At 45.6% G+C, this 288,358-nt stretch overlaps 1 protein-coding gene and 1 pseudogene across 2 annotated transcripts; one reads left to right on the top strand and one right to left on the bottom strand.

Moving 5' to 3' along the window:
- Nucleotides 1-76,493: 76,493 nt before the first annotated feature.
- CCR6 (C-C motif chemokine receptor 6) lies at nucleotides 76,494-240,482 on the bottom strand. 2 transcript variants are annotated; one of them, XM_063917594.1, is made up of 4 exons: nucleotides 240,208-240,482; nucleotides 100,284-100,389; nucleotides 93,368-94,439; nucleotides 76,494-77,699 (listed from the first exon to the last, which is right to left on the bottom strand). In XM_063917594.1, the coding sequence occupies exons 3-4, from the start codon at nucleotides 93,495-93,497 to the stop codon at nucleotides 76,570-76,572; spliced, it is 1,260 nt and encodes a 419-aa protein (XP_063773664.1). In that variant the 5' UTR covers nucleotides 93,498-94,439; nucleotides 100,284-100,389; nucleotides 240,208-240,482; the 3' UTR covers nucleotides 76,494-76,569. The 2 variants fall into 2 exon arrangements, with proteins under 2 accessions (XP_063773664.1, XP_063773665.1); XM_063917595.1 differs by lacking the exon at nucleotides 93,368-94,439.
- On the top strand, nucleotides 99,429-99,547 carry LOC134912081 (5S ribosomal RNA; annotated as a pseudogene).
- Nucleotides 240,483-288,358: the final 47,876 nt, after the last annotated feature.

Genomic DNA, 288,358 nt, shown 5'->3' with positions numbered 1-288,358 from the left:
TACAGAAAAATAGTTTTCTTCCAAAAATGGATGATCTATTAAGCTCTCAGGATTATAATGATAAAGTCATCTTTTGAAAATCTGATAACCTTAAAATTAAATTGGCATCTAGTCATTTTCAAGATAGGCAAGTGAGGGCTAGTTCTGAGTCAATGTGGTTACCACAGAGACCACCGGGATTCCACAGATGTGGTAAAGATAGGTGTGGGACTTGTATCTATAGTGATAGGAAGGAGATTGATGTCAACGCCTTTGTTACAGGAGAACAATTTACTATCAATGAATTTATAAATTGTAGCTCCAGTTTTGTTATCTATCTACTACAATGAGGGTGTGGTATGCAATATGTGGGGCGGACCACAAGAAAAGTGCATACAAGATTCATGGAACATAAGAGAAATATTAGTAATAAAGTCAAAACACTTTGCCTGTCCCTTCATTTTACCAGATGTAGTAAATGTAGATTGGAGGATATCAAGATGAAAGCCATCGAGCAAATCAGATTAACAAATAGGGGAGGGGATCGCTTTCATTTATTATGTAAAAGAGAAGCGTATTGGATTTTTCTTCTGCAAATGCTTACTCCTTTGGGGTGCTCGATTTAATCTCTGTATAGACCAATTCCGTTGAATGGATTTTATTGAAGTAATTGTTTGTAATGTTCTTTTTATGGTATATTGAACTACTAAATGCATATAGATATTAAGAGCCGTCACTTTAAAGATACTTATTAAAGCAGGTGCATTGTGACACGCAGCTGGAAGGCACACTGGTGCGCATGTGCGGGATGAATGACGGGGATGTGCCTGTCTTATTTAAACCCCAGCAAATGGACATCCTGTATTCTTCTGATGAAGCCGCTGAGGTTTAACAAGCGGAGAAACGCGTTAAGAGCATGGTGGTCAGGTGGGAGCAGGCTGGTATAAGCAGGTTGAGCATACTGAGGAGAGGAGATCGTTTGCTACCTATTGGGGAGAAGGAGTTCCGTCACCGAGCACAACGTTCTTTTATGCGGTGAGCAAATACCGGAATCAGCATACCTTAAACCCATGTTTAATTGGAGCATCCACTCCTGAGCTATTACCTGAAGCCTAATAGCAGGCTCTATCGTTACATCAAATGAGTGCCATTAAAGCATGAACTTGCTGCGGCTTATGGTGCTCTCCTTTGAAATTAAGGCTGAGGCTGGACAAATTGGTTACTGCACAACTTTTTTTAAGTGTGAGAACATTTTTATTCAAGAATCGGAAACTGCACTACTACCTAATTGGCTCTAAAACCAAGTGACTGAGTTGAATATGAGTTTCTAATGCATGGACTCATTGTTACTAATTGTAACTCTTTGCTATAAAGAGTAACTATTATGGTTCTGTAGATATTTATATTTTTTAACTGCTATAATGCTCTGTCCTATCTATTAACACCGGCTGAGTGTACTATATTATATTTATTGTGCAGCGCTACTTGTATATATGTATTTTCTTCATTTTTTGTAATTTAGTGGATTGAGTGATTCTCTTATTGTAGCAGGAGCTGGACCAATGCATTCTAATTGTTAAAACGGGATTGGTCCTATTTAAGCAGCCAGCGCATAGTACTCAGTCATTTAGTGGCTGAGTATTTATTCTCTTGTTTTTTTACTGTCCAGGACCCATTGCATGCAGACAGCTGCAGTTCGGGTCCCATCCCACACCCAACCCAGCCAACCAACCAACCAACCAACCAACCAACCAACCAACCAACCAATCCATGTGCAGAGAGCGTCAGATATGGGTGGGGTATTTTGTTTCTGTGCAGGGTAAATACTGGCTGCTTTATTATTACACTGCAATTTAGATTTCAGTTTGAACACACCACACCCAAATCTAACTCTCTCTGCACAAGTTATATTTCTCTCCCCCCCCCCCCCCCCCCCCCCCCCCGCATGGTTTTGCCCATTAGAGAACAATTTTGCTCCTGCGATCAGGACTAAATTAGGCCCAATGTTTGTGCATGTGTGTCGTGGCGGAACTGTGGGAGACAATGGAGTCGGCTGCCGCCGGGCTCCTGACCTGCAGAGGGCACTTCTCCATTGCCTCCCACTGCCCGACAATCCATCGCCGAATCTGACTGGAGTGGACGGAGGAGCTGTGACGCTGCAGCAGCAGCAGCTGCCTCCTCGTATGCACAGAGAGAGCTCAGTTGACAGCTGGCTGCAGCTAGGGGGAGCTCTAGCGCACAGCTGCTACAGGACGCTGGCCGGCTGAGGCTCTCTCTTCCTCCGTCATGGGGATATCAACAGGTAGGCACTTTGACCACCTGCCTCAAGCTGCTGCATTGTGTGTGGTGTATGGGTGTATATATGTGTGTGTGTGGGGGGGGGGGGTTACCGGGGGTATCTTTAATAAATGTTGGCAGCACTGTGTATATGTGTGTGAATGTTTTTTCCATCAATAGTTTTTTATTGAAATTTTTTGCATTGCAAACAGGGGTACAAAAAGGAAAAAGGAAGGGAGGGGGGGAGTAGGTACATACACATATGAGAAAACGCTTTAACAGACATATGCAGACAATTCAAAATCGATCACACCAATACATTGTAAGGCAAACAAAAAAAATAATTAATGGAGGTGGTAGGGCGGCAATGGGCTTGAAGTAAATATAACACAAATACAAATAGTGGGTCCTTGCTTTTTTAGGGGGGGGGGGGATGGGGCCACATCAGCTGATGTGCTGGGGGGTGATTGTACAGGGGTTCGGGGAGGTAGTATCAATGCAGCACCCTCACCCTCCGTGATAAATAGATGCCAAGGCATCCAGCGTACGAATGGAGATTTAGCAGTGAAGGAGTATGGGATGTGTTCAGTCTCCATCGAGAAGTGCAGCTGTATTTTGTGTATTACCTTCAACACTGGAGGCGGTGTGGGTTGTTTCCAGTTTTGGGCTAAAGCCGCACGTGCGGCGAGGCAGATGTGGCCTAGTACATAGTGTAGATGTACCCCCAAGCTTCGCGGGTATATATTCAATAGAGCTATAAGCGGGGAGGGGGACAGGTCGAGGTTCAGGACTTTGTTGATAAGGCCGAATATCTCTGTCCAGTACCCTTGGATATGGGGGCAAGACCAAAAAATATGGAAGAGGTGGCCAACCTCTCCGCATAGGCGCCAACAAAACTTCGAACATGCCGGCCAGATCGTATGTAGCCTTTCCGGTGTGAGGTACAGTCTATGGAGTAGCTTAACGTGCATTTCGGAGTGATTCAGGCATTTAGACATAGTGAAGGATGACATAAAAATGTGTTGCCACTGAGAATCTTGGAGAACACATCCCACATCCGCCTCCCACCTGACTTGGGCTCTAGATTTAGCAACAGGGAGTAGTGAGAGTAATGTTTTATACCAGAAGGAAATCTCCCCTCTGGAAGTAGCGTTAGAAAATCGGCCTGTGACTTGCAGGATATCATGTGATGGTAGGGAGGGGGAGAGGTGGAGGCTGGTCCACCAGTGCTGTATTTGATAATATCGAAGCCTCTCAGTGTCTGGTAGCGAGAAGCGTCTCTGGATATCAGCAAAAGAGGCGAATACGAACCCATTAAACAAGTCCCCCAGGACCTCTATCCCTCTGGACCTCCAGCCCGCCAGGCCAAGATTAGGGACTAGAGCGGCTACCGTTCGTAGCGAAATCAGAGAGAGATTATGATAGGAAGGGGATATGGCCGCAGTCAGTTTGTCCCAGGGGGAGGATATTTAAGCACTGTGGGCGTAAGGGCCTAGGAATCCAAAAAAGATCCTTCAGGGGAAAACGGGGGCAGGCTGCCTCCTCCAGACACGTCCACTCCGGACATACATCTTTGTAAAATTCTTTAATCTGGGCAAGAAGGGAGGCCTCTTGGTACAGTGATAAATTGGGCATATCTAGGCCACCGGCTCTCCTTGGTAGAGACATCCTTGCGCGAGCAAGTTTAGGCGGGCGCGAAGACCATATATAGTTAGTGAGGATTGTAGTGGCCTTATCTAGGTACTTTTTAGGGAAGATAAAAGGGATAGTTCGGAACAAGAACATTAACTTAGGGAGCAGCGACATTTTAAAGGCGGCCAGACGGCTCAGCCAAGAAACTTCATAGTTGAGCCATGATTTGGTGAACATCTGGAGGGAGGACAGCAGAGGAGGGAGATTGACATCAAATACAGAGGAGGTAGATGGGGGAATCAGAATACCCAGGTATCGTATCGAGGATGTTTTCCAGTTATACGGATACTTAGTGCGTAATAGGGGCAAGGAGTTAGAGAGGTTAATGGGCAGAGCATCCGTCTTAGAGGCATTTAGTTTATAATACGATGCTGCAGAGTAGCTATCTAAAACAGTATGCAGATGAGGGAGAGTTGTGGCTGGGTCTGTTACGAATAGGAGAACATCGTCTGCGAACAGACATAGTTTATGTGATGTGGTGCCTAATCGGAGTCCAGGGAACTGTGGGTCCGCTCGTAGCCTAGCTGCCAGTGGTTCAATGGCTAGCACGAATATAAGAGGGGAGAGGGGGCAGCCTTGGCGGGTGCCATTGTAGATTGGAAAAGGGTGGGATAAAAAACCATTACTGAATACCCGGGCCGTCGGAGAGCTATACAGGGCTAGTATCGAGGAGAGAATGCGATCGCGCAGGCCGAATTTGGCTAGGACTTCTCGCATATAAGACCAGTTTAAACGATCAAAGGCCTTCTCTGCATCCAAAGATAGCAGAAGGAGACCTTGCTCGGAGTTTAGGGAATCAACAAGATTAAAGACCCGGCGTGTATTATCGGACGCCTGTCTTCCCGGGATAAAACCAACTTGGTCCGGATATATCAGGGAGGGAAGGAGGGTGTTCAGCCGAGAGGCTATTAATTTAGCGTATATTTTAATATCCCCATTCAGTAACGCAATGGGACGATAATTTTGGCAAGAGGTCACATCTTTGCCCGGTTTAGGGATCGTGACAATACGTGCCTCGAGCATCTCCTGAGGGAGGGTGCCCTGCGAGGTAATATCGGTGTAAACCGCCACTAAATAGGGAGCTAGAAGGTCTTGGAATGAAACATAAAAGTCATTAATAAAGCCATCTGGGCCGGGTGCCTTACCCTGAGGGAGGGACTTGATCACTTGGAGGGTTTCTGATAAGGACCATGGGGCATTCAGTAATGCTAATTGATCATCTGAAATTTTTGGGAGGGTTAAATCCGCTAAGAAGGAGTTGATAGAGGAAGGGGTAGGTTGTGGGGTGTCAGGATCTGCCGAGAGGTTGTAGAGATGGGAGTAGTAGTTAGCAAACTGATTCGCTATCTCCCTTGGGTTAGAAATTTTGGTGCCTGTGGGGGATATAATGAGCTTGATTCTATTCCTAGCTTGCTGAGCCCTAAGCTTCCGGGCAAGCATTTTCCCCGGCCTGTTCCCCGCTAGATAAAACTTCTGACGTATCCTATTTAGTGAAGCCTGGGTGCGCGCCATTAGCATTGTCTGAAGTTGGGACCTAATATCTACTAACTGCTTCTGTAAAGATTTCGTAGGTCTAGATTGGTTTTCGTCTTCTAAGTCCTTTAGTTTGAGTTCCAAATCGGTCTGGCGTTGTAAATTAAGTTTCTTGAGCTGTGCTCCCGCCTGAATCGCCGCTCCCCGGATGACAGCTTTAAGTGCGCACCAGAAATTCAGGGTGGACGTGTCTGACGGAGAATTAAACTCCAAATAGGATAATATACTATCAGCTATGATTTTTTTTGAAACTGGGTTGGACAATAAATGGGGAGAGAGTCTCCAAGGACGGGGGGGGGGGCAGTGTTGGCTGGCTAGACTCCAATTAAGAATCAGCGGGGCGTGGTCTGACCAAGTTATAGGGAGAATATCTAAAGATCTGGCGAACTGGAGAGTCCATTTGTCCGAAAATATAAAATCAATACGGGAGTAAGAGTTGTGGACAGGGGAATAATAAGTGTACTCCCGTCCCGTGGGGTTTTGCCCTCGCCAAATGTCATAAAGATCAAATTCAGCCAAGAGGTTACGGAAGGCTAAGGAAGGGGCGTTGGGGGGGGCTGAAGTGGCGGGGGAGGTCCTGGGAGACCTGTCCAGCTTAGGGTCAAGGACTAAATTAAAATCCCCCATGAGCAAAAGGGAGCCCTTACGAATCTTATGAATAGTTACACATAACTTTCGGATAAAGGCAACTTGGTGTGAGTTCGGGGCATATGCAGAGACCAGAGTTACCGGTTTTTCATTTAAAAGGCCGCTCAGTATAAGATACCTGCCGTTTTTATCCGCTATCTGAGAGTGTAGAGTGAAGGAGATGGAGTCTCTAAATAATATGGCCACACCGTTCCTCTTAAAAGGGCCATTGGCGAAATAACCTAGAGGGAATTTGCGATCTTTGAAAATAGGGGGTGCAATAGATGAAAAGTGTGTCTCCTGCAGGGCAACAATATCAGCTTTATTTTTAGCAAAATAACCCAGAGCCAGTCTACGCTTATTGGGGGAATTCAGCCCCTTAACATTCATGGATAATACCCGAACCATCGGAGCAAGCTAATGTACGTTGTGAGAGGCGAAGGGTCTTGACGCCTATCCAAATAGAATTGTTTCGAGCAGCGAGTACCTACATCATAAAACTGGGGGTGGGTGGGGGGAGGGGGGGTACAGGGAGGTGGGGGGGGGAGGAAAAAACCAAAACGACCCAGTATATCGGGTCGGCATAACCACTGCAAGGGAGGTAAAAAAGTGCAGTAGTATATTACCAGGGGGGAACATGTGGCCTAGCGCCTAGCGCCACCACCCATGAAACTGAACAGAGAAAAAAAAACAAGAGTAAGCAGAAGTAAATATGCTTACCAACAGTACACATGAGAGCACATGGAAAATTATATAAAAGAAAAAAGAAAAAAAACAGATATATATAAACTCAGATATAAAATGAGAGGCTGGTACACCATTATCACGACATCACATAGGACAACTCACGTGACCTTATCATGAACAATGGCGCAGTCAAATCTGTAGTAACGGTATCATAAACAGTTCAACTTGAGAACCCAAGCTGGATATATCAACGTCATGCGGTGACCCATTCTGAGCGGATGGTGGGTTGTTTCTTGGATCCAGGGGGTAGTGCAACAGAGATATCCCACTCCGCCAATAATTTGACTCCCGTCTCCAATGAAGTCACTGTGTAAGACTTGTTTTCATGCGAGATGACAAGCTTCACTGGAAAGCCCCATCTGTACGTGATGTCTTGGTCGCGAAGTGCTAAAGTGACGGGAAGGAATGCTCGTCGTTTGGCCAGGGTTAGGGCGGAGAAGTCCGGGAACAGTTGTAGACCGCCGAGGGCATTCGGGTCGGAGTCGCCCGCCTCTCTGGCTGCTTTCAAGATGCGTTCCTTGATTGTGAAAAAATGCACCCTCAGGAGTGTATCTCTCGGGAGCGAGGGGGCAACTGAGCGTGGTTTAGGCAGTCTATGGATCCGGTCAATAAGCAGCTCTCTAGCATCAGCTCTAGGTAGCAGCTTCTGGAACAGGACAGTAGCGTAATTTTCCAACTCGGAGTTCTGCACGGAGTCGGGGATGCCTCGGATCTTAATATTATTCCGCCGGGATCTGTCCTCTATATCTGCAATCTTGAGTTTAAACGCCTCAAGGTCACTTTGCTGCTGGTCGTGCGCCGTTATGAGGTCATTATGAGGCGAGACCAATTCCTCTACTTTCCTCTCTAGATGGTCCGTACGGTCTCCTATAGCGTGCAGCTCCGTCTTAACCTCCCGAAGGGCTGCGGTGAGGTCCTGCGTCAACTCAGATTTAAATGTTGAGAGGGCCTGGTACAGGGTTTTAACTGTGAGAGGTGCATCAGAATCAGGGTCAAACCCCGGCGGGGAGGTAGGGCTGCTGGGGGTAATTTGCGGAGAGGCGGCAGCCGGGGACTTCCGTAGAGAAGAGGCGGCAGATGACGACTTCTGAGGCGGGAAAGATACTCTCGGGGGCAGCACCCCTTTGACCTTTTTAGAAGGCATTCCAGTGGAGTGAAGTTCCGCAGACGGGATGTAGATAATAATGAAGAAGCTCAGGATCACGCAGAATATAATGAAGATTTAGGTAAGCATAAAAGACACGGGTGGTGGCGGGTAGGTGATCTGCGCTACATCAGAAGACCGATATCACACATGGCGAAGCAAAGGTTAATCTCCATCTTGCGGGGCCCAGGTGGGAGGTGAGAGGTTCCCAGCTGGGAGAGGGGGTTGGGGAGCCAGGCACACACCTCTGGTCCAGCGGGTCTATTAAATAAATGCTGTGGGATAGAGGTGGATAGACGTGGTACCCTCCTTCCCAGGTACCTCTCTGTCGCAGGGTCCAGGGACTTCAGTGTGTTCTGCAGCTTGCAGCAGCTTCCCCTGTAAAATCCAAGATGGCCGCCGCAGCTCTCTCAGTTTGTGTGAGTCTCACACTCTTCCTCCACTTTCAGGGGTCCCCACAGCTTATAGCCCCACAGGGTAGCCTCCCTAGAGGTCAGGGGGTAGTCTGGGATGATCCAGAGGCTCCGGGGGGGTCCGCGACTGTTTCCGGCGCCGCGGCTCCGCCGTGGAGCTCAGAACGCGGGCGCCGGGAGTACGCGAGTCCCCGGCTTCTGGCTAGTCCTAGGCCGCAACCTGCGGGAGCCGTAAAAACAGCTCCCCGGCTCCGCGGTGGACACTGCCAGGTATAGGAGGGTGCAGGTGGACTGGGGAGCCTCCGGAGGTGGGTTGGGATGGCCCAGGGGGATCTTTTAAAGGAGTTTCAAAGGCCAGGAGAGAGGAGTGCAGCAGAAGCACGTCTTCTCTCTTCTCCTGCTAGGCCACGCCCCGTGTGTGAATGTTTTTAAGTGAGGTGTGTATGTTGGTGTTTTTTAAAGGAAAGTTGTGTGTTTAAGTGAAAGAGGCAGGTGTGTGTGTGTAATTGTGTATAAGTAAAAGTGGTGTGTGTGTGTGTGTGTATGTGTGTAATTTTGTGTATGTGTAAGTGAGAGGCATGTGTGTGTGTAATTGTGTGTAAGTAAATGTGGCGTGTGTGTGTAATTGTGTGTGTGTAAGTGAAAGAGGCATGTGTTTGTTTGTGTAATTGTGTGTAAGTGAAAGTGACGTGTGTGTGTGTGTGTGTAATTGTGTGTAAGTGAAAGTGTCGTGTAAGTGAAGTGTGTGTGTGTGTGCGCGTGTGTAATTGTGTGTGTGTGTAAGTGAAAGAGGCATGTGTGTGTTTGTGTAATTGTGTGTGTGTGTAAGTGAAAGTGACGTGTGTGTGTGTAATTGTGTGTAAGTGAAACTGGCGTGTGTGTGTAAGTGAAGTGTGTGTAAGTGAAAGTGACGTGTGTGTGTAATTGTGTGTAAGTGAAAGTGATGTGTGTGTGTAATTGTGTGTAAGTGAAAAAGGTGTGTGTGTAAGTGAAAAAGGCGTTTGTGTAAGTGAAAGAGGCATGTGTGTAAGTGAAAGAGGCGTGTGAGTTAGTGAAAAAGGTGTGTGTGTGTGCAAGTGAAAGTGGTTGTGTGTGTTTTAAGTGAAAAAGGCATGTGTGTGTGCAAGGAAAAGAGGCATGTGTGTCTAAGTAAAAGAGGTGTGTGTGTGTGTGTGTGTGTGTGTGTGTATCTATACTATTGTGAAAGGTACCTGAGTACGCTGCTACTGTTCACCCTGTGTACCAGATATCTACATATGTCATATATATATATATATTTATATATATATATATATATATAACTCTTCCCTAACCGCTGCTCTCGACTCTGTGGCCCCCCTCTCCTCTGTCCCCCTCCGCCGCTCCAAACCCCAACCCTGGCACACCAAACTAACACGTTTCTTACAAAAATGCTCACGCTCCGCTGAACGCTCCTGGAGGAAATCTCACTCTCTGCCGGACTTCCTCCATTTCAAGTTTATTCTCGCCTCCTACAGCTCTGCTCTTTCCCTCGCCAAGCAATCCTTTTTCCAAGCACTCATCTCTTCTCAGTCCTCCTGTCCACGCCGTCTCTTTGAAACTTTCAACACTCTCCTTCGCCCCCCTCCTCCTCCCCTCCCATCCTCCCTCACTGCCACTGACTTTGCCTCCTTCTTCATCTCCAAAATTGAGGATATCCGACACGACATCTCCCGCCATCACCCCTCTGCTACCCCCCTGCCCCCTCTATCCCTCCCCTCCATCTATCCCACCCTGTCCTCCTTCCATCCGACTTCAGAAAAGGAAGTCCACTCCCTCATATTATCCTTCCCCCCCCACCACCTGCCCCCTGGACCCCCTCCCCTCCCGTCTTCTCCGCTCCCTCTCCCCCACTGCCTGCTCCCACCTTGCTCACCTCTTTAACCTGTCCCTCTCCACCGGCATCTTCCCCTCACCATTCAAACATGCTCTGGTCTCACCTATTCTCAAAAAACCCAACCTCGACCCCTCATCACCCACTAACTACCGCCCCATCTCTCTTCTCCCTTTCGCCTCCAAATTACTTGAACGACTAGTCTACAGCCGTCTCACAAGCTACCTCTCTCACAACTCCATCCTCGATCCACTACAATCTGGCTTTCGCCCACTCCACTCAACTGAGACTGCCCTGGTGAAAGTCACCAATGACCTGCTTTCAGCCAAATCCAGGGGCCACTTCTCCCTGCTCATCCTTCTGGACCTCTCTGCTGCCTTTGACACCGTAGATCATCCTCTCCTCCTCGGCACACTCCAAAACGCTGGCCTCTCTAGCACTGTCCTTGACTGGTTTTCTTCTTACCTCACTAACCGCTCCTTCTCTGTGTCTGCCTCAAGCACCACCTCACACCCTTACATCCTTCCTGTTGGTGTCCCTCAGGGTTCTGTCCTTGGACCCCTTCTGTTCTCCCTGTATACCTCTTCCCTGGGTGCGCTCATTAACTCATTTGGCCTTCAATACCACCTCTATGCTGATGACACACAACTCTACCTCTCATCTCCTGATCTGTCCCCCTCTGTCCTCTCTCAGGTTTCCAGCTGCCTTTCTGCAATCTCCTCCTGGATGTCTGAACGCTCTCTAAAGCTCAACATGGACAAAACGGAACTAATCATCTTCCCCCCATCCAGAGCAACACCCCCGACCAATATCTCCATCATTGTTGACAACACCACCATCTCCCCCGTTCCCCAACTCCGCTGCCTGGGCGTCACTCTTGACTCCTCCCTCTCCTTTGCACCCCACATCCAAGCTCTGGCACAATCCTGTCGTTTCCAGCTACGCAACATTGCTCGTATCAGGCCATATCTCTCCCAGAGTGCAACTAAACTCATCATCCACTCACTGGTCATCTCACGACTTGATTACTGCAATGTCCTCCTCACTGGCCTCGCTTGCTCCCATCTTGCTCCCCTCCAATCTGTCCTGAACTCCGCAGCTAGGCTTATCTTCCTCTCCCGCCGCACCACATCTGCCACTCCCCTTCAACAAAATCTACACTGGCTCCCATTCCCCTACAGAATCCTCTTCAAACTCCTCACCCTCACATACAAGGCCATCTCTAATTCCACTGCTCCCTACATCTCCAACCTCCTTTCCCTTCATACTCCCTCCCGCCCCCTACGGTCGACTAATGACCGTCGCCTCTCCACCGCCCTGGTCACTGCTTCCCATGCACGAGTTCAGGATTTTGCACGTGCTGCACCCCTTCAGTGGAACGCACTCCCCCGCTCCATTAGACTCTCCCCAACCTTGCAAAGCTTCAAACGGGCTCTAAAAACCCACCTATTCATCAAAGCGTACCCTTCTAATGCATAACCCAGAGCTGAAGCCGCGCCTCCACCCCCTGCCTCATGCCGTGAACATCTCAGCTTTGCTTGCATACTGCCATCAGGCTACCTCCCGCTTGCCTGCACCTCTTGTCATCTGTCTGTTGCCCCTCTCCAATAGATTGTTAGCTCTTCAGAGCAGGGCCCTCCTTCCTCTTGTTATCTAAGCCCTCGTCTCAACACATTTCACTCACAGCTCTCCCCTACTCAACGACCATTTTTATCCTGCTAGTAAAGGTTCATCTCCATCTATGACCACCAGCCTCTAGTAGTACGATGATCACTCCCTCAATACTTACATCTTAGCTGTACTATGTCTTGAGAATGTGTGGTGCTCTGTTACCTGTACTCTATTTCTGTTATTTATTTACTGTAATGCAATGTTTTGTCCCCTGTACTGTCCTTTGTACGGCGCTGCGAAACACATGTGGCGCCTTATAAATAAAATGTAATAATAATAATAATAATAGATAGATAGATAGATAGATAGATAGATAGATAGATAGACTCTCAAGAAACAGAGGCACTCCCGGACTTCAAATTAGATGAAAAATCGTGGTGATTTATTCAACGTTTCGGGGTACTACCCCCCGTCATCAGGACACACACACATAACACAGTGCAAACCAAACAGTGCTTATATTCAGTAACTTACAGGTCTCCAGGTCACGTTTACAGCCTCAGAGTACAGAGTAAAGTAGAGGGTTGGCAGGCCCCTTGAAAGCACCCTGGCAAGTTATTGCATTGATTTCCATGGAGTGTGCGGCTTTTGGAGTTTGGTATTTATATTAAGATTTTACTTACCGGTAAATCTATTTCTCGTAGTCCGTAGTGGATGCTGGGGACTCCGTAAGGACCATGGGGAATAGACGGGCTCCACAGGAGACAGGGCACTTTAAGAAAGAAATTGGATACTGGTGTGCTCTGGCTCCTCCCTCTATGTCCCTCCTCCAGACCTCAGTTAGAGAAACTGTGCCCGGAAGAGCTGACAGTACAAGGAAAGGATTTTGGAATCCAGGGCAAGACTCATACCAGCCACACCAATCACACCGTATAACTTGTGATAAACTTACCCAGTTAACAGTATGAACAACAATAGCGCATCAAATCAACCCGATGCAACTATAACATAAGCCTTATGTAAGCAATAACTATATACAAGCATTGCAGAAAAAAGTCCGTACTTGGGACGGGCGCCCAGCATCCACTACGGACTACGAGAAATAGATTTACCGGTAAGTAAAATCTTATTTTCTCTAACGTCCTAGTGGATGCTGGGGACTCTGTAAGGACCATGGGGATTATACCAAAGCTCCCAAACGGGCGGGAGAGTGCGGATGACTCTGCAGCACCGAATGAGTAAACACAAGGTCCTCCTCAGCCAGGGTATCAAACTTGTAGAACTTTGCAAAAGTGTTTGAACCTGACCAAGTAGCTGCTCGGCAAAGCTGTAATGCCGAGACCCCTCGGGCAGCCGCCCAAGAAGAGCCCACCTTCCTTGTGGAATGGGCTTTTACTGATTTTGGCTGCGGCAATCCTGCCGCAGAATGAGCCTGCTGAATCGTGTTACAGATCCAGCGAGCAATAGTTTGCTTTGAAGCAGGAGCACCCAGCTTGTTGGGTGCATACAGGATAAACAGTGACTCAGTTTTCCTGACTCTAGCCGTTCTGGCTACATAAACCTTCAAAGCCCTGACCACATCTAGTAACTCGGAATCCTCGAAGTCACGAGTAGCCACAGGCACCACAATAGGTTGGTTCATATGAAAAGATGACACCACTTTTGGCAGAAATTGCGGACGGGTCCGTAATTCCGCCCTGTCCATATGGAAAACCAGATAGGGGCTTTTATGTGACAAAGCCGCTAATTCTGACACACGCCTAGCTGAAGCCAAGGCTAATAGCATGACCACTTTCCACGTGAGAAATTTTAACTCCACGGTTTTTAGTGGCTCAAACCAGTGTGACTTCAGGAAACTCAACACAACGTTAAGATCCCAAGGTGCACTGGAGGCACAAAAGGGGGCTGAATATGCAGCATTCCCTTCACAAACGTCTGGACTTCAGGAAGAGAAGCCAGTTCTTTTTGAAAGAAAATGGATATGGCCGAAATCTGGACCTTAATGGAACCCAATTTTAGGCCCAAAGTCACTCCTGACTGTAGGAAGTGAAGGAAACGGCCCAGCTGGAATTCCTCCATAGGGGCATTCCTGGCCTCACACCAAGCAACATATTTTTGCCATATACGGTGATAATGTTTTGCCGTCACGTCCTTCCTAGCCTTTATCAGCGTAGGAATGACCTCATCCGGAATGCCTTTTTATGCTAAGATCCGGCGTTCAACCGCCATGCCGTCAAACGCAGCCGCGGTAAGTCTTGGAACAGACAGGGCCCCTGTTGCAACAAGTCCTGTCTTAGAGGCAGAGGCCATGGGTCCTCTGTGAGCAGTTCTTGCAACTCTGGATACCAAGTCTTTCTTGGCCAATCCGGAACAATGAGTATTGTTCTCACTCCTCTTCTTCTTATGATTCTCAGCACCTTGGGTATGAGAGGAAGAGGAGGAAATACATAGACCGGCTGGAACACCCACGGTGTCACTAGAGCGTCTACAGCTATCGCCTGAGGGTCTCTTGACCTTGCGCAATATCTGTCGCTTTTTGTTGAGGCGGGATGCCATCATGTCTACTTGTGGCAGTTCCCACCGACTTGCAATCTGCGTGAAGACTTCTTGATGAAGTCCCCACTCTCCCGGGTGGAGGTCGTGCCTGCTGAGGAAGTCTGCTTCCCAGTTGTCCACTCCCGGAATGAACACTGCTGACAGTGTGCTTACGTGATTCTCCGCCCAGCGAAGAATTCTGGTGGCTTCCGCCATCGCCACCCTGCTCCTTGTGCCGCCTTGGCGGTTTACATGAGCCACTGCGGTGATGTTATCTGACTGAATCAGCACCGGTCGGTCGCGAAGCAGGGTCTCCGCTTGTCGTAGGGCGTTGAATATTGCCCTTAGTTCCAGGATGTTGATGTGAAGACAAGCCTCCTGACTTGACCACAGACCTTGGAAATTTCTTCCCTGTGTGACTGCTCCCCACCCTCGGAGGCTTGCGTCCGTGGTCACCAGGACCCAATCCTGAATGCCGAATCTGCGGCCCTCTAGAAGGTGAGCACTCTGCAGCCACCACAGGAGAGACACTCTGGCCCTGGGGGACAGGGTGATCAGCCGATGCATCAGTAGATGTGATCCGGACCACTTGTCCATCAGATCCCACTGAAAGGTCCTCGCATGGAACCTGCCGAAGGGAATGGCCTCGTATGAGGCCACCATCTTTCCCAGGACTCGCGTGCAGTGATGCACCGACACCTGTTTTGGTTTTAATAGGTCTCTGACCAATGTCATGAGCTCCTGAGCCTTCTCCATCGGGAGATAAACCCTCTTCTGGTCTGTGTCCAGAATCATGCTGACAATGCTAAATTCCTTTGTCGTATAAACAACCCTTATGAAGCTAAGAACACTGTACGCTGCTTACTTAAGAAGTACCGTAATGGTACGCTATCTGCGTAGCGATCGCTCAGCCGTAGGCGAGACGCTCAAGCGTCACGTTCGCTCACGGCCCAGTGATCACAGGACACGTTATTGGTTATGTCTAGGGGAAAGATTCGCTGTTACGTAGCATACGCTAGAGACCACGAGGAGGTCACCAGCGGTGCAGACGCTCACAACACTATACCTTGATATTAAACCTTATACCGACGAAACACACAGAATACCTTAATGTGAGTACAGGGTGTAAATGCAACCTTGTGTAACCTGACTATCTACAAAGCTGTTTGAGCGTCACCGACGCTCAAGTGAACACTTAACACTATAGTAAATACACTGATACTGGTTTAGGGTTCCAAAGCCTATTATCTGTATTATATCTAGTCTACTTGTAAAAGAGTAACACAGTACAAATGATACACTACAATATAACAAAGACTTCCTAACCAACAGAACTAAACAATGAATACAAAAAGACAATACTACACTGACCTAAATGCAACACGATACAATACTATAAAGTTTAGTCTAGGGGAGATATGAGAGAAAAGAGAGAATAGAGAGAGAGAAATAGACACAGAGAGAGAGAGAGAGAGAGATTTGCTCACAGAAAGACAATGATTACGGAGAGAACTTACGCACAAAGGGTATGATCGCCTGCGCCTCGATATCCAGCTCCCGATTATCAGCAGATAACCGTTGATGAGAGAGTGAGCTGGATGTGGTCGGTCTGCCTATTTATGCCCCACACACAATGCAATCTCCTAGTCCCTACAATCCTACAGTTTATTGGACACAGGAATTCGGCCCTGTACTGTAACCAAAGGTCATAGGTTGATTCATACAGGTGGGCTGTGCTGATTTCCAACAGCTCAGGTGGGTGGGGAACTGGGTTTCCCGCCGCATACCTGAGTATGTGTAAATCATAGAAATGGACATAAACTTCTTATGTCCATAACTATTCGCACGAGCGATTAATACGCTCCAAACCAACACCGGAATATTGCTAATTAAATACTCTTCCGATGGGTATCAAACACTGCTGTATGACTCCTGTTAGACCCTTCGTGCAATACAAAGAGGGATTCCTCCGCTCAGGGACATTATATCTAAACCAAACTTACAGAAACTATTGAGGGGAACATGATCTATAAACTACATTAATTGTGAACTTTTGTAACGAATGAGTCGCACGCTACGATCACATAAACTCTACCGTAAATGCGCATACTGCGCGTGCGAGTGCACGCTATTGCGGGTATGCGCTTCCACGGGAGAGCGTACGCATGCGCAGCACGGACCAGTGTGCGGTGCAAATATGGCAGTGTGCACTAAGACATTTTTCTGACTTTGACAATGCCCAGGAAGGGCAGACGCGTCGTAGGAATCAACTGCGACTTCGGAATATTCAGAATCCAGCCGTGTTGTTGTAATACTTCCCGAGAGCGTGCCACGCTGATCAGCAACTGCTCTCTGGACCTCGCCTTTATGAGGAGATCGTCCAAGTATGGGATAATTGTGACTCCTTGCCGTCGCAGGAGCACCATCATTTCCGCCATTACCTTGGTAAATATTCTCGGTGCCGTGGAGAGACAAAACGGCAACGTCTGGAATTGGTAATGACAATCCTGTACCACAAATCTGAGGTACTCCTGATGAGGTGGATAAATGGGGACATGAAGGTAAGCATCCTTTATTTCCAGAGACACCATAAAATCCCCCTCCTCCAGGCTTGCGATGACCGCTCTGAGCGATTCCATCTTGAACTTGAACCTTCTCAGGTATATGTTCAGGGATTTTTCCGGTTTCGGTACCACAAACATGGTCGAATAGTAACCCCTTCCCTATTGAAGGAGGGGAACCTTTACCACCACCTGCTGAAGATACAATTTGTGAATTGCAGCTAACACTATTTCCCTCTCTAAGGGGGAAGCTGGCAGGGCCGATTTGAGGTAACGGTGAGGGGGCATCTCTTCGAATTCCAGCTTGTATCCCTGAGACACAATCTCTATAGCCCAGGGATCCAGGGGCGGATCCAGAAAAAATTACAGGGGGGGCACCATTAGGGACGTGGCTTCGTTGGAATGGGCGTGGCTTCGTTGGAATGGGCGTGGTATTGCAGGAAAAGACTACCTTATACCCCAGTTTTGCAACCTGCACGCCCAGACGTTGGCCACCACAGGAAAGAAAAATAATCCTGATTCATGCCCCTTACATTATTTGTCATTTTTCCTCCTTATAGTAATGCCCAGTATACATTATTCCACATACTGCAATGGCCCTTAGACATTATTCCACACACAATAATGCACATGACACAATATGCACACACTGTAATGCCCCAGACACATTATGCCACACACCGTAATGCCTGTGACACATTATGACAGGAATCGCAATGCCCGTTATACATTATGCTACACACTGCACTGCCCCTGATACATTATAGCACATACAATGTCTGTGACACATTATGCCACACACTGCAATGACCTTGAGACATTATACCACAATGCCCGTGATATAGTATACCATACACCGTAATGCCTGTGACACATACCGCAATGCCCGTTATACCCTATGCCACACACCGTAATGCCCGTTATATATTATGCCACACTGCAATGACCCTGAGACATTATACCACATACCACAATGCCCGTGATATAGTATACCACACACCGTAATGCCTGACACATTATGACACACACCGCAATGTCCGTGATACATTATGCCACACACTGCAATGACCCTGAGACATTATACCACATATCACAATGCCAGCGATATAGTATACCATACACCGTAATGCCTGTGACACATTATGACACACACCGCAATGTCCGTGATACATTATGCCACACACCGTAATGCCCATTACACATTAAGTCCTACAGTAAGGCTTCTAATTACTTTTCAAATACCTGCTCGTTGTCAGGGGTTTCATGCACTGGGTGTCATGCTCGTTGCCAGGGGTTTCATGCTCTTGGTTCCATGCACGGTGCCAGGGGTTTTCATGCTCTGGGTGTCATGCTCGTTGCCAGGGGTTTCATGCACTGGGTGTCATGCTCGTTGCCAGGGGTTTCATGCACTGGGTGTCATGCTCGTTGCCAGGGGTTTCATGCACTGGGTGTCATGCTCGTTGCTAGGAGGTAGTCCTTGTTGCTAGGGCTGTGCTCCCAGTGCCACATATGTCCCCAGTGCCAGATATTCCCCCACGGTGCCAGGTACTCACATGCCCCCAGTGCCAAATATAGCCCCCCCCCATGTGCCAGGTACACATATACCCCCAGTGCCAGATATTCCCAGACAGTGCCACATATGCCCCCAGTGCCAGATATCTCCCCCCCAGTGCTTTATATGCCCCCAGTGCCACATATGCCCCAGTGCCACATATGCCCCAGTGCCAGATATTCCCCCCCCCAGTGCCACATATGCCCCCAGTGCCAGATATCCCTCCCCTGCCAGTTATTCCCCCCAGTGCCACATATCCCCCCCCCAGTGCCACATATGCCCCCAGTGCCAGATATCCCCCCCCCCGTGCCAGATATGCCCCCAGTGCCAGATATTCCCCCCAGTGCCATATATGTCCCCAGTGCCAGATATTCTCCCCCCCCCCTCCCTGCCAAATATGCCCCCAGTGCCAGATATCCCCCCCCCAGTGCCAGATATGCCCCCAGTGCCAGATATTCCCCCCAGTGCCATATATGTCCCCAGTGCCAGATGTTCTCCCACCCCCCCCCTCCCCCCTCCCTGCCAAATATGCCCCCAGTGCCAGATATAACCCCCCAGTGCGTCCCTTCCTCCGCCGCCGCCGCCGCCGATGCTCCCCCCGCTCCCCTGCTGTTAGGAGGGACACGGAGGGCACAGTGCGCGCCTCTCCTGTGTCCCTCCTGTGTCTCCGGCGGCCGCGGGTCACTGTAATAAAGGAAGTGCTCACGAACGGCACTTCCTTTATGAGACCAGCGGCCGCCGGAGACACAGGAGGGACACAGGAGAGGCGCGCACTGTGCCCTCCGTGTCCCTCCTAACAGCAGGGGACGAAACGAGACCGCAGACTGACATGCGGACGCTAGTCCGCATGTCAGTCTGCACTAAAAATGACAGGGGGGGCACGTGCCTTGGTGCCCCCCCCCTAAATCCGCCACTGCAGGGATCCACCTGGGAGTGAACCCACTTGTGGCTGAAATTTCGGAGACGCGCCCCCACCGGGCCTAGCTCCGCCTGTGGAGCCCCAGCGTCATGCGGTGGATTTAGTGGAGGCCGGGGAGGACTTCTGTTCCTGGGAACTAGCTGTATTATGCAGCTTTTTTCCTCTACCCCTGCCTCTGGCAAGAAAGGACGCACCTCGTACTTTCTTGCCTCTCTGTGATCGAAAGGACTGCATTTGGTTATATGGTGCTTTCTTAGGTTGTGAGGGAATTGACTTTCCAGCAGTAGCGGTGGAGACCAGGTCCGAAAGACCGTCCCCAAACAATTCCTCACCCTTGTAAGGTAAAACCTCCATGTGCCTTTTTGAGTCAGCATCGCCTGTCCATTGCCGAGTCCACAGGACCCTTCTGGCAGAAATCGACATTGCATTTATTCTAGAGCCCAGTAGGCTAATGTCTCTTTGAGCATCTCTCATATATAGGACAGCGTCTTTTATATGCCCCAGGGTCAGTAGTATAGTATCCTTGTCCAAGGTATCAAGTTCCTCAGATAAGGTATCTGTCCATGCTGCTACAGCGCTACACATCCAGGCCGACGCAATTGCCGGCCTTAGTAGGGTACCTGAATGTGTATAAATGGACTTCAGGATACCCTCCTGCTTTCTATCCGCAGCATCTTTTAGTGTTGCCGTATCCTGTGACGGCAGGGCTACCCTCTTGGATAAGCGTGTTAAAGCTTTGTCTACCCTAGGGGAGGATTCCCAGCGTAACCTGTCCGTTGGCGGGAAAGGATACGCCATAAGCATCCGTTTGGAAATCTGCAGTTTTCTATCTGGAGAATCCCAAGCCTTTTCACATAACTCATTTAACTCATGTGAAGGGGGAAAGGTCACCTCTTGCCTTTTTTCCCCATACATATAAACCCTCTTGTCAGGGACTGAGGTTTCCTCTGTGATGTGCAACACATCCTTCATTGCTATAATCATGTAACGGATGGCTTTAGCCATTTTTGGCTGTAACTTTGCATCATCGCTATCGACACTGGAGTCAGAATCCGTGTCGACATCTGTGTCAACAATTTGGGATAGTGGGTTCTTCTGAGACCCTGACGTCCTCTGCGACACAGGATCAGGCATGGGCGACCCTACATTCATTTGCTCCCGCTGTTTCCACATAGCCTTCCTCGTCAAACATGTCGACACAAGCGTACCGACACACCACACACACAGGGGAAGCTCTTTTTGAAGACAGTTCCCCCACGAGGCCCTTTGGAGAGACAGAGAGAGAGTATGCCAGCACACACCCCAGCGCTATATGTCTCAGGAGTCACACAGTAACTTAGTGTTAACCCAGTAGCTGCTGTATATATTATTTTTGCGCCAAATTTATGTGCCCCCCCCCCTCTCTTTTTACCCTCTTCTACCGTGATTCTGCAGGGGAGAGCCTGGGGAGCTTCCTCTCAGTGGAGCTGTGGAGAGAAAATGGCGCTGGTGAGTGCTGAGGAAGAAGCCCCGCCCCCTCAGCGGCGGGCTTCTGTCCCGCGTTTCTGTGTAAAAAATATGGCGGGGGCCCATGCATATATACAGTGCCCAACTGTATATATGCCCACTTTTGCCAAGAGGTCTCTAATTGCTGCCCAGTGCGCCCCCCCCCCCCCCCTGCGCCCTGCACCCTACAGTGACCGGAGTGTGTGGGTTTAGTGTGGGAGCAATGGCGCACAGCTGCAGTGCTGTGCTCTACCTCATATGAAGACTGTAGTCTTCTGCCGCTGATTTCGAAGTCTTCTTGCTTCTGACACCGGCTTCTGTCTTCTGGCTCTGCGAGGGGGACGGCGGCGCGGCTCCGGGATCGGACGACCAAGGGTGCGATCCTGTGTACGATCCCTCTGGAGCTAATGGTGTCCAGTAGCCTAAGAAGCAGGACCTATCTTCAGTGAGTAGGGCTGCTTCTCTCCCCTCAGTCCCACGTAGCAGAGAGTCTGTTGCCAGCAGATCTCTCTGAAAATAAAAAAACCTAACAAAATACTTTCTTTCTAGCAAGCTCAGGAGAGCTCACTAAGTAGCACCCAGCTCGTCCGGGCACAGATTCAAACTGAGGTCTGGAGGAGGGACATAGAGGGAGGAGCCAGAGCACACCAGTATCCAATTTCTTTCTTAAAGTGCCCTGTCTCCTGCGGAGCCCGTCTATTCCCCATGATCCTTACGGAGTCCCCAGCATCCACTAGGACGTTAGAGAAATATATATATATATATATATATATATATATATATATACCCCTACATGTATAGGGGTGGGGAAGGTGGGGGCACCAACATTTTATCATGCCTCCGGGCGACTGGGGCGAATTTACGCCACTGCATGTGTGGTGTCATCTATACATGAAGAAAGAGATGGCAAGTTATTTTGTAGCATCTTAGTAATAATGTTTTTTTTTTCTTTCAAAAGCAGCTAGGAGTGTTGCTAACTGTGGAGAGGTAGTATTACAGTTATTCGCCTTTTTGCAAATCCATTCTTGGGCGTTGTTCAGTGAAAAGCTGCTTTAGGAGCTAGATTTAATCCAATTGGTTTGAATACAATTACTTTTGCAATTTTCAAACCGGGTTTGGCTCAGTGGAAAATCACTGAATGGGTTACATCTAACAAGTATTTAATTGATATCCCATGTGGTGATATCTGGTCCGATATCACTTTTAAGTGTTTTTATTTGCCTTTTGAAGACACACTAAGTTGCATGTCCATATTGTGATTCCTTGATTATAATAAACCCCTGATGAAGTCTGTAAGACGAAACGCGTTGGGTTAAGACAGCGATTTTGTCATTTCTTCAAGGAAGATTAATCATCATGTTGATGTGTGACTAAAATGGATCAATACCAACACAACCATTGTCTGTACGAAACATCATTTATTGTCATCTTGGACAAATTGTGAAACAGTTTCTTTTACTGTATTTTATAAAATAAAAAAGCCTTTTTCTAATGATTGTTTTATTGTATAACTAAAAACTTTTACATACTAAAGAACTACACTAGCTCCCTGGGGAAACCTTTTTCTTCACTGTTCATAATTAGCATACCCCGTCTAACAGGGGGTATTTCCCTAAGGTGTAGCTCTATATACCATTAGCGCGAGAAAGGTCTTAAATCTCTTTTATAATATATATGTATATATAGAGATAGATAGATAGATAGATAGATAGATAGATAGATAGATAAAGCGACAAAACAGCCGGCACTCCCCTTGCTGGTGTGTCATCTGCTCCGGTGCCCTCCATAAGATGAAAACATCCAAATATAGTGAAGAAAGTCTGGCGGCACTCAGGAGACTTTTCAAATGATGAATTTAATAGAGTAACATCCAACAATTGTTTCGGGCCTCCGCCCGTCGTCAGGGATGCATATCAAACAATAAACATACATTTTATACCAACATAAGGACCTCCCACCACACACATAACAAGCACCTTGATTCACCTCACCTGCAGGTGAGGTGAATCAAGGTGCTTGTTATGTGTGTGGTGGGAGGTCCTTATGTTGGTATAAAATGTATGTTTATTGTTTGATATGCATCCCTGACGACGGGCGGAGGCCCGAAACAATTGTTGGATGTTACTCTATTAAATTCATCATTTGAAAAGTCTCCTGAGTGCCGCCAGACTTTCTTCACTAGATAGATAGATAGATAGATAGATAGATAGATAGATAGATAGATAGATAGATAGATAGATATACTCTCCAAGAAACAGAGGCACTTCCGGACTTCAAATTAGATGAATAATCGTCATGATTTATTCAACTTTTCGGGGTACTACCCCCCGTCATCAGGACACACACATCACACAGTACAAACCAAACAGTGCTTATATACAGTAACTTACAGGTCTCCAGGTCACGTTTACAGCCTCAGAGTACAGAGTAAAGTAGAGGGTTGGCAGGCCCCTTGAGAGCACCCTGGCAAGTTATTGCATTGATTTCCATGGAGTGCCGGCTTTTGGAGTTTGGTATATATATATATATATATATATATATATATACCCCTATATGTATAGGGGTGGGGAAGGTGGGGGCACCAACATTTTATCATGCCTCCGGGCGACTGGGGCGAACTTACGCCACTGCATGTGTGGTGTTATCTATACATGAAGAAAGAGATGGCAAGTTATTTTGTAGCATCTTAGTAATAATGTTTTTTTTTTCTTTCAAATTTTGGCATTACCTACCTTGATTTTAGAGTGTTTGTTTAAAGTCTTTGGCTAAGTGTCTGTGGCCTATTGTTAAATATGACCCTGAATTGAATTTGGATGGTATGGGGCCTGATTCATGTGCTGTTGTAGTAAGCTGCAGCGATGCTTACATAAGGTACTGCAGCAGGAGGCGTCTGTTAGATAGACCCATCCTGCATGCATGACTGAGCCACTGTTGCTTCCAAGGACGCAGAAATCACTCTGTGACACCATTGGCTGGCTGAGTAACCCTGAGCTTATGCACACTGCTCCGTTGCTGAGGCCAGAAAATCTCCATCAGAAGATGGTGACCCAGGCATTGGCACTTACACAAAATGGAGGTGACAACCCTCCATTTTGTGAAACAGAACCCTTTGCCGCACCTCCCCACCCTCAAACGGCTGCAGACTGTCAATCACCTGATGTCTGCAGATGTTTTCTGGTGATGACACTGGACCTGTACTGCACATGTGCAGTATGGGTTCTATGCAAGCACAGTGTACTGAACATCGGCACACTACGTGATTTCCTTCATAGTGACCGGACCTGAATCAGGCCAATTTTGCCCCATTACTGTAGGGGTAGGAACATTCATGATAACTGATGCCACCAGTTGAGGAACTGAATGATTGCAGATTGCATATGAAAGAGGTGGGTTAAACCTCTAGGATGGGGGCTGGCATGGCTCCTATCAATCTTGATTTGATAGCCTATTGCAGGGCAGGGGCAGGATTTTAGGGAATGTTTATTTAAGGCGCCTGGTTGTTAGGCCAAAGTCTCTTTATTTCCTGGCTTCCCTCCATACCCTGTTTTATTTTTGTTTGTAGTTACGTTTTTGTGTGTTGGCATCTATTGTGGTGGGAAAGAACAGCAGGTCACCAGTCCGTGTGCAGGTGTTTATTCGAGGTGTGCTCCCTTCAATGACTGGTAGTTGACTGTACAACCTTAACGGGACATTGCTGATTGGCTGATTTCTGGCCATCCTTTCTTTGCCACCATACAACTTTAAAAATTAAATCAATCATATTATTGCTTTAAATAAAGTAGCTAACAGTTTCTCTGCCAAATCTACGTCTCTGTGTCTTTATTTCACTTTAGAGTATAAGGTTTAAGTGATTACTGCACCAATGACACACCTTATCCGATAGAAGGTTTATGTGGAATGATGCTTCTTCACCCTTTAAGAAAATAGATTGCTTTAAACGTGTTTTTTGGCATGTCTGTACCTTGTAGCTGGTTATAATTTTTGTCACCTGTAGAATGACAGGAGATTTTCGATGAATTATCTTTTAGGTTGTACCTCTAGATTTATTGTGTACCTAATCACTTGTTAATGCGGCCTCAGTTACATCGCTAAAGCCGCCAGGCAATTAATAAAACGTATTTCCCTTCATCAATCGCCCAACCATTGATCATATTAGAGTGCAGGAAAACCTAATAAATGATTACAATGTGAGGCCCGATAGATTTATAGATGGTGGTTACACTGGGCCTGATTCAGATGCGAGCGCTAATGCAATCGCAACTGCGATTCTGTACATTCTGTAAAATGTATTGAGGCGCCCACCGGTAGCCTCGATAATATCAGCAACTCCGCAGACACGTAGAGATAGTCGCAGATCCTTTGATAATCGACCATCTGAGTGACTCTATGGTAATACAGAATGGACGCCGGAACTTAGACACTGGCGCCATGTTTTCTGCATACGAGATTGCATATGTAGGCAGAGACACACCTTCAAATGGCTGAGACACACCTGCGTCTGTACCACCACTCCCTGTTACCTCCCACAAAACTGCCTCCTCTTGTCAATCATTCACAATGAATAAGTACCTTGGTGCATGCGCAGTATTATCGTGACAAATCTGCAGTCGAACGATAATTGCTCCATTGCTTTAATATTGGCAATGCGTTCTCATCTGAATCAGGCCCATTGTCTCTTAGGGGCCTTAATGAGACCCCTGAGCCTTAATGAGACTGTACATTCATTTTTAAAAGATGTGCTGGATATACCCTGAAAACACTCATTTTTGTATTTTTGGGGATACTGCAAATACTGTACTAAGTATACCCTGAACATATGTACAGGGGACTGAAGCAGATATCAGAACTCCTGTCCCTGCATGTGATTTATTAATACATTCCACTGAACAATAATTTCTTGTTGCTATGGATAGCAGCAATAACAAATTATCATTATCGGGTCTAGAACCCAATAATTAATAATTATACCCCTTAGTACAGAGGTTCTCAAACTCGGTCCTCGGGGGCACACACAGTGCATGTTTTGCAGGTCTCCTCACAGAATCGCAAGTGAAATAATTAGCTCCACCTGTGGACCTTTTAAAATGTGTCAGTGAGTAATTAATACACCTGTGCACCTGCTGGGTTACCTGCAAAACATGCACTATGTGTGCCCCCGAGGACCGAGTTTGAGAACCTCTGCCTTAGTATTTAATGATGTCAGTAGTACTATATACAAATGCATGACATTTTGTGAAAATGACGGATGACAAACCTAAACAAAATGAATATCACATAATTGATTCTAATATATTATATTATTAATACTGGCAATTGTTTATTGTGTAATACTTATGTGTTTTAAACCTTTTTTGAGAGAGTATGAAAGGTTAAATCTTTATGTTAAAGGTTGACAGGGTGAAAATGTCGAAAAAAAAATGTTGGTGTTACTTTGTGTTTTTAATTCCCCCCCCCCCCCCCCCCAAATTTGTTGAAATTCATCCACTCACTCCACTCTGGTCGCCACACAATTACTAAAGGCCCGTACACACTGGTCGATATATCGGCCGTTCTCTTGAACGGCCGATATATCGCGGGACCGTCGGCCAGTGTGTACGTATCGCATCGGCCGGACAGCACAGCACGGCCAATATATCTACCGATATATTGGCGCGTCGCTATGTGTGTACGGGGCGGTCGGCCAACCGCCCGTACACATGCTGCGGCGGCCGGCGGTGATTGACAGCTGAACTGGGCGGGCGTGTGTGCCGAAGAAACCTTCCTCTTCCGGTAACCCGAACAATTACAGACCAGCAGCGCTATCATCGGTGGTGATGAAGATAATGGAGCGTCTGGTATTGACTCACTTAAAGTCAACGGTAGGCTCCCTCATAGACCCTCTGCAGTTCGCCTACAGGGCAAATAGATTGGCTGAGGATTCAGTGAATCTGGGCCTGCACTATATCATGCAACATTTGTATTCACCAGGAGGCTATATGAGGGTCCTGTTCATGGACTTCAGCTCTGCATTTAACACTATCATCCCTGGTCTGCTGCAATTGAAAATGCGCAGCTTAGGAGTACCAGAAATGCTATGCTCCTGGGTGGTAAACTTCCTGACGGATAGGGTGCAGCGAGTCAGGACAGGGGAATTCATCTCCGGTGTCAGGACAACTAGCACGGGTGCTCCCCAGGGGTGTGTTCTTTCTCCCTTCCTCTTCTCTCTCTACACCAGCGACTGCACTTCTGCAGATTCCTTCGTGAAATTTCTTAAATTGGCGGATGACACCGCGCTGATGGGGCAAATTATGGACTGAGTCTGCTTATAGAAGGGAGGTCGAGCCGCTAACTACCTGATGCGGTACAAACAATCTTCAGCTAAATACATTGAAAACGGTTGAGATGATCGTTGATTTTAGGAAGCTGCCCCCTACACTTTCCCCACTCACAATTGCGGACAGCGCAGTAGCTGTGGTAGAATCCTTCAGATTTTTAGGCTCCATGATCGCCAAGGATCTGAAGTGGAAGACTAACAGAGCGCATTGCGGGAAAAGCCCAGCAAAGACTGTACTTCCTATGCCAACTAAGGAAGCTCAATCTGCCGCAGGAACTTCTGATCCTCTTCTACTCGGCAATCACTCAATGTGTTCTCTGCACCTCAATAATAGTGTGGTTTGGCTCGGCCTCAACTCACGACAGGAATAGACTACAACAAATAGTAAGTGCAGTGGAAAAAATCATGGAGACAAATCTCCCAGCAATCGAGGATATCTACCGGGCTAGGGTTAGGAAATGGGCGGAAAGGATCATCGATGACCACTCCCACCCCGCTCATGACCTGTTCCGGCGGCTGCCATCTGGAAGATGGTACAGCCTGCGTCTCGTGAGACCTGCTAGACTCAGGAACAGTTTATTTCCCCAAGTGACTATCTTGGTCAACTTGACACTTGCTTAGTCTATTCATTTTCGCACTCAAACTATGTATTCAAGCATCCATTATGTCCCCTTCTCTATATTTATGTCACGTTGTTGTTTTCTTTTTCTTCTTTTTCTCTTTTCTTTTTTTCTGTCTGAGAGCTGTATTTATCTGAAACATAGTTACATATTTACATAGTCAGCGAGGTTGAAAAGAGGCAAACTGCCCATCGGGTTCAACCTGTATTCTGTGTTAATCTATTCTTATTATAATGTGCCTGCTGAAGTAATGGCTTAGTACCAAATGAAAACAATGATTCTTACCACTCCCAGATAATCAAACAAAGAGGAAGGGGGGTGCAAATCCCCACCCCCAAATTCCCTTCCGCACACTGAAAATTACCTGTAACCATCCCTGAATCTATCTGGTAATAAAATTCAGAGAATTCGTCACAAATGTTTGCAAACACATGTTTAGCTGCTGGCCACTTCACGGCTTCTCTGATACAGCAGTCCTAACTACTTGATAGCAGTGCCCACATTGGGCCATGTAATTTGTCACAGTACGCCTCATAATAAAGGCCATTACTAAAACAGTTCCAGACTGAGAGCTAACTTACCAGGGAGCCACCCCCAGGGTCTCCCATTGGCACTACAAGGAACAGCATGCCTTCCAAATGCTGCTCCCATTCAATGCCTCATGCACACAAGCAGACAAACAATTTGGAAGCTGCTCAATCATACCTGGAGATAATTATATATCAGGTGCTGGAAGGGGGAGGGGTCACAGACAAACAAACAAAGAGGAAGGGGGGTGCAAATTCCCACCCCCAAATTCCCTTCCGCACACTGAAAATTACCTGTAACCATCCCTGAATCTATCTGGTAATAAAATTCAGAGAATTTGTCACAAATGTTTGCAAACACATGTTTAGCTGCTGGCCACTTCACGGCTTCTCTGATACAGCAGTCCTAACTACTTGATAGCAGTGCCCACATTGGGCCATGTAATTTGTCACAGTACGCCTCATAATAAAGGCCATTACTAAAACAGTTCCAGACTGAGAGCTAACTTACCAGGGAGCCACCCCCAGGATCTCCCATTGGCACTACAAGGAACAGCATGCCTTCCAAATGCTGCTCCCATTCAATGCCTCATGCACACAAGCAGACAAACAATTTGGAAGCTGCTCAATCATACCTGGAGATAATTATATATCAGGTGCTGGAAGGGGGAGGGGTCACAGAAGAAGGGCTGTATCAGAGAAGCCGTGAAGTGGCCAGCAGCTAAACATGTGTTTGCAAACATTTGTGACGAATTCTCTGAATTTTATTACCAGATAGATTCAGGGATGGTTACAGGTAATTTTCAGTGTGCGGAAGGGAATTTGGGGGTGGGGATTTGCACCCCCCTTCCTCTTTGTTTGTTTGTCTGTGACCCCTCCCCCTTCCAGCACCTGATATATAATTATCTCCAGGTATGATTGAGCAGCTTCCAAATTGTTTGTCTGCTTGTGTGCATGAGGCATTGAATGGGAGCAGCATTTGGAAGGCATGCTGTTCCTTGTAGTGCCAATGGGAGATCCTGGGGGTGGCTCCCTGGTAAGTTAGCTCTCAGTCTGGAACTGTTTTAGTAATGGCCTTTATTATGAGGCATACTGTGACAAATTACATGGCCCAATGTGGGCACTGCTATCAAGTAGTTAGGACTGCTGTATCAGAGAAGCCGTGAAGTGGCCAGCAGCTAAACATGTGTTTGCAAACATTTGTGACGAATTCTCTGAATTTTATTCCCAGATAATGTAATGTCAATATGTTAAATGCTATAGCCCTGGATACATTTACCAATTAGGAATTTGTCCAATCCGCTTTTAAATACATTTACAGAGTCTGCCATTATTACCCTCTCCGGCAGAGAGTTCCAAATCTTTATTGCCCTTACCGTGAAGAAATGTTGTGTACGGAAATTCCTCTCCTCTAAACTAAATGAGTGCCCACGCATCCTACATGGAGTTCTTTTAATAAACAAATCCGCTGCTAGCTCCTTGGGGTGGTCTTCAGTATGCCGAATGTCGGGATCCCGGCGCACATTATACCAGCGCTGGAATCCCGACACCCGGCATACCGACAGCTATTCTCCCTCGTGGGGGTCCACGACCCCCCTGGAGGGAGAATAAAATCGTGTAGCGCGCGTAGCATGCCACCGTGCCTGCAGCGTGGCGAGTGCAGCGAGCCCGCAAGGGGCTCATTAGCGCTCGCCATGCTGTCAGTATGCCGGCGGTCGGGATCGCGACGCCGGTATGCTGGTCACCGGGAGCCCGAGCGCCGGCATACCGTACTACACCCGCTCCTTGTAATGTCCCTTTACATATCTGAAGATATTAATAATGTCTCCTCTTAGACGCCTCTTTTCTAGTGTATACATATTTAACCTAGTAAGCCTTTCCTCCCTCGACTCTAACCCTTTTATCAGTTTAGTAGCTCTTCTTTGAACTCTTTCTAGTTCCCCGATATCTTTTTTTATAATACGGTGCCCAGAATTGAACACAATATTCCAGGTGCGGACGTACCAATGATTTGTACAGTGGCAGGATTACATCCTCGTCCCTTGTCTCTATGCCCCGTTTAATGCACGCAAGCACTTTACTTGCCTTCTTTGCTACACTTTGACTTTGTGTACTGTTATTAAGCCTATTATATATGAGCACCCCCAAATCTTTTTCCACCATAGTTACCCCTATATTTTCCCCATCTAGAGTGCAGGATGCATGTGTGTTTTTCCCCCCAAAATGCATAACTTTGCATTTTTCTATATTAAACCTCGTTCACCATTTAGACGCCCAGGTTTCCAGTTTAACTAAGTCATTCTGTAAAGACTCCACATCGCCTTCTGAATTAATTACCTTACACAGTTTAGTATCATCTGAAAAGATTGACACTGTGCTTTCCAGGCCTATTCCTAGATTATTGATAAATATAGTGAAGAGCAGTGGGCCAAGGACTGACCCTTGTGGTATTCCGCTGACTACTGGTGCCCAACTGGAGAACAGCCCATCGACCAATACTCGTTGCACTCTGTTATCCAGCCAAATTCTTATCTATGTACAAATAATATAACCTAGACCAAGTTCCCGTAATTTGTTGATCAGTCTCCTATGAGGCACTGCATCGAAGGCTTTTGCAAAATCTAAATACACCACGTCCACTGCTTTTCCATGGTCAAGATTCTTACTCACTTCCTTGTAGAAGCTAATTAAGTTGGTTTGGCATAATCTGTCCCTTACAAACCCATTCTGACTTTTACTAATAAACTTTGTAGCCTGTAGGTGATCCCTTATGCTATCACTCAAAATGCCTTCAAATATTTTACCCACTATAGAGGTTAAACTAACTGGCCTATAGATTCCAGGATAATTTTATTTCCCTTTTTAAATAAAGGCACTACCTCCGCTATGCTCCAATTCCTTGGTACCATGCTTGATCTCGTTGAACTGTGGAAAATCAAGTATATGGGTTTTGCTAGCTGTAACCTAAGCTCCATAATAACCCTTGGATGAATACCGTCAGGGCCTGGTGATTTATTAATCTTCACGTTACCTAGTCTCTCCAGGACTACTTCCTGACTTAAACAAGCATCAAGCCAAGAGTCATTACCCTCACTGTCATTATGCACTAATGTCACCGACTCATCCTCTCTGGTAAATACTGATGAATAAAAATTGTTCAATATTTTCGCTTTTAATTTGTCATCATTTATCAAAGCTCCCAATTCATCTTTTAAAGGGCCTATGTTCTCCTTCTTTAATCTTTTACTGTTTATATATTTATAACACTTTTTAGGATTGGGTTCACTCTCTATAGCGACTTTTTTTCCGTTTCTAATTTTAGTTGCCCTTATCGCTTTTTTAAATTTTTTATTGCATTCCTTGTAATACCGGAATGACTCCTCCCCTCCATTAGATTTAAATGTTTTGAAAGCACGCCTCTTATTAGCCATTGCTTCCTTGACCTCCTTATTGAGCCACATTGGTTTGTGTTTAGTACTCCTGCGTTTACTGTTCATGGGAATGAATTTGTGAATATTGCTTTCAAGCAACCCTTTTAAAGCCTTCCTTGTGTATTATGTACTGATATACTTGGCAATAAAGATGATTCTGATTCTGACTGTCTATCTTTTAACTATCTATCATCCGCATCCCTTATTTTTTTATACTGCCCACTGGAGTGGGATGCAGAAGATTCGCCAACTCTTCTGGGGGGGTGCGGGACTATCCAAAATATCTTGAGTCTCCTGCACCTTCCAGGAGAGTGGGTAAGTATGATTAATAGTCTAATGCTGCAGACTTCACAAGAATTTCCTGCAAATGGCTAATTAGCGCTGCAGAACGCAGTCGCCATTATTATCCATGGGGACAAAGTTCTGACCCATGTGTACCAAATAAGGCCTTATTGGTGTACTCCATCCTTACATGGCATAATAACTGATAACTGATGTGCCTAATTATAAGCACAAAACCAAAATAAAATGCATAGATGCTTTAGTTGTCCGTTAGCTGCCATTTGACACAATAGCTGCTCTCTGATGAGGTAGTTTCGTTAACCGCAGACATATATACAGTCAACTGGAAAGCGTGGTTAATACTGTTTATGTACAGGAAATTAACTTCTTGCTATGTTTGGTGGTTTGAGGTTTTAATGAGAGGAATGGAAAGATTGCTAGTATTCACAATAGCCGCTTTTCAGGCTGGCTAGATTCACCAGAGGAGAGACCATCCTTAAGCTGGGTACACACTAGACGATTTTTTGAACGATGTTGACAGTATCGACACATCATTATGATAATCGTCCAGTGTGTATGCACAATATCGTTAACTTGTGTGATAATGATAGCTGTGCTAGTGGTATGACTATATATATATCGTCAGTTTAAAATAGAAACTGTCCCAGCCGCCAATCATTGGAAATAATACAGTGTTAGGCTGCCGACAAAACTTTATCTGGGGCAGAAGCCTCTTTGATGCTTTCACTAGTAAGTGAATCAGGAACTGAATTATTGATAATAAAGTTCACATACTCCTCCAGCGAAGTAGACTTTGTGAAGTCAGAAGGCAGAGGATTATCAGCGGCAGCTATATGGATGATAGAGAAACAAAAAACTAGACAAGAGAGCGCAGGCAGACTCCACTGAAAATCACAATTTTAATATACACAATGATCACATACTAAATATGCATGATTAGTACTAATTAGAGCCAATAAAAATCATTAAAATCAATAAAAGTCCGCACTACAATTTCATATATTTCCACACGATTTAGTGTATTAATAACCTGGTATATTAATAATGTTTGGATAAGATATCTTGAAAATTAGCAGCTGATGTTTAAATGCTTAAAGTCCAAGCAATATCCATAAAGCAGACTGATGTTTGAAACTGCTTCGTTCAGATTAGAACCAGGTGAATAAGTTAATTATGGATAAAGACCTCCAAAACCCCAAATCAACACCGGTTCTGCTTTGTTTGGTGTAGCAGCATAATGTGGTGATATCGCTTACCACATATTCTGTGTGTCGGTAACACTGACAGGAACTCCGGTACTGTTTGCTCCGGCGGCTGAGTCCGATGCTTCACTCCTTATTGCGGCGTGTCAGACCAGTTGTTATTCCCCGCTTCTACGGAGCTTCTATGCGGCACTATAGTTATCCAGAGTACCGCTGATCCAAGGTATTAAGCTGACAGCCACGGTCCCCGTATGGCAAAAGGGACCAGTGCAGGTGGCTTTGTTCGGGCCGGTTTAACCCGACAGTGCAATGGAGCTCGAACGGGTGAAGCAGCCGTGAGAGGTTGGGGTGGTCAGATGAAAAGAGTAGTCGGATCCTGGAACAGCCCTGACGCGTTTCTCGACCGGCACAATCTGGTCGTTTCCTCAGAGGGTTATGATCCCATCCTACCGGTTCCTCACATTTAAAGGACTCCTGGGATGGTCATTATTACAGGCACCTGGAAGCACCTGTTTGGCTCATTAATAAGTGTGTGTGCAGGCGGAGTCATAGTCTGCTCCACAGACAACCAAACATATATATATTCATTCCCAAATAAATAAACATTTAGATAGAAAACCATAAAGTAAAATTTACTTATAATTAATACTCTGATATCTCTTATTAGCGGAGCGGGAGACAGCAGTATAACACTCTTAATACAATTAATATGACAGATCCATATTCATAAATTAAATTAAACATATATAAAAATATGTAAAATAAATAAGTCAATATAACCGGGACCGTCACTAATCCTTATCAGTGCAATATGACTGTTTCGGTGATATATCATACATATTAATATTTATATTCATATTCAGTGTTTCTAAACCCTATATCTATAGGGGAATTTTCTCACTCTAATTTATCTGACCATAGGATATAAAGCATGAGTATAAAGAAAACCATATGTACTCCAAATAAAATTAAATAAAAAACTAGAATGCTCATAGACAAATTGTATACATTCCTATTCGTTACAACTTAGATATATAAATACAGATAGCATTATCTTAAAGGTGCAGAGATTAATAGGGGAAAAAAAGGTTTGAATAGGGGAAAAAAAGATATAATAAAATAATATAAAATAAAACCTTTTTTTGGGGTGCTTTGAGGAGCGCCTCATCTGGGGCGGGGGTCTCGGTGCGGGTCTGGTCCTCTATGGCAGATACATAGATGACTTGTTTTTCATTTGGGATGAGGATGTTTCACCTTTTTCACATCTCACTGGTCTTCTTAACTCAAACACAATTGGTTTAAAATTCACTAATACTTCTAGTAAAGTATCTGTTAATTTCCTTGATATTACTGTCACTGTTCAGGATGGTAGTTTAGTCACTTCCACATACATCAAAGATGTGGATTGTAATAATTATCTTCACTTCACAAGTAGTCACTATAAACCATGGAAATTAAATATACCTAAAGGACAGTTCCAACGGTTACGACGGAACTGTTCTACTGAGGAGGCCTTTGGGAATCAAGTTGAGAGTATGTATAATGCATTTAGAAGGCAGGGATATCCTGTACAGATTTTGGATAAAGCCCTCACAGAGACCCAACTTAAATCTAGGAATTCATTGGTCCATCCGGTAGTTAAGAGACAAGAACCTAATGATAGACAAATAACATTTATTACGCAGTACAATACAGCTGCAAAAGATATCAAAAGAATTATTACAAAAAATTCTGCCATTCTGAAATCAGATAAACTTCTAGAGACAACACTAACCGGCAAAAATCTAGTGGTGTTTAGAAAAGCTGACTCATTGAAGCAAAAACTAGCACCGAGTCTATACAAAAGAAAATCTAAAGAAATGGGAGAAAATATGTTGAGACTACCACCTAAACCTAATGGTTTCTTTAAATGTGGTAAGGACAGATGTGTAACCTGTCTTTTTGCAGAAAATAAATGTACAAAGATCAAATCCTTCAGTAGATCAGAAGAGTTTGAGATAAAAGGTTTTATGAACTGTAGGACCAATTTTGTGATATATGTCATTCAATGCAAGTGTGGCATACAGTATGTTGGCCGCACGATTCGCCCCCTCCATGAAAGGTTTATGGAACACAAGAGAAACATCACGAAGAACATCAAAACCCATAGTCTGTCTAGTCATGTCTCTTGGTGTCAGAAGGGTGCTATTAATGGTTTGACTATTAGAGCGGTGGAACATATAAAAGTAACTATGAGGGTAGGCGATAGATTTAGAAGGCTCTGCATGCGCGAAGCATTCTGGATCTTTCAATTACACACATTGAGTCCACATGGTCTTAATGACACGGTGGAACTCAATGCTATATAATTAACCTTCCCCAATTGCAGCGTGGAGTTAATTATCCCAAAGAATCGCTCCTTATGTTTTCTATATGATTTTTACTTGGTTTGTTGGTCCTTTGTGGGTGTCGGGGGAATGGAGGTTTTACCCACCCCACTTCGGCAGGTTGAGTTTAAATATATCTCTCTGCCTTACTGGGGTGGGTTCCTCCATTCCCCCGATTTAATTTAATTTAATTTGATTTAAATTCTCCTATTCCCCCTTTTAGAAAAGGGGAGAGGAGGGGGATGGATCTTTTAGATTTAGATTTATTTTATATTATTTTATTATATCTTTTTTTCCCCTATTCAAACCTTTTTTTCCCCTATTAATCTCTGCACCTTTAAGATAATGCTATCTGTATTTATTAGAGATGAGCGGATTCGGTTTTACTCGGTTTTACTCGGTTCTCAAAACCGACCCTTATTGGCTATCCAAAACACGTGACATCCGTGAGCCAATTAGATGCCGTTTTGAGAACCGAGTAAAACCGAGTAAAACCGAACCCGCTCATCTCTAGTATTTATATATCTAAGTTGTAACGAATAGGAATGTATACAATTTGTCTATGAGCATTCTAGTTTTTTATTTAATTTTATTTGGAGTACATATGGTTTTCTTTATACTCATGCTTTATATCCTATGGTCAGATAAATTAGAGTGAGAAAATTCCCCTATAGATATAGGGTTTAGAAACACTGAATATGAATATAAATATTAATATGTATGATATATCACCGAAACAGTCATATTGCACTGATAAGGATTAGTGACGGTCCCGGTTATATTGACTTATTTATTTTACATATTTTTATATATGTTTAATTTAATTTATGAATATGGATCTGTCATATTAATTGTATTAAGAGTGTTATACTGCTGTCTCCCGCTCCGCTAATAAGAGATATCAGAGTATTAATTATAAGTAAATTTTACTTTATGGTTTTCTATCTAAATGTTTATTTATTTGGGAATGAATATATATATGTTTGGTTGTCTGTGGAGCAGACTATGACTCCGCCTGCACACACACTTATTAATGAGCCAAACAGGTGCTTCCAGGTGCCTGTAATAATGACCATCCCAGGAGTCCTTTAAATGTGAGGAACCGGTAGGATGGGATCATAACCCTCTGAGGAAACGACCAGATTGTGCCGGTCGAGAAACGCGTCAGGGCTGTTCCAGGATCCGACTACTCTTTTCATCTGACCACCCCAACCTCTCACGGCTGCTTCACCCGTTCGAGCTCCATTGCACTGTCGGGTTAAACCGGCCCGAACAAAGCCACCTGCACTGGTCCCTTTTGCCATACGGGGACCGTGGCTGTCAGCTTAATACCTTGGATCAGCGGTACTCTGGATAACTATAGTGCCGCATAGAAGCTCCGTAGAAGCGGGGAATAACAACTGGTCTGACACGCCGCAATAAGGAGTGAAGCATCGGACTCAGCCGCCGGAGCAAACAGTACCGGAGTTCCTGTCAGTGTTACCGACACACAGAATATGTGGTAAGCGATATCACCACATTATGCTGCTACACCAAACAAAGCAGAACCGGTGTTGATTTGGGGTTTTGGAGGTCTTTATCCATAATTAACTTATTCACCTGGTTCTAATCTGAACGAAGCAGTTTCAAACATCAGTCTGCTTTATGGATATTGCTTGGACTTTAAGCATTTAAACATCAGCTGCTAATTTTCAAGATATCTTATCCAAACATTATTAATATACCAGGTTATTAATACACTAAATCGTGTGGAAATATATGAAATTGTAGTGCGGACTTTTATTGATTTTAATGATTTTTATTGGCTCTAATTAGTACTAATCATGCATATTTAGTATGTGATCATTGTGTATATTAAAATTGTGATTTTCAGTGGAGTCTGCCTGCGCTCTCTTGTCTAGTTTTTTGTTTCTCACTTGTTTAGGGACTGCTAATACCCTAATCCTTTGGGAGCAGCAGGCAGCATCTTTCAACATAGACTCAGGGAGGCGCCTTTTCCTTCTTGTAGTTTGGATGATAGAGAAGCTGTATGCCTGTAAGCGCAAGCCCCATCGCTGTATCCTAGCTGGTTGTTTGGGTTTCGGATTTCCAAAGAGTGTCACCAGTGCTTGATGATCAGTCTGGATGGTAAAGTCAATGCCATATAAATAGAGGTAAAAGCATTCACAACCCCAGACTACTGCAAGAGCTAGCCTTTCTGGCTGAGAGTAACGTTTTTCCACATCTGTCAAACTGCGACTCGTATATACTACAATATGATGATCCCCATGGGTATTCACCTGAGTCAAAATAGCTCCTAGACAATAAGTTCTGTTTCCCAGGCAGTGTTGTGATACAACATTGTGACACTATCCTGCAGACCAGAGCTGGCCATAGGCATAGGCAAACTAGGCAATTGCCTAGGGCATTTGATATGCCTAGGGGCATCAGCAGCTTCTGCTGATTAAAATGATATGCGGCATGCCTATATTCTGTGTGTAGCATTTCATATGCAGATACAGCCACAGTCTCACACAATATATAGGCATGCTGCATATCATTTTAATCAGCAGAATCCGCTTGTGCATACTAGCCACATAGCAATGCAAATAAGATGCATTTTCATAAAAAAAGGTGCCCGACGTTAGCATTGAGGCAAGATTTATGAGGACACATCTGTATCCAAGCAGAGGCAGAGGTCACAGTGTTAGTGGCAGTGTGAGTGCTGTGTGCATGTGAGTGGGTTGGTTGTGCAATAGTGTTCAGAATATGTGTAAGGAGCATTATGTGTGTCATGTAAAATTGCATTAATAAATGTGCAACATATGTGTAAGGGGCACAATGTGTGTCATTATGTGTATAAAGGCATTAATAATGTGCGGCATATGTGTAACAGGGTACTACTGTATGTGTGTCATTATGTGTATAGGGGCACTAATAATATGCAACAAATGTGTAGGGGGCACTATGTGTGTCATTATGTGTATAAGGGCATTAATAATGTGCGGCATATATGTAAGGGACATTATGTGTAAAAGGGCATTAATAAAGGTTGTCATAATGTGTAAGGCCATTATGTTTTTAAGGACATTAATAATGTGTAAGGGGCATTACTGTGTGGAATTATGTGTAAAAATGCATTACTAATGTGTGGCATTATGTGTATAAGGTGCTCTACTATGTGGCGTTGCATATAGAAAGGGCACTACTGTGTCATCTAATATGAATAAAGAGCAATAGGGTGTGATGTAATGTGAATAAGGAGCAATTCAGTGAGATGTAATTTGAACAAGGGGCTCTACTGTGAGGAGTAATGTTTATAAGGTAAAGTGATACTACTGTGGGATGTAATATGAATTATGGACACTATTGCATGATCAAATGTGAATAAAGTTGCAGTACTGTGTGGCGTAATTGGAATTGGGGTTACCCTTGTGTGGCCATGCCCCTTGCCAGCAAAAACACCCCCCTTTTTGGGCTGTGCGCCAAATTTGCAAACTGTTCCTATTTAAAATATAGGGGGTACAAACACCAAAATAAGGACTGCTATGGGTGAGGGATGATGGTGCTGGGAAAGAGGTGCAAGGTCAGAGGTGGAACCAGCGGTGGTGCTAGGGGGCACCAGACAAAATCTTGCGTAGGGCATCATATTGATTAGGGCCGGCTCTGCCGCAGACATCATTTTATGTCATCAAATGCTTGTGAGAGGAAGCTCATAAGAATTTAATATTTTTCTTTGTGAGTTCCCTAAGTGGAGCTGTCAGGGTGGTATAATTTGGAATGAATTGGGAACAATAGTCAGTCATCCCAAGTAATTACTTGACTTCACCAGCATTGGTAGGTTTCGATATATTTGTGATAGCCTGAACTTTTTGTAGATCAGGACTCACCCCATCTTGAGAGAAACTGAAAGTGAGTTTCTGTTGAAAAAAGATGCATTTATCTTTATTCAGGGTTAAATTCCTGTCTTGAAGACATTGAAACACTTGACGCAGAGCCACATCATGTTCCTGGCGTGTTTCTCCAGGATATCATCACTGTAATTGATGGCATTTGGAACTGACTGTATAACTTGACGGATAGCATTTTGAAACACCTCTACTGCAGGCACAATTCCAAATGACAGTTGTTTGTATCTTGGTAACCCAACATGAGTTGAGAATGCTGTTATTTGTCATTACTCTTCATCAAGTTCCAGTTGGTGATAACCATTATTTAAATCCAATTTCGAAAAGAGACATGCACCTGTTAGTCTATGTATACTATAATCCATAGTAGGAGTAATATGGCGCTCTCTTCTACTGGGAACATTAGGACGACGCATATCAACACATACAGATGAAGCCGCACTCATCTAGTGCAGCTTTATCGCATACAAGTGCTCCGGTGTGACTAGGTGATCCATCCGCCTAGTCATGCTGGGAGCGCACAGGGATGCTCCCATTCTAGTGAATGGGGCGCATGCGCGTCATGGATGTGTGTGCGCCCCAGACATGGCGATAGGTGACAAAAAATAAATCTTTTGTCATTTTTGTGTGCAATAACTTCAAAAGAACCCTATAAAGGAAGGGGTCATTTATATTGAATATTTTTACCAATGTTGGATTCAAAACCACCTTGTCATGTAGCTTTTTGAAACTGGTAGCATCCATTAGATTTACAGAAGCACTGGAATCTGTTAGAAATTCAACAGAAGTGTTGTCTATAGTGATGTCAGTTTTTGGACGTACCTTGTTTTTTCCAACCTGATGAATCATGTAGATAAAGCCTTCTGGTGTATCATCAGGGTGTAGTTTGGTATGCCGGCGGCCCGGGATCCCGGTGGCCAGCATACCGGCACCGGGATCCTGACCACCGGCATACCGGCAGCTGGGTGAGCGCAAATGAGCCCCTTGCGGGCTCGCTGCGCTCGCCACACTGCGGGTACGGTGGCACGCTATTTATTCTCTCGTGGACCCCCAAGAGGGAGAATAGTTGTTGGTATGCCGGGTGTCAGGATTCCTGCACCAGTATACTGAGCGCCGGGATCCCAACAGCCGGCATACTGAATACCACCCTTATCATCACTGTCAGATGATTCTGCAGTTGGAGACGATGTAGAATGTTGACCCACACAACGTCTTTCTCCTAGATTCAAACTGCTGTGAAGACTGTTTGGGTGTAGATTTTGTTTCTTTGGATTTGCAGACTGAGAAAAAGTGATTCATTTTGCCAGTGGCAGGACAGTCTCCTAAATGTGGATAGGAGCATTCACACCTGTACCATGATTTAGATTTACTTGTCTCCAGATTTGCACTTGTGTCAGTATGTAATTTATTGCACACTTGCAGCTGGTTCATGCCCCTCTCCATGTCTTTAGCATGTGCTTCTGCCAGTTCAAGACTTCTAGCATATTGCTGCAGCTCTGTCAGTGTCATTTCAGATTTAAGAGCATGTCTGCACAACTTTCCACATGTACCAAATGCAATTAGCAGCTGCTTTATTTCATCTTCAACATCATGGAACTGACATGTTCTGGCAAGAATCCTTAATCTAGTAATATATGCATCAACAGATTCAGTTTGCAGTTACATAGCTGTCCTGAACAGGTATTTTGAATGTGATAGGCTGCATTTTGGAGCAAAGTAGGCAGTCAAAGGATCCCTGCATTTAGTATAGTCCTTGGTTTCTGCCTCTGCCATAATTTCATAAGGTTCATAAATCTTGGGGCCAGCACTGATAAGAAGCATGCTTTTCTTTTTGCTGTCAGAAGTTACCCCCATAGCTTCAATAAAATGATCAAACCGATCAAGTCAACGTCTCCATAATTCTGAAGCATTAGGAGTATCAACATGCAGGAACTGAGGAATTAATGCTAGCATGTCCGCCATGGTGAATGTGAGTAAGGTAGCTGAGTGTGAGTACTGAAAAGTTTATCCCCATCGCCAGTTGTTGTATTCTGATGTACCTCTCATTATAGCAATGAACCATCAAGTATGTTGATTATGTATTTTATTTCTTAATGGTAATACTTGTTATATTACAGATAGACAAAGGCATAAGCTCCTCATGGCTCTTCTTCCTCTCCTTCCTTTCTCTCCGTATCTACGTCCTGATCACATGTCCTTTTGTGCTGCAGGATTCTTAAAGATACACTACCTCATCTTACAATGCACATAACCTATCTATATAAGTAAGATACTACACGTTTGAGAGTGAATTTTATGTGTGTACCATACTTGCCTACTTTTGAAACTAGTTTCAGGGAGATTGTAGGCGTTAGCAGAATGTACCACACCGCTGATGGCGCATGTCTAGCTCCACCTATGGGCGTATCTATTGCCACTCAGGGGTGTGTCCTGCAGTAGCACTTGAAAACTATAGTATGAACGTGCGTGTACAACTTGCAAATAACATATGTTCCTTTTAAGTGAAGGAGAGATTGGCTTCCTTTTACACTGACCCAATACTCAAATGCTGTCAGGAGAAAGGGAAGCAACTGGCTGCAGAGTGTCACATGCATAACCTGCCCCCAAAGAAAGCACTCACTGCCATGGATGGCCATATGTGAGTGCCCTTTCATAGTGCAGTTAATGTCTGTGATACTCAGCACCCAGTTGCTTCTCTTTCTACTGCCCAGCGACCATGGACTTCAGTTCTGGTTTATATAATTACATTACATTTAAACTGTCCACTGTGGGGGAGAAGAGGCCACCACTGCTGCCGCTGCTGATGCTGCCTTCGCCGCTGCTGACACTGCCACTGAGCACAGTAGCCTCTGCTTAGACTGTTCTCCTGTGCACTGCTCGCTTGCGGCCACTGCTACTCACAACTCCTTGGTGGCTTGCCTTTAAGTGACATGATGTCACATGTCATGATGTTGTAACATTTCCTGTGTAGGCCCCAGGTTCTCACTCTTCCCCAAAATTCCCATATCTCTTCTATTTCTCCTGTCTCCCACTATTCCTACCATCTTCCCTTCCTTCCCCTGTTTTCCCTATGCTTCCACTTATTCCTCCCACCTCCCCCTATTATTCCTTCTTTTCTACAAGTCTCTCCCTATTTTCCCTTCCTCCCCTTTTTGCAAGTTCTTTACACTTTTCTTACCTCATTATTGGTTTCCTTAACTTCACTCTATCTTTTTTTACATACAGGACCTAATACTGTATGTTCAGTCCATCTTACACTGAGTTTTCTAACTGTGCTGCCTATGTATTGGAGACCAAGGGCACTCCAACAAATGGACCACTCCTATGGTACGTGTGTCAACATATTTTGCAGAATTCCACAACACTGACCCAACTGCCTTGAAATTCTTTGGAATCAAGAAAGTATCAAGACCATGCAGAGGATGGGATTATGTAGCCCAGATATCCAAGGAAGAAGATCCAAGTGGATCTATCATTTTAAAACTCTCCATCACCTAAGTTTGAATATAGATTTTGATCTTGTTTTTTTCTGTAATAAAGTTTCTAGTGATGCCTGTGGTAATACACCTCCTGTATTTGTTTCTTCCTGTACTCCCCAATGACCATACATCTATTATCATTATAACTTGATCATGCCCGCCATTACAAGAAACCACTCTTCTAGTGTTCTCTAACGGTTTTCCCCGTAAAAGTATATATTATTCCATAAATTCTTCCTCAATAGATAAAGGCAATAATAGAAAGCTTTCTATTTATACCTACTCGCTTGCACTTTGTCAACTATATGGAGAGGGCCACAAATATGGGCATTTTACGTACTCAGAGGCGTAACTAGGGTTTTCGGAGCCCAGGGCAAGATGAAGAGTGGCGGGCAAAAGAAAACAAAAACCAGCAAAAGAAGTATGTGCGCGCGCCGAAGGCTCGCCCCGAAAAAATGGGCGTGGCCACGCACCAGAAGGTGTGTGGTCACTGAAAATGGGGGGTGCCAACATGACTATCACCTACCCCCTGTGTCGCCTCTCAGCACACTATGAACTAGAGATGAGCGGGTTCGGTTCCTCGGAATCCGAACCCCCCCGAACTTCAGCCTTTTTACACGGGTCCGAGGCAGACTCGGATCTTCCCGCCTTGCTCGGCTAACCCGAGCGCGCCCGAACGTCATCATCCCGCTGTCGGATTCTCGCGAGGCTCGTATTCTATCGCGAGACTCGGATTCTATATAAGGAGCTGCGCGTCGCCGCCATTTTCACACGTGCATTGAGATTGATAGGGAGAGGACGTGGCTGGTGTCCTCTCCGTTTAGATAGAGAGTGAGACACTTGATTTAGTAATTTAATTTTAGTAATTTTGGGGAGCATTAGGAGTACTCAGAGAGTGCAGAGTTTTGCTGATAGTTATACTAGTGACCAGTGACCACCAGTTTTATTTATTATTTAAAATCCGTTCTCTGCCTGAAAAAAACCGATACACAGTCACATACCATATCTGTGCTCAGCCTCAGTGTGCTGCATGATAATATCATCTATGTATATCTGACTGTGCTGAGTGCTCACTGCTCACACAGCTTAATTGTGGGGGAGACTGGGGAGCAGTTATAGCAGGAGTACATAACAGTGCACACTTTTGCTGCCAGTGTGACTGACCAGTGACCACCAGTTTATTGTCTGCCTGAAAAAGTTAAACACTCGTGTGGTGTTTGTTTTTTTATTCTATAAACGCATTCTGCTGACAGACAGTGTCCAGCAGGTCCGTCATTCATTATATTATAATATATACCTGCAGTAGTGATATATATATATATTTTTTATATCATTATCATCCAGTCTATACTAGCAGACGCAGTACGGTAGTCCACGGCTGTAGCTACCTCTGTGTCGGCAGTGCTCGTCCATAATTGTATACCTACCTGTGGTGTTTTTTTTTTTTCTATCTTCTTCATACTAGTAGTTTAGGAGTCTGCTGCTGACAGTGTCCAGCAGGTCCGTAATTATATAATATATACCTGTCCTGCAGTAGTGATATATATATATTTTTTATATCATTATCATCTAGTCTATACTAGCAGACGCAGTACGGTAGTCCACGGCTGTAGCTACCTCTGTGTCAGCAGTGCTCGTCCATAATTGTATACCTACCTGTGGTGGTTTTTTTTTTCTATCTTCTTCATACTAGTAGTTTAGGAGTCTGCTGCTGACAGTGTCCAGCAGGTCCGTCATTATATAATATATACCTGTCCTGCAGTAGTGATATATATATATTTTTTATATAATTATCATCCAGTCTATACTAGCAGACGCAGTACGGTAGTCCACGGCTGTAGCTACCTCTGTGTCGGCAGTGCTCGTCCATAATTGTATACCTACCTGTGGTGGGTTTTTTTTCTATCTTCTTCATACTAGTAGTTTAGGAGTCTGCTGCTGACAGTGTCCAGCAGGTCCGTCATTATATAATATATACCTGTCCTGCAGTAGTGATATATATATATTTTTTATATCATTATCATCCAGTCTATACTAGCAGACGCAGTACGGTAGTCCACGGCTGTAGCTACCTCTGTGTCGGCAGTGCTCGTCCATAATTGTATACCTACCTGTGGTGGTTTTTTTTTTCTATCTTCTTCATACTAGTAGTTTAGGAGTCTGCTGCTGACAGTGTCCAGCAGGTCCGTCATTATATAATATATACCTGTCCTGCAGTAGTGATATATATATATTTTTTATATCATTATCATCCAGTCTATACTAGCAGACGCAGTACGGTAGTCCACGGCTGTAGCTACCTCTGTGTCGGCAGTGCTCGTCCATAATTGTATACCTACCTGTGGTGGTTTTTTTTTTTCTATCTTCTTCATACTAGTAGTTTAGGAGTCTGCTGCTGACAGTGTCCAGCAGGTCCGTCATTATATAATATATACCTGTCCTGCAGTAGTGATATATATATATTTTTTATATAATTATCATCCAGTATATACTAGCAGACGCAGTACGGTAGTCCACGGCTGTAGCTACCTCTGTGTCGGCAGTGCTCGTCCATAATTGTATACCTACCTGTGGTGGTTTTTTTTTCTATCTTCTTCATACTAGTAGTTTAGGAGTCTGCTGCTGACAGTGTCCAGCAGGTCCGTCATTATATAATATATACCTGTCCTGCAGTAGTGATATATATATATTTTTTATATCATTATCATCCAGTCTATACTAGCAGACGCAGTACGGTAGTCCACGGCTGTAGCTACCTCTGTGTCGGCAGTGCTCGTCCATAATTGTATACCTACCTGTGGTGGGTTTTTTTTTCTATCTTCTTCATACTAGTAGTTTAGGAGTCTGCTGCTGACAGTGTCCAGCAGGTCCGTCATTATATAATATATACCTGTCCTGCAGTAGTGATATATATATATTTTTTATATCATTATCATCCAGTCTATACTAGCAGACGCAGTACGGTAGTCCACGGCTGTAGCTACCTCTGTGTCGGCAGTCACTCGTCATCCATAAGTATACTAGTATCCATCCATCTCCATTGTTTACCTGAGGTGCCTTTTAGTTGTGCCTATTAAAATATGGAGAACAAAAATGTTGAGGTTCCAAAAATAGGGAAAGATCAAGATCGACTTCCACCTCGTGCTGAAGCTGCTGCCACTAGTCATGGCCGAGACGATGAAATGCCATCAACGTCGTCTGCCAAGGCCGATGCCCAATGTCATAGTACAGAGCATGTAAAATCCAAAACACCAAATAGCAGTAAAAAAAGGACTCAAAAATCTAAAATAAAATCGTCGGAGGAGAAGCGTAAACTTGCCAATATGCCATTTACCACACGGAGTGGCAAGGAACGGCTGAGGCCCTGGCCTATGTTCATGGCTAGTGGTTCAGCATCACATGAGGATGGAAGCACTCAGCCTCTCGCTAGAAAAATGAAAAGACTTAAGCTGGCAAAAGCACAGCAAAGAACTGTGCGTTCTTCGAAATCACAAATCCACAAGGAGAGTCCAATTGTGTCGGTTGCGATGCCTGACCTTCCCAACACTGGACGTGAAGAGCATGCGCCTTCCACCATTTGAACGCCCCCTGCAAGTGCTGGAAGGAGCACCCGCAGTCCAGTTCCTGATAGTCAGATTGAAGATGTCAGTGTTGAAGTACACCAGGATGAGGAGGATATGGGTGTTGCTGGCGCGGAAATTGACCAGGAGGATTCTGATGGTGAGGTGGTTTGTTTAAGTCAGGCACCCGGGGAGACACCTGTTGTCCGTGGGAGGAATATGGCCTTTGACATGCCTGGTGAAAATACCAAAAAAATCAGCTCTTCGGTGTGGAAGTATTTCAACAGAAATGCGGACAACATTTGTCAAGCCGTGTGTTGCCTTTGTCAAGCTGCAATAAGTAGGAGTAAGGACGTTAACCACCTCGGAACATCCTCCCTTATACGTCACCTGCAGGGCATTCATCATAAGTCAGTGACAAGTTCAAAAACTTTGGATGACAGCGGAAGCAGTCCACTGACCAGTAAATCCCTTCCTCTTGTAACCAAGCTCACGCAAACCACCCCACCAACTCCCTCAGTGTCAATTTCCTCCTTCCCCAGGAATGCCAATAGTCCTGCAGGCCATGTCACTGGCAATTCTGACGAGTCCTCTCCTGCCTGGGATTCCTCCGATGCATCCTTGCGTGTAACGCCTACTGCTGCTGGCGCTGCTGTTGTTGCTGCTGGGAGTCGATGGTCATCCCAGAGGGGAAGTCGTAAGACCACTTTTACTACTTCCACCAAGCAATTGACTGTCCAACAGTCCTTTGCGAGGAAGATGAAATATCACAGCAGTCATCCTGCTGCAAAGCGGATAACTGAGGCCTTGGCATCCTGGGCGGTGAGAAACGTGGTTCCGGTATCCATCATTACTGCAGAGCCAACTATAGACTTGTTTGATTTACTGTGTCCCCGGTACCAAATACCATCTAGGTTCCATTTCTCTAGGCAGGCGATACCAAAAATGTACACAGACCTCAGAAAAAGACTCACCAGTGTCCTAAAAAATGCAGTTGTACCCAATGTCCACTTAACCACGGACATGTGGACAAGTGGAGCAGGGCAGACTCAGGACTATATGACTGTGACAGCCCACTGGGTAGATGTATGGACTCCCGCCGCAAGAACAGCAGCGGCGGCACCAGTAGCAGCATCTCGCAAACGCCAACTCTTTCCTAGGCAAAATAGAGAACAAAAAACACCTGGCGCTGTGACTGACTACAGAAGAATGCAGCAATCCCAAAAGGGTCTTTGGTTTTAACCCTTATTACAGAACCATATGAAAAACAAAACTAGGACTGCGCAATTCACTCTGATATGGATATTTATTATCACATAAAATTAATCCCTAAAAAACACATATAATCACACACAATACTAGATGCCGGCCAGCATTACATAAAAATTATTATAAGATAAACCCAGTAAATCTATTATTAATGGGTCTAGTAATAGAGGATGTTACTTAATACTGTTAGGAGTGCCTACTACACTTTATATCCTGACATATACGCTAAAAAAATTCTCTAAAAAAATCTATTAACCATTAATCAATTTCTCATGCGATATTAATTATATCCCTTCCAGTAGATTTTAACCAAAATAGGTATGTCCAGCGCTTTTATCACAGTTTGTAACTTGCGACCATGCCAGGTATTTTCTCCTTTTAGATAGTGATATTCTGTCCCAGCATAAATTTAATTAATAGCTCAGTACTGAACCAAAAAGTTTCTTTCCTCACTTAAAAGACATCCACCTTCAGTTATGCATTTAGAACCGCATTTATCCACATTTTGGGCTTCTGCCGTTTAGCTAGGCAGCTCATGCACGATTAAAGCCTCTCATCCAGCAATCATAGCATTCCAATTTTTCAAGGTATAATACTATGCCTGTGTACTGTTCTTAAATGAACCCCTCCCGGCTGGTAATAGCCTTATCTGGAGCCTCCGGGTTTATCACTGCGGCGTGTAGCTTTTCCCAACCTCAGTGAGGTATCATATGCCTGCGGCCGGCCGGCCCGTTAATGTCTCTGCTGCTTCCTCCTGTAACGACAGACGCGTTTCCCCGCCTTCTATTTCGTCGGCGGCTTCTTCAGTGTCAGATGCTCAAACTTTGTTTCATCTGGTTTAAATACCCACTCACGCCAATCGCGCGTGCGTGTTATCACTGCGGATCAAGCCTCATTATCATTTTCGGCTTCCAATGCCTGTCTTAATATCTTTTGCTCTCCAAATTTTGTTAATGGTTCGTATATGTGTTACATACTATAATAAAAGGTCATACCTATAATACTTATTTAGAAAACATGCAATTAATTTTAACTATACACATAATAACATATACCTGAATTATCAATAATTAATTACTAAACAATAACTTAGGTTCATCATTGGTATCGCTCAAAACGTTATTTATTTTGAATTCTCCATTCTTAACACTCATTGGGATCACATAGTAATATTATATTCACCCTCCACATTACTTGATGTTATCTATATATATATATATACGTACACTAATATGTTTCGCTACTTATACCATTCTAGGCCAATTTTTTCATTTATATATTTGGTCTTATTTATGTATTTCTGTCTTAATTCACTAATTCTAGTGAATTACATATATGTATATACAGATACCCCCTATCATTTCCAACTCAGGAACAGCTGTGTTAAACCATATATAGAAACATTTATAGAGACAGACCACAAGAACTTTCCATATAATTTTCCATGGATAAAATCTATCTATATCCCATTCAATTCCACCGTATCATTAAGACCTGATGGTACTAATGTATCTAATCTATAGATCCAGTAGGCCTCTCGTCTTTGGAGCCTACTGAATCTATCCCCCCCTCGGTTGGTGGAATTTATTAATTCTATTCCAACCATTATAATGTTATTCACATTTGCTTTTTGACAATGTATTACATGATCCGATAATGGATGTCTCGCCCCTTTCATTATGTTCCTCCTATGTTCCATATAGCGAATATGTAGAGTTCTCGTGGTACGTCCCACATACTGTTTCCCACACTTACAGGTAATGAGATAAATGATGTAAGTAGACATGCAATTTATAAACTTTATAAACTCTTTGATAGGAAAAATCTCACTAGTAATAGATGACTGAAAAGTCGTACTCTTTCTTGGTATATTACCGCATGGAAGACAATCCATTCTCCCGCATTGGAAGCCGAAAATGATAATGAGGCTTGATCCGCAGTGATAACACGCACGCGCGATTGGCGTGAGTGGGTATTTAAACCAGATGAAACAAAGTTTGAGCATCTGACACTGAAGAAGCCGCCGACTAAATAGAAGGCGGGGAAACGCGTCTGTCGTTACAGGAGGAAGCAGCGGAGACATTAACGGGCCGGCCGGCCGCAGGCATATGATACCTCACCGAGGTTGGGAAAAGCTACACGCCGCAGTGATAAACCCGGAGGCTCCAGATAAGGCTATTACCAGCCGGGAGGGGTTCATTTAAGAACAGTACACAGGCATAGTATTATACCTTGAAAAATTGGAATGCTATGATTGCTGGATGAGAGGCTTTAATCGTGCATGAGCTGCCTAGCTAAACGGCAGAAGCCCAAAATGTGGATAAATGCGGTTCTAAATGCATAACTGAAGGTGGATGTCTTTTAAGTGAGGAAAGAAACTTTTTGGTTCAGGACTGAGCTATTAATTAAATTTATGCTGGGACAGAATATCACTACCTAAAAGGAGAAAATACCTGGCATGGTCGCAAGTTACAAACTGTGATAAAAGCGCTGGACATACCTATTTTGGTTAAAATCTACTGGAAGGGATATAATTAATATCGCATGAGAAATTGATTAATGGTTAATAGATTTTTTTAGAGAATTTTTTTAGCGTATATGTCAGGATATAAAGTGTAGTAGGCACTCCTAACAGTATTAAGTAACATCCTCTATTACTAGACCCATTAATAATAGATTTACTGGGTTTATCTTATAATAATTTTTATGTAATGCTGGCCGGCATCTAGTATTGTGTGTGATTATATGTGTTTTTTAGGGATTAATTTTATGTGATAATAAATATCCATATCAGAGTGAATTGCGCAGTCCTAGTTTTGTTTTTCATATCTTTCCTAGGCAGGCTACGCTTTGTATCACCGCTTTCCAGAATACGCACACAGCTGAAAACCTCTTACGGCAACTGAGGAAGATCATCGCGGAATGGCTTACCCCAATTGGACTCTCCTGTGGATTTGTGGCATCGGACAACGCCAGCAATATTGTGTGTGCATTAAATATGGGCAAATTCCAGCACGTCCCATGTTTTGCACATACCTTGAATTTGGTGGTGCAGAATTATTTAAAAAACGAGAGGGGCGTGCAAGAGATGCTGTCGTGGCCCGAAGAATTGCGGGACACTTTCGGCGTACAGGCACCACGTACAGAAGACTGGAGCACCACCAAAAACGCCTGAACCTGCCCTGCCATCATCTGAAGCAAGAAGTGGTAACGAGGTGGAATTCAACCCTCTATATGCTTCAGAGGTTGGAGGAGCAGCAAAAGGCCATTCAAGCCTATACAACTGAGCACGATATAGGAGGTGGAATGCACCTGTCTCAAGCGCAGTGGAGAATGATTTCAACGTTGTGCAAGGTTCTGCAACCTTTTGAACTTGCCACACGTGAAGTCAGTTCAGACACTGCCAGCCTGAGTCAGGTCATTCCCCTCATCAGGCTTTTGCAGAAGAAGCTGGAGACATTGAAGGAGGAGCTAACACAGAGCGATTCCGCTAGGCATGTGGGACTTGTGGATGGAGCCCTTAATTCGCTTAACAAGGATTCACGGGTGGTCAATCTGTTGAAATCAGAGCACTACATTTTGGCCACCGTGCTCGATCCTAGATTTAAAACCTACCTTGGATCTCTCTTTCCGGCAGACACAAGTCTGCAGGGGTTCAAAGAACTGCTGGTGAGAAAATTGTCAAGTCAAGCGGAACGCGACCTGTCAACATCTCCTCCTTCACATTCTCCCGCAACTGGGGGTGCGAGGAAAAGGCTCAGAATTCCGAGCCCACCCGCTGGCGGTGATGCAGGGCAGTCTGGAGCGACTGCTGATGCTGACATCTGGTCCGGACTGAAGGACCTGCCAACAATTACGGACATGTCGTCTACTGTCACTGCATATGATTCTCTCCCCATTGAAAGAATGGTGGAGGATTATATGAGTGACTGCATCCAAGTAGGCACGTCAGACAGTCCGTACGTATACTGGCAGGAAAAAGAGGCAATTTGGAGGCCCTTGCACAAACTGGCTTTATTCTACCTAAGTTGCCCTCCCACAAGTGTGTACTCCGAAAGAGTGTTTAGTGCCGCCGCTCACCTTGTCAGCAATCGGCGTACGAGGTTACTTCCAGAAAATGTGGAGAAGATGATGTTTATTAAAATGAATTATAATCAATTCCTCCATGGAGACATTCACCAGCAGCAATTGCCTCCACAAAGTACACAGGGAGCTGTGATGGTGGATTCCAGTGGGGACGAATTGATAATCTGTGAGGAGGGGGATGTACACGGTGATGAATCGGAGGATGATGATGAGGTGGACATCTTGCCTCTGGTGAGCCAGTTTGTGCAAGGAGAGATTAATTGCTTCTTTTTTGGTGGGGGTCCAAACCAACCCGTCATTTCAGTCACAGTCGTGTGGCAGACCCTGTCACTGAAATGATGGGTTGGTTAAAGTGTGCATGTCCTGTTTATACAACATAAGGGTGGGTGGGAGGGCCCAAGGACAATTCCATCTTGCACCTCTTTTTTCTTTCATTTTTCTTTGCGTCATGTGCTGTTTGGGGAGTGTTTTTTGGAAGGGCCAGCCTGCGTGACACTGCAGTGCCACTCCTAGATGGGCCAGGTGTTTGTGTCGGCCACTAGGGTCGCTTAGCTTACTCACACAGCTACCTCATTGCGCCTCTTTTTTTCTTTGCGTCATGTGCTGTTTGGGGAGTATTTTTTGAAAGGGCCATCCTGCCTGACACTGCAGTGCCACTCCTAGATGGGCCAGGTGTTTGTGTTGGCCACTTGGGTCGCTGAGCTTAGTCACACAGCTACCTCATTGCGCCTCTTTTTTTCTTTGCGTCATGTGCTGTTTGGGGAGTGTTTTTTTGAAGGGCCATCCTGCGTGACACTGCAGTGCCACTACTAGATGGGCCAGGTGTTTGTGTCGGCCACTAGGGTCGCTGAGCTTACTCACACAGCTACCTCATTGCGCCTCTTTTTTTCTTTGCGTCATGTGCTGTTTGGGGAGTGTTTTTTGGAAGGGCCATCCTGCCTGATACTGCAGTGCCACTCCTAGATGGGTCAGGTGTTTGTGTCGGCCACTAGGGTCGCTGAGCTTAGTCACACAGCTACCTCATTGCGCCTCTTTTTTTTTCTTCTTTGCATCATGTGCTGTTTGGGGAGTATTTTTTGGAAGGGCCATCCTGCCTGACACTGCAGTGCCACTCCTAGATGGGCCAGGTGTTTGTGTCGGCCACTTGGGTCGCTGAGCTTAGTCACACAGCTACCTCATTGCGCCTCTTTTATTCTTTGCGTCATGTGCTGTTTGGGGAGTGTTTTTTTGAAGGGCCATCCTGCGTGACACTGCAGTGACACTCCTAGATGGGCCAGGTGTTTGTGTCGGCCACTAGGGTCGCTTAGCTTACTCACACAGCTACCTCATTGCGCCTCTTTTTTTCTTTGCGTCATGTGCTGTTTGGGGAGTGTTTTTTTGAAGGGCCATCCTGCGTGACACTGCAGTGCCACTCCTAGATGGGCCAGGTGTTTGTGTCGGCCACTAGGGTCGCTGAGCTTACTCACACAGCTACCTCATTGCGCCTATTTTTTCTTTGCGTCATGTGCTGTTTGGGGAGTGTTTTTTGGAAGGGCCATCCTGCCTGACACTGCAGTGCCACTCCTAGATGGGCCAGGTGTTTGTGTCGGCCACTAGGGTCGCTGAGCTTACTCACACAGCTACCTCATTGCGCCTCTTTTTTTCTTTGCGTCATGTGCTGTTTGGGGAGTGTTTTTTGGAAGGGCCATCCTGCCTGACACTGCAGTGCCACTCCTAGATGGGCCAGGTGTTTGTGTCGGCCACTAGGGTCGCTGAGCTTAGTCACACAGCTACCTCATTGCGCCTCTTTTTTTTCTTCTTTGCGTCATGTGCTGTTTGGGGAGTATTTTTTGGAAGGGCCATCCTGCCTGACACTGCAGTGCCACTCCTAGATGGGCCAGGTGTTTGTGTCGGCCACTTGGGTCGCTGAGCTTAGTTACACAGCTACCTCATTGCGCCTCTTTTTTTCTTTGCGTCATGTGCTGTTTGGGGAGTGTTTTTTGGAAGGGCCATCCTGCCTGACACTGCAGTGCCACTCCTAGATGGGCCAGGTGTTTGTGTCGGCCACTAGGTTCGCTGAGCTTACTCACACAGCTACCTCATTGCGCCTCTTTTTTTATTTGCGTCATGTGCTGTTTGGGGAGTGTTTTTTTGAAGGGCCATCCTGCGTGACACTGCAGTGCCACTCCTAGATGGGCCAGGTGTTTGTGTCGGCCACTAGGGTCGCTTAGCTTACTCACACAGCTACCTCATTGCGCCTCTTTTTTTCTTTGCGTCATGTGCTGTTTGGGGAGTGTTTTTTGGAAGGGCCATCCTGCCTGACACTGCAGTGCCACTCCTAGATGGGCCAGGTGTTTGTGTCGGCCACTAGGGTCGCTGAGCTTACTCACACAGCTACCTCATTGCGCCTCTTTTTTTTCTTCTTTGCGTCATGTGCTGTTTGGGGAGTATTTTTTGGAAGGGCCATCCTGCCTGACACTGCTGTGCCACTCCTAGATGGGCCAGGTGTTTGTGTCGGCCACTTGGGTCGCTGAGCTTAGTCACACAGCTACCTCATTGCACCTCTTTTTTTCTTTGCGTCATGTGCTGTTTGGGGAGTGTTTTTTTGAAGGGCCATCCTGCGTGACACTGCAGTGCCACTCCTAGATGGGCCAGGTGTTTGTGTCGGCCACTAGGGTCGCTTAGCTTACTCACACAGCTACCTTATTGCGCCTCTTTTTTTCTTTGCGTCATGTGCTGTTTGGGGAGTGTTTTTTTGAAGGGCCATCCTGCGTGACACTGCAGTGCCACTCCTAGATGGGCCAGGTGTTTGTGTCGGCCACTAGGGTCGCTGAGCTTACTCACACAGCTACCTCATTGCGCCTCTTTTTTTCTTTGCATCATGTGCTGTTTGGGGAGTGTTTTTTGGAAGGGCCATCCTGCCTGACACTGCAGTGCCACTCCTAGATGGGCCAGGTGTTTGTGTCGGCCACTAGGGTCGCTGAGCTTAGTCACACAGCTACCTCATTGCGCCTCTTTTTTTTCTTCTTTGCGTCATGTGCTGTTTGGGGAGTATTTTTTGGAAGGGCCATCCTGCCTGACACTGCAGTGCCACTCCTAGATGGGCCAGGTGTTTGTGTCGGCCACTTGGGTCGCTGAGCTTAGTCACACAGCTACCTCATTGCGCCTCTTTTTTTCTTTGCGTCATGTGCTGTTTGGGGAGTGTTTTTTGGAAGGGCCATCCTGCCTGACACTGCAGTGCCACTCCTAGATGGGCCAGGTGTTTGTGTCGGCCACTTGGGTCGCTGAGCTTAGTCATCCAGCGACCTCGGTGCAAATTTTAGGACTAAAAATAATATTGTGAGGTGTGAGGTGTTCAGAATAGACTGAAAATGAGTGGAAATTATGGTTATTGAGGTTAATAATACTTTGGGATCAAAATGACCCCCAAATTCTATGATTTAAGCTGTTTTTTAGGGTTTTCTGAAAAAAACACCCGAATCCAAAACACACCCGAATCCGACAAAAAAAATTCGGTGAGGTTTTGCCAAAACGCGTTCGAACCCAAAACACGGCCGCGGAACCGAACCCAAAACCAAAACACAAAACCCGAAAAATTTCCGGTGCACATCTCTCCTATGAACTACCCCTTGTGTCGTCTCTCAGCACACCTTCATTCAATTTTTGCACAGTACGCATGCAGAGTCCCCTTTTTACACAGTACCAGATACACAATTGCCCCACAGTGCCAGATACACAGTGCCCCACAGTGCCAGATACACAGTGACAGATACAGCGCCCCACAGTGCCAGATACATATTGCCCCACAGCGCCAGATACAATGCCCCACAGCGCCAGATACAATGCCCCACAGTGTCAGATCCACAGTGACAGATACAGCGACCCACAGTGCCAGATACAATGCACCACAGGGCCAGTTTCAACGATCCACAGTGCCAGTTACATGCCCCACAGTGCCAGATACATGCCTACAGTGCCTGTTACATGCCCCACAGTGCCAGATACATGCCCCACAGTGCCAGATACATGCCCCACAGTGCCAGTTACATTGCCCCTCACTGCCAATTACATTGCCTCACAGTACCAGTTACAATGCCCCACAGTGCCAGTTAGATGCCCCACAGTGCCAGTTACATGCCCCACAGTGCCAGATACATGCCCCACAGTGCCAGTTACATGCCCCACAGTGCCAGTTACATGTCCCACAGTGTCAGATACATGCCCCACAGTGTCAGATATAAGACCCCCCAACCCCCTCACTTCCTTCCCTCTCTGCTATGTGAGGGAAGGAGAGCACAGCGCAGTGCCTCTCCTGCCCCTCAACTCTCCAGGTCTCCGGCAGCGGCTATGTGGCACTGGTTTGTTAGCCAATCAGAGCTCGCAGACCGGCAGCCAATCAGGAGCCCATCCACAAGCTCTGATTGGCTAACGCTGCCGGAGACCGGACACACGCAGCGCTGCTGGCAGCGCCATGCGGCAGCGGCGGTGAGGACATTGAGGGGAGGGAGAGACGCTGCGCTCACCTCCCCTCACATTGCGGCATGACGGGGGGCGAGTGGGCATGATGCCCTGGCCGCCGCCGGCGCCCCCCCCCCTCTGCTGGGCCTGCCAAGGCGCCCAGGGCACGTGCCCCACTCACCCTACCCTAGTTACGCCTCTGTACGTACTTCTCACTCAAAGGCATTAAACATTATGACTCTATGGTGTATATATTATTTCTACAAAGTATGATTTGAGAACACAAAATGCACTATATGGTCAAAAGTATTTGGCCACACCTATTAATTATTGCATTCAGGTGTTTCAATTGGACCCACTGCCACAGGTGTATATAATCAAGCACCTAGCCATGCAGTCTTCATTTGCAAACATTTGTGATACAAAATGGGTCTTTCTGAAGAGCTCAATGGCTTCAAGCATGGTTCTGTGATAGGATGCCACCTTTGCAATACGACAGTTTGTGAAATGTTATTCCTGCAGGATATTCCACTGTCAATTGTAAGTGATATTATTAGAAAGTGGAAGCATTTAGGAACAACAGCAACTCAGCCATGAAGTGGAAGACCACGTAAAATCACAGAGCAAGGTCAACGACTGCTTAGGTGCATGCTGCATAAAGTCGCCAAAGCTCTGCTGATTCCATAGCTGAAGTGTGATGAACTTCCACTGGCATTAATGTAAGCACCAAAGCTGTGCGGTGGGAGCCTAATGGAATGGGTTTCCATGGCCAAGCAGCTGCATGTAAGCCTCACATCACCAAGTACAAAGCTAAGCGTCGGATGGAGTGGTGTAAAGCACACCAACACTGGACTGTGGAGCAGTGGAATTGTGTTCTGTGGAGAGACAAATCATGCTTCTCTGTTTGGCAGTCAGATGGGTGAGTCTGGGTTTGGCGGATGCCGGGAGAACGTTACCTACTTGACTGCATTATGCCAACTGTGAAGTTTGGTGGAGGAGGCATAATGGGGGGGCTTATGTGTATGTTTGCATATACATATACCCTGTATTTATCAAGGGTTGTTTGTTGCAAATAATAGAGTATGGGATGTCTTTCAACTTAATGTTTTGTGTAACTGTAGGAGAGGATGTTCTTAGAACCCAGAGAGGTTCCATAACAGATACTCATTTTTGGTGACCAATCACATCATCCAGTTTCCCGCAGGTGGCAAATTTAAATTGGAATTTCAGCTGTACCCACCATATCCGACGAAGCCCCAGGAGGGGTGAAATGCATTAAATGCTTTTCTGGTACAACATTTACATCCACACTGCACTTATGTGCCTCACTGCACCGTAGTTATTATTAACATTTCTATCTATGTGAGAGTCCCCGCATATGTCGGACTGGAGGTCTCCCAGCAACACACCAGAAGGGAGAGTAAGCACTACAGCACCCGCCAGCAGGGACTCTTTCCATCAAAGCAGTACAGGATATAGAGTCACACGGAGCCAGCACTGCTACTTAACCCCTCAAGTATGGAACCAGACCAGATGACATCTGGGAATTAACACTGGAGGGGAATTGGGATCAGTGCAATAGGACCAGACTCACCCCATGGGAACTGGGATTTTTTTTGGCTATTCACTCCTAACCTTACCAGTAAGAGAAAAAGATAAGTGGGAGGCAGCTGAAACTATTATTTATACTGATTGTTTTTTTATTTGTTTTTGTTTTTTTTGCTGCCCAACAGAATTCCTAAACGAGCGGACTGTATTTTACACATCTTTATATTGTTTATTTTGCAGCCCATTAAGGTGTCCTCTCTTCAAATTAGTTGTCTACATATCTATGTATTGTGCTTTTGATTGCTGGTAATTTACATTTGTTTCCATATTGAAGCCAGCCTGATGTTACATTTTAGATTTTAGATTTTTTTAACGAAAAATGATACATTGATGGGATAACTATCCAGTTCATCTTGATTGTATTCCAAAAGATCTAAGTACCCACATAGAATACAGAAACAGGACTTCCGATGGGCAGGCCCAACTGACTGGCTGCATCTTAGGAGAGCTCTCTGTCCAGGCTGCTATTTTGCCCCATATCACCGGCTGCACCTGGACTGAGACCCCGGCTCTTTCATCAGTGGGGTCTGGAGATACTGAGGGACAAACTGGTGCTGCTTCCCGGCTTGCCCCTGCACTCTACTCACCGCAGGAGTCAGCTAACGCTGTGTGCAGTGTATGACGGCGGCCATATTGGATCCCGGCCCGCGTCTGAGATCAGGCTGCCGGAGGGCGTATTGGCCTTACCTGTGCCCCGCTGTGGCTGCCGCGCAGGTCTGTAGACTCCCTGCCTCCCTTCCACGCTCCCTACAGACACCGCTTCTCTGCCTCTGGAAGCGGTGCGCGCTGTGTGCGGTGGGTGGTGGCGATCACCTCTGCTCTTGGCCGTGCATGAAGCCTCACCATCAGGGACCATCAGCTCAACAGGTACCACACTGGTCGCTGCCTGCCTGGTCGCTGCCTGCTCTCCCCAATGGCTCCCCCCCCCCCCCCCCTTCTTCCCTTCCTGCTCCACACAGGCTTTTTCCTGCTATAGTGCCTGAGGACATTCTGCTACACTACACCCTGCCTGGCTATCTTATACCTCACGACAGAGGCTATATTAAGGGGCACAGGGCTATCCCCTTCTCTCCTCTACACAGGCTTTTTACATACCTGCAACACGACAGAGGTTACAGTGTGTGTTTCTGCCTGACTCTGCACTCCTCTTCCTGCAAATAACAGTGCTTTTACCACAGCTGCATGCACTCTAACAGCAGTGCTACACTCCTCCATTATATCATTCTCTGGGACATTTTCCTTTTCTTTTGTATTTAAGTTGTGACATTTGCCATGGAGCAGTATGTGGCCAAAACACAGCGGACGATGATCCCCCGCATCACCCGGATGGGGAGACTCCACGACCTTGGTTACAACTGATAGATTCAAGCTGTCTTCTGTCCAGAGGGCCAAAGAAATATCGGACATTATCTCACCCTTTTGGATGTGAATCTAGCCCCACTGATGGAGGCCATTAACTCGGCGGCAACTCAAATAACGCAACACACAAAACACCTTGTGGAAGCGGAGGACCGCATCTCCACTTTACAAGATGACCAATTTGAGGCTAAGTCACAACTGCAAACGCATGACGCCAGTCTTGCGGCTCTAAACGATAAAATCGTAGATTTGGAAAATTACAATCTGCAAAGCAACTTGCGCCTTATTGGCCTTCCGGAATCGGTCCCACCCAAAGATCTACTGGAGCTGGTCTCTCACTGGCTTCCCAACACTCTGGGTCTCCCTTCCTCACCCACTTCCTATATGGTGGAAAGGGCTCATCGCATGGGCCCTGATAAACAGCCTTCACAACACCACCCTAGACCAGTGATCTTTAAGCTTCTGAACTACCTGGATAAGTTGAAAATCATGGAAGCCTACTGCAAAACCTCTGACTTCAGCTATGAGGACTTTAAACTGCTCCCTTTTCAGGACTTCTCATTCCAAGTTTCTTCGCGAAGACAGGAGTTTTCTCCAATTTGTAAAGAACTTTTCTCAAAAAATGTCCGATTTGCGCTCCTTTATCCTGCAAAACAGGATTTTTCATGCTGGCAAACCGCATTATTTTGACACCCCTGAAACTGCTTGTAACTTTCTTAAATCTATATCTTCGTCCTCATCAGACTCTCGTATGGACGATGCCGATTGACTGTCCATGGTCTGATAAGTATTGCTAAGACATGTCACTTTTTTCCTTTCCTAATGAGTGACATGCTGTATTGTTTGTCCCTTTGGACTTTACTGTTTTTACTGTTGCAAGGGGTTTATCCTGTTATACTGTGGACACCGGGGTGGAGGGGGTGTTGTTTATCCATTTTCTCTGCCTGTTCTCAATGTTTCCTTTTTTCTATTCTTAATAGTAATTTTACCATATTTAGACGGTTATTAGAACCGTCCTACTGGGTTCACATTTTTTTTTTAAACCTTTGATAGGTGCTAATTGTTATGTATTATTGTTGTTTTTACACATATTGTGGTACAATTCAATTTTCCAGGTCATAGTATGTGCCTTCTTTTGCTACTTGTTTTTAGTCCCTCCTCTGCTCGCTGGGACAGGCGGTTGGACGATTTATTATGGCTTCGCCTTCCATGTTCCATCAGACTCGGTATTGGATAATATCGGGGCCTGTTGCTGCTGACGTCTCAATGGACAGCTCTAAGAATTTTCTTAAGCTGATCTCTTGGAACGTTAAAGGATTGAACACTCCAATCAAGAGAAAGCAAATTCTGAGTCATCTTAAAAAGTTCCGTCCAGATGTTGTATTCTTACAAGAGACACACTGGAAGATCACGGACCCTAACAAAGTGAGAGATACTTGGATTAATGATTTCAGGTGTGCCTCTTACACCACGAAAATCCAGGGAGTGTTGCTTTTATTTAGTAAATCATTACACTATGTGATTAAAGACGAATGGATAGATCCTGAATGGAGGTTTTTACTTTTGAAGGTAGATATTGAAGGGGAAAGGTTCACTTTAGGGTGCATTTATGCCCCTACAGGATCAAATGTATAATTTTACTCAGATCTCTTTGCTAACCTGCAGGGTTGGCTGGAAGGCTCTTTAATTTTTGGGGGGTGACATAAACGTAGTTTTTGATCCTTCCCTAGATGTGTCGGGTGGACCCAGAAAGGCAGGGTTGAGTAGATCCGCCCCGTCCACATTATCACTATTATTAGACTCACTACAATTATTAGATCCCTGGCGGTTCTTATATCCTAACTCTAGAGAATACCCCTTTTTCTCCCATCCACATAAGTTATTTTCCAGATTAGACTATCGGTTGATATCCGGTTCATTGATTCATATAGTTGAAGACTCGACTATAGCTAACGTTCTCTTATCTGACCATGCCCCTATCTCCCTTACACTTACTCTCACAGCATCCCGCACATACTCCCACAATTGGCGCTTTCCAGATTACATAGCATCCTCTGAACACTTTAAACTTTATTTAACACAATATATTTCTAACTATGCCCATGACAATAGTGTTCATTCTGATGACATAAATCTTTTTTGGCAGGCTTTGATACCAGTCCTTCGGGGCCACATCTTATCTTATGTCGCCACTAGGAAAAACCAATATCAGGAACGATTATCTCACGCAACTCGAACAATCACCTTGTCATACTCTTGATTGCTAGCTAACCCTTCCGAATCTAATAGGTTGCTATACAAAGTTGCCAAATCGGTTCATGATACCCTCTGTGCTGAGCAAGCTTAACTGTTTCTATCATTTCAATCTAATAAATATTTTCATTGGGTCAATCGTCCTGGAAAACTATTGGCAAACTTAGTGAAAGCCTCTTCCGCCCCTAAACACATTTCATCTATTTGAACCACTCAGGGAACGTTGACGCTGGCCCAAGATAAAATTTGTGATGTTTTTCTTAACTTTTTGAACATCTATATACTGCGCCTCCTGACCAACCTGTTACAGGTATGGACTTTTTAGTTCGTGCAGACCTTCCCAGTCTTTCAGAAGCTGATAGAGAAACTCTTAGTTCTCCCATCACAGATGCGGAGCTGGAGGTGGTTATTAAATCCTTACCCAATGGGAAGACCCCGGGCCCTGATGGCCGATCTGCCGCGTATTACAAATGTCTATCGCCACTCCGAAGAGAACATCTTTCTAAACTCTATAATTCTATTCTTACAGGTCACTCGGCCCCACCTGATTTTAATACAGCCAGGGTTATAGTTCTCCCCAAACCTAATAAGGGTCCCACTTTGGTTACCTCTTATAGACCAATTTCCCTTTTAAACCAGGACTTTAAGATTTTCTCAAAAATTATTGCTTCCTGTCTTCAGTTGGTTCTGCCCAAATTGTTGCACCCTGCCCAGACAGGTTTTCTGTGTAATAGACATTCAGTTCACAATGTCCGCTCCTTATTGGTGGCTATGATTAAAACGCACAGCTCTCTGGAGAGGGGAAACATATTTCTCAGTTGTTATGCCGACAAGGCCTTTGATAGGGTCTCATGGACTCACATTGATAGAATCCTTCAACATCAGGAATTTGGCCCAGACTTCTTACATGTGTTCCGTACTCTCTATCAACAACCTTTAGCTTTTTTGACAATTAATTTCCACAATACCCGTTACTTTACACTACAACATGATGCTAGACAAGGTTGCCCCTTATCTCCACTTCTATTCAACTTGGCATTAGACCCCCTCCTTTGACATTTTCTGAAAGAAGACAGATGGCATGGCATTTAATTGGCCCATATGGAACTTAAGTTTTCGACATTCGCTGATGATATCCTGCTCTATTTTAATAATCCCCACATGGCACTGCCACACTTGCTTTCCATTTTGAATTCCTTTGAATTAGTATCGGGTTTTAAAATAAATCATTAAAAAAACTGAAGCCTTGGCCTTCTTTTCTTCTGCCAAATCAGGTTGGGATGCCTCCTTTCCAATCCACTGGGCAACTGACGATTATATCACCTACTTAGGTATCAAAATCCCTAGTCATCCTTCCAAGTTGTACACCTTAAACTTATCCTCTCTACTTACTAGAACTTACACAGATTTTTCTAAAAGGGCTCATCTCCCTTTGACATACACTGGCCGTTGTCACTTATATAAAATTATTAGCTTCCCACATTTCTTATATGTATTACAAATGCTTCCGTTAATTCCCAGCCCAAAAGTACATTTGCCCATTTGGATAAGGCATTAAACAAATTTATCTGGGCGGGTAAACATCCAAGGTTTTCATTATTTAAACGGCGTCAACCAAGGACCCTGGGTGGCCTTAACCCACTATGTCTGCGCACTTACGCAATGGCAACTAATTACAGAATCACTTTGGACTGGATTAATGGACGCAACGTCTATGCTAACCTACAACTAGAACAAACTTTTGCTCCAAACTGGAATCTAGTCTCCCTTTTACATACTGCACCATACTCCATGCCTGACTTAATAAAAGACAATGTTCTATTATCTCCGTGTATATTGTGGAGAACGATACATTCAAAAATGAAATTGCCATGGCAAGCCTCTTTATTTTTACCTTTTTGGGGCAATCCCACCTTTGAACCACATAACACCTCATGGATATTTCACACATGGTACAAGGGGGGCCTCAAATATATTCATAATTTCTTACATAAAGAAGATTTAGTCCTGCTCACGCACTCACAGATAATGTAACATAAACGTTTTGCGTCTTTGGTGATACCCTTATTTCCCTTCTTACAAGCATGTAGTAGTTATATACAGAGGGTTCTGGCAACTTTGACCGTGACTGATAAGACCAACACTTTGGATGGAACACTACACCATAATACGGGTGGCCATTTCTCCACTGCTTTCATACACACCCACTCACAACCCTTACTTGATTTGGACTCAGGAGTTGTGGGTTTATTGCGTTGGAAACGAGAGTTTCCAGATCTCACATTGAAGTCTCTTCTGGATGCTAGTATATCTTTTAGATAAGGCATTAGTGTCAACATCATACTCGGAGATGCACCAGAAAATATTGCATAGGGCCTATGTCACACCTAAACTTAAGTTTCTTATTGGGGCTGCCCCTACGTCCAATTGTTTTAAATGTGGCTCACCAGAAGCTGATATCGTTCACTGCTTATGGTCTTGTCCGAAGGTGCAGGCCCTGTAGCATGCACTTCAAATGTATATTACAAATTATTGGAAAATTCAATTCACTGTAGATAAAACCTGGGCATTTTGGGGCATTTATCTTAAATCTTTCCGCACTATATTATCTAAAGGGAACCATATTCTATTGGTCAAATTGGCTGCTGCCACAAAAAAAAAAACGATACTCTCCCAATGGATTTCCCTGGACTCCATTCCCATTTCATTATTACACCCCAGGATCTCATATTTGTTTCATCTAGATTGGACAAATACCACGCTTCAAAAAGAAAAGCTGAGAAACACTTTGATGTATGGCTTCCATATGTTCACACTTTATTCCCGTTACTTAAAGAGGCTTTATGGAGGTGTTTCCAGACTACTAAATGGTACAACTTAGAAGTCTTTGATTCCAGTGCCCCATTCTGATCTGGCCCTGTCTAAAGGGCCCCATACACTAGAACGATAATGCTAAAGAAAGGAGTAGGGTTTCTGCGCTCAGTTTAGAGTGTCTAATATGTATGACCGTTGCTGCTGTGAGGGAAAGGTATACTCCTAAAATATCTTCAAATAGTTTCCATAAAGAAAACTGCAACTATATGTGATATATGGATCCTCTAGTGCAAAATCAATACAACAATTTTAATATTCAAAAATGGTTTCATTTATTTTCAATATCTTGCAATAAAAGTAAATGTAGGTAAACATGTAGTTTTTAAAATCGATATAGTGTTTTCTATTGACCTAATACCGGTATACAAATTTCAGCCAATTTCGGGCATTCGGGACGATATATCGGGTGAAATCGGGCATTTTGGAGGTGTTTCCGATCCGAAGCGTTCCCGTGAGGGTCGGAACGGCTCCCCTAGATCGTTAGTGCTGCACTCGTGATATGTCGGTTCCCGCAGGCATGGCTGGGATCGCATACGATATACTGTATTGCATGCAAAATGTACCAAATCATATGGAATCGTATGGAACCACTCCCGGCAAGCTCCCTGGAGAGTTCAAGGGAAATCGCCTCCGACTTCAGCCTCAGACATATCGTTCTAGTGTATGGGGCCCTTTAGACTCTGTCCTCACATACCCAGAGATATGTTTTAATTATCCTGTGTCTGTTTCATTTGGTCTATATTACTCTGTACATGCTCTTGATTCTTATATGATTGCTGTTCTTTCTCTAGTTTGATGTAAGGTACTGATGATCCATTTTGTTATTGCGAGATATATTTGACCTATATATGTGCACTGCTTGTTTTTTATTTTAGCGGTCAATAAAAAACTTTTGAAAGAATACAGAAACAGTTACCTATGTATCTCCTCACTGTCTATAATACACTGCATACATATGTCTTTTATTAAGGATTATTTGAAAATCATATATACATAGGGATTACTTTAACTCTTTGATGTTGGAAGTTCTCTAGCCGACATAGCGCTATCTATGGGGCTAATTCAGACCTGATCTTAGATGTGCTAAATTTAGCACATCTACGATCAGTCCCACGGACATGCGGGGGAACGCCCAGCACAGGGCTAGTCTGCACCGCATGTCAATCCCTGCCCCGTCGCACAAGTACAAAAGCATCGCACAGCGGCGATGCTTGTGTACTTCAGGAGTAGCTCCTGGACAGCGCAGCTCCCAACCAGTGCAGCTCCTGCGCGCTGGCAGGAAGCTACTCGTTGCTGCTCAGGTCGAAGCGGATACGTCATACTTGCCTACCTGACCCTCTCCATGAGGGAGAAAATGCTCTGTTCCTGGACTTTCCTGGTAATGTATGATTGCCATCACCTGTGGTGAAACGCCTTTCTTATCAATTAACTAGCTCACCACAGGTGATGGCAATCTTACATTACCAGGAAAGTCCAGGAACAGAGCATTTTCTCCCTCATGGAGAGGGTCAGGTAGGCAAGTATGGGATACGTGTGATGAATATCCATCTAACCTTCTAATCAGTGGTGCCTAAACCTAACCCCCCCTTCTAGCAGCCAATCCCTAATCCTCCCCGGAGGTGCCTAAACCTATCCCTCCCTCCCCACACCCTAACCCTCCCTTCCCCGCAGCCTAACCCTAACCCTCCCCCTGCAACCTAACCCTAACCGTCCCTTCCCTGAAGCCTAAACCGAACCCTCCCTTGGGAAGCCTAAACCTAGCCCCCCTGCGCGAGCTAACACTAAGGGGTCTATTGATTAAGAAAACAAAAATAGAATTGCTACTTATCACTATACATCGCATCGCATTGATGCGATGTATAGCTGTAATAAGTAGCAATTCATGTATACTCACCCTTCCGACGATGCGCTGCGGTGTCCGGAGCTCCTACGGTGAGGTCTTCTCCGGCGGTCCCTCCCTGCGATGTGCGGAGTCCGGCGGCAGGTCCCTTTGCGCATGTGCAGCTTGTCAACCTCCCAGCAGGCCGCAGTGGCTGCTGGGAGGTCGGGGGCGGAGCCAGCGCTGGTTATACTTCTTTATGTACACTCATCCAAAAAAAGAGGGAGCTGTTAAGAGGGAAGTTCCATATAGGAAGTAGCTCAGTCAGGAAACAATTGCACTAAAATGGTATAAAAAGACTTTATAACAGTCAAAATATTTTTTTTTTATAAATTATGGGAGCATGGCTTGGCTCCAGATTTGTGGCTGCTTTTTGGGGCTTATTCCTACTTGTTTTGCCTTTCTGTGGGCTCCCCTCCACCTGTTCCTGTACCCTAGGGGACTGTGGGCTTACCATGAGGGGCCTGCCCAGTTGTTTTACTGCGTTTAGCCTACCTTCTCGCAGGGTCCGGAGTCTGCAGTTTGGGACCCCGCCGGTGACCCGCGGCCTCTCACAGCATACATCTACTGCTGCCTGCTGCTTCCATATTCCGGCGGTCAAGCATCGGCTTCACACTGCCAGATGCACCCAGTGACTGCTGTATGTTGCATACCCTCCAACTGTACCTTTTTGGCAGGTGCAGTACCCTTTTTTTATGGTCTGTAGCGATTTTTGGCTCCCCAAACTTCCATTAAAAGTATAGGAAAAGGGGCGTGGCCACGTACCCTCTATCTGTGGCCATGCCTCTTTTTTTGAATTTGTACCAATTTTTCTGTGCAAAATGTTGGAGGGTATGATGTTACGGCTCCTTGGGTGACTAACCCCTCCTTAGAGGCTGAGCTTCGGATCATTGTGGGTCTCTTAGCGGCTGGCTCCAGTCCATTGCCCTCAAGTACCTGGGTGTCATCCAGCGCTGCTAGCAGGGCTCTTTAACAGGGTTCTAGTGCGTGGGAGATATAAGCGTCTGCACTGGCTTGTCCTGCCAGGGCCGGAGCTTCCACTAGGCAGCTTTAGGCAGCTGCCTAGGGGCGCCGGGACCTGAGGGGGCGGCCTGTTACAGCTGCATGAAAAAGGTAGTGTGGTCCTACCTCTCACAACCGCCGCAATCCCCCCAGCACTCGTATCTACAGTAGCCACGACTGCCAAGCTCCTGTATTGCAGGGTGACATGCGGTGCTGCTCTTCATTCCAGGCTCTTTCACAGACTACTCAGTCCCATCTCTGCATCGCAGCCTGCAGGTGAGGTGGCTACACAGTGCACTGTCCGCATTTGATAAGGAAAGAGGGGGAGAGCAGCAGTCTTGGGGGGCGGGTACTGAGATAAGAAGCAGGCATGCACACTATCTGGGGTGGATGAGCAGCAGCATGCAAACAGATGGTAGAGGGCATAGAACAGAAGACATTTAAAAGAGTAGGGGAAGGGGGGTGAGAGCAGCAGGAATCCACACAGACTATGGAGATGGGGAGAAGAGAGCAGCCATGCAACAGACGGGTTGGGGGAGGGCAGCAGTATGCTTTTCACCTGAAGGCCGGTTAGGGGGAAGGGGCAGTAGGCAGAACTTTTGCCTAGGGTGCCGAGAAACCTTGCACCGGCCCTGTGTCCTGCGGTGGAGCTGCAGCATATGGCCAGACTCAGAACCAGATAGCCTTCGCTTTCCACTCAATGGGGACGGAGCTGGATCAAACAAAGTGCTAGTCCCTGCGGTAATAGGTATTTACAGTATGTACACAGGGAACTGCAGAAGGTATTGGTTATTTCAGGTTTTTTTTTTAAATATTATTAACAATTCACTAATACCTGTTCCCTGATGCGATGCAGTATCCTGCTGATCCACGATACCGGCTTCTCCATTCCTCTTTCCTCATATCGCAGCTGGAGTTTTTCTGCGCATGCGCGGTGTGTCCCCTAACTCCCACATGTCTTCTGTGCATGCGCCGGGGAAAAGAGCACTTCTGCAGCGGCGGTGGAACACAAGGTATAACAGGGCAGGGGAGCAGAGATTGTGAAGCGGGGAGCTAGCCGGCAAACAGAGCAGGGTGGGGGCAAAGGGCAGTCAGAAGCAGTGGCAGGGAGCAGATCAGAGCGGCAGGGAAAGAGTCGGCAGCAGGCTGCTAGGGTGGGGGCAGGACGAGAAGGCAGCGGGGGCAGTAAGGAGGAGTTCACCCGGCATAAAGATATGTCGGGTCACCTAACAGCAGCAGTGGGGGAAGGAGAGCCATGAGAGGTCTGAGACGGGACAGTCAGGAAACCCGGCATATGCCTAATTGCATATGCCCTGGGCTCCTCTGATTGGCCGACAGCAGAAAAAGGGGCGGGGAGACAGCAGTCTCCGCTGCCCTTCTCCATTTTGCTGCCAGTCTACACCATGCTGAAATGGTGATTACAAAGTCAGGGGCGAAGCAGAAAGCACATCTTTCCGTGTCTACATGAATTGTAATCACCATTCAGTAGAATGGTGTTGCAATTCAGCTACTGGGACTAGTACGCAGCTGCTAGATGACGGAAAGAGTGTATATGAATTATATAGAGCAGTGAGAAGCCCTATTTAGTGCACAACAGGGTTTATCACTGTTCTATGAATAGACCCCTAATAATGGGAGCCCACACCCCACCCCTACCCCCAGAAGCGGAGTGATATAGCTACATAAGTTGCCATCACAGCAAACCATGAGTAAGTTGCAGAAACAATGTCATCCAGGAGGGATCATGAGGGTGCTACGAAGCGGACTACTGCAGCAACACTCGCTTCCGCAGTTGAGAAATCAACAGCTCAGAACAGGTGCCACCAATGAGAGCCCACACACCTGGGTGTAAACTTACTAAGATGGGAGTTCTATTTAAGATGGGATGTTGCCCATAGCAACCAATCAGATTCTACTTCTCATTTACCTAGCACCTTCTAGAAGATAATACCTGGAATCTGATTGGTTGCTATGGGCAACATCCCATCTTAAATAGAACTCCCATTTTAGTAAATTTACCCCCTGGTGTGTCGCATACTGTTGCTCAAAAACTCGTTGTTTTCGCATCCACACTAAAACTGAGGACCTGTGCTACGTAGGTGAAGCAAAGAACAGGACTGGTGTAAGAAGCTTGACGCCACACTCCTGAATGACTTAAAGGCACAATATTTACCTACCGCTTGATTCTGAGCTGTATGCAAACCAGAGCCGGATTAGGGGGGGGGGTGCATGGGGCTATGTAACCCAGGGAGCCATCCCAGGGCTCTCCCGGCCGGAGCACAGCATATTTCTGAACTACAGTACAGAGCGAGCATGCCTTGTCTCCACCAATCTCCTGCCCCGTCAGCCTCCCAGACTTTTTTCCTTCTGTGCACTGTGGGGGATGCAGTTATTTTCTTTTCAGCTGTCAGTAGTTGTTTACTCCCAGAAATCCACTTCCCAGCATCCCCCGCATCTGGCTTGGTTGTGATTGGCTGCTAGTTGCTGAATTAAACTGAATGCCCAGCAGCACACACCCTTGAACAGCACAACCCCTGCTTAAATCGTTTAGTACGTCTGGGACACCTGGGGGTAAATTACTAAAGCTTCTAAAAATGAAAAGCGGTGATGTTACCCGTAGCGACCAATCAGATTCTGTCTATCATTTCTAGATTGCATCCTAGAAAATGAAAGACAGAATCTGATTGGTTGCTATGGGCAACATCACCACTTTTCATTTTTAGATGCTTTAGTCAATTTACCCACTAGTCACAACCCCATTAATACGTGTGTCAGTGCATTTGTGCATGCATGACTTTGTTTCAGCTGCTGCATCCACGAATGCAGCAGCTGGTAACAGCAAGACGCCTGCTGCAGCATTTGCACATTTCAACACAGCAGCTGCATACAAAGACACTGCGTCCACCTTTGAATAAGGCCCATTATTCTGCCACGCCACAGTCACCAGTTACACAGTTTTGAGAGTTTTCTCTCATTTATCATCAGAATAATAGGGTAATTAACACTTATTGCAAGTATCAACTTCGTTCTGCAACCAAGGTAAACCCTTTTCTCATTGCATTATATTATATTGTGTAGAATTTCGTGGATTTTAACAATATTTGTAAACAGGATTATTAGATTGATTCTACATCTTTAATGTATTCTATTATACACCACACTTGTACACCCCTAGACTCATGGGCGTAGTTACAGTAGGTGTAGGCAGTGCAGCTGCTATGGGGCCCAGAGCTAGGAGGGCCCACCTTCCCTGTCACAGTTACATGTGCTGTATACAACTTTTACCACTGGGTGGTACATAGGGGTCCTTACAAACTTTTGCCTTGGGGCCTACAATATATCTGGTGTGAATTAGGGGTACTGTGTGGCATAATGTGTACTGGCAACACATCCCTACAATGTGACATAATTTTAACTAGGGCACTACTATGGTTTATAAAATAAACTAGGGCACCACTATGAGATTTTGGGGTACATTTACTAAGCAGTGATAAGAGTGGAGAAGTGAGCCAGTGGAGAAATTTCCCCATCAACCAATCAGCGGCTCTGTATCATTTTATAGTATGCAAATTATAGATGTTACTTCAGTGCTGATTGGTTGCCATGGGCAACTTCTCCACTGGCTCACTTCTCCGCTCTTATCACTGCTTAGTAAATGTACCCCATAAAATGAACTGTTGCAGCGAGGTGTCTCTCTAGAAGCACTGGGACAGGGGCACCTTCAAAATGTTGCTATGGGGCCCACAAAGTTCTAGACTGCTTGCTTGAGCATTTACTCAACTATTACCTAATATGTTGGTGTCTTTTTTTAAGTCATATTGTTTTATACATTTAAAATTTTATTAGCATAATGTAAAAATAGACATTGTTTTTTTCCATCAACAAACATGTCAGCGCTGTCGTGATACATTTCTTTTATATAAAACTTTATTTAACTTTTGAAAAGCGCATGATTGATTGAATACAAAGGATAGTGTAACTGTAAACCACATAGACTGATTTTTTTAATTACACAAAATGACAAAACACTGCGTTATCTTTATAACATCCCATAACAATATAACCACTCTTCAACACTCCCCAGTTCTTTAAGATGCTAAACTAAAAATCACATATTAGGTTGGTTATCTGATAAAAGATTGCGTGATATTTGTTCAGACAGGCGTATCAGAAGGCGTGCACGCTAAAGACCAGCCAGACATGTTGAATCAGAGATCCCAAGTACACTAAGTAACCTTTTTTGGACCAGCCTGTTATTTGGCTATATACTACAGTATATACTATACATTTTAAAGAGCTGGAGTGTTTTGAATGCCCTCTTAAAATTACAGTAGTTTATAATAGAAAATGTTAGCATACAGTAATTCATAATATAATGTGCAATTATAATATAAGCCCATTGTAGTAAAATGTTTTGATAAGCTATTATCTATGGTATCCGGGCAGATGGTCGACAATGTTAAGGTTGACACTCATTAGGTCGACCACTATTGGTCGACATTGGCATGGTCGACATGGACTAATGGTCGACACATTAAAATTGTCAACACGTGAAAGGTCGACACATGAAAAGGTTGACGTGAGGTTTTTTTTGGGGAAAAATATTTTTTTGGAACTTTTTCATACTTTACCATCCATGTGGACTACGATTGGGAACGGTAACCTGTGCCGAGCGCAGCGGTAGCAGAGTGAGGCACCTTGCCCAAAGCATGGCGAGCGAAGCGGTGCACTAATTGGGGTTCCTTGTCACTTTACGCAGAAAACGACACTCAAAAAAGTAAAAAAACTCATGTTGACCTTTTCATGTGTCGACCTTTCATGCATCGACCATTTTATGTGTCGACCATTAGTCCATGTCGACCATGTCAGTGTCGACCAACAGTGGTCAACCTAATGAGTGTCGACCTTAACATTGTCGACCATTTATACCGGAACCATTATCTATATATGGATAACTTGCATGCAATATATTGTAGAGATTGAAGTAGGATGTGTAAAATATTGCTCATAATTGTAACGTGGCAAGGTAATTAAGAATAGTAGGCATACAATATGTTTATATATACACAGAAACACATTTTAACTACATAGCATAATAAAGTAGTACACTAGCTCAACAAGGGTTAAAGAAAGATAAAATAAGATGTGCTGCCTGGTTCTCCTTTACTGTATTTCTTCTATATTTACCACCCGCAAATCTCCAGAAAACGTTCTACTCATTAAGGGGCATATTTATCAAGATTATTTTTACTAAAATAATGTGAAAAAGGGTGTTTTCACACCCTTTTCGCATTATTTTAGTGTCACCTGAATGTATTAAAGGGCTTTTGGAGCAGTTTTCATGAAAAACTGCTCCAAACCCTTTAATTAACTATTTTTTTTAGTAAGCAAGATCGCATTTCCCTTACTTATAGGGCCAGATGTACTAAACCTTGAAAAGTGATAAATATCACAGTGATAAAGTACCAGCCAATCTGCTCCTAACTGTCATTTTTCAAACACAGCCAGTGACATGGTAGTTAGGAGCTGATTGGCTGGCAGTTTATCACTGTGAAATTTATCACTTTTCAGGCTTAGTACATCTCCCCCATAATGGGAAATGCGATTTAACCATATATAAAAAATACCGCAATGAGCCCTGTGATTACGCCAGCTTCAGCTTTTAGGCAGAAAAGGCTGTGTGGGACCTGGCTCCAGTGATCAGTTGTGTGTTTGCGATGGACACACATGCTGATCACTGACAGTCCCGGGCATCTCTCTTTTTTAGAGCTCCAGCTTTCGTCACCCGCTCTCTCTCTTACTCTGAAAGAGAGAGATGCCTGGGACCCCCAGTTTTGATGTACGTGTAATATAAAGTAAAGTCTATTGCTTTTAAAAACAATATCACACTATCTACTGTACGCCCCCTTTTGTGCTTGTGTTACAGAGATACCAATTACCCTATGATAGGGGAGCAGTTGGAGAAAAAAGTGGATACTGTATGGAGTTTTTTATACTACAAATCTGTGCATGAAATTGTTTTGTTCTATATATATATATATATATATATATATATATAGTACTTGGCTTGCAGATAAGCACTGCCACAGCAATCTGCATTGTTTTACTTTTATGGTACTTGCTGATGAAGTTATACTGATATTCCATTTGGTGGACAGCTATTTAACATCTTCACAATGTTCAATCTGCTATATTGAGGAGTATCAATGATGAACACACCCTTTATGCAGGATTTTGATTGTAACCCCCTGATGAATTCCTGAGGACGAAGCACGTTAGGTTATAACCAACGATATTGATAAACTTTAGAGAAGAATTTTTGCCAGAAATTGTAATCGTCTCAATTGAATGTTATCAATATAAATTGTTTTATGAATGGAGAATATTTTTATAAAACTTTGTCATAGACGATATAAAACAATATTTATCCATTGCTTATTTTATGAATAAAAATTATTTTTATGTACATGATGGTAACTAACTTCTGATAAGTTAGGTGATTAGAGATATGACTGAATATAGTATAGCTCCCTTGGGATTGTTCTTCCATTTTTGTATTTGTAGCATTGTACCTTGTCTAATAGGAGGTATTTCCCGAAGGTATAGCCTCCCTTTTGTTAGCGCACATTAAGGTCTTAAAAGGTACTTATATATATATATATATATATATATATATATATATATATATTATATATATTTTAATTACTTACAGCCACCGGTCATGTGATCTCTGGCTCCTGCACTGTGACCCTGATATCTGCTGTAAACCGGCATTTATAGCAGTTTACAGCATCAGATGACCAGGTCACAGTGCAGGAAGCCAGCGATCACATGGCCGGAGCCAGAGGAGCGCACCAGAGCACCAATCACCTGGTGAGTATGCGGGGAAAGAGGGGTAGCTGCGCAGGGGATGGGGGTTAGGAGCGACGGGTGTGGGTGTCCGGCAATGGTGGTAGGTGCGATGTCGACGGCGATGCATGCGCAGCCATTACTCAGGGTATTTATCATGAAAAATACCACAATAAGGCTGTGGAGTGACATTGCAGGGACAGAGCTTTCTCACAAGCTCTGTCCCTGCATGCGATAATTCCGTGAGATGTAGTCAATTATTGCATTGTGGATTGGGACAAATTTTATTACATCACATCCACATCATCACATGCGCATGGTAATAAGTCTGCCCTAATGACCACACCCACCATCCCCAGCAAATGTTATACTCTTTAAATGACCAGCAGACACTGTCTATAATAATGGCTACAATATAACACAGAGCTTATTTTAAAGACAAGCTATGATAGAAGAACTAGTATCTAGGGGACAAAATACAATGCAGAGCCCCTTTCTGGCAAACAGACAGTGGCACTGAGGGAGGGAGGGAGCGGGTGCTAATTACCCGGGCCTGGGGTTGTTGGAGGGGCCTGGGTCTTCTCTGCCATCCCCGTTACCTATCAGCCAGGTGGGTCCAGGGAGACTGCTGCTGTAAGAGCAGCAGTCTCCTCTGCCTGTTGAGGGGATTAGAGAAAGCACTGATTGCGTCCCCTCTGGATCTGCCCCTGTGTCTGCGGTGCATAAACAGTAGTTTTTCATGGTTGTTTCAAAAGGGGTCGTGGTCACACCTCCGTGATTAGGTTATGTTCCCTGCTTTTCTGGGGCCCAGGCATGCTCTCTACAGCCTTGCAAACAGTGTACAAATCTAAGCCCTATACATGCGGAAAGTTTACACAGCAGAGAAAGTGTAACACTGAAGTGGGAAGATGTGTGGAACACAAGCATCCAGGACTTCTTCCAAAGCATGGCGTGATGCATCTCTCTGGGAGAATACAGGAAAATGTGCTGATGTCCATCTAAGATTCAGGGACTTTTCAAGATAGCATGTTACCCGCAAATCTTCAGGCCCCCTTCACCCTGTAAATATGGTGCATGCACAGTAGTTAAGAAAGACTGACACAGTGCCAGAGTCTTAGTTATCACCTGCACATATGCCATATTACTGAAGAAATCACCAGAAACATTGCACGAGCGAATGCTGTGGTAAGACATTGCAATAAGTGCAGGATGAGCGTCATGAGTCAGACCCATGTGCACCACACACTCTGTCTGCACCCATTATACGTATGAATCTGGGACTTACAGTAGCCACATTATTTTTCTGCATGTAATGATCTCCATATTTCCTCATGCATTTCAGGTTTAAGGGTCATTGTGCATGAATGTTGTCCCAGTGAGGTCTACTACACTTCTATGCATTTAAATGATAAAGAACTAGTTACTAGCCTGTCAAAACGACAAAACAACATAACAGTAATGTCAGTGCCGGCGGCTGTGTGCACCCAATGGAGCAACACTTTGAATTGCTCCATTGGGCGCCATCGGCACACAAAATACTTGAATACCCCCAATAGAGGTAGGGAGCAGCGTTAGCTTTTTATTATATAGGATTGTCTCATAAACAAGATAAAACATGTAACATAAGCTTTGAACCCTGTCCGAAACATTAAAATAGTTTTGCTCAGCCTACTCATGTCACAAATGTGTACATCATTCACTGTTTAATATTTGTGTCAATCATGAAATTCAGTGGTAGGGGCCCATGCTTAAGAGTGTGGCCAGGCTCCAGTGGGGTGTGGCCAACCACCAGAGAGGTTGGGCTAACCATTACAGAGAACCAGCTTAATTACCGTAATGCACTGCAGAAAATAAATCATAGCCCTGTGCAGTATAATGTAACATATGTATACTTTATAATTAAAGTGCACTATGATAGAGCCTGGAACCTAATCCCTAGAGGAGGAGATGGAACCACGGGCAGTGGGGCCCACCGGGGTTTCTCCTGTGCCCCTATGGGCCAGTCCAACACTGGCTATAGCCTATGACAGTTGTTAAAGAAGGTCTGAGAGTCTGACTGACGCTGAGCGCCCACTAAAAAAAAAAATAATGAAAATGCTACAAGACCTTCTACAGTAGTAATTGCCACATTAACAGTTGTGGCCATAGTTAAAGGGTTTAAATTGTTATGCTTTGCAAGTAAATTGATTTGTAACAATTTGTAGAGCTTGATCTTAATTAAATTTGATGCAACAAATATCCTCTGTAAAACAGAGACCAAAATAGTTTATCCACTTTAATTTTGTTTTATAAATCTATCATTTGTCTTATTATAAAGTTGCTACATTTTTTTTTTTTATTACATAGTGAACGATGATCCACCTTCACTAGTATGGACCTCACTTGTCATCCTTGATGTGCACATACCTGTATCAGAGGATAATCTAGAAAGACGGGTTCTAGACCTGTAAAGTTTTTGCATGCACCATATATCTTGCATTATTTTCACAAAATAATTTCGAAATTTGACACCAATAAAAGCGTAGATTACTGGATTTAGGCAGCAGTGAAAAAAGGCCAATGCCTTGGTGATAAATAATGCATATGAATAGCTTATTTGTTTAGAACAATTGCCTTTGCCCATTAAATTTGCAGCCTTTGCCAAAAGCACTGCATTGTATGGGACCTGGCAACACAGAAACACTGCCACAACTGTAACAATCACTAATGTTGCCTTGTGTCTTTTAGAAGTTTTGACCTGCAACAGGGTTATAATGATAGATGTATAGCAAAATAGCATGACAAGAAAAGGAATCAGGAACCCTACACCAACCTCAACCATTATAGCTGCGAATTTCCATTTCTGTGCTGTTAAGCCATCATGGTAACGTGCTTCACAGGCCATCTGTTCAGAAGACGCATCTGTTCCCACTGGATAACATGCGCTAAATACATATGCAATGGTAGACAGACAGGCGGATATGATCCATACTGACAAGCACAGCACTCGTTTATAGGCCAGTGCTATGGTTCGGAGTCTAAATGACCTCGTTGCCTGTACAATGGCAACATAGCGGTCAATACCTACACATGCTAACAATAACATGCTGCAATTAAAATTAATTGCATAGATGCATCTTACCAATTTGCACATAAAATCCTTAAAAATCCAGTTTTGTTTATGATAATATACAGCCCAGAATGGAAGAGTTAAAATGAGTAATATGTCTGCTATTGCCATATTTAGCAGATATACATCTGTCATAGTCTTTTCTTTCTTGTAACGACTGAAAGTCACAACAACCAGCACATTCCCCACAAGCCCGAATGCAAATATAAAAGAAAATGTAACGGGTCCAAAAATATTCAAAAATCTCTTCACAGTGTCCGTGTTGCAAACTGTGTCTTCAGAATCAGGGTCCGGTGAATACCAGTAATCTGGGAATGGTGTGGAGCTTTCCATATTTCCCAGTTTCAGTTTACTGAGCCCTAGAATTAAGAAACAGTAGTTAATGTACACAAATGTTCACACTATTTATTACATTATTAGTATTTATAGGGAAGAGTTGCAAAAATATTTAAAATAAGTCTGTGGGCTAATCTCAAAATAGACAAAATATAATATAACATATTATCTTCCAGAATAACTGGAACACAAAAAACCCCATAAAGCATCTGTTAAAAAAATGACTGTGAAAAGACCATATAACACATAACAACTAGTGATGTGCACCGGACATTTTTCGGGTTTTGTGTTTTGGTTTTGGATTCGGTTCCGCGGCCGTGTTTTGGATTCGGACGCGTTTTGGCAAAACCTCCCTGAATTTTTTTTGTCGGATTCTGGTGTGTTTTGGATTCGGGTGTTTTTTTTTTTTACAAAAACCCCTCAAAAACAGCTTAAATCATAGAATTTGGGGGTCATTTTGATCCCATAGTATTATTAACCTCAATAACCATAATTTCCACTCATTTTCAGTCTATTCTGAACACCTCACACCTCACAATATTATTTTTAGTCCTAAAATTTGCACCGAGGTCGCTGGATGACTAATCTAAGCGGCCCAAGTGGCCGACACAAACACCTGGCCCATCTAGGAGTGGCACTGCAGTGTCAGACAGGATGGCACTTCAAAAAAATAGTCCCCAAACAGCACATGATGCAAAGAAAAAAAGAGGCGCAATGAGGTAGCTGTGTGACTAAGCTAAGCGACCCAAGTGGCCGACACAAACACCTGGCCCATCTAGGAGTGGCACTGCAGTGTCAGACAGGATGGCACTTCAAAAAAATAGTCCCCAAACAGCACATGATGCAAAGAAAAAAAGAGGTGCACCAAGGTCGCTGGATGGCTAAGCTAAGCGACCCAAGTGGCCGACACAAGCACCTAGCCCATCTAGGAGTGGCACTGCAGTGTCAGGCAGGATGGCACTTCAAAAAAATAGTCCCCAAACAGCACATGATGCAAAGAAAAATTAAAGAAAAAAGAGGTGCAAGATGGAATTGTCCTTGGGCCCTTCCACCCACCCTTATGTTGTATAAACAGGACATGCACACTTTAACAAACCCATCATTTCAGCGACAGGGTCTGCCACACAACTGTGACTGAAATGACTGGTTGGTTTGGGCCCCCACCAAAAAAAGAAGCAATCAATCTCTCCTTGCACAAACTGGCTCTACAGAGGCAAGATGTCCACCTCCTCCTCATCGTCCGATTCCTCACCCCTTTCACTGTGTACATCCCCCTCCTCACAGATTATTAATTCGTCCCCACTGGAATCCACCATCTCAGGTCCCTGTGTACTTTCTGGAGGCAATTGCTGGTGAATGTCTCCACGGAGGAATTGATTATAATTCATTTTGATGAACATCATCTCCTCCACATTTTCTGGAAGTAACCTCGTACGCCGATTGCTGACAAGGTGAGCGGCTGCACTAAACACTCTTTCGGAGTACACACTGGATGGTGGGCAACTTAGGTAAAATAAAGCCAGTTTCTGCAAGGGCCTCCAAATTGCCTCTTTTTCCTGCCAGTATACGTACGGACTGTCTGACTTGCCTACTTGGATGCGGTCACTCATATAATCCTCCACCATTCTTTCAATGGTGAGAGAATCATATGCAGTGACAGTAGACGACATGTCAGTAATCGTTGGCAGGTCCTTCAGTCCGGTCCAGATGTCAGCATTCGCTCCAGACTGCCCTGCATCACCGCCAGCGGGTGGGCTCGGAATTCTTAGCTTTTTCCTCGCACCCCCAGTTGCGGGAGAATGTGAAGGAGGAGCTGTTGACGGGTCACGTTCCGCTTGACTTGACAATTTTCTCACCAGCAGGTCTTTGAACCTCTGTAGACTTGTGTCTGCCGGAAAGAGAGATCCAACATAGGTTTTAAATCTAGGATTGAGCACGGTGGCCAAAATGTAGTGCTCTGATTTCAACAGATTGACCACCCGTGAATCCTGGTTAAGCGAATTAAGGGCTCCATCCACAAGTCCCACATGCCTAGCGGAATCGCTCTGTTTTAGCTCCTCCTTCAATGTCTCCAGCTTCTTCTGCAAAAGCCTGATGAGGGGAATGGACCTGACTCAGGCTGGCAGTGTCTGAACTGACTTCACATGTGGCAAGTTCAAAGGGTTGCAGTACCTTGCACAACATTGAAATCATTCTCCACTGCGCTTGAGTCAGGTGCATTCCCCCTCCTTTGCCTATATCGTAGGCAGATGTATAGGCTTGAATGGCCTTTTGCTGCTCCTCCATCCTCTGAAGCATATAGAGGGTTGAATTCCACCTCGTTACCACCTCTTGCTTCAGATGATGGCAGGGCAGGTTCAGGACTGTTTGCTGGTGCTCCAGTCTTCGGCATGCGGTGGCTGAATGCCGAAAGTGGCCCGCAATTCTTCGGGCCACCGACAGCATCTCTTGCACGCCCCTGTCGTTTTTTAAATAATTCTGCACCACCAAATTCAATGTATGTGCAAAACATGGGACGTGCTGGAATTTGCCCAGATGTAATGCACGCACAATATTGCTGGCGTTGTCCGATGTCACAAATCCCCAGGAGAGTCCATTTGGGGTAAGCCATTCTGCGATGATGTTCCTCAGTTTCCGTAAGAGGTTGTCAGCTGTGTGCCTCTTCTGGAAAGCGGTGATAGAAAGCGTAGCCTGCCTAGGAACGAGTTGGCGTTTGCGAGATGCTGCTACTGGTGCCGCCGCTGCTGTTCTTGCTGCGGGAGGCAATACATCTACCCAGTGGGCTGTCACAGTCATATAGTCCTGAGTCTGCCCTGCTCCACTTGTCCACATGTCCGTGGTTAAGTGGACATTGGGTACAACTGCATTTTTTAGGACACTGGTGATTCTTTTTCTGAGGTCTGTGTACATTTTCGGTATCGCCTGCCTAGAGAAATGGAACCTAGATGGTATTTGGTACCGGGGACACAGTACCTCAATCAAGTCTGTAGTTGCCTGTGAATTAACGGTGGACGTTTCTTACTGCCCAGGCTGCCAAGGCCTGAGTTATCCGCTTTGCAGCAGGATGACTGCTGTGATATTTCATCTTCCTCGCAAAGGACTGTTGGACAGTCAATTGCTTACTGGAAGTAGTACAAGTGGTCTTCTGACTTCCCCTCTGGGATGACGATCGACTCCCAGCAGCAACAACAGCAGCAGTAGGCGTTACACTCAAGGATGCATCGGAGGAATCCCAGGCAGGAGAGGACTTGTCAGACTTGACAGTGACATGGCCTGCAGGACTATTGGCATTCCTGGGGAAGGAGGAAATTGACACTGAGGGAGTTGGTGGTGTGGTTTGCAGGAGCTTGGTTACAAGAGGAAGAGATTTAGTGGTCAGTGGACTGCTTCCGCTGTCATCCAAAGTTTTTGAACTTGTCACTGACTTATGATGAATGCCCTGCAGGTGACGTATAAGGGAGGATGTTCCGAGGTGGTTAACGTCCTTACCCCTACTTATTACAGCTTGACAAAGGCAACACACGGCTTGACACCTGTTGTCCGCATTTGTGTTAAAATAATTCCACACCGAAGAGGTGATTTTTTTTGTAATTTGACCAGGCATGTCAATGGCCATATTCGTCCCACGGACAACAGGTGTCTCCCCGGGTGCCTGACTTAAACAAACCACCTCACCATCAGAATCCTCCTTGTCAATTTCCTCCTCAGCGCCAGCAACACCCATATCCTCATCCTGGTGTACTTCAACAGTGACATCTTCAATTTGACTATCAGGAACTGGACTGCGGGTGCTCCTTCCAGCACTTGCAGGGGGCGTGCAAATGGTGGAAGGCGCCACCTCTTCCCGTCCAGTGTTGGGAAGGTCAGGCATCGCAGCCGACACAATTGGACTCTCCTTGGGGAATTGTGATTTAGAAGAACGCACAGTTCTTTGCTGTGCTTTTGCCAGCTTAAGTCTTTTCATTTTTCTAGCGAGAGGATGAGTGCTTCCATCCTCATGTGAAGTTGAACCACTAGCCATGAACATAGGCCAGGGCCTCAGCCGTTCCTTGCCACTCCGTGTCGTAAATGGCATATTGGCAAGTTTACGCTTCTCCTCAGACGCTTTTAATTTTGATTTTTGGGTCATTTTACTGAACTTTTGTGTTTTGGATTTTACATGCTCTCTACTATGACATTGGGCATCGGCCTTGGCAGACGACGTTGATGGCATTTCATCGTCTCGGCCATGACTAGTGGCAGCAGCTTCAGCACGAGGTGGAAGTGGATCTTGATCATTCCCTATTTTACCCACCACATTTGTGTTCTCCATTTTTTAATGTGTGGAATTATATGCCAGTATCAATAGCAATGGCCTACTACTATATATACTGCGCACAACTGAAATGCACCACAGGTATGGATGGATAGTATACTTGACGACACATAGGTAGGTAGAGCAGTGGCCTACTGTACCGTACTGCTATATATTATATACTAGTGGTCAGCAAACTGTGCAAAACTGAAATGTACCACAGGTATGGATGGATAGTATACTTGACGACACAGAGGTAGGTAGAACAGTGGCCTACTGCACCGTACTGCTATATATTATATACTGGTGGTCAGCAAACTGTGCAAAACTGAAATGCACCACAGGTATGGATGGATAGTATACTTGACGACACAGAGGTAGGTAGAGCAGTGGCCTACTGTACCGTACTGCTATATATTATATACTGGTGGTCAGCAAACTGTGCAAAACTGAAATGCACCACAGGTATGGATGGATAGTATACTTGACGACACAGAGGTAGGTAGAGCAGTGGCCTACTGTACCGTACTGCTATATATTATATACTGGTGGTCAGCAAACTGTGCAAAACTGAAATGCACCACAGGTATGGATGGATAGTATACTTGACGACACAGAGGTAGGTAGAGCAGTGGCCTACTGTACCGTACTGCTATATATTATATACTGGTGGTCAGCAAACTGTGCAAAACTGAAATGCACCACAGGTATGGATGGATAGTATACTTGACGACACAGAGGTGGGTAGAGCAGTGGCCTACTGTACCGTACTGCTATATATTATATACTGGTGCTCAGCAAACTGAGCAAAACTGAAATGCACCACAGGTATGGATGGATAGTATACTTGACGACACAGAGGTAGGTAGAGCAGTGGCCTACTGTACCGTACTGCTATATATTATATACTGGTGGTCAGCAAACTGTGCAAAACTGAAATGCACCACAGGTATGGATGGATAGTATACTTGACGACACAGAGGTAGGTAGAGCAGTGGCCTACTGTACCGTACTGCTATATATTATATACTGGTGCTCAGCAAACTGAGCAAAACTGAAATGCACCACAGGTATGGATGGATAGTATACTTGACGACACAGAGGTAGGTAGAGCAGTGGCCTACTGTACCGTACTGCTATATATTATATACTGGTGCTCAGCAAACTGAGCAAAACTGAAATGCACCACAGATATGGATGGATAGTATACTTGACGACACAGAGGTAGGTAGAGCAGTGGCCTACTGTACCGTACTGCTATATATTATATACTGGTGGTCAGCAAACTGTGCAAAACTGAAATGCACCACAGGTATGGATGGATAGTATACTTGACGACACAGAGGTAGGTAGAGCAGTGGCCTTCTGTACCGTACTCCTATATTTTATATACTGGTGGTCCGCAAAATTATGCACTGTACTCCTACTATATACTACAATGCAGCACAGATATGGAGCATTTTTCAGGCAGAGAACGTATAATACTGGTGGTCACTGGTCAGCAAAACTCTGCACTGTACTCCTCCTATATAATACTGCTGGTCCCCAGTCCACACAATAAAGCAGTGTGAGCACAGATATATGCAGCACACTGAGCACAGATATGGAGCGTTTTTCAGGCAGAGAACGTATAATACTGGTGGTCACTGGTAAGCAAAACTCTGCACTGTACTCCTCCTATATAATACTGGTGGTCCCCAGTCCACACAATAAAGCAGTGTGAGCACAGATATATGCAGCACACTGAGCACAGATATGGAGCGTTTTTCAGGCAGAGAACGTATAATACTGGTGGTCACTGGTCAGCAAAACTCTGCATTGTACTCCTCCTATCTAATACCTCTGGTCCCCAGTCCCCACAATAAAGCAGTGTGAGCACAGATATATGCAGCACACTGAGCACAGATATGGAGCGTTTTCCAGGCAGAGAACGTATAATACTGGTGGTCACTGGTCAGAAAAACTCTGCACTGTACTCCTCCTATAATACTGCTGGTCCCCAGAATAAAGATATTTGCAGCCCCCTGAAAGTTCTGAAACAAAGTGAGAGGACGCCAGCCACATCCTCTCATTATCATTTCCAATGCACGAGTGAAAAATGGCGGCGACGCGCGGCTCCTTATATAGAATCCAAATCTCGCGAGAATCCGACAGCGGGATGATGACGTTCGGGCGCGCTCAGATTAACCGAGCAATACTGGAGTATCCGAGTATGCCTCGGACCCGTGTAAAATGGGTGAAGTTCGGGGGGTTCGGATTCCGAGATACCGAACCCGCTCATCACTAATAACAACAACGATATTGGGGCCTACTGAAGAAATGCTGTATTGTGGCGGACATTTCAATGTTGCTGTTATGGACTAAGTATAACGTGCAGTATAAAGTGCAGGTTTACAAAAATGGAGATATTGCCCATAGCAACCAATCAGATTCTGGCTATTATCTTCTAAAAGGTGCAAGATAAATTATATGTAGCCACCCCAGCTGCCCTGTTGTCAATCTGGCTCAATAGCTTTCAGTGGTGACTCTGTCATGTGTGATCATTCAGAATCATTCAATAACCACTTTTTAAACCTGGAAGATTTACAGTATGACTACTTGATTTTCGGAAAACCTTTTAGATCTATGGTTGAGATCATGTCTGTTATTACTGAAATAATTGATACCTAAACAGGGATTCAGCATGGGATCCTGACAGTCCGGCGGTCATAAGACTGACTCAAGAATCCTGACAGGCGGGATCCCGACGGCGAGCACAGCGTGTCCCCTCGTGGGCTCACTGCGGGATTCTGGCGTCGGTATCCTCACTGCTGGGATCCAGACAGCCGGGAAACTAACTGCTTCCCCTACACAGATGCTATCTTTTATCATATAACGGAATACAGACATATAAAAATAATAAAAAAAATAAACAATACAGCCTCCAAAAAAACACCCAATATAACATGTTCCTGCTAATATTGAATTTATTTCTTTAAGAAATTTCAGAATAATATAGTAATATTTAAAATTTTGGGGTTTAGTTATGTTCTGGTTTAGATATGTTTCCAAACAAAAATGAAGTACAGTACCATACTTAGGGGAAAATTTAATTAGCATCTGTAATTTACTGCAGGCTAATTGATCCCTTGGTGCTGTCCAATTAGCCCTGAATGCAGCCCATCAGCAGCTGTTATTTTGATTTTTTTTTTGGGACTTCAGAAATCTCCAAAAGAAAAATCCCCATTAACTAGCCTGTTTCCTCGATGCTGACCTAACAAATAGGTCCCTAAAGTTATCAGACTCTACATGTTAACACATGAAAAGAGAGAATTTAACGGGCACAAAAAAACGGACTTCAATTTAATTGAAGCTAAAAAATGAGAAAAAGCTGGAGTCTACGCTCATTTTTCGGACCCGTTAAATTTTCGGGGCTAATTTAATTTGCGCGCTGTCGCTGCCCGGCGATAGCCGGCGCCGGGTAACGGTGTGCCTGCGCAATGCGACCGCGCGCATGCGCAGTTCCGACCCGATCGCATGGCTGCGTGCTGAAGCTGCTGCCACTAGTCATGGCCGAGACGATGAAATGCCATCAACGTCGTCAGTACCTCAATCAAGTCTGTAGTTGCCTGTGAATTAACGGTGGATAACGGAAACACGTTTCTTACTGCCCAGGCTGCCAAGGCCTGAGTTATCCGCTTTGCAGCAGGATGACTGCTGTGATATTTCATCTTCCTCGCAAAGGACTGTTGGACAGTCAATTGCTTACTGGAAGTAGTACAAGTGGTCTTCCGACTTCCCCTCTGGGATGACGATCAACTCCCAGCAGCAACAACAGCAGCAGTAGGCGTTACACTCAAGGATGCATCGGAGGAATCCCAGGCAGGAGAGGACTTGTCAGACTTGACAGTGACATGGCCTGCAGGACTATTGGCTTTCCTGTGTAAGGAGGAAATTGACACTGAGGGAGTTGGTGGTGTGGTTTGCAGGAGCTTGGTTACAAGAGGAAGGGATTTAGTGGTCAGTGGACTGCTTCCGCTGTCATCCAAAGTTTTTGAACTTGTCACTGACTTATGATGAATGCCCTGCAGGTGACGTATAAGGGAGGATGTTCCGAGATGGTTAACGTCCTTACCCCTGCTTATTACAGCTTGACAAAGGCAACACACGGCTTGACACCTGTTGTCCGCATTTGTGTTAAAATAATTCCACACCGAAGAGGTGATTTTTTTTGTAATTTGACCAGGCATGTCAATGGCCATATTCGTCCCACGGACAACAGGTGTCTCCCCGGGTGCCTGACTTAAACAAACCACCTCACCATCAGAATCCTCCTTGTCAATTTCCTCCTCAGCGCCAGCAACACCCATATCCTCATCCTGGTGTACTTCAACAGTGACATCTTCAATTTGACTATCAGGAACTGGACTGCGGGTGCTCCTTCCAGCACTTGCAGGGGGCGTGCAAATGGTGGAAGGCGCCACCTCTTCCCGTCCAGTGTTGGGAAGGTCAGGCATCGCAGCCGACACAATTGGACTCTCCTTGGGGAATTGTGATTTAGAAGAACGCACAGTTCTTTGCTGTGCTTTTGCCAGCTTAAGTCTTTTCATTTTTCTAGCGAGAGGATGAGTGCTTCCATCCTCATGTGAAGTTGAACCACTAGCCATGAACATAGGCCAGGGCCTCAGCCGTTCCTTGCCACTCCGTGTCGTAAATGGCATATTGGCAAGTTTACGCTTCTCCTCAGACGCTTTTAATTTTGATTTTTGGGTCATTTTACTGAACTTTTGTGTTTTGGATTTTACATGCTCTCTACTATGACATTGGGCATCGGCCTTGGCAGACGACGTTGATGGCATTTCATCGTCTCGGCCATGACTAGTGGCAGCAGCTTCAGCACGAGGTGGAAGTGGATCTTGATCTTTCCCTATTTTACCCACCACATTTTTGTTCTCCATTTTTTAATGTGTGGAATTATATGCCAGTATCAATAGCAATGGCCTACTACTATATATACTGCGCACAACTGAAATGCACCACAGGTATGGATGGATAGTATACTTGACGACACAGAGGTAGGTAGAGCAGTGGCCTACTGCACCGTACTGCTATATATTATATACTACTGGTCAGCAAACTGTGCAAAACTGAAATGCACCACAGGTATGGATGGATAGTATACTTGACGACACAGAGGTAGGTAGAGCAGTGGCCTACTGCACCGTACTGCTATATATTATATACTGGTGGTCAGCAAACTGTGCAAAACTGAAATGCACCACAGGTATGGATGGATAGTATACTTGACGACACAGAGGTAGGTAGAGCAGTGGCCTACTGTAGCGTACTGCTATATATTATATACTGGTGGTCAGCAAACTGTGCAAAACTGAAATGCACCACAGGTATGGATGGATAGTATACTTGACGACACAGAGGTAGGTAGAGCAGTGGCCTACTGTACCGTACTGCTATATATTATATACTGGTGGTCAGCAAACTGTGCAAAACTGAAATGCACCACAGGTATGGATGGATAGTATACTTGACGACACAGATGTAGGTAGAGCAGTGGCCTACTGTACCGTACTGCTATATATTTTATACTGGTGGTCAGCAAACTGTGCAAAACTGAAATGCACCACAGGTATGGATGGATAGTATACTTGACGACACAGAGGTAGGTAGAGCAGTGGCCTACTGTACCGTACTGCTATATATTATATACTGGTGCTCAGCAAACTGAGCAAAACTGAAATGCACCACAGGTATGGATGGATAGTATACTTGACGACACAGAGGTAGGTAGAGCAGTGGCCTACTGTACCGTACTGCTATATATTATATACTGGTGGTCAGCAAACTGTGCAAAACTGAAATGCACCACAGGTATGGATGGATAGTATACTTGACGACACAGAGGTAGGTAGAGCAGTGGCCTACTGTACCGTACTGCTATATATTATATACTGGTGCTCAGCAAACTGAGCAAAACTGAAATGCACCACAGGTATGGATGGATAGTATACTTGACGACACAGAGGTAGGTAGAGCAGTGGCCTACTGTACCGTACTGCTATATATTATATACTGGTGCTCAGCAAACTGAGCAAAACTGAAATGCACCACAGGTATGGATGGATAGTATACTTGACGACACAGAGGTAGGTAGAGCAGTGGCCTTCTGTACCGTACTCCTATATTTTATATACTGGTGGTCAGCAAAATTATGCACTGTACTCCTACTATATACTACAATGCAGCACAGATATGGAGCATTTTTCAGGCAGAGAACGTATAATACTGGTGGTCACTGGTCAGCAAAACTCTGCACTGTACTCCTCCTATATAATACTGCTGGTCCCCAGTCCACACAATAAAGCAGTGTGAGCACAGATATATGCAGCACACTGAGCACAGATATGGAGCGTTTTTCAGGCAGAGAACGTATAATACTGGTGGTCACTGGTAAGCAAAACTCTGCACTGTACTTCTCCTATATAATACTGGTGGTCCCCAGTCCCCACAATAAAGCAGTGTGAGCACAGATATATGCAGCACACTGAGCACAGATATGGAGCGTTTTTCAGGCAGAGAACGTATAATACTGGTGGTCACTGGTCAGCAAAACTCTGCACTGTACTCCTCCTATATAATACTGCTGGTCCCCAGTCCCCACAATAAAGCAGTGTGAGCACAGATATATGCAGCACACTGAGCACAGATATGGAGCGTTTTCCAGGCAGAGAACGTATAATACTGGTGGTCACTGGTCAGCAAAACTCTGCATTGTACTCCTCCTATCTAATACCTCTGGTCCCCAGTCCCCACAATAAAGCAGTGTGAGCACAGATATATGCAGCACACTGAGCACAGATATGGAGCGTTTTCCAGACAGAGAACGTATAATACTGGTGGTCACTGATCAGAAAAACTCTGCACTGTACTCCTCCTATAATACTGCTAGTCCCCAGAATAAAGATATTTGCAGCCCCCTGAAAGTTCTGAAACAAAGTGAGAGGACGCCAGCCACATCCTCTCATTATCATTTCCAATGCACGAGTGAAAAATGGCGGCGACGCGCGGCTCCTTATATAGAATCCAAATCTCGCGAGAATCCGACAGCGGGATGATGACGTTCGGGCGCGCTCAGGTTAACCGAGCAATACTGGAGTATCCGAGTATGCCTCGGACCCGTGTAAAATGGGTGAAGTTCGGGGGGGTTCGGATTCCGAGATACCGAACCCGCTTATCACTAATAACAACAACAACAACAACAACAACAACGATATTGGGGCCTACTGCAGAAATGCTGTATTGTGGCGGACATTTAAATGTTGCTGTTATGGACTAAGTATAACGTGCAGTATAAAGTGCAGGTTTACAAAAATGGAGATATTGCCCATAGCAACCAATCAGATTCTGGCTATTATCTTCTAAAAGGTGCAAGATAAATTATATGTAGCCACCCCAGCTGCCCTGTTGTTAATCTGGCTCAATAGCTTTCAGTGGTGACTCTGTCATGTGTGATCATTCAGAATCATTCAATAACCACTTTTTAAACCTGGAAGATTTACAGTATGACTACTTGATTTTCGGAAAACCTTTTAGATCTATGGTTGAGATCATGTCTGTTATTACTGAAATAATTGATACCTAAACAGGGATTCAGCATGGGATCCTGACAGTCCGGCGGTCATAAGACTGACTCAAGAATCCTGACAGGCGGGATCCCGACGGCGAGCACAGCATGTCCCCTCGTGGGCTCACTGCGGGATTCTGGCGTCGGTATCCTCACTGCTGGGATCCAGACAGCTGGGAAACTAACTGCTTCCCCTACACAGATGCTATCTTTTATCATATAACGGAATACAGACATATAAAAATAATAAAAAAAATAAACAATACAGCCCCCGAAAAAACACCCAATATAACATGTTCCTGCTAATATTGAATTTATTTCTTTAAGAAATTTCAGAATTATATAGTAATATTTAAAATTTTGGGGTTTAGTTATGTTCTGGTTTAGATATGTTTCCAAACAAAAATGAAGTACAGTACCATACTTAGGGGAAAATTTAATTAGCATCTGTAATTTACTGCAGGCTAATTGATCCCTTGGTGCTGTCCAATTAGCCCTGAATGCAGCCCATCAGCAGCTGTTATTTTGATTTTTTTTGGGGGACTTCAGAAATCTCCAAAAAAAAAATCCCCATTAACTAGCCTGTTTACGCGATGCTGACCTAACAAATAGGTCCCTAAAGTTATCAGACTCTACATGTTAACACATGAAAAGAGAGAATTTAACGGGCACAAAAAAACGGACTTCAATTTAATTGAAGCTAAAAAATCAGAAAAAGCTGGAGTCTACGCTCATTTTTCGGACCCGTTAAATTTTCGGGGCTAATTTAATTTGCGCCCTGTCGCTGCCCGGCGATAGCCGGCGCCGGGCAACGGTGCGCCTGCGCAATGCGACCGTGCGCATGCGCAGTTCCGACCCGATCGCATGGCTGCGAGGAAGTGCAGCGTGCGATCGGGTCAGAATGACCCCCATAGGGCCTAATTCAGACCTGATCGCAGCAGCAAAGTTGTTCTCTAATGGGCAAAACCATGGGGGTAATTCCAAGTTGATCGCAGCAGGATTTTTTTTAGCAGTTGGGCAAAACCATGTGCACTGCAGGGGAGGCAGATTTAACATGTGCAGAGAGAGTTAGATTTGGGTGTGGTGTGTTCAATCTGCAATCTAATTTGCAGTGTAAAAATAAAGCAGCCAGTATTTACCCTGCACAGAAATAAAATAACCCACCCAAATCTAACTCTTTCTGCACATGTTATATCTGCCTCCCCTGCAGTGCACATGGTTTTGCCCAACTGCTAAAAAAAATCCTGCTGCGATCAACTTGGAATTACCCCCCATGTGCACTGCAGGTGGGGCAGATATAACATATGCAGAGAGAGTTAAATTTGGGTGGGGTGTGTTCAAACTGAAATCTAAATTGCAGTGTAAAAATAAAGCAGCCAGTATTTACTAAACAAAATACCGTATATACTCGAGTATAAGTCGACCCGAATATAAGCCGAGGCACCTAATTCTACCACAAAAACCTGGGAAAACTTATTGACTCGAGTATAAGCCTAGGGTGGGAAATGCAGCTCTAGCCGTACACAGCCCTCAGTGCCAGATATGCCCTCATACTGCCAGATATGCCCTCATACTGCCAGATATGCCCCCACAGTGCCAGATATGCCCCCACACTGCCAGATATGCCCCCACACTGCCAGATATGCCCCCACACTGCCAGATATGCCCCCACACTGCCAGATATGCCCCCAGTGCCAGATATGCCCCACAGTGCCTGATGTGCCAGATATGCCCTCATGCTGCCACATATGTCCCTCATGCTGCCACATATGACCCTCATGCTGCCACATATGCCCCTCATGCTGCCACATATGCCCCTCATGCTGCCACATATGCCCCCTCATGCTGCCAGATATGTCCCCTCATGCTGCCACATATGCCCCCTCATGCTGCCACATATGCCCCCTCATGCTGCCAGATATGTCCCCTCATGCTGCCAGATACGTCCCCTCATGCTGCCAGATATGTCCCCTCATGATGCCACATATGCCCCCTCATGCTGCCAGATATGCCCCCTCATGCTGCCAGATATGTCCCCTCATGCTGCCAGATATGTCCCCTCATGCTGCCACATATGCCCCCTCATGCTGCCACATATGCCCCCTCATGCTGCCAGATATGCCCCCTCATGCTGCCAGATATGTCCCCTCATGCTGCCAGATATGTCCCCTCATGATGCCACATATGCCCCCTCATGCTGCCAGATATGTCCCCTCATGCTGCCAGATACGTCCCCTCATGCTGCCACATATACCCCATCATGCTGCCAGATATGCTCCCTCCCCAAGTGCCAGGTATGCCCCACAGTGTTGTTACTTACCCCTCCGTCGATCCCGCGCTGTCTTCTGGAGGGACACGAAGCGCACAGCACGCGCCTCTCCTGTGTCCCTCCTGCATCTTCGGCGGCCGCGGCAGGTCTATTAAAGGAAGTGCCGGTTCGTGATCAGAGGTCACGAACGGGTACTTCCTGTAATAGAACCGCCGCTGCTGCCGCCGGAGATGCAGGAGGGACACAGGAGAGCCGCGCGCTGTGCGCTTCGTGTCCCTCCTTCACACTGCTCTGCCTCTGCCTGTCACTGACTCGAGTATAAGCCGAGGTGGCTTTTTCAGCACAAAAAAAAGTGCTGAAAAAGTCGGCTTATACTCGAGTATATACGGTAACTCACTCAATTCTAACTCTCTCTACACATGTTATATCTGCCCCCTCTCCAGAGCACATGGTTTTGAACAATTTTGCTGCTGCGATCAGGTCTGAATTAGGCAAATAATGCAGACAACAATTTATAAATGACCAGTATTCATGAAAAATAACTTGATTAAGTTATATGGGTTCCCGTAGTACCAATCAACCTATTTAGTGGTGCCCATACACTTATGAGATAATCGGTGCTATCCTTCGATTTCGACCTCATCTGTGAGAGAAATCGAAGGATTGTATGCACATTTTAGGTACCTTGAGACGCGATGCGCGGGCACGCCGGTCGAATATCGCATCTCAAGATATTATGTGCTGCACTTAATATTTCTCGCATCGCAGTGCGATCGCATGTGGTTTTAAGCCCACATGAGATATATCGCACTGCGATATGTGATGGGCACCCACCGGGAGCGGCCAGAGGCCACTCCCACTCAGCAGTGATGTGCCCATCACGTGATTACCATGCGATCTATTGCATGATCGCATGGTAATCACTTTGGCAGTTCTGGTGCGATGAAATCGCACCTGAACTGCCGGTGCGATGCCCCGCGATGTCGCGTCGCGGGGCATTGCACAAGTGTATGGCCAGCATAAGTCTCATTAATACAAACTTCTGTACTGGCATGCATGTTGTGGATGTAGTACTGAGTGTGTCTCTATTTCACCTCCATAATATAAATGTATATATATATATATATATATATATAGAGGGACAAGAACACACCTTAATTTTATACATTTTTATACTTAAATTTTGGGTATGGAACAAAATTCGATGTTGTAAACTAATAAAAAGAATTACGTTTTAGATCTTTAATACTATACAACTCCTTATTTTGATACTAAAAGTGCGCCCACAAAAGAGTCTACTTTTTCTCATCTTCCCTTGTAACTGGCTGCAATAGTGTCAGCTGACCTCTGGCAAGATGGCAGCCCCAATGCAGCAGGAACGTACTTTTAAAGTAGAATAAACAGGAACATCGTGCAATGACTGGACTACGAAGACATGCCATTCAGTGAATTGGTAGCGCCAGGTAAGGTAAGTGGGTCTAAGAACCTGCCACGTGACATTACCTACCTTTTACAGGAGACCCCTGGATGCCCCTATAGTTTTGAAGATTCAGAGTACAAGTCCAGCATAAGTATTGGACTTCTCTTCTGAAGAACAGCATCATTAGTGGATAGTGTATCTGAAGGATTAGGAACATTCCAAAGTATCACTGGAAAAACACATGTAGGTGAAACCAACCATTAAATATAGATTGTGAGTCTTGAGTTTGGTTTGAAATGTTTCCCTACTTGACAGCTTGGAAGTCTTTAATGTATTTGTCCAACAAAGCCTGATCTTGTTCAGGATCAAAAGGACCAGAGGACTGAGCACTGGACGAAAGCTGAAGAGAAGGCACATTCTCCCAAGGCTGCACAGAAATATCAAATAACCCTAACTGTGCTGGAATGATGGATGGCCATGACTGGACCAATGAATTGGATGGCCCTTCTTGGACCTGGACAATGCTGGAAGCCTTGATTGATTGTGTAGTATTTAAAGACAAAGTTGATAAAGTGGTACTCAGACTGGTGACCAACACGGTGGCAGTCTAAGAAAGTGTAAAGCCAAAATTCCCTGTTGCAACCAGTTCAGGAGTTCACATCTAAAACCATGGTACTATGGACCCCTCCTGGGATCATGGCATTAGAAACCTCTCCAGGGATCATGGCACTAGAAACCCCTACTGGGATTGTGGCACTAGAGACCGCTCCTGAGATTGGAAGCTCAGATGTTTCTCCTGAGGCTGGAGCAACAGAAGCCCCTACTTATGCCGGGAACTCAGACACATATCATGGAGTAGTAGAAGAGTCAGATAAGCCTCCTGGGGCTGAAATGTCAGATGCCCCTGAACTAATATTCCTCTGAATACCCTGAGTCACTCGGAATCAAAAGGGAGTGGGTGGCTCAGAAGCTTGAGGGTTACAAAGCGGTGAAAATACTCTCTCAGGCTGTCTGCATGTAGAGAATTTGTTAGCTTGCAGATCAGAATGGATCCCATGAAGATTTAGGAATCCTCTGCACTCTTTAGAATCAGCATTTAGCTTCTCTGGAGTAGGTCATTTCAGATAAGGAATGGAAGAGCTCGGTCCACTTGAAGAGCCTGTGAAACAGAACTGGATTGATCAATTGATTGTTGGAAGGAGTTCATGCAGGTAGAAACTTATTGCAGGAATTGCATCACTAACCCTTGCATCAATTTTTATTTCTCCAATAAATGTACCAGATTTTGCATTGGATGAGCTGCATGGGTTTGATTACTAGCTGCACCCATTTAGCTGGTTCAAACTGTCAGATTCTATCTTTTGTCGTGGGCACCGGAATGGGACCACTGCGCAAAACTGGTATAAACTGTATAACTGAGACTAGGGTACATGAATGAGACTTTTCCTCATAAGCTAAACACACAGGTTACTGAATAGGAGAGAAAGTTATGAAATACCAGGCAAAGGGGGGACAGATCTGCTACCTGACTGTTGCACCTGGTGATCGATACAACTCTTGGCGAGATGCACGTCCAGATTCAGCTTGAATCCGGTCTGTGCATGGACCGGTCCACAGCACAACTCCCGGTAACATTTCTATTTATCCAAATTCAATGTTTATTTTGATTATGCTTGAACCCCTAATGGTTGTTTTACACTTTGTTGCAGCACTTTTGAGAGCATTTCTAGTGAGTGTGACGCCTGAGCACACAAGCTCAGGATAACTTATCCTTGTACCATGCTAATGTCACTGCCTCACATCAGGATCAGAAACATGGGAAAAAATGTCGGAAAGGACAAATCTTCTGCACTAGTAAATATTTAGGAATATATGCAATTAGCGGCGAATCGCGGCAAATTATCGGCCGTTTTTCAACTCGACACAATTCGACAGGCTAATTTTGGCAAGTGGGTGCCGAAATTGACCATATGCAATAAAAAACGGATTCGACAGTCCCGCGTTTTTATTTTGATCCGTTTTTTTAAAAACGGGAAGAAACAGGAAAAACCCGGAAAAAAATGGCGTGGAGTCCCCCCTCCAAAGCATAACCAGCCTCGGGCTCTTCGAGCTGGTCCTGGTTCTAAAAATCCGGGGGAAAAATTGACAGGGATCCCCCGTATTTTTAAAACCAGCACCGGGCTCTGCGCCTGGTGCTGGTGCAAAAAATACGGGGGACAAAAAGAGTAGGGGTCCCCCGTATTTTATACACCAGCATCGGGCTCCACTAGCTGGACAGATAATGCCACAGCCGGGGGTCACTTTTATACAGCGCCCTGCGGCCGTGGCATTAAATATCCAACTAGTCACCCCTGGCCGGGGTACCCTGGGGGAGTGGGGACCCCTTCAATCAATGGGTCCCCCCCCCCAGCCACCCAAGGGCCAGGGGTGAAGCCCGAGGCTGTCCCCCCCATCCAAGGGCTGCGGATGGGAGGCTGATAGCCTTGAGAAATGTGAAAGAATATTGTTTTTTCCAGTAGTACTACAAGTCCCAGCAAGCCTCCCCCGCAAGCTGGTACTTGGAGAACCACAAGTACCAGCATGCGGGAGAAAAACGGGCCCGCTGGTACCTGTAGTTCTACTGGGGAAAAAAATATCCAAATAAAAACAGGAGACACACACCTTGATAGTAAAACTTTATTACACAACTGCCGACACACACATACTTACCTATGTTGACCCGCCGACTGCCACAGTCTCCGACGATCCGGGGTACCTGTGAAAAAAATTAGACTCACCTCAATCCAGTGTCCGGGAGATAATCCACGTACTTGTTAAAAAAACAAACCGCATACCCGACCATGCCGGACTGAAAGGGGTCCCATGTTGACACATCAGACCCCTTTCCCCGAATGTGCCGGGACCCCACGTGACTCCTGTCACTGATCGTCGGAGACTGTGGCAGTCGGCGGGTCAACATAGGTAAGTATGTGTGTGTCGGCAGTTGTGTAATAAAGTTTTACTATCAAGGTGTGTGTCTCCTGTTTTTATTTGGATATTTTTTTTCCAGTAGTACTACAGGTACCAGCGGGCCCGGTTTTCCTCCGCATGCTGGTACTTGTGGTTCTCCAAGTACCAACTTGCGGGGGAGGCTTGCTCGGACTTGTAGTACTACAGGAAAAAACAATATTCTTTACATTTTATCAAGGCTATCAGCCTCCCATCCGCAGCCCTTGGATGGGGGGGACAGCCTCGGGCTTCACCCCTGGCCCTTGGGTGGCTGGGGGGGAGACCCCTTGATTGAAGGGGTCCCCACTCCCCCAGGGTACCCCGGCCAGGGGTGACTAGTTGGATATTTAATGCCACGGCCGCAGGGCGCTGTATAAAAGTGACCCCCGGCTGTGGCATTATCTGTCCAGCTAGTGGAGCCCGATGCTGGTGTATAAAATACGGGGGACCCCTACTCTTTTTGTCCCCCGTATTTTTTGCACCAGCACCATGCGCAGAGCACGGTGCTGGTTTTAAAAATACGGGGGATCCCCTGTCATTTCCCCCCCCGGATTTTTAGAACCAGGACCGGCTCGAAGAGCCCGAGGCTGGTTATGCTTTGGAGGGGGGGCCCCACGCCATTTTTTACCGGGATTTTACCATTCCATCTAAAAAAAATAAAAAAATAAAAAATATTATTTTTAAAAATATATAAAAAATACTTGTGCCTCCAAAAAAGACAAACCAAGTACCTAATCCCTTCTAATATAAATAGCTATGCTATTACCAATAAAAAAAACACCAAAAAAAACATGTTTAAATTTTTTTAATTAGTTTCACCCACCAAAGTGTGGCGGATTGAAAATGACGAATTTACTGTCTAAAAGCACTGTTGTCGAATTTCCAAACTTCAATTGAATATACTTTGGTCGAATTGCAGCACTTGTATCATTGCAGAAAAGTCGAATTTGACAAAAGTCGAATTTCAAAAAGTCGAATTTTGAAAGTCCGTTTTTTTGACGGAAAGTACTGAATTGCATTGACGATTTTTTTTTGGCGAAAAAAGTCCAGTTTTTCGCCAATTTCGGGAATTCGACTGCAATTGCATATACCCCTTATTGGTAATTTTTTTATTGAGAAAAGGATAGGTTTGGGGATACCGCACAGAACTAAGGGTCGAAAATGAAAATGACTACTGTTGTTTGTCTCTGAGAAAACTGACTATATAGGCTGTCGCCCAGTATCTATCAACACCTACCTGTCATACAATATTTGTTAAGGTGGCACCAAATGTGATTGTCAGTGGTGCTCCCAACTGCAGGGCCGGTTCTGGCGCTCTGAGCCCCCCGGGCGGCAATAGGGGGTGTGGCTTCGTACATGGGGCATGGTCATTTACGCCCCCTGTACAGACTGAACTGATGTGCGGTGCGCGATGACGTCATCGTGCACCGCACAGCAAAGGTCCTCTCCACGAAGGGAAACTAGACGCGTACGCGTCTAGTTTCCCTTCACAGCGACAGCGGGGGGGGGGGGCAGCGGCAGCAGGCGGGCAGTGGGGGTCACACAGCAGCAGCGGATCTTGCCCTGGTGCGGTGCCCTCCGGATGGCGCCCTGCTCCCTCCGGAAGTTCCCTTCGTGGAGAGGACCTTTGCTGTGCGGTGCGCGATGACGTCACACAGTAAAGGACCTCTCCACGAAGGGAAACTAGATGCGTACGCGTCTAGTTTCCCTTCACAGCGACAGCGGGGGGGGGGGGGGGGGCAGCGGCAGCAGGCGGGCAGTGGGGGTCACACAGCAGCAGCGGATCTTGCCCTGGTGCGGTGCCCTCCGGATGGCGCCCTGCTCCCTCCGGAAGGCGGCACCCCGGGCAAAAGACCTGCTTGCCCGTGGCAAGATCCGCTACTGCTCCCAAGGGTTATTGAACAGGATTCAATATACAAGTGGAGAGAAAAAACACGCTGACCGTGAACAAGCAAATGTGAAACATACGTTGGGGAGGAGTGAACGCGGTCACGGAGAGTGCACACACGTGAACCGCCGGAGCCAGCAGGACACGGACCCGCTCAGCTACCCTTATCCTACCTGAGATGCCAGGTGGCTACGAACGGCGAGCAGGGAAGGACGGACCCCGCACAATGCCACCCAACATTGTATGGTATCAATTTATTATTATTATATGCTGTGGCGATGAGGTGAACCGGCAACAAGCGGAAAGGTCTGTGTGATATTTATGCCTATTCTCACATAAGAAACGATGCTCTGTAAAGCAAAGCTTCAAACTAACATGATTTAATTAAAAACTACCAATTACTGTGGGGGCATTACTCTTGCAAGGGGATGGCATACACCAATGTTTAGTGGTTTGCCCCAACCCCTGGACAATATCAGTCACTATTTTTGGCAACAATGTGTCATAGATATTTGCCACACAATTACAAACACCTAGATGTAATGTGCTATGGTTGACTTTATGAGAGATTCAATTTATGATAAATTCTACACTACAGTGGTACTTTAGCAGTCTGCCATAAAAAGTTGGGCAATTAGGGAATTTACTTTGCGACAGAAGGCATGCTGCTATAAATATATATGTATGAATATCTATGTATGTCCACTTTGTTTACCTGTCCTCCTTTTCATGATATGATCATGCTCTATAGGAGTATAGAGATTTAACTCCCTGCTCTGTGAACTCTTCATATTAAGGAGAATCTTTTTACGACCGGAGTGTTGGATATATCTTTTCTGACTTCTGTCAGACTGTAAGACGGTGACTCACCCTCTCTCATTCCCCGTCTGACACCATATATTTGAAATGACGGGAGAACATCAGAAGGGTGGAGATATCACTGTCCCAGTCAACATTTGATACCACGTTATATCCATACACATTTAATAACAGGCCACCTGGATGACCTTGTGACACTGGTGCCTATATCTGTATCTGGGAATAAGGGGTGAGCACCTACACCCACTCTGATTCAACTGCTCCAACAACAGTGATCATATGATTTAAATCCTCTGTATACACTTACCAATGGGTAACTGATGAATGACGATCACTAAAAACATAAACCCAGCACATCTGTGTCTAAAGAGTCTACCCATAGGGGACACTCCCCTTCTGGGCCTAAACATTTTTCTATAAAAGCGGCACTTTGCCTCTGGAAAGTGCCACCTAACCTACTACCATACCACACTGTAAATGCCCAACCTCGTCCGATCTTGGAAGCCATGCAGTGCTGGGCCTGATCAGCACCAGGTTGGATGACCACTTGGGAATATCAGGTGTTGTGGGTTCCATATAGCACGTTTTCAGAAATAGAAGCACCTGCATGGTTTCTGTGATATATATAATTCATGCATTAAAGCATAGTATAAACTATTGGGTGGTCTTCATTATGCCGGCTGTCGGGATCCCGGCGCACAGTATACCGGCGCCGGAATCCCGACAGCCGGCATACCGACACTTATTCTCCCTTGTGGGGGTCCACGACCCCCCTGGAGGGAGAATAAAATAGCATGGCGCGCGTAGCGCACCACCGTGCCTCTTTAATATCTCTTTAATATTTTCACAATTTATAAGAAACCTCCTGCTCATAAATTCAGCTAAATCACATCTTTACTTTCAGGGCTGTTTTTGTGTCTTATTTTATTGAGTATATACTAATACAAGTTATATTTTAATGTAATAATCATCACATTTTTTTGTCTCTGAGATTGAGTGCTCCCACCCAAAGGTTTTTTTTTTTTGTCACCATAGAGAACACTGCAATGAGTGTTCTTTTATTCAATGTAAGCTATTATATGTCACTAACTGCTGGTAATTTTCTTACAAGACCTCCAATTGCTATGGTCTTATTGATCACATGTGTTGGAATCCCTGGAATATTTAACAGAGATATGCTAATTATTTCAGTAGCAAAATGTATCTCACTTTTACTTAACAGATTACTGCAATATTGTTTAACTTGATGAATTTATATTTGGGTTCTGAAATCTGGAAGGAACTACACCAATGGGTGGGGAACATTACCCTGAAAGTAAGACTTCTGCTATCAGATGATTCTTCTCAAATAGCTTCACCTCATCCAAAGTTCAATGTCAGTATCTGCAGTGATCACAATTAACTTTTGAGGCACCTGGAAGACAAAAGAGACACTAGTAAAAATCAAGTTTTATTTGATAAATTCACTCCCTTGCAACAGAATGCAAGTGTCTGCCATCCTGAAAATCCTGCCATTCCTTCAGATGTAGACAATAAAGGAACAGTAATGAAAAAATCTAAATCTAGCTGTGTGTTACCAAGTAGCTAGTAAAGGGGTTGTCAACCCCTACAAATATCAAAAGAACAAGAAGTAGTAAAACCAGCGCTAATGTATACAATTACTATATGATGGACTGCATATGGTAAAAAAAATGCACATTTATTTAAAAAAAAATAATAAAAATAGATTCACAATGTATAAAAAGCAACCAGTAACTACGCCACAGGTGTATTGGTATATTAGGCTAATGCGATGTCAGACTGGCTCCTGTATTTATCAGTTTTTAAAATAGGACTTTCTTCTTTGTGTCCATAAGGGATCCAATATTAGCGGCACGGTATTACCAGTATGTGAATCTTGTATGTCCAAACTACCCCCTTAGTAACCAAATTTGCAGATGACGGGCTGAAGGAGTATCCACCAAGTTTCCAGAATTGTTCCAAAGAGAATGGCAAAGTCCAACAGAAGTCAAGTGGAGTAATTTAAACACTGATAAATACAGGAACATCAGTGAACATGCTCTAATGCGCACGTTTCACTTTATAACAGCTTTCTCTCAGCCATTGAGACAGAGCTCTTTGACCGTTTCTGTAGAATAACCCACAATATTGGGATAATAGCAGGTGATCATGACACAGGAGCGGTTTTTATTATAATCCTTGTTTTCTCATATTATTGATCATCGCAAGATGGATCTACAGTATTATTATAATACAGAAAAACCCAAAAATTTGTAAGACATAGGAGCTTGGATCATATGGCAGTACGGATGGTGTAATGGTTAGCAGTACTGTCTCACAGCACTGAGGTCATGGGTTTGATTCCCACCATAGCTGTGTGGAGTTTGTATATTCTCCCCGTACTTGCGTGGGTTTCCTCCGGGTTCTCTGGTTTCCTCCCACAATCCAAAAATATACTGGTAGATTAATTGGATCCCAAAAAAATTAACCCTATCGTGAAAGTGTGTGTTTACATGTGGTAGGGAACATAGACTGTAAGCTCCACTGGGTTAGGGACTGGTGTGAATGGCCAAGTTTTCTTTGTAAAGTGCTGCGGAATATGTGTGTGCTATATAAATAACTGGTAATAATAATATACTGTGTTAATAACACATATGTGTTTTTTCACTTGTTAAAGTGACTTGATAGCCGCAGCACAAGGCACTGTATCAACTTATTGTAGTTTATACTTACCAACATTGCAATTAAACTCTGCACATGGGGGGTCATTCTGAGTTGTTCGCTCGTTGCAGATTTTCGCTATGCTGCGAATTGTTGCTAACTGCGCATGCGCATGGTACGCAGAGCGCATTCGCTTAGTTATTTTACTAAAATCTTAGCAGTTTTGCTGTGGCTACAGCAGCGCTTTTCAGTCGCACTGCTGATCGGTGTGTGATTGACAGGAAAGGGGCGTTTCTGGGTGGCAACTCAGCGTTTTCACAGCGTTTGCAAAAAAACGTAGGCGTGTCAGGAAAAAACGCGGGAGTGGCTGGGGAAACAGGGGAGTGGCTGGCTGAACGCAGGGCGTGTTTGTGACGTCAAACTAGGAACTAAATGGACTGAGCTGATCGCAATCTGTGAGTAGGTCCGGAGCTACTCAGATACTGCAAGAATTATTTAGTAGCAGTTCTGCTAATCTTTCGTTCGCAATTCTGCTATGTTAAGATACACTCCCAGAGGGCGGCGGCCTAGCGTGTGCAATGCTGCTAAAAGCAGCTAGCGAGCGAACAACTCGGAATGACCACCATTATCCAGGTCAATAAGCAGGCTACTATGGGGGTTATTCAGAGTTGTTAGCAAACCAATAAAGTTAGCAATTGAGCAAAACCATGTTGCACTGCAGGTGGGGCAGATGTAACATGTGCAGAAAGATTTAGATTTGGGTGGGTTATATTGTTTCTGTGCTTGGTAAATACTGGCTGCTTTATTTTTATGCTGCAGATTTCATTTTGAATACACCGCACCCAATTCGAACTCTCTCTGCACATGTTACTTCTGTCCCACCTTCAGCGCAGCATGGTTTTGCCCAATTGCTAACTTTTTTTGGTTTGCTAACAACTCTGAATATCCCCTTATGGCCCTCATTCCGAGTTGTTCGCTTGCAAGCTGCTTTTAGCAGCTTTGCACGCGCTAAGCCGCCGCCTACTGGGAGTGAATCTTAGCTTATCAAAATTGCGAACGAAAGATTAGCAAAATTGCGAATAGACACTTCTTAGCAGTTTCTGAGTAGCTCCACACTTACTCGGCAACTGCGATCAGTTCAGTCAGTTTCGTTCCTGGTTTGACGTCACAAACACTCCCAGCGTTCGGCCAGACACTCCTCCGTTTCTTCAGCCACTCCCGCGTTTTTCCCAGAAACGGTAGTGTTTTTTCGCACACACCCATAAAACGGCCAGTTTCCGCCCAGAAACACCCACTTCCTGTCAATCACGTTACGATCACCAGAACGAAGAAAAAACCTTGTAATGCCGTGAGTAAAATACCTAACTGCATAGCAAATTTACTTGGCGCAGTCGCACTGCAGACATTGCGCATGCGCATTAGCGACTAATCGCTCCGTTGCGAGAAAAATATAGCGAGCGAACAACTCGGAATGACCCCCTATATTCTATATATTGCAATTGCCTATGTATGTGCAATTATAGGAACTCGAGTCACATATAGGAGACACAACTGATAAACAGTGAAGTACACTTGAAATGATGTCCTCACAGCCCCAGCAGATGATATTACACCAATGATTCACCAGCATACTTACCTGGATTTAACGTTAAAATTCCTCACACACAGCAATTTAGCTACCTTAAGCCTGAATCAGGACAGCAATACTGATACAGCAGCCAAATCATAATAAATTAATAAGGACACACCAAGGGGACACTCTTGGTTTTATCAAACACTTTATTTTTTGTGCACCATCTGTATTTATGTGTTAGTTTGTTACTGTTTTTAAGCTATATATTTAACTGTGATATGTTCCAATTGGATAGGATTTTTTTTAATAATAAATTAGTAAAAGTAAAGTTTTATTACTTTGCTTCCATTTAGTACATTGCTACTTTGCTTCCATTTAGTATGCTGCTCGTTTCAGTGATGGGGACTTTGACTCCTCTATTAGCAGTGCAGGCGTCTGAGAGTGGATCGGTGGGGCAGGGGGTTGATTTGCGGTCTCTATTGTCCCCCCTACTCACACAACTGACGGCACTGTGCTCGGCTACAGGCTCTTCTGCCGGACCGCAACCATTAGTTGTCGGTGGGTCAGGCGTGCTGGCGTCTTCACGTAACCAACTGCCTGGCTCTTCGCAGGCACCTTCTTTTTCCGCTTGTGTTTCAGATCCGGTGGACATAATGAAGAGCGATTCGGGTGATGGCGAGCAGGCTTCCTCCTCTGCTGGACTGAGCCAGGATTCGCATGCCTCTTCGTCAGGTGAGACTGATGCCGATTGGGTCAGTTGGTTGGTGCGCCTGAGGATGCGAGTGGCGTTAGGCGTGCGGAGCATTCAAAAGCTAAATGGCACAGGCACTGGTGGTCTCACAAGCGCAGTAAGCATTCGCTTCGGCATAGCATCAGTAGCAGTAGTCCTGAAGAGGGCAGCCCCAGCGATGTTGTGTGCTGCCCTTACACCAAAGTTTTGCATGGTCTCCGTCCACGGATATGTGATCGTATTAATAGTGGAAAATACGTGGATGTCTTTACATTGACATCCAAGACTCGCAAGGCTTTGGTGGCGGCTAAGAAAAAGAGTTGTATGGGCGAGGCAGCCTATCGGTCCTACGTTAACTGGCTCAAAGGGTTCTACACCTTATCAGCCTATTATCTGGAGACGTGCCCGGAAGAGGCCATGAACATTGTGCGCTATCTGCACATGATTCATGGTCTTTTTCATTTCGACCGGCCCTCACATGGATCCAGTACGGTGAGGAGTTCAGGCGTAAACAGCACAGGCTGCACATCATTGCCTTCGGAGTGAAGGATGTTGAGATGTGGCTGGAGGTTACAGAGAATTCCGTCAAGGCTTCTGAAGTCTCTCCTGTCAAATGTGTTAATGCAAACGATAGGGGCTCCTTTCCATGTCTGGCAAGAGGTCCAAGGGTCGTTGTTACGTCTTTAACAAAGGCAATTGTGGAGCTTGGGCGAAATGTTGCTTTCAACACCTCTGCCTGTATTGTGGTGCATCCCATCCTGCCAAGGAATGCCCCAAGCCTGCCAGTATTGGCTTAGGTGGCAGATCCCCCGGCGTTGCCAGCTCTAAGTAAAGCCCCTTCCCCCGTTTGGGTTGATGCCATGCACAAATGGCTGAATTTGTACCCGCTTCGCTCATAGGTGCAATTCTTGCTGGATGGTTTTAACATGGGTTTTTGCATTTCCATTAGCGGTGAGTTCCCTTTATATGCCCCTAGGAATTTGAGCTTGGCAAGGGACCTTCCTCACGTCTTAAAAGAAAATGTCACCAAGGAGGTGCAGCTGGGTTGCATGGCTGACCCCTTTGCTGCACCTCCTTTGCCGAATTTGGTATTATCTCCCGTGGGGGTGGTACCTGTTTTGTTCATATGTTTGTTGTTCATATGTTTGTAAATCCAGTCATAAGGACACAGAGACATGTGAGTTCACTGCTGTGCTGTTTATTCCATTACCAACTCCAGACACACTGCACACTGGACCACCCACTTCCCAGCATCCCCCTGGTCACTGAAGATTCAGGCTTACACAGATTAGTAAGGGAGTGTCTAAGCATTCTAATACACTAACATCACATCCTCTTTTCTTTAAAGATAAGCCCTATACGCTTCAATGCAACAATTAACAACGTCATATTAAGAACATCATCTAACACGTTTCAATGAGTCTCTCAGGTCTGCGTATTTCCCTTTTGGGTCTTTCATACACAGTCTGTGTTTCATCTACCATGTTGGACCTTTCTAGAATCGTGGTTTGTTCACCATTATCAGGATCATCATACATGTCAGATGAAGGGTATTCTTTAGTCATGTTGTCTTCATTATGGTTAGGTTGAGATCTTAAATCCACCCGATTTCTTCTTACTTCCGTTCCACGCCCTGTACGTATAGTATAAGATCTTGGTGCTACTTGTGCTTGCACAATACCTTTCTGCACCCAAATACCTTTCTCGTGATCTCTGAGATGGACTTGGTCACCCGATTTTAGATCAGATAAGCTTTTTGTTCATCTGTCATGGAACAGTTTCTGTTTCGTCTGTTGACGTTCCTTACTCAGTCTGACCAACGCTGAGTTATGTGTATTAAGCAGTTCATCATGTATCGGGAGATTTGCTCTAATCCTCCTTCCCATCAGCATTTGTGCAGGAGAAAGTCCATTCTGTAAAGGTGTACTGCGGTAGATTAAAAGACTTTTGTAGAAATCTTCTTTACCTTCTTGAGCTTTTTTCATGAAACTCTTTACAGTTTACTGAAATTTCCACCAACCCATTTGAGCGTGGATAGTGGGGACTTGACGTAGTATGGACAAATTCCCACTCATCAGCAAATTGTCTAAATTCAGCACTGGAAAACTGAGGACCATTGTCAGTGAACACTTCCATAGGAACACCATGCCTTGCAAAGATTGACTTCATGCAATTGATTACGGCTATACTAAACTTCCAGTAAATTTAGACTTATCCAGCACCTGTCTCACCCGCAAAGCGCGTTAGTTAATGCTGCTTTCCCCGAGGTGCTATCCTCAGTTATGTATCAGTCGTTTGACGACGCTTTGAAATTAGTCAGGGCAGCGGGCCCACATGCATTGTTGGGTATAGTTGATGTTGAGTCTGCATTTCGTCTTTTGCCATTGCACCCAGATTTGTTTCATTTCCTGGGCTTTAGGCTGGATGGCGGATTCTACATTGACAAATGCCTACCAATGGGTTGCTCGGTCTACGGCACTTTTTCAAAGCTTTTCGTTCATTTCTCCATTGGTGCGTCTGCGCTGGGATGGGGTAAACAGGAATTGCCCACTATCTGGATGATTTCCTGTGTATTGGCCCTGCCAATTCGAACAGGTGTGTGTGCTTGCTTTTCTCCTTGAAAGCGCTTTTTTCTGAGTTCAGGGTTCCAATCACTCCGGAAAAATGTGAGTGTCCCTGTACATGGCCTCTCCTATCTCAGCATAGAAATAAATACATATGCGGCCTGGTGCCGTTTGCCCTGTGACAAAGTTGCCAAACTGAGTGTGGGGATTGAGAGGGCGTTGGCAGGTGGCAAGGTTACCTTGCGCCAGTGCCAATCCCTTCTCGGCCTTTTCAATTTTGCTTGCTGGGTCATTCCCATGGGCCTGGTTTTTTGCCACAAATTGGAGCGGGCGATGGCTGGCATACATCGATCACTTCACTTCATTAAGTTGTCATCTGAGATTTGCAAGGATCGGCGAGTTTGGGATGCCTTTTTACGTGATTTCAATGGAGTATCCATCTGGCTGTCGGATCCGGTTCACAGTCTGGGTATCCAGTTGTTCACGGATGCAGCAGGTTCATGGGGTTACGGTGCCTACCTCAATAGCGCCTGGTCTGCTGCCCTGTGGTCGGATTCCTGGTTTCAGTTGGGCTTAACCCGAAACTTTCTGTTGTTGGAACTTTTTCCCATTGTTGTGGCTTTGGAGCTGTGGGGTGAGTGGGTCAGAGATCGGCACGTGGTCTTCTGGTGTAACAATCTGGGCGTGGTCCAGGTGATCAATGGTCAGCGGTCCTCCTCGCTCCCGGTTCTTCGCTTACTGGCTCACCTGGTCTTGCACTGCTTGTGTCTTAATGTACATTTTATTGCGCGGCACGTCCCAGGAGTGGATAACAGCATTGCTGACGCACTTTCTAGACGATTGTGGGATAGGTTTCACGCATTGGCTCCCGCAGCGACTCTCCTAGGTGATGTTTGCCCCTCTCATTGTTGGCAAATTATATGGCAGGGATAACTGCTTTGGCAAGCCAGACTGTGGCTCCAGCCACGCTGGAGAGATATCATGCAGCGTCCGTTTGGTGGGAGGCATTTATTGCACGCTGGCGGAATGAAGGTAAGCCTTCTTTTAATTTACTGTTAGACTTTATCTGGCGCCTGTATGTAGCTTGGAAGTCGTGCGCTGTTGTTGGAGAGATATTGCTAGGAATTTCATTTTTCCTGTGCTTGCATGGTAGGCATGATTTCACTAAAAGCTTTTAAATGAGGTGTTTCCTACAGGGCTGGGGGCGTGCTGCTCCATGGTCTGGGGATCGCAGGTAGCCGATACCGGTTGCCATGGTGGGTAGTTTAATGGATGTAATACTGTCCGTCTGCGTCTCTCGTCATGAAGTGTTGCTTTTCCAGCTCGCCTTTGAGATGGCTTTTCACGGAGCCTTTCGGATCGGCGAGTTGGTGGCACCTTCCAAGTCGGCGGTCTCGTCTTTGCTTAAGTCCCAGGTGTTACTAGCGGACACGTTATTGTGCAAACTGAGATAGTGGTCCCAATTGATGGTTTACCAAATCCGGTGGGTATTTAGGAAGTGCGCATTCCTTTCATATTGGGGCCGCGACAACAGCCGCGTCGTTGGGTTTTACAGAGGCCGAGATTAAATTGCTGGGTCGCTGGAAATCCAATGCCTATAAATGTTATGTCAGATGATGTTTTTTCCTGTTTCTGGCATATGGCCTCACAAGGGGTCTGAGGATCTCATCTCGGCACCTAATGGCAGTCAGGCTACCTCTGGCGAGCACATGGAGGGCTGTGCGGCTCCCCAAATAAATGCCACCCCACACCATTACTGACCCACTGCCAAACGGGTCATGCTGGAGGATATTGCAGGCAGCAGAACATTCTCCTTGGCATCTCCAGACTCTGTCATGTCTGTCACATGTGCTCAGTGAGAACCTGCTTTCATCTGTGAAGAGCACAGGGCGCCAGTGGCAAATTTGCCAATCTTGGTGTTCTCTGGCAAATGCCAAACGTCCTGCACGGTGTTGGGCTGTAAGCACAACCCCCACCTGTGGACGTCAGGCCCTCATACCACCCTCATGGAGTCTGTTTCTGATCGTTTGAGTAAACACATGCACATTTGTGGCTTGCTGGAGGTCATTTTGCAGGGCTCTTGCAGTGCTCCTCCTGTTCCTCCTTGCACAAAGGCGGAGGTAACGGTCCTGCTGCTGTGTTGTTGCCCTCCTGCGACCTCCTCCACGTCTCCTGATGTATTGGCCTGTCTCCTGGTAGCGCCTCCATGCTCTGGACATTACGCTGACAGACACAGCAAACCTTCTTGCCACAGCTCACATTGATGTGCCATCCTGCATGAGCTGCACTACCTGAGCCACTCCGTCTCATGCTACCACTAGAGTGAAAGCACCGCCAGCTTTCAAAAGTGACCAAAACATCAGCAGGAAAGCATAGGAGCTGAGAAGTGGTCTGTGTCACCACCTGCAGAACAACTCCTTTATTGGGGGTGTCTTGCTAATTGCCTATAATTTCCACCTGTTGTCTATTCCATTTGCACAACAGCATGTGAAATTGATTGTCAATCAGTGTTGCTTCCTAAGTGGACAGTTTGATTTCACAGAAGTGTGATTGACTTAGAGTTACATTGTGTTGTTTAAGTGTTCCCTTTATTTTTTTTGAGCAGTGTATATATATATATATATATATATATATATACACACACACACACACACACACACACACACACACACACACATACATACATACATATATTTATCTTAATATAGGGGGGCACCAATATTTATCTTGCCTCCGACCGACTGGGACAAACTTACGCCACTGATTTCTATATATATATACCGGTATATTTTATCAGTTTTATATATGAAACGCATACAATCTGTACTTAGCTGGGTGCACATGGATTTTCCCAACTGCTAACAAAGGGGGTAATTCCAAGTTGATTGCAGCAGGAAATATTTTAGCAGTTGGGCAAAACCATGGCCCTCATTCCGAGTTGATCGGTCGCAAGGCGAATTTAGCAGAGTTACACACGCTAAGCCGCCGCCTACTGGGAGTGAATCTTAGCTTCTTAAAATTGCGACCGATGTATTCGCAATATTGCGATTACTAACTACTTAACAGTTTCAGAGTAGCTCCAGACTTACTCTGCCTGTGCGATCAGTTCAGTGCTTGTCGTTCCTGGTTGACGTCACAAACACACCCAGCGTTCGCCCAGGCACTCCCACCGTTTCCCCGGCCACTCCTGCGTTTTTTCCGGAAACGGTAGCGTTTTCAGCCACACGCCCCTGAAACGCCGTGTTTCCGCCCAGTAACACCCATTTCCTGTCAATCACATTACGATCGCCGGAGCGAAGAAAAAGCCGTGAGTAAAAATACTTTCTTCATAGTAAAGTTACTTGGCGCAGTCGCAGTGCGAACATTGCGCATGCGTACTAAGCGGATTTTCACTGCGATGCGATGAAAAAGAACGAGCGAACAACTCGGAATGAGGGCCCATGTGCACTGCAGGGGAGGCAGATATAACATGTGCAGAGAGAGATAGATTTGGGTGTGGTGAGTTCAATTTGCAATCTAAATTGCAGTGTAAAAATAAATCAGCCAGTATTTACCCTGCACAGAAACAAAATAACCCACCCAAATCTAACTCTCACTGCACATGTTATATCTGCCCCCCCTGCTGTGCACATGGTTTTGCCCAACTGCTAAAAAATTTCCTGCTGCGATCAACTTGGAATTACCCCCCATATCTCATGTTGTCTCATAAGGTAGCTACTAGAGATGAGCGGGTTCGGTTCCTCTGAATCCGAACCCGCCCGAACTTCAGGTTTTTTACACGGGTCCGAGCAGGCTCGGATCTTCCCGCCTTGCTCGGCTAACCCGAGCGCGCCCGAACGTCATCATCACGCTGTCGGATTCTCGCGAGGCTCGGATTCTATCGCGAGACTCGGATTCTATATAAGGAGCTGCGCGTCGCCGCCATTTTCACACGTGCATTGAGAGTCATAGGGAGAGGACGTGGCTGGCGTCCTCTCCGTTTAGAGAAGAGAGAGACACAGTATTTTCGGGGAGCATTATTAGGAGGAGTACTACTGTATACTACTATACTACTTGCTGAAGTGATATTTATAGATTAGATAGTGTGACTGTAAGTGTATTATCTGACTTGTGGGGGAGACACTGACAGTGGGGAGCAGTTAGAGTCTGAGAGCAGGACTCAGGAGTACATATAACGTACAGTGCACACTTTTGCTGCCAGAGTCAGTGCCACACTGCCATTGTTGTGACCACACTGACCACCAGTATAATAATATATTTTGTGATTGTCTGCTTAGGCCTCGGAGTACTAGTTGCAAGTTGCAACGTGACCTGTCCTGAAGTGACCACCAGTTTAATAATCAATCACCACCAGTTTAATATATATATATATATATAATTGTATATAATATATATATATATATATATATAATATTGTATACCACCTACCCGTGGTTTTTTTTTTCATTCTTCTTTATACATACTACTATAGTAGCTTACTGTAGCAGTCTGCGGTGCTGTGCTGACCTGACAGTGTCCAGCAGGTCCGTCATCAGTCATTACATAATAAATATATATAGTACCTGTCCGGCTGCAGTACTAGTGATATTATATTGATTTCATCTCATTATCAATAATTTATCATCCAGTCTAGACTCTATATTAGCAGCAGACACAGTACGTTAGTCCACGGCTGTAGCTACCTCTGTGTCGGCACTCGGCAGTCCATCCATAATTGTATACCACCTACCCGTGGGTTTTTTTTTTCTTTCTTCTTTGTACATACTACTATAGAGTATAGTAGCTTACTGTAGCAGTCTGCGGTGCTGCTGAGCTGACAGTGTCCAGCAGGTCCGTCATCAGTCATCATTACCTAATAAATATATTATCTACCTGTCCGGCTGCAGTACTAGTGATATTATATATACATACATATATATATATTGATTTCATCTCATTATCAATCATCCAGTCTATATTAGCAGCAGACACAGTACGTTAGTCCACGGCTGTAGCTACCTCTGTGTCGGCACTCAGCAGTCCATCCATAATTGTATACCACCTACCCGTGTTTTTTTTTTTTCGTTCTTCTTTGTACATACTACTATAGTATAGTAGCTTACTGTAGCAGTCTGCGGTGCTGCTGAGCTGACAGTGTCCAGCAGGTCCGTCATCAGTCATCATTACCTAATAAATATATTATCTACCTGTCCGGCTGCAGTACTAGTGATATTATATATACATACATATATATATTGATTTCATCTCATTATCAATCATCCAGTCTATATTAGCAGCAGACACAGTACGTTAGTCCACGGCTGTAGCTACCTCTGTGTCGGCACTCGGCAGTCCATCCATAATTGTATACCACCTACCCGTGGTTTTTTTTTTTCTTTCTTCTTTGTACATACTACTATAGAGTATAGTAGCTTACTGTAGCAGTCTGCGGTGCTGCTGAGCTGACAGTGTCCAGCAGGTCCGTCATCAGTCATCATTACCTAATAAATATATTATCTACCTGTCCGGCTGCAGTACTAGTGATATTATATATACATACATATATATATTGATTTCATCTCATTATCAATCATCCAGTCTATATTAGCAGCAGACACAGTACGTTAGTCCACGGCTGTAGCTACCTCTGTGTCGGCACTCAGCAGTCCATCCATAATTGTATACCACCTACCCGTGGTTTTTTTTTTTCTTTCTTCTTTGTACATACTACTATAGTATAGTAGCTTACTGTAGCAGTCTGCGGTGCTGCTGAGCTGACAGTGTCCAGCAGGTCCGTCATCAGTCATCATTACCTAATAAATATATTATCTACCTGTCCGGCTGCAGTACTAGTGATATTATATATACATACATATATATATTGATTTCATCTCATTATCAATCATCCAGTCTATATTAGCAGCAGACACAGTACGTTAGTCCACGGCTGTAGCTACCTCTGTGTCGGCACTCGGCAGTCCATCCATAATTGTATACCACCTACCCGTGGTTTTTTTTTTTCTTTCTTCTTTGTACATACTACTATAGAGTATAGTAGCTTACTGTAGCAGTCTGCGGTGCTGCTGAGCTGACAGTGTCCAGCAGGTCCGTCATCAGTCATCATTACCTAATAAATATATTATCTACCTGTCCGGCTGCAGTACTAGTGATATTATATATACATACATATATATATTGATTTCATCTCATTATCAATCATCCAGTCTATATTAGCAGCAGACACAGTACGTTAGTCCACGGCTGTAGCTACCTCTGTGTCGGCACTCAGCAGTCCATCCATAATTGTATACCACCTACCCGTGTTTTTTTTTTTCTTTCTTCTTTGTACATACTACTATAGTATAGTAGCTTACTGTAGCAGTCTGCGGTGCTGCTGAGCTGACAGTGTCCAGCAGGTCCGTCATCAGTCATCATTACCTAATAAATATATTATCTACCTGTCCGGCTGCAGTACTAGTGATATTATATATACATACATATATATATTGATTTCATCTCATTATCAATCATCCAGTCTATATTAGCAGCAGACACAGTACGTTAGTCCACGGCTGTAGCTACCTCTGTGTCGGCACTCGGCAGTCCATCCATAATTGTATACCACCTACCCGTGGTTTTTTTTTTCTTTCTTCTTTGTACATACTACTATAGAGTATAGTAGCTTACTGTAGCAGTCTGCGGTGCTGCTGAGCTGACAGTGTCCAGCAGGTCCGTCATCAGTCATCATTACCTAATAAATATATTATCTACCTGTCCGGCTGCAGTACTAGTGATATTATATATACATACATATATATATTGATTTCATCTCATTATCAATCATCCAGTCTATATTAGCAGCAGACACAGTACGTTAGTCCACGGCTGTAGCTACCTCTGTGTCGGCACTCGGCAGTCCATCCATAAGTATACTAGTATCTATCCATCTCCATTGTTTACCTGAGGTGCCTTTTAGTTGTGCCTATTAAAATATGGAGAACAAAAATGTTGAGGTTCCAAAATTAGGGAAAGATCAAGATCCACTTCCACCTTGTGCTGAAGCTGCTGCCACTAGTCATGGCCGAGACGATGAAATGCCAGCAACGTCGTCTGCCAAGGCCGATGCCCAATGTCATAGTACAGAGCATGTCAAATCCAAAACACCAAATATCAGTAAAAAAAGGACTCCAAAACCTAAAATAAAATTGTCGGAGGAGAAGCGTAAACTTGCCAATATGCCATTTACCACACGGAGTGGCAAGGAACGGCTGAGGCCCTGGCCTATGTTCATGGCTAGTGGTTCAGCTTCACATGAGGATGGAAGCACTCAGCCTCTCGCTAGAAAACTGAAAAGACTCAAGCTGGCAAAAGCACCGCAAAGAACTGTGCGTTCTTCGAAATCCCAAATCCACAAGGAGAGTCCAATTGTGTCGGTTGCGATGCCTGACCTTCCCAACACTGGACGTGAAGAGCATGCGCCTTCCACCATTTGCACGCCCCCTGCAAGTGCTGGAAGGAGCACCCGCAGTCCAGTTCCTGATAGTCAGATTGAAGATGTCAGTGTTGAAGTACATCAGGATGAGGAGGATATGGGTGTTGCTGGCGCTGGGGAGGAAATTGACCAGGAGGATTCTGATGGTGAGGTGGTTTGTTTAAGTCAGGCACCCGGGGAGACACCTGTTGTCCGTGGGAGGAATATGGCCACTGACATGCCTGGTGAAAATACCAAAAAAATCAGCTCTTCGGTGTGGAAGTATTTCAACAGAAATGCGGACAACAGGTGTCAAGCCGTGTGTTGCCTTTGTCAAGCTGTAATAAGTAGGGGTAAGGACGTTAACCACCTCGGAACATCCTCCCTTATACGTCACCTGCAGCGCATTCATAATAAGTCAGTGACAAGTTCAAAAACTTTGGGTGACAGCGGAAGCAGTCCACTGACCAGTAAATCCCTTCCTCTTGTAACCAAGCTCACGCAAACCACCCCACCAACTCCCTCAGTGTCAATTTCCTCCTTCCCCAGGAATGCCAATAGTCCTGCAGGCCATGTCACTGGCAATTCTGACGATTCCTCTCCTGCCTGGGATTCCTCCGATGCATCCTTGCGTGTAACGCCTACTGCTGCTGGCGCTGCTGTTGTTGCTGCTGGGAGTCGATGGTCATCCCAGAGGGGAAGTCGTAAGACCACTTTTACTACTTCCACCAAGCAATTGACTGTCCAACAGTCCTTTGCGAGGAAGATGAAATATCACAGCAGTCATCCTACTGCAAAGCGGATAACTGAGGCCTTGGCATCCTGGGTGGTGAGAAACGTGGTTCCGGTATCCATCATTACTGCAGAGCCAACTAGAGACTTGTTGGAGGTACTGTGTCCCCGGTACCAAATACCATCTAGGTTCCATTTCTCTAGGCAGGCGATACCGAAAATGTACACAGACCTCAGAAAAAGAGTCACCAGTGTCCTAAAAAATGCAGCTGTACCCAATGTCCACTTAACCACGGACATGTGGACAAGTGGAGCAGGGCAGGGTCAGGACTATATGACTGTGACAGCCCACTGGGTAGATGTATGGACTCCCGCCGCAAGAACAGCAGCGGCGGCACCAGTAGCAGCATCTCGCAAACGCCAACTCTTTCCTAGGCAGGCTACGCTTTGTATCACCGGTTTCCAGAATACGCACACAGCTGAAAACCTCTTACGGCAACTGAGGAAGATCATCGCGGAATGGCTTACCCCAATTGGACTCTCCTGTGGATTTGTGGCATCGGACAACGCCAGCAATATTGTGTGTGCATTAAATATGGGCAAATTCCAGCACGTCCCATGTTTTGCACATACCTTGAATTTGGTGGTGCAGAATTATTTAAAAAACGACAGGGGCGTGCAAGAGATGCTGTCGGTGGCCAGAAGAATTGCGGGACACTTTCGGCGTACAGGCACCACGTACAGAAGACTGGAGCACCACCAAAAACTACTGAACCTGCCCTGCCATCATCTGAAGCAAGAAGTGGTAACGAGGTGGAATTCAACCCTCTATATGCTTCAGAGGTTGGAGGAGCAGCAAAAGGCCATTCAAGCCTATACAATTGAGCACGATATAGGAGGTGGAATGCACCTGTCTCAAGCGCAGTGGAGAATGATTTCAACGTTGTGCAAGGTTCTGATGCCCTTTGAACTTGCCACACGTGAAGTCAGTTCAGACACTGCCAGCCTGAGTCAGGTCATTCCCCTCATCAGGCTTTTGCAGAAGAAGCTGGAGACATTGAAGGAGGAGCTAACACGGAGCGATTCCGCTAGGCATGTGGGACTTGTGGATGGAGCCCTTAATTCGCTTAACAAGGATTCACGGGTGGTCAATCTGTTGAAATCAGAGCACTACATTTTGGCCACCGTGCTCGATCCTAGATTTAAAGCCTACCTTGGATCTCTCTTTCCGGCAGACACAAGTCTGCTGGGGTTGAAAGACCTGCTGGTGAGAAAATTGTCAAGTCAAGCGGAACGCGACCTGTCAACATCTCCTCCTTCACATTCTCCCGCAACTGGGGGTGCGAGGAAAAGGCTCAGAATTCCGAGCCCACCCGCTGGCGGTGATGCAGGGCAGTCTGGAGCGACTGCTGATGCTGACATCTGGTCCGGACTGAAGGACCTGACAACGATTACGGACATGTCGTCTACTGTCACTGCATATGATTCTCTCAACATTGAAAGAATGGTGGAGGATTATATGAGTGACCGCATCCAAGTAGGCATGTCACACAGTCCGTACTTATACTGGCAGGAAAAAGAGGCAATTTGGAGGCCCTTGCACAAACTGGCTTTATTCTACCTAAGTTGCCCTCCCACAAGTGTGTACTCCGAAAGAGTGTTTAGTGCCGCCGCTCACCTTGTCAGCAATCGGCGTACGAGGTTACATCCAGAAAATGTGGAGAAGATGATGTTCATTAAAATGAATTATAATCAATTCCTCCGTGGAGACATTGACCAGCAGCAATTGCCTCCACAAAGTACACAGGGAGCTGAGATGGTGGATTCCAGTGGGGACAAATTGATAATCTGTGAGGAGGGGGATGTACACGGTGATATATCGGAGGATGATGATGAGGTGGACATCTTGCCTCTCTAGAGCCAGTTTGTGCAAGAAGAGATTAATTGCTTCTTTTTTGGTGGGGGTCCAAACCAACCCGTCATTTCAGTCACAGTCGTGTGGCAGACCCTGTCACTGAAATGATGGGTTGGTTAAAGTGTGCATGTCCTGTTTATACAACATAAGGGTGGGTGGGAGGGCCCAAGGACAATTCCATCTTGCACCTCTTTTTTCTTTAATTTTTCTTTGCGTCATGTGCTGTTTGGGGAGGGTTTTTTGGAAGGGACATCCTGCGTGACACTGCAGTGCCACTCCTAGATGGGCCCGGTGTTTGTGTCGGCCACTAGGGTCGCTAATCTTACTCACACAGCTACCTCATTGCGCCTCTTTTTTTCTTTGCGTCATGTGCTGTTTGGGGAGGGTTTTTTGGAAGGGACATCCTGCGTGACATTGCAGTGCCACTCCTAGATGGGCCCGGTGTTTGTGTCGGCCACTAGGGTCGCTTATCTTACTCACACAGCTACCTCATTGCGCCTCTTTTTTTCTTTGCGTCATGTGCTGTTTGGGGAGGGTTTTTTGGAAGGGACATCCTGCGTGACACTGCAGTGCCACTCCTAGATGGGCCCGGTGTTTGTGTCGGCCACTAGGGTCGCTTATCTTACTCACACAGCTACCTCATTGCGCCTCTTTTTTTCTTTGCGTCATGTGCTGTTTGGGGAGGGTTTTTTGGAAGGGACATCCTGCGTGACACTGCAGTGACACTCCTAGATGGGCCCGGTGTTTGTGTCGGCCACTAGGGTCGCTTATCTTACTCACACAGCTACCTCATTGCGCCTCTTTTTTTCTTTGCGTCACGTGCTGTTTGGGGAGGGTTTTTTGGAAGGGACATCCTGCGTGACACTGCAGTGCCACTCCTAGATGGGCCCGGTGTTTGTGTCGGCCACTAGGGTCGCTAATCTTACTCACACAGCTACCTCATTGCGCCTCTTTTTTTCTTTGCGTCATGTGCTGTTTGGGGAGGGTTTTTTGGAAGGGACATCCTGCGTGACATTGCAGTGCCACTCCTAGATGGGCCCGGTGTTTGTGTCGGCCACTAGGGTCGCTTATCTTACTCACACAGCTACCTCATTGCGCCTCTTTTTTTCTTTGCGTCATGTGCTGTTTGGGGAGGGTTTTTTGGAAGGGACATCCTGCGTGACACTGCAGTGCCACTCCTAGATGGGCCCGGTGTTTGTGTCGGCCACTAGGGTCGCTTATCTTACTCACACAGCTACCTCATTGCGCCTCTTTTTTTCTTTGCGTCATGTGCTGTTTGGGGAGGGTTTTTTGGAAGGGACATCCTGCGTGACACTGCAGTGACACTCCTAGATGGGCCCGGTGTTTGTGTCGGCCACTAGGGTCGCTTATCTTACTCACACAGCTACCTCATTGCGCCTCTTTTTTTCTTTGCGTCATGTGCTGTTTGGGGAGGGTTTTTTGGAAGGGACATCCTGCGTGACACTGCAGTGACACTCCTAGATGGGCCCGGTGTTTGTGTCGGCCACTAGGGTCGCTTATCTTACTCACACAGCTACCTCATTGCGCCTCTTTTTTTCTTTGCGTTATGTGCTGTTTGGGGAGGGTTTTTTGGAAGGGACATCCTGCGTGACACTGCAGTGCCACTCCTAGATGGGCCCGGTGTTTGTGTCGGTCACTAGGGTCGCTTATCTTACTCACACAGCTACCTCATTGCGCCTCTTTTTTTCTTTGCGTCATGTGCTGTTTGGGGAGGGTTTTTTGGAAGGGACATCCTGCGTGACACTGCAGTGCCACTCCTAGATGGGCCCGGTGTTTGTGTCGGCCACTAGGGTCGCTTATCTTACTCACACAGCTACCTCATTGCGCCTCTTTTTTTCTTTGCGTCATGTGCTGTTTGGGGAGGGTTTTTTGGAAGGGACATCCTGCGTGACACTGCAGTGACACTCCTAGATGGGCCCGGTGTTTGTGTCGGCCACTAGGGTCGCTTATCTTACTCACACAGCTACCTCATTGCGCCTCTTTTTTTCTTTGCGTCATGTGCTGTTTGGGGAGGGTTTTTTGGAAGGGACATCCTGCGTGACACTGCAGTGACACTCCTAGATGGGCCCGGTGTTTGTGTCGGCCACTAGGGTCGCTTAGCTTAGTCATCCAGCGACCTAGGTGCAAATTTTAGGACTAAAAATAATATTGTGAGGTGTGAGGTATTCAGAATAGACTGAAAATGAGTGTAAATTATGGTTTTTGAGGTTAATAATACTTTGGGATCAAAATGACCCCCAAATTCTATGATTTAAGCTGTTTTTTAGTGTTTTTTGAAAAAAACACCCGAATCCAAAACACACCCGAATCCGACAAAAAAAATTCGGTGAGGTTTTGCCAAAACGTGGTCGAACCCAAAACACGGCCGCGGAACCGAACCCAAAACCAAAACACAAAACCCGAAAAATTTCCGGCGCTCATCTCTAGTAGCTACATGTTCTCACTGTGGTTAACAAATGACTAAGATATTTATTAATATATACTTATATAGTGCCACCATATTCCATTGCACTTAAAAATGAACTGATTAATTAATATCATATCAACATCTACATTTATTTAAGAATACTATTGGGGATAGTTATCAAAGCTTGGAGAGAGATAAAGTACCAGTCAAGCAGCTTATGTCATTTTCAAACACAGACTGTAAAATGACAATTGGTTGGTAGTTTAGTTCACTTAATTTTAACTCTTGCCAAGCTTTGATAAATATCCCACTACTTATGTTCTTCTAAAACTGTATTCTTCCAATCTAATATAATCTCAAAATCGGTACTCTACGGCAGCGCCGTAACTAGGTGTGTGCTGAAGGGGCATTGCCCACAGCGCACACCTAGTTAGAGCGCATATTCCCCCTGGCTGCGCTCCCACTGCCCGTCCCTGAGGAGGCGGCTCACTGATCGGCGGGTGATTGGGCAGGCGGCGGTCGCGGTCAGAGCCTCCGATCTGCGGCACTGCGCTCCTCCGACGGCTCTCTGTAGGTTGCCCTGGCAACCGAACAGCAGAGGCTCCAGCGCCGCATAGAAGTTCAGGACAGCTGAGCGACGGCTCAGCTGTCCAATGGTGTTAAGGTGCAGCCTGCGGCTCAGTCATTGGCTGGGCACGCAGGCTGCAGGAAAGAAGAGTTTGTGGAGCCAGCCAGCAGAGTGCCACAAGCAGCTTGCCAGCTGCAGAGAAAAAAAGTAAGCTAGCTGTATTTTTTTATTTTTTGTTTAAATCATCCTGCTGTTATAATGTTGTTTTTTTTAATATGCTGCGGTTTATAAAATTTTAATTTTTGGCTCTCTGTGTTGCTTTATGTGTGTGTCTATGTATGTAATGTGTGTGTGTGTGTGTGTGTATATGTGTATATATATATACGTATGTTTATATGGGACGCTGTCTGTCGTAATGTGTAAAAAGGGGGATGCTGTCTGCCGTAATGTGTAAAAGGGGGACGCTGTCTGCCGTAATGTGTAAAAAAGGGGACGCTGTCTGCCTGAATGTGTAATAAGGGGACGCTGTCTGCCGTAATGTGTAAAGAGGGGACGCTGTCTGCCGTAATGTGTAAAAAGGGGACACTGTCTGCTGTAATGTATAAAAAGGGGGCGCTGTCTGCCGTAATGTGTAAAAAGGGGAATCTGTCTGCCGTAATGTGAAAAAGCGGCTCTACCTGGTGTAGTGGCGCTACTGTGTGGCGTAATTTGAATAATGGAGACTACTGTGCACCATTATATGAATCGGTATTATTTTGTGGCCACACTCCTTTCCCTATATTTTTTTGCGCGCGCCTACGGCGCGCACTGCCGCCGGTTTACGTCAAGGGGGGGCGCCGATGCAGTTTCTTGCACACAGCGCCAAAATGTCTAGTTACGGCACTGCTAGTACGGTGAAGCTTCTTAATAGCAAGAATGTTAACAAATGATGCTAGTATACTATAAATTATATAACTTTTTCAATTATCGTGTTGTTATACAACACCAGTTCGTGTTATACAACGCCAATTTGTTTTATTGCCCATGTATATATATATATATATATATATATATATACACACACATATATTTTAGTTAAAACACATTGAATTTACAGGATGGGTATAGAACAGGCATTCCCAACCACGGTCCTCAAGGCACACCAACAGTGCAGGTTTTAGTGATATCCAGGCTCCAGCACAGGTGACTTAATTAGTAGCTCAGTTATTTTGATTTAACCATCTGTGCTGCAGCCTGGATATCACTAAAACCTGCATTGTTGGTGTGCCTTGAGGACCGTGGTTGAAAATGCCTGGTATAGAAAAAGAGAGATACATTGTTATTTGTTACAATTTTTCTTATAATAGATTTCCATGTTGTATTCAGCTTTCTTACACTGTGATGTGGCACAGTGACTACAGGAGAGGGGGCAGAGTGATGACGCACAGTGACTGGGCTATGGGGCAAAATGACTGCAGAACAGGGAGCAGGGTGATGGGGCACAGCAACAACAGAACAGGGTGCAGGATCATGGGGCACAGCAAGAACAGGACAGGGAATAGAGTAATGGGGTGTAGTCAGTGGTGTACAACCCTCCACTGTCAGGCCCGTCCCCTCACTGCTGTTCTGACCCCATCACCTCAGAACCGACCACTCCTCTTTGCTCTCCCGAAGCGCAGGGGCGGCCTTTTCAAAATCTTGGGACCCACAAAGGTCTAGTTACAGCCCTGGTTCCCAGTGCACCAGCTGCACCAATCTGGGGCTGCCAGGAACAGCACCTACCACATTTGCCCATTCCCCTAGAGTGCTTCTAGAAAAACCACCAGGTGACTTAAGGCTGGTATTCAGTTTTGCTTTAGAACTATACTCCTATTTGTTTATTAATGTTGTTTTATTTATTGAACTATTTTAGTGATCATTTTACTTTTATACATCTCAGGTACAGGTTACTATACCAAGATTTGTTTTTTGATAAATCTTGGTGAACCATTTTTTTTTCTTATTACAGCGTCAAGTGGCAATAAGAAATTTTAATTATTGGGTCTAAAACCTGGGCAGGAGGCCCTCCCCATCAGGCAGAAGGTTTGTCCTTGGAAGTTGAGCGCCTGTTTGGTCTTTGGTTTGGAAGCCTTGACTGTGCAAGACCCTCTCGCAAATGTCTGACCCTTGGTTTTACCTTGCTGACGAAAGGACCGAAAGGACAAAGTCCTACTATAGGGTGCACTGATGATGCTGAAGGCAGACAGGCTGTCTTAGAGGTAGCCAATTTCTCAACAATTTTGTCTAGTTCTGATCCAAACAGGAGGTCGCCTGTGCATGGCAAGGCTTCCAGGGCCTTCTTTGTTTCTGAATCTGCTTTCCAAGATCGGACACCATAAATTTCTTATTAGGAGTTTTCCATGCCTCACTCCGGGTGAGGAAACTACTTTCTGCCGTTTGCGCAGATGGGTCTTTAGTAGCAGCATTTTCTAGCTGAAGTGACAACTTTACTGCCCTAATTAAAGAAGCCACATGAAATTTAGGTGTAGCCTCCTTCTCCAATGAAAGGGATTCAGCATCTGAAACCTCAGAATGCTCAGCAGTAACTGATTCCTCACAATCAGAGAGGAGGGTAGCTTGTGAGGAAGGAACAGGCCACTTAGAAGTAGAGGGTGCAGATAATGTACCTTGACCCTGCATCATGTTTTGAAAAGCAGGCGAAGAAGCAGCCAAGATCTGTAGAGAACTAGAGAATTTGTCCAACCATGTGGTAGGTACGGGTCAGCAGTGGCGTAACTACTGCCCCCGCAGTCCTCGCGGTGGCTTTGGGACGAGGGGCTGCGGGGGCGCCACTGACTTAGAACAGATTGACATGCGGACGAGCGTCCGCATTAGAGATGAGCGCCTGAAATTTTTCGGGTTTTGTGTTTTGGTTTTGGGTTCGGTTCCGCGGCCGTGTTTTGGGTTCGAACGCGTTTTGGCAAAACCTCACCGAATTTTTTTTGTCGGATTCGGGTGTGTTTTGGATTCGGGTGTTTTTTTCAAAAAACCCTAAAAAACAGCTTAAATCATAGAATTTGGGGGTAATTTTGATCCCAAAGTATTATTAACCTCAAAAAACATAATTTACACTCATTTTCAGCCTATTCTGAACACATCACACCTCACAATATTATTTTTAGTCCTAAAATTTGCACCGAGGTCGCTGTGTGAGTAAGATAAGCGACCCTAGTGGCCGACACAAACACCGGGCCCATCTAGGAGTGGCACTGCAGTGTCACGCAGGATGTCCCTTCCAAAAAACCCTCCCCAAACAGCACATGACGCAAAGAAAAAAAGAGGCGCAATGAGGTAGCTGTGTGAGTAAGATTAGCGACCCTAGTGGCCGACACAAACACCGGGCCCATCTAGGAGTGGCACTGCAGTGTCACGCAGGATGGCCCTTCCAAAAAACCCTCCCCAAACAGCACATGACGCAAAGAAAAAAAGAGGTGCAATGAGGCGCAATAAAAAAACCACGGTTAGGTGGTATATATTATAATAATAATACAATTATGGATGGACGGACTGCCTGCCGAGTTCCGACACAGAGGTAGCCACAGCCGTGAACTACCGCACTGTACACTGGTTGATAAAGAGATAGTAGTATACTCGTAACAACTAGTATGACACTATGACGGTATAAAGAAAGAAAAAAAAATACCACGGTTAGGTGGTATATATTATAATAATAATACAATTATGGATGGACGGACTGCCTGCCGACTGCCGACACAGAGGTAGCCACAGCCGTGAACTACCGCACTGTACACTGGTTGATAAAGAGATAGTAGTATACTCGTAACAACTAGTATGACACTATGACGACGGTATAAAGAATGAAAAAAAAACCACGGTTAGGTGGTATATATTATAATAATAATACAATTATGGATGGACGGACTGCCTGCCGACTGCCGACACAGAGGTAGCCACAGCCGTGAACTACCGCACTGTACACTGGTTGATAAAGAGATAGTAGTATACTCGTAACAACTAGTATGACACTATGACGACGGTATAAAGAATGAAAAAAAAACCACGGTTAGGTGGTATATATTATAATAATAATACAATTATGGATGGACGGACTGCCTGCCGACTGCCGACACAGAGGTAGCCACAGCCGTGAACTACCGCACTGTACACTGGTTGATAAAGAGATAGTAGTATACTCGTAACAACTAGTATGACACTATGACGACGGTATAAAGAATGAAAAAAAAACCACGGTTAGGTGGTATATATTATAATAATAATACAATTATGGATGGACGGACTGCCTGCCGACTGCCGACACAGAGGTAGCCACAGCCGTGAACTACCGCACTGTACACTGGTTGATAAAGAGATAGTAGTATACTCGTAACAACTAGTATGACACTATGACGACGGTATAAAGAATGCAAAAAAAACCACAGTTAGGTGGTATATATTATAATAATAATACAATTATGGATGGACGGACTGCCTGCCGACTGCCGACACAGAGGTAGCCACAGCCGTGAACTACCGCACTGTACACTGGTTGATAAAGAGATAGTAGTATACTCGTAACAACTAGTATGACACTATGACGGTATAAAGAATGAAAAAAAAACCACGGTTAGGTGGTATATATTATAATAATAATACAATTATGGATGGACGGACTGCCTGCCGACTGCCGACACAGAGGTAGCCACAGCCGTGAACTACCGCACTGTACACTGGTTGATAAAGAGATAGTAGTATACTCGTAACAATTAGGATGACACTATGACGGTATAAAGAATGAAAAAAAAACCACGGTTAGGTGGTAGGTATATAATAATAAATAATACAATTCTGGTCGGACGGACTGCCTGCCGTGTGCCGACACAGAGGTAGCCACAGCCGTGAACTACCGCACTGTACACTGGTTGATAAAGAGATAGTAGTATACTCGTAACAATTAGGATGACACTATGACGGTATAAAGAATGAAAAAAAAACCACGGTTAGGTGGTAGGTATATAATAATAAATAATACAATTCTGGTCGGACGGACTGCCTGCCGTGTGCCGACACAGAGGTAGCCACAGCCGTGAACTACCGCACTGTACACTGGTTGATAAAGAGATAGTAGTATACTCGTAACAATTAGGATGACACTATGACGGTATAAAGAATGAAAAAAAAACCACGGTTAGGTGGTAGGTATATAATAATAAATAATACAATTCTGGTCGGACGGACTGCCTGCCGTGTGCCGACACAGAGGTAGCCACAGCCGTGAACTACCGCACTGTACACTGGTTGATAAAGAGATAGTAGTATACTCGTAACAATTAGGATGACACTATGACGGTATAAAGAATGAAAAAAAAACCACGGTTAGGTGGTAGGTATATAATAATAAATAATACAATTCTGGTCGGACGGACTGCCTGCCGTGTGCCGACACAGAGGTAGCCACAGCCGTGAACTACCGCACTGTACACTGGTTGATAAAGAGATAGTAGTATACTCGTAACAATTAGGATGACACTATGACGGTATAAAGAATGAAAAAAAAACCACGGTTAGGTGGTAGGTATATAATAATAAATAATACAATTCTGGTCGGACGGACTGCCTGCCGTGTGCCGACACAGAGGTAGCCACAGCCGTGAACTACCGCACTGTACACTGGTTGATAAAGAGATAGTAGTATACTCGTAACAATTAGGATGACACTATGACGGTATAAAGAATGAAAAAAAAACCACGGTTAGGTGGTAGGTATATAATAATAAATAATACAATTCTGGTCGGACGGACTGCCTGCCGTGTGCCGACACAGAGGTAGCCACAGCCGTGAACTACCGCACTGTACACTGGTTGATAAAGAGATAGTAGTATACTCGTAACAATTAGGATGACACTATGACGGTATAAAGAATGAAAAAAAAACCACGGTTAGGTGGTAGGTATATAATAATAAATAATACAATTCTGGTCGGACGGACTGCCTGCCGTGTGCCGACACAGAGGTAGCCACAGCCGTGAACTACCGCACTGTACACTGGTTGATAAAGAGATAGTAGTATACTCGTAACAATTAGGATGACACTATGACGGTATAAAGAATGAAAAAAAAACCACGGTTAGGTGGTAGGTATATAATAATAAATAATACAATTCTGGTCGGACGGACTGCCTGCCGTGTGCCGACACAGAGGTAGCCACAGCCGTGAACTACCGCACTGTACACTGGTTGATAAAGAGATAGTAGTATACTCGTAACAATTAGGATGACACTATGACGGTATAAAGAATGAAAAAAAAACCACGGTTAGGTGGTAGGTATATAATAATAAATAATAAAATTCTGGTCGGACGGACTGCCTGCCGTGTGCCGACACAGAGGTAGCCACAGCCGTGAACTACCGCACTGTACTGTGTCTGCTGCTAATATAGACTGGTTGATATTTAAAGAGATATTAGTAGTATACAACAATACTATACTGGTGGTCAGGCACTGGTCACCACTCCTGCAGCAAAAGTGTGCACTGTTAATTAATATAATTGTACTCCTGGCTCCTGCTAACAACCTGCAGTGCTCCCCAGTCTCCCCCACAATTAATTATAAGCTTTTAATTTATACATTGATGACTGTGCAGCACACTGGGCTGAGCTGAGTGCACACAGACTGAGTCACACTGTGTGACTGACTGTGCTGTGTATCGTTTTTTTTTTCAGGCAGAGAACGGATATAGCAGAGAGAAGTGAACGGATATATTATATTAAATAAAAGTTAACTAGCAACTGCACTGGTCACTGACTGTGGTAAACTAACTCTGTCTGCGACTCTGCACAATCTCTCTCTATCTAATCTATCTATCTCTATTCTAATGGAGAGGACGCCAGACACGTCCTCTCCCTATCAATCTCAATGCACGAGTGAAAATGGCGGCGACGCGCGGCTCCTTATATAGAATCCGAGTCTCGCGATAGAATCCGAGCCTCGCGAGAATCCGACAGCGTCATGATGACGTTCGGGCGCGCTCGGGTTAACCGAGCAAGGCGGGAAGATCCGAGTCGCTCGGACCCGTGGAAAAAAAAGTGAAGTTCGTGCGGGTTCGGATTCAAAGAAACCGAACCCGCTCATCTCTAGTCCGCATGTCAATCTGCGGTCTCCTTTCCTCCGCTGCTGTGTTGGAGGGACACGGAGGGCACTGCGCGCGCCTCTCCAGTGTCCCTCCTGGCTCTCCGGCCGGTCTAATAAAGGAAGTGCCGTTCGTGAGCTCTGATTGGCTCACGAACCGGCACTTCCTTTATTAGACCGGCAGGAGAGCCAGGAAGGACACGGGAGAGGCGCGCGCTGTACCCTCCGTGTCCCTCCAACACAAAAGAGGGGGGGGGGTTAGGGTTATGTACCTGGTGGCACTGTGGGGGAATATCTGGCACTGTGTGGAGGAATATCTGGCACTGGGGGCATATACCTGGCACTGGGGGGAGCAGGCACTGAGGGGGCTTATGTGACACTGTGGGGGAATATCTGGCACTGGGGGCATATACCTGGCACTGTGCGGGAATATCTGGCACTGGGGGGAACAGGCACTGAGGGGGCATATGTGGCACTGTGGGGAATATCTGGCACTGGGGGCAAATACCTGGCACTGTGGGGGAATATCTGGCACTGGGGGGAGCAGGCACTGAGGGGGCATATGTGGCACTGTGGGGGAATATCTGGCACTGGGGGCATATACCTGGCACTGTGGGGGAATATCTGGCACTGGGGGGCATATGTGGCACTGGGAAGGTATATTTGGCACTGGGGGCATGTACCTGGCACTGTGGGGGAATATCTGGCACTGGGGGCATATGTGGCACTGGGAGCACGGCCCTACCAATAAAGGGGGGGGGGCACTGGGGGCATGTACCTGGCGGCACTGTGGGGGAATATCTGGCACTGTGTGGAGGAATATCTGGCACTGGGGGCATATACCTGGCACTGTGGGGCAATATCTGGCACTGGGGGGAGCAGGCACTCAGGGGGCTTATGTGACACTGTGGGGGAATATCTGGCACTGGGGGCATATACCTGGCACTGTGGGGGTATATCTGGCACTGGGGGGAGCAGGCACTGAGGGGGCATATGTGGCACTATGGGGAATATCTGGCACTGGGGGCAAATACCTGGCACTGTGGGGGAATATCTGGCACTGGGGGGAGCAGGCACTGAGGGGGCATATGTGGCACTGTGGGGGAATATCTGGCACTGGGGGCATATACCTGGCACTGTGGGGGAATATCTGGCACTGGGGGCATATGTGGCACTGGGGGGGTATATTTGGCACTTGGGGCATGTACCTGGCACTGTGGGGGAATATCTGGCACTGCGGGCATATGTGGCACTGGGAGCACGGCCCTACCAACAAGCACTACCCCCTAGCAACGAGCATGACACCCAGTGCATGAAACCCCTGGCAACGAGCATGACACCCTGAGCATGAAAATCCCTGGCACCGTGCATGGAACCAAGAGCATGAAACCCCTGGCAACGAGCAGGTAATTTAAAAGTAATTAGAAGCCTTACTGTAGAACTTAATGTGTAATGGGCATTACGGTGTGTGGCATAATGTATCATGGACATTGCGGTGTGTGTCATAATGTGTCAGGCATTACGGTGTGTTGTATACAATATCACGAGCATTGTGGTATGTGGTATAATGTCTCAGGGTCATTGTGGTGTGTGTCATAATGTGTCACAGACATTGTATGTGCTATAATGTATCGGGGGCATTGCAGTGTGTAGCATAATGTATAACGGGCATTGCGATTCCTGTCATAATGTGTCACAGGCATTACGGTGTGTGGCATAATGTGTCACAGGCATTACGGTGTGTGGCATAATGTGTCGGGGGGCATTACAGTGTGTGCATATTGTGTCATGTGCATTATTGTGTGTGGCATAATGTCTAAGGGCCATTGCAGTATGTGGCATAATGTATACTGGGCATTACTATAAGGAGGAAAAATTACAAATAATGTAAGGGGCATGAATCAGGATTATTTTTCTTTCCTGTGGTGGCCAACGTATGGGCGTGCAGGTTGCAAAACTGGGGTATAAGGTAGTCTTTTCCTGCAATGCCATGCCCTTTATGCGAAGCCACGCCCATTTCAACGAAGCCACACACCCTTTTTGGCGGCGCGCGCATATTTGTCCCTTTACTAGTGCCAATTATGGGGGGGTGGGGGTGGCGAAGAATTTTTTGGCTTGGGGGAGAAAAATTTCTAGTTACGCCACTGTACGGGTGGGGCTGCAATTGCCTGATAAACAGGCTGTAATGAATGTGGAAATCCCACAGAGGGAGCCATTGAGGGCTGCAGTGGTTGTAGTACACCCATAGGGGAAGCCACAGGTGGTGTAGCAATATGGTCAGTAATTTTAGTCAGAAACGTAGTGAAAGATGCCCAGGGGGTTCTTGTGCAAGTGCTGGAGGGGCTGAGGAGTTATGAGGCACCATACAGATTGTGCACTGACAATCCTGTGACAATTCCTGAGGTAAAACCTCTGTGTTACAGGTTTTACATGATACCATTGTAGAAGCCACTGACTGCTTGGTCTTAACTTTGTTAGACATAGCAGTATTACTGTGATGTACACACACAGATATGGCAATGTGCAGCATGTAACAGGAGTAGTGCGCACACAAATTACAATATATAGTACAGTGTAGCAAATGTAACCCTAAACACACCAGTTTTCACGGGTTATTCAGAAAGAAAAGGGAAACCAATATCAGACCGAGAGAGAGATTGAAAGCATGCAGCAGCACTAACATAAGTTACATACAATGCAGAATAAACAATTTAGCTGCAATGGGCACTGATATCAACTACTTTTCTCGGTATAAGAGGCTTGGGAGGATGCAACACTTTATATAACCTGTTAAGTGGTAGAAGTATACAGGGAGATTCTGCCGGGATGCAGTCAAGATCCCGCCGGACGGAATCCCGGCGGTCGAAATACCGACACCGGAATCCCGACCGGCACAATCTCGACATATTCTCCCTCCGTGGGATTTCGTACTGATCCCATTCTGCCCACCGCTCCTGGAGACATGTAGAGCTCAGAGAATGGCTGCAAAGCATGTCTTTGTGGGGGAGGATGAGGGAGGAGAAGCCCAGGGTGGGAAGACCACTGTGGAATGGCGCCTTGGGCTAGGGGAGGGGCCGCTGGGGAAGCACTGACCTCCCCTATGCTGAACTTCTCCTGGCCTGTCTGTTTGCACAGCGCCAGTGTTACAGCCCTGTTGGTCTAATGCAGCCACAGGAAACACTTAATGCCCAGGAGCACGTCAACACCGCTGGCCCTCTCCCCAGGCCAGTGTCTACCTAATAATGTATCTTGATCCTTCCCCCCTAGTCTCCTACACCTCCTCCTCTCTCCCCTCCTCTGTCTCCCCTCCATCCCTCTGTTTCCTTCCCCCTCCTTTCCTCTTACCCCACTTTCATTCACCTCTGCCCCATGGTCCTGCTACCCCACAACTTAGCCCTGCTCCCTCTCTCCCTTCCCTGTCACCTCCCCACACCCCCATCCACATCACGCTGACGTCCCTCCCTGCCCACCTCCTGCAGTTTCCCCTCCTAGCTCAGGCACTCTCTCATCATCCCTGCCCTCAAAGTTAATCTCACCTCATCGCTACAGCAACCCTGATAATCTCATTCACATCTCTCCCACAAACTCATACCCCCTATCCTGTGCCCTCTGGAATGCCAGATCTGTTTGTAACAAACTGGTCCCCACTCATGACCTTTTCATTTCCAACTCCCTGCACCTACTAGCCATTACTGAAACCTGGATTACTCCCTCTGACACTACTTCTCCTGCTGCTCTCTCTGCTGGGGGCCTCACATTCACACACACACACCCCGACCTGGGGGTCGCCATGGGGGTGGTGTTGGGGTCCTTTTACCTTCTAGTTACTCCTACCAACTCATACCACCAGAACCATCCCTTACATTCTCTACATTTGAGGTCCATACTATATGCCTCTTCCAACCAGTACATCTTAGAGTAGCTGTCATTTACCGCCCCCCTGGCACTGCTTCCAAATTCATCGACAACTTTGCTTCCTGGCTTCCTCACTTCCTCTCTCCTGATATTCCCTCCATTATCCTAGGTGATTTCAACATCCCTATTGACATCCCCACACAATCCCTTGCCTCTAAACTCCTTAACCTCACCTCTTCACTTGGTCTCTCCCAGTGGACCTCCTCACCCTGCCATGTGAATGGGAGCTCACTGGATCTGGTCTTCACTCACCGCTGTGATATTTCTGATTTTTCCAACTCTCCATTTCCCCTCTCTGACCACCACTTGCTCTCCTTTAACCTATCTCTCTCGACTTCCCCATCTCTACCTCCTAAGGCTACCATCACTAAGCGTAACATTGAAGCTATTGACACCACATTCCTTTCCTCCTTATTTGACTCACTTCTCTCTCCTATTCTCTCTCTCTCATGCCCTGAACAAGCCACTTCCACATACAATGCATCCCTTACTTCTGCTCTTGACTCTGTTGCTCCACCAACCACTATTCACCCTCGCAAATTAACACCTCAACCCTGGCACACCAAATGCACCAGATATCTGCAAAAATGCTCACGTACTGCTGAGCGACACTGGAGGAAATCACGCTCTAAGGCAGACTTTCTCCATTTCAAACTTATGCTTTCATCCTTCAGTGCTGCCCTTTCTCTTGCTAAACAGTCATACTTCAAGAACCTCATCTCCTCCCAGTGTTCCAACCCCCGGCGCCTCTTTACCACTCTCAACTCACTCCTCTGCCCACCTCCACCTCGTCTCCCTTCCTCACTCTCTGCTCTTGACTTTGCCACTTACTTCACATCCAAAATTGACTCCATACGTCAGGACATCACATCACACCAGACCATCAGTAACCAGCCTTCTCCCATCCCTTACCAACCCTCCCCATCCCTCGCACCAACTCTGACATCTTTCTCCCATGCATCTGGAGAGGAAGTCATGGCCCTCTTTCGTTCCTGTCCCCTCACCACCTCCCCACTTGACCCTATCCCCTCCCGCCTCCTCCGCTACCTCTCTCTTTCTGCTTGTTCCCATCTTTCCCAACTTCTCAATCTCTCCCTCTCATCAGGCACTGTCCCCTCTGCCTTCAAGCATGCACTAATCTCTCCTATTCTTAAAAAACTTACCCTTGATCCAAACACTCTCTCCAACTACCGACCCATCTCTCTCCTCCCTTTTGCCTCCAAACTCCTTGAGCGTATTGTCTACAACCGCCTTACTTCCTTTCTTTCCTCACACTCACTGTTTGACACATTCCAGTCTGGCTTCCGTCCTCTCCACTCCACTGAAACTGCCCTTACAAAAGTATGCAATGACCTCCATGCTGCTAAATCTAAGGGACACTACTCTCTACTTATTCTACTGGATCTCTCTGCTGCTTTTGACACTGTGGATCATCCTCTCCTACTGCAAATCCTTCACTCCATTGATCTGTGTGACACCGCCCTTTTTTGGCTGTCCTCCTACCTTTCTGACCGTTCATTCCCTGTCTCCTCTTATGACTCTACCTCCCCCTCACTTCCCCTAACTGTAGGGGTACCCCAAGGTTCTGTCCTTGGTCCTCTACTCTTCTCTCTCTACACGTCCTCACTAGGTAAGCTCATTAGTTCTTTTGGTTTCCAATATCATCTCTATGCTGATGACACTCAAATCTATCTTTCCTCTCCAGACCTCTCCCCTGCTCTCCTCACTCATATCTCCAACTGTCTCTCTGCTACCTCTTCCTGGATGTCCCAGCGTTTTCTTAAACTTAACATGTCTAAGACCGAGCTGATCATCTTCCCTCCCTCCCGCATAACCTCACCTCCTGCAATCTCATTATCTATTGATGGCACTACTATCACCTCTAGCCCCCAAGTGCGCTGTCTTGGAGTAATCCTTGACTCCTCCCTCTCCTTCAAACTACACATTCAGCACCTCTCACAAACCTGCCGTTTTCATCTAAAAAATATGTCAAAGTCGAAAAATATTGCAGTACACACATCACGTACAAACAACACACAGATGGCCTCCGCGCGTGTACTTGTTCTGCTGTGCGTGCACATATTCGCAATTTGCGTATGGTCGCTCCCGCGGTCGTGCGCATCAGCGCGTGGTATGGGTATTTACGGTAGAGTTTGTGAATGCATGGAGAGCTATCAAAACACATTACATATTTAATCCAAATAGTGCACATTGTACACATAGTCCCCCTGCACCACATCAGAAAGTAACAACAGTTTAAATGATTCCAGAACAAAGGGATTCACCTTTACAGGATAAGAGGGGACAGACTAAGGTTATAAGGTGGTGTTTGGTATCCAGCTGTAGGGTATTTTAAGGGTAACATTCCGGTGTTGGTCTGCGGAAGATCGCATGTTCCTGCGGATAGTTATGTGCAGAAGCAGAATATAGATATAAACTGTATTTACTGTATATTATGTATGCGGCGGGAATCCAGAGGAGACCACCCACAAGAGCAGTTGGGAAAGACATTGCCTACCTTTTCAAATCGACCTATGACCTCTCCTGTACTGTAAAAGTGCATTCCTGTGTCCAATGGACAAAGGGATTACAGTATCCATTGTATTGCTTTTGGAAGAATTGTATAAATAAAGCCTGCTGCAGCCTGGCCTGGCACAAGACTCACAAAGTTATCTATCAGATGACCGGGGACCGGCCGGGTTGCGCAAGCGATTCCAATCACGTATGTACATTGACTGTAGCCATTATTCTGTTATATTGTCTTGTATTGTAGTGTATGATTTGTATTGTAAACCCCCTTTCAGCAAATATTACGCTGTGGTGTCAGAACCCAGTGGTTTAACTACAAATCAGTGTTGTGTCTTCCTTTTCCTGCTAAGGTTTAAGAGTGTATTAGTAACGCATCGCATTGCTGTATAAGGTTTAAAGTGTATCTCTGGGTGTGTGCGCGCTGTGTGTACTTTGTACCCCCAGCGCGGCGTTTGTACGCTAAGTCCGTACAGTGATACGGGACTCCGTACGCAAACAGTGTATAAAGTACGTAACGTGTGTATTAAGTATAGCGGCCGCAGCGGCTAAAGATTTAAGGTGTGTTTAAGGTATAGCTTTCTTTCCTATAAGATAATCGACATTATCTATTGGGGGCTCTCCGGTTTTCCACATTTTTACTGCCTAACAGGTCACAGCAGACTTCATCTATCAGCATAAGGGTGGACAGGTATCCTACGTATCCTTTTCTTGGTCGGTGGAGGCACTGAAAACCCTACTTAATTGCTGATTAGATGGTGTCTGCTCTGTTATGGTTTGTAGAGATGCTGGTAGAACTCATAAGATAAACAGAAAAAAAAGCTATTTAAAATCTGTGAATTTATTTTTTGGCACCAAATGCGTACACAACAAAAGCGTATACCCATACTCTTTGTACACCCGCTCACATTGTTGCCATAGGACTGATTGCTAGATTCATAATATAAATATTAAGGAAGTAAGTGTAAAACACAAACACAGTCTGGCCTAGTTATAGGGTTTATACAGAAAAGAAACTGTGTGGCGTGTTAAGTGAGCGATTATAGTTAATATTGCTCACATTTATAGAAATTGTGTGAGTTGTTTTATTGCGTCCGCACATAAGTACACGTGGTACGGAACGTGAAGACAGCGTACACAAAACGTGCACGTGGGGCAAGGCCGCACACGTGGCATAGAGGTATGCACGGTTGCGTAATTACGCAAGCTTGCATAGCGTTGTGTGCGCATAATAAAACCACACGATAGTTTGTTTAGTTTAAAGGTGGGACAGTAGCCACGCTACAATAGCACAAGATTGCCCAGTTTCCAAAGTTTAGTATAAAACTCTTATTTACTGTATTGCCTCTGGGAATAAACTTCTTATCTGAATGAATGATAATTTTCTGTACAGAAAAAACCAAAGTGTATTTGAGTGAGCGAACATAGGAGCGAGTGGAAATTTGAACCCCGGAATTCGGAATCTCGTTGTGTGGTACATCAAGTGAGTGGAGACTTGGTGGCGTGAGGCGGCTGACTCACGTTAGTATAAGGTTTAAAACGCAAATCGTGAGGGGATTTGTAGTGGAGCGTGATAGTGCATTGTATTGCAAAGTATTTGAAATAAAAAGGTTTTTTTTGTATTACGCTCCGGACTGAGGGTCCCAGTTTGTACAACGACCCGTGATCGTACGGCAGATAGGTAACAAGTACCTATACACTGTGCGATTGGACCGCGCATTTGTGGATGCAATATATATAGCGCAACTGGATACCCCTTTACGTGCATTGCGTAAAATCGCGGTACCATTAGCACTGTATAGAGCATAAGCAATTGTGATTTGTGTATAAGGTTATAGGGAGTTTTCACTGGTCTCTCTCAGGAAAATCTCCAGCGGTGTATATTCACTGGAATAGGTAAGTCACTCCTAAACACTTCCAGTGAATAGAAATCAGATAGGGATCTCACTGGGTACGCGGTGGTCATTCTTGGAGTGAGTCGTGGTACCCGGCAGAGAAGGAGTGGGTGAAAGCGCTCTAAGAACTTTCACCGTCTATTCGGTGTGCATTGGGGATTGCGTAATAAGGAAAAAGTCCGCGATGGGATCCAATTGCACAAGCGGTGGACGTTTAGCCAGGGTTCAGGTTGAGGTGCCGCGGCCCAAGGGGTCAGCGAGGTTTGTTATGTGTTACGATCCTGATGCTCAGGACAGGGAAGATCTTATGCAGTGAGTCCAGAGCACCAGGACGTGATGCTGGGATAGGGAAATGGAATGGAAATAGCCCCTAGCACCCTACCTCCGTTGTCTTACCCGTGTTGTCAATTCACGCCTGAACGACTATGGTTTCTTGGGCCCATGGCATCCGCGTTTGAAGGGCGGAATAGGTCTGCCCAACTCCGATGCCCCCAGGTCTAAAAGAGAGACAAAGCGTGAACTGAGACAGGGTAATAACAAGGGGACCTCTAACTGAAACAACCAAGCTAGGGGCTACTAACTACCTGAAAACTAAACGTATGTGCGGCACGCCGCCAAAGGAAAAGAACTACAAAGGATACCACTGTCCACTCCCCCACACGGCACCGCCGAGTTCCGGGGAGGACAGTGAAAGCGGAAACCTCCGCAAAAGCACCAACTCAAAGAAACGCAAATACTAAGCGGCCTAGGCCGCAACACGCGGCAGAAGCCGCTACTCACGAAACCGGGCGAAAACCCCAGATGACAGTAACAGGTTCACAAGGACCAGAAGGATTCCCAGGACCGGCTTCAGAACTTCAGAATACAAGAGGGCAAGGAGCAGGATCGACCAGATGCAGCTGACCAGGAACAAACTTCTACAAGGCAGGAACAGCATACAGGAAGCTATCACCGGCGTTTGTGTGAGACACTGAGGAGGCATATAACAGGGAACCCTCCAATGGCAGTACAGAGCCTAATTGATAAATGTCATGCAGCTGCCTTGCTGCACGACCAGGGGAGAACAGGTGAGTAATCTTATGGCAACGGGGAACGCGGTCCACCTGTGGCGTCCCCGTTGCCATGGACCCGGCGGCCCTGCACGCACGGCATCCTAGCGTTGCCAGGGACCCGGCGGCTATCGCGCGCACGGCGTCCCGGCGTTGCTAGGCGCCGTGCGGAAGCAGGGAGAGAGAGGCGCGGCGGCCGTGACTGCTGCTCTGTCAGGGCACGGCCGAACATTATGTGTGCTAAATATGGATCACACACTGAAGACTTTTTGTCTGAATGGGTACGTATGACTGACAAAGATAGGGTACCATTCCCTAAAGTGGGCAGTTTTGAACCAGAGGTATTGCAGAATTTAAGGATAAGGATATGTTTAATAAAATCCAGAAAACAAAGGATTAGACATACAGATTGTTTAAATTTATGGCAACAAGTGGGGGATATATATAAGAGAATTAGCTCGCGCAGCAGGTTCCAGTTCCAGGAGCAGTTGTTGGTCGGAGTAGCACTATCTCAAGAAGTACTACAACAGCATGGCTGGATTCTGAATATCCCGAAGTCGCAGCTGGTTCCTACGACGCGTCTGCTGTTCCTGGGTATGATTCTGGACACAGAACAGAAGAAGGTGTTTCTCCCGGAGGAGAAGGCCAAGGAGTTGTCATCTCTGGTCAGAGACCTCCTAAAACCAAAACAGGTGTCGGTGCATCACTGCACGCGAGTCCTGGGAAAGATGGTAGCTTCTTACGAGGCAATTCCATTCGGCAGGTTCCATGCACGGATCTTTCAGTGGGATCTGTTAGACAAGTGGTCCGGATCGCATCTTCAGATGCATCGGCTGATCACCCTGTCCCCGAGGGCCAGGGTGTCTCTCTGTGGTGGCTGCAGAGTGCTCATCTACTCGAGGGCCGCAGACTCGGCATACAGGACTGGGTCCTGGTGACCACGGATGCAAGCCTCCGAAGTTGGGGGGCAGTCACTCAGGGAAGAAACTTCCAAGGACAATGGTCGAGTCAGGAAGCTTCCCTACACATAAGCATTCTGGAACTAAGGGCCATTTACAATGCCCTAAGTCAGGCAAAACCCCTGCTTCAAAACCAGCCGGTGCTGATTCAGTCAGACAACATCACGGTGGTCGCCCATGTAAACAGACAGGGCGGCACAAGAAGCAGGATGGCGATGGCAGAAGCCACAAGGATTCTCCGATGGGCGGAAAATCACGTGATAGCACTGTCAGCAGTGTTCATTCCGGGAGTGGACAACTGGGAAGCAGACTTCCTCAGCAGGCACGACCTCCACCCGGGAGAGTGGGGACTTCATCCAGAAGTCTTCCAACTGATTGTAAATCATTGGGAAAGGCCACAGGTGGACATGATGGCGTCCCGCCTCAACAAAAAGCTAAAAAGATATTGCGCCAGGTCAAGGGACCCTCAGGCGATAGCTGTGGACGCTCTAGTGACACCGTGGGTGTACCAGTCGGTTTATGTGTTCCCTCCGCTTCCTCTCATACCAAAGGTACTGAGGATAATAAGAAAGAGAGGAGTAAGAACTATACTCATCGTTCCGAAATGGCCAAGAAGGACTTGGTACCCGGAACTACAAGAAATGATCTCAGAGGACCCTTGGCCTCTGCCTCTCAGACAGGACCTGCTACAGCAGGGGCCCTGTCTGTTCCAAGACTTACCGCGGCTGCGTTTGACGGCATGGCGGTTGAACGCCGGATCCTGATGGAAAAGGGCATTCCGGTTGAAGTCATTCCTACGCTGATAAAAGCTAGGAAGGATGTGACAGCAAAACATTATCACCGCATATGGCGAAAATATGTTGCTTGGTGTGAGGCTATGAAGGCCCCAACAGAAGAATTTCAGCTGGGTCGTTTTCTGCACTTCCTACAGTCAGGAGTGACTATGGGCCTAAAATTGGGATCCATAAAAGTCCAGATTTCGGCCCTGTCTATTTTCTTTCAAAAAGAACTGGATTCACTGCCTGAAGTTCAGACGTTTGTTAAGGGAGTGCTGCATATTCAGCCCCCTTTTGTGCCCCCAGTGACACCTTGGGATCTCAACGTTGTGTTGGATTTCCTAAAATCACATTGGTTTGAGCCACTTCAGACCGTGGAGTTGAAATATCTCACGTGGAAAGTGGTCATGCTTTTGGCCTTGGCTTCGGCTAGGCGTGTGTCAGAATTGGCGGCTTTGTCCTGTAAAAGCTCCTATCTGATCTTCCATATGGACAGGGCAGAATTGAGGACTCGTCCCCAATTTCTCCCTAAGGTGGTATCAGCGTTCCATTTGAACCAACCTATTGTGGTGCCTGCGGCTACTCGGGACTTGGAGGCTTCCAAGTTGCTGGATGTAGTCCGGGCCCTGAAAATCTATGTTTTCAGGACGGCTAGAGTCAGAAAAACTGACTCGCTGTTTATCCTGCATGCACCCAACAAGCTGGGTGCTCCTGCTTCAAAGCAGACTATTGCTCGCTGGATCTGTTGCACGATTCAACTTGCACATTCTGCGGCTGGACTGCCGCATCCTAAATCAGTCAAAGCCCATTCCACGAGGAAGGTGGGCTCTTCTTGGACGGCTGCCCGAGGGGTCTCGGCTTTACAACTTTGCCGAGCTGCTACCTGGTCGGGATCAAACACGTTTGCAAAATTCTACAAGTTTGATACCCTGGCTGAGGAGGACCTTGAGTTTGCTCATTCGGTGCTGCAGAGTCATCCGCACTCTCCCGCCCGTTTGGGAGCTTTGGTATAATCCCCATGGTCCTTACGGAGTACCCAGCATCCACTAGGACGTCAGAGAAAATAAGATTTTACTCACCGGTAAATCTATTTCTCGTAGTCCGTAGTGGATGCTGGGAGCCCGTTCCAAGTGCGGAATTCTGCAATACTTGTATATAGTTATTGCTTAACTATAGGGTTTTTTGTTCTGAGCCATCAGTTTAAGGAGGCTCAGTTGTTGTTCATGCTGTTAACTGGGTATAATTATCACAAGTTGTACGGTGTGATTGGTGTGGCTGGTATGAGTCTTACCCTGGATTCCAAATCCTTTCCTAGTAATGTCAGCTCTTCCGGGCACAGTTTCCCTAACTGAGGTCTGGAGGAGGGGCATAGAGGGAGGAGCCAGTGCACACCAGATGTAGTACCTAATCTTTTCTTTAGAGTTCCCAGTCTCCTGCGGAGCCCGTCTATTCCCCATGGTCCTTACGGAGTACCCAGCATCCACTACGGACTACGAGAAATAGATTTACCGGTGAGTAAAATCTTATTAAAATCTTTTCCATAAGACAAAAGGAAGGTGAAACAGCATCTGAATATTTCCATCGAGCACTGCAGGAAATGGCTAGATATACTGGGATCGAGGACATTAGGGAAAACGCACACCACAGGCAGGTAGCTATTTCTGTATTAATGGACGGGTTGAAGGACACACTGAGGACAAGGGTACAGACCTCTCTACCAAACTGGAGAGGTATCTCAGTGGCTGCATTGAGAGAGTCCGCTATCGAGCATGATAGGAACATCGTTAAACACAGGGAGTCACAGGGGGAGAAACTGATGACTGTAAGTATAGGTGCCCTTACCACAAAGCGACATCAGCCGAAACCCCAGACCCCTGATGGTAAGTCACGTGAAGCAACATGCTATAATTGTCACAAGGTAGGACATTACGCAAGGGAATTTAGAAATAAAGGTTCACATAATGTATACCGACCCCTAGACCAGGATATGAACCACACTACAATACACATAATTGGGATCAGGGACCGCATAGGAGAAGCTACGAGCCACATGCAGGGGAAACAAGGAGGTACCCACCTAGGAGGGACTGGCAGACCTCTGAAAATTCTCAGCTACCCCCCTCACATATTGTAGCTGCCAGCGCGCTGCGGGAGGGTCTCACCACACTATAGGGGTTGGGCCACACCTGTAGTCTGCAGCCAGTGAAGTTGATTGCTAGCCTTGGTAGTGAACCTGAGGTCACGGTTGAAGTAGCTGGTATACCATTACCTTTTCTTGTAGACACAGGGGCGGCCAGGTCAGTGTTAAATTCGACTGTAGGTATAAAAACCACGGGTAAAACAATTGCAGCAATGGGAGTAACAGGAACAGTGCAACACTACCCTTTGAGTAGACCTGCAGAGATTACGGTAGGGCCCTTGCAAACCAAGCATTCTTTTTTGCTGGCTGCAGCGGCTCCGACTAACCTGCTTGGAAGAGATTTATTGTGTAAAATTCGGTGTGTCATATACTGTACTCCTGAGGGTGTCTTCTTGGATATACCTGAGAATCACGTTCAGGAAGTACAAGATATATTAGACACCCCTCAAAGGCTAATGTCGCATTCTGCTGTTATAGACAAGTGTCCAGCAAAGGTAGAGGAAATGATCTCACAAATACCAGGTTCCCTTTGGACCAAAGATGGACAAGACACTGGATTGATGGCGAATGTAGCTCCGGTAGTAGTGCAAGTAAAAGACAGTAGGATAGCTCCAAAAATCCCTCAGTATCCTCTGAAGCCAGAGGTAGAATTAGGAGTGTACCCCATCATAGAGCGGTTGCTACAACAGGGCATACTAGTCAGGACGTCCAGCACTGCCAATAGTCCCATCTTCCCTGTGAAAAAGAGTGGGGGGAGGGGTTACAGACTAGTGCAGGATCTAAGGGGGATAAACAAGATAGTTGAGAGCCAATTCCCTGTAGTGCCCAATCCAGCTGTCATCCTCATGCAAATTCCCCCTACTGCAAAATTTTTCACTGTCATTGAACTCTGTTCTGCCTTCTTTTCTGTCCCTCTGCACCCTGACAGCCAATACCTCTTTGCATTTACATACAGGGGAGTACAGTACACCTGGACTCGTCTTCCCCAAGGTTTCATTGACAGCCCAAGTATTTTTTCCCAGGCTTTGCATGACTGTTTACAATCCTTTTAACCTGAGAGCGGATCAGTATTAATACAGTATGTCGATGACTTATTGCTGTGTTCTGATTCACTCGAATCGTCCTTGAAAGACACGAAACAGCTTCTGTTTCATCTTTCCCATACGGGACACAAGGTTTCAAAGGATAAGTTACAGCTGTGCCAGACCAGGGTAAAATATTTGGGACATTGCTTGACTCAAGGACTTAGACATCTCACCGCTGATAGAATACAGGCGATTCGCGACATGACTCTACCACAAACCCAGCAACAGATCCGCACTTTCCTTGGAATGTGTGGGTACTGCCGAAACTGGATCACAGGATTCTCCATACTGGCTTTACCTTTGCAAGAAATGGTCTCCTCGAACAAACCAGATCGGATCTCGCACACAGATGAGTCCGAAATGGCCTTTGAGAGACTCAAACAGTGCATATCACAGGCACCTGCATTAGGTATGCCAGATTATGGGAAGCCCTTTGAATTATACGGTACAGAAAGTGCAGGGTGCGCAGCAGGAGTTTTAACCCAGAAACATGGTGATGCCAGCAGGCCGGTAGCTTACTACATTGCACAGTTGGACAGCGTAGCGCGGTCTCTCCCCACATGCTTGCGAAGTGTTGCAGCAATAGCTTTGCTAGTAAGTAAAAGCGAAGACGTAGTGTTAGGACACAACCTGACCATCCATACACCTCATGCAGTATCAGCCTTACTGAACTCCGCCCAAACCAGACATGTCTCATCTGCTCGGTTTACAAAGTGGGAATTAGCACTAATGGCCCCTGTAAACATCACCATAAAGAGATGCAGCGCACTAAATTCTGCAGCTTTTCTGCCAAGTGTGCCTGGACAGGCACAAAGGGTGGAGGATGAGAATGATGGTGAAGGAGGATTTAGTGCAGATACTGATACACATGATTGTATGGAATACCTGAATCAGACTTTCACTGCGAGACCTGACATCAGTGACAACCCACTGGAAGGCGTAGACTTTACCTTTTACACTGACGGTAGTTGCCACAGACAGATGGACTCGGGAGACTTGTGTACTGGATACGCAGTTGTAGATGACAGAGGTATCATAGAAGCTGAACCCCTGGGCCCACCGCACTCAGCACAAGTTGCTGAGCTGGTCGCCCTAGCCAGAGCGTGTGAATTGGCCAAGGGTAAGTCAGCTAATATATACACAGATTCTAGGTATGCCTTTGGAGTGGTGCATGATTTCGGGGCCCTATGGCGCCTCAGAAATTTCATGACGGCAGCTGGCACACCTGTAGCGCATGCGTCCCACATAAAAAGGCTTCTAACAGCGATATAAGAACCAGACAGAGTGGCTGTTATCAAGTGCAAAGCACACACTTACAACCAAGACCCAATTTCACTTGGTAACAGCCGGGCAGACGAAACTGCTAAATCAGCAGCCAGCACCCCCATACAAACGAACATCACATCACTGATGACATTCAACACAATCAACACACAATAATTAATTGAAATGCAAAATTTGTGTTCTCCACAGGAAAGGCGGTCTGGAGGTCAAAGGGGTATGACCAGGAGTCCTGAGGACTCTGGACAGGTGGACACGGTAAGCCAGTGGCCCCCAGAGCATATCTTACAAGCTTAGCTGAGGCGGCACACAGTCTGACTCATCTGGGTAAAGAGGGTATTTGTAAGCTGGTGAGAGCCTACTGGTGTGCGCCAGGATTCTATTCTCATGCAGGTAAGAGAGCAATGACATGTTTTACTTGCTTGAGGAAGAATATTGGAAAGTCAATACCAACAGAGCCATCCCATATCACTCCGACAGACGGCACTTTTCAGGTAATACAAATTGATTTCATACAGTTACCACCCTGTAGGAATTTAAAATATGTGTTAGTCTGTATTGATGTATTTTCCAATTGGGTAGAAGCGTTCCCTGCCGCCACAAATACTGCTACGTTCACTGCAAAGAAAATTGTGCAGGATTTTGAGTGTAAATATGGTATCCCTAGAATAATTGAAAGCGATAGGGGTACCCATTTTACAGGTGAAGTCTTTCAGGTAATGTGCAAACTGATGGGAATTAATAGCAAGCTGCATACTCCGTACCGACCACAGGCGAGTGCGAAGGTGGAGAGAATGAACAGCACTATTAAGAACAAGCTGAGTGATGGCTGAGACTGGATTGTTGTGGCCAGAAGCTTTGCCACTAGTATTGTATAGCATCAGAACCACTCCCAGGTCCCCCCTTAACCTATCACCCTTTGAGATTCTTTTTGGCCGACAACCTCATGTAATGATAGACCCCCAGGATGATTTGAAATGCAATAACGAAGTGACTGTAAAATATTTGGTTAGGATGAGCCAGCAGCTGAGGAATCAAAATAGAAATCTAAAACTAGTGATTCCTGACCTACCAAACAGTAATTGTCATGACATTGAACCTGGGGATTATGTAATGATTCGAAATTTTCTACGCTCAGGTTGCCTCATTGACAGGTGGGAAGGACCGTACCAAGTCTTGCTAACCAGCATGACAGCATTAAAAGTTGCCGAAAGAGAGACTTGGGTCCATTCGTCCCACTGTAAGAAGGTCGCTGACCCGGAGAGAACCCGTGACAAAGAGCAGAGTGTAGAGAACATCGTATCACTGGAGTGTCTGTTCCGGGAAGGTTGAGAGGCAGGACTGTTGAGACGGCACCTGAGCGCGGAGAACAACAAGACCAGAGGCGGTTGTCGCACCAGTTTTTTTTTCTTTCTCCATCTCACACTACCTTCCTTCTCTCCTTCTCTTTCTCCCCCTTCTTGTTTCCCTTCTCTTCCCTTAACAAGATGGACTTACCCCAAGAGACTGCGTTCCGGGTTTTCCTGTTAATCCTGTTGTTGACCAGGACAGTCTGTTTCGGTGAGGGTCCCAGAGAGGTCGAGAAAGGATCTGGAATGAGTTCTGATAAAGCTAAATATTTATCTTACTTAAAACCCTTTAAGAGGCCAAAGAACACAGTACGCTATTGGCGTATGGAATACCGTAAGGGTACGCACGTTGCGTAACAATCGCTTAGCCGTAGTCGAGACGCTCAAGCGTCACGTTCGCTCACGGCCAAGAGATCACAGGCAGGCACGCTATTGGCTGCCGACTAACGTAATGATACGCTATTAGCGTAGCGGACGCTCGGGACCACGAGGAGATCACAAGCGGCGCTGACGCTCACAGTGTAAAACCTTTATATCTATACCATAAAACAGTGTATTATGCAGTAAACCTTGGTGTAGTGATAGGGTGTAAATGTAACACAGTGTAACCTTATTAACTTAAAAGCTGTTCGAGCGTCTCCGACGCTCTGAGAATACTTAGAAATATAAGAAATACACAGATACCGATCTTAGGTTCTAACACCTTATATGAACGTTCTATTTGAAAAAGAATAATACAATACAAGTCATACACTACCAATATAACATAGACTAACTAACCAGATAACTACACATGAAATACAATACAATACAATTACGTTTAAGGGAAAATGAGAGAGAAAGAGGAGAGGAGAGAGAGAGAGAGATATGGCTCACAATAACAATAAAGACAATATGATTGCGGAGAAAACTTACGCACAAAGGAAACAATCGCATGCGCCTCTGGATATCCAGCTCCCGATTATCAGTGGTGAGAACCGTTGAAGAGAATAGAGAGCTGGATCAGGTCGGCTTGTCCTTTTATACACTACACACAATACAGTACAATGGTCCCTACAATCTCATTGTTCATTGGACACAGGAATTCGTCTTCGCATTATAACAAAAGGTCATAGGTTGATTCATACAGGTGGGCTGTGACTATTTCCAACTGCTCAGGTGGGTGGGAAACTAGGTTTCCCGCCGCATGGATAATAGAGTGCAAATAATAGTAAAAGTCCATAAACTTCTTATGTCCATAACTATTCGCACGAGCGATTAATCCGCTTCAAACCAACACCGGAATATTGCTAATTAAATACTCTTCCGATGGATACTAAACACCACTGTATAACCCTTGTCTGACCCTTCGTATCAAACAAAGAGGGATCTCTTTGTCTATGAACATGCTACATTAACTAAACTTTCAGATTCTATCAAAGGGACCATAATCTACAAAATACATTATATGGTTAAAATATGTAACGATTGAGTCGCACGCTAGGCGCACATAAACTCTACCGTAAATGCGCACACCGTGCGCCTGCGGGTGCACGCACCAGCGGGTATGCGTACGCACGGGAGAGCGTGGGCACGCGCAGCGGGGACACGCATGAGGTGCAAATATGGTAGTGTGCATCATGATATTTTTCTGACTTTGACAGTCCACCCTTTGGCAGTCAACAATAACTGCCACTTTCTAAAACATTTCAAAAAGAGAAAAATATATGTCATGTATAATACATTTCCATGATTGGGTAGGGGAGGAGAGGAGAAGGTAGGAAAAGGGTATGACCTAGTGAGATAGCAGAAGCATGTGTGTATGAATCCATGTTTTGGGGGGTCATGTATCATCGTGCCGTACGTGTTTTAAATCAAGCTTCGAGGTATTGCGAAGTATACATTTGAATTCCTTCTTATCCCCTGGTACGGGTCTGTGGATGGGCTGTCAAACTTTACCGAGCTCTTTTCGGCTTATGGTTGCAACAAAAATGGGGGGGCACATTTTAGTTGATGATACATGAATGGGGGGATATGTGATTGCTGATATCTGTGCCTGTATTCCCTATCAACTATGTGTGTGCTTTACCTGAAGGTTGTAGAGATGAAGATAAGAAACAATTATGGTAAATGCAGTGATATTCTATGTCAGGTTAATGAACATTTGTCGGTTGAAGTCTTGTCTGGTGTCTGTTGAATGCAGTCTTCTTTGGGCTTTTGCCAAAAAGTGCGAGCAAAAAGCTTTGTCAATGTCCATAGACTTACAAAAGTGTTGGGCTAGCGTAAATTTAAAATTTCTAGGGAAACTGGGGGTCTATGGCATAGTTAATCAATTATCTGTGTACAAGGTTGTCAAAACTTCTTCTTTAATCCATCTGTTGTCTGTATACAGGATCGTCAAATTCCTCGTCCAAGTGGGTCTTTTTACCTTGGAGAAAACGGAGAAACAGGTGAAAGAAACGGACCGTATAATCGCATTTTCATCACATCATTGTCTCTACCGTTGGGTCATAAATCAAATCCATTGGAATTACAATTTCTTCACTCCTTAGACTCATTACCCTGGTACTACGTTTGCACTTCGTTAAAGCCTGACCGCATCTAAATATCAAGCCAATCGTTATGACAACACCCAAGATACATAGGAGAAACTTCCCTACATCCATTATGACTCCTTGAGCCCATTCTCCTAAACCAGAGAACCAATTTCGCGGGTTCAACCATGACACCCAACCAGTCAGCTCATTACCCACAGCAGCAAGGGTGAGATTGTGTCTCCTGCGAAATTCCCACTTTAATTGGAGAATGTCGTCCATCGTTTGGTCTATGACCTTGACCGGATCCTCGGTACTATTCGTAATATAAGTGCAGCATTTCACGCCGTACTGCGTTGCCAGTGTGACACAATATCCACCTGTCACGGCTGTGAGATAATTGAGAATCCTTCTATGCTGAACCAGTTCTGTTTTATAAGCTTGAAGCTCCCTTCCAGTATACCTAAAAGTGTCGTCATACATTTCAGTGATATTGTCTAATAAATTTGCAAGCGCTGATATATATTTATAATTTATCACTCCTCTGGCGGTACGAGTGATATCTAACGCGATTAGGAATTGAATCCCGGTGGATTCACTGATCAGGTCAGAGGCCGGATGCTCTGTTCTCTCTATCAGGTGCCGTTTAACGATGTGCTCGTAATGAGTGTGAGTATAAGGAGCTTGGGCACTGCGGTGAATATCTTTCATTTTGGTATGTGATACAGTCATTACCTCAGGCAGTACTTTTCCAATATAACACAATCCTTCAGAGTTTGGGGCAAGCCACTTATACGCCTTCCTCCCGCATATGAAATAACATATGGGACGGAGTAGGACATAACCATTTTACACATCTTCCATGTGAAATCTCCTAACCCTAATTCTCCCATCTGTCTAGTACATGTATCTGTTTGTATGATATGTGCCCAGTATCCTGGTGATACCTCCCCAACTCTCATGGTCCTACTTCCTAGGGTATACCTATATCGGAAATATTTTCCACTACCAGCTATGTGGCGTATAAGTTCTGTATCTGTTGGCATTCTATCTGCTCTATATGAAAAGGTCATGGTTTGGTTATTCCATGACACTTCCCAATTTCCCGGCTTTCGGGGATTGGAAATGTTAAAACATACTAGAGACCTATCCACATGATATTGGTGGAGCTTCAAACTAGGAGGACTGGAGATATTAAACCTCCTGTCCACCGGCCTCCCACCACTTAGCTCAAGTACCTCCCCTATAGTTAAAGGGAAGGGCACTAATCCTGATTTGCTATGGCCTTGAGGTACTTGAGAGCATACCCAACAATCTGTCTGATTTAACACTTTACCCACTAAGGAGTGATAGTCACTCAATGGATGCCGGTCCATGTGGATATTAAAACTGGACTGACATTTCTTGATGCACCCATCCTCTACTACACTGTCACAGAGTCTACAGATACAGTTCTCTTTTCAGCTAACAATCCTTCACAATGTTTACAAATAACATGGCTGCTAGATCGTTTCCAGTACTCGCCTTTAGTTGGTGGTTGTGTTGCTATTGGAAATTTACACCTCCGTCTCAGTCATCAGAACCTTTCTGGATCCTTTCTCCACCTCACTGGTACTCTCGCCGGAACAGACTGCTCTGGTCAACATCATGGTCAACAGGAAAATCCATATCACAGTCTCTTGGGGCAAGTCCATCTTACAGGAGGAGAAAAGGAGAAATTTGTAATGGGGGTACAGGAAAACAGTTTGAGGGGGAGAGAAACTTGTTACGATAATTAGTTCTCTAGTCTTGTTGTTCTTCTTGTTCTGTTGTCATCTCAAAGGTGCTGTCTCTCAGTCTTCCAACCGAACATTCCGGTGATGCAATATTCCTTCCAAACCAGCGATCTTTCTGTAAGGAGCAAAAATCTTGCATTACCATTTGTCTAACTGATGTGTGACATACCATCTTTAAAACATGAAAACATGAGAAAGAAAAGGGAGAGGAGAAAAACAACAACAAGAGAGAGAGAGAACCGTTCATATATGTATATATCACATAAATCAACAATAAACAACAGGAAAAAAAACATTTTTCAAACATTTTTAAAATATTGTCAGATCATCAGGCTGTCATATCTACATGTCCCATGGTTTCCTTGCGCAGTCCCTCCCACCAGCACCTCCATACTCCACCCTCTGTATCTGGCCAGGATACATTGATGCGGATAGGTCATGCTGGGGTTTGGTAGACTTCTGCAAAGACCAAGCAGATATGCAATGTTTGAGTCCTACCAATAATCGTCAGAGATGGGGAGAGAAAAAGAAACATTTCACAGATACATTTACAACGTTTCACCTGGTCATTCCTGTGTCTTCAGGGAATGACCTCCCAATTTATTAACCGTTACCTCAGGCTTACCATCAGTCCTAATGATCACCTTTCCTGACTACATATCATGGGTGTGGCTCAAAATTCTTCCTATATGATCCCTGATTATAATTTGGTGTGTCATAACTCTGCTCACATCTTTGTCTAGGGGGTTTATATGAATTTGGTCTACTTTTTGATCTACAATCTCTTGCAAAATGACCTTCCTTCTGGCAATTATAACACCTTATCACCTTTGACTTACCCACAGGGATCTGAGGCTTCTTTGTTTCCCCGTGCTTGATGCTGTTTTGCTCATGCCCAACAGCAGAGTCCCTTAATGCAGTTATTGATTTATCTCTCCAGTATGGATTTGTGATCTGTATCCTTGCTCTCAACACTTCCTTTAAACCATCCATTAGCACAGATACTGCTACTTCTCTGTGCGGTGCACTTGTTTCGATGTTTTCTATACCCGTATACCTAGTCATGTCCTGTAATGCCCGGTGGAAATAATTAGAAGTACTTTCCCCTTCGTTTTGTCTTATGGAGAAGATTTTGTTCCACTCGACAATGGTTGGGAAATATACTTCTAACTGTTGGTTGATCTGCTTAATACATTCCTGATTGTATTCCTCCGTACAAGGTACCTCCGTGTCTAATTTACAATCAGCAATAAATTTCGCAGGGTCAACACTGGAGGGCAAACATGCCCTCAACACTGTCCGCCAATCTTTGTTGGTGGGTTCTGTGGAGTTTCCTAGTTCTTTAATAAATCTTTGACATGTAACTAGATCTTCCCTAGGATCAGGGAATTCAGACATAATTGATCTCAATTCGGTCCGGGACCAGGGACAGCGCATTGCACTGTCCTTGACGGGAATGATTCCCTGATCGTCAGTCTTCCCATTGGGGACTGTGATCACCCTGACAGGACTAAACTCAATTACATCACCTTGTTTTGGTCTTACAATATGGGGTACATTTGTTTGTGCGTGATATAAAACATTGTACGTACCTGTGGACACGACCTCACCTGACCCTCCGTTAGGGGGTTTGATTATTGCCTTTACCGATTTGGTCGCGTCCACCTGGATGTCTTGTGTGATGGCTGCTGGTAAAGGTGCCGACATTGTGCTGGGCTCACTCTCTTGCTTGTAGTCCTGAGGGAAGTTTAACATGGGGTGCAACTTGCATAGGTTAATAGTTGTACATTTAACAGTATTACAATTATCATTGTTATGTTTATTACAATTATTCTTATCATCTATAATACAGTTGCTAAGTGCATTTTTATTGTACAACCTTGTGCCTTTCTCCGCAACCATAATCCTCTCCATTGCCATGTCTCTCCTCCCAAGATGAGAGTCAGATATGTCAGTTAACTCTCTTTGCATTTCACTTTCCTGTTGCCACAATTTTAAACAATCATAATGTTTGATCCGTCTCTTTGCTGATTTAATAAGACCTATCCTTCTCCTTAGATTCAGTAACACATCTGGGCTAAAGCTGCCTATTCTTGGGAACTTCTCCCCGTCATGTACAGTCATTCTTTCCCATTCATCACATAAAACCTCTGTGTGTGAACCGTATTTTTCACACATTACATACCTTGCCGACCCGATTGGTCGGTTTACTAAATCAACCCGAACCGAGGTTGATCGCCCCCTACCTGAACAACTGGCCCCCATAGTTTGCAGGTGTTGCTTGCACTACCTCTGACCTTTATATCAGGGTCTTCAGCGAACCCTTACAAAAACCAAGATGTTCAAGATAGGTTGACGGTGGTGGTTTACCGAGTACCCCACTCACTCGCCCACGCCGACCAATACGCCCACACACTGCCTTAGCGCTGGCGTACCCGACCCAGGGCCCCTGCGACCTGAACCGCTATTTACTGGAACATGTGAGGGTGATCCGCAGAGCACTTACTCTTTCTAGTAACTATTGGTTGCTGGATAGTTCCCAAGTGACTAGCGAACTTCCCTTAAAATAAAAAATTACACAAATCACGTTAGAATGTACAAATAGCGTTTATGACCCCTTCCGTACGCAAATGGTACTGGGTCAAATTACTAACTAATGCACACAATTACGTGCGGTACAATCGTTCAGCACATAAGCAACTAATCTTATGTGCGGAGCGACCAGTGGAATCGACATTCAGCAGCTGCGAATTCCTTCAGCCTGAGCTTTATGGCCTATATGGGTTCCGCACCAACCCTTTCTGGTGTTGGGCTACTTGTCTCTATTTATAGTGGACTTCCTTGTCTGCTGTACCTGGACCTCCTGGTCTGTTCTGGACCTCCTGGTCTGTGCTACAGTATGACCTTCTGGTCTGCTATACTCTAATGCTCTTTGTATATTTAACAAGGGATGCCTCCCTAGCCACCGTGCATGTCACTTACACGTATGTAATTCACGAGAACTCGATGATTTCTGTGGTTCAATCCCAAAAAAATTGTAGAAACTTATATATGCAAACACTCACTCACCACATGTACACTTTACTTTTGTTTCTATTTCTTTCTATTTCTGCGCAGAAATTTCTTCCCTTTAGACCAGATGAGTCGTAAATTGGAGAAGGATCTATTAACTTAAATTTCGGACACTAAAATTGACTTGCGCTATTTATCGCGTTGCCACCTTTTCGCCTGTTTAAAATAACACTATCGTGTGATTTGTTACGTGGGCGTACCCAGACGCTCCATTGCGTAATATACGCTGCGTGCGTCGGCCTTTGGGTTGCGCACGCGGGTCTCAGCCTTTTGTTAGAGACACGCGTACGCAAGGCAGATATCCACCGTAACACAATTAACACGTTTATCAATGTAGGTGATCCTTGATCATCTACCGAGCACCACACTGGTCTCTCCTTGTATCCTTAGGCAGAGCTGTGTGCGTGCTTTACAATTTACCCCTTAATGTATTACTTTTACTCTTTAACTATTAAATAGCGACAAATCTTTCTCAGCACGTTTATCAATTATAAAATGGCAAACAGGAGAGTGATATGAAAATACACGAATGAAAAAGAAATGCAGATATATGCGTGCGTGTGTGCGTACGCAAAACAGAAAAAAACAGTTTTAAAAGACACTAGCGTGTTGTTCTTACCTCCGGTTCCGGATTCCTTCAGCACCCTTTACTAAGCGAAGCAGACGCTTATCCAGACAGCACTACGAGGAATATGACCTCCCGCCCTTTGCTGATGGATAATGTCTGCTGAAATTACCTAGTGCAGATATGTGAAGGACGGACGAGCCACCAATTGATAAAGCTAAATATGTATCTTACTTAAAACCCTTTAAGAGGCCAAAGAACACAGTACGCTATTGGCGTATGAAATACCGTAAGGGTACGCACGTTGCGTAACAATCGCTTAGCCGTAGTCGAGACGCTCAAGCGTCACGTTCGCTCACGGCCAAGAGATCACAGGCAGGCACGCTATTGGCTGCCGACTAACGTAATGATACGCTATTAGCGTAGCGGACGCTCGGGACCACGAGGAGATCACAAGCGGCGCTGACGCTCACAGTGTAAAACCTTTATATCTATACCATAAAACAGTGTATTATGCAGTAAACCTTGGTGTAGTGATAGGGTGTAAATGTAACACAGTGTAACCTTATTAACTTAAAAGCTGTTCGAGCGTCTCCGACGCTCTGAGAATACTTAGAAATATAAGAAATACACAGATACCGATCTTAGGTTCTAACACCTTATATGAACGTTCTATTTGCAAAAGAATAATACAATACAAGTCATACACTACCAATATAACATAGACTAACTAACCAGATAACTACACATGAAATACAATACAATACAATTACGTTTAAGGGAAAATGAGAGAGAAAGAGGAGAGGAGAGAGAGAGAGAGAGAGATATGGCTCACAATAACAATAAAGACAATATGATTGCGGAGAAAACTTACGCACAAAGGAAACAATCGCATGCGCCTCTGGATATCCAGCTCCCGATTATCAGTGGTGAGAACCATTGAAGAGAATAGAGAGCTGGATCAGGTCGGCTTGTCCTTTTATACACTACACACAATACAGTACAATGGTCCCTACAATCTCATTGTTCATTGGACACAGGAATTCGTCTTCGCATTATAACAAAAGGTCATAGGTTGATTCATACAGGTGGGCTGTGACTATTTCCAACTGCTCAGGTGGGTGGGAAACTAGGTTTCCCGCCGCATGGATAATAGAGTGCAAATAATAGTAAAAGTCCATAAACTTCTTATGTCCATAACTATTCGCACGAGCGATTAATCCACTTCAAACCAACACCGGAATATTGCTAATTAAATACTCTTCCGATGGATACTAAACACCACTGTATAACCCTTGTCTGACCCTTCGTATCAAACAAAGAGGGATCTCTTTGTCTATGAACATGCTACATTAACTAAACTTTCAGATTCTATCAAAGGGACCATAATCTACAAAATATATTATATGGTTAAAATATGTAACGATTGAGTCGCACGCTAGGCGCACATAAACTCTACCGTAAATGCGCACACCGTGCGCCTGCGGGTGCACGCACCAGCGGGTATGCGTACGCACGGGAGAGCGTGGGCACGCGCAGCGGGGACACGCATGAGGTGCAAATATGGTAGTGTGCATCATGATATTTTTCTGACTTTGACAGTTCTTATGGCGAGGATGGATTTGTAGAATCTGAAGAGCAACACATCACTCGAGCAAAGGCGAGTATCAGAAAGCATTCTGGTAGTCAGGGAGCTCGGAGGCACTGTGAAGGGTTATTGTCTGAGGAAAATTGCATTTGTAGGAATTGTGAGAACATAGTCGAGGATGGGTGCATCCAGAGATGTCAGTCCAGCCTTAATATCGACATGGACCGTCATCCATTGAGTGATTACCACTCACTAGTGGGTAAGGTCTTAAACCAGACAGAATGCTGGGTGTGCTCACAAGTACCTCAAGGTCAGAGCAAGTCAGGATTAGTGCCGTACCCTTTGGCAATAGATGAGGTGCTCGCATTACGGGGTGGGAGACCGGTGGACAAGAAATTCAATATTTCTAGACCCCCTAGCTTGAAGCTCCACCAGTATCATGTAGATAGATCTTTATTATGTTTCAATATTTCCAATTACCGAAAACCGGGAAATTGGGAAGTGACGTGGAATAACCAGACAATGGCCTTTTCGCACAGAGCTGATAGGATACCCATAGACTCTGAACTTGTACGCCAAATAGCCAACAGTAGGAGGTATTTCCGGTATAGGTATACTCGAGGAAGCAAGCCCATGTGGGTTGGAAAAGTGCTCATATCATCCAGCCCGATACTTGTACTGAGCAGATGGGAGAACTAGGGATTGGGTTTTTCACTTGGAAAGTTTGTAATATGGTAATGTCATATTCTGTCCCCTATGTTCTCCCCGATGATGCCTATTTCATATGTCGGAGGAAGGCGTACAAGTGGCTTGCCCCGAGCTCAGAGGGATTGTGTTATATTGGAAGAGTGTTGCCAGAGGTCATGATCATAACCCATGATAAGATGAAAGATGTTCACCGCAGTGCTTAGGCTCCTTACACTCATACTCACTATGAACACATCGTCAAGAGACACCTCATAGAGAGGACAGAGCACGTAGCCTCTGATTTGATCCACGAATCCACCATGATTCAATTCCTTCTCGCATTAGACATAACCCGTACTGCCAGAGGAATTATAAATTATAAGTATATCCATGCGCTAGCAAACTTGATAGATAATATCACTGAGATGTATGACGACACCTTCAGGTATACGGGAAGGGAGTTACAAGCTTACAAGAAGGAACTGATTCAGCACAGGATGGTCCTAAATTATATCACAGCCGTGATGGGTGGGTACTGTGTTACTCTGGCAACTCAATATGGTGTGAAGTGCTGTACATATATCATGAACAGCACTGACGACCCCACGGAGATCATCGATCAAAAGATGGACGATATCTTGCAGTTGAAGTGGGAGTTCCGGAGGAGACACAACCTTACCCTGACGGCTGTGGGTAATGAGCTGACCGGCTGGGTCTCATGGTTGAACCCACGAAATTGGTTCTCAGGATTAGGAGAGTGGGCTCAAAATGTTATTATGAGTGTAGGGAAGTTTCTCCTTTGTATCCTAGGAGTCGTCATAATTATTGGCTTGATATTTAGGTGTGTTCGAATTCTGACGCGGCGCAAGCACGGCACAAATTTGATGAGTCTAAGGAGCGAGGGCATTGTTATAGCAGCAGATTTAATTTACGACCCATCCATAGAGACAGTGTTATGAAAAGGATTGCAAATGAATTCCATGGCCTGTTTCTTTCACCCGTTTTTCCTTTGTCTCCCCCTCTGCCCAGATACACCCATCCGGAAAAGACATCAGCCCTACCCAAGAATGTTTATGAAAATGTTATGTGAATGTATTTTAGATATGTGTCTTATCTTCATTTCTACAACCTTCAGTTAATGACACACATAGTCGACAGGTGATATCCACATATACTACAGGTACACCACCGATTTTCCGGCATCCTCGGTTCCAGTGCCGTGCCGGATTATCGATTTTGCCGGATTAACGGTGGAAACTAATTTTGCACCTTCAGAACATTTCTAAAGCAATAAATAGTAAAATATATGCTACAGTATAATATTAATTAATGAATAAACACAGTAGTGTGTGATGCTTGCTGTGTCACCTGCAGTGCCCTCAGAAGCTGTACTCACTGACACTTGTGCGCGCTGTGACTTCCGCCCATGTGTGGTACTTGCTGTGACCTTGGACGCCATAACAGCCCCACTGATGCTTGCTGTGTCACCTGCAGTGTCCATGGAAGCTGTACCCACTGACACTTGCACGTATTGCGGTTACGCCCATGCGCAGACAATGTTCCGGATTAAAGGATGTCCCTAACCCCCTTTAATCCGGACAAATCAAAATTGTCCGGATTAAAAGAGGTTCCGGATCATCGGTTGCCGGAAAATCGGTGGTGTACCTGTAGCACTCACATATGTTCCCCTCCATGTATCATCAACTAAATGTGCACCCCATTTGTTGGAACAAGAAGCCGAAAAGAGCTCGGTAGTGTTTGTTGGCCCACTTACAGACCCTTAATACGGGATGAGAAAGATTTAATGTATACTTCGCAATACCTCGAAGCTTATTTAGAACATATACGGCACGATGATACATGCCTCTCAGACATGGATTCATACATACATGCTTTTTACTATCCCACTAGGTCATACCTTTCCTACCTACAACTCTCCTCCGACCATCCAACCGTCTGTAGATATTGTATTGATATTTTTCTGTTTAGTGATTAGATAGTGGCAGTTATTGGTGACTGCCAAAGGGTGAACTGTCAAAGTCGAAAAATATTGCAGTACACACATCACGTACAAACAACACACAGATGGCCTCCGCGCGTGTACTTGTTCTGCTGTGCGTGCACATATTCGCAATTTGCGTATGGTCGCTCCCGCGGTCGTGCGCATCAGCTCGTGGTATGGGTATTTACGGTAGAGTTTGTGAACGCATGGAGAGCTATCAAAACACATTACATATTTAATCCAAATAGTGCACATTGTACACATAGTCCCCCTGCACCACATCAGAAAGTAACAACAGTTTAAATGATTCCAGAACAAAGGGATTCACCTTTACAGGATAAGAGGGGACAGACTAAGGTTATAGGGTGGTGTTTGGTATCCAGCTGTAGGGTATTTTAAGGGTAACATTCCGGTGTTGGTCTGCGGAAGATCGCATGTTCCTGCGGATAGTTATGTGCAGAAGCAGAATATAGATATAAACTGTATTTACGGTATATTATGTATGCGGCGGGAATCCAGAGGAGACCACCCACAAGAGCAGTTGGGAAAGACATCGCCTACCTTTTCAAATCGACCTATGACCTTTCCTGTACTGTAAAAGTGCATTCCTGTGTCCAATGGACAAAGGGATTACAGTATCCATTGTATTGCTTTTGGAAGAATTGTATAAATAAAGCCTGCTGCAGCCTGGCCTGGCACAAGACTCACAAAGTTATCTATCAGATGACCAGGGACCGGCCGGGTTGCGCAAGCGATTCCAATCACGTATGTACATTGACTGTAGCCATTATTCTGTTATATTGTCTTGTATTGTAGTGTATGATTTGTATTGTAAACCCCCTTTCAGCAAATATTACGCTGTGGTGTCGGAACCCAGTGGTTTAACTACAAATCGGTGTTGTGTCTTCCTTTTCCTGCTAAGGTTTAAGAGTGTATTAGTAACGCATCGCATTGCTGTATAAGGTTTAAAGTGTATCTCTGGGTGTGTGCGCGCTGTGTGTACTTTGTACCCCCAGCGCGGCGTTTGTACGCTAAGTCCGTACAGTGATACGGGACTCCGTACGCAAACAGTGTATAAAGTACGTAGCGTGTGTATTAAGTATAGCGGCCGCAGCGGCTAAAGATTTAAGGTGTGTTTAAGGTATAGCTTTCTTTCCTGTAAGATAATCGACATTATCAAATATTTCCAGGATCAGACCCTTTCTGACCCAAGATGCTACTAAGACTCTTATCCACTCACTGGTCATTTCCAGACTGGACTACTGTAATCTCCTCCTAACTGGCATTCCACTCCAATCTATACTCAATGCTGCTGCCCGGCTCATCTTCCTCACCAAATGCACTTCGTCCACCTCTCCTCTCTTACTAGACCTTCACTGACTCCCCTTCCCTTTCAGAATCCATTTCAAACTTCTTACACTTGCTTACAAAGCCCTCACCCACTCCTCTCCCATCTACATCTCTGACCTTATCTCCCTTTACACTCCCACCCGTCCTCTTCGTTCTGCTAATGCACGTCGACTCTCCTGCCTACGGATTACTTCCTCCCACTCCTACCTCCAAGATTTTTCACGTGCTGCACCACTTCTCTGGAATTCCCTACCTCTCCCCCTCAGACTCTCCACCTCTCTACAAAACTTCAAACGGGCTCTCAAGACCGACTTCTTCACCAAACCCAGCCAAATCTCATCCTAAACGTCTGTTCCACGCTCTCTATGTACCCCATCTGTGTCACCCCTGTCTGTCTACCCTCCCCTTTAGAATGTAAGCTCTCACGAGTAGGGCTCTCTTCCCTCATGTGCTATCCTTTTCTTACTTTAATAATATGCAACTGCACCAAATCCAGCAGTCTTCTGCCACCTGATACTTATTCCAGTGTCATCTGCTGATGTAGCTATGTTTATTTACCCTGTACTTGTCCTATATTGTCAACTGTAAGTTGCTGTTTTCCTGCTTGATTATTTGTTTATGTACTCTGTAATTGGGCGCTGCGGAACCCTTGTGGCGCCATATAAATAAAGGATAATAATAATAATAAATGGACTGCGCTCTACATGGGTCCCATGAGCGGGTTACCTGCCTTATCTGTCTCCCAGTGATCCGGTTGCAGTCCCGTGTGCACCTGCGCTTCCGCTAGTGAAGGAAGTGTGCCAGGGACCCACCAAAATCACGAACACAGTTGTGGCATCACAGCCCGGGGGGTGGGGGGGGGGGGTGTTGGAGCATCAGCGCTGGCTTCCTGTTGGACTGCCAGACGTTGATTGCTCAGTAAAAGTGTGCAGCCCTTGTTCAGTGTGACCAGCTCCATGCTGACACCAAAAAAAAACTGATGTGCCTGATCATGGGGGCGGAATATGAAGGCAGAGGAGCCCACTGTATCCTGGGAACCTCCGATGCCAGTCCTGGCATCCACCAGATCATACTCCAAAGTTAAACCTGTGGAGACCATGGACCCCGAAGAAGAAATTACACTTTTTTTTTTTTTTTTGTGCTGCTCCAATTTAAATGCTTACTAGGGTGAATCGGCCAGTGAATGAACAGTCAAGGGAGCTCCGTGTATGTAGCAGATACAACATAAATTCAACTTTGTGATATGTACCATCATCATTGGTATACCTACTGTTTGAAGAAATCATTTCATTTTAAAGACTGTAGTACTAGTTAGAATTTTACAATAAAAAAAGGAGAGGTGCAGAAGTTACTAGTGATTGAACACACAAAGCCAGTGAATGAACACACAAGACCAGTGAATGGACACTGTAGCTACGATAATAAAACACAGACAACATGCTAGCTTACATAGATGGTATGTAAAATTAAAGTACGAGATACTACAAGTAGATCAGTAATATTTAAAGAAATCGATAATTTGATGTTTAAATGCTATTAAGAATATTTTTGCCTCTATTTAACAAATTCTGGAACACTGTATCATGGGCCTTATTCATGTTTGTTAGCAAACCAAAAAAATACATTAATAGGCAAAACCATGTGCACTGCAGGTGGGGCAGATGTAACATGTGCAGAAAGAGTTAGATTTGGGTGGGGTGTGCTCAAAATGAAATCTAAATAGCAGTGTAAAAATAAAGCAGCCACTATTTACCCTGCACAGAAACAAAATAACCCATTCAAATCTAACTCTCTCTGCAAATGTTACTTCTGCCCCCCCCCCCTGCAGTGCAACATGGCTTCACCCCATACTTGCCTACTCTCCCGGAATGGCAGGGAGGCTCACAAAAATCGGGTGACCCTCCCGCCCCCCCGGAAAAGCAGGCAAGTCTCACGATTTCTGCGGCTATCCCCTGCCCAGCTGCCACGCCCCCACCTGCCTCTGCCCCGCCCCCATTCCACCTCTGCTCGTCACTACCCATCCCCACCCCCTGTTGATCCGACCTGGCTGCTCTCTTCTGGAGAGAGCAGCCAAAACGTTGGTTTGTATGCTTCACCCATTAGTGTCCTTTTTTGGTTTACTAACAAACCTGAATAACCCCCTATATCCTCTTGAACCAGTTATACCAGGAGCAAGTATTTTTTACTTCACCATGTTATTGATGTAGCATATACTGTTCTCTTTCTAGGGCCATTATCAAGAAGTCACACATTTTATTTCAAATAAAAGTAAGATTTCCATTTAGGTGATGTAATGGCAAAGGATGAAAAAACAAAGTCTTAAGGTCCATACACACTAGGCGACTTTGCCCTCAAAACCGTTCATTTTGGCCGTTTTAAACGATTTTGAGGTCAAAGTCTCCCAGTGTGTATGGGCTAGCGACGAGTGACTGCTGATGATGCGCGCTCCCGCATCATTGCCAGCGAGCTGGGGACGTCGGCTGGTTTTACCAGCATGTTTGTAGATGATGGTTATTTTTCCAGCCATCATCGCTCAGGGTGTACGGCAGCGAGTGATGATGACTGGAAGATTAACTATTTTCTGCCCGCTGGACCCGCCCTGCTCTCGCTCCAAGTCCCACCTGCTCTGGCGCCGCAGTCCTGCCTGTTCTCTCCTGCTCCCTCCTGCTCAGTGTGACCCTTCCAACTCAGCCTGCTCCCTCCAGCTCAGAGACGCAGAGGCACCGATCCTATATTTATGCAGCAGTGAAGTGAGTCGCTGCATGAAGCTGGCCACCAATGTTTATTTCATGCTTTTTTATTTAAGCCAGTAATAGAGACATTGCTGGCACAGGCAAATTAGTAATCAGAAGAAAAAAGAAATTATCTGACGAGAAACGTAAAATTGGCAATATGTCATTCACGACACAAAGTGGCAAGGAAAGGCTAAGGCCTTGGCCTATGTTCATGACTGGTGGCTCAGCTTCTCATGAGGATTGAAACCCTCCTCCCTCTTGAAAAATAAAAAAAAATTAAGCTTGTTAAAGCACAGGAAAATATAACTGCGTTCAGAGATATCACAAATCCCCAAGGAGAGTCCAAGTGTGTCCGCGGTTGCGATGTCTAGGCCTGACCTTCCCAACACTGTATGGAAAGAGGAGGCTCCTACCACAATTTGCACACACACTCCAAGTGCTGGGAAGATCACCACCAGTCCAGTTGCTGATATTGAGATTGAGGATGTCATTGTAGACGTACACCAGGATGAGGAGGATATAGGTGTAGTTGTCACTGTGGTGGAAGTTGACAATGATAATTCTGATGATAATTCTTTGTTTGAATAAGACACCAGTGGAGACAGTCTATGTCCTTGGGATGAGAAAGCCCATAGTCATGCCTGGGCAAAATACCAAAAAAGCCACCTCTTCGGTGTGGAATTTTTTCTCCACAAATCTGGACAACAGGTGTCAAGCCATGTGTTGCCTTTGTAAATCCGTAATAAGTAGGGGTAAGGACTTTAACCACCTAGGAACATCCTCCCTTATATGTCACCTGCAGCACATTCATCAGACATCATTGGCAAGTTCAGAAACTTTGGGTAAGAGTGTAAGCAGTCCGCTGACACCTAAATCCCTTCTTCCTCTTGTACCCAAGCTCCTGCAAGCCACACCACCAACTCCCTCAAAGTCAATTTCCTCTTCAGTCAGGAACATCAGTAGTCCTGCAGGCCATGTCACTGGCATGACTGACAAGTTCTCTACTAACTGAGATTCCTCCGGAGGATCCTTGAGTGGTACGCCTACTGCTGCTGCTGCTGCTGTTGTTGCTGCTGGGAGTCGATCGTCATCCCAGAGAGGAAGTCGGAAGACCACTTGTACTACTTTAACTAAGCAATTGACTGTTCAACAGTCTTTTGCGAGGAAGATGAAATATGACAGCAGTCACCCTATTGCAAAGCGGATTACTGAGACCATAACAACTATGCCGGTGTTAGAAGTGCATCCAGTATCCGCCATTAGTGCAGTGGGATTTAGACAGTTGATTGACGTACTGTGTCCCCGGTACCAAATCCACTTCACTAGGAAAGCGATTCCTGAACTGTACAGGGACATTAAGAAAAGTGTCCTCAGTGTCCTGAAAAATGCGGTTGTACCCAGTGTCCACTTAACCATGGACATGTGGACAAGTGGAGCAGGGCAAACTAAGGACTACATGACTGTGACAGTCCACTGGGTAAATGTATTGCCTCCCGCAGCAACAACAGCAGAAGTACCAGTAGCAGCATCTCACAAATGCCAACTCATTCCTAGACAGGCTGTGTATCACCAGTTTCTGTAAGAGGCACACCGCTGACAACTTCTTATGGAAACTGAGGGACATCATCGCACAATGGCTTACCCCACTTAGACTCTCCTGGGTATTTGTGATATCGGATAATGCCACCAATATTGTGTATGCATTACATCTGGGCAAATTCCAGCATGTCCCATGTTTTGCACATACAATTAATTTGGTGGTGCAGAATTGTTTGAAAAATTACCGGGGCGTGCAGGAGATGCTGTCAGTGGCCCGAAAAATTACAGGCCACTTTCGACATTCAGCCACTGCATACCGAAGACTCGAGCGCCAGCAAACACTTCTGAACCTGCCCTGCCATCACCTGAAGCAAGAGGTGGTAACGAGGTGGAATTCAACACTCTATATGCTTCAGAGGATGGATGAGCAGCAAAAGGCCATTCAAGCCTATACATCCACCTATGATATAGGCAAAGGAGGGGGAATGCACCTGACTCAAGTGCATTGGAGAATGATTTCCGTGTTGTGCAAGGTTCTCCAACCCTTCGAACTTGCCACATGTGAAGTCAGTTCAGGCACTGCCAGCTTGAGTCAGGTCATTCCCCTCATCAGGCTTTTGCAGAAGCAGCTGGAGAAATTGATGGAGCGATTCTGTTAAGTATGTGGGACTTGTGGAAGGAGCCTTCATTCACTTTGCCAGGATTCAAAGGTGGTCAATCTGTTGAAATCAGAGCAGTACACATTGGCCACCATGCTCGATCCTAGGTTTAAAGGCTACGTTGTATCTCTCTTTCTGGCAGACACAAATCTGCAGAGGTGCAAAGTCCTGCTGGTGAGAAAATTGTCAACTCAAGCGGAACGTGACCCGTCAACAGCTCCTCCTTTATTTTCTCCCACAACTTGGGCTGCGAGGAAAAGGATAACATTTCCTTGCCCACCCGCTGGCGGTGATGCAGGGCAGTCAGGAGCAAGTGTTAACATCTGGTCCGGACTGAAGGAATTGAACACGATTACTGACATGTCTACTGTCACTGCATATGATGCTGTCACCATTGAAAGAATGGTGGAGGATTATATCGGTGACAGTATCCAAGTAGGCATGTCAGACAGTTCGTATGTATACTGGCAGTATAAAGAGGCAATTTGGATGCCCTTGCACAAACTGGCTTTATTTTATCTTAGTTGCTTCCCCTCCAGTGTGTACTCCGAAAGAGTGTTTAGTGCAGCCGGTAACCTTGTCAGTGATTGACGTAGGAGGTTACTTCCACAAAATGTGGAGAAGATGATGTTAATCAAAATTAATTCTAAATTCCTCCAGGAAGACCTTTACCAGCAATTGCCTCCAGAAAGTACACAGGGACCTGTGATGGTGGATTCCTGTGGGGATGAATTAATAATCTGTGAGGAGGAGGCTGTACACACTGAAATGGGTGAGGAATCAGAGGATGAGGATGAGGACGACATCTTGCCTCTGTAGAGCCAGTTTGTGCAAGGAGAAATTGATTGCTTCTTTTTTGGTGGAGGGATTAATTACTTATTTTTTTGTGGGGGCCCAAACAAACCAATCATTTCAGCCACAGTCATGTGGCAAACCCTGTTGCTGAAATAATTGGTTTGTTAAGGTGTGCATGTCCTGTTTATACAACATAAGGGTGGGTGGGAGGGCCCAAGGACAATTTTTTGTCCGTGGGCCAGGGGAGGATTGGGAACAAAAAGCGGCCCTGGAAAAATTTGTACTAGTGTCCCCACATGGGCAGCACCAGAGGTGTAAGGTCTAGCCATGGGCCATGGCAGCAGCACCCTCCCCCCAAGACTTTCCAGATAGTGGGCATGTCCAGCATCAAGGGGGAAGTTAAAAAGAAATCAAATTGCATATTATGAGCACATTATATGATACACCTTCAGAATTTAGGAAACTATATCATACTTTAGAAAGATATATTTTCTTGCTTATTACACCAACCATGTATCCTAATCACTATTCACTCAATCTTATATGTCAGCCAAGCAGGCAGACAGAGCATACACTAGATCATCTGCAATCACAGGCTAAGTGGCAAAGTAATTTTCATATATGCAAATTATTTTTCATCTTATTCATTATGTCTATAAAAAGTATCACATGTCCTCAAACAAAACAGGCCCCACGGGTGCGTCGGCCCACCGGGAATCTTCCCTGTAAACCCTATGGCCAATCCGCCTCTGCCGTGGGCCCTCCCAAAAACTTTTTTTTTCTTTGCATTATGTGCTCTTTGGGGCCTAGTTTTTAAAACTGTCATCCTGTCTGACACTGCAGTGCCACTCCTAGATGGGCCAGATGTTTGTGCTGCACACTTGTGGAGCTTAGCTTAGCTGGGAAAATACAACCCAGTAAATGAACAGATATAAACCAGTCACTGAACTGAAAAATGGTGTTCAATTACTGGTTACATTCAATATTATATTTTTTAGTTATTTTTACTTCAGTTAGTATAAATTAATTTAACTTAACCTTGATTTTTAGGAACAACCAACAATAATCTGTAAAAACCCAATAAACTAACGACTCATTAATTTACTGAAAGAAAAAAAAAACTGGTGGTGTAATACAGTAAATAACCCCCCCCCCCCCCCTCCTCCCTTTACTGTATCTAAGCCATTCCACATAGTTTTTCACCTCAGAGTATCAAATGTTAACACTCTCAAAGCCTTTACCCATATATATTGGGGTATAAACACTCTAAATTGTAATTTTCTAATGTTTTAGTAAAATTAGTCAGTACATTATTTTTTTTTTATAGGAAAAGCAGTTCAGGCTGCGGATTTTCACAATGCAGTGATCAGGTCAGAACAGCGCATGCATATGCACTGCAATGCGCAGGCGCGTCGTACGAGTGCAGACTGGATTGGCACCCAGCGATGGAGTCTACGACTAATCCGTTCGCACGGGCGTTCGCAAGGAGATTGACAGTAAGAAGGCATTTCTGGGTGTCAACTGACCGTTTTCCGGGAGTGGTTGGAGAAACACAGGCGTGTCCAGGCGTTTGCAGGGCGGGAGTCTGACGTAAATTCCGGGACTGAACAGGCAGAAGTGAGTAAGTTCTGAGCTACTCAGAACTGTACAAATTGTGTTTGCATCTCTCGGCTGCAAAAGCGATCGCACCCTTGCACAGCAAATATACACTCCTCGGTGGGCGGCGACTATGCGTTCACATGGCTGCTAAAAACAGCTAGCGAGCGATCAAATCGGAATGACCCCCCAAATCAGAATATAACTAACATAAGAAGGCTGATTCACCCTTTGTGTAGGAGGAATATGGCAGCCAACAAAGCCTAATCAACCTACCACATTTAATGAGGGACACCTTTTTTATTTTACACAAGATGGGGCAGATGTGGGCTTTAGATCCTCCCATCTGTGGAACGGTATCCTGACTCCAGGTTGACACCAAGAATGTTGACACACCTTAGGTCGACACCAATTGGTCGACACACCTTAGGTCGACGTCAGAGCCGGCCTTAGGCATAGGCAAACTAGGCAAATGCCTAGGGCATCTGGTATGCTTAGGGGCACCAGCAGCTTCTGCTGATTAAAATGATATGCGGCATGCCTATATTCTGTGTGTATTCCTGGAAATCACTGTAATGTAGCATTTCGTATGCAGATACAGCCGCAGTCGCACACAGAATATAGGCATGCTGCATATCATTTTAATCAGCTGAAGCTGCTTGGCATCCTAGCCACATGGTAATGCAAATTAGTTGCATTTTCATAAACAAAAGGCGCCCGACGTTAGCAGAGCTGCCAGCTGACTCATGCCAGGCATCTCTTGCAGAACTAGCGGCGGTGCTAGGGGGCACCAGCCAAAATCTTGCCTAGGGCATCATATTGGTTAGGGCCGGCTCTGGTCGACGTGAACAAAGTCGACATGGAAAAGGGTCGACATGAGTTTTTCACATTTTTTCCCATTTTTTGAACTTTTTCATACTTTACGATCTACGTGGACTACGATTGGGAACGGTAACCTGTGCCCGAAGTATGGCGAGCGAAGCAAGCCATGGGAGGGGACACGGTGCACTAATTGGGGTTCCCGGTCACTCTACGAAGAAAACGACACCAAAAAACTCATGTCGACTTTTTTCCATGTCGACCTTGTTCATGTCGACCTTTTGTCCATGTCGACCTAAGGTGTGTCAACCTTTTTGGTGTCGACCTGGAGTTCCAGACCCCTGTGGAACAGTTTATGTTTTGTATACTTTTTCAGTTTTTGTCTGGTGATCACTAGAAAGTAACTACTAAGTGGGCACATTGAAAGAAATGATTCCCTTCTTTCAAGATATGATGCCTCCATGTGTGTACAGGCCAGTATGGGGGAGATAGGGCACAATGTGCTCTTCCCCATCTATGGAAAACTATGGTGATATTTTCTGTGATCGCAGGTGATCACCAGACAATAGCTGCTGAGGGTGCCACATCAATTGAAAGAGAGAACTCCCCTTCTTCATGTGTGTGTGACCTTACATTTAAAGGTGTTTTTATGTGGGTGATATGTCTTTTTTCCATAGTGCAGGGTTACAATGTCATAGGTAATCACCAGACAATAAGTATTAAGGGGACCCATCACTAAAAGAAGGGAGCACCCCTCTTTCAAAAATGGATGCCCCAAATTTTATGGATGCGAGGTTGGGGGAGACTTTCCCCATCCCTTTCTGTAGTGTAGGTGGATATGCCTGGTGATCACACTGATTACCAGTAAATAATCTCTGTGAGGGGTCCTTTCAGATGATGGTGCCCCCATCTTTCTAGATCGTGGGGTTGGGGATATTTTTCATTCTTTGTTTTTTCTTTAGAAAACGGATGTTTCTGATGGAACTGCACAATCTGGAAAGACAGGTGCAGCAAAAGTAAAAACATTTTAATTTTAGAAAAATAATCCCTTTACTGCGGAGGATGAGTGGGGCTCCTCCTTTGCAGTCTAGCTGTATATATGGAGTACGAATCCCTCTCTTCGGGGGTAATTCATACCTGATCGTAGATGTGCTAAATTTAGCACATCTACGATCAGTTTCTCTGACATGCGGGAGGACGCCCAGCACAGGGCTAGTCCGCCCCCGCATGTCAGGCCCTGCCTCCCCCTCCCTTGCACAGGTATAAAAGCATCGCACGGCGGCAATGCTTTTGTACTTGACAAGTAGCTCCTTGCCAGCGCAGCTCCTGCGCACTGGGAGGGGACTAACCACCATGGTCCGGGTCGCAGCGGCTGAGTGTGACATCACGCAGCCGCTGCGGCCCGCCCCCCGAAATGGTCCGGCCACGCCTCTGCCTGTTAAACAGGCAGAAGCAATCGCACCAGTGAGATGCTTTCGCATCTCACTGACTGCACATGCGCAGTGCACCTGCCGCGCATGCGCACTGCACATAGTAATTCAGCCTATGATTGCTGCCGCTGCAGCAATGCAGTCTGAATTACCCCCTTTATCCTCAGCAAAAGAGTTATGTGGGGTGGACAAACAGTAATATCGCCTAAATTTGCAATAAGAAAATTAAAATGTTCCTGTGAATTTAATAAAAAAAAACCTTGCTCCAATAAGAGGCCGTTTCACCGAAGAGCTGGATGCTACCACTCCTATTTCAGGTTCAGACCACACAAACCTAATGTACCTGTGCGGCTGCTGGCCTGTGCATGCTTCATTGGGGCAGAAGTCCATGGAATACTATAAGCTAATGCCAGTTTGTTATTCCGGAACTTGGTAAATCTGACAGCATAGCAGCCTCATTTGAAACCTTCCTTCTTATATCTTGGCAGTGGTCAAAGTGGAAATTTTGAAGTGGGGGTATGGAAAAGTGAAAGCTGTTATTAAGCACGTGCCAAGGGGGCGTGGCCACTCAAAAGGGGGCATGCCCTTAAGTGTAGTGTACCACACCATATACCCCTTATACACATTATTCACTACAATAGTAGGGCCCCTTATACTATCTAGTACTGGTGCTCCTGAAACATTTTGCCACATGGTATGAGCCAAAATTCACATTATGCCACACGGAATGAGGTGAAATTCACATTTTTCAACACAGTATGAACCAAAATTCACATGAAATTAGCAAAAATTCACATTATACCACAAGGTATGAGCCGCAATTCAGGGACAGGGAGAGTGACAGAGGGACATAGTGATAGGGAGAGTGACAGCAGGGACATAGGGACAGGAAGATTGACAGCAGGAACATAGGGACAGGGAGATTGACAGCAGGAACATAGGGACAGGGAGAGTGATAGCTGGAACATAGGGACAGGGAGAGTGACAGCAGGACATAGGGACAGGGAGAGTGATAGCTGGAACATAGGGACAGGGAGAGTGACAGCAGGACATAGGAACAGGGAGAGTGACAGCAGGAACATAGGGACAGGGAGAGTGATAGCTGGAACATAGGGACAGGGAGAGTGACAGCAGGACATAGGGACAGGGAGAGTGATAGCTGGAACATAGGGACAGGGAGAGTGACAGCAGGACATAGGAACAGGGAGAGTGACAGCAGGAACATAAGGACAGGGAGAGTGACAGCAGGAACATAGGGACAGAGAGAGTGACAGCAGGACATAGGGACAGGGAGAGTGACAGCAGGAACATAGGGACAGGGAGAGTGACAGCAGGAACATAGGGACAGGGAGAGTGACAGGGAGAGGAACAGCAAGGACATACAGAAGGGAGAGAGAAAGGCAGCAGTGTAAAATTACCTAATCAGCAGTGGTGGTGTGGAGGAGGCTGTGATTGGCGGCATGGAGGATGAGGAGGTTGTGGTCAGCAGCAGTGCAGAGCTGGCTGTGGTCGGCGGCGGATGAGAAGGCTGTGGGTGGTGGTGCGGAGGCTGTGGGCAGTGGTGCGGAGGCCGTGGGCGGCTGTATGGAGGAGGCTGTGCTATGGGAGGCAGCGGTGTGGAGCAGGAGGCTGTGGGCGTGGGTGCGAAAGAGTTAGCGGGCGGTGGCGATGGCCTTTGGCGCGGCTCTGGTCCATCTTTGATCGCCGCTATATTAAATCTGCTACGGACTGGCAGCCAATCAGGAGTGGCTGCGCGGCCGCTCCTGATTGGTTGACGGTCCATGGCAGATTCAATAGTGCTGTTTTTTGGAAATACTGCAGCGGCGCGGGTCTCAGTCAGTGCTCGAAGTGGCAGTATGCAATACCGGTGTATACTGGCCCACTTCGAGCACTGTATCCTGGGGATCCTTAATATTTATGGGTAAACCCACAAAATGGGTGTTTATCATGGGATATTCCACAAATATGCCCCACTATAAATACCAGATGAGGCATTTGTTAAAAAAAAATCTTTCTTTTATGACCCTTTGTTACAACCGTCTTCTCTTTCTTATTTGGAGATGACATGTATGCAAATGAAAATGATGCTAGTAATGTGAAAAGAAAAAATGTTTGCTCACAGGGGAAATGTGAAGTTTTCTGTCACAGTCATTTAGATAATGGGTAAATTTGGGGTGAAGATTCAAACTAATATACATCACTTTTTTTTAACCTTTATTATTTAGTGATAGCAGGATAAAAACTTTACTCACTCCTTTATTTGTTTAAATGTTTGGACTTGTGCTGTTTAGATTGATTTAGGCATTGAGCGTACATCTAAGTTTGACGCATTCCTAACCAACTGTCAATGCCCACTTCTCTTGGATTATATTCTATTGTACTACCTGTCTATGTGCCCACGCTGTTCATTTTATTTTGTTATTTTGTTAAAATTCCAATAAACATTTATTGCAAAAAAAAAAACACCTTTATTTACTAGTGATGTGTGGCAGTTATGAAACCCCTAAAGAGCATGCAGTTTTTGAGGCAAATTGCCATAAAGTAAAGGTAACAAATCCCCTCTTCCTCCCCTCTACAAGTCATGTTATTTGTCATTGACCCGACCTAGATATTATAGTTAGAAAATTATGCCCCCTTATTCATTCTTAGAACTAATGTTGTCTTAATATATTGTCATAAATAATAGTGATAACACTGTAGATCCCCTTTTGTTATAACTAATCTTGCCTACTTATTTACTTTATTGGTGTATAGTGCTCCAAAACAGTGTTTTAGATTCCTATTTTGTTTTTATTTACTATAGTTTATCATCACCCCTTGCAAGCACCAAATTGCTTAAATAAAATCAGCAAGTAAATTAGCAATTAGTTAAATAGCATATATTTTGTGCATGGTTATTATTAGTAATCTCAGTAAGGACTACATAATCATCTGAAATCCATCAGGGGCAGGTTTTGCATTTATTTTATTCATGGTGAAGTGAGACACAACAACTAATTTCCCCCTGGAATGTTTACACAGCAAACCGGGAGCTACAGCTGCAATCAACATTGCTGACTCACTACAGTGAAAATATATTGGATACAATTAACTGCACATGAGAACAGAAAAATACAAACACATAACAATTATTAATACAGAATATTAAATTACAAAAAAAAGTGTTACAATCATCTCATAATAAATAAATAAATAAATAAATAAATACATACATAGACTCATACAAGTACCACAATGAAAAATATGTATAAATTATTACAGTACCTGATAAGAAGGTATGCTTCTTAATGCCTGATAATAGTTAATTGTATGAAATGGGACAGGAAACCACCTGTTCATTTGCTGAAATATCATTTCCTTAGAGCAAAAATGATGAGTGCTCTACTAAACCTCTAACCATTTATGGCAGTGCAATGTAATACTACTTTGCTAGAAGTTAACACACAGCATAACAGATATATAGGTGCATACATAAAATGTGGTTGAGTTATAGAATAAAATAGTTCCGGACATGAAAGCAAATTGTTATTCTACAACTTCACAAACTCAAGTTTTATCAAACTATATACATTTAAAAGGAAACATTTTACTTCACTTTGCTTTTATATTTTTACCCCCATTTCACAAAAGTGACCAATACAGAAACATACAGTTTAATCTCTGCTCTTTTCTTAATGCATGTAAATCACTCTCATATTCAGTGAAGTCAATGGCAAAATGTCAAGTTTAAAGTATATATTCTCTCTAATGTACCCATCTAATGTGTTTCGTACGGGATCCCAGCAGTCGGGATCCAGGCGGTCAGAATACCAATGTCAGGATCCAGACCGCCTGAATGCCAGCAGGGGGGCGAGTGCAGCGAAATCCCTTGCGGGCTTGCGGCGAACGCCATGCTGCGGGCTCAGTGGCTTGCTGTGCTTGCCCCAGTTCTATTCCCACTCCATGGGTGTCATGGACACCCAGGAGTGGGAATAGCTGTGGCGGCGCTGCTGGCATTATGGCGATCGGGATCCCGGCTTACTTAGTGAGTTGAATTATATATTTTGGAGCAGTTCCTGGTAAACTAATGCCATTACATCGACCCGGCAACCCGTTCACACTGCACCTGACCCGATAATAACCTGGGAATAACCCTGCTTTATTCCCGAGTTGAAATACCAGGTCAGGCGATTCAAGAATTTGGGACTTACCCTTTTCACACCGCACATCGACTCAGCAATTTACCGGGTGATAAAGCTAAATATTTATCGTATATAAAACACTTTAAGAGGTCTAAGAACACTGTACGCTATCTACGTAAGAAGTACCGTAAGGGTACGCAAGTTGCGTAACGATCGCTCAACCGTAGTCGAGACGCTCAAGCGTCACGTTCGCTTACGGCCCAGAGATCACAGGCAGGCACGCTAGTGGCTGTCGACTAACGTAATGATTTGCTATAGCGTAGCGGACGCTCGGGACCACGAGGAGATCACCAGCGGTGCAGACGCTTACAACGTTAAACCTTTATATCTATACCATTAACAGCGAAATATACAGTAAACCTTAGTGTGGTGTTAGAGTGTAAATGCAACCTGGTGTAACCTGATTAACTACAAAGCTGCTTGGGCGTCACCGACGCTCAGGGAATACTTAACACTATAAGAAATACACAGATACCTGGGCTTAGGGTCCAAAACCTATTATATGTATTATGACTATTATACTTGCAAAAGAATCACAGAACAAATCATACACTACAATATAACATAGACTAACTAACCAGATAACTACACAGGAAATACAATGCAATACAATACAATACAATCAAGGGAAAATAAGGGAGAAAGAGGGGAGAGAGAGATGGCTTACAATAACATCAAGACAATATGATTGCGGAGAAACACGCACAAGGGGAAACGATCGCATGCGCCTCGATATCCAGCTCCCGATTATCAGCAATGAGAACCGTTGAAGAGAGTGTACTGGATACGGTCGGCCTGCCTATTTATGCCCCACACACAATACAATTCAATGGTCCCTACAATCTCATTGTTCATTGGACACAGGAATTCGGCTTCGCATTATAACAAAAGGTCATAGGTTGATTCATACAGGTGGGCTGTGACTGTTTCCAACTGTCCAGGTGGGTGGGATACTGGGTTTCCCGCCGCATGACTAAGTAAGAACAAATAATAGTAAATGGACATAAACTTCTTATGTCCATAACTATTCGCACGAGCGATTAATCCGCTCCAAACCAACACCGGAATATTGCTATTTAAATACTCTTCCGATGGGTACCAAACACTACTGTATGACCCCTGTTAGACCCTTCGTACAATACAAAGAGGGATCTCTCTGTTCAGGAACATGCTATGTTAACTAAACTTTCAGTATCTATCAAAGGGACCATGATCTACAAAATACATTATTAGTGAAAATATGTAACGAATGAGTCGCACGCTACGATTACATAAACTCTACCGTAAATACGCATACCGTGCGCCTGCCCGCGACTGTGAGTATGTGCACGTACGGGAGAGCGTACGCATGCGCAGCGCGGACCAGTATGAGGTGCAAATATGGCAGTGTGTGTAGAGATATTTTTCTGACTTTGACACGGGTTATTTGTGCGGTGTGAAAGGCGAGCTCAGGGAGGACAGAAACCTCCCGTGGAGCAGATGGGCAAGGTTTGCAAGGTTTGCCCTGACCCTCACAAAGTCCCCCATGTACTTGTGACTATCTGTGAGCCTCTCCAACTCCATGTATTTCCAGGCTGCATCAGCACTGATCCCCATCCAGAGATTTCCTATTATTTCCAGCTCTGGGGGTTATTCCAAGTCGATCGCTAGCTGCCGTTGTTTGCAACGCAGCGATCTGGCTAAAAATTGGCATTTCTGCGCATGCGTATGCACCGCAATGAGCACGCGCGACGTACGGGTACAAAGGCTTTTGTGGTTGTGCACATGTTCTAGTGAAGTTTTCAGACGCACTGACGGCCGCAAGAAGATTGACAGGAAGGGGGCGTTTCTGGGTGTCAACTGACCGTTTTCAGGGAGTGTTTGCAAAAACGCAGGCGTGTCTGAAAAAACGCAGGCATGGCTGGGCATTCGCTGGGCGTGTGTATGACGTCAAATCCGGACACGAATAGGCTGAAGTGATCGCAAGCACTGAGTAGGTTCAGAGCTACTCAGAAACTGCACAAACTGTTTTTGTAGAGCTCGGCTGCACATGCGTTCGCACTTCTGCTACGCTAAAATACACTCCCCCAGTGGGCGGCGGCATAGCATTTGCACGGCTGCTAAAACTAGCTAGTGAGAGATCAACTTGGAATGAGGGCCTCTATATCCAGATTCCTCTTTTCCTGTTGTTTTGGTAAATTTCCTCTTTTTAGATTTTTGATATCAAAAAATAATTGGTCAACTATTAATGAAAAACAGTACAAATGTGTTTTTTTCTGTGTTTATGTACTGGAATATATGAAAAAAAACGCATAGATCATTATTATAATTGAATATGTCACAACTTTGAAAAATTATTACCTTATACCACTTTCAGACCTAAATCCCATGTCCAAATCAGGGTATTGAACATGTTTTCAAGCAGTGTTACAGATGTAGAAGGCCCAGATCACTTTGAGCCCCATAATTAAAGTGGACATGTACATTAGGCCCAGGTCACGTAGATGTGCCCTGAGGTATGAAGCTTAATATTAAGCCCAGGGTAAAAAGTTTGTGTGCAGAGGTGCACTCCAGTGCAAAGTTACATTTACTGTACACCTGGTGAGTGAGCACTTATAGGTGAAATTTGGGTTCTGAGAACATGAGTGCTGAGACTGACCTTCACTTAAGCCCGAAATCCGTATTTAGGAAAGATCTCAGTTCAGTGGGGCGTGTCAGTCTGCTCTCAGGAGGGCTCTAACATTGGGGGTAATTCCAAGTTGTTCGCAGCAGGAACTTTTTTAGCAGTTGGGCAAAACCATGTGCACTGCAGGGGAGGCAGATATAACATGTACAGAGAGAGATAGATTTGGGTGTGGTGAGTTAAATCTGCAATCTAAATTGCAGTGTAAAAATAAAGCAGCCAGTATTTACCCTGCACAGAAACAAAATAACCCACCCAAATCTAACTCTCTCTGCAAATGTTATATCTGCCCCCCCCCCTGCAGTGCACATGGTTTTGCCCAATTGCTAAAAAATTTCCTGCTGCGATCAACTTGGAATTACCCCCATTATCTCCTTTCTTCTAGATCTTGGTCCTTATCCAGTCTGCATACCAGGACCATCTGTTACCAGAGCCGGATTAAGGGGGGGGGGGCCCAGGGGGTTAGTACCCCGGGCCCCCCGTCATAAGGGGCCCCCCTACCAAAACTGCTCCGTCCCGCTCTGATACAGGCAGCAATCTCCAGCCTCCACCGCCAGCAGCAGCTCTCCGGGCAGCAGCGGAGGCTAGAGATTGTTGCCTGTATCAGTCCCTGACCCGTGCTGCCCGTGTTGAGGGAGCCGCATGCACAGTCGCGAGCGAGACACTGCACGCCCGCTGGTAGTGCGGAATCTCCTTCCCCGGCAGCCAGGAGTCTTTCTCCTCCCTGCTGCTTTGTGTGCGTGCGTGAAGGGGGGGGGGGGGGGGGGGGGGTCGGGCCGGGGGGGTCCAAAGTTTTTTTTTTCAATGGCCATGGTGCTACGGCCGGCATTCGGAGCCCCGCCCCCTCGTGGCCGTGTGCCGCAATTCACGTCAGAATGGTGAACTGTGCCCCTGGCTCCCTCCCAGCAATATGTCCTGCGGCATCCTCACCCCTTTCCTCAGGGCAGGCTTCAGTGAGTGTAAGTGTGCACACAGTTTGTGTTCTATATGTGTGTGTGTTTGTGTGTATATGTATTTGTGTATATGTTCTATTCGTTTATATGTATGTGTGTATATTTTGCTATATGTGCATATGTGTTTTATGTGTATGTATTTGTGTGTATGTGGGTGTCTATGTGTGCATTTGTGTATATGCGTTCTATGTAACGTGTGTGTGTGTGTGTATTATATACTGTGTGTATATATATATATATATATATATATATATATATATCTAAATATATATATATACACACACACACACACACGCATACGTGCGTGCATCAATGGAAACCCCCCTTCCCAATCCTGCGTTTGCCCCTGCCGGGGGAGGTTGCTGGTGGGGGCCACCTGTCTTTGGTGCCCTGGGCCCCCCGGGGGCTTAATCCGGCCCTGTCTGTTTCCCATACGGCCTGAAGGTGAGAGAGTGTGATGTAAGGTAAGCTACAAGACTACACCTGCACAGCAGCAGGCACTGCACTGCACCCCTCTTACACTTTCTAAACAGACGACCAACTACAGAAACCCCATTGAGCCAAGTAGGAGAATAGCTATTGTGTTGTGGTGGTATGCAACCCTGGGAGAATATTGCACAATTTCCTGCTTGTTTCTTGTTTGGATATTTACTGTTTGTACTCTAGCGCGCTAAGTGACGCATGCATTGATGGAAATCCTGTTTCATCTCCTTACCTCATGGTCAGTGCCTAAATGACAATACAGTATTAAAGGTTTCCTGCGATGTGGATTTCCGCAGTATAATGGAGCCATCGATGGGACACATATCCCTATTAGTGCCCCTACAGGCAACTCAGCAGACAACTACTACCGCAAAGGCTGGCATTCTATAATTCTACAGTCTTTCTATATAGGCATTCTAGAATTCCAAAATTACTGCCAAGCTAAATTTTTATTACTGTCAGCCATATACAGTGCACATGATTTTTTTGGTAAAAAACAAACAAAAAAACGAATACATATTCTTTTCAGTTTCATAGATGTCTACATCTAGCCTGGACATGCTCATGACGCTAGAGCTCTTGCCAACTGTACCAAATTGCACAGAAGAAATAAGGTGGCTGGATGTATAATATATAAGGCCATTTTGGTGGTGCTTTTCCCAGAACATTCATGTATTAGATTACAATTTGTGTACAGCCCCCATCATGGGTTTTCCTGTTATAGATAATATTAATAGTAGTAATCAATTGATTTAACAGCATAGATGGTGTGTTGCAGCATAGTTGGAGTAATGGTTAGCATTACTGTAAATTAGCACTAAGGTTTTGGGTTCCATTACCTCCACACCACCAACTCTAGATGTTTGCTACCAGAACTCTAAAATACTGTAAACCTGTAGGTGAATTGTGTCCTGATCCAAAAATATCCCTACTGCTAATATATTGTATAGTATGTGTCCATGTAATAGAGACTATAGATTGTAAGCTCCAAAAATGTAGTGAATGTCCAAAATAGTCTCTGTAAAGCACTGCAGAAAATGTTTGTGCTACAGACAGAACTGAGCATACGTATTCTGCAGTGCTTTGCAGAGAATAGTTTAGACAACCACATTCACATACTTGTATCGCCTATATACAAGTCACATACTTGTATCGCTCTATATATTAGTGATGTGCACCGGAAATTTTTCGGGTTTTGTGTTTTGGTTTTGGATTCGGTTCCGCGGCCGTGTTTTGGATTCGGACGCGTTTTGGCAAAACCTCCCTGAAATTTTTTGTCGGATTCGGGTGTGTTTTGTATTCGGGTGTTTTTTTACAAAAAAACCTTAAAAACAGCTTAAATCATAGAATTTGGGGGTCATTTTGATCCCATAGTATTATTAACCTCAATAACCATAATTTACACTCATTTTCAGTCTATTCTGAACACCTCACACCTCACAATATTATTTTTAGTCCTAAAATTTGCACCGAGGTCGCTGGATGGCTAAGCTAAGCAACACAAGTGGCCGACACAAACACCTGGCCCATCTAGGAGTGGCACTGCAGTGTCAGGCAGGATGGCACTTCAATTTTTTTCCCCCAAACAGCACATGATACAAAGAAAAAAAGAGGCGCACCAAGGTCGCTGTGTGACTAAGCTAAGTGACACAAGTGGCCGACACAAACACCTGGCCCATCTAGGGGAGTGGCACTGCAGTGTCAGACAGGATGGCACTTCAAAAAAATAGTCCCCAAACAGCACATGATGCAAAGAAAAAAAGAGGCGCACCAAGGTCGCTGTGTGACTAAGCTAAGCGACACAAGTGGCCGACACAAACACCTGGCCCATCTAGGAGTGGCACTGCAGTGTCAGACAGGATGGCACTTCAAAAAAATAGTCCCCAAACAGCACATGATGCAAAGAAAAAAAGAGGTGCACCAAGGTCGCTGTGTGACTAAGCTAAGCGACACAAGTGGCCGACACAAACACCTGGCCCATCTAGGAGTGGCACTGCAGTGTCAGACAGGATGGCACTTCAAAAAAATAGTCCCCAAACAGCACATGATGCAAAGAAAAAAAGAGGCGCACCAAGGTCGCTGTGTGACTAAGCTAAGCGACACAAGTGGCCGACACAAACACCTGGCCCATCTAGGAGTGGCACTGCAGTGTCAGACAGGATGGCACTTCAAAAAAATAGTCCCCAAACAGCACATGATGCAAAGAAAAAAAGAGGTGCACCAAGGTCGCTGTGTGACTAAGCTAAGCGACACAAGTGGCCGACACAAACACCTGGCCCATCTAGGAGTGGCACTGCAGTGTCAGACAGGATGGCACTTCAAAAAAATAGTCCCCAAACAGCACATGATGCAAAGAAAAAAAGAGGCGCACCAAGGTCGCTGTGTGACTAAACTAAGCGACACAAGTGGCCGACACAAACACCTGGCCCATCTAGGAGTGGCACTGCAGTGTCAGACAGGATGGCACTTCAAAAAAATAGTCCCCAAACAGCACATGATGCAAAGAAAAAAAGAGGCGCAATGAGGTAGCTGTGTGACTAAGCTAAGCGACCCAAGTGGCCGACACAAACACCTGGCCCATCTAGGAGTGGCACTGCAGTGTCAGACAGGATGGCACTTCAAAAAAATAGTCCCCAAACAGCACATGATGCAAAGAAAAAAAGAGGCGCACCAAGGTCGCTGTGTGACTAAGCTAAGCGACCCAAGTGGCCGACACAAACACCTGGCCCATCTAGGAGTGGCACTGTAGTTTTCTAGCGAGAGGATGAGTGCTTCCATCCTCATGTGAATCTGAACCACTAGCCATGAACATAGGCCAAGGCATCAGCCGTTCCTTGCCACTCCGTGTCGTAAATGGCATATTGGCAAGTTTACGTTTCTCATCAGGCGCTTTTAATTTTGATTTTTGGGTCATTTAACTGAACTTTTGTTTTTTGGATTTTATATGCTCTCTACTATGACATTGGGCATCGGCCCTGGCAGACGACGTTGATGGCATTTCATCGTATCCGCCATGACTAGTGGCAGCAGCTTCAGCACAAGGTGGAAGTTGATCTTGATCTTTCCCTATTTTAACCTCCACATTTTTGTTCTCCATTTTTTAATGTGTGGAATTATATGCCAGTACCAATAGCAATGGCCTACTACTATATATACTGCGCACAACTGAAATGCACCACAGGTATGGATTGGATAGTATACTTGACGACACAGAGGTAGGTAGAGCAGTGGCCTTCCGTACTGCTATATATACTGGTGGTCACTGTCAGCAAACTGCAAAACTAAAATGCACCACAGGTATAGAATCTAGATGGATAGTATACTTGACGACACAGAGGTAGGTAGAGGAGTGGCCTTCCGTACCGTACTGCTATATATACTGGTGGTCACTGTCAGCAAACTGCAAAACTAAAATGCACCACAGGTATAGAATCTAGATGGATAGTATACTTGATGACACAGAGGTAGGTAGAGCAGTGGCCTTCCGTACTGTACTGCTATATATACTGGTGGTCACTGTCAGCAAACTGCAAAACTAAAATGCACCACAGGTATAGAATCTAGATGGATAGTATACTTGACGACACAGAGGTAGGTAGAGCAGTGGCCTTCCTCTACCGTACTGCTATATATACTGGTGGTCACTGTCAGCAAACTGCAAAACTAAAATGCACCACAGGTATAGAATCTAGATGGATAGTATACTTGACGACACAGAGGTAGGTAGAGCAGTGGCCTTCCGTACCGTACTGCTATATATACTGGTGGTCACTGTCAGCAAACTGCAAAACTAAAATGCACCACAGGTATAGAATCTAGATGGATAGTATACTTGACGACACAGAGGTAGGTAGAGCAGTGGCCTTCCGTACCGTACTGCTATATATACTGGTGGTCACTGTCAGCAAACTGCAAAACTAAAATGCACCACAGGTATAGAATCTAGATGGATAGTATACTTGACGACACAGAGGTAGGTAGAGCAGTGGCCTTCCGTACTGTACTGCTATATATACTGGTGGTCACTGTCAGCAAACTGCAAAACTAAAATGCACCACAGGTATAGAATCTAGATGGATAGTATACTTGACGACACAGAGGTAGGTAGAGCAGTGGCCTTCCGTACCATACTGCTATATATACTGGTGGTCACTGTCAACAAACTGCAAAACTAAAATGCACCACAGGTATAGAATCTAGATGGATAGTATACTTGACGACACAGAGGTAGGTAGAGCAGTGGCCTTCCGTACCGTACTGCTATATATACTGGAGGTCACTGTCAGCAAACTGCAAAACTAAAATGCACCACAGGTATAGAATCTAGATGGATAGTATACTTGACGACACAGAGGTAGGTAGAGCAGTGGCCTTCCGTACCGTACTGCTATATATACTGGTGGTCACTGTCAGCAAACTGCAAAACTAAAATGCACCACAGGTATAGAATCTAGATGGATAGTATACTTGATGACACAGAGGTAGGTAGAGCAGTGGCCTTCCGTACCGTACTGCTATATATACTGGTGGTCACTGTCAGCAAACTGCAAAACTAAAATGCACCACAGGTATAGAATCTAGATGGATAGTATACTTGACGACACAGAGGTAGGTAGAGCAGTGGCCTTCCGTACCATACTGCTATATATACTGGTGGTCACTGTCAGCAAAACTCTGCACTGTACTCCTCCTATATAATACTGCTGGTCCTTAGTCCCCACAATAAAGCAGTGTGAGCACTGATATATGCAGCACACTGAGCACAGATATGGAGCGTTTTTCAGGCAGAGAACGTATAATACTGGTGGTCACTGGTCAGCAAAACTCTGCACTGTACTCCTCCTATATAATACTGGTGGTCCCCAGTCCCCACAATAAAGCAGTGTGAGCACAGATATATGCACCACACTGAGCACAGATATGGAGCGTTTTTCAGGCAGAGAACGTATAATACTGGTGGTCACTGGTCAGCAAAACTCTGCACTGTACTCCTCCTATATAATACCTCTGGTCCCCAGTCCCCACTATAAAGCAGTGTGAGCACAGATATATGCAGCACACTGAGCACAGATATGGAGTGTTTTTCAGGCAGAGAACGTATAATACTGGTGGTCACTGGTCAGCAAAACTCTGCACTGTACTCCTCCTATATAATACTGGTGGTCCCCAGTCCCCACAATAAAGCAGTGTGAGCACAGATATATGCAGCACACTGAGCACAGATATGGAGCGTTTTTCAGGCAGACAATGTATAATACTGGTGGTCACTGGTCAGCAAAACTCTGCACTGTACTCCTCCTATATAATACTGGTGGTCCCCAGTCCCCACAATAAAGCAGTGTGTGCACAGATATATGCAGCACATTGAGCACAGATATGGAGTGTTTTTCAGGCAGACAACGTATACTGGTGGTCACTGGTCAGCAAAACTCTGCACTGTACTCCTCCTATATAATACTGGTGGTCCCCAGTCCCCACAATAAAGCAGTGTGAGCACAGATATATGCAGCACACTGAGCACAGATATGGAGCGTTTTTCAGGCAGACAACGTATACTGGTGGTCACTGGTCAGCAAAACTCTGCACTGTACTCCTCCTATATAATACAGCTGCTCCCCAGTCCCCACAATTAAGCAATAAGCACAAATATTTGCATCAACATTAATAAACGGAGAGGACGCCAGCCACGTCCTCTCCCTAACATTTTCAATGCACGAGTGAAAATGGCAGCGACGCGCGGCTGCTTATATAGAATCCGAATCTCGCGAGAATCCGACAGCGGGATGATGACGTTCGGGCGCGCTCGGGTTAACCGAGCCATACGGGAGAATCCGAGTATGCCTCGGACCCGTGTAAAATGGGTGAAGTCCGGGGGGGTTCGGTTTCTGAGGAACCGAACCCGCTCATCGCTACTATATATTGAAACTGATGTATTGCTTTACAGCAATCAAAGACAGGTGATGGGGTGGAGATCCCTGTATATATTATTGGAGATACAGAATACCCATTGAGGTGATGGCTGATGAAGGGCTTCACCCAGAATCATCAATTTTCAGCACAACAGATATGCTCACCCATACCCTAAAGCTAGGTACACAAGGTACAATATTTTAAATGATTTTGCTGTTTTCGACTGATCAGAATAACAAATCGTTTAAAAACTGCTGTGCATTTGCATGACATGACGCCAATGCGCACATCCACGGGTCACTAGCGACATCCTCAGATCTTTTGTACATGCAGGAAGATCTGGGGTTGTTGCTAGCAATGCAGCATGGTCCAGCTCCCCCCCCCCCCCCCCCTGTCGCTTGTTGCTGACAGCATCAGCAAGTGTGTAACTACTGTGGGTGCAGGGGATGCAACTGCTATGGGGCCACCGCTCCCCATGCACCCAGTCATGAACAGATTGGTCCTCCGGGAAGAAGGGACATATTGAACTGGCTCAGATGTGCCCCCCTCCCCCAAGTAAACCTGTCACCTGCCTGAGGTTGAGCAGTACAGCGTAGTGCTTGCACATAATTTGAACGACGACCCAATGAGTTGGGTCATGAAAAGTGTTTTGTACCTCCCATTTATTTTCCAAGAACCTCTGTAGATGGGCATCTTCTTGCACATTGGGACCATTACTGTACATATTACTGTCAACACCCGGCTAAAGGGGCATATATATATATTTCTTTATTTCTTTCTTTCTTTCTTTCTTTCTTTTTGATGTTTCATTGCGATTTACATACATACTTTAGTAACATAGTAACTGATGTTGAAAAGAGGCAAAATGCCCATTGCGTTCAACCTGTATTCTGTATTAAGTTGAGTTTATTTTACTGTACCTGCTGAAGTAACGTTTTATGACTAGTTAACAACTATAAATCATGTTACGCCCGGATTATCAACGTCAATATTTTAAATGTTGTAACCTAGGATATCCTTTTCAATCAGAAATTCATCCAATCCTTTTTTAAATACATTTACAGTGTCCGCCATTACCACCTTCCCTTGCAAGGAATTCCAAATCCTTATTGCCCTAACAGTGAAGAACCCTTTCCTCCGTTGCGTACGGAATTTTCTCTCCTCCAGCCTCAGCGAGTGCCCACGTGTCCTAAACAGAGTTCTTTTAATAAATAATTCCTCTGGTAACTCCTTGTAATGACCCTTTACATATTTGAAGACATTAATAATGTATCCTCTTAGACGCCTCTTTTCCAGTGTATACATATTCAACCTAGTAATCCTTTCCTTGTAATCCAGTCCCTCTAGCCCTTTAATCAATTTAGTAGCTCGCCTTTGAACCCTTTTCGAGTTTACCAATATCTTTTTTATACAGTGGTGCCCAAAACTGAACACAATATTCCAGGTGCGGACGTACCAATGATTTGTACAGCGGCAGGATTACATCCTCGTCCCTTGTCTCAATTCCCCGTTTTATGTATGCTAGCACCCTACTTGCCTTCTTTACTGTGCTTTGACATTGTATATGGTTATTAAGCTTATTATCAATGAGTACCCCAAAATTTTCCAAAACTGTTACCCCTAGACTTTCCCCATTTAATATGTAGGATGCAAGTTTATTTTTAGTCCCGAAATGCATAACCTTACATTTTTGTATATTGAACCTCATTCTCCATTTAGATGCCCAGATTTCAAGTTTAGATAAGTCAATCTGCAGAGACTCCACATCTATTTCTGAATTAATTACCCTACACAGTTTAGTATCATCTGCAAAGATTGACACTGTGCTTTCCAGGCCTATCTCTAGGTCATTGATAAATATGTTGAACAGTAGTGGCCCGAGTACGGACCCCTGTGGTATTCCGCTGACTACTGGTGTTCAGCTTGAGGACTTCCCGTTGATCACTACTCGCTGTACCCTATCCATGTACAAACAGTTTTTCCTTGGCCAAGCTCTTTTAATTTGATGATTAGTCTCCTGTGAGGCACTGTATCGAAGGCTTTTGCAAAATCTAAGTCCACATCCACTGATTTTCCTTGGTCAAGATTGTCGCTCACTTCCTCATAGAAGTTAACTAAGTTAGTTTGACATGATCTGTCCCTCACAAACCCATGCTGGTTCTTGCTAATAATCTTAGTGGTCTGCAGATACTCCTGTATGCTATCCCTTAGAATTCCTTCCAATATTTTCCCCACTATAGATGTCAAACTAACCGGTCTGTAGTTACCCGGATGATTTTTGGATCCCTTTTTAAATAAAGGCACTACCTCTGCTATACGCCAATCCTTCGGTACCATGTACCACTGTATGCAGTCTGTGGGCAGCCCAGGACTTACTCCTACAGTGCAAAGAGAACAGGCTGATCAGGTCCAGAGGTGACATCACTCACCCTCCCTGAAAACACTTGGGAACGCCTGCGTTTCCCTGACACTCCCAGAAAACGGTCAGTTACCACCCACAAACGGCCTCTTCATGTCAATCAGCTTGTGAATGGCTGTGCGATAGAAATTTTCGCACCAGCTTGTGACGATGACTGTTGTTGTTTGGCGACGTGCGTGCGTTTTGCAGTGCATCCACATGTGCAGTCAATCGATAACCGCTCGCTGTGCAAAACTGCACAGCACTGATCAGGTCTGAATTGGGCCCTATATCTGTGTACCTGGACCTTACCATTTGCAATCACTTTCAGTATCATGCTAACTACAGCATACAGTGTATTCAGTGGCGGATTTACCACCAGGCTACATAAGCGGATGCTTAGGGCCCGGCTGGTCCCAGGGGCCCCGCAGACAGGAAGAGGCAAAAGTCACTTGCTGCTGAGGGGGACATTGTCCCCCTTTGCAGCGATGCTAAGGCAGCAACATTCTGCATATCCTTCAAGTGACCATGATGCTCCTGGGATGCATTTACAAGAGTGAGTGCCACAAGACACACACACACACACACACACACACACACACACACACACACACACCTAAGTATCTACCTACACGTTTTTGTTCTTTGTACTTCTATATATAATCTCCTACTTGTTCCTACATATACGGTTTGGGTTTCTGAAGACAGAACTTCACTTCAACTTCGACACTATGCACAGACATTTATGACACCAAGTCATACTTTACCCCCCTGAGACAAACTGGAGATCTTACTTCACCTCCTTAAACTTAAACCCTATAAAATCAGGCTGCGTTACTCAAAACTAATTGAGATGGATTTATATAAATTATGGTTGCGGTCTTATGCAGCTTGGGCCTCATGTATAGTAGGAGCAGACTTATATACTTAAATTTTACTATAAAACGTTGAAATATTTGTACTGCACTACACTCCCATAAACACATATCAAGTTCGTTAATAGAGCGTTCATATCTCCACTACAGCGCAGCCATTTTGTATCTGATAAATCTGGTCTATGTCCAAAACGCAAAAGGCACGGAGCCTCCTTGTTCCATTGTTTCTGGGAGTGTAGAAAAGTGGCTAAATTTTGGAACAAAATCCTGGCGTTTATTAAAGATGTAACAGGTATACAGTTTACATTACAGATGGAGCACGCTAATCGTGGCTCCGTCTGCGACTAGGTGCACCCGGCGAGGCTGAACAAATGGAATACGCATGCGTTGTAGACATGAACGCGTACAATTCACTTTGAATGGGAGCGTCTCTGTACGCTCAGCAGTGGGCCGAGGCACAGGCGTGCCTTTTGCACGGCTCCATCTGTACATGCAAAACCCATCCTGTTTTGCAATTTTGTTATATGGACACCTCTTATACGAGAATGTAGAGATTATGATCTACTCCCATTTCTAACAATCATTTTGACTACAGCAATGAAAGCTTTACTGAAAAATTGGACAAAGCTGGTAGTTCCCTACCTCTCTGAGGTCCAAAATCAATTAATGGAAACTTTGTATTTCGAAAGACGTGCAGTATTTCCAGATATAGAAAGGTGAATGAATACATTCTACAAGAGGTGGGAAGTCTATATCATATTTCTTAATAATTCATTGCAAACGGATATAATGAAAGTGTTTGACGCTACCACAGGGTTACTGCACAAACAATCAGCACTGTGAAAAGCAGGGTTGTTTTTACTTCTGTACAAGAAAATGTTTCCCTTTATTGTTATGAGTACAAATGTAAGTTGGATACCTGACCACTTGCAGGAGAGTCGAGGTAATAAATTATGTTGTATTAAGCATCATAAAGTAAACAAAATACATACTCACGGAATAATAGGTTAAGGGATTTTCCAGTCAGGTGGGGGTCCTTCTACTCCCCCCTTCCCCTTATTACTGCCCCCCCTTTGTCTTTTGTATTCTTTCTTATGTTTATGCAAGTTGATACTATTCATTCAACTTTATAAGATTTTGTATACATCTACTGCTAGTAAATTTGTCTCTCCAATTTGAATCAAGACAGTGAATCATGGTTCTTAATATGTGACTGTGAAGACTGCAGAAGCGCATTCTACTGTCTTGATTCATTTGAATGATGTTATGGATATACGCACTAATTGCTGTACAGTAAGTCTTATTTGAATATGTGTACTAATGTTTGTACCTTTATGTAAAAGTTTAATAAAAAAGATGTCTAAAAAAAAAAAGCTTTATTAGTATCCTCAGAAATGGTATTGTACCCACTGTCCACTTAACCATGGATATGTGGACAAGCGGAACAGGGCAATGACTGTGACAGCCCACTGGGTAGATGTATTGCCTTCCACAGCAGCAGCATCTCACAAATGCCAGCTCATTCAGAGGCAGGCTACTCTGTGTATCACCGTTTTCACTCAGAGGCATAAAGCTGACAACCTCTTAGAAAAACTCAGGGAAAGCATTGCATAATGGCTTACCCCACTTGGAATCAGGGCCGGTTCTTGCCCTTGTGGTGCCCCGGGCAAAACGTTAGGGGCGTTTTTTAATACGGGGGCGTGGTCAGTTACGCCCCCATTTGTAGCGCTGCTGAAAAAAAAAAAAGTATACTTACATCCCCGCTCCTGATTCCAGACTGCTGCAGACCACCGCCGGCACCGCTCCTATCCTCGGATGCATAGACACTAGAGGTCAATTATGACCCCTAGCGTCTGTGCCACAATGCTGTGCGGTGCGCGACGACGTCATCGCGCACTGCACAGCAAAGGTCCTCTCCACAAAGGAAAACTAGACGCGTAGCGTCTGGTTCCCTTCATAGCGGGGTCCAGGGGGGGGCACAGCGGGGTGCACTGCGTGGGGCACAGTGGCGGATCTTGCCATGGTGCAGCGCCCTCCAGAATGCGCCGGCACCCTCCGGAAGGCAGCGCCCCAGGCCAAAGTCCTGCTTGCCCGTGGCAAGATCTGCTACTGCTTGGAATCTCCCCTGGATTTGTAATATCTTACAATGCCACCAATATTGTAAGAGCATTACAGCTGGGCGAATTCCAACATGTCCCCTGTTTTGCTCACTTTATTAACTTGGTGGTGCAATTTTTTTTTTTTAAATTACAAAGGTGTGCAGGAGATGCTGTCCATGGCCCGGAAAATTTCGGGACATCTTTGCCATTCTGCAAGTGCGTGTAGAAGATTGCAGCACTTGCAAGATCACTTTAACTTGCACTGCCATCAGCTGAAGCAATAGGTAGTAACGAGGTAGAATTCAACCGCCTATATGCTTCAGCGGATGGTGGAGCAGCAAAAGGCCATCCAAAGCTACACATCAAACTATGACATAGGGAAAGGAGCGGGAATGCACCTTGGTCAAGTGCAGTAGAGAATCATTTCTGTGTTGTGTAAGGTTCTCAAACCCTTCGAAGTTGCCACATGTGAAGACACTGCCAGCTTCACTCAGGTCATTCCTCCTATTAGACTCTTAGAAAAGAAGATGGACAAATTGAAGGAGGACCTGAAAGGAAGCGAGTACGCTAAGCATGTCGGACTTGTTAATCAAGCCCGTCATTTGCTTCACCAGGATTCAAGGGTTGTCAATCTCTTGAAATCAGATCACTATATTTTGGCAACCATACTTGATCCTGTGTTTAAATCCTATGTTGTATCTTTCTTTCCGATGGACACAAATCTGAAGAGATGCAAAGAGCTGTTGGTGAAAAAATTCTCAGCTCAAGCAGCATGTGACATGGCAACATCTTCAGTTTCTCTGGCAACTGCGGCTGCCAGGAAAAAAATACATTTTTCTAAGAGACCCGCTGGCGGTGATGCAGATCAGTCAGGAACACGTTTTGACATCTGGTCCGGACTAATGGAGCTGCCTACACTTACTTACATGTCTACTGTCACTGCATATGTTGCGGTCACCATTCAAAGAATGGTTGATTATCTCAGTGATAGCATCCAAATAGGCATGTCAGACAGTCCGTTTCACTACTGGCAGGAAAAAAAAAGGCAATTTGGAGGCTCTTGCACAAACTGGTTTTGCTTTACTTAAGTTGTCCACCCTCCAGTGTGTACTCAGAAAGAGTTTTCGGAGCAGCCGGGAACCTTGGCAGCGATCGACGTAGGAGGTTACTTCCCCAAAATGTGGAAAAGATGATGTTAATCAAAATTAATTACCAATTCCACGAGGAAGACCTTTATCAACAAGTATGTCCAGAAAATAAAGAGGTACCTGTAATGGTGGATTCCAGCTGGACGAATTAATATTGTGTGAAAAAGAGGATGTACACACTGATGCGGATGAGGAATCGGATGCTGATGACGACATCTTGCCTACGTAGAGCCAGTTTGTGCACTGCCCATTGCCACTTTGCAAGCTTGACAGATTCTGTCACTGAAATAATTGGTTTGTTAAACTGTGCATGTCCTTTTTAATATATACAACATAAGGGTGGATGGGAGGGCCCAAGAACAATTCCATCTTCCACCTCCTTTCTTTGCATTATGCACTGTTTGGAGCTACAGATTCAAAACACGCAAGGGTGGTTTTGGCAAAACCAATACAGATCCAAACCAAACACAAAGGATCCAAAACAAAAACACAAAACCCGAGAAAAGGCCCGGGGCACATCTCTAGAGGGTACACGTTTCCACTAATTTGGCTTAGATATGGTTAAATATACAAAATGACACCAAAAAAACTTGTCAACCATTTTTGTGTTAGCCATTTCCATGTTGATCTTTTAACCTTTTGTCCCTGTTGACTTAATGCATGTTGACCATATGGTGTTGACCTATTGATTGTTAAACTATTTATTAACAACCCTTTGACCCACACAAGCATAAGGGAAGATGTAGTGTAGTGATGTAGTGTAGCATATGGAGGGATGTAAATAGTGATGTAGTGTAGCATATAGGGAAATCTAAGTCCACATCCACTGATTTTCCTTGGTCAAGATTGTCGCTCACTTCCTCATAGAAGTTAACTAAGTTAGTTTGACATGATCTGTCCCTCACAAACCCATGCTGGTTCTTGCTAATAATCTTAGTGGTCTGCAGATACTCCTGTATGCTATCCCTTAGAATTCCTTCCAATATTTTCCCCACTATAGATGTCAAACTAACCGGTCTGTAGTTACCCGGATGATTTTTGGATCCCTTTTTAAATAAAGGCACTACCTCTGCTATACGCCAATCCTTCGGTACCATGTACCACTGTATGCAGTCTGTGGGCAGCCCAGGACTTACTCCTACAGTGCAAAGAGAACAGGCTGATCAGGTCCAGAGGTGACATCACTCACCCTCCCTGAAAACACTTGGGAACGCCTGCGTTTCCCTGACACTCCCAGAAAACGGTCAGTTACCACCCACAAACGGCCTCTTCATGTCAATCAGCTTGTGAATGGCTGTGCGATAGAAATTTTCGCACTAGCTTGTGACGATGACTGTTGTTGTTTGGCGACGTGCGTGCGTTTTGCAGTGCATCCACATGTGCAGTCAATCGATAACCGCTCGCTGTGCAAAACTGCACAGCACTGATCAGGTCTGAATTGGGCCCTATATCTGTGTACCTGGACCTTACCATTTGCAATCACTTTCAGTATCATGCTAACTACAGCATACAGTGTATTCAGTGGCGGATTTACCACCAGGCTACATAAGCGGATGCTTAGGGCCCGGCTGGTCCCAGGGGCCCCGCAGACAGGAAGAGGCAAAAGTCACTTGCTGCTGAGGGGGACATTGTCCCCCTTTGCAGCGATGCTAAGGCAGCAACATTCTGCATATCCTTCAAGTGACCATGATGCTCCTGGGATGCATTTACAAGAGTGAGTGCCACAAGACACACACACACACACACACACACACACACACACACACACACACACCTATCTACCTACACGTTTTTGTTCTTTGTACTTCTATATATAATCTCCTACTTGTTCCTACATATACGGTTTGGGATTCCGAAGACAGAACTTCACTTCAACTTCGACACTATGCACAGACATTTATGACACCAAGTCATACTTTACCCCCCTGAGACAAACTGGAGATCTTACTTCACCTCCTTAAATTTAAACCCTATAAAATCAGGCTGCGTTACTCAAAACTAATTGAGATGGATTTATATAAATTATGGTTGCGGTCTTATGCAGCTTGGGCCTCATGTATAGTAGGAGCAGACTTATATACTTAAATATTACTATAAAACGTTGAAATATTTGTACTGCACTACACTCCCATAAACACATATCAAGTTCGTTAATAGAGCGTTCATATCTCCACTACAGCGCAGCCATTTTGTATCTGATAAATCTGGTCTATGTCCAAAACGCAAAAGGCACGGAGCCTCCTTGTTCCATTGTTTCTGGGAGTGTAGAAAAGTGGCTAAATTTTGGAACAAAATCCTGGCGTTTATTAAAGATGTAACAGGCATACAGTTTACATTACAGATGGAGCACGCTAATCGTGGCTCCGTCTGCGACTAGGTGCACCCGGCGAGGCTGAACAAATGGAATACGCATGCGTTGTAGACATGAACGCGTACAATTCACTTTGAATGGGAGCGTCTCTGTACGCTCAGCAGTGGGCCGAGGCACAGGCGTGCCTTTTGCACGGCTCCATCTGTACATGCAAAACCCATCCTGTTTTGCAATTTTGTTATATGGACACCTCTTATACGAGAATGTAGAGATTATGATCTACTCCCATTTCTAACAATCATTTTGACTACAGCAATGAAAGCTTTACTGAAAAATTGGACAAAGCTGGTAGTTCCCTACCTCTCTGAGGTCCAAAATCAATTAATGGAAACTTTGTATTTCGAAAGACGTGCAGTATTTCCAGATATAGAAAGGTGAATGAATACATTCTACAAGAGGTGGGAAGTCTATATCATATTTCTTAATAATTCATTGCAAACGGATATAATGAAAGTGTTTGACGCTACCACAGGGTTACTGCACAAACAATCAGCACTGTGAAAAGCAGGGTTGTTTTTACTTCTGTACAAGAAAATGTTTCCCTTTATTGTTATGAGTACAAATGTAAGTTGGATACCTGACCACTTGCAGGAGAGTCGAGGTAATAAATTATGTTGTATTAAGCATCATAAAGTAAACAAAATACATACTCACGGAATAATAGGTTAAGGGATTTTCCAGTCAGGTGGGGGTCCTTCTACTCCCCCCTTCCCCTTATTACTGCCCCCCCTTTGTCTTTTGTATTCTTTCTTATGTTTATGCAAGTTGATACTATTCATTCAACTTTATAAGATTTTGTATACATCTACTGCTAGTAAATTTGTCTCTCCAATTTGAATCAAGACAGTGAATCATGGTTCTTAATATGTGACTGTGAAGACTGCAGAAGCGCATTCTACTGTCTTGATTCATTTGAATGATGTTATGGATATACGCACTAATTGCTGTACAGCAAGTCTTATTTGAATATGTGTACTAATGTTTGTACCTTTATGTAAAAGTTTAATAAAAAAGATGTATAAAAAAAAAAAGCTTTATTAGTATCCTCAGAAATGGTATTGTACCCACTGTCCACTTAACCATGGATATGTGGACAAGCGGAACAGGGCAATGACTGTGACAGCCCACTGGGTAGATGTATTGCCTTCCACAGCAGCAGCATCTCACAAATGCCAGCTCATTCAGAGGCAGGCTACTCTGTGTATCACCGTTTTCACTCAGAGGCATAAAGCTGACAACCTCTTAGAAAAACTCAGGGAAAGCATTGCATAATGGCTTACCCCACTTGGAATCAGGGCCGGTTCTTGCCCTTGTGGTGCCCCGGGCAAAACGTTAGGGGCGTTTTTTAATACGGGGGCGTGGTCAGTTACGCCCCCATTTGTAGCGCTGCTGAAAAAAAAAAAAGTATACTTACATCCCCGCTCCTGATTCCAGACTGCTGCAGACCACCGCCGGCACCGCTCCTATCCTCGGATGCATAGACACTAGAGGTCAATTATGACCCCTAGCGTCTGTGCCACAATGCTGTGCGGTGCGCGACGACGTCATCGCGCACTGCACAGCAAAGGTCCTCTCCACAAAGGAAAACTAGACGCGTAGCGTCTGGTTCCCTTCATAGCGGGGTCCAGGGGGGGGCACAGCGGGGTGCACTGCGTGGGGCACAGTGGCGGATCTTGCCATGGTGCAGCGCCCTCCAGAATGCGCCGGCACCCTCCGGAAGGCAGCGCCCCAGGCCAAAGTCCTGCTTGCCCGTGGAAAAATCTGCTACTGCTTGGAATCTCCCCTGGATTTGTAATATCTTACAATGCCACCAATATTGTAAGAGCATTACAGCTGGGCGAATTCCAACATGTCCCCTGTTTTGCTCACTTTATTAACTTGGTGGTGCAATTTTTTTTTTTTAAATTACAAAGGTGTGCAGGAGATGCTGTCCATGGCCCGGAAAATTTCGGGACATCTTTGCCATTCTGCAAGTGCGTGTAGAAGATTGCAGCACTTGCAAGATCACTTTAACTTGCACTGCCATCAGCTGAAGCAATAGGTAGTAACGAGGTAGAATTCAACCGCCTATATGCTTCAGCGGATGGTGGAGCAGCAAAAGGCCATCCAAAGCTACACATCAAACTATGACATAGGGAAAGGAGCGGGAATGCACCTTGGTCAAGTGCAGTAGAGAATCATTTCTGTGTTGTGTAAGGTTCTCAAACCCTTCGAAGTTGCCACATGTGAAGACACTGCCAGCTTCACTCAGGTCATTCCTCCTATTAGACTCTTAGAAAAGAAGATGGACAAATTGAAGGAGGACCTGAAAGGAAGCGAGTACGCTAAGCATGTCGGACTTGTTAATCAAGCCCGTCATTTGCTTCACCAGGATTCAAGGGTTGTCAATCTCTTGAAATCAGATCACTATATTTTGGCAACCATACTTGATCCTGTGTTTAAATCCTATGTTGTATCTTTCTTTCCGATGGACACAAATCTGAAGAGATGCAAAGAGCTGTTGGTGAAAAAATTCTCAGCTCAAGCAGCATGTGACATGGCAACATCTTCAGTTTCTCTGGCAACTGCGGCTGCCAGGAAAAAAATACATTTTTCTAAGAGACCCGCTGGCGGTGATGCAGATCAGTCAGGAACACGTTTTGACATCTGGTCCGGACTAATGGAGCTGCCTACACTTACTTACATGTCTACTGTCACTGCATATGTTGCGGTCACCATTCAAAGAATGGTTGATTATCTCAGTGATAGCATCCAAATAGGCATGTCAGACAGTCCGTTTCACTACTGGCAGGAAAAAAAAAGGCAATTTGGAGGCTCTTGCACAAACTGGTTTTGCTTTACTTAAGTTGTCCACCCTCCAGTGTGTACTCAGAAAGAGTTTTCGGAGCAGCCGGGAACCTTGGCAGCGATCGACGTAGGAGGTTACTTCCCCAAAATGTGGAAAAGATGATGTTAATCAAAATTAATTACCAATTCCACGAGGAAGACCTTTATCAACAAGTATGTCCAGAAAATAAAGAGGTACCTGTAATGGTGGATTCCAGCTGGACGAATTAATATTGTGTGAAAAAGAGGATGTACACACTGATGCGGATGAGGAATCGGATGCTGATGACGACATCTTGCCTACGTAGAGCCAGTTTGTGCACTGTCCATTGCCACTTTGCAAGCTTGACAGATTCTGTCACTGAAATAATTGGTTTGTTAAACTGTGCATGTCCTTTTTAATATATACAACATAAGGGTGGATGGGAGGGCCCAAGAACAATTCCATCTTCCACCTCCTTTCTTTGCATTATGCACTGTTTGGAGCTACAGATTCAAAACACGCAAGGGTGGTTTTGGCAAAACCAATACAGATCCAAACCAAACACAAAGGATCCAAAACAAAAACACAAAACCCGAGAAAAGGCCCGGGGCACATCTCTAGAGGGTACACGTTTCCACTAATTTGGCTTAGATATGGTTAAATATACAAAATGACACCAAAAAAACTTGTCAACCATTTTTGTGTTAGCCATTTCCATGTTGATCTTTTAACCTTTTGTCCCTGTTGACTTAATGCATGTTGACCATATGGTGTTGACCTATTGATTGTTAAACTATTTATTAACAACCCTTTGACCCACACAAGCATAAGGGAAGATGTAGTGTAGTGATGTAGTGTAGCATATGGAGGGATGTAAATAGTGATGTAGTGTAGCATATAGGGGATGTAGTTTAGTAATGTAGTGCAGCGCATAGGGGGGATGTAGTGTTGTAGTGTGGAGTATAGGGGGATATATTGATGTAGTGTATGGGTGGATGCAGTTCAGTGATACAGTGTGGTGTATAGGGGGATGTAGTGCAGATATATAATGCATCGATACATTGTAGTGTAGTGATGTTGAACAGCATATAGGGGTATAGACAGCATAGTGATATAGGGCAGTTAGCAAACAACTTGGCAAAACCATGTTGCACTGCAGGTGGGGTAGATGTAACGTGTTGAGAGCACTGGGAGCACATAGATTCAGATCTTAAACACATGGTGGGCTTTCCAGCAGGGGACACTGCTGGGTACAATGCCCTGGCCGGTGGCTCCTCCCTCTGCTATACAAGTGACTGATGGCTGATGGGGTGGGGCAGAGAGTGACACAAGATTTTATATATGTACAAGTGTCTCTGGGCAGCAGACATTATGCCCACTTGGGATGCAGTACCAATCGCACGCTCTCTGTCAATGCCAGATTTTGGGGGCCCTGGCTATGGGTCACTTGGAACCCGCCGGGCCCTAGGCAGGTGCCTAGGTTTCATAGTGATAGCGCCAGTGGTTCTTGGAGCCAGATAAGCCAGGATGTGCAAGAGCTACTCCCGCTGGCTTCTGCGAGTATTGGTTGTGCAGATCTGCCAGTCCCTGGGCTGGGACTCCATGCAGTTGCGACCTCACAAATGTCCTGCATCGTTACCTGCAACAGCTGTGCTAGGGAGTCCATTGCTACTCTACTGCTACTGCATGCGACCCGAAAAGGGGACATGGTCTCGTTTGGTGGGGGCGTGGCTTCCGATTTGTGGGTGTGGTCACCCAGCGTAGGCATGCTTTTCTTCATTTTGTGGTATGTCCAGCGCTCCCCAAGCAGCTGGGCAGCCCCCTTCTCCCCTCCTAGCACTGAATACATGCCGTGCGCGTGCTCACAGCATGTATTCAGAGATCACTCGCTGCTTTGCAGAGCAGGGCAGCGGGTGATCAAAGCCTCCGCCAGCTGCCCACCCACCCGCAGGACACTGCGACCCGCGGGTGGGACAGCGGAACAGTGACCGAATAGCGGGACTGTCCCACTGATATCGAGACAGTTGGGAGGTATGCCCTGAGCTGCATGCTGCCAGCTGTGCCTCGCACCTGTCTGTATAGGGAGGGCAGTCTGCACTATAGCCCTGCACTGTGACAGAATGTGATCTCTGGCTATCAGCAGGCTACTGCATAGTTACACTCTTATTACATATACAGTATATAAATGCACGATCACACATCACTGATCACTGAGATCCTCTAGTCTGTCTCTATTCATTGGAGCTTTCACTACTTTCTGTCTGTTGAAGCTAATGGCTACAGTGTGTTGCTGCTGTTTTAGGCAAGGGTATGTGATCTCTTCCATTTCCTCCCACATTTTCTGAGGTGCAAATATCATCTTATATTTAAAGTTAATATTTTTGATTTATAGCATAATTGAGGGCCTAATTCAGACCTGACCACAGCAGCAAAAAATGTCTTTAATGGGCAAAACCATGTGCAGTGCAGGTGGGGCAGATATGACGTGCAGAAAGAGTTAGATTTGAGTGGGGTGTGTACAAACTGAAATCTAAATTGCAGTGTAAAAATAAAGCAGCCAGTATTTACCCTGCACAGAAACAATATAACCCACCCAAATGTAACTCTCTCTGCACATGTTATATCTGCCCCAACAGCAGTGCAACATGGTTTTGCCCATTAGAGAAAGATTTTGCTGCTGCAATCAGGTCTGAATTAGGCTATAAATGCGTTCAGCCAACGTTGAAGCAGCAGCAAACAGACACAGTAGCTAACTACTTACATTTTCATCTGTTACAGAAAATACCACTTAGTTTTTATTAGTCATGTAAAGGTAATGGTGGGTACACACTAGGCGATTTTGTAAACAATATCGCTCATTTATACCCTCCTGCCCAGTGTGTATGCTGCCAGCGACGGCTGATGCGCGCTCCTGACCCCCACTGTCAACTGTACATTTACCTCAATCTGACTATATTGTCAGATACTGCATGTTCGGGCCGGCCACGGCATGACGTCACTGTGCGATATTGCATAGTGTGTATGCACTATGTCGGCTGCCCAGCGCAGAAGGGGAATAAACTATGCAATATCGCTCATAGAGCGTATTGCATAGTGTATACCCCCCATAACACTTAACGATCAATCCATTTAGGTGTGAGTTGGGTACTGCGATTTGTGCTCACTCCGAATTACATTGCAAGCCAGTTATGTGTATAAGTAGCACTATTACTGTGTGGCATCATGGGGGCGTTTCAGAGATGGACACAGCCACGCATCTGTACGTAACAGCCACATCCATCTGGTCTGCACACGCTTACTGGCCATAGTGCGCGTGCGTGACCCTTCTCCTTGAGGCCCCATTCTGGAAGGATGCGTCTGCAAGGTGATTGACAGAGGCAAGCATTCGGAAGGCAGCGTTTTGATGTTGTGGGGGCGTGGTGGCCTGTTGCAAGCCTTTTCGGGGGGCGGCTGCATTATATCACATGCAGCCGCTCCGATAAAAAAAATGGCGGCGGACCACCTGGCAGTGCAGTCAGCGGTCAACCTCTAAACGATGCGTCCACAATTAAATTGCAGACGCATCATGAGGCAATGCCACACATGCTGGGTGACCTTGTCTTGTGCTGGGCGGCCCCCGGCATTTGAGCGGATGCAACAATCTGTGTCCATTTCTGAATAACCTCCTATGCGTATAAGGGGAGCTATTACTGTGTGGCACTATGTATATACTGTGCACTACTATGTGGTGCAGTGACGTATGGTGAGGACACTGGCTGGGGAGGCACTGGCAGCTAACACCCCCCCCCCCCCCCCCCGCAAGGGGAATAAAAACAAAAAAACAAGTGTGGTCCCCCCACACATCACTAAAACCAGCACTAGGCAGAACCAGCCAGGGGGGGATAATGCCATAGCAGGGGAGACACTCAGTGTCTCGGAAAGTGGGAACCCCCAAAAAATAGAAATGGGGCCCCCCCTCCCGAGCAACAACCAGCACTGGGCTGATAGCCCAGTGCTCTGCCCCGCACCCCTGGTGGCGGTGGGTGCGGGGTTCATTGTATGTTAATATTGTTCTTTACAGGTGGCCCACAGGTCCCAGCAGGAGAACCACAAGTGCCAGCATGCCCGGACATAAAGGGCCCGCTGGCACCTGTAATCCACCTGTAAAGAAAATATTAAAATAAAACACCACACTGTCAAAAAAAAAAGTTTTATTAGACTGGGTCTTCACCTGGGGCGGCGGCCTTTAAGCTTTTTTGCATGGCCGCCACCTTCCCAGGTCTTCACCTGGGGGGCGCCACCTCCCCAGGGCTTCTGGCGTCTTCACCTGGGGGGCACCACCTCCCCAGGGCTTCCAGCGTCTTCACCTGGGAGGCGGCGGCCTTTAAGCTTTTTTGCATGGCCGCCGCCTTCCCCAGGGCTTCCAGCGTCTTCACCTGGGAGGCAGCGGCCTTTAAGCTCTTTTGCATGGCCGCCGCCTTCCCCAGGGCTTCCAGCGTCTTCACCTTGTGGGCGGCGGCTGCTAAGCTCTTTTGCATAGCCGCCGCCCATCCAGGACTTCCGCCGTCTTTTTTCTTCAGAAGCGCTTCACAGCTCCTCCTGCGCCGTCGGACGGACGCGCCGCTGCCTCGTGCTGACTTATATAAGTCAGCCGGATGTGGGGGGGCAATGACGCTGCGAGCCGTGATTGGCTCATGGAGGCCATCTTGAATTTAAAAAATTACTTTTGAAACTGGTACTGCTCCGCTGCCAAACTCTGCAGAATACAGGTAAACTTCCGCCACCCGCACCACCGCCACCCGCCGCCTGCACCACCGCCACCCGCACCACCGCCGCATCCCACCGCACGCACCACTGCCGCATCCAGCTGCCCGCACCTCCTCCGCCACCGTCGCCCACACAGTGATTGACAGCAGATCCAGTGACGGATCCGCTGGCCAATCACTGTGGCCTCATTGACAGGGGTGTGCTTTCATAGGTTGAAAGCACGTCCCTGTATGAAAGCGGCACCTCTAATGGAGCCGCTTTCCCATATATTTTCAATGGGCTTTTAATGTCCATGGCTAGGCCTCGCCCGTGCCCACCCCCGGCTCCCATACCTTTCCCCATTGACAACGGGAGGCACCACGATTGGTGCCTCCCAAACACATTTTCAGTAGATTAAGGATTAAAATAATATAAAGAGGATACATATGACACAGAATATGTGTCATATGCATCTTCTTTGTATTATTTTAATCATCAATGCCTCCCCTGACTGCACATCCCTGGTGTGGTATAATGTGAATAATTATGTGACCTGTGCTGTTGGGTGATAGGCACTGTGCTGGGAGAAGGGTGCTGGGTCAGAGGCAGAGCTAGGGAGCACCAACCAAAATCTTGCCTATGGCATCAAAGTGGTTAGTGCCAGCTCTGGTTAATTAAATTAGTAATATCCTCTCCAAAACAACAATCAAACTGTAGTGCACAGGCAAATGATGATAAAGAAGATGGTGCTGGTCAGGTATCAGTATGTAAAACCAGCGGTCGGGATCCCAGCCAACAGTATACCGACAGCGGGAATCCTACCACCAGTATGCCGGCAGCGGGGCAAGTGCTAGCAAGCCCCTTGCGGGCTCGCTGTGCTTTCCACACTGCGGGCACCGTGGCTCACTCCGCTCACACAGGATTTATTCTTCCTCTATGGGTGTCATGGACAGCCATAGAGGGAGAAAAGCCTGTGGCACTGGGATTCCAGCGGCGGTATTTCACAGCTACTCGGGATTCTGGCATCGTCATTGTCACATACGGGATCCCGACAAGCAGTATGGTAACCGCTTCCCCTGGTCAGACGTGATACTGTAACTGCTGTAGAACAAAATACAGATGGAAGGTGACATTATAGGTGATGCTGCAGTGAAACATTAGCAGCCATGGCACCCAGGATGTTGATAAACATGAAAATTGACAAGAGTGTAGAATAATCCAAGCTACAAACATAAAATGGGGGAAATTTTTGCCACGTTAGAAAGGTAGTCTGCGGCTGTGCTTTGCCAAGGAACCCATATATCAAGAGTTCAGTAATTCATAAAGCAAGAAAAGGAAATGTGTCAAAGAAAAAATTAGTCAGCGTGTTCTCAACAACCTAATGTTAGAAAGTAATTTAAAGTATTCTCATCTCCTTTCCAAACAATGAAACTAATGAAGCATAATTTATGATTTCAGATAAACTTTTAAACTTAAAAAAAAAAGTTATGGTAAAACTTACCTTTTGTTAACTCTTTTTCTTCGAGGTCCATAGGATCCTCAGGGTTACCTTGGGGTATGCTGGTGGACACCAGGACCGGCACCGAACAGCTGAGCTTTTACAAGCTCCCAGAATGCACTGGAACCCTCTCTCCTCATACTCCGTCCACAGCTCGGGCTCTTAAGTTTTAGTTAACAAGCCCAAAGCAGGAGAGGAGAGAAGGAAGAACGGTACACACAGAAAACACACTCTCACAGTCAGGAGAAGGGAACTGACTGGTGACCGAGAAGAGTAACCCATTGAAGCTAGATGTGTCAGGGTGGGTGCCCTGTGGATCCTATGGACTTTGAAGAAAAAGAGTTAATGAAGGTACTGTTTTTTTTTACCATACTGTAACTCTTATTTTCTTCTTCAGGGTCCATAGTCCCCACATGGTTACCTTGGGTATGTCCCAAAGCAGTTGCAATAGGGAGGGGATATAACATATCAAAGGCATAGAAATGTTTGGGCATAGTTTTTCAGCAGACGTGACACAGTGGGCTGCCCACGAAGGTCCCACAGAGTGAGTAGAGTGAGCAGAGACTGTACTTGGTACTGGAAGATCAGCTTGCATGTAAGCTTGTGAGATGGCCATGCAGAGCCAATGAGCCAAGGCTTGTTTATTGGCAGGTCAGCCACACTTGTGGAATACATAGAGAATGAACAAGGAATCCGTGGAACTAGTATGGCCCACGTAAATCTTTAGAGCACGGACCACATTCAACAAAGCTTCCTCAGGTGAAAGGCCAGGTGTATGGAAGGCTGGTACCACAATTTCCTCATTGATATGGAACTTGGATACTACCTTGCTGCTTCTTCTGAAGGACAGCCCTATTGTGATGAAAATCCAAAAGGGGGGGTGGGGTGGCAGGAGAGTGCCCCTAAGTCAGAGGCTCTGCGGGCTGAAGCAGTGGCCATGAGGAAGAGAGTCTTCCCGGTCAACCATTTGAGGTCAATAGCATCCAATGGTTCAAAGGGAGGCTGAATCAAGGACAAATCCCAAGGATCCACTGGAGGAACAAAGGGAGCCTGAATCCAGAGTACCCCCTGAAGGAAGGTATGCACATCTGCCAATGGATCCAGTCTTTTCTGTAAACAGACAGACAGAGCTGAGACCTGAACCTTAAGAGAAGCAAGTCATGTCAAGGCCAGCCTGTAGAAATGCCAGGAGTCTAGAAATCCGAAACACCAGAGGATCATAGCATCAACGAGCATACAACTGAAAGTAAGAGTGCCATATATGGTAATATATGCAAGCTGATGCCGGTTTCCGAGCATGAAGCATAGTTTGAATAACTGAACTGAAAAAACCTTTATCCCTTAGGATGGATGACTTAAGAGCCACGCCGTCAAAGACAAGCGAGCTAGGTTTGAGTATAGACAGGGACCTTCAGACAAAAAGTCTGGTCGAAGAGGATGTGCGAAGGGCACGTCTATGGAGAGGGATTGGAGATCCATGAATCAATGGTGTCTGGGCCATGCCGGAGTCACCAGGATGATCGTGCCGCCTCTTTGAATTTGCATAGCACTTTGGGAAAGAGAGATAGCAGAGGAAAGAGATATGCCAGACAAAAGGACCATGGGACTGTTAGGGCATCCCTCGTCCTGGACCTGTACACAGGTACCTTGTGGTTGTGTCTAGAGGCCATGAGGTCCATGTCCGGAAGACCCCATTTGTTCACCAGAAACTGAAAGATGTCTGGTGTAGAGACCACTGTCCGGCGTGCACATCCTGGCGACTGAGGATGTCTGCTTCTTAGTTGAGGATCCCTGGGATGAAGATCGTGGAGATGGCTGGGAGATGGTGGTCTGCCCAGGCAAGAATCTTAGCTACTTAATGCATTGTGTTGGCACTGCCAATGGCCACCTTCCAATTTATATAAGCCACTGCCATGGCACTGACTGAGTGCACTTGCATAGGAGAGCTGTGAAGAAGGTCATGAGCCATCCTGAGGGCCCGGTAAACTACATGAAGTTCCAGGACGTTGATTAGAAGATCTCACTCTGTTGGGGTTCAACTGCCCTGAAAAGCTTGACTGCCCATGACAGCTCCCCGCCCCTGGAGGCTGGAGTCCATGGTGAGAAGAACCCATTGTGGAATCCAGAATAGTCGACCTTTGTCCAGTCTGGAAGCTTCTAGCCACCATGAGAGGAACGTCCGGACATCTGGAGGCAGTATCATTGTCTGAGATTTGAGCTGCTTGGGCTGCCCAATCCACCTAGCAAGTATCAGGCAATGGAGAGGCTTGGAGTGGAATTGGGTCTATACCACCATGTCGAAGGTGGATACCATGGCTCTCAAGGTGTGCATTGTGGAGTGGCTAGAAACCCTGCGACTGTGAAGTAAATTGTAGATGCGTAATTGTAGTGCTGTAATCTTGTTTAGAGGAAGGAAGATGCGTTGACCTTGAGCATCCAGCAGAGCTTGAAGATGGAGGATCCTCTGAGATGGGATGGGAGAGGACTTGGCCCAGTTGATCAGCCAACCATGACATGGAATGACATTGTCACCTGGAGATGTTGGTTGAGGACCTCAGGAGAATGTTTAAGGAGGAGGAGGTCATCCAGGTATGGGAGCATCCAGATTCCCTGCTGCCGAAAGTGAGCAGCCATCACCGCAAAAAGCTGGGTAAACACCCTGGGGAATGTTGAAAGGTAGTGCATGAAACTGGAATTTCTGACATAGGACAGCAAAACAGAGGTATTGTTGATGACAGGGTGCTATAGGTGCATGTAGGTAAGCATCCTGTATATAAAGGGAGACCATAAAATCCCCAGGTCGCATAGCCAGGACAATGGAACAAAGAGTTTCCATACAAAACCTGCGCACCTTGAGATATTTGTTCAGTAATTTTAGATTAAGTATTGGATGATGAGACCCATTGCGTTTATGAAACAAAAAGAGCTTAGAATAGAACCCCTGTTGAGATACGGGGACAGGAATAATCATGCCTGATTGTAGTAAGGATTGAATGACACTCTTCAGCGCCTTAGCTTTGCTAAGGTCTGCTAGTGGAATAGTAGGAAAGTATTGTCTGGGAGGACGCTTCAGGAAGGAGAAAGCATACCTGTGGGAGACCACTTCTTGAAGTCAGGCATCTGTTGTGATCTGATGCCAAGCATGTGTGAAATGAAGAAGACGGCCTCCCACCCTGGGGTCACCCAGGGGAGGACCACCCCATCAGGCTAAGGGTTTATCCTCTGGCTAAGTAGGATGCCTAGCCACCCAGGCCTGTTTTGGTTTGGGCTTAGAATCCTTGGTGGGATGTGACAGTCTAGGGAAGATCTGGCTTCTGGCATTGTTTTGGTTGTGAAAGGACCAAAAGGACAATGTCCGAGGCTACAAAGAGGAGGCAGAGAGTAGGTAAGCCATTTTAGAGGATGCCAGGTTATTGACAATCTTCTGATCCATAAAGAAATTTGCCTGTGTAAGGAAGTGCTTCCAGGGATTCTTGTCGTCAGAGTTTGACTTCCAGGAACAAAGTCAAACAATGCATCGGGTTACTACAGAAGCAGCAGAAGCCTTAGATGACAGAAGAGCTATATTCAGAGCAGCTTTGCCAAAATAATAGGCGGCATCCCTGATGTTGGCAATTAATGACAGTTGTTCCTTGGTCGTCTCAGAAGGGAAACTGTTTTCAAGGACCAATAGCTTTAGCCACCCAGGCTGTATCCATGGCAAGACTGTCAGTGGCGCCTGTAAGTGAATATAAAGACTTGAAACACATGTCCAATTGTCTATCAGGTATGTACTTGAGGGAGTACGCTGTAGGAATAGGGAGAATGGAGCTCTTTATCAAGTGTGTTGCGTGAGAATCCACTGTAGATGGATTTTCCCATTTTGTTCAATCAGCAGCCGGTAACGGATAAAAGGAATTTAGCCTTTTAAGTATAGTAAATTTCTTGCTAGGTGTTTCCCATGCCTCAATCATAGCATTGGAGAAATGGTCAGAGTGTGGATACTCAGCCACTACCACTTTATGGTATTTACACAAATGATCTTTTGATTTTGGTGCCGGTTCAGTATCTTCTAGCTGGAGCCAGATTTTAACTGCCCTAACTAAAGCATCCACGCTAAATTTAGATTGGGCCTCTTCCTCCCCAGAGAGATAGTCAGCTTCAGAGAAATCAGTATGATCTGCTGCAGCATAAGATTCCTTAGAATCTGAGAGTGGCGTGGACTGTGAGGATGGCACAGCATGCTTGGTGGCCGTAGGTGTAGGTAGTGTTACCTGGCCCTGCAATATATTATGAAATGCAGCTGATGAAGTTGCCAGACCCTGCACAAACGGGGTAATTCAGATCTGATCGCTGAGCTGCGTTTTTTTCTGCCCTGCGATCAGAGATTCGCCACCTAGAGGAGGAGGGGAAAAGCGATGTGCAAGTGTGCGATCGCTTCTTTTGCAGAGCTGCACAAAAAAAATCAATTTGTGCAGTCTCTGCGCAGCCCAGGACTTACTCTTCGTGTGTGATGGAATCCTGCTGATCGGGCCGGAGCTGAAGTCAGACACCCTCTCTGTAAACACCTGAGCCCGCTTGCGTTTTTTCAGACACTCCTGGAAACGGTCAGTTGCCAACCACAGATGGCCTTTTCCTGTCAATCACCTTGCGACCGCCCATGCGTTCGGATTTTTTGCACCTTACCGTCGCTAGGCGCCAATGCCTGTTGCTATTGTGCGACACGCTGGTGCATTGCAGTGCATACGCATGCGCAGTTCAGATCTGATTGCCCGCTGTGCGAAAATGCACAGCAGTGATCAGATCTGAATTACCCTCTAAGTTAGAAAACGTGGGGGGTAATTCCAAGTTGATCGCAGCAGGAAATTTTTTAGCAGTTGGGCAAAACCATGTGCACTGCAGGTGGGGCAGATATAACATGTGCAGAGAGAGTTAGATTTGAGTGTGGTGTGTTCAATCTGCAATCTAAATTGCAGTGTAAAAATAAAGCAGCCAGTATTTACCCTGCACAGAAACAAAATAACCCACCCAAATCTAACTCTCTCTGCACATGTTATATCTGCCCCCCCTGCAGTGCACATGGTTTTGCCCAAATGCTAAAAAATTTCCTGCTGCGATCAACTTGGAATTACCCCCCATGTCCAACCAGGGAGGAGGGACAGGTGGGGCTGGCATGGGCTGATAAACAGGCTGCAAATGCTGAGGTAGACTAATAGGGGCCGGCTGCAATATGGTCGGCAATTTTTGGTAGCATGTGAGAAAATGAGGCAGAAGTCTCCTGTGTTGGCACGGGTGGAGCTGACAGGCCAGGAGGGACAAAACAAGAGGTGCAATGACTGTCTTGTAATAAATCCTGAGGTAATATCTCCGCTAAATATTTCTTACATGACACTAGGGTAGAGGCCGTAGTCAGCTTAGCTGCCTTGCCTTTGTTATACATAACTGATAGGAGAGTACACACACAATATGGTAATGTGCTGTGTGTAACTGAGAACATTATATGATAATAAGCCTACATAAATACCATAAATTGTAATGTGGGCAAATTAAACCCTGTACAGACCAGTATCTAAGGGTTACTGAGTAAGGAAGGGTACAGGGAAAGTGATATTTTGTACAGTCAGAAGCACAACTATAGGCAGCAGAACTAGCATAAGTCACATACAATGTAGAATACAATTTAACTGCAGTGGGCACTAATTTCAACTACCCAGCTATTAGAGCTGGTAGGAAACAGCGCTATGTATAACCTGACTCAAAGGACAGGTATACAGGGAGACCGAACCCAGCATTTCTGGAGACCTGCAGAGCTCTTGTAATGGCTGCCCAGCATTATTATTATTATTATTATTATTATCCTTTATTAATATGGCGCCACAAGGGTTCCGCAGCGCCCAATTACAGAGTACATATGCACATAATCAAAACAGAAAAACAGTGACTTACAGTTGAAGACAATATAGGACAAGTACAGGGTAGCTAAGCATAACTAACTACATCATTAGATGACACTGAGATAAGTATCAGGTGGCCGAAAAGAAACTGCAGGATTTGGGCAGTTGAGGATTATTAAAGTTAGAAAAGGATAAGCACACGAGGGAAGAGGGCCTTACTTGTGAGAGCTTACATTCTAAAGGGGAGGGGCAGACAGACAGGGGTGACACAGATGGGGTAGGCACAGAAGGTTCCCTTCTCCTGACTGTGAGAGTGTGTTTTCTGTGTGTACCGTTCTTCCTTCTCTCTTCTCCAGCTTCTGCTTTGAGCTTGTTAACTAAAACTTAAGAGCCCGAGCTGTGGACGGAGTATGAGGAGAGAGGGTTCCAGTGCATCCTGGGAGCTTGTAAATTCTTAGCTGTTCGGTGCCTGTGCTGGTCTCCAGCTTAACCCAAGGTAATCCTGTGGAGACTATGGACCTTGAAGAAGAAAATAATAATAATAATAATAATAATAATATCAGGCATTGTAAGTGTGAGCATTGCTGGCTATTAAATAGAGACTGGCAGTGAGCAATTATGAGCCAGCAGCAAAACTCTCACATCACATCTTTTCACAGTGGGAGTAATTCAGACCTGATCGCTCGCTAGCGTTTTTTGCAGTGCTGCAATCAGGTCAGAACTGCGCATGCGTATTTACCGCAATGCTCAGTCGCATAGCACGGGTACAAAGCAGTTTGTTGCTGTGTGGTTTGTTACAAAAAATCCATTTGCACAGCCGATCGCAAGGAGATTGACAGAAAGAGGGCGTTTGTGGGTGGCAACTGACTGTTTTCAGGGAGTGGTTAGAAAAATGTAGGCGTGTCCAAGCGTTTGCAGGGCAGGTGTCTAACGTCAATTCCGGTCCCGGACAGGCTGAAGTGATCGCAGTGGCTGAGTAAGTCCTGGGCAACTCAGAAACTGCACAAAGGGGGTAATTCCAAGTTGATCGCAGCAGGACATTTTTTAGCAGTTGGGCAAACCATGGCCCTCATTCCGAGTTGTTCGCTCGCAAGGTGATTTTAGCAGAGTTACACACGCTAAGCCGCCGCCTACTGGGAGTGAATCTTAGCTTCTTAAAATTGCGAACGATGTATTCGCAATATTGCGATTACAAACTACTTAGCAGTTTCAGAGTAGCTTCAGACTTACTCGGCATCTGCGATCAGTTCAGTGCTTGTCGTTCCTGGTTTGACGTCACAAACACACCCAGCGTTCACCCAGACACTCCTCCGTTTCTCCAGCCACTCCCGCGTTTTTTCCGGAAACGGTAGCGTTTTTATCCACACGCCCATAAAACGCTGTGTTTCCGCCCAGTAACACCCATTTCCTGTCAATCACATTACGATCGCCGGAGCGAAGAAAAAGCCGTGAGTAAAAAAACTATCTTCATAGCAAAATTACTTGGCGCAGTCGCAGTGCGAACATTGCGCATGCGTACTAAGCAGAAAAACGCTGCGATGCGAAGAAAATTACCGAGCGAACGACTCGGAATGAGGGCCCATGTGCACTGCAGGTGTGGCAGATATAACATGTGCAGAGAGAGTTAGATTTGGGTGTGGTGTGTTCAATCTGCAATCTAAATTGCAGTGTAAAAATAAATCAGCCAGTATTTACCCTGCACAGAAACAAAATAACCCACCCAAATCTAACTCTCTCTGCACATGTTATATCTGCCTCCCCTGCAGTGCACATGGTTTTGCCCAACTGCTAAAAAATGTCCTGCTGCGATCAACTTGGAATTACCCCCAAAGTTTTTTGTACCGCTCGGCTGCACATGTGACTACACAGTGGCACAGCTAAAATACACTCCCCGGTGGGCGGCGACTATGCGAACGCAGGACTGCAAAAATCAGTGAACGCTGATGTGGAAATGCTTTAATCAGCCAGCTGAGAGCAACAAAGAGAAGTACAGCAATGACAGCTAGGGAACATGCTGGTCTGTATATTTATAATACTGTGCTTTACTATTCATATTATTATTTATTTATTAACAGTTTCTTATATAGTGCAGCAAATTCCGTTGCGCGTTACAATTGGAAATAACAATGATATAACAAAACTGGGTAATAATAACAAACAGTCATAGAGGTAGGAAGGCCCTGCTCGCAAGCTGACAATCTATAGGGACTATTACCACTGCATCAATAATATGTCAGTACTGTATATCCATAGCAATAAGAACAATAATTATTGTAATTAATAATTATAATAAATATTATTAGATTAATAATTATAGATCATTTGTGCATGTTATTCCAAATATCTGCCACACATTATGTGCATATTACTACATAAAGGGTGTCCCATTCCATCACCACCTGTGTTCTCTTCCATAGGCTAGCCGAGCACAGGCAGGGGTGAATTGGGACACAGGGGGGCGGTATCCCGCTGGACAGGTCCCTTGCCCCATTCTGACAGGCTGGGGCCGCCGACACTGCCAATGCCAGCTGCCGCACTTCTGGGATTTTCATTCACTGTGGAACGCAAACTGGAAGTACCCGGCTCCACATCAAGCAACATTTCTCTGTAGCAGTCCCATGCTTACCCAAGCAGTGTGGAGTGAGCTGTGCTGTGTAGGAGATTGAAGAGCCGGACACCGGAGCTTTCCAGTCCCACTCACTAAGTGTGTGTCTGTCCTGTGTGAGGATGCCATCAACTGACAACAGAGGGAGTGACGATGGCTGGGACCCGGAAACTGCAGACAAGAGGTGATATTTTTCTTCAACTTAATCCCAGCACTTCTACTACCAGCCCCCCCACTCTTCACTGCCAACCTACCCCTGCTCTGCACTACTCTATGCTACTATTGCGAGCCTACTCCCTTACTCTGCACTACTACTACTACTTCCAGCCTGCCCCCCTACTCTGCACTACAACTATTGCTTTCAGCCTGCTCCCTTACTCTGTGCTACTACTACTCCCAGCATTCCCCCTACTCTGCACTACTACTACTACTTGCAGCCTGCTCCCCTACTCTGCGCTACTACTACTTCCACACAGGGAAACGCCAATCCTGGGTATCCCGAGATTGACCATTTTTCAATCCCGATACCCAGGATTGAAAAAAATGGCCCAGGATTGGCCTCCCTAGGCGCAAGTCTCCTGAACCTGTCGGGATTCTGGCATCGGCATTCTGATGGGTATTCCGGCTGCTGTGATCCTGGCAACCGGCATCTTAACTGAATCCCCACCAGACCAAGTTTATAAAATGAAGAATGTCACTCCTGTAATGGTTTACCTTTAAGAACACTGAATTGTAGTATGTTCCGTAATTTGCCAGGGAATTTGTCATGAATCAGGGTTTTAGCATTACTTACCAAACACAATACGGTCATATCAGCTTACTCTGCAAGTATCATATCTCATCATTGCTCTGTTCTCTGAGTTTTTTCAGTAATCCTCTATGCATCTGTGATTTCCAGACTGCAGCTACTAATTGCACAAGTTGCTGATTAATACACTTCTATGTCTACAGCAGTGATATGACATCCTGATCTGTTATTAACCTGTAAACATCCTGCATGCTCTCAGTAACTATCTTGGACTATGTCATGTGATTCATTTAGCCAACTTCGGTACTGCAGTGGTCATCTTACTATTAGATTATTATCTGATGCTATTAGAGGGTGTATATATAGACATCCCAGTACACACTGAATTTATGCTCCTGAGGAAGCTGGATCTTATTATTACCAGTGAAACGCGTTGAGCTTATCACCAAATACCTACCTGGATCCCGCTCTGTACCTGTATCCATTGGGTCTCCTTCAACCATTCTGGCAAATATTTGGACGTCCATCCACTATTGGAACTTTATACTTCAGCATCATTCTGGTTCATCCCTGCAGCTGTAAATGGACTTTCCCTAAGGCTGATGCAAACCAGGGTGTTCATTCTGTGTATCCGGTAAATATGATTGCTCTACAGTGACTGTACATTGGAAACAGTCCTAGCCAATTAGCAGTTGACAGATTACTACATATATGTGTGGACTTGCACTAGTGATCCAATTCAGAGCGGTATCTGCATATGAGTTTGTTGCCAATAGCATTAATATGCACCTACTCCTGCTGTTTTAATATACTGTAAAAAATAAATTGATATTATTTATTTTTATGAAGCAAACCGTCTTTTTATATAAATATTACAGCCAGCGCTGATACATCCCATTTTTCTTCATCCACAACTGGACTTCCTCCTCTTCTTATTTAAACCTGAGACTCCCAGCAAACCATGTCAGAGCAACACCTTCCCTGTGGGATAGTTTGTGATCACAGATCTTTGCTACCAGAATGCTGCTGGGGCTATATTTCCAGTCCATCTCGTGTCAGCGTGTTCCTGCATTCAGCTCATCTGTGTGTCCTGTCCAACACTTTCATGTGCCCTGCTCAGTGCTACCATCAGCTAATCCTGGTATCCTGCTCAGCACTGTCTTCTACTACTGTATGTATTGATCAACGCTGTTCTCAGTACACCATATCTGGATCCTGCATTTGCTACATTATCAGCATATCCAGATTCCCTGCGTCTGCCTACATCTCCAAGCTATCTGCATCTCCTGTACTTGTTTAAGCATCTCCAGTCTCTTTGCAAATCTGGATTCTTCGCATATGCTACTGTATATCTCCAGTTATCCTGATTTCTGCACCTACAAACATCTTCAGTTATCCTGATTTCCTGCACCTGCAAGCATCTCCGGTATATCTGCATATCCTTTACCTGCAATGATCTCCAGTATATCTGGATATTCTGCATCTGCCATTTTTCAATGAGCTTCATTACGTCTGTGTAATATCTACCAGTGCCGTGGCTTCCACACTGCACACATACTTGCACTCCATCTCCAGTCAGGCCAGTGTACCTGTGGTTCATCTTGTCTGCTGCTGTACTCACCACTTACCATTTTTTGTGGATTTCACTCTGCATTGCAAGTATTACCTGTCGTTTACTCAGGTCACAGCATCTTCTGACTATTATTGGTTTTTCAATTGTGTGCTGTTGTCTTAGGCTGGCAGTTTAGTGGATAGGTTCCAGGGATGGAGTACATGATCAGGTTATGTTTTGTTCATATGTTTGTAAATCCAGTCATCAGGACACAGAGACATGTGAGTTCACTGCTGTGCTTTTTATTCCATCACCAACTCCAGACACACTGCACACTGGACCACCCACTTCCCAGCATCCCCCTGGTCCCAGGGACCATCACTGAAGATTCAGGCTTACACAGATTAGTAAGGGAGTGTCTACAAATATTAAGCATTCTAATACACTAAGATCACATCCTCTTTTCTTTAAAGATAAGCCCTGTACGCTTCAATGCAACAATTAACAACGTCATATTAAGAACATCATCTAACACGTTTCAATGAGTCTCTCAGGTCTGCGTATTTCCCTTTTGGGTCTTTCATACACAGTCTGTGTTTCATCTACCATGTTGGACCTTTCTAGAATCGTGGTTTGTTCACCATTATGAGGATCATCATACATGTCAGATGAAGGGTATTCTTCAGTCATGTTGTCTTCATTATGGTTAGGTTGAGATCTTAAATCCACCCGATTTCTTCTTACTTCCGTTCCACGCTCTGTACGTATAATATAAGATCTTGGTGCTACTTGTGCTTGCACAATACCTTTCTGCACCCAAATACCTTTCTCGTGATCTCTGAGACTTGGTAACCCGATTTTAGATCAGATAAGCTTTTTGCTCGCCTGTCATGGAACAGTTTCTGTTTCGCCTGTTGACATTCCTTACTCAGTCTGACCAACGCTGAGTTATGTGTATTAAGCAGTTCATCATGTATCGGGAGATTTGCTCTAATCCTCCTTCCCATCAGCATTTGTGCAGGAGAAAGTCCATTCTGTAAAGGTGTACTGCGGTAGATTAAAAGACTTTTGTAGAAATCTTCTTTACCTTCTTGAGCTTTTTTCATGAGACTCTTTACAGTTTACTGAAATTTCCACCAACCCATTTGAGCGTGGATAGTGGGGACTTGACGTAGTATGGACAAATTCCCACTCATCAGCAAATTGTCTAAATTCAGCACTGGAAAACTGAGGACCATTGTCAGTGAACACTTCCATAGGAACACCATGCCTTGCAAAGATTGACCTCATGCAATTGATTACGGCTTTACTAGTAGTTGTATGTAGTGTCTTCACCTCAGGGTAGTTAGAGTAATAATCAGTCACGACAATGTACATTTCCCATTACAATCAAACAAATCTGCGCCAACTTTCTGGTACGGTCTCTCTGGCACTGCGTGAGGACTCAGTGGCTCAACTTGTTGTTTCGATCTATACGTAAGACATAATTCACATGTAGCTGTAGTCTGTGCTATGTCTTGGTTCATTCTTGGCCAACACATAACTTCACGCGCTCTCCGCTTACATTTTTCTTCTCCTAAGTGGCCTTCATGTATCTTGCACAGCATAGATTTTCTTAGTCGTGCAGGTATGACAAACCTATTGCCTTTGTAAATAATACCATCGACAACTGTAAGGTCACTGCGGTACATCCAATAATCATGGATAGACAGCGGGCACGCATGTTTTTCTGCTGGCCAACCTTTCAGAATGATATCTTTCAACACTTTCATTGTGTCATCTGTCTCAGTTTCTTTCCTAATCTGTTCTTGTCTTGCAAGAGACACTGGTAGAGAAGCTACGATCAAATTAACATAGGCTTCTATCTCTTCATCCATCAGACTTTTGGAACCTTCACTTTTGTCCACAGCACGAGAAAGTGTATCAGCAATGTACATGTATTTGCCGGGACAGTACAGCAAGTGTACATCATATTTCTGTAGTCTGATAAGCATTTGTTGAATTCTCATGGGGCAGTCATGTAATGATTTAGTCATGATAGCTACCAATGGCTTGTGGTCAGTTTCCACTGTAAATGTTTGACCATACACAAACTGATGAAATCGCTCACATGCATATGTGATCGCTAGAAGTTCTTTTTCTATCTGAGCATACCTTGTTTCAGCACTTGTCAGTGATCTTGATGCATAGATTACTGGTTGCCATGTATCCTCATGTTCTTGTAACAGCACTGTGCCTAGGCCAAATTGCGAAGCATCTGCTGAAATTCTTATTCTTTTCGCAGGATCAAAGAATTTTAGCACTGGTTGCTCTGTAATGATCTGTTTCAAGTTTTGCCAACTTTCTTCTTGTTCATGTGACCACATCCACTCGTTATCTTTGTCCAACAACCATCTAAGAGAGGCTGTTCATTCAGAGAGTTGAGAAATAAACTTTCCTAAGTAAGTAATCATTCCTAGGAATCTTCTGACGTCGTCTTTGTTGTTAGGACGTTCCATGTTCACTATGGCTGATATTTTCCTTGGGTCTGGTTTTACACCTTGATCCGAGATCACGTCGCCCATAAAGGTAAGTGTATTCATACCAAATTCACATTTGTCCTTGTTTAGCTTTAGATTCACTTTCTTGACAAGTTACATTACTTGTCTCAATCTAGAATCATGTTCTTCCTTTGTAGATCCCCAGACAATAATGTCATCCATCATTGTTTCAACACCTGGAATATGTTCAAAAATCATGTGTATCTTTTTGTGATATACTTATGCAGCAGACAATATTCCATATGGTAGTCGAAGAAATCTGTATCGACCTTCTGGTGTATTAAATGTACAAAGCTTTGAGCTGGCCTCATCTAGCTTCAGTTGCCAGAATCCTGAAGATGCGTCCAATTTACTGAACCATTTTGCTCCTGCAAATTGCGACATGATTTCATCTCTGGTTGGTAGTTTGAAATGTTCTCGTTTAATAGCTTTGTTTAAATCTCTGGGGTCTAGACATATTCTGAGTTGTCCATTTTTCTTTTCAACAATTACTAAGGAGCTTACCCATTCAGTAGGCTCATCAACTTTCTGTATCACACCCAAGGCTTCCATGCGATTTAACTCTTGTTTCAGTTTTTCTCTCAGCGCAAACGGCACTTTTCTACAGGAGTGTATCACTGAAGAAACTTGTGTGTCTATATTTATTGTACGCTCTCCAGGCAAACAACCTAGACCTTCAAACAAGTCTTTGTATTCTGTAAACATCGATTTGCAGTCATCTTCTACTTGTGATGTCACCATAAAACCTTTCTTTAGCAAGCTTAGTTTCTCACAGGAACTTAATCCTAGAATCGGTTGCACATTTTTATCCACAATCAGTAGAGATGTTTTAAACTGTTGTCCCTTATATTTCAGTGTCACTAAGCATGTACCTTTCACAGGAATTTCCTCCCCAGTGTACCCTGTAACTTTCACTTTGGCTGGATGAATTTTAGGTTTTACTCTAAAAGTCTTATAGTCTTGAAACGATATTAAATTCACCTGCGCGCCAGTATCAAGCTTAAAGGAAATGACAATCTCGTTCACAGTTAAAGGGACAATCCATTCTTTCTTATCTGCACTGCAAAGTTCAATGCAACCCACAAAGAATTCCTCTGTTTGCTTAATAGCATGCACATTGGTTTCACTTTTCATTTAACAGCATTTGGCAAAGTGATTAAGTCTACCACATTTCATGCAGGTTTTACCATAAGCAGGGCACATTTTAGGATTGTGAGCATTTCCACATCTACTACACATTTCCTTGTTAGACTGTGGTTTAGACTGCTTTATTCTTGAGAATGGAGGTTTGCTTGGCTCTGTTTTCTACATGGACAGCACCAGCTTCCTTGTGTAATGTTTTGGCTTGAAATCTAGTTATTTCTGCAGATCTACACATAGTCACTGCCTTGTCTAGTGTTAGGTCTTGCTCTCTCAGCAGTCTCTCTCTGGGTCCATTATCAGGTATTCCACAGACAATACGATCTCTAATCAGTGAATCCTTTAAATCACCAAACTCACAGGTTTTACTGAGTGATTGCAGCTCTGTAACATACTGATCAAATCCATCTACAGACTTCTGATCACATGTGAAAAACATATCTTTCATATGTCACATTTTTCCTTGGCACAAAGTAATCTTCAAACTTTTGCATTATAGAAGATAGCACCATATTCTGCCCCTCAGTAAACTGAAAACTATTATAAATGTTCAGCACATCCTCTGCTATCACATGGAGGAAAATGGATGCCTTCGTTTTGTCAGCCTCTGTATCAGCTCCACATGCAGCAAGATATATATTAAACCTTTGCTTAAACCTTTTCCAGTTTTCAGACAAGTTACCAGACATCAGCATGCCGGTTGAAGGAGCCAGTTTATCCATGGTTACTCACTGTTTGAAGAGAGGAGCACACGGCAGGCTTTGCAGACCCTGAGTATCACAGCCTTACAGACTTCTGCAGGATTCTTTCACACTCTGAGAGCACTAGTAGTCCAAGTTAAACTTCTTCTGACACCATGTTTTGTTCATATGTTTGTAAATCCAGTCATCAGGACACATAGATATGTGAGTTCACTGCTGTGCTTTTTATTCCATCACCAACTCCAGGCACACTGCACACTGGACCACCCACTTCCCAGCATCCCCCTGGTCCCAGGGACCATCACTGAAGATTCAGGCTTACACAGATTAGTAAGGGAGTGTCTACAAATATTAAGCATTCTAATACACTAACATCACAGGTTACAGTCTGTGTACTCCAGTATGCAGTACTGTTTTACCTGGATTGTTCCTCTCTTCTGAGTTCCTCATCCGGACTCCAGGACCACGTCTTGCGTCAAAGCAGTACCAGGGATCAGGGTCAGACTGGCCCACAGGGGTACCAGGGAAACCACCAGTAGGCCCTACTGCCTGAGGGCCCACTCCTTCCTCTAGGGATCAGGTTCCAGACTGTGCACTTGTATTATACATGGTAGATATGTTGCATTATACTGCACTATAAACTATTGTGTATTATAAGCCTCTGTGGAGGCTGGCCACACCCCTAAGTATGGGCCCATATAACTGCATTCCCCCGGTGGGCCCTTCATGCCCCAGTCTGACACTGCCAGGGATATAGCTTCCTCCAAGATCTTTTCTGGTTACATAAGACTAGAATTCCTGATTTGGATTCCAGTTCCATTCTGTCAGTACTATGCTGCTTTGAGTTCTAGTGGTTGCCCTACTTCTGGTGTGGGTCTCTGGCCTGACTGGTCTTTATTGATCATTAGGTGAGAGGTTGCCTGGTGACCTGGTGGCTCCTGGTTTCATTTCAGTATCCTGTCATATCACCATTTCATGGCTCCTAGATGTCACTACTTAATCCAGTGTAAAACCTATGAACCTTTGACCATCAAGCCTCATTCAGAATCACTCCATGAGCATACCAATATTACATCCTTATCACGTCACTCATATGCCTACGTCAGCTGAACCCAAGGGTCTTGATATGATTTGGTGAGTAACTGTGAAATAGAGACCAGGGGCAGAGAGATAGTGAAAGAGAGAGAGAGAAGGAGACATGGGAAAAATAGTCAAAGAGTCCAGGGGTAGAGAGAGAAAGAGACACCAGGTACAGAGAGAGAGAGAGCAGGGATAGAGACAGTGGTAGACATAGGGGGAGAGAGAGCTAGAGACAGAAATCAGGGGCAGAGAAACGGAGACCTGGGAGAGAGAGACACCAGGGGCAGAGAGAGGGATTACATGGGAGAGAGAGAGAGAGACCAGGGTCTTAGAGAGAGGTAGACATGGGGGAAGAGAGATAGAGACAGAGAAATCAGGGCAGAGATGGAGACATGGGGGAGAAAGATGTGTCCTCAAACATCGTTGCTCATAGCGCACTATTTAAGATCCTGAGTCACGAGTTGTAAATAACGTTATGGCGTGCATTGTGTCCCATGCAATGTAATACACAGTTTAACTGCTGGGTGGCGAATGCTCCACGTTAAGACTACAGTACTGAATACAATGCTGTGGCAGTAGGCAGTGATCTGTGAGAGGCTGGCCAATCACGATCTTCCCTTTATAAAAAAAATTCCCCTTCTACAAAATACAATGCCGCGCTGCGCCCTGTTCACACAATTCATTTTTTGTTACATTGTGTAGTAAATCCTGGATTTTAGTAGCATAAACAGCTTTATTATCTCGGAAAGAATTTGACGTTTACTCGCTATCAAATGGACAGAAATATGTAATGCACTGTGCCACTGGGTCCGTATCTCATTAATATGACTTCCTGATGGTCTCCATTGCTGTGCCGCCACGCTTGGTGGATTCAGTCCGACTTTTTTTTTAAAACGCAAATCAGACAAAACACATCACATATACTGTACATCAGAGGTGCTTACTGTAACCATGGTTGGCTGTGGCCTAACGAATACAGTGTCCACCCGCAATGCATGCACCCCTGGGTTCGATATCCAGCGGGGTGCGCAAATATTTATTTATTATATGTATTTAATTATTATTTTTTAATGCAATAAAGTTATTTGGTGTGTTGCTACTTCCCTTTTTATTAAAAAAGTCCCCTTCTACAAAATACAATTTCACGCTGCCGCCCTGTTCACTCAATTCATTTTGTCGTTACACTGGCCCTAATTCCAAGTTGATCGCTCGTGAGCTGCTTTTAGCAGCCGTGCAAACACATGTGAAGAAGGAAAGCACCTTAACCACTGCGCAATACACTCCAAAATGCAGCCCAGGTAACTCTAGGTCCACCAAACCATTTACAGAGATACAGAAAAAAAGGGGAGAGATCCCTGTGGCGCAAAGAAGAAGTTACATGTACAGCCAAAACAAATAAATAAATAGTTAAATACAGTCCCTTGGGTCTTTGATCCTCCAAGATTGTCTTTCAACTCGTAGTACCTCAAATAGGAGAAAGACACTTAGTGTAACACCGTTATAACAGTTCACAGAACCAGTATTATGATAGGTATCACACTCACATTTGATTAAAATAATCAATGCTCATCATCCACCAAATTGAAAGTGATGACGTGGGGTATCTTCCTCCAATAGGATATGTAAAATAAATGGAAAAATATAGTGCAAAACTGTTTTTTCATAAAAACATCAGATTTTTATTACCAGGTTACTCACATTCTTAAAAATACATAAAAGCATAGGAGTAGTAGCCCACACTGGGAAACAGCTTCCAAAACCGGTAAGTTCAGGATGGAGAAGTCGAAGTCCTCATTTGGGAGATATTTCAACAGAGTGCTGGTCCCACGGGAGTCATAAAAAACCACCTGCTTAACGCGTTTCGGACTTTAAGCGTCCTTCGTCAGAAGAGCCGTGCAAACACATAGTCGCCGCCCATGGGGGAGTGTATTTTTGCTTTGCAAGTGTGCGAATGCCTGTGCAGCCGAGCTGTGCAAAAACATTTTGTGAAGTTTCTGAGTAGGTCTGGAATTACTCAGCCCTTGTGATCACTTCAGTCTTTTTGGTGCCGGAATTGACGTCAGACACCCACCCTGCAAACGCATGGACATGCCTGCATTTTTCTAAACACTCCCAGAAAACGGTCAGTTGCCACCCACAAACGCCCTCTTTCTGTCAATCTCCTTGCAATCGCCCATGTGAATGGATTCTTCATTAAATCCATAGCTCACCAACAATCCGCTGTGTACCCGTACAATGCGCATGCGCATTGCAGTGCATATGCATGAGCAGTAGAGACCTGATCGCTGCGCTGTGAAAAATGGCAGCGAGCGATCAACTCAATTGTGTACTAAATCCTGGATTTTATTAGCTTAAACAACTTTATTATCTCGGAAAGAATCTGAGGTTTAGTTGCTATCAAATGAACAGAAATATGTAATGCACTGTACCAATGGGTCCATGTTTCATTAATATGACTTCTAGATGGTCTCCATTGCTGTTTCCCGCCACGCTTGGTGGATTCAGTCCGACTTTTTTTAAAAACGCAAATCAGACAAAACATATCACATATACACCAGGGGTACTTACTCTTGCCATGGTTGGCTGTGGCCTAACGAACACAGTGTCAGCCCACAATGCATGCACCCCGGGTTCAATACCCAGCGGGGCGCACAATTATTATTATTTTTTTAATGTATTTATTTATTATTTTTTAATGCAGTAAAGTTATTTGGTGTGCTGCTACTTCTCTTTATATAAAAAAGTCCCCTTCTACAAAATACAATGCCACGCTGCCACCCTGTTCACGCAGTTCATTTTGTTGCTACATTGTGTACTACATCCTGGACTTTATTAGCGTAAACAGCTTTATTATCTTAGAAAGATTTTCAGGTTTCTTTGCTATCAAATGGACAGAAATATGTAATGCACTGTACCACTGGGTCCGTATCTCATTAATATGACTTCCAGATGGTGTCCATTGCTGTGCCGCCATGCTTTCTTTGTTAGTTTTAATGTGTACTGTACGTTTATCCATAGCAGGGATTGGGGAGGCATAGGAAGAGGAGGGAGGGACAAGTCGCGCCAGCAGCCTTCTCCTATCTGTAATGCAAGTATTTTACTGTTCTCTATACTGTATTATGCTTTACTACCCCAATATTTGCTGCCATGCAATGCTTTTGTACCTGTGCAGTGGGGTAGGGTCAGACATGCGGGGCGGACTAGCCCTGTGCTGGGCACCTCCCCACGTCTGTGAAACTGATCGTACATGTGCTAAATTTATCACATCTACGATCAGATCTGAATTAGGCCCCAGGTTTGATTTACACCTTGTGGAATTTAATCCATGTGGGGGGGGGGGGGGGGGTGAATGCATTGTTTGATTACCGCTGGTGACAATGTTAATGCTGTGGCCAATGTGTTTGATACAGTAACTACTGTACAGGGGCCAATGTGTTTTATTATTTTTCAACATTGATAGGCCTCCAGGAGGATGAGGGCCCAACATGCCCGACAGGAGGAGCCGCCACCACTACTCCGGCTCTCACCACTAATCCACCCACCCATCCACTTCCTCCTGCCGGCACCCCTGGACCATCAATAAGTAAGCATTCCTGTACTGTACATTACTGTACATGTACTATACATGGCAAGATAAAGTATAGGAAAGGTCGGGGGCGTGGCCTGGCTTTCATGGTGCGAGGAAGTGATCTTGGGCTGCTCCAGAGGGCACCTTATAAAACCTCTCTAAACTCATACTTATCCCCTCCCTGAAGGCCCAGGAGAGCCTCTGACAGCCTCTGTTACCCTGCTGCAATAGCTGAGGGGAACCCGCGGAATCGGGGAGCGCTTTTTAGCCCTCCTGCGGGTTGTGGCCTTCCCTTCGGCGTGGAGCCGGGACCTAGAGTTGGAGCCGAGGCCGGGCGGGACATCCGGAGCAGTACAGCCGGCTCAGCGAGGCCTTTTTGGATCCCTGGAGAGCGCCGGGCGGCCAATCTGACTGCTACCACAGCCCCCCACCTGCTGTGCCACGGCCCCGGAGCGCGGGGCAGGAGACGCGGTCCATTGAGACGGGGACGGAGCGGCGGCCATCTTACCTCCGGCTGCGGAGCTCGTGGAAAGACAGGACTCCGGCCAGGTGAGCTGCTGCCCCCTCCCCTCGTCTGCTAATCCCCTTACCGCAATGACGACCGGATCCTGCCGGTGCTGAGTACATCACCTCTGAACTCCGGTCGCTACGTCGGCTGCCGACCGCCTCCCACCACCTCCTGCCCTGCAGTGATCAAGGAGGCTCCTTGGATAAAAACTCCACCGCGGCCCTCACTGCCCGCTGTTGGGCAACACACGTGGCCATAATTGCTTAAGCTACGGAGCTCACTCCAGCCACACAGAATAACGGCCCAGCACCCCCCCCCCCCCTCCAGGGCTCAGACATCTGGAACAGCTCCCTGCTATACTGTATCAATAAGCAGTTAAAGCACATATCATTTTATCCAGCCCTGCTACACTGCGGCCGATCACTGGCTGGTCCGTGACCGTGCTAACGTGTTTCCCCCCCGTCCCCATCACCTAGCTACCGTGGTCGACACTGGTGGGAGCTACCTATCTTACTATGTAACGCTGGTTTTGTCCCACACCTCATTACTGCATATCTTGCCCACTACGATGTGAGGGCCATGTGATGCCTGTTTTATGCTAAATCATTCAGCGGCCAGGTCGCGATAAGGGGTTCATTATCCATAATACTTATAAAGTCGCTGGGAGCCGACATCAATCCATCTTGCAATTGTGACATCAGCTATGCTGAACCGATAAAATCAGTAGATACCCGTTCATTTTCTCACTCTACTATGTCACAGAAGAACCGCAAAACCCCTGCTCAAGCTAAACCTAGTATTCTCCGGGCATGGGAAAAAGCAGGCGCTATACCTCGCGGCTCCCCCACCGTAGACCCTATGTCGGATGTCGATGATGCTCCTTCTCCGACGACAGGTCTCACGACCCAAGACGTAATTGCAATTGTCACTAAGACCATCCAAACGGAAATGAGATCAGTCCTAGCTGAATTCAGAACTGAACTCGCTGACCTTGGCACCCGCACAGATTCCCTGGAACGTAAAGTAGACGAAGTCTGCCAATACCAGGTGGTGGTCGAACAGGAGTTATCGGAGATTCGCGCGGATATGGCCCAACAGGAGGACCATCTAGAGGATATGGACAACCGGAATCGACGGAATAATGTCCGGATCCGCAACATACCGGAGGGCGTTTCTATAGAGGGCCTACCAGCTTTCCTGGAGGGCCTACTACAGACCATGATTCCCGAGGTCTCTAAAGATTTCCTCCTCCTCGATAGAGCACATCGAGCCCTGCGCCCACGTCCACCACCTACCCAACCCCCAAGAGATGTCATCCTACGGTTCCACTATTATAAAACAAAAGTGAAATTCATGATGGCGGCCAGAGAACACCAAACAGTCCTCTACTCCGGGACCCAGCTACAGATTTTCCAGGATTTGGCCCCCTCTACACTCCGAAAACGCAAGGACCTCACCGCTATCACCAAAGTCCTTCGAGATAACTCCATCAAATATAAGTGGGGCTTTCCGTTCCAATTACATGTCACAAAAGATGGCTCTCATCACTCGATGAAAACGCCCACCCAAGGCTACGACCTTCTCAGGTCCCTGGGCATATTTGAGTCTCTTCCGGATGAAATTCGGAATCAGCTTCCTATCACCTCCCCTAAAAGGCCCGGGGCTCCCACCCCCGAATGGCCTACTAAATAAGCGAATGGAACTCCCCTTTCGGATCAGTAGATATAACGGACATTGCATATTGGTCCCTCCCCATTTTACTAGCATAGTGGCTTTATGTTATATTGTTTTGCATGTTCTATCTCTAAGGTTTTGCGAATTTAGCGAATTAAGATATTTCAGCCTGATTTCTACATGACGTTACATGATGACCCCATCTTAATGATTACTATGGGCTCTGAGATGGGCCGGCTATTATGCCGCTCTGCGCTAGAGGGCGATATAGCCTTCTACAACCAGCTTAACCATTCCAGATTCTAGGTTCTTAACATATTGCCAATGGTTTCTTTAGATTTCAATGTATATCCACCCACCTTTGCCCTCACTATAGAGGAGCTGACCATTGCATACCTAAATGTTCTCTTGATATATACACTATGTTATGCTAGTTTCTCTTTTCTTCGTTTATATAGTTTATCACATATAGGTTTGGTGGCTGGGTAGATTGCACGCGATCTGCGCTCCCTGCGTGTCGGTTCTGGGTGGTCCCTTTTTCCTAGGTTGGTCTCGTGCCTTGAAATGGTAAGGCTATCTACCACTCGATCATGGGGGGCCACCCGGGTGCCGGCTCTGGGTGTGACGATTGTGGCTATTACTGTTGATGTGTACCACCATTGACTCATCAGGGCAATGTTGTTAGCTATATTTATGCTGTATTTAAGATGCCTTGGCTGAACCTACATATGAAGCTACTGTTATTGTTACCATAAATACTGATAGCAATGTCTTCCCTTCTCAGCTTACTACTTCTTACTCCCTGATCTGATTTTCCCACCCCCCCTTAACCTGGCTTGCAGAATGTACCTCTCCTTTTTTCCTTTACTCTTCTGTATGTTCCTCATTCTCATTATGATGTGTCATTATTGGCGCGACCCCACACTCCGAAGGGGCGGCCCGCTCGGCGCCCGCCCCTTCATTTCTGGACCCAACCCGTTTTTAGGAAAGGTCTATCCCTTAAGTTCGTATTTACGATTTTCCCTACCTGTTTCTACTGTCTTTCCTTTCCCTTCCTAACGCCCCATGGTCGGCCAAGTCAGGGGCTATCTTCTCTATTGAGCTATGCTGTCTTTCAACCTCCATGACTTTAAAAGTCTTATCCATTAACGTCAATGGCCTTAATTCCCCGACCAAGCGCTCCATAGCGTTTCAGTTCTTTGCCAGACAAAAAGCGGATATCATATTTTTGCAGGAGACCCATTTTAGGGCCCCTCACCCTTCACTAAGCTCCAAACGCTATCCTCATGCTTTTTACTCCACAATGTCAGCCAAACGAAGAGGCACAGCCATCCTAATCCATCGCGACCTACCCCTGGTTGTCCGGGACACGGTTCTGGATGACCACGGCAGATTTGTAATTCTTTCCGGCTCCATTAATCAAACTCCCATTACCTTGGCATCGATTTACGCTCCAAACATGCAGCAGGGCTCCTTTTTTAAAACGTTCTCCGACCACCTCTCTAAATTTTCAAATCCCTGGGTTATTGTGGCCGGTGACTGTAATGCTACAATGGATCCCCATGTTGACAGGTCCCGCCCAGGCGGTGGGCCCTCTCCCCATACGAAACTGTCTAGACTCCTCCGTCCTGCGTCACTGCACACAATTTATATGATGCTTGGAAAACGCTTTACCCGTCCGCTAAGGGCTATACGCACTATTCCCCACAACACGACATATACACTCGTATTGACTACGTTTTTGTAGATAGGGACTCCACTCAAACCCTTTTAGGTGCCCAGGTGGTTCCGATCACCTGGTCTGACCACTATGCGATATCACTTGATTTTACATGCTCTCATAAACCTTCGACTCCCCGCAAATGGCGCCTTAATGAGTCCCTACTTCTTAAATCCGCTAATGTGTCTCGAGTAGAAGAAGCAATTCGCCACTTTTTAGCTGACAACGTCTCCCCCGACATATCGTCAGCAATACTATGGGAAGCACACAAGGTAACATTACGGGGTCTCCTTATTAGCCTTACGTCTACCCAGAGGAAAATTGAGTCTAAACGGATCGCAGACCTAGAGACTGAATTAACCTCTTTGACTCTTCGCCATCAGCGGTTCCCCAAGCGCAAACTATATCTAAAGATACTTGCACTGAAAGGGCAATTGTCCCAAATCCTCACAAAGAAAACAATCCAGTCACTCTTGTGGATCCGCCAAAAGTTCTACGAAAAATCGAACAAGGCAGATACCTTATTAGCCCGTCGACTGCGCGAGAAACGCACGCTCAATCGAATACTGGCTCTGAGGTGCCCTGACGGATCCACAACGTGCGATCCTAAAGTGATGGCTTCCCTTTTCCAGGATTATTATGCTTCCCTCTATAACCTTCCCTCAGAGACCACTACCGATCCACACCACATATCAACTATCCAACAATATCTTTCCTCTTGTCACTTACCGAAACTATCTACAGCGGATCTGAAGATTTTCAATGATCCCATTACTCACGAGGAAATCCTTATCACAATTGGGCAGCTTCGCCATTCTTCCGCACCAGGTCCGGATGGATATACTGCCATATATTATAAAAAAATTTCCCAAGCCCTTCTTCCTATGCTACATTCACTATTCAACTCATTGATGGAGGGGAGTTCTCTCGATGCAGCTACCACCAGAGCTAATATTATAGTTATTGCCAAGCCTGATCGGGATCCCCTGGAAATGAAAAATTATAGGCCCATCTCATTATTAAACACAGATCTAAAACTATTCGCTAAAATCCTGGCAAATCGACTCGCCCCTTATCTCCCTATATTAATCCACCCAGACCAAGTGGGCTTTATTCCCAATCGTCAGGCTGCTGATAATACTCGGCGCCTTATAGATCTTATTCACCTCTCCCATCGAGACTCCACCCCAACTTTGGTGGTGGCTCTTGATGCGGAGAAGGCATTTGATAGGGTAGCCCGGCCTTTTATGCAGCAAGCTCTACCGGCTGTGGGAATTCAAGGTCCATTTTATAATGCCATCACCTCGCTCTATTTTAACCCTTCAGCGTCAATTCTGGTTAATGGTCTTACCTCCCCGCCACTATCTATTAGAAATGGCACCCGTCAGGGATGTCCACTTTCCCCCCTACTTTTTGCCCTAGTGATGGAACCACTGGCGGCAAAAATCCGACTGAACTCCAACATCTCAGGTATCTCAGTGGACAACCATGAATACAAAATTGCACTATATGCAGACGATGTCATCTTGACCCTGACCGACCCACACACTTCCCTGCAACACCTTTTTGAGGAGATTCACACGTATAGCTCCATCTCAAACTATAAACTCAATTCTGACAAAACAGAGGTTTTAGACCTGCATATCACTCCACGGGATCTCAGTCTTTTACGCTCCTCCTATTCTTTTAAATGGCAAAGTTCTAAACTCAAATATTTGGGCATTTATCTAACCAAATCCTACTCATCGTTATATGCTGCTAATTTCCCACGGTTGATATCCTCACTCAAAGCCGATCTCACTGCCTGGAATAAATTATTTATCTCCTGGTTTGGTTGCATCGCGACAGTCAAAATGAACCTACTGCCACGGATATTGTACCTATGGCAAACCTTACCTATTCACATCCCAGTTAAAATATTGAAGAATCTTCAACGAGATATATCTAGCTTCATTTGGGCTGGGAAAAACCCCAGAGTTAAGATACGACTGCTCCATCAACACCGCTCGGAGGGCGGTCTTGGAGTACCAGACCTCATCCGATACTACCAGCCACACACTTGGCCTCTTGTGTTCTCTGGCACTCACCTCCAGCACAGAGAACGTGGACCTCACTCGAGGCGCATTCTCTCCATATGTTTTCATCCTCAACCCTCCTATGGAGCCCACCCCGCTCCCGGCCCACCTCTAATCACCTCCTGCCGACAATGCGCTTTTCCTTGTCAATATGGGATTTTTGTACTCGCTTCTATCAACTCCGTTCTCACAACCCCTATTTAACTCCTCTATGGAACAATGCGCAATTCCCGCCAGGCAATAACCACCTTGCACTTCACCATTGGACCGCGCATAATATTCTCTTTCTACAGGACGTTGCTCCTCTCTCCTCATTCCCATCTTTTGCAAATCTACAATCCCGTTTCTCGTTTCCCCATTCGGTATTCTATCAGTTTTTACAAATCAGACACTTCTACGGAACAATCCTTAAACCCACCCATCCTATTATAGCCACCCCCCTGGAAATATGGTGTCGCGGTTCACACTCAACGAAAGGACTCCTTTCGCGCATCTACCGAGTGTTACTGACACACAATGTCCCGCCCAAGGAGAGTCACGAACTGGCCTGGGAAAGGGAGGTGGGAGAGACCTTAACCGTGGAGGAATGGGAGGATATCAGACAGGAACTTACCAAAAGCTTTATCTCAGTCCGTATAGCTGAAAATTCATATAAATTGTACTACCGCTGGTATCTAGTTCCTACTAGACTACATTCTATTTATCCCACGTGCTCGGATGAGTGCTGGAGATTATGTGGGTGCCGAGGGACCCTGTTGCATGTTTGGTGGTCTTGTTCATCGATCCGCCAATATTGGAGACAAATCCACAAATTGGTCTTGGAGGTTACGCATGTAACCGTCCCCGACTCGCCCCTTTACTCACTACTTTCCCGCCCCATTCCTGACACCTCACGCTGCCAACGAGCCCTAATTAAACACATATTGAATACGGCTAAATGCCAAATAGCCTCTAATTGGAAATCCGCGACCCCTCCCACTTTGACTGCTACTATTAATGCAATATGGTTCACGTATAAGCTAGAGCGAGTTGCTGCTTCCCTTCGAGACTCCCCAGTATCCTTTACAGAGACATGGACACCTTGGACTCTACACTTTAACGCTGAACCGCCACTGACAACCATTTAATATTTCATGTTTAGTGTCTAGTATTTAATGTTTGATACTGAATATTTATCATCCAATCTAGACTTTACTTACGCCACAAACTTACTATTATATATATGGCTCAGACTGGCCAACCTCCCTCTCTTTCTTTCCCCTCTCCCTGTTACCCACAATCCCCTCCTCCCACTGTTTTCTCTCCTCTACCCTGTAATCTTTTCATTATGCACCCTGTTTCCCCCTCTCCCCCTTTTTTCTACTTTAATAGATAGTTGTGACAATTTGGGTAACTTGTCTATACGGAGGCATGTGTGATAACTACGGATTGAAATGTCTATTGATCGCCTCCCCCGTCTGATTATAATGCCCCACTATTATCTAATTTGCCTTCTATTGGCTACAACGATGTATCTGTCTGTATATATGCTTATATAATCAATAAAACGTTATTTCAAAAAAAAAAAAAAAAGTATAGGAAAGGTCTACATTATATGGACACCTCTGTCAAAACATAGATTCTGGCAGTACTGTACATACAGTATTTTACTGTCCTGTAAGAATACAGTAGGACCATTTCTAGGTCTGGGTGAGCCATTGTGACACTTGTGAAGGAAGCCAAAGGAAACAGTAGTCATTTTGGGTGAGACTAACTTAAAGGAGACAGGTGCAATCAGCAGGTTAGGGTTTAGGCTGCAGGGAGGGTTACATTTACAGAAGATGCTACTGTACCTGGTGAGGGTTTGTTATCACAGTGTAAGGGGAAGAGGGAGTTTAGGGATAGGCTGCAGGGAAGAGGGCTTTGGGTTGGTCACCACCAGGGATGGTTAAGTTTAGGCATCACTGGTGGAGGTTAAGGTTAGTCTATGGTGGGGAGAGTTAGGGATAAGCTGTGGAGGGGTTTTTAGGGTTAGGCCGGGGAAAAGGTTGGTTAAAAGGTAGGGCGTAGGGTTAGTACTGTATACTGTACTTACTGTAACTCCTATCAGGATTGTCACCATTGAGATGCCTAGTATTGTACAATACTGTGTTTTTTAGCCCTCTCGTATGTGTAATTAGGAAGTACTGTATTTTACTGTACTGTATACTGTATTATGCTTTACTATCATGCTTTTGTTTTTTGCAGTCCCTCCGCCGCTGGCATTTGCTGCCCCGCCTCCTCCCGGTAAGACATTTTTGTTAAGTTATGGCTCATTTCACCACTGTTTCTAAACCTTATTCCCCACCCTGTGCCTCTTATCCTACACCTCCCTCTGTGGCTCAGCTTCCCCTTGTCTTTCAGCCTTTCCCTGCCCCTGTGGCTGAGCCTCCCCATGTCTCTGCTGTGCAACATAATGATGGTATAGTATAAGCATCCCTTTTGTGCCCCCCTCCCAGGCCTGGTGCTCTCCAGTGACTCTCCAGCAGTGCTCTCCAGTGACTGACATCACAACTGGGTGGACACATGCAAATGTATGCCCAGTTGTGACATCATGCAGGACTAATTGGTCTGATAATTAGTACAGTACTGTAACTGTGTGTGCATTTACAGTACCTACTGTATCAGCTGGATGTTCCATCCATTGTTATTAGTATTTACCCAACATTAGAGTACACAGTTCAGTACATACAGTAGTGTACAGTAATGTACTGTACAACTTACAGTATTTACTGTACATTAATTTATCTTTTTTCACATAAAATAGGTCCCAGACAACTTGGAGGGCAGGTCCATTGGGCCATGGGCCGGACAACTGAGGTAGAAGTACAGTAATAATAATAATAATGTTGTTTTACATGCATACTGTTCAAAAACTTTGATAAAGTGCTGTACAGTATACTGTACAGTGCTCAACCTGTCTTACTGTTCTAATACAGTACATTGTTTTTTATTTTCACAGAGCAATTCCGAAGAATAGGAAACATATTGTTGGTGGCAAACCGTTTATTCGACTACATTTTACGTTCTTTATAATTTTGTTTTTTTAATGTTTTTGTTGTACATGAAAAATAATTGCCTTAAAATATTGTACATTGTTTTAATCAAATTAATCATACCTTACAGTACAGTAATGTACAAGTTTCAATCATGGATATACAGCAAAGTACAGTACTTGGTCATGGTGGGGTATACAATGGATGTTTTGCTGTACATTTTCTCCTGTGTAGTGCTGTGAGGCACAGTAGATATTGAGATAAGGGAGAGGTGCTGTGAGGTGAACAGTGAAGGGGACATTGAGACTGTACAGTATACAGTTAAGGGCCCCATACACTACAGCGACATGTCAGAGGCTAAAGTCGGATGCAATTTACCTTGAACCGCCCGGCAGCTTCCCGGGCAGCAGGATTGCATACGATAGATTGTATGCAGTCCTTTTGCATACAATGTATCATATGCGATCCCAGCCATGCCTGCGGGATCCGACATATCACGAGTGCAGCACTAACGACCATGGGGCTCCAATCCGATGCTCATGGGACCGCGCATCTGATCGGATTGGGTGTAAAACACATCCAATTTGCCACTTTTCATCTGATTTATCGCCCCGAAAGGTCGAAATCGGACATTATCGTTCTAGTGTATGGGGCCCTTAATTAACTGCTGTGAGGGGCTCAGTTTTACAGGTACAGTATATAGCACTGGAGAAGCTACATACAGTACTGTAGCAGTGGCATGACCATTTTGTTCAATGACGACAGGCAAGACTCTGTCTAGATGGTTTATGTAATTATTACACTGGGCAGGTGTCAGTACTTCTTCCCAAAACTTCTTTATACCAGCTAAAAGTTCTTGTTTTTTGTTGGTTTCACATCACACCTGATGAACCTCTTCAACTGTGCCCAGACCAATTCAGTAGGAATCATGTCTGGTGACCTACAGTACAGTAAAAAAAAATAATAATAATAATAATAATTATTATTATTATTATTATTAGCTTACTGTACAATACAGTAATTCAATCAATACAAAGTCAACTACAGTATAATAAATGCATATTGTACAATAATTAGTGAATAGATTAGAATAAATAAGATTTTACTCACCGGTAAATCTATTTCTCGTAGTCCGTAGTGGATGCTGGGGACTCCGTAAGGACCATGGGGAATAGACGGCACCGCAGGAGACTGGGCACATCTAAGAAAGATTTAGGACTATCTGGTGTGCACTGGCTCCTCCCCCCATGACCCTCCTCCAAGCCTCAGTTAGGAACTGTGCCCGGAAGAGCTGACACAATAAGGAAGGATTTTTGAATCCCGGGTAAGACTCATACCAGCCACACCAATCACACCATATAACACGTGATAGGAACCCCGGTTAACAGTATGATAACAAAATGGAGCCTCTGAAGAGATGGCTCACAACAAAACCCGCTTTTTGTAACAATAACTATGTACAGGTATTGCAGACAATCCGCACTTGGGATGGGCGCCCAGCATCCACTACGGACTACGAGAAATAGATTTACCGGTGAGTAAAATCTTATTTTCTCTGACGTCCTAGTGGATGCTGGGGACTCCGTAAGGACCATGGGGATTATACCAAAGCTCCCAAACGGGCGGGAGAGTGCGGATGACTGAGGCACCGAATGAGAGAATTCCAGGTCCTCCTCAGCCAGGGTATCAAATTTGTAGAATTTTGCAAACGTGTTTGCCCCCGATCAAGTAGCTGCTCGGCAAAGTTGTAAAGCCGAGACCCCTCGGGCAGCCGCCCAAGATGAGCCCACCTTCCGTGTGGAATGGGCTTTTACAGATTTAGGCTGCGGTAAGCCTACCGCAGAATGCGCCAGCTGAATAGTGCTACAAATCCAGCGCGCAATAGACTGCTTAGAAGCAGGAGCACCCAGCTTGGTGGGTGCATACAGGATAAACAGCGAGTCAGTCTTTCTGACTCCAGCCGTCCTGGAAATATAAATTTTTAGGGCCCTGACTATGTCCAGCAACTTGGAATCCTCCAAGTCCCTAGTAGCCGCAGGCACCACAATAGGTTGGTTCAAGTGAAAAGCTGAGACCACCTTTGGGAGAAACTGAGGACGAGTCCTCAATTCTGCCCTATCCATATGGAAAATCAGATAAGGGCTTTTACAAGACAAAGCCGCCAATTCTGATACCCGCCTGGCCGACGCCAAGGCCAACAGCATGACCACTTTCCACGTGAGATATTTTAAATCCACAGTCTTAAGTGGTTCGAACCAATGTGATTTCAGGAATGCCAAAACCACATTGAGATCCCAAGGTGCCACTGGGGGCACAAAAGGAGGCTGAATATGCAGTACTCCTTTGACAAAAGTCTGAACTTCGGGCAGTGAAGCCAGTTCTTTTTGGAAGAAAATCGACAGAGCCGAAATCTGGACCTTTATGGACCCCAATTTGAGGCCCAACGTCACCCCTGCTTGCAGGAAGTGCAGGAATCGACCCAGTTGAAATTCCTCCGTCGGGGCCTTCTAGGCCTCACACCAAGCAACATATTTTCGCCAAATGCGGTGATAATGTCTTGCGGTGACATCCTTCCTGGCTTTGATCAGGGTAGGGATGACTTCCTCCGGAATACCTTTTTCCTTCAGGATCCGGTGTTCAACCGCCATGCCGTCAAACGCAGCCGCGGTAAGTCTTGGAACAGACAGGGTCCCTGCTGCAGCAGGTCTTGTCTGAGCGGCAGAGGCCAAGGGTCCTCTGTAAGCATCTCTTGAAGTTCCGGGTACCAAGCTCTTCTTGGCCAATCCGGAACCACGAGTATGGTTTTCACTCCTCGCCTTCTTATTATTCTCAGTACCTTGGGTATGAGAGGTAGAGGAGGAAACACATAAACCGACTGGTACACCCATGGTGTCACTAGAGCGTCCACCGCTATCGCCTGAGGGTCTCTTGACCGGGCGCAATATCTTTTCAACTTCTTGTTGAGGCGGGACGCCATCATGTCTACCTGTGGTTTTTCCCACCGGTTGACCAGCATTTGGAAGACTTCTGGATGAAGTCCCCATTCTCCCGGGTGGAGGTCGTGCCTGCTGAGGAAGTCTGCTTCCCAGTTGTCCACTCCCGGAATGAACACTGCCGTCAGTGCTAACACATGATTCTCTGCCCATCTGAGAATCCTTGTGGCTTCTGCCATCGCCATCCTGCTTCTCGTGCCGCCCTGTCTGTTTACATGGGCGACCGCCGTGATGTTGTCTGACTGGATCAGTACCGGCTGGTTTTGAAGCAGGGGTCTTGCCTGGCTTAGGGCATTGTAAATGGCCCTTAGCTCCAGGATATTTATGTGAAGAGAAATCTCCTGATTTGACCACAGTCCTTGGAAATTTCTTCCCTTTGTGACTGCCCCCCAGCCCCGAAGGCTGGCATCCGTGGTCACCAGGACCCAGTCCTGTATTCCGAATCTGCGGCCCTCTAGTAGATGAGCCCTCTGCAGCCACCACAGCAGCGACACCCTGGTTCTGGTCGATAGGGTTATCCGCTGTTGCATCTGGAGATGGGACCCGGACCATTTGTCCAACAGGTCCCACTGGAACGTCCTTGCGTGGAACCTTCCGAATGGAATTGCTTCGTACGAAGCTACCATTTTTCCCAGGACTCGTGTGCATTGATGTACCGACACTTTTCCTGGTTTTAGAATGTCTCTGACCAGAGATGACAATTCCTCGGCTTTTTCCAGTGGAAGAAACACTTTTTTCTGGTCTGTGTCCAGAATCATTCCCAGGAACAGAAGACGTGTCGTCGGGACCAGCTGTGACTTTGGAATGTTTAGAATCCACCCGTACTGTTGTAGCACTTCCTGAGAAAGTGCCACCCCCACTATCAACTGTTCTTTGGACCTCGCCTTTATCAGGAGATCGTCCAAGTACGGGATAATTAAAACTCCCTTCTTGCGAAGGAGTATCATCATTTCGGCCATTACCTTGGTAAAGACCCTCGGTGCCGTGGATAACCCGAACGGCAGCGTCTGGAACTGATAGTGACAGTCCTGTACCACAAATCTAAGGTACTCCTGGTGCGGAGGGTAAATGGGGACATGCAGGTACGCATCCTTGATGTCCAGGGATACCATGTAATCCCCCTCCTCCAGGCTCGCAATAACCGCCCTGAGCGATTCCATCTTGAACTTGAACCTTTTGATATAAGTGTTCAAGGTTTTAAATTTAAGATGGGTCTCACCGAACCGTCCGGTTTCGGTACCACAAACATTGTGGAGTAGTAACCCTTTCCTTGCTGAAGGAGGGGTACCTTGACGATCACTTTCTGTGAATACAGTTTTTGAATAGCCACCAACACTGCCTCCCTGGCAGAGGGAGTTGCCGGCAAGGCAGATTTTAGGAAACGGCAGGGGGGAGACGTCTCGAATTCCAGCCTGTATCCCTGAGATACTACTTGAAGGACCCAGGGATCCACTTGTGAGAGAGCCCACTGTGTGCTGAAAAACCTGAGACGTGCCCCCACCGTTCCCGATTCCGCCTGAGCAGCCCCAGCGTCATGCTGTGGACTTACCGGACGCAGGGGAGGACTTCTGCTCCTGGGAACTAGCTGTGTGCTGCAGCTTTTCCCCCCTTCCTCTGCCCCTCGGCAGAAAGGATGAGCCTCTAGCCCGCTTATTTTTCTGGGGCCGAAAGGACTGTACCTGATAATACGGTGCCTTCTTTTGCTGTGGGGTAGCCTGTGGCAAAAAAGTCGATTTCCCAGCAGTAGCTGTGGAAACGAGGTCTGAAAGACCTTCCCCAAAAAGTTCCGCCCCTTTATACGGTAAAACTTCCATGTGCCGCTTGGAGTCGGCATCACCTGACCATTGCCTAGTCTGGCGGCAATGGACATAGCGCTTATTTTTTATGCCAGCCGGCAAATATCCCTCTGTGCATCACGCATGTATAAGACCGCGTCTTTTATATGGTCAATCGTTAGCAAAATATTGTCCCTATCCATGGTATCAATGTTTTCCGACAGGGAGTCTGACCACGCAGCAGCAGCACTGCACATCCAAGCTGATGCAATAGCGGGTCTCAATATAATGCCAGTGTGTGTGTATATAGCTTTTAGGGTACTTTCCAGCTTTCTATCAGCAGGTTCTTTTAGGGCGGCCGTATCCGGAGACGGTAGTGCCACCTTCTTTGATAAGCGTGTCAATGCTTTATCTACCCTAGGGGGTGTTTCCCAGCGTGACCTATCCTCTGGCGGGAAAGGGTACGCAGCCATTAACCGTTTAGAAATGATCAATTTCTTATCTGGGGAAGTCCACGCTTCCTCACACACCTCATTTAATTCGTCAGATGCAGGAAAAACTACTGGTAGTTTTTTCTCACCAAACATAATACCCTTTTTTGTGGTACCTGGGGTATCATCAGAAATGTGTAAAACATTTTTCATAGCCTCAATCATATAACGGGTGGATCTATTGGAGGGTACACTCGTCTCATCATCGTCGACACTGGAGTCGGTATCCGTGTCGACATCTGTATCTGTCATCTGAGGTAGCGGGCGTTTTATAGCCCCTGATGACATTTGAGATGCTTGGACAGGCACAAGCTGAGTAGCCGGCTGTCCTATGTCGTCAAACCTTTTATGTAAGGAGCTGACACTGTCACGTAATTCCTTCCATAAGTCCATCCACACTGGTGTCGACCCCGCAGGGGGTGACATCACATTCACAGGCATTTGCTTCGCCTCCACATCATTATCCTCATCATACATGTCGACACAGCAGTACCGACACACAGCAGACACACAGGGAATGCTCTTACAGAGGACAGGACCCCACAAAGCCCTTTGGGGAGACAGAGGGAGAGTATGCCAGCACACACCAGGGCGCTATATAACACAGGGATATCACTATACAGAGTGTTTTCCCCTATAGCTGCCTATAATATATATATATACTGCGCCTAAATTGTGCCCCCCCTCTCTTTTTTACCCTTTCTGTAGTGCAGGACTGCAGGGGAGAGCCAGGGAGCTTCCTTCCAGCGAAGCTGTGAGGGAATAATGGCGCCAGTGTGCTGAGGGAGTTAGCTCCGCCCCTTTTTCGGCGAGCTTTCTCCCGCTATTTTATCGTTTCTGGCAGGGGTTAATATACACCTATATAGCCTCTGGGGCTATATATGGTGTTAGTTTTGCCAGCCAAGGTGTTATTATTGCTGCTCAGGGCGCCCCCCAGCGCCCTGCACCCATCAGTGACCGCAGTGTGTGGTGTGCATGAGGAGCAATGGCGCACAGCTGCAGTGCTGTGCGCTACCTTGGAGAAGACAGAAGTCTTCAGCCGCCGATTTTCCGGACCACCTTCTTGTTTCTGGCTCTGTAAGGGGGACGGCGGCGCGGCTCCGGGAACGGACGACGAGGTCGGGTCCTGTGTTCGATCCCTCTGGAGCTAATGGTGTCCAGTAGCCTAAGAAGCCCAAGCTACCACCACTTAGGTAGGTTCGCTTCTTCTCCCCTTAGTCCCTCGTTGCAGTGAGCCTGTTGCCAGCAGGTCTCACTGAAAATAAAAAACCTAAACTATAGAGATGTGCACTTGAAATTTTTCGGGTTTTGTGTTTTGGTTTTGGGTTCGGTTCCGCGGCCGTGTTTTGGGTTCGACCGCGTTTTGGCAAAACCTCACCAAATTTTTTTGTCGGATTCGGGTGTGTTTTGGATTCGGGTGTTTTTTTCAAAAAACACTAAAAAACAGCTTAAATCATAGAATTTGGGGGTCATTTTGATCCCAAAGTATTATTAACCTCAAAAACCATAATTTCCACTCATTTTCAGTCTATTCTGAATACCTCACACCTCACAATATTATTTTTAGTCCTAAAATTTGCACCGAGGTCGCTGGATGACTAAGCTAAGCGACCCTAGTGGCCGACACAAACACCTGGCCCATCTAGGAGTGGCACTGCAGTGTCACGCAGGATGTCCCTTCCAAAAAACCCTCCCCAAACAGCACATGACGCAAAGAAAAAAAGAGGCGCAATGAGGTAGCTGTGTGAGTAAGATAAGCGACCCTAGTGGCCGACACAAACACCGGGCCCATCTAGGAGTGGCACTGCAGTGTCACGCAGGATGGCCCTTCCAAAAAATACTCCCCAAACAGCACATGACGCAAAGAAAAATTAAAGAAAAAAGAGGTGCAAGATGGAATTGTCCTTGGGCCCTCCCACCCACCCTTATGTTGTATAAACAGGACATGCACACTTTAACCAACCCATCATTTCAGTGACAGGGTCTGCCACACGACTGTGACTGAAATGACGGGTTGGTTTGGACCCCCACCAAAAAAGAAGCAATTAATCTCTCCTTGCACAAACTGGCTCTACAGAGGCAAGATGTCCACCTCATCATCATCCTCCGATATATCACCGTGTACATCCCCCTCCTCACAGATTATCAATTCGTCCCCACTGGAATCCACCATCTCAGCTCCCTGTGTACTTTGTGGAGGCAATTGCTGCTGGTCAATGTCTCCACGGAGGAATTGATTATAATTCATTTTAATGAACATCATCTTCTCCACATTTTCTGGATGTAACCTCGTACGCCGATTGCTGACAAGGTGAGCGGCGGCACTAAACACTCTTTCGGAGTACACACTTGTGGGAGGGCAACTTAGGTAGAATAAAGCCAGTTTGTGCAAGGGCCTCCAAATTGCCTCTTTTTCCTGCCAGTATAAGTACGGACTGTGTGACGTGCCTACTTGGATGCGGTCACTCATATAATCCTCCACCATTCTTTCAATGGTGAGAGAATCATATGCAGTGACAGTAGACGACATGTCCGTAATCGTTGTCAGGTCCTTCAGTCCGGACCAGATGTCAGCATCAGCAGTCGCTCCAGACTGCCCTGCATCACCGCCAGCGGGTGGGCTCGGAATTCTGAGCCTTTTCCTCGCACCCCCAGTTGCGGGAGAATGTGAAGGAGGAGATGTTGACAGGTCGCGTTCCGCTTGACTTGACAATTTTGTCACCAGCAGGTCTTTGAACCCCAGCAGACTTGTGTCTGCCGGAAAGAGAGATCCAAGGTAGGCTTTAAATCTAGGATCGAGCATGGTGGCCAAAATGTAGTGCTCTGATTTCAACAGATTGACCACCCGTGAATCCTTGTTAAGCGAATTAAGGGCTCCATCCACAAGTCCCACATGCCTAGCGGAATCGCTCTGTGTTAGCTCCTCCTTCAATGTCTCCAGCTTCTTCTGCAAAAGCCTGATGAGGGGAATGACCTGACTCAGGCTGGCAGTGTCTGAACTGACTTCACGTGTGGCAAGTTCAAAGGGCATCAGAACCTTGCACAATGTTGAAATCATTCTCCACTGCGCTTGAGACAGGTGCATTCCACCTCCTATATCGTGCTGAATTGTATAGGCTTGAATGGCCTTTTGCTGCTCCTCCAACCTCTGAAGCATATAGAGGGTTGAATTCCACCTCGTTACCACCTCTTGCTTCAGATGATGGCAGGGCAGGTTCAGTTGTTTTTGGTGGTGCTCCAGTCTTCTGTACGTGGTGCCTGTACGCCGAAAGTGTCCCGCAATTCTTCTGGCCACCGACAGCATCTCTTGCACACCCCTGTCGTTTTTGAAAAAATTCTGCACCACCAAATTCAAGGTATGTGCAAAACATGGGACGTGCTGGAATTTGCCCATATTTAATGCACACACAATATTGCTGGCGTTGTCCGATGCCACAAATCCACAGGAGAGTCCAATTGGGGTAAGCCATTCCGCGATGATCTTCCTCAGTTGCCGTAAGAGGTTTTCAGCTGTGTGCGTATTCTGGAAAGCGGTGATACAAAGCGTAGCCTGCCTAGGAAAGAGTTGGCGTTTGCGAGATGCTGCTACTGGTGCCGCCGCTGCTGTTCTTGCGGCGGGAGTCCATACATCTACCCAGTGGGCTGTCACAGTCATATAGTCCTGACCCTGCCCTGCTCCACTTGTCCACATGTCCGTGGTTAAGTGGACATTGGGTACAACTGCATTTTTTAGGACACTGGTGAGTCTTTTTCTGACGTCCGTGTACATTCTCGGTATCGCCTGCCTAGAGAAGTGGAACCTAGATGGTATTTGGTAACGGGGGCACACTACCTCAAGAAATTGTCTAGTTCCCTGTGAACTAACGGCGGATACCGGATGCACGTCTAACACCAACATAGTTGTCAAGGCCTCAGTTATCCGCTTTGCAGCAGGATGACTGCTGTGATATTTCATCTTCCTCGCAAAGGACTGTTGGACAGTCAATTGCTTACTGGAAGTAGTACAAGTGGGCTTACGACTTCCCCTCTGGGATGACGATCGACTCCCAGCAGCAACAACAGCAGCGCCAGCAGCAGTAGGCATTACACTCAAGGATGCATCGGAGGAATCCCAGGCAGGAGAGGACTCGTCAGAATTGCCAGTGACATGGCCTGCAGGACTATAGGCATTCCTGGGTAAGGAGGAAATTGACACTGAGGGAGTTGGTGGGGTGGTTTGCGTGAGCTTGGTTACAAGAGGAAGGGATTTACTGGTCAGTGGACTGCTTCCGCTGTCACCCAAAGTTTTTGAACTTGTCACTGACTTATTATGAATGCGCTGCAGGTGACGTATAAGGGAGGATGTTCTGAGGTGGTTAACGTCCTTACCCCTACTTATTACAGCTTGACAAAGGCAACACACGGCTTGACACCTGTTGTCTGCATTTCTGTTGAAATACTTCCACACCGAAGAGCTGATTTTTTTGGTATTTTCACCAGGCATGTCAATGGTCATATTCCTCCCACGGACAACAGGTGTCTCCCCGGGTGCCTGACTTAAACAAACCACCTCACCATCAGAATCCTCCTGGTCAATTTCCTCCCCAGCGCCAGCAACACCCATATCCTCCTCATCCTGGTGTACTTCAACACTGACATCTTCAATCTGACTATCAGGAACTGGACTGCGGGTGCTCCTTCCAGCACTTGCAGGGGGCGTGCAAATGGTGGAAGGCGCATGCTCTTCACGTCCAGTGTTGGGAAGGTCAGGCATCGCAACCGACACAATTGGACTCTCCTTGTGGATTTGGGATTTCGAAGAACGCACAGTTCTTTGCGGTGCTTTTGCCAGCTTGAGTCTTTTCATTTTTCTAGCGAGAGGCTGAGTGCTTCCATCCTCATGTGAAGCTGAACCACTAGCCATGAACATAGGCCAGGGCCTCAGCCGTTCCTTGCCACTCCGTGTGGTAAATGGCATATTGGCAAGTTTACGCTTCTCCTCCGACAATTTTATTTTAGGTTTTGGAGTCCTTTTTTTACTGATATTTGGTGTTTTGGATTTTACATGCTCTGTACTATGACATTGGGCATCGGCCTTGGCAGACGACGTTGCTGGCATTTCATCGTCTCGGCCATGACTAGTGGCAGCAGCTTCAGCACGAGGTGGAAGTGGATCTTGATCTTTCCCTAATTTTGGAACCTCAACATTTTTGTTCTCCATATTTTAATAGGCACAACTAAAAGGCACCTCAGGTAAACAATGGAGATGGATGGATACTAGTATACTTATGGATGGACTGCCGAGTGCCGACACAGAGGTAGCTACAGCCGTGGACTACCGTACTGTGTCTGCTGCTAATATAGACTGGATGATAATGAGATGAAATCAATATATATGTATATATAATATCACTAGTACTGCAGCCGGACAGGTATATATATTTATTATGTAATGACTGATGACGGACCTGCTGGACACTGTCAGCTCAGCAGCACCGCAGACTGCTACAGTAAGCTACTATAGTAGTATGTATAAAGAAGAAAGAAAAAAAAAACAACCACGGGTAGGTGGTATACAATTATGGATGGACTGCCGAGTGCCGACACAGAGGTAGCTACAGCCGTGGACTAACGTACTGTGTCTGCTGATAATATAGACTGGATGATAATGAGATGAAATCAATATATATGTATATATATATCACTAGTACTGCAGCCGGACAGGTATATATATTTATTATGTAATGACTGATGACGGACCTGCTGGACACTGTCAGCTCAGCAGCACCGCAGACTGCTACAGTAAGCTACTATAGTAGTATGTATAAAGAAGAAAGAAAAAAAAAAAAACACGGGTAGGTGCTAGGTGGTATACAATATTATATATATATTATATACAATTATATATATATATATATATTAAACTCAACTGGTGGCGATTATTAAACTGGTGGTCAGGTCACTGGTCACACTATCAGCAACTTGCAAGTAGTACTCCTGAGTCCTAAGCAGACAATCACAATATATATTATACTGGTGGTCAGTGTGGTCACAAACAATGGCAGTGTGGCTGGCACTCTGGCAGCAAAAGTGTGCACTGTACGTTATATGTACTCCTGAGTCCTGAGTCCTGCTCTCAGACTCTAACTGCTCCCCACTGTCAGTGTCTCCCCCACAAGTCAGATAATACAGTCACACTATCTCTATCACTTCAGCAAGTACTAGTAGTAGTAGTACTCCTCCTAATGCTCCCCAAAATTACTACTGTGTCTCTCTCTGTCTCACTCTCTTCTCGAATCTCTATAAACGGAGAGGACGCCAGCCACGTCCTCTCCCTATGAATCTCAATGCACGTGTGAAAATGGCGGCGACGCGCGGCTCCTTATATAGAATCCGAGCCTCGCGAGAATCCGACAGCGTGATGATGACGTTCGGGCGCGCTCGGGTTAACCGAGCAAGGCGGGAAGATCCGAGTCGCTCGGACCCGTGTAAAAAAACCTGAAGTTCGGGCGGGTTCGGATTCCGAGGAACCGAACCCGCTCATCTCTACTAAACTATACTTTCTTCTAGGAGCTCAGGAGAGCCCCTAGTGTGCATCCAGCTCAGCCGGGCACAGAAATCTAACTGAGGCTTGGAGGAGGGTCATGGGGGGAGGAGCCAGTGCACACCAGATAGTCCTAAATCTTTCTTAGATGTGCCCAGTCTCCTGCAGAGCCGTCTACTCCCCATGGTCCTTACGGAGTCCCCAGCATCCACTAGGACGTCAGAGAAATACTCATTCTGGCGGTGTGCATTGCCAATGTATTTGGCGGTGTGTGTTGCCAATTTATTCCTCTCTCATGAATTTTGCTCAATGTACACTAGTTCAGTGCATGGTGGGAAGACGATAAAATAATTATTATTTGTACAGTACTGCACTGTATGTTCACAACATGTCACATACAGGAGCAGGAGAGAGAGAGGAACAAGAAAGAGAGGGAGAGATTGAGAAGGGGCAGGGAGAGAGAGAGTTTCATGTAATAAAAGAGGCAGGAGCGAGAGAGATGGTGTCATGGAGAAAAATGAGCAGGGGAGAGAGAGAGTAACATGGGGGAGAGAGAGAGAGGGTGGGAGAGAGATACAGTTTCAGGGGAAAGAGAGAGAGAGAGAGGGTGGGAGAGAGATACAGTTTCAGGGGAGAGAGATACAGTTTCATGGGGAGAGACAATGTCAGGGAGAAGGACAGTTGTCCTGTACACAGTAAGTATCACAAGCCTACCTTCTTCAACGCAGTTCTTCCTCCTTCTTCTCAGACCCAACAAACTGCATTTTGCTCAATGTACAGTAGTTCAGTGCATGGTGGGAATAAGATAATAGAAATATTATTACTACAGTGCTAGTATTCGTATGTTCACAACATGGCACAACACTGCTTAACAAAGTGTTTCTCAAAATCTGACGTTTAAGATACAGCCTACAGTGTACAATGTACTGTTACAATGTACAGTGTACTGTAGAATGTAACAGTAACGAGCTTTGAAAGTAACCCCCCCCCCCCCCCCCGCTGTTATCACTACAAAGTCCCATACAGGAGCAGGAGAGGGGGAGAGAGAGACACTTTAATACTGTACAGTACTGTAAGCAACACTCACTGTACTGTACAATACTGTCAAATAATGTTTAAGCAGTAAGCACATTGCAGTACCCACCACAGCACAATAATACAGTACCTTTTTATTGATGAGTGAATGACCATATTCTGTCTTCACCCTTCTTCACATTGAAGGTCGTGTCCAGTAGATGCCTCAGTTTGAAGTTCAGTCACCAGTTGTTGTGCTGTTACAGTATGCTTCCCCATGGTTTTACTCTGGGCATCAGTAGCAATCCATTTAAAGTGTCCTTCAGTTTTACCAATTCAACATCTCCCATCTTGAATTGGGCATAGCATCGTGACAGTATGTCCTTACGCAAATTATCGGGGATTGCAAATCTTCCTCATTGCCCAACGAAGTTGACCTGCTTGCTCCAATTCTTGTATAGATCAAATGCAACATGTTCTTGGAAAACAAGTTGTGCATAACGATGCATCTCTCGATGGCCTTCTTCATACAGAGTGTTGTCACCGTCAGCGGTTATTACACTCAATGGCATGTTAAGCAAGGAGGTTCCATGCACGCGCACATTTTTAGGTGTGCTGCACATTGGTGGTATTCCAGGTGAAGGTAACGTTACATTGTTCACATCTCTAGTGGACAACTGGAATGATGCAACCGTTGCAGTGTCCATGTTGTTTGAGCAGCCAGATGGTGCATTGTCTCTGTCAGGCAACCAGTAACATGGCAGTGGTGGAGTTTCTATGTTGGTCTGACGGTGGTGTGTATCTGGTGCATTGTCTCTGTCAGGCAACCAGTAAGATGGCAGTGGTGTTGTGTCCATGACAGTCAAGTGTTGGGATGCAAATGTTTCTGTGTCCATGCTGGGCAAGCAGTCAGATGCAGCTGGTGTCATCTCCAATTCGGGAAAGTGGAAAGATGTGTTGTATTATCGTTTCCAAATCACAATCCTCTTCAGCATCAAATGCATCAGGGCAGTCAACTTCAGATTGTACTGGCTGTGATGTTTTAATAGGTGGTTCTCTAACAGCTTGCCATTGTTCCATTGATGGATGGCATCTTCATGGCTCCAGCAAGCATGTCATTCAGACCTCCTGTCAGTCCATCCATTTTTCCTGTCGGTCCATCCAGTTTTCCTGTCAGTCCATCGATTTGTGCTTGAAGGTGAGTCACCTTGCCCAGAAGGTCTCGCACCAGCCCTGTCCAGCTGCATTCACATGGGCTGGGATCTTTAAATTCAAGTCTCCTACGGGTCAGTGATTGCGATGCTTGTATGAATGGTGTAGTGTCATGAAGCTCCAAAGGGTTGAAGTCCTCATCTATGGTACGTGACACACCCGTCACTGTGTGTGTTTCATCACAGAGAACTGTGTTCTCTACAGCAACATTCATGTCTTGCACCAAATATTCATTGGTTAAATTGCCAATTGTGTTGAATAACAACTGGTTCTTGGCCTTTGCATTTTTCCTTACTTTGACAACAGGAACATTTTCCTTTCCTGCTTTCTTCTTTTGAATATGTGGCATTGACGCAGCCATTTTCTCGGGAAGTGACAGTGAAGGGGCTCCAGAATAGAATGATTTGGTTTTCACCATCTTCACACTATGCAGTGCACTCTACAATACACAATAATAAGACTAGAGTAAGTACAGTACAGTAGATACAGTACAGTAGCACATTATGGTTCAATTACAGTGGTGAAAATGATAAAAACAGTATACAGTAGTGCAAACAAGTGCAACTGAGGTCCATATTCAGAGTTATAAGCAAAGAAAAAAAGAACACAACTAGGCAAAACCATGTTGCACTGCAGGTGGGGCTGATATGTGCAGATACAGTACAGTAAAGGTGGATACACGCTATTTGATGTGAGAAGCAGAGAACACTAAAACTACAGTACAGTATGTTTTTTAGATTCGGGTGGGGTGTAGCAGACCTTACAGTACAGTACAGTATTTACAGTACCCGGCACAGAAAAATATAACCCACCAAAATGTACAGTACAGTAACTCTCTCTGTTGTGTGCTTTTTGGTTTTGCTAGAAACTCTGAATCAGACCCTAAGTAAAGAAATGTACAGAAAAGCATCTACTGTAGAGACAAAGCAACTGTACAATGCAAGTGGTTACTATAGGCTATGATCCTGTAGATGGGACATACAGTACTGTACTGTACAGTAGCACTACAGGGCTTTGTATGAGGGGGTGCAAGCTTGTTTGTGAAGTACTGTAAATGTTGGGCGAGTGTGAAATTACTGTACATACTGTACAGTAGACATGAGTCCGCAGACATGGCCACAGTACAATGCCAGGGGCTGGAATTTAATGCAGTATATACTGTAGCAGCATATTAGGCAGTGAAAAGAGTGGAAAAGTGAAGCAATCAGCATTGAGTTGCCATGGGTAACTTCTCCACCTCTTCATGCTTGTCACTACTTCATGACTAGATCCCTCAATGATGCCCTCAGGAGTGTGTGCGACACAGCACATATAGTACACAGTAATTCCCACTAGGCAGTGTGACAAATTACAGTACATACAGTAAACGTATGTCTATAGACATGGGCGGTGTACAAGGCCAGGGGCTAGGTAGTGAAACAATACATGGACATACTACATACCTCCCAACAGGTATCCGTTTGGATGATCGACCATGTTAAGGTCAACCACTATTGGTCGACATTGACTTGGTCGACATGGACGACACATGACAGGTCGACACATGAAAAGCTCAACGTGTTTAAAAAAATAGATTTGTAACTTTTTCATACTTTACCATCCACGTGGACTACGACTGGGAATAGCAACCTGCAGCATTGCAAGCAAAGTGAGCCATGCAAGGGGACGCAGTACACTGATTGGGGTTCCTGGTCATGTTATGGAAAAAATGACATGAAAAACAGTTCAAAAATCCATGTCAACCTTTCCATGTGTTGACATGTCACATGTTGACCACTTTCATGTGTCGACCATTCATATCAGAACCCTCCTAACATGACCCTCTCCAGGAGGGACAGAATGCTGTGTTCCTGGACTTCCCTCTTAATTAATGATTGCCATCACCTGTGATGAAACACCTTCATTTTCAAATAACTACACTGTAGTTTACCACAGGTGATGGCAATCATTAAGAGGGAAGTCCAGGAGCAGAGCATTTTGTCCCTCCTGGAGAGGGTCATGCTTGGAGGTATGATACTGTACAGTGCACTAGCAGCAGGTGGCTTAGGGGTCTATTTACTAAGCCTTGGATGGAGATAAAGTTGCAGGAGATAAAGTACCAGCCAATCAGATACTAACTGCCATGTTACAGACTGGGTTTGAAAAATGACAGGAGGTGATTGGCTGGTACTTTATGTCCTCCACTTTCTCTTCACCTGAGGCTTAGTAAATAGACCCCTTAGGTACTGTAGCAGGAGAGAGTCCAACAAATTTGCTCACTGCACAAATCAAGGGGCTAGCTTATACTGTAGGTAAACAGAAGAAGCATTAGTGTATAGAAATGCGTCATTCAACAGCATATAATGTACAAATTACCGGTGTTTACTGTACCAGTGAGATGATAGTTTAGTAATAGGCACAGTTCGTGGTAGATACAGTAGAATGCAGCAACAACTTGACTTTGAAGTCAGCAGAAGCGGCAGAGTGTATCTCAATGGTTTGTACAGCTGATACAGCCAAAGAAATGAACCAAGTCGCAAGTCTACACTGTTAGATGCAGAGTCACAGAATGGATAGCTACGTGTGTCTACAAAGCGGCTGTATACAGTATGAGGTGTCTGTAAAGTGTGTGGCCGCTTTGTCTGTGGTGCCAGCAAGTCTGCGATACCAATTTTAAAAAAGGAAGGAAGACTAATTTGTGTGAGCTCTTAGTGGCTGACACCTTAGACATTGTGTGCATTGCCGGTGGGTCCGCCCTGCTATTGGTCGACCACAATGCAAATGCACCTGTATCAGAATTTGGGAGAGAAGGTCATCCTTTGTCATATTTGATAGCAAATTAACCTGGAATGCTTTCTGAGATAATAAAACTGTTTATGCTAATAAAATCCAGAAATTAGTACACTATGTAACAGCAAAATGAATGCGGCCAAATCCGACAGTTTTTAGACCCATTTTCGACAATTTCGACAAGTGTGGCAGCACAGCAATGGAGACTACAGTATGTGGAAGTCATATTAATGAGATAGGGACCCAGTGGTACAGTGCATTACATATATCTGTCCATTTGATAGCAAAGAAACCAGAAAATCTTTCTGAGATAATAAAGCTGTTTATGCTAATAAAATCCAGGATTTAGTACACAATGTAACGACAAAATGAATAGCTAGCGTGAATGGGCGGCAGCGTGGCTTGCTGAGGTGCTTTGGTACAGGCATACAGTGACCTCAGTAGGAATGAATACTAATGAGTGATCAATGGGGGGAGGTGCAGAAGCCTGCATTGAGTTGCATACTGTAGTGTAGGGAGCTGCCTAGACTGTGAACAATACAGTGTAAATAGCGCCTCATCATACCGTGGCATAGAATACTGTAGAAGAGAATTTTTATTTTCAGATGTAAAGGGAAGAAGCAACACGCCAACTAACTTTATTGAATTAAAAAAGAATAAATAAATACATAAAAAAATAATAACAATTATGTGCCCCGCTGGGTATCGAACCCAGGGGCGCATGCATTGCGGGCGGACACTGTATTCGTTAGGTCACAGCCAACCGTGGTTAGAATAAGCCCCCTGGTGTAGTGCATTACATATTACTGTCCATTTGATAGCACTCAAACCTTAAATGCTTTCTGAGATAATAAAGCTGTTTATGCTAATAAAATCCAGGATTTAGTACACAATGTAATGACACAATGAATTGTGTGAACAGGGCGACAGCATGGCATTGTATTTTGTAGAAGGGGACTTTTTTATATAAAGGGTAGTAGCAACACACCAAATAACTTTACTGCATAAAAAAATAAAAATAATAATAATTGCATGCCCTGCTGGGTATTGAACCCGGGGGCGCACACATTGCGGGCGGACACTGTATTCATTAGGCCACAGCCAACCACTGTTACAGTTAGCACCCCTGGTGTATATGTGATGTGTGTTGTCTGATTTGCATTTTTTTAAAAAGTCGGATTGAATCCACCAAGCGTGGTAGCACAGCAATGGAGACCATCTGGAAGTCATATTAATGAGATATGGACCCAGTGGTACAGTGCATTATATATTTCTGTCCATTTGATAGCAAAGAAACCTGAAAATCTTTCTGAGATAATAAAGCTGTTTATGCTAATAAAGTCCAGGATTTAGTACACAATCTAACAACAAAATGAATTGCGTGAACAGGGTGGCAGTGTGGCATTGTATTTTGTAGAAAGGGATTTTTTTTATAAAGGAAAGTGATTAATGGTTCTTTATTGTCACAATAAATGTCAGCCAATCAGCAGGCGGTGCTAGGAAGGGTCCGTTGGCTATTTAAGGCATGCACTGTACAGTTTAGGAAAAGTGACATCTGGTGGACAGAAAGTAGTATGCATGTTACAATTATAATGTGACGTTACATTTATAACGCAACTTATAATAGGAATTATGCTAGGAGCTTAGGAGACAAAATTCCAGTGCTAATTGCGATAATGACAAGGGATAACCTGGATTTTGTGGTAATTACAGAGTCATGGTGCAATGAGAATCATGACTGGGACATAGCTATACCAGGATACAATTTATTTAGGAAGGATAGAATGGGAAGAATAGGAGGAGGGGTAGCAATGTATGTGAAAAAAGCATAAATGCTACTTTAATACAAAATATTGAAGATAAAACTGAGGCCCTTTGGGTCACCATAGAAACCGGGGAGAAGGACATTATTCACATTGGGGTGATCTATAGACCACCAGGCCAGGGGCAGGATTTGGACAGGAACCTATTTTTTGACATCACTAAAATGGCTTTAAAGGGAGAAGTCATAATCATGGGAGACTTTAATTTACCTGATGTAAATTGGGAGGGGTCTTTTGCAAGTTCAGCTACAAGTGGCAAATTTCAACATTCCTTAAAGGGAGCATCTCTCAAGCAATTGGTGAGGGAGCCCACTCGCAAAGACTCAATATTAGATTTAATTCTTACAAATGGTGACAGGATATCCGACATATATGTGGGTCAGCACCTGGGATCCAGAGATCATCAAGCAGTATGGTTTAGTATAAAGACAGGATCCAACTCCTGTCACACAAAAACAAAGGTGTTGGATTTTAGAAATGCTGACTTTGCAAAAATGGGGAGATGTTTAAGTGATTCATTGGCGGACTGGAGGAACTTAGAAGGAGTGCAGGAGAGGTGGGAAAAACTGAAAAGTGAAAAACTAAGTGCAACAGGCCTTTGTATCAAAAGGGTTAGGAAAAGCAACAGGAAAAGGAAGCCAGTGTTGTTCACAAAAGAAGTATCAACTAGTGTAAAAGCAAAAAAGATGGCTTTTAGGAAATACAAACAGACTCAAAATAATAATGACAAAGAGGTGTATCTTGACAGACGGAAGGATGCTAAGTAAGTGATCAGACGTGGAAAGGCAGAAGCTGAGGAGAAAATGGCCCAGTCAGTAGATAAAGGGAACAAAATGTTTTTTAAAGTATATAAGTGAAAGGAGAAAATCAAATGAATGTAGGAATAATATGACTTAAGACAGAGAGTGAGCATTTGGTGGAGAGAGACAAGGCAATAGCAGATCACCTACATAATTAATTTTGCTCAGTATTTACTACAGAAGGAGAAGGGATGGGGTCACAGTTACGTTGCAAGGACATTCATACAAATAAGGTAGATGAAAGTACATTTACAGAGGAGAAGGTCCTAACAGAACTTTCAAAACTAACAGTGGATAAATCAATGGGGCCAGATGGGATACACCCAAGGATACTCAAAGAGCTAAAAGATGTGCTGGTGACACCTTTAACAGAATTATTTAACCAGTCACTAAATACAGGTGCCATTCCAGAGGACTGGAAAAGAGCATATGTAGTTCCACTGCACAAAAGTGGAAGCAAGGAAGAAGCAAGTAACTACAGACCAGTAAGCCTTACATCAGTAGTAGGGAAAGTAATGGAAAAACTATTAAAAGAAAGATTTTAACATGTATAGCTTGGAGGAGAGAAAGGAAAGGGGGGACATGATAGAAACTTTCAAATATATCAAGGGTCTTAACAAAGTTCAGGAGGGAAACATTCTTCAAAGGAAGAGAAGTATTAGAACTTGAGGACATACACTGAGACTGGAGGGGGGGAGGTTCAGGGGAAATTTAAGGAAAAATTACTTCAAAGAAAGGGTAGTGGATAAGTGGAATAGCCGCCCATCAGAGGTGGTAGAGGCTAAGACTGTAGAGCAATTTAAACATGCTTGGGATAGGCATATGAATATCTTTACAAAGAATTATGGTTCAAACAGGGTTGAGATTGCCTAAAGGTTAAAAAAAAGGGGCAGACTAGATGGGCCAAGTGGTTCTTATCTGAGGTCAAATTCTATGTTTCTATGACTTATAATGCACGGAGCTGGCCCGAGTTGCATGGCGCCCGCTACACGATATTTGAGGACACATCTGTAGGAAAGAGCGATAGAGAGACCAAGGGCAGAGAGAGAGGGAGACATGTTCCAAGGTCACTGTGAAGGTGACATGGAAAGGTAAATAGGGAGAAACAGGGTGACAGGGAGAGGCAGAGGGTGATAGAGATATTTGTGATGGAGATAGTGGGTGTTGGGGAGATAGTAAGTGACAGGGGAGGCAGGGCTGACAGGGAGATAGTGGGAGTCAGGGCTGACAGGGAGATATTTGTGACTGGGGGATAGTGGGTGATGGGGAGATAGTGGGTGATTGGGGAGAAAGGGGTGACAGTAGTGGCAGTGGGTGACTGCTGATGTGGTTGCATCTGGAGAGATTCAGAAATTTACTTACTTCTGGGGCCAGGTCCAGATCAGCATGGCTTGGCTGGCTGGGTCCAGACAGAGGCAGATTTAGGGGTCAGGCTGCCCCTAGGTACAACATTATTGACCACCCCACACACACTACAAAAAAACCGAATCTGTCTCTTACTGTTATCACCCACCATATCTTCCCATAATCTTCTCATTACTCCTTTCATAGCTCTCCAGTTCCCTCAATACCTCACTACCCTCCCCCTACCACAGCTCACATTGATCTCCTCACACCTCACTGCCCCCACAGCTCACACCCCCTCACACTTTATTTGTTCCCCCAGCTCTCCCACCCCAGTAACCTTTCACAAACTGCTGTGCAGTAAATCAAGAGAGCTTAGCGATGCGACCTGAATAACCCCCAAAATTCAAAAGTGAAAATACATGAATTTATTCAAAAACTTGATAATGTTAAAATAACATATATAGAAGTCCAATGGCAGTGTATATTAAAAAGACGATAATAGGATTTTAATTACCTACCGGTAAATCCTTTCCTCATAGTCAATAGGGGATAGTGGGAATCCATTTAGTACCATGGGGTAGAGATGGGTCCACTAGGAGCCATGGGCACTTTAAGAAATTGATAGTGTGTGCTGGCTCCTCCATCTATGCCCCTCCTACCAGACTCAGTCTAGGAAACTGTGCCAGAGGAGACGGACATACTTTGAGAGAAGGATAGATAAGGAAAGTGGTGAGATTATGAACCAGCACACACAGAACAAGAGGAAAGCTATGCTAACCAAACCTGAAACAGGAACCGCAACAGCTGAACCAACCAGAATACTTAACCAAGTAACAGTTCAGGAAGAATGAAGCATCGGGCGGCCGCCCAGTATCCCCTACAGACTACGAGTAAAGGATTTACCGGTAGGTAATTAAAATCCTATTTTCTCTTATGTCCTAGGGGATACTGGGAATCCATTTAGTACCATGGGTAAGTACCAAAGCTCCCAAACCGAGTGGGAGAGTGCTGAGGTTCCTGCAGAACTTACTGACCAAACTGAAGGATCTCAGAGGCCAAAGTATCGAACTTGTAAAACTTAGCAAACATGTTCGAACCTGACCAAGTCGCTGCTCGGCAGAGCTGTAAAGCCGAGATACCCCGGGCAGCCACCCAAGAAGAACCCATCGACCTAGTAGAGTGGGCCTGTACAGATTTTGGAATTGGCAAACCTGCCATGGAATAAGCATGCTGCATAGTAAGCCTGATCCAGAGTGCAATGGACTGTTTTGAAGCAGGACACCCAATCTAATTGGCATCATGGAGAACGAACAACGAATCTGATTTCCTGAGATGAGCAGTCCGCTTCACATATACCTTCAAAACCCTTACAACATCCAAAGACTTTGAAGTAGCAGAGGTGTCCGTAACAAGTAACAACCGGAACCACTATAGGTTGGTTGATGTGAAATGCGGACACCACCTTAGGAAGAAATTCCTGACGAGTCCTGAATTCAGCTGTCCTCATGGAAAATCAAGTAGGGGCTCTTGTGAGACAAAGCCCCCAGTTCTGACACTCACCTTGCTGAAGCCAAGGCCAACAGTGTGACGGTCTTACACATAAGATACTTTACGTCTACCTATTGTAACGGTTCAAACCAGTCTGATTGAAGGAACTGCAGCACCAAATTGAGATCTCAAGGTGCTGTGGGGGGCACAAAGGGAAGTTGGATGTGCAGAACACCTTTCAATAACGTCTGGACCTCAGGGAGAGAAGCCAATTGTTTCTGAAAGAAAATAGACAAGGCCGAAATCTGGACTTTTATGGAGCCTAGATATAGGATTTGGGTGGACTGCGCACAGAAATGTGCTAACGTTACGGGGAGTGCTGCTTGTGTTTAACAAGTTGGTCCTACTTGTTAAAATAATGGTACAAAAGCAGAGAATTTTTTCACACTGCGCTCACCCCCGGTTTTAGATTTGCATGTATCTACCCTGGTGTAATAAATGGTGAGATGCTTAATTGATTATCAAAGTGATATTTATTTTAATAACAATAAATGATAGTCCCGAATAATATGATTGCAATCTATTTGGCTGTGTAAAGCCTTCTTACTAGTTGTGCATAAGCATGCTTGATTCTAGGTATAATGATGAAGTCCATATACAGTGAAATTATGAATACAGAAAATGAAAAGAAAAAATGGAAAAATGAAAAAAATGAAAAAAAATGAAAAAAATGAAAAAAATGATGAAAAAAATGTAAAAAATGAAATGAAAAAATGAATGAATGAAAAAACGAAGAAAAAAATGAAAATGGAGAAAAGTGTCTATTTGATATAATTCAAACCGCGGCGTCCCGCTGGTGTGAACTGAGTGCACTTGTTTAAAATGACATTCTGCTACTGACAATTATGCAGCAGTGGAAGGTGCGTGAGAATGAAAGGGGACTCTGGACTGGTCTGCCTCCCCCTGCTTCTGCCGCCGTCACTGTGACTGTGTTCTGTCACAGGTCGGAGGCTTGTCAGCCTGGGTTCGGTGCCTGTCTTGGAGGGGGAGATGCACGCACTGCGACCACTCTCAGAGTGGTTCGTTGCCGCACTTCCCCCACCTACAGAGACTCACCTCAGATCTCCTTCTCCCTTGCTGGATGTGTCAGCGGCAGGCTGTCTCCTCGATGCTTGGCCGTCGTCCGTGATCTGCAGACACTTCCTGGTCTTCAGTCACGTGACCGGGTTCCGTCTTTTGTTCCGCTCCTTCTGTTCGGTCGTGCAGCTGTTGTGGATGGTGTAGGGAAATGCTCCAGCGGGACGCCGCGGTTTGAATTATATCAAATAGACACTTTTCTCCATTTTCATTTTTTTCTTCGTTTTTTCATTCATTCATTTTTTCATTTCATTTGTTAAATTTTTTTCGTCATTTTTTTCATTTTTTTCATTTTTTTTCATTTTTTTCATTTTTCCATTTTTTCTTTTCATTTTCTGTATTCATAATTTCACTGTATATGGACTTCATCATTATACCTAGAATCAAGCATGCTTATGCACAACTAGTAAGAAGGCTTTACACAGCCAAATAGATTGCAATCATATTATTCGGGACTATCATTTATTGTTATTAAAATAAATATCACTTTGATAATCAATTAAGCATCTCACCATTTATTACACCAGGGTAGATACATGCAAATCTAAAACCGGGGGTGAGCGCAGTGTGAAAAAATTCTCTGCTTTTATGGAGCCTAGGCATAGGCCCACATCCACTCCCGACTGCAGAAAAAAGCAGGAAACATCCCAGATGAAATTCCACCGCAGAAGATTGTCTGCTTTCACACCAAGAGACATATTTCTTCCAGATACGATATGGTAATGTTTAGACGTTACCCCCTTTCTGGCTTGGCTCATAGTCTGGATGACTTTGTCAGGAATCCCCCTTTTGGCTATGATCAGCCGTTCAACTTCCATGCCATTAAACGTAGCCACCGTAAGTCTTGATAGACGATCTGTTGCAGAAGATCCTCTCGAAGAGGCAGAGGCCACGGATCTTCGATCAGCATCTCGAGAAGATCCACATACCAGGCCCTTCTTGGCCAGTCCGGAGCAATGAGGATTGTTTGTACCTTTTCCCTTCTTATTCTTTTTAGAATTCTTGGGATCAGAGGAAGTGGAGAAAACACGTACAGCAGCTGATAAATCCACGGAGTTGTCAGAGCATCCACCGCCACTGCCTGAGGGTCTCTCGACCTGGAACAAAATCGCTTGAGCTTCTTGTTGAGTCGAGAGGCCATCATGTCGATCTGCGGGTAACCCCACTGACACATCAGCCACTGGAACACCTCCGGGTGGAGACCCCATTCTCCCGGGTGCAGGTCATGTCTGCTGAGGAAGTCTGCTTCTCAGTTGTCCACTCCTGGAATGAAGACCACCGGCAATGCCACAGCATTTTTCCGCCCAGAGAATTCTTGACACCTCTGGCATTGCGGCTCTGCTTTTTGATCCGCCCTGTCGGTTGATGTACGTCACCACCGTCACATTGTCCAACTGGACCTGAATGGCCTGATTCTAAAGAAGAGATGAGGCATGCAGAAGAGCATTGTAGATGGCTCTGAGTTCCAGGATGTTTATAGGAAGGACGACCTCCAGATTTGACCATCTTCCCTAAAACTGTATCCCATGGGTGACTGCGCCCCAACCTCTGAGACTTGCGTCTGTGGTTATTAGAATCCAATTCCGAATTCTGAACTTCTGACCCTTGACTAGGTGAGGAGTTTGTAGCCACCATAGGAGGGATATCCTTGCTTTTGGCGACAGACGTATCCTCTGGAGCATGTGAAGATGCGATCCGGACTATTTGTCCAACAGATCCAATTGGAAGGGCCTCGCATGAAACCTTCTGTACTGAATCGCCTCGTAAGAGGCCACCATTTTCCCCAGAAGGCGTATGCAGAGATGCACCGGGATCCGAGTTGGCTTCAGGACAGCCCGAACCATCGACTGGATTATCACTGCCTTTTCCAAGGGAAGCAATACTTTCTGAGACTCTGTGTCCAGTATCATTCCCAGGAAATGAAGCCCCTGTGCTGGTTCTAGGTGAGATTTTGGTAGATTCAGAATCCACCCGTGATCCAGGAGTAATCTGGTTGAGAGACCAATGCTCTCCAACAACTGCTCCCTGGACGGTGCCTTTATCAGAAGATCGTCCAGGTACGGAATTATGTTCACTCCTCGTTTGCGGAGAAGGAACATCATCTCTGCCATCACTTTGGTGAACACCCTCAGTGCCGTGGAGAGAGCAAATGGCAGGGCCTGGAACTGGTAGTGACAGTCCTGCAGGGCAAACCATAGATAAGCCTGGTGAGGTGGCCAGTTCGGGATGTGAATGTACGCATCCTTGATATCCAGGGACACTAGGAATTCCCCCTACTCCAGACCTGAGATCACCACTTTCAGAAACTCCATCTTGAATTTGAACACTTGTAAGTACGGGTTTAACGACTTGAGGTTCAAAATCGGTCTTACCGAACCGTCCGATTTCGGTACTACAATTCAGCTGGAATAGTAACCCTTGTTTTGTAGGTGAGGTCAACTGGAACAATGACCTGGGTCTGTACCAGTTTTTGAATGGCGTCCTGTAAGGTTATACCTGCTTCTTGTGAAACTAGTAAGCCTTATTTGAAGAATCTGTGAGGTGGGTGCTCCTGGAACTCCAGTCTGTATTCCTGGGATATAAGGTCTATGACCCAGGGATCCTGGCACGATCTTGTCCAGATGTGACTAAATAATTTTAGCTGGGTTCCCACCAGCCAGTCTTCCTGGCATCGCGGTCCACCATCATGCTGAAGGTTTTGAGGAAGCAGAGACTTAGCCCTGTTCCTGTGTACCAGCAGTGGCTAGTTTACCACTAGCACCTCTGGTGGCGGAAGAAGGATCTCTGGCCTTGCCCCTAAACTTGGCAGTCAGAAAGGACTGTAAATTGAGTCCTGAGTAGGCCTTCCTAGCTGGGGGAGCTGCAGAGGGTAAGTATGTGGACTTAACCCGCAGTAGCCTTGGAGATTCATTTGTCTAGTTCATCTCTAAACAAGGCGTCACCTGTGAAAGGTAGGCCTTCCACACCTTTCCTGGAGTCCGCATTCGAGGTCCATTGGTGTAGACATAAGCCCCTTGTGTGCCGACACTGCCATAACTGTAGTGCGTGCATTAAGCAAGCCTATTTCTTTTATGGCTTCCACCATAAAGTTCGCAGAGACCTGTATATGTTGCAGGAACAAGATAACCTGCTCCTGAGGCAAGGTGTCTAACCCTTCAATCAGGTTACCCGACCATTTAGCAATGGCTCTTATAATCCACCCACATGCTATAGTGGATCTCTGGGCCACCCCAGCAGCTGTATACAAAGATTTGAGCGTAGTCTCAATTTTACGATCAGCCACATCTTTTAGGGAGACTGCACCAGGGACAGGCAATACAATTTTTCGTGAGAGCCTGGAGACTGATGCATCCACTATCGGTGGATTCTACCATTTTTTCCTATCCTCAGGAGGAAAAGGAAAACATGATAACAATCGTTTAGGGATCTGAAATGTCCTATTAGGATTCGGTTTTGAGAACCGAGTAAAACCGAGTAAAACCGAATCCGCTCATCACTAGGATTAACCCAAACAGGGTATTTAGATTCTTTGACACAGGAAAAGTGGCTGAGGATTTCTTTTTATATTAAAATAAGATTCCTCACTCTCCTCTGTCACCTTATCAGGGATATTCAGAACTTCTCTGATAGCCTCTACGAGAGCCTCTATTCCCTGTAACAGAGTACCCTCCCCCACCTCTGAGTCCACCTCACCCTCCTCCACTTCTGACACCTCATCAACAGAATCAGACTGCAGGACATGGGCCAAAGTACGTTTTTGCAGACAAATGGCAGGGGATTGAGACGCTGGTTTGGGTACTGATTTTCTTTTCATAAACTCAGTCACAGATTGTCTTAAGTATTGCATCTCTTTCTCATTCTGAGATAACTTAATGGAGATTGTGGAAATCACACCCCTAATGGAGTCCAGCCTACACTGAGTACACACTAGTGAACCCCCTGGAGAAGAGGAACACTGTGCCTTACATGAAACACACTCTTTGCCTGACATACTGTAACAGTGACAGCACGCACACACAGGAAAAGGTTAAATGCACAATTAACCCACAAAGAGCCCTTCCAGGGAGACACAGAGGGAGTATGGAACCAGCACATGGCGCCCTTAACGCTAATACCAAGCTTAGCCAGGTCACAGACTAAGTACCTAGATTAGGGACTTAGTTCACTAATAATCGCCCACCTCCTGCTATGACCCGCTGGTACCACTGAGGTAATCTGGAGTCACTCCGGAGGAGCTGCGCGTCCCTGTCAGTCAGCGTCTGTGTCAGCTGCAGAGGGAAAATGGCGCTGGTGAGCTGCAGGATCCACTCATAGTGAAGCCCCACCCCTTCAATGGTGCATGGTCTTCCCGCTCTTTTTTATACTGGCTGTATGTGTCTATGTGCATAAAATGGAGACAGACTAATTTTATGGCTTTGTTGCCAGTCTGGGTACTGTGTCTGCTGTTCAGCGTCTGTGTCCGTACACAGCGGGAGACGCAGTCCGCCCCGTTTAAAAGCCGTGCGCATCCGTAACCTCATGCCGCCATAATGGCCGGCAACCCGCTAACCGGGACGCCAGCTTAGTACTCTTCATTCTTCTGGCCCTGTTAGGGGTGGCGCCATGCTGCGGGAATGTACGCTCGCCGTGGTGGGGCTTGCAAATAGTTCCCTTAGGAGCTAGTGTCCTGTCAGCGGGGAAAGGGACCATTATCCCTGAGAGAGGTTGGGCCGTTCCCCCCCTAAGACCCATGAAGCAGGCAGGCTGCTGCCTTCCAGTCCTGTCTGAAAATAACAAACTCAGAAAATAAATGCAGAAAATTCTTCAGGAGCTTCCATAGACATCACCGGCTTCTACCGGCACATTTTCTAAATTGAGTCTGGTAGGAGGGGCATAGAGGGAGGAGCCAGCGCACACTATAAATTTCTTAAAGTGCCCATGGCTCCTAGTGGACCCGTTTATACCCATGGTACTAAATGGATTCTCAGTAATAGTATCCCCTAGGACGTAAGAGAAAACAAGACTATACAGATAAAAATTTGTTTTCAAATTGCTGTGCAGTACAACATAAAATGAATAAAGATAAGCTGCAGTAGGTTGCATACAATTTCTAAGCAAAGAATATACATATGCTGATGGCGTACAGATAAAATAAACCAATATTAAAATGATCCAAGAATGAAATGGATCATACCCAAATCTGGTGAAGGAGCCACATGTGGTGTTAGCAGAGTATTTCTGGATATATCCTGCTATGGCTCCATGGTGCCAATTGCTGCGTGACTTTGGGAAACATCATCAAACATAAATATGTTCCTGATTAATTTTGGTCACATTATTACTATTAGACAATTACACCCCTCTCTGGATATGCAAAAGGAGCCATAGCAGGATATATCTGGAAGTACTCTGCTAACACCACAGCAACACCACCTAAGAAGAAGAGAGCAACAATTTTAATTGCCAAGTTGGTATAATAAATGTTCCAAAAGCAGCACTCGCAGTGCAGCTTATTTTTTAGAAATGGATCCAGTCAACACTTGTTCACTTCTATTCACACTTTCTGGGTTGGACTGTAAGTATATACACCCTCACTTGCTGGGTTTATTTTAATAAAAATGCAATAGACTGTATGCACAGCACGGTGGTTAACCTGTGTACATGTCCCAGAGCCTGCATGTATATTACCTCTCCGCTCTTATGGCACAGGAGAGTACTCCAGTTCTCTGACCACCGCATGGCAGTCTGTGGTGTGTGTCAGGTTTCCAACAAAAATCGCTATAGGCTATTCTGCTCTTAACTCCTGCGCTGCCGAGGAGAGCCCACCGGTTCTCTTGCATGCCCGGCAGGTTTGCAGTATCTGGAAGTTCCCCGCTTAGGTCCCGCTAATTGGCAGCTGGTGCACGGTTTCTTGTAGGGATCGGCTGTGATGTCAGGCAGAGACCCGGTATGTGGGAGAGGTGATTGTTCTTGCAAAAAGGTGGTCCAGGGAGCGTGTCCTCTCAGCCTCGCATGTACGGCTGCTTCATCAATAACCTACATAGTCATACTACATACCTTCCACCACGACCCTCCCCAGGAGTAGAGGTGTAACAAGACTTTTTGGAGCCCAGGGCAACATTATGAATGGCGCGCTCCCCACCCTCAAAGGTATATAAAGTAAGCTGTGTGCCGAAAATGGGCATGGTCACACACCAGAGAGGTGTGGTCATGCACCAGAAGGGGCGTGGTCACTTAAAATGGGGTGTGCCAACATGACACGCCACCTGTTTCTTGTCACACTAGGAACATTCTTTTCAATTCCACATGCACCTTACCTATATGATGGTTTCTCACAATGTGGAACCTCTGAAGAAATGTATCCTCTAAAGTAGACAGCGTCTTCAGTCGGTATTCACTATTCACGGAGGAGATCACAGCATCCAGAAGATGCCTGGTTGTGTAGGAATATCAACAAGGTCAGCAGCATACAACAGCAGTTCAACCAGACTCGTGTAACCTGTGTCACATTCTGCCCCTGCGTCTCTCAGCCACACCATCATCTACCCCCTACGTTGTCTCTCAGTCACACCATCATCTCCCCCTGCGTCATCTCTCAGCACACCATCACCTCCCCCTGAAAATCTCTCAGCACACAATCATCTCCTGCCCAGCATTGTCTCTCAGCCCTGCGCTGTCTCCCCCATCACTCTTGTCTCCCTGTGCCCCCCCCCCCCCAATTCTTGGTCTCTCTGTGTGTCTCCCCCACTCCCTTTCATGCTGTGCCTTCTGTGCCTTAGTGTGTGCCCCCCCCCCCCTTTTATTCTATGCCGCTCTGTGTCCTCCCCCCACCCCCTTTCATTTTATGTCTCTGTGTTCTGCGTGCGTACCCAGGGCTGCCATCAGAAATTGTGGGGTCTGGGACTGATAAAATAGACAGGGCCCCCATCTGGGAGGGGGATGAGCTGTGGATAATGTGGGTGGAACTACATCAGTGGTGGGGCATCAATTGGTGCATAAGCCAGTTTAATAAAATTGTCAAAGTTTGGGCTGTGGGGTTGGATGTTTTTATAACCTGTCAATAATGTATGAAACTATATAGGGAAAGCCACACCGTCTCTATACACACATTATATATATATATATATATATATATATATACATATACACACACACTATTTAGAAGAAAATGCACATTAAATACATTAAAAAAGCCACATCCACATATAAATATACTGAAAAAGCCACATCCACAGAAAACAAACAAACATTGAAATAGTGGTAGGCCCAGGTGGAAAAACATGTTTTGCCCCCTCCCCCATGATGAGAGGCAGTGGGTGACAGAGGGTGACAGGTAGAGAAAGAGGGTGACAAGGAGAGGCAAAGGGTGATGAGCAGAGAGTGATGGATGGATGAATGGTGATGGTGAGAGGCAGACGGTAATGAGCAGAGAGTGACAGGGAGAGGCACTGGATGACGGGGAAGGCAGAAGGTGATGAGGAGAGGCACAGGGCGATGGGCAGAGGATGACATGCAAAGAGTGATGGGGAGAGGCAGACTATGATGAACAGAGGGTGACAGGTAGAAGCAGAGGGTGACAGGTCGCTATCACCTTTCTTTCTACTTTATGACAACATCTACTTCAGTGGTCTTCAACCTTAATTGGGGTGTGAGCTACTTTCGGAAAATAAAACCTCTGGAAGAGCTACCCCCTCCCCCCAATGTGCGCATGCCTGCGAAAGTGGGTGTGGCCTCTGAAAAGTAGGCATGGTCTCACAAAAGTGGGTGTGGTCTCGCAACAGTAATGCCCCCCTGCATAGGGCCAGATAAACAAGTAATGCCCCCCGCATAGTGCCAGATACACAAGTAATGCCCCCCCAGCAGTTCCAGATACAAATAATGCCCCCAGCAGTGCCAGATACACAAGTAATGCCCCTCAGCAGTGCCAGATACACAATAATGCCCCCCAGCAGTGCCAGATACACAATGTCCCCCCAGCAGTGCCAGATACACAAATAATGCCCCCCAGCAGTGCCAGATACACAAACAATGTCCCCCCAGCAGTGCCAGATAAACAAATAATGCCCCCCAGCAGTGCCAGATACACAAACAATGTCCCCCCAGCAGTGCCAGATAAACAAATAATGCCCCCCAGCAGTGGCAAAATAAACTGTAGTCACATTATGCTCCAGTATGCACCATCAGTATACACCTGCATTGTGCTGATTATTGCAGCCATTGCCACACATATTTAGGCTCTAAATAGGTGTGGTGATGGCTGCAAAAATCAGCACAATGCAGGTGTATACTGATGGAGCATGCTGGAGCATAATGAGGTTGTGGCACGGCCACATTATGCTCCACCATAATACACAGGCATTGTGTTGACATCAGCTGTCACCACACACAGAAGTCTTGAATAATAATGCTGGCACTAACCCTGACTAAATGCCGCTATCGCGCCCTGGGGTGCAGGCTCCATCACACTGCATGCGGCTGCTCAGGGGCACAGATGGAGGAGGAATTTGTGGCGCCATCAGCTCTCCCGTGTTCAGCCGCTCCCGGCCGCGCACAGCTGCGTTCAGCCGCTCCTGGTCGTGCACAGCCGCGTAAGCTCCTATTGGCCATTCACAGCTGTGCATTGATGCCGCCCACTCCCTGAGTCCCCGCAATGTCAATATGCCGGGTGAGATGGGCGGCTGGATTCCGCAGCGAGCTACTCTGATTAGAGCGGTGAGCTACCCGTTGCTCGCGAGCGATGGGTTGGCGATCGCTGATCTACTTAATGTATTACTATTCCACTATGTCCCTCTCAGCTGACAGCCTGCTCACTGCAGACCCCATGTGTGCCCTGGCTGTAGCTGTACGAAGGCTCTACACACACACACACACACACACACACACACACACACACACACACACACACCATGTTCACACACACATCTACACACACACACACACACACACACACACACACACACACACACACACACACACACACACGCCATAATCACACACAAACACATCTACACATACCATCTACACACACATTATTTTTCTAGCTTTATTTTCTCCCTCTATAGACATTGACAGTCCCTATCCAGGCCCTGCTTCCATAATACAGATAAGGTGGCAGAGGATTGAGCAGGTGCCTCGGTACACGCACCGGGCACAGACGAACTGGTGACAGCGGGGGCATTTTGAATCCAGCCCCGGCCGTGAAATAATTGGAAATCACGGACCGGCAGCCAATCAAGAGTGGCCGCTCCTAATTGGCTGCCAGTCCAACCCTCGGCCTGTGTCCCTTCACCCCCACCCCTTTACATTGAGCCAGGACTTTTTTAAGAGAAAAGTTCAGAAGCAGTGCATTTTGTCCCTCCTGGAGAAGGTCATGTTGGGAGGTATGATTATTATCTTTAAATATATATATTTATAAATAATATATATAATATATATAATATGTATGTCAGTAGGGGGCCCAAAAATGTGGGATTTTTAATTTTGGATGAGGTATTATTTTATAATTTTATGGATTTATAAAACAATCACCCACTTGAGTGTACATTGGGGGTCATTCTGACCCGATCGCTCGCTGCAGTTTGTTGCAGCGCAGCGATCGGGTCGAAACTGCGCATGCGCCGGCGCCGCAGTGTGCTGGCACATGGCAGTCATCGGAGCCCTGCGATCGCCTCTGAGACAGAGGTGGTCGCTGGGCGGGAGGGGGCTGAACGGCGGTGTTAAGCCGCCATTTAGTAGGCGCGGTCCGGCCAACGCAGGCGTGGCCGGACTGTTGGGGGGCGTGGCGTGGGGGCCAGCGGCAGCGACACACAACTCCCGGCCAGCCGCAGTAGCTGCGCTGGCCGGGAGTTACTCCACAGATACAAAGGCATCGCCTCTGTGTGATGCTTTTGTATTTGTGCGGGGGGGAGGAGGGCGGCACTGACATGCGGGGCGGACTAGCCCTGTGCTGGGCGCCCCCCCGCATGTCTGAGTTTACGATCGTAGCTGTGCTAAATTTAGCACCGCTACGATCAACTCGGAATGACCCCCATTGTGCTTAGGGTTAAAATTGTGCACTTTCACAAAGAAATAACTCAGTGGCCCTCATTCCGAGTTGTTCGCTTGCAAGTGAATTTTAGCAGATTTGCTCATGCTAAGCCGCCGCCTACTGGGAGTGAATCTTAGCATCTTAAAATTGCGAACGATGTATTCGCAATATTGCGATTACACACCTCGTAGCAGTTTCTGAGTAGCTTCAGACTTACTCGGCATCTGCGATCATTTCACTGCTTGTCATTCCTGGTTTGACGTCACAAACACACCCAGCGTTCGCCCAGACACTCCCCCGTTTCTCCGGCCACTCCTGCGTTTTTTCCGGAAACGGTAGCGTTTTTTCCCACACGCCCATAAAACGGCCTGTTTCCGCCCAGTAACACCCATTTCCTGTCAATCACATTACGATCGCCAGAACGATGAAAATGCCGTGAGTAAAATTCCTAAGTGCATAGCAAATTTACTTGGCGCAGTCGCATTGCGGACATTGCGCATGTGCATTAAGCGGAAAATCGCTGCGATGCGAAGAATTTTACAGAGCGAACAACTCGGAATGAGGGCCAGTATACCTACTTCTACCACGTGTGAGCTTAAACTGGTTCTAGCACCTGTCCTGACACACCACTCTTCCCTATACACATTTCACGGGACATCAAGTGTAGCCCCTGTTTCAGGACAAACTTGCTTTTTGTTCTAGGATAGCGTCCAATCTGTTTCTTCACCCACATCCATTACACACTGCACATACACAAACACTGCACACATACAGACAGTGAACACATGCACACACGTACACAAACTGCATACACACACTGCACACTGTATATAGTTGTGTGACCGGCGGTCAGCAGCCCAGCGGTCACAATACCGATGCTGGGACCCTGTCCCCTAACAATCCCGATAGTCAGCATGCTGACTAACAGGGACTATTCCCACTCGTGGGTATCCATGACACCCACAGAGTGTGAATAGAACCTGCGCTCCGCCTTCCCCCCAACCCCCTCCCCGGCGGGCATCTCGAAGCTGGGATCCCAGCGTTGGTATAGTGACCGGTGGTCTCCTGACTGCCTGTCACACATACCCAACCCATACACACACACACATACACACACTGCATACATATGAATATTGCACACACGCAGACAGTGCACAACACACACTGCACACATACACAAACTGCACACACACATACTGCACACATACACAAACTGCATACATACACTGTATATACACACACATACACTATACATATGTACATACATACACACACGTTTAACTCACTAGCAGCTGGGGATCTGCAGCACCTGGAGCATCCCTCTCTAACAAAGTTTTGCCTTGTAAATGACTGCCGCACCTCCGGCCATCTTGGACGGCATTACATCCGGCCCATATAGAGAAAAGTAGATCTATGACTTGCATGAAGGCTGTAATGATCATAGTGCTCCTCAGTGAGTATAAATCACACCTTCTTTATTACTAGACCTTCATTACAACACCTGGGGTGAAATGTAATAGCCTGTGAGTTTCAGGCTGCGCAGGACTTTGTGTGACTCTTCCTGTATTTTTAAAGCAGCATTCATTTACACGGTCAAACCAACGCCCTCTCGGCTGAGGCCATGCCCCCTCCCACCTGAAGCCATGCCCTTTCTGGGTTGCGCACGGCTTTGCCGCATGAGGGTACAGGATATCTACTAACAAAATGTATTTTGTTAGTAGAGGTATGAGGTATGTTATAGCTATTTTATAAGTAGTACACACAGCTGTATAAGGTAGATAGGGGATTAAATTCACTGACATAGATACAATGTGCCATTCTGGAATAGCACATAGCATCCACCGACACTGAAAGTTTTCTATTGCACCCTATCTACCGTATATTAAACAAAGTTGAGGTTATTCAGATGTGGAAGCAAGCCAAAAAAGAAAGCAACTAGGCAAACCATGCTGCACTGCAGGTAGGGCAGAAGTAACATATGCAGAGAGAGTTAGATTTGCGTGGGGTATATTGAAACTGAAATCTAAATTGCAGTGTAATAACAAGCTGACTTTTGTATTGTATTTCCGTTCACACTGCACCAAAAACCTGGTATTGACCCGGTATTTTGACGGGTCGCAGTGCAGTGTGAACGGGTCACTGCTGAATTCCCAGGTCGCCTGACCCGGTAATTCAAACCGGGAATAAAGAATGGTTATTCCCGGGTAATTACCAGGTCAGGCGCAGTGTGAACGGTTTACCAGGGTCGATGCAACCCAGCACCCGTTTACAGCATAGGGAGAGGTCTAGCTAGAGATGATGTCATCTGCAGTGCTGCCTCTGCCCCAGATGCTGCCTCTGAACCCGCCCCCTGGTCGAGAAGCTACCCCGTTCACATTGCACAGGTCCAATGCCAGGTCACACCCGGGAAGGACCCGTATCCAATTCCCGGGTGTGACCCGGCAATGGCAATGTGACAAGGAGGGGGTGTGACCAAATGGAGGAGGCATGATTAGACCCCCTCTATGAAAAAAAAAACCTATCTGTTTTGTGTGGTTGCAAAGCGGGCGCGTACGCCACAAAGGGGGGCACTATTGTTCAGGGTAGAGGGCGCCGGTGTCTGAGATGCGATCACTCGCTCCTACATCCACGCAGGGGGAGAGAGAGGCTGCCTCTCTTCCAGCTCAGCACACAGCACTGAGCAGGGTGTGCTGGGCAGGGGAGAGCAGTTGCTGCAGAAGCAGTCAGTTCTCCCTCTCCCTGTGGCTCTCTGCACCAGGGAAGGGGCGGGGAAGCAGCGGAACTCGAGCCCCACCAACAGGCCCAGGTAAAGAGAACCCGCTCCAAGCTCCCTCTGGACGTCACTTATTCCAAATGGTCTATTTCCTAAGAAACTGTGTGAATACTGAATTGAATACATTTAATGAGAGCTGAAAGAATATTGAATACTGCTGTCTATCCTGGCAGTTTGATGATTTTTCTTTCTGTAGACATAAAATTTACATTGTAACAATCCTCCCTCGGTTGTGTAGCATGAATTGGTGATTTTAGTGTCTTGCTGACTGATTCCTGGAGATCCTCAAACATTGTATATCTACAGGTAATAACCCGTTAACAGGTTTATTGGATGATCTCTTTACATAATGAGGTCACTGACATCCATTTGCTTTTCTAGGTCTAGCTTTTGTAAGTGACCCACTTACTCTGGCTGCACCTTTTTTTACTAGTCCATGAGCTGCAGCTGTCAATTAATAGTAACTGTTTTTTTTCTGTGCATCAACTATTTATCTTGGGGCCCTGGACAACAAATGGCTAATTCACACTCAAATGAACTATTATAAATAGAAAATTATTCCAAAAACTGCGCTTACAAGTTACGATGACAGCCTGAGTCCCACACAAAAGCCTTCACCAAGACTTTACATATACACCATAAAACCAAAAGAAGTGAGAACACGTGGCGCTACCGTAACCACAAAAACACCATAATTGGCAATAAAATATTCACATGAACCAGGAAAGAATACTGTACTCCTTCACTTACATAAATGTAAAGGGTTCTAAAACAAAGAAGATAAAACACAATAGTGCAATACAAGATAATAACAGGCCAAAATATCATTTTATTGGTTCCACTCACATAGCTGGGATTAATCTGTGCATATCATCCTCATATGTGATATAATCCAAGAGTTGTCAACAGGATACTGAAAACTTGAGAAAGACAGATATAGTGCAATACAGCCTTATAAAAACCACATTTAATATAAAATGCACTCACATGATAAAAAACATAAAAAGCTTATATCACCACACAAATGGTGTAGCCAACTTGGTTTCCCGCCAATGTAAAAGCCCCGGAGTCCCTCTGCGTCCAGATGGAAAGTGACAGGATGTGTAGTCCAAGTTCCAGATGTCAGAGACGCTTATTGCAGTGCTGGTTACCAGGTATTACAATCGTTGGGGTCCAAAACAAAACATATTGCTTAAACGCGTTTTCGGTCCTTAGACCTTCCTCAGAAGCATAGGGCTAGGGAGTGACAAAACTCCCTTAAATACCCACCTAAACAGATTAATACAAACCACATGTAATGATTAAAACACCTGTAATTCTTAAAACAAAGTTGTTCCCGAACAGGAAGTGCGTCACCGGAAGTGACGTTCTTGCGTTCCACGGACCCTCCGCGACTTCCTTTTTGCGTTCCACCATGCTAGAACATAGCTGCTCCGGGATCCAAACGAAATCCATGTTTACAAAGCGGAGTTCTTACTCCCTATATGCTTATAGGGAGGCACCATCATCTTAGCATCACAGATGTAAATAGTCACTTAGATGCGGGTCCATAGTGTCAAACGATGAGGCAGAAATCCATACATATTTCATTATACATGCAAAAAAATAAATAAAAATTATATAAAAACGATTACATGTAAATACAATTATTTATTAAAAGAAAGTAACGAACAGACAAGAATAGAAGGGATAGGTCTTTACGACTGTAGGAACCATTTTAATTCAAAGTCACCATTAAGTCCTTGTGGTGACAAGGTTCCCAGCTTGTAGATCCAGTGCATCTCAGATTTAGCTAACCTGATCTCAATATCTTTATCGCGCCAAGTTGGACCCACAAGCTGGATTCCCCAAAAGGACCTAATACAATTTGAACTGCAGCCATGAACTTGTTTAAAATGGGCCAATAAACAATGTGTCTCAAGTCCCTTTTTGATATTATATAGATGTTCACACATCCTAGTTTTAAGACATCTAGTATTTTTTCCTATATATAGTAGACCGCAGCTACATTCTATTGCGTATATCACATTTTTCGAATTGCACGTTATGAATTCTTTAATTCTATATTGATTTCCTTTTGCTTTAAATTCTTTTATTTTACTACTACCCTTCGTGACCCTACACATATTACACATAGTGCACCTATGGAAGCCCTGTGTTCTAACACTGCTTCTTATGGGTGCCTCTATTGAACTGTGTACAAGTCTATCTTTTAGGGATCGTGACTTCCTATATATAAAACGAGGTCTATCTGGCAAAAGATTCCCAAAAACGGCGTCTTTTTTGAGAACTTTCCAGTGTTTTCTAAAAACACCTTCAATTTGTTTTTGCTGTGAATTAAAATTTGATATAAAGGACCATTGTGTATCTTTGTTCTCAATCTTAGCCTTAGTATTATAAATCATCTCCTTCCTGTCAAATGTATTAACCTTCTCATAGGCTTCTTTAAACGTTCAGTTTCATATCCTTTCTCTAAGAAACGATCAGTCATCTCTGCTGACTGATTCTCATATACTTCTACTTCAGTGCAGTTACGTTTAACTCTCATGCATTGGCTATACGGGATACTGTCTAGCCAATTATCATGATGTTGGCTACCTTTTTTTTAAATTAAATTATTGGAATCAGTTGATTTACAGTATAGTTTGGTATGTAACTTATTATTCTTTACATAAATGCACAAATCTAGAAATGCAATTTCCATTGAACTCATAGTGACTGTAAGATTAATATTGAAACTATTCATAGTCAATGAATTTAGAAAAGACTGAAGTTCGTCCATGCTCCTATCCCATATAAATAACAGGTCATCAATATATCTGCGCCAGAGCACCAGGCCCGCCCCCAGGACACTGTCAAAGTCGAAAAATATTGCAGTACACACATCACGTACAAATTACATACAGATGGCCTGCTGCGCGTGTACTTGTTCTGCCGTACGTGAACAAATGCACAATTTGCGTACGTTCGCTACCGCGGTCCTGCGCGTGGTGTGGGTATTTACGGCAGAGTTTGTGAACGCGTGGAGGGCCATCAGAACACATTACATATTTAATCCAAATATTGCACAGTGTACACATAGTCTCCTTGCACCACATCAGAAAATTATAGCTGTTTAAATGGTAACAGAACAAAGGGATTCACCTTTACAGGATAGGAGGGGACAGAACAAGGTTACAAGGTGGTGTTTGGTATCCAGCTGTAGGGTATTTTAAGGGAAACATTCCGGTGTTGGTTTGAGGAAGATCGCATGTTCCTGTGGATAGTTATGTGCTGGAGCAGAATATAGATATAAACTGTATTTACTGTACATTATGTATACGGCGGGAATCCAGAGGAGACCACCCACAAGAGTAGTGAAAATAGACATCGCCTACCTATTCAAACAGACCTATGACCTCTCCTGTACTGTAAATGACCATCCCTGTGTCCAAAGAACAAAGAGATTACAGTATCCATTGTGTTATGTTTTGGATGAAGTGAATAAAGAGAGCCTGCAGCAGGCTTGGTCACACAAGACTCACAACGCTATCTACCTGATTGCGGAGGACCGGGCCGGGTTGCGCAAGCGAATCTACTCACGTATGTACATTGACTGTAGCCATTTACTCTGTTGTATTGTAGTGCATAAATTGTATTGTTAAACCCCCTTTCAGAAATAATCCACTGTGGTGTCGGAACCCAGCGGTTAATCACAATTGGTGTCGTGTCCTCATTGCCCTGCTAAGGTTTAGAGTGTTATATCATTGCACTGCATTGCTGCATAAGGTTTAGAGTGTTATATCATTGCACTGCATTGCTGCATAAGGTTTAAAGTGTTATATCATTGGACTGCATTGCTGCATAAGGTTTAAAGTGTAATAGCATCACACTGCATTGTTGCATAAGGTTAAAGTGTATTCATTATTGTATTGATTATCTGTATAAGGTTTAAAAGCGTTATCAATTGGGTGTGTACGCGCTGCGGGTACTTTGTACCTTCAGCGCGGCGTTTGTATGCAGAGTCCGTACATTGTACGGGACTCATTACGTAAATAGCGTAAAAGGTACGTAGAGTGAATATTAAGTCTAGCGGCCGCAGCGGCTCCATGGTAAAGGTGTGTTTAAAGGTATAGCTGTATGTTTTAAGATAAAATCGACATTATCACCGCCATCTTGCCACACTGTTTGATCTTCCCAATAGGCCATGAAAAGATTGGCGTAACTGGAGGCGAACCTGGTGCCCATCTCAGTTCCAATGCACTGTAGATAATATGTACTGTTAATAAAAAATAATTATTATTGAGAATAAATCTAATACTCTCAATTAAGAAATTCTTAAGATCACTGGAATAATCTGACTGTTCCAAAAAATAACTGACTGCTTCTATTCCCTTTTCTTCCTGAATTATGGTATATAAACTTGAAACGTCGGCACATACTAGAATGTAATTTTCATTCCAGCATGTGTTATCCAACAGTTTCAACATGTCCCCTGTGTCTTTATGATAAGATTTCGTCTGCTTGACAAGGGGCTGTAAGTAATGGTCTACTATAGATGAAAGATTAGATGTAACACTATTACTGCCTGATATGATAGGTCTGCCTGGTGGGTGAATAGGGTCCTTGTGGACTTTTGGCAGAGTATAAATTGTGGGTACCGAAGGATGTTTTATATTAATATACTCATATTGAGATTTTGTGATCACATTTTTCGATAGAGCCTCATCTGTTAGTGCTAACAAGGATTTTACAATCCGAGCACTAGGGTCACTCTTCAGTTTCCCATATGTGTTACCATCAGTTAACTGACGATCAATTTAAGCAATATAGTCCACCCTGTCCACAAGGACCACTGCTCCACCCTTATCCGCAGGTTTGATGATTATCTGATCATCTTCCTTTAGTCTTTTCAACGCCTGCCATTCTTTCCTAGTTAAATTAAATTTTTTACTTTTACTCCTTAATATTTTTTCAACATCATCCATTACTAATTTATTAAAACAGTCCAAAAAACTTCCTCTCATATGAGATGGGTAAAAGGATGACTTAGACTTAAACTGAGGACCTGAGGGGACTCTAGTGTACTCAATCTTAGTTGCATCATTATTCGCAAAAAAAGTTTCACAGTCAGTTTTCTTATATATTTCTGCATATCTATGTAGAAATCAAAGGAATCTACTTGACTAGTAGGAGCAAATTTTAATCCTCTCCTAAGGACGCTTTCTTCATCTACGGTTAAGTCCCTTTTACTTAAATTCAATATTTTTACATTAGTATTCATAACTTTAGAATCCTTACTTGGTTCCTCAACCAACTTTTCAGTAACTGCAATCACTATCTTAGAAGTTCCTCCTCTTTTACCTCTCCTATTTTTTCTCCTTTTTGTGTTTGTTATTACTGGAATCTCATTCTCCCTCGTTGTTTCCACCCTAAAAAAGGGAACCTACCATTTACATCCTGTTTGATTGTCCAATCATTGTCATATTCATTTGTTTCAGGAGGAAAGTCATCATTTAGATGATTTCTCCTCCTGGAAAAATATCTTCTCCTATTGTAACTATCATTCCTCCAATTCCAAAGTGGTTTATTACGTGGCTGATATTTCTGCGGTTCCTGCCCTTCTCCGTATAGTCTTCTAAAATGTGTCTGTCGACCTTCATTGATTGGCCTATAATTAGTTCTATCAAATCCCTGTGTCCCATAATTTTTATTGAAATTTCTGGGGTATGGTCCTGATTAATATTAGTGGATTCAATCTTACCACTTCTTACTGCCGGTCTTTTATTAGTTGACTCTTCTAGATCTCTCTGATATTTCTTTCTTTTCTTTTCTCTTAGATCTCTAGTCTCTTTATTTAATTTTCTTACTATTTCTATCTCTGCTTCCCTAAAATCATCCAGGCCTTTAAAAGGCTCTACCATGGTTTGAAGATCAGTAATTTCCTCATTTAGCTGTTGTTGACTTTCTTTCTTTCTTTCTTTCTTTCTTTCTTTCTTTCTTTCTTTCTTTCTTTCTTTCTTTCTTTCTTTCTTAATAAGATTAATTAAACAGTGTGAACATTGGGGGCAAAGCCGACCCGTTCGCACGCAGCGTTTTTTCGCTGCGGTGTGAACAGGTGCGGAATGTGCATGCGCAGCGGGTGCAGGGTGCATGCGTGGCGTTGCCCGGCGACTGGGGTCGCCGGCTTACATCGCGGCTATAGACGGGAGCGGTCGCAGCAGCGACCGCTAAGAAGATTGGCAGCAAGGAAGCGTGGATGGGCGGATCCGGACCGTTATAGAGCGTTTTCGGGGAGTGGTGAGTAAAATGCAGGCGTGTCCAGGACAACGGAGGGCGGAGGAGTGACGTCAAAGCCGGGCCCAACATCGCTGGATCCATCGCACAGGGTAAGTATGTCCAGGGCCACTCTTCTTCTGCTTGATTTTTTTTAGCTTAGCAGGGCTGCACAAGCATTCGCAGTCCTGCTAAGCTAAAATACACTCCCCCATAGGCGTGGACTGTTGATCGCAGCAGCAGCTAAAAGTTGCTGGCTGCGATCAACTTGGAATGACCACCACTGATTTAAGATCAGATCCCATTCTTTCCTGAAATCCTCATTTTTGGATTGGAAGGAGGGGATTTTTTCTACTCTTAGGCCTTTAGGTATTAAATTATCAGCCTGATATCGTTCTAGGGTATTCATTTCCCACCACATTCTGTTTTCCCTCAGTACCGCAGTATCCAATTTATGCAGTACTGAGGATAAGTCCTCATCCACCACATTTGTTTCATTGGGGATATCAGAAAAAAGATTATCAAAGAGATCCCTTCTATTCTCTCTGAATGACAACATTGTATTCGCAGTTTTGGAAATGGTGAAAAGGTCCGTTTATAAATAGAAAATTATTCCAAAAACTGCGCTTACAAGTTACGATGACAGCCTGAGTCCCACACAAAAGCCTCACCAAGACTTTACATATACACCATAAAACCAAAGAAGTGAGAACACGTGGCACTACCGTAACCACAAAAGCACCGTAATTGGCAATAAAATATTTACATGAACCGGGAAAGAATACAGTACTCCTTCACTTACATAAATGTAAAGGGTTCTAAAACAAAGAAGATAAAACACAATAGTGCAATACAAGATAATAATAGCCCAAAATATCCTTTTATTGGTTCTACTCACATAGCTGGGATTAATCTGTGCATATCATCCTCATATGTAATATAATCCAAGAGTTGTCAGCAGGATACTGAAAACCTGAGAAAGACAGATATAGTGCAATACAGCCTTATAAAAACCATATTTAATATAAAATGCACTCACATGATAAAAAACATAAAAAGCTTATATCACCACACAAATGATGTAGCCAACTTGGTTTCCCGCCAATGTAAAAGCCCGGAGTCCCTCTGCGTCCAGATGGAAAGTGACAGGATGTGCAGTCCAAGTTCCAGATGTCAGAGACGCTTATTGCAGTGCTGGTTACCAGGTATTACAATCGTTGGGGTCCAAAACAACTAATTATGTATGGATTTCTGCCTCATCGTTTGACACTATGGACCCGCATCTAAGTGACTATTTACATCTGTGATGCTAAGATGATGGTGCCTCCCTGTAAGCATACAGGGAGTAAGAACTCCGCTTTGTAAACATGGATTTCGTTTGGATCCCGGCGCAGCTATGTTCTAGCATGGTGGAACGCAAACAGGAAGTCGCGGAGGGTCCGTGGAACGCAAGAACGTCACTTCCGGTGACGCACTTCCTGTTCGGGAACAACTTTGTTTTAAGAATTACAGGTGTTTTAATCATTACATGTGGTTTGTATTAATCTGTTTAGGTGGGTATTTAAGGGAGTTTTGTCACTCCCTAGCCCTATGCTTCTGAGGAAGGTCTAAGGACCGAAAACGTGTTTAAGCAATAGGTTTTGTTTTGGACCCCAACGATTGTAATACCTGGTAACCAGCACTGCAATAAGCTTCTCTGACATCTGGAACTTGGACTACACATCCTGTCACTTTCCATCTGGACGCAGAGGGACTCCGGGATTTTACATTGGCGGGATACCAAGTTGGCTACACCATTTGTGTGGTGATATAAGCTTTTTATGTTTTTTTATCATGCGAGTTCATTTTATATTAAAATAGGATTTTAAAACCTACCGGTAAATCCTTTTCTCTTAGTCCGTAGAGAATGCTGGGGACACCATTAGAACCATGGGTATAGACGGGATCCGCAGGAAACATGGGCACTTTAAGACTTTGAAAGGGTGTGAACTGGCTCCTCCCTCTATGCCCCTCCTCCAGACTCCAGTTATAGGAACTGTGCCCAGGGAGACGGACATTTCGAGGAAAGGATTTATTGTTAAACTAAGGTGAGATTCATGCCAGCTCACACCTCAAGCATGCCGCACAACGTGGCATTCAACAGAACACAGGCCAACGGCATGAACAATTGCAGCAACAGGCTGACAATAAACGTAACACAACATATGTGTAACCATAACTATTAACTGCAGATACAGTACGCGCTAGGACGGGCGCCCAGCATCCTCTACGGACTAAGAGAAAAAGATTTACCGGTAGGTATTAAAATCCTATTTTCTCATACGTCCTAGAGGATGCTGGGGACACCATTAGAACCATGGGGTTATACCAAAGCTCTAGAACGGGCGGGAGAGTGAGGACGACTCTGCAGCACCGATTGACCGAACTTAAGATCTTCATCGGCCAAGGTGTCAAACTTGTAGAACTTTGCAAAAGTGTTTGACCCCGACCAAGTAGCTGCTTGGCAAAGTTGCAATGTCGAGACCCCCGGGCAGCCGCCCAGGATGAGCCCACCTTCCTAGTGGAATGGGCCTTCACTGATTCCGGTAATGGTAATCCAGCCGTGGAATGGGCCTGCTGAATCGTGTTACAGATCCAGCGTGCAATGGTCTGCTTGGAAGCAGGACACCCAACCTTGTTGGGAGCATACAGGACAAACAGAGCCTCTGTTTTCCTAATCTGAGCCGTTCTGGCGACATAAATCTTCAAAGCTCTGACCACATCCAGAGATTCTGACTCAACGAAGGTGTCAGTAGCCACAGGCACCACGATAGGTTGGTTTATGTGGAAAGAAGAAACCACCTTCGGTAAAAATTGCTGACGTGTCCTCAATTCAGCTCTATCTTCATGGAAGATCAAATAAGGGCTCTTGTGAGACAAGGCTGCCAACTCAGACACCCGCCCTGCAGATGCCAAGGCCAACAGGATGACCACTTTCCAAGTGAGGAATTTCAACTCCACCTTCCACAAAGGTTCAAACCAATGTGATTGAAGGAACTGCAACACCACATTAAGGTCCCATGGTGCCACAGGAGGCACAAATGGAGGTTGGATGTGCAACACGCCTTTCACGAAAGTCTGAACTTCTGGAAGGGAGGCCAATTGTTTCTGAAAGAAAACCGATAAGGCTGAAATCTGAACCTTAATTGAGCCCAATTTTAGGCCCGCATCCACACCTGCTTGTAGAAAATGGAGAAACCGTCCTAGCTGAACCTCTTCCGTAGGAGCCTTCTTGAATTCACACCAAGAAACATATTTTCTCCAAAAATGGTAATGTATAGACGTTACCCCTTTTCTGGCCTGAATAAGTGTGGGAATGACTTCACTGGGAATACCCTTATGGGCTAGGATTTTGCATTCACCTCCATCAAACGTAGCCGTGGTAAGTCCTGATACACGCACGGCCCCTGTTGTAACAGGTCCTCGCGCAGAGGAAGAGGCCAGGGATCTCCGATGAGTAAGTCCTGAAGATCTGGATACCAAGCCCTCCTTGGCCAGTCCGGAAGAATGAGGATCGCTCGGATCTTTGTTCTTCTTATGATCTTTAGAACTTTTGGAATGAGAGGAAGTGGAGGGAACACATACACCGACTGAAACACCCACGGTGTCACCAGAGCATCCACTACAATCGCTTGAGGGTCCCTTGACCTGGAACAATATCTCTGAAGCTTCTTGTTGAGACGAGAAGCCATCATGTCCACTTGAGGAACTCCCCAACGACTTGTCACCTCTGGGAAGACTTCTTGGTGGAGGCCCCACTCTCCTGGATGGAGATTGTGTCTGCTGAGGAAGTCTGCTTCCCAGTTGTCCACTCCTGGAATGAAGATCGCTGACAGATCGCTTGTATACTTTTCCGCCCAGCGGAAAATTTTTGTGGCTTCTGCCATCGCTGCTCTGCTTTTCATTCTGCCCTGCCGGTTTATGTATGCTACTGCTGTTACATTGTCTGACTCGATCAGTACAGGCAGATCTCGAAGAAGATGTTCCGCTTGTAGGAGGCCATTGTAAATGGCCCTTAGCTCCAGAACATTTATGTGGAGACAAGTTTCCTGACTTGACCATCTTCCTTGGAAGTTTTCTCCCATTGTGACTGCCCCCCAGCCTCGGAGGCTTGCATCCGTGGTCACTAGGATTCAGTCCTGTATCCCGAACCTGCACCCCTCTAGGAGGTGAGAGCTGTGCAGCCACCACAGGAGAGATACCCTGGTCTTGGAAGACAGGGTTATCCTCCAGTGCATGTGTAGGTGGGACCCGGACCACTTGTCCAACAGGTCCCACTGGAACACTCTGGCATGGAACCTGCCAAACTGAATGGCCTCGTAGGCCGCAACCATCTTCCCCAGCAACCGAATGCATTGATGGATTGACACTCTTGTTGGTTTCAGAATTTGTTTGACCAGACTCTGAAGTTCCAGAGCCTTTCACCGGAAGAAAGACTCTCTGTAGTTCTGTGTCCAAAATCATTCCCAAAAATGACAACCGCGTCGTCGGAATCAACTGCAATTTTGGCAAGTTTAGGAGCCAGCCATGTTGTTGAAGAACTGTCATGGAGAGTGCAACGTTTCGGACCAACTGGTCCCTGAATCTCGCCTTTATCAGCAGATCGTCCAAGTATGGGATAATTGTGACTCCTTGTTTGCGAAGGAGTACCATCATCTCCGCCATCACTTTGGTGAAAATCCTCGGAGCCGTGGATAAACCAAATGGCAACGTTTGAAATTGGTAATGACAATCCTGAATTGCAAATCTCAGGTAAGCTTGATGCGGAGGATAAATGGGAACATGCAAGTAGGCATCTTTTATGTCTACCGACACCATAAAATCCCCTTCCTCCAGACTGGAGATCACTGCTCGGAGAGACTCCATCTTGAATTTGAATCTCTTTAGGTAGAAATTCAGGGATTTCAGGTTTAGGATTGGTCTGACCGAGCCGTCCGGCTTCGGGACCACAAACAGGCTCGAATAAAAACCTTCTCCCTGTTGTGACTGGGGAACCTTGACGATAACTTGATTTTGACACAATTTTTGTATTGCGTCGCAAACTACCTCCCTGTCCGGAAGAAAATCTGGTAGGGCCGATTTTAAAAAACAGCGAGGGGGGACGTCTTGAAACTCCAGCGTGTACCCCTGGGATACTATTTGTAAAATCCAAGGGTCTAGGTTCGAACGAACCCAAAACTGACTGAAAAGTTTGAGAAGGGGCCCCACCAGTGCGGCCTCCCGCATAGGAGCCCCAACATCATGCGGTGGAATTGGCAGAAGCCTGGGAGGACTTCTGTTCCTGGGAGCCTGACAAGGCTGGAGATCGTTTACCTCTTCCCCTTCCTCTAGTAGCAAGGAAGGAAGAACCTCTGCCCTTTCTGAATTTATTGGGCCGAAAGGACTGCATCTGATAATGGTGCGTTTTCTTTTGTTGTGGAGGAACATAAGGTAAAAAGGATGACTTACCCGCGGTAGCTGTAGATACCAAATCATCAAGGCCGTCTCCAAATAAGGCCTTCCCTTTATATGGTAGAGATTCCATACTTTTCTTGGAGTCAGCATCAGCATTCCATTGGTGAATCCACAACGCACGCCTAGCTGAGACAGCCATGGCATTGGCTTTTGATCCCAAAAGACCAATATCTTTCGCAGCTTCCTTAAGGTATGCTGCAGCGTCCTTGATATAACCCAGCGTCAATAGGATGCTATCCCTATCTAGGGTATCTATATCAGATGACAAGTTATCTGCCCACTTTTCGATAGCACTACTTACCCACGCAGACGCAATGACAGGTCGGAGTAGTGTACCCGTGGTCACATAAATAGACTTCAACGTAGTCTCTTGTTTACAATCCACAGGATCCTTAAGGGCCGCCATGTCAGGTGATGGGAGAGCTACCTTTTTAGACAAACGAGACAAGGCCTTGTCCACAGTGTGGGGTGACTCCCACTTTTCCCTATCCGTCGAGGGAAACGGATAAGCTGCCATAATTCTTTTGGGAATCTGAAATTTCCTGTCAGGACCTTCCCAAACTTTTTCAAATAGCGTGTTCAGTTCATGAGAGGGAGGAAACGTTATCTCAGGTTTCCTTTCTTTATACATACATACCTTTTGATCAGGGATAGCTGGGTCCTCAGTGATATGTAATAAATTTTTCACCGCCACAATCATGTACTGAATGCTTTTAGCCAATTTTGGGTCTAACCTGGAATCGCTATAGTCGACACTGGAATCAGTGTCCGTGTCGGTATCAGTGTCTGCCAATTGGGTCAACGTACGTTTATGTGACCCTGCTAGGGGACCTGACTTTGGAATAACATATCCTCCACAGATTTCTTCCATGCCTGGGTCTGCGACTCATACTTATCTAGCCTCTTACTAATAAGAGCCACATTAGCATTCAAGGTGTTCAACACATTTACCCAATCAGGCGTCGGCGGTGCCGACAGGGTCACCCCCGCAGCCGTCTGTATCCCCAATACAGCCTCCTCCTGGGAAGAGCCTTCGGCCTCAGACATGTCAGCACTCGTGCACCAAACACCCACAGACACACCAGGCATATAGGGGACAGACCCACAGTAAAGTCTGTTAGATAGACACAGAGGGGATTTGCCAGCTCACAACCCTGCACTGAAAAAACAACGGGTCTGAAATTGCCAAGACAATGTCAGACCTATAGCGCTTTTATCAAATGTTATATTGCACCAAATGTATGCCTCAACCCTCCGTTTTGCCCCCCTGGTACTTGACAGTGTGAGGAGGACTAGCATCTCTTGCAGCTTGAGGAGAGGAAATGGCGCCGTGAGCTGTGAGGAAGAAGCTCCACCCCCGTAATGGCGCGCTTCTGTCCCGCTTTTTTCCAATAGTAATACTGGCGGGGGTCGGGACAGTGCCGCGGCACTCATGTCCCCTCATGCCATTTGCTTAATGAGGATGTTTACAAGCTGCCCAGGGCTGCTGCTGTGTCCGGTCTCCGGTGCTAGCCAATCAGAGCTTGCGGACCGGCTCCTGATTGGCTGCCAGTCCGCGAGCTTTGATTGGCTAGCGAACCGGCGCCAGACAGCCGCCGGAGACCTGAAGCGGCGAGAGGAAGGAGAGGCGCTGCGCTCTCCTCCCCTCACATAGCAACAAGAAGCCACCGGCCGGTAAGTGACGGGGGGTGGGGGGGGGTCCAGTGGCATGGGGGGGCGGTCCGGCGGCACGGGGTGGCATGTATCTGGCACCAAGTGGGGCCTGGCACTGTGGGGCATGTATCTGGCACTGTCTGTGGGGCAATGTAACTGGCACTGTGGGGCATGTATCTGGCACTGTCTGTGGGGCAATGTAACTGGCACTGTGGGGCAATGTATCTGGCACTGTGGGGCAATGTATCTGGCACTGTGGGGCATGTAACTGGCATCAAATGGGGCATGTAACTGGCACTGAGTGGGGCCTGACACTGTGGGGCATGTATCCGGCACTGTGGGGCAATGTATCCGGCACTGTGGGGCAATGTTACCGGCACTGTGGGGCATGTATCTGGCACTTAGTGGGGCATGTATCTGGCACTGTGGGGCAATGTATCTGGCACTGTGGGGTATGTATCTGGCACTGTGGGGCAATGTATCTGGCACTGTGGGGCAATGTAACTGGCACTGTGGGGCAATGTAACTGGCACTGAGTGGGGCAATGTATCCGGCACTGAGTGGGGCAATGTATCCGGCACTGTGGGGCAATGTATCCGGCACTGTGGGGCAATGTATCCGGCACTGTGGGGCAATGTAACTGGCACTGTGGGGCAATGTAACTGGCACTGTGGGGCAATGTAACTGGCACTGAGTGGGGCAATGTATCCGGCACTGTGGGGCAATGTATCCGGCACTGTGGGGCAATGTATCCGGCACTGTGGGCCATTTTCAGTGGCCACACCCCTTCTGGAGCGTGGCCACATGATTCTTTTTATATGTTTTTTTTTCGGGGGGGGGGGGGGGGGCGCCATTTTCCATCTTCCCCTGGGCTCCGAAAACCCTAGTTACGCCTCTGTCAGGAGCTAATGGTGTCCTGTAGCCAGAAGCAGAGCCCTTGGACTCACTGGAAGTGGGTCATACTTCTCTCCCCTAAGTCCCACGAAGCAGGGGTATTATTGCCAGCAGCCCTCCTGAAAATAATAAACCTAACAAAAAGTATTTTCAGAGAAACTCTGTAGAGCTCACTGTAGTGCATACAGTCTCACTGGGCACAATTCGAAAACTGGAGTCTGGAGGAGGGGCATAGAGGAGGAGCCAGTTCACACCCTTTCAAGGTCTTAAAGTGCCCATGTCTCCTGCGGATCCCGTCTATACCCATGGTTCTAATGGTGTTCCCAGCATCCTCTAGGACGTATGAGAAATGTGGTTTTTATAAGGCTGTATTGCACTATGGGGGTCATTCCGACCCGATCACTCGCTGCAGTTTGTCGCAGCACAGCGATCGGGTCGGAACTGCGCATGCGCCAGCGCATGGCAGTCGTCGGTGCCCAGCGATCGCCTCTGAGACAGAGGCGGTCGCTGGGCGGGAGGGGGCTGAATGGTGGCGTTAAGCCACCGTTTAGTAGGTGCGGTCTGGCTAACGCAGGCATGGCCGGACCGCTTGGGGGCGTGGCATGGCGGCTGCGTGATGTCTCATGCAGCCAATGCGGCCAGCGGCAGCAACACACAACTCCCGGCCAGCCGCAGGAGCTGCGCTGGCCGGGAGTTACTCCACAGATACAAAGGCATCGCCTCTGTGCGATGCTTTTGTATTTGTGCGGGGCAGACTAGCCCTGTGCTGGGCATCCCCCCGCATGTCTGAGTTTACGATCGTAGCTGTGCTAAATTAAGCACAGCTACGATCAACTCGGAATGACCCCCTATATCTGTCTTTCTCAGGTTTTCAGTATCCTGCTGACAACTCTTGGATTATATCACATATGAGAATGATATGCACAGATTAATCCCAGCTATGTGAGTGGAACCAATAAAAGGATATTTTGGCCTGTTATTATCTTGTATTGCACTATTGTGTTTTATCTTCTTTGTTTTAGAGCCCTTTACATTTATGTAAGTGAAGGAGTACTGTATTCTTTCCCGGTTCATGTGAATATTTTATTGCCAATTATGGTGCTTTTGTGGTTACGGTAGCGCCACGTGTTCTCACTTCTTTTGGTTTTATGGTTACTATTACTCAAGTAGATCAGTGTCTAGGCTGCTTCTGTCTGCAGCATCCAAACTTTTATGCTACTGTATGTCTCTTTGCATACATGTCAGCCAGCATCTATTTATTAACTACACGGCTTGCTGCACCCTAGTGTACAGGGTTAGTTATTGCGACATTTGGAGTGGATAACTACAATGCAGGGGCTGTGCAGGGTGATTTTCTACAGACCACTCCAGTGGTCTGTCAATCTGTGCTTCAGCAGCGGCTGTTATACTTGCTTGTTTCTCTACTCCGACTGTTGCTGTGGCTATGGGCCTAATCCAGATGCAGGCTGAAGCCCAGTGAAGTCTTTGCACCCGCAGCAGCCACACTACGCATGTGCACACAGTGAGATGCGACGGCATGTCACTTGTGTGATCGCCTATGCCTGATTGACAGGCAGGCGGTCGTGGGGCATGTCAGCAGCGTTGCGGCAGCATTTGGAGGGTGCAATCCGGACAACGCAGCCGCTGCGATCCTAAAGATGGTGGGTAGCCGTCTGCCTTTGCAGCTAGGCTGTGTAGGCAGAGAGCTACTTGTCAGGTGCAAAAGCATCACCGCCACGCAATGCTTATGCATGTCTGTGGAGGGAGGCGCATGCCAAAGATTTTGATCATAGATGTGCGTTTTTTTAATTAGGTCCTATGTCCATTCACTGAGAATGGCCACTCTCTCTGGTGAAAACACTGCCCAGGCTCGGACTGGCCTGCCGGGGAACCGGTGGATCCACCGGTGGGTCACTATCGTATTTAGCCACGCCCACTTCTGCCAGGGGGCGGGGCTTACCAATCAGGAGTTAGCAGAAGAGCCGAGCGTCTGCTGCGCCGCACCACACCACGCCGTCAGGAGGATCCCGCCGCGGTCCGGAGGGGAAGGCACACATGACCTGGAGGCTGTAGCTGGCGAGTGCGTGCAGTCGTCAGTCGTCAGTGGGCAGCGGGCGGGTCGCGGCTCCCAATCAGCAGCAGACATCACATTTCCCTCCCGGGCGGCCGATGCAGTCTACCGAGTCTGAGTGGCTGACTGCAGCAGGTACACGCACCGTCCATACAGCATGTGAGAGGGTGACGCGCACGACCCCCTTCCCCCGCCAGCACACATTATACCCGCGCACCCCTCTCTCCCTCCAACGTACATGTCCACCGCACCTCCTCCCACACATGGTCACTGCGCACCGCTCTTCCCTGCTGGCACACATGTCCACCGCGCACCCTCTCCATCCCTGCCGGCACACATGATCACCGCACAATCCCCCCCCCCCCCGCCGGCACCCGCAACAATCGGCCCTGGATCACAGCAGCAATGGAGGCAGAGCATGATCAGCCCTGCTACTAATTCCGGTAGGAGAGTCCTTCTCTCCAGTGTCCAACAGTGCTGCATTATTATATTAGATGTGCCCCCCTAAGATTGTATATAAAGGACCCCTGTATAGTGTCAGTGTGTGTGTGTGTGTATGGACTAGTGATGTGCACCTGAAATTTTTCGGGTTTTGTGTTTTGGTTTTGGGTTCGGTTCCGTGGCCGTGTTTTGGGTTCGGACGCGTTTTGGCAAAACCTCACCGAATTTTTTTTGTCGGATTCGGGTGTGTTTTGGATTCGGGTGTTTTTTTCAAAAGACCCTAAAAAACAGATTAAATCATAGAATTTGGGGGTCATTTTGATCCCATAGTATTATTAACCTCAATAACCATAATTTCCACTAATTTTCAGTCTATTCTGACCACCTCACACCTCACAATATTATTTTTAGTCCTAAAATTTGCACCGAGGTCGCTGGATGGCTAAGCTAAGCGACCCTAGTGGCCGACACAAACACCTGGCCCATCTAGGAGTGGCACTGCAGTGTCACGCAGGATGGCCCTTCAAAAAAATACTCCACAAACAGCACATGACGCAAAGAAAAATGAAAGAAAAAAGAGGTGCAAGATGGAATTGTCCTTGGGCCCTCCCACCCACCCTTATGTTGTAAAAACAGGACATGCACACTTTAACGAACCCATCATTTCAGCGACAGGGTCTGCCACACGACTGTGACTGAAATGACTGGTTGGTTTGGGCCCCCACCAAAAAAGAAGCAATCAATCTCTCCTTGCACAAACTGGCTCTACGGAGGCAAAATGTCCACCTCATCATCATCGTCCGATTCATCACCCCTTTCACTGTGTACATCCCCCTCCTCACAGATTATTAATTCGTCCCCACTGGAATCCACCATCTCAGGTCCTCGTGTACTTTCTGGAGGCAATTGCTGCTGGTGAATGTCTCCATGGAGGAATTGATTATAATTCATTTTAATGAACATCATCTTCTCCACATTTTCTGGAAGTAACCTCGTACGCCGATTGCTGACAAGGTGAGCGGCGGCACTAAACACTCTTTCGGAGTACACACTGGAGGGAGGGCAACTTAGGTAGAATAAAGCCAGTTTGTGCAAGGGCCTCCAAATTGCCTCTTTTTCCTGCCAGTATACGTACGGACTGTCTGACGTGCCTACTTGGATGTGGTCACTCATATAATCCTCCACCATTCTTTCAATGGTGAGAGAATCATATGCAGTGACAGTAGACGACTTGTCAGTAATCGTTGGCAGGTCCTTCAGTCCGGACCAGATGTCAGCATCAGCAGTCGCTCCAGACTGCCCTGCATCACCGCCAGCGGGTGGGCTCGAATTCGTAGCCTTTTCCTCGCACCCCCAGTTGCGGGAGAATGTGAAGGAGGAGATGTTGACGGGTCGCGTTCCGCTTGACTTGACAATTTTGTCACCAGCAGGTCTTTGAACCTCTGCAGACTTGTGTCTGCCGTAAAGAGAGATCCAAGGTAGGTTTTAAATCTAGGATCGAGCACGGTGGCCAAAATGTAGTGCTCTGATTTCAACAGATTGACCACACGTGAATCCTGGTTAAGCGACTGAAGGGCTCCATCCACAAGTCCCACATGCCTAGCGGAATCGCTCTGTTTTAGCTCCTCCTTCAATGCCTCCAGCTTCTTCTGCAAAAGCCTGATGAGGGGAATGACCTGACTCAGGCTGGCAGTGTCTGAACTGACTTGAATGGCCTTTTGCTGCTCCTCCATCCTCTGAAGCATATAGAGGGTTGAATTCCACCTCGTTACCACCTCTTGCTTCAGATGATGGCAGGGCAGGTTCAGGTGTTTTTGGTGGTGCTCCAGTCTTCTGTACGCGGTGCCCGTACGCCGAAAGTGGCCCGCAATTCTTCTGGCCACCGACAGCATCTCTTGCACGCCCCTGTCGTTTTTTAAATAATTCTGCACCACCAAATTCAAGGTATGTGCAAAACATGGGACGTGCTGGAATTTGCCCAGATGTAATGCACTCACAATATTGCTGGCATTGTCCGATGTCACAAATCCCCAGGAGAGTCCAATTGGGGTAAGCCATTCTGCGATGATCTTCCTCAGTTGCCGTAAGAGGTTTTCAGCTGTGTGCCTATTCTGGAAAGCGGTGATACAAAGCGTAGCCTGCCTAGGAACGAGTTAGCGTTTGCGAGATGCTGCTACTGGTGCCGCCGCTGCTGTTCTTGCAGCGGGAGGCAATACATCTACCCAGTGGGCTGTCACAGTCATGTAGTCCTGAGTCTGCCCTGCTCCACTTGTCCACATGTCCGTGGTTAAGTGGACATTGGTGTTAGGCGCCGGGGTCCGCTCGTCGGTGCGGCCCGGCGCCTAGCAACCAGGGACGCCGTGCGCGTACAGCCGCCGGCTCCCTGGCAACGCTAGACGCCGGGCGCACGGAGCCGCACGGACCCTAGCAACGGGGACGCCACTTACGGACTGCGTTTCCCCGTTGCTGGGTTCAATTTAATTAATAGATATCTGTTTTCCTGGCCATGCAGCTTGGCAGCTGTATGGCATCTAATCCAATCAGCCTCCAAACAGCTGATTGGAGGACTCCCTGTTAAATACACTTCCTGGGCTTCTCACAGACGCCGGTAATAGCTTCCTGCATGCTGAATCTGTTTGCTGTGAGTGTTTCCAGTCCTGCTGTATCCGGTCGTTCCTGTTCTCAGTTGTCCTGAACTCGGAAGTCGTCATCTGTTCCTGGAGTCCTGACTGAGCACCTTTTGAACATCCAGTGGTGTTCGTGAGTCACGGCGTAGCCGTGTGTTGCGGCTTGGGCCGCTTTATTATTTGTCATTTATTATTTGTGTTTCGGAGCTTTTGCGGAGGATTCCGCTCCCACAGATCCACTCTGGTATCCAGCGGTGCTGGGTAGGAGTACGGACTAGTGGATTTTGGTTGTCCTTTTCCCTGGCGGGTTACCGCACATACCTCAGGTTTAGTCAGTTAGCTTGTAGCCCCTGGCCTGGTTGTTTAGTCAGAGGGCCCCTTGTTATCACCCTGTCTCGGATTTCCCTTTGTCTCCCATTAAGACCTGAGGGGGCATCGGAGTTGGGCAGACATAATCCGCCCTTCAAACGCGGCTGCCATGGGCTCAAGCAACCATAGTCTCGCAGGGGATTTCTGACAACACGGGCGAGACAACGGAGTTAGGGCGCCAGGGGCTACTTTCTATTCCCGCTCCCTTCCCCAGCATTCCGTTCCAGTGCTCCGGTCCTTGCAATAGGACCACCTCAGACCAGAGTGCTGGAATCATAACATTATTACCGGCCAAACCAAAACTTAAAATTAAACAGGGTTTGATTTTTTCCTTTATTCAGTTTTGTAAGAATTGTCGGCCCCATGAATCCCACTGGTTTAGGGCCAAATCCTGGCCAGCTTCTAGTTAGCCAGATTCAAGAACTTACTCAAATGGTTCAGGATCTTTCCCTTCGGGTGAAGTCGCAGGAAGATCTTTTACGAACTTCCCCGAGGGTAGTCCCTGAACCAAAAATGCACTTGCCTGACCGTTTTTCTGGTGATAGGAAGCAGTTTTTTAATTTTAAAGAGTCCTGTAAACTTTATTTTCGTTTAAGACCAATCTCCTCAGGTACTGAATCTCAGCGGGTCGGAATTATTATTTCTTTGCTCCAGGGGGATCCCCAGACCTGGGCTTTTGGTTTAAAAGCAGAGGATCCGGCATTGTTGTCAGGAGACGCCTTTCTGGGGTCTTTAGGGCTTTTGTATGATGACCCTGATAGGGAGGCATCCGCCGAGAGTAAGTTACGCGCTCTCAGACAAGGTAGAGATCCTGCAGAGGTTTATTGTACAGAGTTTCGCCGTTGGTCGAACGACTGTGGCTGGAATGACCCAGCTCTGCGCAGTCAGTTTCGCCTCGGCTTATCTGAGTCTATAAAAGACTCCTTCAGTATCCCGCTCCTGAGACGCTCGATAAACTCATGGAGCTTTCTATTAAGATTGATCGTCGTCTCAGAGAGCGGAGGGCTGAAAAAGGAGCACCTGTCAGGTCTACTCCTTGTGTATTTTCCATTCCTGAAGACATAGAGGAGCCCATGCAGATGGGTCTCTCCAGGCTGTCTCCAGAAGAAAGAGCCAGAAGGCAAAACTCTGGTCTTTGTTTGTACTGTGGGGGTAAGGGACATTTTGCCCGTAATTGTCCGAACAAGTCGGGAAACGCCTCGACCAAGTGAATTGTGAGGGGGTTCACTTTGGTCTGCAGCTTATCTCCTCGAGTAACTCCCTGTTAGTCCCAGCTAAAGTTTCCTTTGGCAGCCTCAGTTCTTCGGTGTCGGCTTTTGTTGACAGTGGAGCTGCAGGGAACTTTATGGACTTAACGTGGGCCAAGGCCTTAGGTATTCCTCAGTTAACCTTGGGTAGGTGTATCACCATGCATGGTTTAGATGGGAGTCCCTTGTCCAATGGGGTTATTTCCCTCTGTACACCCCCTGTACTACTTACGGTAGGAGCTCTTCATTCCGAAAAGATTGAGTTTTTCCTTACCCATTGCCCAGCAGTTCCAGTGGTTCTGGGTCACCCTTGGCTGGCCTTTCATAATCCCATCATTGATTGGCAGTCGGGGGAGATCTCACAATGGGGTACCATCTGTAATAAGGAATGTATTACGTTTCCCGTCAGAATAGCTGCTGCCATTCCTGAACCCATTCCCGTGGAATACCAGGACTTTGTTGATGTATTTTCCAAGGGCAATGCGGACATTCTGCCTCCCCATCGGCCTTATGATTGTGCTATTGAGCTAATTCCTGGTGCCACATTGCCAAAGGGAAGGTTATATGCATTGTCCGGACCAGAAACTGCGGCCATGAATGAGTATGTTAAGGAGAGCCTAGGGAAAGGATTTATCAGGCCATCTAAATCCCCTTTAAGTGCAGGCTTCTTCTTTGTGGAGAAGAAAGATGGATCACTCAGACCTTGCATTGACTTTAGAGCTCTGAATAAGATCTCAATTAAAAATACTTACCCTCTGCCGCTGATTTCTGTCCTCTTTGATCAGCTGCGTTCGGCTGTGATTTTTTCTAAGATTGACCTGAGGGGAGCGTATAACCTCATCCGAATCAAGTCGGGAGATGAGTGGAAAACGGCGTTCAGTACTCAGTCGGGTCACTACGAGTATCTGGTGATGCCGTTCGGCTTGTCTAACGCTCCAGCAGTTTTCCAGGATCTCATTAACGATGTGCTCCGTGATTTTCTTGGAAGATTCGTGGTCGTTTATTTAGACGATATCCTGATCTATTCTGACTCTATAGAACAACATGTTACCCAGGTGCGTCAGGTTCTTCAAAAATTACGTGAAAATCACCTTTATGCCAAGCTGGAGAAGTGTGAGTTTCATGTCACGGAGGTATCCTTTTTAGGGTACATTATTTCCCCTCGGGGATTCTGTATGGAACCAAAGAAGCTCCAAGCCATCCTTAGTTGGGCGCAACCCACCAACTTAAAAGCAATTCAGCGCTTTTTAGGGTTTGCAAATTATTATAGAAGATTTATTCATTCTTTTTCCGACCTGGTTGCTCCCATTGTGGCACTGACTAGGAAGGGAGCGGATCCTACCAACTGGTCACGTGAAGCTGAGTTATCATTTCAGGCCTTGAAACAAGCTTTTGTCTCAGCCCCAGTCCTCAGACATCCCAACCCAGAATTGCCCTTCATTGTTGAGGTTGATGCCTCGGAGGTTGGAGTGGGGGCTATCCTATCTCAGAAGGATCCGGACTCCCTAGAATTACATCCTTGTGCCTTTATGTCCAGGAAATTATCTTCCGCTGAATCCAACTACGATGTTGGTAACCGGGAGTTACTGGCTATTAAATGGGCTTTCGAGGAGTGGAGGCATTGGCTTGAGGGAGCAACACATACCATTTCAGTATTGACTGACCACAAAAATCTTCAGTACATCGAATCAGCTAAACGGCTGAATGCCCGGCAGGCTCGTTGGGCTTTATTTTTTACTCGTTTCAAGTTTATTATCACCTTCAGGCCAGGTTCCAAGAATACCAAGGCGGATGCCCTGTCACGCAGTTTTCTTCCAGTTCATAATAACAGTCCTGTTACTCCCATACTTCCGTCTTCAGTCATTTGGGCAGGCCTCACACAAGATTTATTTACCCAGTTAAAGCAGCTTCAACATCAAGCTCCTGGAAATACTCCTGATGGTCGTCTTTATGTCCCTGAGTTTTTGAGAGCTACTGTTTTGACTGAGTTTCATGATAGCAAAGTTGCCGGGCATCCGGGGACCTCTAAGACTTTGGAATTAGTCTCCCGCTCAGTATGGTGGCCTGGTCTTTCTAAAGACATCAAGGAGTTTGTTTTTTCTTGTCAGGTCTGTGCACAGCATAAAGTTCCCCGTTCCTTACCCATCGGGCAACTTATGCCCTTAAATGTTCCTCTCAGGCCATGGTCTAATATTTCCATGGATTTTGTGGTAGACCTCCCTCTGTCAGCCGGATTCCGAGTCATATGGGTGGTAGTGGACCGTTTTAGCAAGATGGCCCATTTCATTGCTCTTCCCCGACTGCCATCTGCCCAGGAATTGGCAGTTTTGTTTCTCCGCCATGTTTTCAGACTTCATGGGTTACCCACTGATATTGTTTCTGATCGGGGTCCACAATTCATTGCACAATTTTGGAAGTCTTTTTGTGCCTCATTAAAGATGAAATTGTCTTTAACGTCCGGCTACCATCCCCAATCCAACAGGCAGACCGAGCGAGTTAATCAATCATTAAAACAGTATTTGCGTTTGTACTCAGCCAAACTCCAGAATGATTGGTCCGAGTTTCTTCCTTTGGCGGAGTTTGCTTACAACAATTCTTGTCATTCCTCCACTAATGTGTCTCCATTCTTTTCAGTTTTTGGTTTTCACCCCAGAGCTAATTCTTTTTTTCAACATTCCTCTGTCTCCTCGCTAACCTTAACCTCTCATCTCAGACTCATTTGGAGAAAAGTGCACCTTGCTCTCAGAAAAGCGGCATTTCGAGAGAAAATTTTTTCTGACAGGCTCCGGCGGCCTTGCACTTTTAAGGTGGGAGATAGGGTATGGTTGTCGACTCGTAACATTAAACTTCGACAAACCTCAGCTAGATTGGGCCCCAAATTTATTGGACCATTTCATATTATTAAAAAAATCAATCCAGTTGCTTTCCGGTTACGTTTACCAAGAGCTCTCCGGATCGGAAATACGTTCCATTGCTCCTTGTTGAAACCATACGTTTCTTCCAGTAGATTTCCTCGGAAGATCTCTCAGGGGAAATCACCAGTAGATGTACAGGGTCATCAGGAGTTCTTGGTGGAGAAGGTTCTCGATTCCAATTGTCCCGGGGTCGGCTTTATTTTCTGGTGCACTGGAGAGGCTATGGTCCAGAGGAAAGGTCTTGGGTCCTGGATAAGGATCTCCATGCCCCGAGGCTCAAGAGGGCATTTTTTCGGGAATTTCCTCGGAAACCTGGCTTTAGGGGTTCCTTGACCCCTCCTCAAGGGGGGGTACTGTTAGGCGCCGGGGTCCGCTCGTCGGTGCGGCCCGGCGCCTAGCAACCAGGGACGCCGTGCGCGTACAGCCGCCGGCTCCCTGGCAACGCTAGACGCCGGGCGCACGGAGCCGCACGGACCCTAGCAACGGGGACGCCACTTACGGACTGCGTTTCCCCGTTGCTGGGTTCAATTT

This window comes from Pseudophryne corroboree, chromosome 4, assembly GCF_028390025.1.
Source record: "Pseudophryne corroboree isolate aPseCor3 chromosome 4, aPseCor3.hap2, whole genome shotgun sequence".
NCBI lineage: Eukaryota > Metazoa > Chordata > Amphibia > Anura > Myobatrachidae > Pseudophryne > Pseudophryne corroboree.
The sequence above is the reverse complement of the archived record's forward strand: the minus strand, read 5'-3'. Positions and strand labels throughout refer to the sequence as shown.

What these genes read in the sequence shown, in the direction of transcription:
- CCR6 (XM_063917594.1), bottom strand. Translation starts at nt 93,497, where the DNA reads ATGTTCCTAATCCTTCAGATACACTATCCACTAATGATGCTGTTCTTC. An exon ending in CCAGGGGTCTCCTGTAAAAG is followed by an intron (nt 77,700 to 93,367) that starts GTAGGTAATGTC and finishes TCTTAATTCTAG; the next exon opens with GGCTCAGTAAACTGAAACTG.